Source organism: Rhopalosiphum maidis, chromosome 4 (genome assembly GCF_003676215.2).
Source record: "Rhopalosiphum maidis isolate BTI-1 chromosome 4, ASM367621v3, whole genome shotgun sequence".
Taxonomy (NCBI): domain Eukaryota; kingdom Metazoa; phylum Arthropoda; class Insecta; order Hemiptera; family Aphididae; genus Rhopalosiphum; species Rhopalosiphum maidis.
Genome location: NC_040880.1, coordinates 7,619,818 through 7,886,164, shown reverse-complemented (window position 1 = coordinate 7,886,164; position 266,347 = coordinate 7,619,818). Strand labels below are relative to the sequence as shown.

General features: G+C 24.6%; 10 protein-coding genes across 23 annotated transcripts; 7 read left to right on the top strand and 3 right to left on the bottom strand.

Annotated features, from left to right (window-relative positions):
- Window positions 1–16,384: 16,384 nt before the first annotated feature.
- On the top strand, window positions 16,385–24,333 carry LOC113548559 (elongation of very long chain fatty acids protein AAEL008004-like). The gene is made up of 8 exons (XM_026949506.1): window positions 16,385–16,560; window positions 18,774–18,867; window positions 19,705–19,895; window positions 20,817–20,906; window positions 21,367–21,423; window positions 21,747–21,852; window positions 23,269–23,405; window positions 23,495–24,333. The coding sequence occupies exons 2-8, from the start codon at window positions 18,786–18,788 to the stop codon at window positions 23,666–23,668; spliced, it is 837 nt and encodes a 278-aa protein (XP_026805307.1). The 5' UTR covers window positions 16,385–16,560; window positions 18,774–18,785; the 3' UTR covers window positions 23,669–24,333.
- Window positions 24,334–55,758: 31,425 nt separating this feature from the next.
- LOC113548558 lies at window positions 55,759–85,871 on the top strand. Its single transcript, XM_026949503.2, has 16 exons — window positions 55,759–56,038; window positions 71,985–72,093; window positions 72,272–72,462; window positions 72,823–72,912; window positions 73,484–73,540; window positions 74,360–74,465; window positions 74,909–75,045; window positions 75,133–75,305; window positions 77,760–77,849; window positions 80,300–80,379; window positions 80,673–80,863; window positions 82,356–82,448; window positions 84,148–84,204; window positions 84,287–84,392; window positions 85,126–85,262; window positions 85,351–85,871. The coding sequence occupies exons 2-16, from the start codon at window positions 72,003–72,005 to the stop codon at window positions 85,564–85,566; spliced, it is 1,815 nt and encodes a 604-aa protein (XP_026805304.2). The 5' UTR covers window positions 55,759–56,038; window positions 71,985–72,002; the 3' UTR covers window positions 85,567–85,871.
- Window positions 85,872–91,685: 5,814 nt separating this feature from the next.
- LOC113548561 (elongation of very long chain fatty acids protein 4-like) lies at window positions 91,686–107,995 on the top strand. Of its 2 annotated transcripts, XM_026949509.1 has the most exons (9): window positions 91,686–91,890; window positions 99,415–99,516; window positions 99,583–99,686; window positions 99,850–100,040; window positions 100,963–101,046; window positions 104,805–104,861; window positions 106,534–106,639; window positions 107,481–107,617; window positions 107,685–107,995. In XM_026949509.1, the coding sequence occupies exons 3-9, from the start codon at window positions 99,617–99,619 to the stop codon at window positions 107,847–107,849; spliced, it is 810 nt and encodes a 269-aa protein (XP_026805310.1). In that variant the 5' UTR covers window positions 91,686–91,890; window positions 99,415–99,516; window positions 99,583–99,616; the 3' UTR covers window positions 107,850–107,995. The 2 variants fall into 2 exon arrangements, with proteins under 2 accessions (XP_026805310.1, XP_026805309.1); XM_026949508.1 differs by lacking the exon at window positions 99,415–99,516 and having other exon boundaries at window positions 91,687–91,890; window positions 107,685–107,994.
- A 6,889-nt stretch (window positions 107,996–114,884) lies between these two features.
- Window positions 114,885–125,509, top strand: LOC113548560 (elongation of very long chain fatty acids protein 4-like). Its single transcript, XM_026949507.1, has 9 exons — window positions 114,885–115,096; window positions 118,636–118,797; window positions 119,331–119,444; window positions 119,661–119,851; window positions 122,356–122,445; window positions 122,727–122,783; window positions 123,162–123,267; window positions 124,736–124,872; window positions 125,233–125,509. The coding sequence occupies exons 3-9, from the start codon at window positions 119,363–119,365 to the stop codon at window positions 125,389–125,391; spliced, it is 822 nt and encodes a 273-aa protein (XP_026805308.1). The 5' UTR covers window positions 114,885–115,096; window positions 118,636–118,797; window positions 119,331–119,362; the 3' UTR covers window positions 125,392–125,509.
- Window positions 125,510–130,636: 5,127 nt separating this feature from the next.
- On the bottom strand, window positions 130,637–135,155 carry LOC113547923 (ankyrin repeat, SAM and basic leucine zipper domain-containing protein 1-like). 2 transcript variants are annotated; one of them, XM_026948514.1, is made up of 2 exons: window positions 134,894–135,155; window positions 130,637–132,038 (listed from the first exon to the last, which is right to left on the bottom strand). In XM_026948514.1, exon 2 carries the CDS (start codon window positions 132,019–132,021, stop codon window positions 130,693–130,695), a length of 1,329 nt encoding a protein of 442 aa, XP_026804315.1. In that variant the 5' UTR covers window positions 132,022–132,038; window positions 134,894–135,155; the 3' UTR covers window positions 130,637–130,692. The 2 variants fall into 2 exon arrangements, with proteins under 2 accessions (XP_026804315.1, XP_026804314.1); XM_026948513.1 differs by lacking the exon at window positions 134,894–135,155 and adding an exon at window positions 134,510–134,844.
- Window positions 135,156–137,844: 2,689 nt separating this feature from the next.
- Window positions 137,845–139,545, top strand: LOC113547988 (FUN14 domain-containing protein 1-like). 4 transcript variants are annotated; one of them, XM_026948598.1, is made up of 4 exons: window positions 137,845–137,986; window positions 138,162–138,335; window positions 138,402–138,597; window positions 139,052–139,246. In XM_026948598.1, exons 2-4 carry the CDS (start codon window positions 138,166–138,168, stop codon window positions 139,244–139,246), a joined length of 561 nt encoding a protein of 186 aa, XP_026804399.1. In that variant the 5' UTR covers window positions 137,845–137,986; window positions 138,162–138,165. The 4 variants fall into 4 exon arrangements, with proteins under 4 accessions (XP_026804399.1, XP_026804398.1, XP_026804401.1 ...); XM_026948599.1 differs by having other exon boundaries at window positions 137,886–137,986; window positions 138,070–138,335; XM_026948597.2 differs by having other exon boundaries at window positions 137,881–138,335; window positions 139,052–139,545.
- A 1,517-nt stretch (window positions 139,546–141,062) lies between these two features.
- LOC113548571 (uncharacterized protein C1orf198 homolog) lies at window positions 141,063–143,213 on the bottom strand. Of its 2 annotated transcripts, none has more exons than XM_026949518.1 (3): window positions 143,168–143,213; window positions 142,150–142,370; window positions 141,063–141,787 (listed from the first exon to the last, which is right to left on the bottom strand). In XM_026949518.1, exons 2-3 carry the CDS (start codon window positions 142,360–142,362, stop codon window positions 141,398–141,400), a joined length of 603 nt encoding a protein of 200 aa, XP_026805319.1. In that variant the 5' UTR covers window positions 142,363–142,370; window positions 143,168–143,213; the 3' UTR covers window positions 141,063–141,397. The 2 variants fall into 2 exon arrangements, with proteins under 2 accessions (XP_026805319.1, XP_026805318.1); XM_026949517.1 differs by having other exon boundaries at window positions 141,069–141,787; window positions 142,532–143,197.
- A 13,496-nt stretch (window positions 143,214–156,709) lies between these two features.
- LOC113557284 (protein dpy-30 homolog) lies at window positions 156,710–158,155 on the top strand. The gene is made up of 5 exons (XM_026962730.1): window positions 156,710–156,754; window positions 156,827–156,916; window positions 157,004–157,086; window positions 157,175–157,305; window positions 158,049–158,155. Exons 2-5 carry the CDS (start codon window positions 156,904–156,906, stop codon window positions 158,134–158,136), a joined length of 315 nt encoding a protein of 104 aa, XP_026818531.1. The 5' UTR covers window positions 156,710–156,754; window positions 156,827–156,903; the 3' UTR covers window positions 158,137–158,155.
- Window positions 158,156–158,320: 165 nt separating this feature from the next.
- Window positions 158,321–173,326, top strand: LOC113557237 (meckelin). The gene is made up of 16 exons (XM_026962650.1): window positions 158,321–158,788; window positions 158,869–159,021; window positions 162,096–162,394; window positions 162,494–162,727; window positions 164,458–164,766; window positions 165,812–165,936; window positions 166,013–166,178; window positions 166,255–166,539; window positions 167,589–167,822; window positions 168,925–169,056; window positions 171,910–172,043; window positions 172,137–172,317; window positions 172,402–172,524; window positions 172,588–172,690; window positions 172,756–172,898; window positions 173,135–173,326. The coding sequence occupies exons 1-16, from the start codon at window positions 158,620–158,622 to the stop codon at window positions 173,213–173,215; spliced, it is 2,871 nt and encodes a 956-aa protein (XP_026818451.1). The 5' UTR covers window positions 158,321–158,619; the 3' UTR covers window positions 173,216–173,326.
- On the bottom strand, window positions 173,292–253,319 carry LOC113557247 (GTP-binding protein Rit2-like). Of its 8 annotated transcripts, none has more exons than XM_026962662.1 (9): window positions 253,117–253,319; window positions 246,096–246,432; window positions 217,997–218,065; window positions 216,376–216,465; window positions 197,778–198,067; window positions 195,486–195,631; window positions 192,597–192,688; window positions 173,705–173,897; window positions 173,292–173,639 (listed from the first exon to the last, which is right to left on the bottom strand). In XM_026962662.1, exons 1-9 carry the CDS (start codon window positions 253,131–253,133, stop codon window positions 173,407–173,409), a joined length of 1,467 nt encoding a protein of 488 aa, XP_026818463.1. In that variant the 5' UTR covers window positions 253,134–253,319; the 3' UTR covers window positions 173,292–173,406. The 8 variants fall into 8 exon arrangements, with proteins under 8 accessions (XP_026818463.1, XP_026818470.1, XP_026818478.1 ...); XM_026962669.1 differs by lacking the exon at window positions 253,117–253,319 and adding an exon at window positions 252,668–252,793; XM_026962677.1 differs by lacking the exon at window positions 253,117–253,319 and adding an exon at window positions 248,980–249,090.
- Window positions 253,320–266,347: the final 13,028 nt, after the last annotated feature.

Here is a 266,347-nt window from a genome sequence, read left to right as displayed (position 1 = left end):
TTAATAATCCATTAACGTCTAATTTTGCTTTGTCGCTTGTTTGCACAATTTTAATTTTGAATTTGGATTTAAAAAAGGAAACAAAGCTATGACACTATAATTTCTTCAACGTATCAAAAACTAATTATAATACTGTGGATTATAAATTTTTTTAGTTATTTAAAAAAATAATTTTATTAACTATACTTAATTTAAATCTATGAAAATGTGTATGATATTGTTATTATTTATAAATATTATCGAATGTGTTTGTTAAAAAAAAAGATATTTTAAAGTATAGTCACTTTTTGATGTCAATATACATTTAATTGATATTGGTGTTTATCTTTTGTTAAAATAAAATCAATATTATAATTAATACTAAAAACCTTTTTTTAAACACAGTTAATACGATTAATTATTTTAAAAATCACTTTCATGTCTTATTTTATTTATTATTAAGTTAGAAATACTTCATAATATATTTTTTCCTTTATGCTCAGTAACTTACTGTTGATACCTCACTGAGTTTTTATTTTTTTTTACAGGCACTTAAGCTATATCACACTTTCTAGTATTTATTTAAATATATATAACTCCAATTTTATTATAGTAATCAAGAACTTACTTAAGAAGTGATAGCAAATTATCATCGACAATTCATAAATTATGTCTTATTGCAAAATTAATATCCCAGAATAAATATTTGTAAAACAAACTTAAACAACGCCATACATTTAAAAATAACATATTAATACTAAATATTAATATCTAACTAAAGATATAATAAATAGAACCTATACAAAAATCATAACCAAGATTTTTATTAAATCAAAATTAATTTTGTTTACTTATAAACCAATTATAAATTATAAAAACAGAATATAATATATGATAAATTAATCCTTTTACATTTATGACAGTAGTCATTTTTGATGAATTAAAAAATTATTAAACTCTTTCACTTCCTCCTAAGATCTAAAAACTGAATAAAAAATTATTTATAATAGCTGTACCTTAGACGGCTTAAACCAAAAAGGTCTAACCCATTAGAGTGGATCAACTTTGGATACGGATAACTGGTAAGTACCAACGAATGTTAAAATAGGCTATTTTATAAACGTTAAATCTATAACTTGCAATAGGCAAAAAAAAAAATTATTTATATTTAATTAAATTTATAACTTTTTTTGTTAACGCTCAAAATTATTCTCAACAAGTTGGAATTCAATTATTTATCTATTATTTGAGTAATATATTAAGTTTTTATTTTTTCTCAATATTTTTACTTGAAATATTATGTTGAATATAAAATTAAATTGCTAGTAAAATATGTCTTATTTGACATTCGAGTATTGAATATCAATATTTATTTAGCTACCTAATAAAAGTATACTCATAACATTAAACAGTTTAGCACTTACTAGATGGAATATAATATTAAGATATAAATATGCAATTTTAATTCAATTCAATTTGAATGTGTTATATAACAAGTAAGTATTACCAAAAAGTTATAAATTTATAATACTATTAATTTTTTACACCCATTTAAACACTTTTCTCTTGCACATGAACCTTGATTTAGCGTTACTGACCCTCAAATATTTTAAAACAATTACGCTATAAGCACTATATTTTTTGTTATTATGACAAATTAACAAAAATAAAAAAAATTTTTTAAAAGCACCCCTTTCCCAAAAGTAGGTCATTAATAATTTTTTTTTTAAACTACAATTAACAAAAAAAAAAAAGCCATGATTTTAATATTCTATCTTATTCTATCTATAGTTGAAAAAATGCATGTATTGTGACAAATCAAAAGTTTAGTATGAGATTGTATCAGCTGTTGTGCTAACATAGATTTGTTATTGTATTTATGTATAAGCTATATCATTAAAGCTTTAAAATAAGAAAACCAGCTGCCAAGTCCATCGATCGCATTCTGTAAAAAAAAAAAAAATATATTTCAAATTCTAAACGGGGCAAAAATGTTATTGGCTTTACAACGATGTGTATTTTTTCCTATAAACATATTTTAGAGTAGTAAACGTGGTCCAAATGTTTTGTGTAGCATGTGCAATAGATTGTAAAATGAGTGTAGATTATATTACATGATTGTCAACATTGAAAAGTGTATATTATTTTTCAAGAAAATCATGAAATACTTAAATAAAATGTTTGTACTTATTTTTTTTTCAATCCGAATATGGTTTATTAACATATTCGTGCACAATTAATGCCTTCTCCGTGTTTCTCTATCGTTTGTTAGATCCTAAGTTTAATGTAGGAAGTGGCGCCTGCGTCTTCATTATTTGACTAAAGTTTTTTATTCTTCATTATGTTCATTCTATCATCCCTTTACTTATTTAACTGAGTAGTTCGTCACTATGCCTCAACGTGTTGCTTATCGTCTGCCATATCCTTTTCCTTAGAATATCTATTAATGTTTATTTATTGTCTTTAAGACATATTCGTCTGTTTTTCTTTCAGTTCAACTTATTCTCTGAATTTTCTTTCATCACCACATTTTGAGAGCATCTTACATCTCTTTCTTTGTTTTATTTATCATCCATGTTTCGCATCCGTGTAATATCAGACTCTAAACGTACGTTTTAATGAGCATTTTCTTAGAATGTATACACAGATTTTTTTTGTTAGCAATTTCTTCATTTTGAGGAAAATGTGTTTTACTTGGCGAATAAGCATAGATTATGCTTTTGATTTCTTTTGTTAATTTCTTATCGTATACTATAATGCTGCCTAAATATTTGAAATAGTCTACTTGGGAAATTGTCAATACTTAAATTTTAAAGGCATAATATAGTATAAAAAAAAAATGATTGTTATTATAATCATTTATAAGTGAATGCACTATTCTTCCAGAATAAAAAAAAATCATCAGTCTTTAGTAGTTATACTATAATAAATGCATTATTACGATAAAAATATAATTGCACGCTAGTTAAACTCTAACTATAACTATAACTCATTGATTGAGTTCTATCTAACTGTAGTGGATATTAGTTTTAAAATCAATCAAATATAATCAAATTAACTTATGATTCTACAAAAAAAACCATGGTTATTATTTAGGTAAGTATGTTTTTTATATTTACCGTTACTCGTATTCTTATCTATGTTAAGTAAGCTTATTTAGGTATATCAATTTTAATATTTTGATAGTCTATAGAATTTAAATATGAGTAAATAAAATAGTATGATATATACATTTACCGATGAAAAATATATAATAATAATTTATCTATTATTTTAATTTTAAGCTCATCTAAACATTGTTTGTAACCCTTGCTGCCACAAATGTATATTTAATAAAAAATAATGTAGATTTCGGTGCATATATTCCGTAGAAAATTATTTTATATTTTTAAATATGCACTTAAAAAGACAATTTAAATTACATAGTATTTTTAAAAACTTATTTATAAGAACTTGACGTTTTATTTTAAATTCAGTATTTGATAATAATCTTAATGCATCTAAGATATTTATCAGGAACAAATTGTAAGTAAAATTACATTTTTGCATATAATTATTAAACAATTCAATATCAAACATTTAAAATACCGCTTATTTATCTGTGATAAAATTTACGACTGATGTGTAAATTAATTTTTTTGAAGAATTATTTTGTTTTTATAAGAAAAATACTATTTTTATATTATTTATTTAATAAACACTACATAAAAAAAAAAAAATTATAGGATGTAGGTATCAGGTACTAAGACAAGAAAAGGTTATTTTTATTTTTTTATAACAAAATTTAATACAATATGATATGTTTTATTATGTAATAAACTTAAATTTATTAACATTTCTAGAACAGTTCAAATGTCATTTATTTGTTTAAAAACTCTACGTACTAATTTACGGTCGATGTCGTATTTCGTGCCAAAAGTTAAAATAATTACCCATAATAAAATAATTGTTTTGTGTGGCTTGTATGTTTCAGCTGTGAATAACTATGCAGGATTGGTCGGTGCGGTGTTACCCAAGTCTAAATGCTATGGGTGCCGAAAGACCCTATCCTAGTTTTTTAGTTGAATTTGTGTTTTGATAAAATATAATTCAATTTTTAATTAAATGTGTAATCATTATATCATTCTTGTTACCTGTTTTCACTAAATTTTCTTTTATCCAATTGTAAGTTTAAGATAGAAAAAAAACATTTTAATTTTCGTTCTTACGCTAAAAATAAATTCAGATGTTATTTTCTCGTTCGGTAAAAATGAGAACTATCGAAAAAAGGTCAGACTAGATTTAATCAGGAAAAGTAATATTATTTTATATCACTGATAATTGCATATAGGCATTATAATAAAGTCATAGGTTTCCAAGAAATAAAATAATCCCAGTTAGTGGAAACGAGTCTGTGTAGGAAGCTAACTGTATGCTTCACTTCGGACAAAATGTATGATGAAATTATGCAACTGCACCACGTTGTACTGAATAAGCCATGGTTGTATTTAAAACAGGTCTGACCTGCAACTGAGATAATATTTACGCTGTGTATTCCGTATGTCAATTTAATGCATATTACAAACAGGTTAGTACTCAAATGCAGTCTTAAACTTTAGAAAATTAAAGTTCGCTTTATAGAACAGTACACCAGATTTTATTATATTTGCATCCTAAACACGTAATACAACACAAGAACGCTCTGTAAAACAGAAATTCCAAGTTCCGATTTATATGTATCAAAGACAAAATAAATAGGTAGGTATTAATTAATACTTGTTATAAAGTATAAAGAGAGCAGAATTGATCACTGCGAAATCGTGTTTCCTATTTAAAATTGGCAACGTAAATAGGTCAGTGTACCATAATATTATATTATTCTCCGCTATACTAATTTAATATTTAACGTTTCAGTATTACAAGAATGAGAAACGGAGATAAACTTCAGAGAACTAAAATTAATTAACAATGAGCTTGTATCCACTATATTGTATCCTTAAAAATAATATTTTTCTTAATAATTCATTTTCCGTTTGAAAACAAAATATTAATATCAATGCTGTATATAAAAAATACAATATTGAAATAAAATTGTACATTAATTTATAAATTAACGACCATTTAAATTGTAAATATAATAAATTTGTATTTGATACAGGTTTGTATACTGTAATAGCCGTACTTACTATAATAGGCATACCAACTAATGTCTATACACATTTTCAAAGATGTATCTTATATTGTCTAACTCACTCTAACTATTGACCACAAAAAAGATTATCAATTCAATTTCCAAGTACTTATTGAGAAAAAAAAAATATAAAAAAAAAATTTAATATAAAAGTAAAATTATTTATTATATCAAAATTCAAATTTTGAATGATTATGGAAAATGAGCTGTTGACAAACGATTTTCGATATATTTTTTTTTGCACGTTAAATAACATAATTAAACGTTGTATAGTTTTTTTAATACATCTTTGATTTAATCACTTAATATAATAAAGATATACAATTTTCAACTATATAATATATTTTAGGTTTTTAATAATTACAAATTATATCTTTATCTTCATAATCAGTAGCAGAATAATTTTCTAAACGTTTTGATATTCGTGTTAATCAGTATAATAATATTATATAGTTAATTTTATTGATTAATTGCATGTAAAGTTTAATGAATAAATAAATTTAAATAAATGGCTATGTTTTTGTGGGTACTGTGAATGTTTATTTAGACCATTGAACAATATTTTCATATGTACAGGACATGATAACCATTGGCAATGACACTTGTACAGGGCCGGATCTAGGAATTTTGACACTCGGGGAAGATAATCCAGTTCGCCCTATTTTCAGTAACAATTTTTCATACAATTTTAATGAAATTAATTATTTATACGTTTGTATTCTATAATCGACCCATTTCTACAAGAAATATTGAATTCATATTTTCTGTCACGATCAAAAGTGCCATGATTGTTAACATACAAATCATAAATAAGCCTTATTTATTGTAAGGTAGAAAAATAATATACAAGAATAACAACTTTTATGAAACAAATCATTAAAAAGTATCATAACCAATTTTTATTTGAATATGTTAAAACTCTATTTTTCTCGAATTGATCATTACAAAGCCATCAATCACCGAATCAAAGTCAATTGTCTTCATGGTTTCTTTTTCGATTGATAATAATAATGATAGATGTGTGAGCCTATTTTGGCAAATTTTACATCGAATATAAGTTTTAATTAATTTCAGCATACAAAAGTTACGTTTTCATGTTGCGGTACTATACTAAACTAATATTAAAAGATACCTGATTGTAGCGCCAAACCGCCAACTCATATTCATCAACTAAATCATCACAAACTTTTTTCAAATTAACATATTATACATTTTTCTTTCGAGGTTGCGTTCCAGTTATCTAGGTATATAGAAAAACCAAAATCCAATTTTTCGTATTAGTTTTTTTTTTTTTTTTAAAGAAAAATAATTGCTATACTCATTTTTTTTAAACAGTTCTATATTTTAAAACAATATTTCAAGTCTAATTGTTTCATATATCAACGATTTCCTTTATTAATCCTTTAATCAAATAAGTAGTTTAGCTTATCATCACAAATAGAGATTATTGAAAATAATTTATGGAGGTTGTAATACTTTAAATGAATTATTACTAGATGAATCACTAATCACTGTTAGAATATACCTATAATCACTCGAAGCATTTTTTCCAGGTACATTATCAGAACTTAATTCATTCATACCTATTTACATTTTTATCTATTACTTTACTATCACTACTTTCAAATTTAATTTTATTATTGTCAATCGTCATTCGAATTTCAGAAAATATATTTTTTGTTTCGGATTTTTGTTTTACCATTTGTTTTTAGATTTTTTCCAATGTGTGGTCAATTGTATGGTTTCGATTTCTTTTTGCTTTTTCTTAACTATTTATTGATGTTTCCACCGAAGAACAGCTAAAAAATATCGTTAATAATTAAAATAAGTATTGTTAGTATTAAATTTATTAAAATATTATAAAGAGAGACAGCGAGAAATATTGCCTACACACCATCGCCATACTTTCCGACCTAGACGACTGGTTGGTTGCTCTCTCACACACACACATACCTACATCAGTAGTTTTCTTATGAATTATATGTTAATTTTATCCGCTTTATCGGGCACCGTCGTGCCAACCACGAATATTGTGATATATACGCCGTATTTTAGTCCTTTTTCGTCCGCTGTAGTGTCAGCATTGGCCAAATTATTTTAATTTTTGTATTTATTCGCTTGTTGATTTTTTTTGTTTGCGCAAATGGCCACTACATTTTTCATAAAATTATAATAATATAACCTATTTATAATAGGTGCGTGAATCGCCACCTTTTTCTATTGCTATTATCTTCGCTAATCACTACTATACAGTATACAGCAATATGATATTATTGAAATCAAGTCAGTGTGATGAATTCATCGAACGCACTCGTACCGTCTTTCTAGATTTGTATTTTATTTTTGTCTATCAAAAGCCTTATTGCTATTCTTATATGCTGTGGCTCATTAGGACTGTAATATTCTACTGTTGGATTATTTAATACTATTGTTTAAATGTACGAGAATCACCACATATTTTCTCGTAACTATTGTAGAATAGGTGTAGCGACTGGCCAGTTTTCGAGCCTACATATTCGTAAGTTATTATTTATTATTTGTTTATATTTATTGTACATTTGTACTCCAATTTAATTGGTTGTGCCGATAAGTAGGCGATTTATTTATCATAATTTTTATATTATTGGACCAAAAGGGGCTGTATACTATTATTATTCTTATACATTTGTGTTGCTGTTAGTTTTCTGTATTGTGTGTTAGTTAAAATTGTTTTATTATACAGCAGTCTTTAAATTTATTATAGAACTCGTGTTACCAATCTTTCTCACGTATAATGCACGTCTTATCACCACGTGGCTTATTGACAGTATAATTGCGCGGTGATTCCAACCACAGTTGTTCAAGCTATTATAGGTACAATACCTACACATCACCCACATACCTTTCTATATTACCGGTCGACCGTAACTTGTCATGACGGAATATTATTATTATTATTATTAGTATTTTTAGGGAACCAGCGCTAGCGTATTATTATTATACACCCCTGGCTCGCATAATTGTATAATATTATATAATATTTTCATTCTCATAGTTTCACATTCAAAGACTTACAAATGCAACGTAAATAATAAAAGTAAACGGTCACATAATATAACATAACTTATTAAGTATCTCAAAATGAAAAGTCTGATTTCGTTGACGGAAAAGTAGAATTTTATCTGATAAATTATGTATAACAGTCAACAATTTTATAAAACAAACCTAAAACAACAAAATAAAAATCTGGAAACTTCCAAATAAAATATAAACCATTAACACAAAAGGGAACTCACTCTAGTAGATAACAAAAACTTGATTTTTATTAAGGAAAGAATAGTATCCTTTTTAACCAAACTTTTTTTAGTTTTATAAAAAAAAAGGTTACTGCCTGAAAGAATCATTGATTTTTACTCAAGCAACCTATGAAAATATGAACTGATGGATTACTTTTAAAATAAAAATAATTTATTTTCTTATCATATCATTTAATAATATAAGTAATATATTTTATAAATAAAAGTTAAATTTAGAAATGTGCTATATTAAATCGTATATAAAATAAATATTCAACATTATAAGTAATTGATGTCAATTATCGCTTAGATTAATTTAAAATAAATAAATAAAATATAAAAAATGAAATCGATTAAGTATAATTGAATTATTTCAACAAAATTCACTGACCTTGATGACTAGACATTACATTTTCAAAAGATTTATGTTTAGTTCTCTAGGTAACTGAAACCGGGTATTAAAACACCGGTAAAATCTATTCGAACCAACTCTTACAACAAAATATGATACTAAATAATTACGATACCCAGTTTTCCTTCAGTAAACAAACCCGAAACATACCTATTAAATTATTTACGTACATGTTATTTTACAAAGAATAATTAACACTGACTCAAGTTATACCGATAGTGAATTTAAACGAGATATTTTTATTTTAAATAACAAATATTTTTGAATAACGCATTCATAACTTACACAAAAATTATTATAATTATAAGTGTTATATTCACAGTTAAGAATCAAAAAAAATTAATCTAAAAATCAATTATAATATTTTAACTCTATTATTTAGAAATTTAATCATTTTTATAATCGAGTTATAATAAAATGACAAACAATATTTTGACGGAAGTACTTTTAAATCTTGAATATATTCTCAAACTAAAATTTTACAGTGCAATATCACTATATTTTTAAATCAACGTAGATTTTCTCAGAAACTCAAAAGAAATTAAATATCTAATAAATCAGTCTAATTCTCCATCATCAACAAATTTTAATCGACAGTTATGGTTCTAGAACACATTTTCAAACTAAAAAAATATTGACGAAAAAAAACAATTACAAGTTACTATAAAACCAGCAATATATTTACTTCATGCGGAACCTATTTTTTTATTGAACAACAATATTTTAATATCTTAAATTGATTTTATAATATATCAGATACATTAAGTGATTATTATTTCTATAAAACAAAAATAAGTTATATTGTATTACATCCTCCCAAATGTTCAACAACAACTAGAAATTAATAATATTAAAATTAACTTTATTAATTATTAGAATAGCTATATATATATATATACAACTAATTTTATATTAACTATGAATACAATTAAGTTAGTAGCTAGGTTAAGACAACACTAACTATTTCTAATGTTTATCAGATATAGGTGCAATGTGCTGATCAGATATGAAAAAATGGATAAGGAAGAATCTATACAGTAATATTAGGCTTAGGACGCTTGCATAACAAATACGTTAAGAAAAATTTCCAAGAAAATACCAGTGTAATATTGTTTTTATTCTAAAAATAAATATATTTTGTGTAGTATAAAATTAAATTTGTATATTGTAGAATGATTAATTCCAAAATCAAATTTTGAATCATGTAAAATTGTTATTGATTCAACAACATTCAATGTCTTGATTATATTTGGAGTAAACAAATACCTAAATCATATTTAGGGAGCCAGGGCCCTAACATTAAATTTAATGAATTATGTGTGTTGAAAGTATAATTACTTTTTTTAGAAGTTAGTTAAATATTGTGAATATATTAAGTTGAAACACAGATATTATTTTATAAATTAGATATTACTTATTATTAGATTACAGCTAGGGAAACATTTTTTAAAGAGAGGAGTATTTTTAATAATCGATTGAAGAATTTTTTTACTAAATTAAATTGTTCTAAAAGAGAATGATATTACAATGGTTAGGCAATATACCAATAAAATTCAAAAGGAACATAAAAGTAAAATAATATATATATTTTTTGTATAGATCAATTATTTTCTTCAGACAAAACGTTTAAACAACAATTTATTTATTTTCTTTTAAACTTAAAATATTATTAAATGTATACATTTAATGAATAACATTGATATTATTTATTACATTACTTTCATGTTAGTACATTCAATGTGTAATTTTTTTTTTTAATACTTACATATATTGAATAATTATATAACACATTATATTACTGATTTTATATTTTAACTTAACATAAAATAAATTGTAACATAACTAAATTTTTTTAAGCATAATTCATTTACGACCACTTAAAATGTTTAAATACGAAAGTAAATAAAGGTTGGCTCATAATCATTTTTCGAAAGCGATGATTTATCATTTCATTCATATTTAAAATTATAATACGACACTGGCTTTTACCAAAGTGAGCGAAGCGAAACAATTGTACTACATCCAGTCCCTGTATCCTGTCCGAACATTTTCCTTTGTAACAAAAACTCTTTATTACTTAAACTTTAAATTATTCAATTGTATTCATTGTCATATTTTTATAACTTTTTAGCGAAATAAATGTATAATAACTTATTATATTCTTTTTAAACATAAAATCATTTTAATCGATATATATATATATATATTTAGCAATCACGAATCAACTATAAAATACATTTATCGCTCTGCAGCTAAAAATCTAAAATTAGAAGAGAATAAACTTAGAATTTTGTTGTAGTTTTGAGAACTCTTTTCTCTCAATTTACCAAATTCAAGCATAATTTACGTAAAAGCACCAGAATAAATATAATAAATAATATTTATTATTTTTATACTTGTTGGCATTATACATCATACTCATAAAGTTGCATTTTTTTATTTATGGAATTGATTGTTAAATTTATATGTATGTATATAAACCATGGATTGTGAAATGTGACTAAAATAATTTAATCTAGTTATTAGAAAAAATATTAAAATTTATCAAGCTTTGTATAATCCCTAAATATTATGGCTTCTACATCATTAATTATCATAACCATATTTTAGTTTTTAGACAATTCTTAACTCAAATATAATGTAGGTATACTAAAAGATATAACAAAATTAAATAACTTACGAATTACCTAATTAGCTTAGAAATATACAAATACAATCTTAAGGATTGGATTCAGAAACTATTTTCATTCTGCACATTTACCTACGTAAGACATTTTGAAAGTGAAAATCCTTTTACCTTGATCCGACTCTGTTTAAATAAATATTATTTGGCTTTAATATTATAGAATTTATTTATTAATGCTTTCATTGTTTTTACTGATATTATATTATCATTTATTTTATATCTGCTTATCACAATATTAATTGATACTAACAGTTAACAATAACGTATGTGTATAGATATTAACTTATTTTTCATTCACATCGTATATTTATTGAAATGGCGAAGTACCTGTTATGTTACATTTGTATCTTGACTAATTTATTGGGGTCAACTTTTTAATTTTTATCATAATACAATATATTATAAAGTTATTAGAAATATTTTGTAAAATAACGTATAAACACCCAGCAGAAAAAAAAAGTCGTGAAAATACAATACCTATAAATCTTAAAATAAAATTGTGTAAGGAGGTAGGTATTTAATTTAAATTAATTATATTGATTTTAATATTCAATGAGAATATTATTTTTAATTCAGATTTTGTCCTTAATCTAATATCATATTAATTAGTAATTATCTATAAACTATAATTATTTTAAGTTTAGATTGTATGAAACGAAAAGGTTTACCTAAAAATGTATAATAAATATATAACTTCTTCAATTCCTATAGTCTAAACATAAATTATAATATTAATAAATCCTTAGCCCGGTATTAGATTTATTTGTATCAACATTTTCAGAAATATTATCTTTTCAAAAATTTAAAATTTAAATTTTAGGCCACTATGGCGCTATAGGTTCAAAAGTTAATACTATTTTAATAACGACGGAAGTGAAATACAATTCTATATTAAAATATAATGAAACAAAATATAATACTAAATTGGATATAATCAAAAAAAAAAAATAATAATAATAATAAATATGGATAATATCTCATAAAACATTAATACGGCTTGATTCAAATTAAAAAAAAAAAATCGTACTTCTTGAATATTCTATACACTAAACTATAAACCGCTCAAGTAAAAAAAAAGACAAACATAAAAATGTCTTTAGACACAACGATTTTGATTAAATTGCCTAAAGCAAAATAAAAAAAAAAAAATCATTGAAGAATACAACACACTTAACTCAATGATATCAAGAATACAATAAAATTAAGAAATTTTACTGCGCTAAAATTAAACAGAAAATCAGCAGCCGAAATAATACTATAATAATTGCGTATAGTTGGTCACCAGACAGGTACAGTATCGTTCATTTAAACTATATATTTGCACTAAAAACGATCATTATTGTTCTCTGTAGTCGTTGTACACACGTAATGGTTAAAAGTTATAAAAAAATCAATTCCGTTGTATGAAACGTAAGGATTTTGAGTTGCAATAATTATTATGAACATATCTAAATAGAATGCACGAAGTATAACAAACAGTAAGGAATTCTCGCCTCTATACCTTCAGTACGATTAAACTGCTTACCGGGTCTACAACCTGAGAATAACGTTAATATAATAATAACATTCTTAACAAAGCCTAAATATGTACAATTAAATTTTAAGATCTGAATGTGAAAAATATATAAAGAACTATAGTAAGTTTAAATAAGTTTCTATCTAATATAAATATAAAACAACTGACATTATTTGACATAAAAATAAAAATAAAGAAATATTCAAGTATAATATCTATTAGGGTGGTCCTTATTTTTTAAATTTTTAAATTTTATTTCACGTGCTAGTCATCATTTCTATAAGAAAGCAATTCAAAATATGGTTATGATAAATCACTCCCTTCACGTGCCACAAGATGGTTTAAAAGTTGCAAAAGATGGTAGTTATATTGTGCTTTGGTTTTAAGTCAACGGTTAAAGTATATTAATATTTATCATAAAAATATATGGTACCTTTATTATAAGTCATAAAATTGTGAACAAAAAAAAGGTGCTTAAATATTTTTCCGAGTATAATATGTATTTAAATAATATGGTAAACTGATGTGTATTTATATTGAATTATTTTCAGGGATTGGTGTCTATTAAATGGTATATTTTCAGTAGGAACTTAGTATAGTTATTAATAATTATAATAATGTGAAAATACATAAAATATAATTGAAACGTTAAAAAAAATCATATGGTTTAAACTCAAAAAAAAAAATAAATGCAAATTTAATAACATTAGCAAAGATGCTTAGGTAATGTGTTAAATAATAATGATGATATGATTTTCATATAGGTAATGATGCAAGTGTTTTCAAAAAATCTTGTAAATTTAAAATATTTTTTTTAGAACAGCTTTCTTCAAAAATAAACGTCTATATTAGTAAATCAAAATAAAAATATCTAGAGAAAATAAATACAAATGCATAGTTAGGATTTATTAAATGCAATTATTATTTTTGTAGAATACAATACGATTGAATAGTAAAGTATTTTTTGTTATACAAATAAAATCATTATACTACGATTAAACAGTACTATTTTAAAACCCTAAAAACACAATTATTGTAGGCATATTTTTCAAAAAATGATTGAATATTTTATTTGTATAGCGACTTGTTCCAAAATAATACTGCCTTGAATGTCAAAACGTTATCACGTCACCATTTTTCCCCCATAATAAAGGGAGTACTATTTATTTTTTCAATAGCTGTAATAGGTATACTCAATTAGAAGCAATACCACTCACATGCCTGTCAGTGGCCATTTTTTTTTTCCGTTCAACTTGAAAAACTGAAAGCTACAAAATTTATTAGGCAATCATTTTAAATTCAATTGACTGAAGTGAACGGTGAACTAAAAATAGTAATATTTATTATTCCAGTTTAAAAATAAAATGATAAGTGACAACCGTACTCCTACATGTACATACATTATATACACACACAATAGGTGTTTAGTATATTTACATACAAATATATACGGTTTTACTTCTTACGTATTCAGCGTATCAGTACGGTATAGTTCAATGTATATTGTTTAAGTTTGCACTTAGCGAGCGCCGATAGCTTATGCGAAAACGTCGACGCATCGCTATGGTGTGTATAGACAACATAAATCGGAATATTATATACTGAGTACTGCGCAGCTACGTACCGTGTTTATTTCAGACGATATTCTTCAGGTGTGTATTACTGAATTTCAAAGGTGAACTTATGTCGCAGCAGTCTACTGCCGAGATATAGGCAGTTATCCTTCACAATTATATATAATTCATATAAATTCTGAACATACTAACAAAACGTTTTGGATGGACTGTGAATAGTAAAATGTATATTCTTACAATAATTCTAATAATTTAAAAAAATTATTATACCCGATATTATAATCAACCACCGACACCCAAAATAGTACAAGGAAACTGTTTAAGTGATCTTCTTACTGTATCAAAATTTAAAAGCTTAGAGTTATTTCTGTGTATAAGAAATATCAAGAAAGAATTTCAAAAGTTTTAACTTCTAAATAATCGGATAAAAATTTAAGTCAACTAAAACAATTTTTCTTCCATCTTGAATTTCACTTAACTTGACAATTTCGTCAATATCGTAAAGTTGATATTGTTATAATACTAATGCTGTTTTAATCTCATTATCTCCTACATAAATATAGTGTAACTTTGAAAATGTATATATTTTATCATGGGTAAATTTATTTTACTACGATATCGTTACCAGCCAATACTTGTTCAAAACTTCAGTAACATTCAAAATTAATTTCGGAGCTTTTGAAAACATTGAATATGTTATGAATAATATTAAACTAACATAAACTAATCATATTAATCATTCAAGTTCATTGCTCATAAACGTTAATACCTATATCTATAAATATTTCTGCTAAAATGTATATAAATAGAAAATCTTTATTTAAAGTATTTAAACATATTAACAAATTTTATAAATTTTTAAAATAAGATAATATTTCGACTTAATGAGTTACTATAAATATATATCATTTTGGATTGTAAGTCAAGGATTGTAACTAAATATATTGACTGTTTAGTGGTATAATATTTACATAAGTTTCATATTAGCCTATATATTATTTTGGTTAATAATTTTTCAAATTTTTTTTTCGGTAATTTCACTAATCGTACAAATACTATGATACATATTTAAAATGTTTTAAGAAATTTCTAGCAAACCTATTGAAAATAAAAGTCAATATGAAAATTTAGAAAATAAAAAAAAAAACAAAAAGTAATTACTAATAACATAAAGCTATAAATATATATATATATATATTTATAGACAGAGAAAGAGATAGCAAAATATTTTTAAAAATGTAGAATCCTAATTGTTTTTCGTGTACAATATTTTTGCATCAATGAATTCAAATTCAAACACATCCTTTCAATTACTTACTAAATGACGAATGCATCTCACATCTAATTTGTAGAAAAACAATATTTTTTTAATTTTTTTTTTTTAAATATATTAAAAATATTTAATAGTACTTCCAATGCCATTTTTAAAAATGTTGAAGTTAACTATAACACATCATTGTTCATTTACCAGGTTTTTAATCGATTTACCGGAAATTTTTCAGATGTTCCTCATAAAACACTATATATATATAATATATACTATACAGTATATTGTACGATTTTAGCTAGTTCAACTTTTTGTCAAGGATTTGCGTGCGTATGTTTGTTTACTTGTGAATGCTTATGTTTTCCGGTTTGCTGTTCCTACTGGCAAATAAAACCCACCTTTGCGGTGCTGTTCACCTCGAACCCCCAAACCTGGTTTACAGCCACAAGGTATCTGAATTGAAACCAGTGAATCCAAATAAATGTAATCATGTCTCAGAATTAAATATTTATATTCAGTTCTTCGTTAACCGTTCTTATCAATAGGTAGTGATCCAGTTAAACTATACAATTTGTTAATTTTATAACGCAGTTTTACTTTAAGGCTTTCATCCATTGACGGATGGTAAACGGATTGAAATACATTTGAAATCCATTGAAATCAACGTAACATCAAAGCCGAGTGAGTGAATAATAATTAATTTATCTATGGATGCATTTTTTCTTTCAAAAAAAGAAAGCTTTATATTTACTAAAATAATTATTATGTTTGATCATAGTTAATAATTTTTATTTATATTAACTAAATACAATTATAGTATTTAAAATATATAATATTTCTAAGCCTATATAAGCCCAAATTCATCATAGATTTATTTTAAAAGTAATTTATCTGTTATAAGTATAATTATTTTTCTGGATCTGATTAATTTTACAATCATTTTGTATGTGTCTGTATGGTTTTAAGACACTTTTTTTTTTATTGAACTGAAAAACATCAACAAAAAAGGTTATTAGTTTTTGATTTTAAATCAGAGTATGTACTAAAAAGTTGCTTATTTATTTAAAGTTAACAATTATAATAATATAATAATCTTAAATCTATATTAATGTTAAATAAATACAATACATAATATAGTATTATTATCAAACATCTATGTTTACTAAATTGTATTAAATAAGTCAGTTTTTCTTATGATGTTTATCATATTTCTGATTATTGGTGTCTGGTTCTAATACTTGGCCCATGTTTAGTGGTATATTATATTTTTTGAGATCATGAGATCATTAATTGATAATTAGATATAGAATAAATATATTGAGATTTATTCCCTGACACTTTTATTACAGCAAATGCTCAAATCTTCAACTTTAAGAGAGATTCCTCATAGAAAATTTGATCTAATATTAATTTTGGGCCAATAGTTGATATTTTCTAGCATATTTTAAATTAACAGAGTAACCCAAAAGAAGTTATTTTTTTATGTAATTTGTATTAAATTACTATTTTTTCTATATGACAATAAAAAATGCTTTTCTTGGTTAAAAAGCTTAAAAATTTAAAATAAGATCCTCCATAAATACTTAATGCTTACTGCAATTTAAAAATAAAAATAACTAGAAAAAACACAAACACAATGTTTGTTAATAAATATTTAAAGTGCAAATGATGATACAATTTCTCAAATTCACAAAAATAATAGAAATTAGTCTGTACCTAGTTAAAAATGTTTATACCAATAATATGAATAACTAAGATTAGAAAATTTATTATACAATTTCTTATACAATTTTTTTGCTGTGACCTAAAAGTACCCAAATTATATACATATACACGTGTGTTTTTTATATGCATTTAAAGTTTAAATGACAAAAAATTTGGATATTTAAACAATTATAACAGTTTTAATTATTTTATCGTAATTTGAAAAATTGTATTCGGAGAATTCAAATTTAAACATTTATCAGAGTTAGTAACTCGATCGAGAGATAGGTACACTTAACAACTACTATACACTATAAGGCATAGACACTTCCTCAATTTTTTTTTTAATTTGTATAATACAATATTTAAAAACTAATTTATTCTAAATAAGTAAGTCTTAAAAAAAATTACTATTTTTAAAATTCTTCTACTTGTTTTTTTTCTTATATCAAATATTATTCTTATTATGTCATGGTTACGAATTGCATATTAGTATATTACATTTAATAATAATAAAAAAAAAAAATAAGAAGAACTTGTTTATTATTTAATTTTTTTTTTATATAAGTATACTATTGTAATTTAATAAAAACTGTAATTATTGTAAACAAACATGTTTATTAGATAATTATAACAGTTGTTTTAAAAATTAAATTCGATGTAATGGAATTGTAAATTTAATGACTTAAAGTGGTTGAATATTTAGTTTTATAACAAACATCGAATCGTTATAAATTGTGTTTATAAATTCTGTACCATTTATTATGATATTCATCGTAATGTCGTACGATTACATATTATATGAAGTAATAATAAAGTATAAATACTTTTGAGTAAAACTATGGTGTGTTTGTGTAAAAAACAAGGGCGTTCGTTAATCGACCTTACTTCGATGACCGGTTCCTGGAACGGGTAGTTCTTACCATTGACAGGCTTTTGGCGGCAACCAGTTTATGACGGCAGTACATAAACATAATGTAGGTACTGGATATGGCATTGAACGTATGTGACAGGAATATTCAAGGATCATAATACTATAAAACCGACATATTAATCAAAAAATTAATATAGTTGATATAAATGTATATCAATTAGAAATTAGAATTTATCATTCCAAAATTTTTATGTATACAGCTAAAAATCTGTATTAAATGAATTCAACACTTACTTTTTTCATTTTATTGTTCTAGCAATAAACGATCATGGCGAACATAACTGACAGCCACTTCATTGTGGAAGCCAAAAATCAGTTTTTCAACTTATTGGAAAAAGAATTAGTATTCGGTTAGTATACCTACAGATATTTTTATAACCATGTATACTCTATATACTGTATATTGTATTTGTTATTTTGATTTGAAGTTGTCGAACGATGAGTAACATAAATTTAATATGGGGCATACCGCAAACATATGGTAGGGTTCGGTAGTGTATGTTTATTCTGAACTAGACCACGTTCAATTATTTATATATATATATGAATATTATATATTAGATGATCTAAGTGATATAAATGCTTAGGTTCGTTGACTTCAAGAGATTTACTTTTTTCAAAGACCTTTTAACATTGTTGTATAATTTTACTATTTTTAATGTCATATTATTAAGCAGAATACGTTTTGATAGAAAAAAATTAAATTTTAAATGCGTAATTAATAAGCTATATAAGTACTTACATTTGCATAAACGTAATAGAGTAGATACCCCGCAAAATTGTAATACACTTATCCACTTATTAATACTTAAAATACTTATAATAATAAATTAACTAATTACTCATTCAAAATTTTATTTTTATGTAACAAAGTATAACTACTAGCTTACGAAGTTAAAAATGAATGTTTGTAGAAATGAATAAAATATAATTGTGTAGATACAAAATGTTAGGTCGAACGCAACACTGTTTTGGAATGACAACGATTGAAACTTGTCTAATCCAAAACCTTACTTATATCTATGAACCAAGAAATATCGCTATTTTTCAAACAAGTGTTTAATATTAATTTTAATACAACCTAATCCCTATTTACTTATTCAATGACAACACCAGTTTAGTCTTGCACAAATTGTGCATTAAAATATATTAACAATTATTATAAACTATAAATCTATAAATTATAGACACCGAAGTCGATTCGTGGTTTTTAATGAAATCGCCGTTGCCAGTGTTTTCCATTGTAGCAGTCTATTTATTGTTCATTTTAAAAATCGGTCCAGATATGATGAAGAACCGTGAACCGTTCCGACTCAAACACATAATGTTAGTTTACAATCTTTTTCAAACAACTTATAATGCATTTATACTGTATTGGGTAAGTTAAATATTATAAATAAATCATTTAAAATAACATAAAGTTTTAAAAAGTTTCATCAGCAAGCACATCTCATCTATATAATCACGAATAATTGTATAATTGCCTTGTATCTATGAATCCAATAATTAACTCCAATTCCTTAATTCAGATTGATTTTGAATATTTTGTGACATTTTTCATTCATTATATTTTTATTGAATAACATCAACTATACAATTTATTAACAATAGAAAATAAAGTTCAAAACATTATTTTGAAAAATTCAATAAATTTCTAGCTGATATTCTTTTTTTTTTTGTATATTCAACGTGTAACCAATGACAATTTTAAAATAGTTGAAGGATGGCTTTACCATATTGCAATATGAAAAAAAAACATTTTTATAGAATTATGAACTGATGTTAAGCGTGATGAAACACGAAACATGGTGCCTAAATTATTATAAAAGAATTGTGTCAGAATATATAAAATATTCATTTTATTGGTAAAGATTAGAAATCACATAAAAATGTCAATTTAGAGTTAAATGTGATTTATTACATTTTCCCATAAGTAATATAATAACTTTTTTTTTAAATAGTCTATACATTTTCATATAAATTTATAATATTTGATTAAAGTATTTAAAAACAAAAACGCTGTTTAGAATAATATGATATTTTACCACTAACTTTATCTCAGTATTAATAGAAATACATTCATACCTATTATATTGTAAACCTTAAATTCTCATATGTCACGTGGAATAATATCTTCATAATCTTAGAATATGTGTACGATATTGTTTATATATTTATATTTAAGACTAATAAATATTTTTTTCAGCTTCTATACAGACTACGAAAATTACTATTGAACTTAAAAATAATATTTAATACATTAAATAAAATATTATATTTTATGTATGTGTTTTTTTAGATATTTTTTACACCTGGAGGATTGTCAAGCTTGTGGAATCATTCGTGTCATCCAATCGAAAGAAGCAAAAATACATTCTTATTATATGAGGTAAAAATAATTGTAAAGCTACTGTTTATTTCACCATGTGCTTGTTTTAAGCTAAATATTTTGTTTTTTAAATTAAATGACAGTTTAAATATGAATATTTTGTAACCAACACATTTAATTGTAATTAATAATATATTATTAACGTTAAAAAAAAATCGTTTTACTATTTCTTATATTTAACCGTAGTATTTTGTACTAATTTTAATAATTATGTAGTAGGCACGCAATTATTATATGTAAACCTCAAGTATAGAAATAATATGAAATAAACGTATTTTAATTTCCTCAAGTTAATTATTCCCTGTATGCCACCATGATCTTGATATTATGTTTATATTGTTGAATAATTTATGAAATTAAAAAAATTAGAATATTAAGTGTGATAATGTACACTATAAACAAAAATATTTTAATTTAAAATAATTATATTTTCTATTCATGTTATATTTTTATTTTTCAGTTGAATAAAGGTTCGTGGTACTTTTTCATCTCTAAAGTCATCGATTTGTTGGATACGGTGAGGATATGATCATTTTATCACAATATATTTATATATATAAATAAATAATAATTGTAATAATGAATTGTATAATACACATTTAGCCTAATAACGTGACAAATGCCATATTTATACATTTATATTAAACTAAACATTAAATATTTAATATTTTTTTATTATTCAAAGATTGGTTTTAAAAATATAAACTTTTACGTCAATAGTATTACAATTATTTTACTAATAAATATACAATCTATAAATAACAGACGAAAACTTTATTATCTTAGATGCATATAAATCGATTTTTAATTATATATTTGAAATGTTTATTTGTTTTACAGATATTTTTCGTTTTAAGAAAAAAACAGTCCCAAGTTACATTTTTACATGTATACCATCATTCAAACATGGTCATCACATGTTGGGCATATTTGAGGTTTATTAAAGGTAAAACTTCACAGTATTTTAAAATATCATTTCCATTAACTCAATACTTGTGTTTATCTCTTATAATAACTTCCAGCTAGAATAAATAAAACCCATAGACAATAATATGGCAATGACTAAGTGTTTTAGATTTTAGGCATACTCTTGATAGTGTTAGTAAAAAAGAATTAATCAAAACGTATTTATCATTAGAATAATAAAATAAAAATATTTTACTACCGTGAAGTTAAAATATGATAATTTTCGAAAACGTCAATAAAGTGAGACTAATCGTTGGTAGTTGAAAAAAAAACTTACAAGATATATTTAGGCCAAGTAGTACTTATTACATTAACGTAAAGTCATATTTTTAATTTATTTTTAATTCATATAGAATTACTAATTTTCAAAAATCTAATCACTTTAGGAAATTGGACGCAATTTTAAAATGTCTTAAATAAATATTTAGCCTCTCACGTGAAGCATAGTAGAAATAAGTTCATAAAGATACTTTGGAAGCATCTTAAACTCTTGAATTCATTATATTTAATTGATTAGAATGATTTAGAATTAAATCAATTGTTACAACATTAAATGAATTAATTATTTCAGTTCAATTACGTTGTTTTATTAGAATGTACTAATAATATGTACACTGCCTGTATTACCAGACATCGCCCGGATGGTGAATTTAAGTTAATAAAAAATATTATTTAAAAATGTTGTGGTCAAAAACCAACAGATAGCGCCACGGATGTATTTCATCACTTAATTTCATGAGACAGAATTCACTGAATTAAATACTATGCTTAAAAAAAAAGGTGTGTTTTATATATTTGAAAATAACGCATGAAAATTGGTTAAGTAATATTTATTTTTTACCATACCTACTTATTAAATGTGATAACTCTTTTATCAATACATTTTTTTTTTAAATAGTCACAATATGACTCAAGCATTTAATTTTTATTCTGTTTTTATCTTTGTAATTTTGTTTTTTAGTGTACCAATGTGAAAAACAGAGATCATAAAATAATAAAACTTCAGAATATATCATCTCAATATAAAAAGCATTTATAATACCTACCAAATAACATTAATATTGCTAATTAATATTCTTATTAAACATTTTAATAATATTTAATGTACATACTTATAAACAATTACTAATTAGCAATTATTTTAATTTAAGGTATCTACTAACTGAATTGTATCAAGTTAAATATACTTAATCAATAAATAATTAGTGAACGATAAATTAAAATAACAATGACACGACTATACATATAATAGTATTACTTAATAAAGTTAAATAGATGGAACTAAATGCATAGGTACTTGAACGTGTTAAGTTTAAATCTACTCATTTCAAAATCAATCTAAAATGATTAAAATTCTTTATTTTATTCGGAATCTAACAATTATTATTATTTTTAGGCGAACAAGCAACATTACCCGGAGGAATCAATTCGTTTATCCACACTATCATGTACTTTTATTATTTCCTCGCTGCCTTAGGCCCACAAATGCAACCGTATTTATGGTGGAAGAGATATTTGACTAGAATGCAAATTGTAAGTATATGATAAACTGATAAACCATTCAAATATGCATAAAATTATACCATCATAGTTACTAATTACATTTCTAATTGTATTTTCAGATTCAATTTGTAGTTGTTTTACTCTGGTATATAGGACTAGTCTGTTTTAATTGCGAATATCCGAAAATTTACATTTATTACATGTTTGCAAATGTAACTCTCTTCCTATACTTATTCTCGTTGTTTTACAAAAAAACGTACACCAAAAGCCCGAAAACTGTGAAATCGAATTAAATATTAAAAAAAAATACATAATTATTGCAATAGACGGCCAGTATGGATCTATAATATCTATGCACGAGAGAGTGATATGTGTAGTTTTCTATTTTTACAAAACATTACATGTAAATATGTTTAGTGTTTGAAATTTAGTTGCTGTAAATAAGTATTATTTATTAATTTATGACGTATATCAAAAATAAGATGTATACTACATCAATAAGTGTAAAAGAGTAAATTATTAAATTATTTTAAATACATTATTACCTATACTGTTTTTTTTTTATGATTTTAGTCTTCAAGGTTATAATTAATAATATAATTTATTTATTTTCAATATTGTTCAATGTTTACATGAAATAACTAATATAATGCGTAATACGTGTCAAGTTTAAGACATGCTATTTTGCAATGAACTAATGAACACTTGTTTAAATTATTTAATTTTAATATAAAAGTTATGTGACTTAGAAAATTATACCTATAAATATATAATATTGATAAACGTTTCATATGTAAATAATTGATTTGTAATCACGGGTGAGTGACAATCGAGTTGTCCTGGTTCTTCAAAACAGAAAATATATATTGTAACATTCGTTATATACGCTACATATTATATAATAAACACACACTTTAGGATAAACTAATACAAAATAAACACACTTAACACTTTTCGACATGTCTGTGTTATTAATTAATATATTAAAATGATACATGGCAGATAATTCGACAATAACAATCAACGAACTCACTAATACACTTATTAACAGCCGTCTTCCAACACAGTAAAGTACTATATTAAATATAATAATTATTACACATTTAAAAATCAAACGTGTCTTATTATTTATAAAAAAAAAACCACATACACAGTGCTCTAACCCCCAGCTACGAAAATTTTAACCATAAGAAATAAGAAACCTTCTCTGGTTAACTAATATCGTAATATTAAGGTTCCCCCGACCACGTTACAAAACTTTACTCAAAAGCCAAAATCTTAAATTACTACTAGATAACTGGTTTATAAGCATTCATGAGTAGACATTTGGAACTTCCATTTCAACGCCCTTCGCTCCCAAATATGTGAGGTCGACCTCCCTCAATAGGCTCTAGCTGCTTCCACCACTTCTATTTTTGAAATTATTTTACATGATTTTAATTGATGAATAATTATTTGTATTAGCTATTGCGTGGTCCGATTTAATAAGCATCTTCATTATCATAAGAAATTAATTTTATGTTTTTTTTTTTTTTATATATTAAATAAATTAAGTTTAAATTTAAAAAATAAACCGCTTAAGTATTAGTTATTAAAATGTTATGAATTTTCAACAGTACAATTGTATAATTTATATACTTCTGTAATTTTAGCGAATTTCATATAAATTTGAACTTAAACGTTTAAAAAAATTGTGTGTATGTATGTTTGATATTTTTAAATTGTGTGAAAACAAATTTATGAGGAACCTTATATTAAATATTCAACCTGTTTTACTTTCAAAAAATGCTATCATACATAAAAATAAGAATATTCAAATGTCTACGTATAAATAGTACGGATAGAGCCAACATATATTTTGAAAACTATATCATGTCTAAAAAATCCTGATATAAATATTTGAACAAAAAAAGTTTAGTCTTATTAAAAAAATAAATAAAAAATAATTTAGTTGATGACCGCAGGTTATTATATGTAAAAATTCCCGTTTTCATTAATGCTTTTTTATTTGTTTTTCCCTTTACTAAGAATAGTACGGAGAATTTGTACTTTTAGCCTCACGTTATAGAAGTTTAAAAAATTAAAACATTTTTACTGATCCAAAAGGTCATAACAGATACAACAATAGAATGAGAAAAAAATGATATAAAACAGACATTATAAAACAACTACATTCATTACTCGCCCAGAATATAAAATGTTTTATTAAACTTTGAAAATAAATATTTCACTTGGCAATAGTAGTATAAATTGTTGAACTATGTCTTATTTAATTGTTTTATAAATAAATTATAATTCTGTTTAATAATATATTATGTTAATACAAAATATAATAGAATTATTAACATTAGAGTATCAACTATCAAGTGCCACTGTTAATTTTTGCATCACAATTTATACACTTATGATATCCAATGATTATTACTGCTGTTGTTTTATTTTTTCTGTCAAAAAGTTTTATTATATTAATAATAGTATTATTAACGTTTAACGTCGTCAGTATGTTATTTAAAACATATTGTAAATCATCAATTAAAATAATCAACCTTTTTTTGTGTGTGTGAAAACATTTAAAACCGCGTCGAAACAAAAAAAAAAATATCAATCTCCCTTCTCAAATTACTGTGGTCAACAATCTGATAATTCAAGAATACAATCGTATTAATGTTATAATAGTTACCAATATTTTATCGTATAGCTAAAAAAAAATGTCATCTTTAAATAAATAATTATATTAACTTAAATAATATATTAAAGTAAATGAACCTAAAGTATGTTTAAAAAAAAAAAATCTATAAGTTCAATGCTGAAAACCAATAGTATTATTATACCCATTAGGCTAGAGAATAAAATAAGAAGTACTTAATACTTTTTTTCATACTTACACTGAACGTTTAATTTACAATACCAGTTGAAGCATTGGAATATGACCATTATTATCTTTGCAGCAGACAATAAATGTTTTATTTTTTTTTTTTACTGACAATAATTTGGGAATGGTTCTGTTACGCATGTAGTGTAAAAGACCAAAGTGCGAGAACTCCCTTCTACGTGGCGGTAAGAAAACTTATTATTCAAATGAGATTAAGATAGATCGTGGTCGTACTAATACGTTTTATGTATCATATCAAATACTAACTTATAAGTTATAACTGATAGGTTGCGGTTATTGCCGTGCTGTTCTGTGGATTACCAAAACATAGATCGACAAGAGCGTTTTCAAAGGCAAAATGTATTAATATACATAATTCCACAATTTTACTTGATTAAAATATATGTGTAGGTAACTCGTTTTTTATTTCTGAAATAATTTTTTTCCTTCAAAAATAACATTAGTCGAATAGTCGATTATGAAACATGATGGAACATAATAATATAGGTAATGTTACATACAACTGAAGAGAAAAGACAATGAAGGCTTGCGATGAACCGTGAACTACCAAACTACAAGCTCTCAAATCTTCAGAAATATCTGTGGAACGTCAACTTTTAAAAGATGAGTAAGGTAATAAGAATATATTATTATTGATTAACCGAAACAAAAATATATTTATTAGGTGACAATTTGAAACACTGAGAAAAAGAGATATAATTATATAATTACTATCAACATTTGGAGGGCTGTGTAGTTCATTCAAACGTAATATTTGAATATATGGATAGTTAGTGGAGTTACCATTGGTATTTTATATTTCTGAACTCTTTAGAATGAACAAATGTCTGTACCGAAAAAATTAGTACAGATAAAATAGTACAAAATAGTTAAAGATAATTTTAGTAAAATATTTGTCAGTCATTACTCATTGTCAACATATCAGCCATTTACTTAATACTTTCTATCTAATGTAAGTGATCTAATAATTGGATTATATGTGTATAAGAAATAACGAAAAATTATTAATATTATAATTATTATTTTTTTTTTTTTTTTTTACTAAGAATAAATGCTTCGATTTCAAAGTTATATGTCTACAATTATATTTGTATTGTCATTTTAATAGTGATTATTTGCTTAACTATGCATAATTAGAAAATTTAATTTTTCTTAAAATAAACAAAGAAATAACTGTTCTTTATTTGTTTTAAAACAGTAAATATGACATTTTTAAGATTTAACCTCGTATTCGATTCACTTTTTTGGTCTTGTAATTACTTAAAATAAATAAGTTATCTTGATAATGTCCAATACAAGTTTTTAAGAAAAGAATTTCTTATGTATCTAATACATATATATCACTAGAGATATCGTTAATGCTATTTAAAACTTCTTGAGCTTATATTCACCAAGTACAAGATGTAAATTAACAGATATTATATTATACCATAAAATAACATGATACAAACTCAACAAGATTTTATCGAAACGAAATATCAATAAGTAGCAAAAAAAGAATAATGAGTCTCAAATTTTTTTTGTTAAAATAATCTACCTCAGAATATTTTAACATTTTCACATTAATTAAATGTAATATAAAGAAAATATTATTATAATATATTAATGTTATGTTGTCTATAGGCTATATAAAAAAAAAATACCTCTTAAATTTATTCATAATTCATTAAAGTAAATTAACATAATAAGCTGCATAGATAGGACGCACCTGTATAGTTGCGCATTACACAATTTTAGGTACCTTTGATCCTATATCATGTTGTATTTAACGCCGCAGAAATATTTTCTAACGCAAATACAATAAAATAGTAATCAATATCATTGTATTATTATATACTTTTTTTTTATTTTATTTATAATAACCACAATTTATTAAATAAATCTTTGAACAAAATCTACAATTTTTTATTTGTTTTAATGCCAACTAGCATAAAGCGTGCTCAATGAGTATAACATAACATATCATTCATAAATCACATATTACATGCTGTATAGTACTAAGTTAAGTTTATATTGTGTGTACTGTGTACTGTGTAACCAAAATAAGGTATAAATTCTATCGGCAGAGCTTACATGTTACGCGATACCTGGAAAATTAGCTTGGTACGATAATTATTGATAATATTATTGCCTACTTTCATCATAACTACAAATAAAATTACTAATTTCTTCGAATCAAGGCTGTAGATATGAATATATTATTTACAACCATGATCATGAAGTCATTGATTATGATTTTCAATTACAATGTGTTGAATTAACGTTTAATGAAAAGTAATGTAAAAAAAGCATGACATGCGCCGCCCCCTCCCCCCCCCCCAAAAAAAATGTATTTGTTTCCACCAGCTATCGTTTAAACCAAAACTCACAAATTCATAAAATATGTGTTAACACGTGCACTGAGTACCAGGAGGATTGGTCAATAGAATTCTTATAATGCTATATAATAATTTCAAAAGATAAATATATATTACATGGTATGATTATATAAAAATTATGCCCAAACATTATACAGAAACAAATTTAATCATTAAAAATATCTGCAGCCGCGCGGAAAGCGTAGCACATGGACTTTATGTCAGGATGTCCGTGTCCACAAAAAAAAAACCGTCGATGGCGCCTGAACTTTCTAGTCCCTAAAATAACCACAAAAGTACGTTTTGTATGTTGCGCGTATTGCCAACGCCAAAAAGAATCCGACAGGTATAAAATAACAATATGCAAGAGTGGGCGAGTCAACGGAGAGTTGCGACATTGTTAATCACTGCACTATATTTAGTCGCCCGAGTCGGCTATGCAGCTTCCAAATAAAGTCGGGTCCACATAGGAAGACGACTGATAGCTCTGGACCATGGACAGTTCAACACAATTACCATTTATATTAGATACTTCAAAATGTAAGTTACATCATGATGTTTTATCGCCACAACACTCATCAACGCCATCTTAATTTAACGATTTATGTACATAAAAATAATATTAAAAGTCGTTTTTGGGGGAAGACGTTGACGCGTTGTCGTAGACTTCCTGATGGTTGCCGTGTCAAATTTATCCAATATACCGCCACATCTATTTGAACTGTCAATATTTGACATAATTTGTCACGAATAGCCAAACTTTATTAAACTCTGCCCAGTGGGCCTAACCGATTAGACGCGGTTAAGTGTAAAGCAGCTATCCGTTAGTCTATCCGAGTGCAGTGGCCTGCTAGTACACATTTCCGGTTTCTTGAACTTTTTTTCAATTTGATAGCTATAGTATGGGTGATGCTGAGGTCATGCCAGCCAGCTCCCGCTGCAATTGTACTTTACGTGCTCGGTTACGCTAACAGATGTCTGTGTGGCCGGTCGATGGCTCCCCAGAACTTCCAGGTTTTATGATTTTCACCGTCACATCGACCAGCGGTCGTTTCATTGATCTTACGCCCAACAGTTCCGTTTTGGTTTCGTTTACCATCAACCGTATTATTATAATCGTCATGATGAAGTTGGCACAGATACGTGCAGTGTATAATTCAACAAAATGTAACTATATTATTATGCTGCCAACTTATTATGATATGACCATATGTCATCAATTTAGTTTGTTCGTCTTAACAGGCGTAGGCGTAGGCTTTGAGCCCACTTCATTGATTAAACACGCAGTATTATTCATCCATCATTATAGATTTAGTTTGGTTTTTGCAATTCGGTTACTGCATAATTATGATAATGTATTAAAGAGTTGAACATTATCAATTTCTATTTTGAAACGATTTGTTTTTATTTTATAATACCAATAAACGTTTTAATGTGTTATATTATTACATAACAAACAATTATTTCAAAATATTAATACTTTTTAATTGACTATATTCATATTTTAAGTTTTGGAGGTCATAATATAAATTCATAATAATCTTTCGTTTTTAACAGTAACTTTGCGACTTTCTCATGATGCAGCTTATTTTTTTTATTTTCTTGCTATAAATTATCTTTTTCCGTTTTTTTATATTTAAAATTAAAATTAATAGCTACCTAGTTTCGTTTTTTGAAATCAAAAATGCTATATGTATTACAATCATATTGATTCAAATATAGTACTTTCAATAAATACACGTTTGTAGTAAATTTATTTATGATGAAGTATATTTACTTATTATTAGTCTATTACAGTTATTAATGAATATATTATACAGGAAATAACGACCTTAAAAATAATAAAATGGGTGTGATTATTAAAATTTCCGATAAGATTTAAGAATCCCGAAATACCCACAGTATTCTTTGGTTTGTTCCTGATAATACAACACTCACATGAAGTATTTACAAAATATTTTATTATATTAATTAAAAATTAAAATATTTAAGCTAACCTACAAAAGAAAACATTTATACAATAGAAAAAAACGTTGAATGTTACCTAATATTTCGAGTAACTACAATTACGTCAAATTATCAAAATATATATTTAAAATTTTTAAAAATATAAAATAAAATTAATGTGATTCTAAATAATAATTATTATTGAATAATTGTATAGTTTTTAAATACAAATTAAGCTATGTTTATTTGTTACATAACAATATATTATAAATATTATTTTATATACACTTTCTACAAACAATTTATCAAAATCAAAATGTAATAATATATATATTTGATCATGTCTACATCATTAATATTATGCTATATCGATCTTTTATCTGTGCCTAGATAAATATTATTCAATTACTTCTTATGTTTATTTAAATAATACTGTTCAGTTTTCAGCATCCACTGTAACTAAACATACTCTTTTCTATACTATACGTTCTTTACTTTCACAAGATTATTTTAGCATTTCCCAAAAAACCATAATACACAAATATTTTATAACGAACACATTTTTCCTAGTCGTATGATAATAATAACTGATGTTTACCGTAATATATTAAATAGTAGAGCCGCGTTTTTATTGACACTCTAACTCCTCACAAAGCCTTTGGCGCATACATATTACATATACATAACTACATCATATCAATCTTATTTTATTATTAGACAGCCTATATATGAAAAGCAGTCTTGAGTTGCCTCACCCGCGACCTAGTTAATAACTTGATTCCAGGGAGGACATGCTCATACAGTCATACCTTGTCCAGTTTTCTCCCGCCACGAGTGCCCTTGGACTCAACACAATATTATTGAATGTAAAATCTTTCATATTTTTAAAGCCGTGGAATATCATATAATGACGAATTCTGTTTTAATTATTAAAAAATATTATTTTCATTTTCATTTGTTTTTATATAGCTGACAATGTATTGAGTTATGGTATTGTGTGTGCATGCATTTTAACCTATATAACACGCTCAACCACAAAGGAAAGTAATACGTTTGTAGGATCACGTATTATTAATTATTATATCATTCTAATTATAATTTATAATATGTATTGGAATTATATTTTATTTTAATTTGACAGTTATAACTAGATTTTATACTTTATTACTTTCTTTATTAGTACATTAACACCTACCCAAATTTAGTAAAGAATCAATATAGTTGATACATAATTACTAGAATAAACATATCGTTAGCTTAAGTTTTTATTATTATTCTAAATTTTTGATTTATAAAATCATAAGTAGCTCCATTATATTAAATTAAATTATTATTCATCACATTTTTTTCTGATATTTAGTAAATTGTATTCGTCGTATTTCACCTTCAATCGGATTGATCTTTATTGTTTGTATGTTATCTCAATTCCCGATAATCTGCCGTAATTTTTTTTAAAGAATTATTATATCTTATTTGATTTATATCAATAATAATATTTTATAGGAATGAAACATATTCAAAAATAATATTATGCACTTTTATATTGATCGAATCTTTTTTTTTAGAAAGTCTAATGAATTGGACAACGTATACAATGTCAGTAACTGCCTACTGCAGTGTACTCTTTACACGGAAATGAATTTATAATCGTGATTATTTGACGAAGATCTACATTAACTTAATTTGTAGTACTTACGTAATCTTAAAGATGATTCGCATACAATATATCGTATCGGTTTACATAATAATATTTAAGGCAGTATTAATTTCTATCTTTCATTCCTGGAGAATACCACGGCTTTATATTATACAGTACTGATAATATTGCACGACCCATCCATTACATTATTATAAATTATTTTTCCTCTTTAAAACAACAGTCATATTTATTGTATAATATTATAATATACAGATCAAATATAAAATATATCTATAATATATAATTATTATATTGCAGTACATAGTATGATGAATAATGATATGGAATATAATAAATTATTATATTTGTGAATACCTACGGTACGATGCAGTGCCATCGATAACTGACAATTATTAAAATATTCTGTAAAATAAAACATTTTACTAATTAATTTATTATTACTGATGGATAAAAATTATATCGTGCAATTTTATAATTTAACTTAAATAAAATTATATAATACTAGGTAACAACTAACATATATGATGTAAAAAGTAGATGTATAAAATATAAATAAAGTGAGAAATATAATTTGAATAGTACTTAAAGCTAAAAATAAATTGTACTTAAAAACTTAAAGGAACATAAAAAAAATAAATAAATATAAACAGAAATTCGGTTCGCTAATAAAATAACCACTGGGAAAAAAGCGCGGGTCATCTTTTGGGCATCATCTGTTTACCTGTACTAAAATATCATAATATATCGTTTACCCATCAGCGACCGAGTGTGTTTCTACTAAAAATGTACATTTTTTTTAACCAATACCCGTTTTCACAATAAATGTACCTTTCCCTATTTCACCATTACTCGTTTTCACCAAATGAGATATTGACCGGGTTTCCAACAAAACAATTATTTGTATGCTATTAAAATCTGTAATACTCAGTGTTTATTTAAAATATTATAAAATATTGATAAACAATTTAATAAACTTTAGTAAAATATTTTTTACAGCAATAATAACTCTGTACCGGTACCAAATTCAAGAGTTTAATAAGTGCCTATCTATCAACATATTTGTTTTCATTATATGCATATAATACAAATTTTCGTTCTATAATATTATAGTTTTTATTTAAAAATATATTTTTTGAAAACCTATAAAAAAGTGCCTACAAGCTAAAATTTATATTTAAAAAATATAATTTACTTATATAACTATGTACATGTTTTATTTTATTCTTAATTTCACGTTACATAATTATTAATATTATATATTTAAAAAAAAAAACTATTATTTACTCTTTAACATTTTTTATTTTCTATATTATGTTGTAATCGATTAACTCATGATTTCGGTCCCAGTACAATGTTATAATTATTGCTTAATTACATATACATATATAATATAATTATGTAAAAATTGTAATAATACACTATTTTTCAACACCATGTGCCCAATCTTTTAAATAAATTGAATTACTGTATTACAATTTTTGAGTATGTTCATTTCCACCAATTTTAAAAAATGTTTGAATCCTGTTTCCGCCAATCTACCTGCTAAAATTATGGGCAATGGGCATGCATGATATAAAGCAATTGTAAATCGTTTCATTTGCACTTAAATCAATTGATTTAAAAACCTCACCCAACTAAATGTATATTTTTAAAAAAATTAGTTAAAAATGTGCAGACGGACACTCACATTAAAATAAATACCACCAATTCCAAAATACACCAGAAAACTTTGATAACCAAATTGTACATTGTTAAACTATGCTAGGACTAGTAAGGCTATAACTGATTTAAAAAAAAAAATAATATCGCATTACACATATGTAAAAAGTGTTGTACTTAATGATTAGTGATGGGTCGAACCCTGATTTTTTAAATCAAACCAAACTTGAACCGAACTTTAAATTATTTTTTCGAACTCGAACCGAACCGAACTTTCATATTTTCTACCGAACCAAACCGAACCGAATCGAACCTAGAATCATTTTAAGTCAAACTCGAACTCGAACTTAACACTTTTTATCATTATTATTATAAATGGTACATAACGTGCCGGTTACAGCTTATAAATTTCTATCACTAATAGTTGAATTACTTCTAAATAATGATTATCAATTTTTATTTTTTAAAAATAACTTTTGATGAATTGTACAAATATTTGGTCTTTGAACTATCGTGGCCAGTAAATCTAGTTCGAAAAATATTTTCAAGTTCGATTTTCGAACAGTAAAATATGTTTGATAGTTTGGTTCGAATTTTTTTCATGTCGAGTTTAAATTTTGAACCAAACCGAACATTAAGGGTTCGGTTCGGTTCGGCTCGAGATTCGAATAGTTCGACCCATCACTAGATTAAATTATATACATTCTTTAAAAAATAACTTTTTAATTATTTTTAATATTATTTTAATAGAAAATATAAGACAATATTATGTATTTATGAATAATTAAATAATTAAATTTGATTTATAATTATATTCATAGGAATTATGACTAAATATTATAATATTATGAAACCTGTAGTGACTTTATTAGTTTATTATTATTATTTATATGGGAACTACGAAGAATAAACATATTATTAAAAATGTCAAAATATTAGGCGTTACACATATTATTGTGTTATACGTATTACGTATATTATATGAATAATATTCCAAAAATATAAAATATAAAATATACATTATTAGAATAATTTTACCATAGCAGGTAAATTGGTGAAAACCTTTTTTTTTAAATTGATGGAAAAAGTCATTTCAAATTTTGAAAGAAACGGGTAGGTAATTTCCCAATTTTTAATAGTATAAATTTTTTTAGTAGAAACTTGTTAAATATCCACTTTATGATAGAAACGAGTATAAAGGGAAAGGTAAACTTTTAATGGAAACAAAAGGTACCACCTGGACCAATAATTATCGTTTGCGCATAGTCTGTTTATCCTTCTTAAGATCTCATACATCGTTTGCGCATCAAGTTCCATTCACAATAGTAAGGTATAAAAAATATTAAAAAGAAAATAAGTTGTACATTACAACTTTTAATAATTATAAATTCAACAATATTGGTATTATTTCCATAACATAATAGGAATACAACATAAAAACAAATTGTATTATTCAATTAAATTTTAAACGGTAATTATAATTTTAATACATGTAGGTACAAATTGCGGAAAAATCTATCAGTTGGCTTAGGTTATAAACTTATAAATTATTCTTACACTGCAGTTATTTTATCTTTTTGTAATCTACTTTTATATTTTTAAACATATTTACTCAATATTTAAAATTGAATATTACGAAAATTACTAAGTCAGAAAAAAATTTAAGATTTTTTGAGCTGAAAGTTGGTAAACAACTTGAGCTTTTGGTTACTCCTAATCTCTTCTAATTATATTGTTAAATATACTTATGTGCAAATTATGTACGATAATTTGCTGTAAGGTAAAAATACGATACACAAATTATGCATAACCAAAAGATCAAATGATATACAACTTACTGTATTAAAAATAAAAATACATTTGAAATGAATAATACCAACACTTAAAGGAAAAATAAATGAAAACTGTTATTATAAATATTATAGTACACAAAACAGATTATTTTTCCGCAGAAATTACCTTTATTTACACCAATTGTTGTAAGTAATTCGGGTGAGTCAATAATACCATTTAATAAATTGTACAAACACATGGACATTGGAAACTTTCCTACTTTTATAATGAAATTCCTGATTGAGGAACTCGTAAGTTGTATGAATCTTCGAAAATTGGAAAATTAAGTTGAAAATAAATTATTTTGAGAAATGTATTTTGAAAAATTTTTCAATATTTTCAATATAAGTAGTATAATTCACAGGTAGTCTGATCATTGATCCAAACTCTAGGTTAGATCTAGCAAGAGAAAATTATTACATGCATTCAAAGTCTTAGTATTTTTTTAAATTTATTAGATTTATTTTTATGACATTCTTAATTAAAAATGTAATTATTGTGTATAAATTAGTAAAATACATATTATTATGCTCAAATAAGATATCTAAATTGATAAATCTTTACATAAATAACTGTTAAACCCATAATAGTATTGAATTATCAATATTGTAACAATTAAATGAATTCTAAACGATTAAAAGTTATAAGTGACATTTAGTGGTAAGTAATTTTCATAACTCCATCCAACTAATTTATCTGGATTTGAATGTAATTGAATTTTATCCAAATGAGTTTCAATATTTTCAATATTTTAATATTTTAGTATCCTTAGCAACCTTAATAATAATCAAACTATGGTATCAAAAATGTTAGGTAAATCATTAATTATTAATATAATTAATGATAGGGGGCATATATTATATGATCATTTCGGTGCACCTGAACATTAAAATTTAAAACACAGTATAACAATTTTACAACTTATGTGCGACTGCTTTAGGTACGTTCTATAGAACCAAATAAATTCTGATTAAAAAAAAATAATTTTTATTTTACTTTGTTAAATGCTTTTTTTAAAATTTCTATAAAAAGAATCGGACTGCAATCAATTAATTTAAGCTAATGCTGATAAATTAAATTGGTTAAGTGAAATATTTGTTGAAATTGACTTTTGGTCCTAAGTTTGTATTGATTATGACGAATATACGAAGACATGATTAAAGATAGCATTTTTGTTATTATTATTATAGCGTCAACAAATTTAGGTTTAACAGGCAATTTTTAAATTGGTCTACAATTAAAATATCTTGTTTATAACTTGTTTTATACATCAGTATCACAAACAAGTTTTTTTAAATATCAAAAAATTTGCCCAAACTAAAAGATTTATTGAAAATTAAGTGCAAAAGTTTTACAACTATAAACTTCTTTAAGATATTTCTTGTGAGTTGTGATGGAGTAACAGAGTAATATTAAAGCATAAAATAGAGTAGGTATATGATTATAACAAAAGTGTGTTGAAAATTACAAGACAAAAAGATAAAATTATCTATAATAATTATTAAACATAATAAATTATTATTAAAAAAATATATTAAAAAATAAATATCATGTTAGGTTTTATCTCTCTTTTAAAATTAAAAACCTTAAGATTTTGTGTATTATGTTTTAAATAGCTTAACTAAATACATAAAATAAATTGTTTACATATAGTTATTTTACTAGCATAACATGTATTTGTAGTTGTTAAGTTTAAAAATTAAAATTAATTTATAGTTCAGTTGATGTCTGGGAACTATATAGAATTAATCAGTATTTACGAATAGTACAGTATTAGGTATAGTATAATACGGAAAGGTCGTCTATCAAATTATGAAAAAAATATTTCCGCAAATATAAATACAAATTATAATAATTCGCATACAGTATTTTACATAGATATTTAAAATTAAATTAGTGCAATTATTTGGCGAAGCACATTAAGTAGTGTAGATAATTGTAACTTTCAACATTTGTTTCACTCGGACAATGTTTAAATTACGCGGAACATATTGGTAAACATAGTTTAGACGCGATTTTTTTATTAATTACACATACTCCATCTAAATAAGCTATATACAAATGGAATCGACTCTCTTGGTTCACCGGTTTCTAATTAAATCCATATAATATTTAATAAATTCGTATGAATAATTAATTTTTCAAAATAACGATTTTACGCTAAATCCGTCTACACATATAATAATTGATGTCTAAATCGAATCAATTGTAAGCACACGGTTTATTCTTTCTAAAAATATTTTATTATAATATTATACGCCAATAATGTTTTTTTTGTTCGTTTTTTTTTTGAAATCGCACTCTCGGTTTTTATCGTATACGTCAAAATTCGTTGTCTTATAATAAATTCTATTATTATATGTGTAGGTATTTATTATTAACTACACCGAAAAAATATTTATAACTTAAGTCATTATCGTTTTTAGTATTTACCATTAACTACGTGTTATATTTATAGTGTTTTATAAATTTATTATAATTTATACAAGAAAATAAACGTACCTGATACCTGTAGATACCTGATATACAATATGATATGTAATTATCTGCAATAATAAGTATATGTGCTGAACTATGCTAATTTTGCAAACACGTTTTAAAAAAAATGTGCTCAAGAAATCTAAATATAATATATAAATAGTTCTTGGGTGTTTTCTGCTCTTCAAACAGAAACATGTTGGATCTTACACATATTTTTTACGCTTTTTTAACGTCGCTTTTAAATGAAGCGCACATCGTGAGGTAGAGGCGAATGCACTCTAATCCGTTGGATATCAATGAACAATTTTATGTTTAAATATCGTCATAAGTAACCAATTAGTGGGTGTGCTTATCGTTTTCACTAACTACCCAGTACGAGTAGTATGACGGTTATTTAACGACTACACTAACCTTGGTGTGGAACAAAGAAATGTACATATCAAAATCATGTTATGCGTATAATATTCGAACACCGATTAGATTAAAAAGCAATCTATATTTCGCCTAGGTGTTTTTTTAAAAGTAACTTAAAGCATTTTGAGAAAAAAATATATCTCTTTCGTCAAATACAAAAAATCAATAAATTAAAAATGAATATCAAATACAAATTCGATGAATTAGATATTTTTTTTCACGGAACTGTGAAAATTTAAAAACCAGATTCAGACCATTTTTGCTATCAGTATTTCTATATACTTCACATATGTATATAATATTATATATTGTTATGTTTTTCAATAGATTTCATAACACATTTGAAACACCAAACGTCGTTATATTACGAGTAGTAGCGAACTCAAAGTTCTGTGGCGTATGCGTATGGCAACCATATCCATTACCAAGATTTCCCATGGCTCTAGTCATAACAATAATATAGGTACTCTATTCTTTATAACCTTATATGAGTGAATAGAGAGTAATTCTGTAGTGTATTTGAAATGTGTATACTAAATTGACTGCATATCGTTTCAATACTAATCTTACCCAATAGGTTTACCCGGCCAAATAATAATTACAGTATTTAGTACATTTTTGAAAAAAAGATTACCAATCTAATATTCTAATGATAACAAATACTTTCAAATTACAATTAAAAAAAACCGAGTTAATCTTGTGAAATTAATAACAATTTTAATTCTATACCTACCAATAAGGCACGTAGTATGTACCTACTTCTATTTTGTGAATATACATTTTGTACAGATATATACAAATAAAGTGTTATTAGTTACTTCGCATGACGTATGTTCATACTTTTGTTCTAACTAAAAATAAATTCTGTAAGTAGTTTATATATTAAGTAGGTGTAACACTTCATATAGTACTATTCATCATTGATAACAATTGTTATTCATTTTAAAACTTATTTTCTACACAAGCCAATGCACATTATATTATTAGCTAGGTACCTACTTAAAGTTACAGCACTTATGACAAGCATCCAACATTGTACTCCTCAGTAACAAGTATTGAAGTATCTAACTTTTAAGCCCGGTAAAAACAAACACCACTGACAAACAAAAATTAATCTATATTCATACTAAAATATTTTTAAAAAAATTGTCTTTACTTGTTATATCTCGAATAATATTCATATTGCTATTTATTTAGTTTTTTATATAATTTTTATAATATTGTATATTATTCTTATGAACTTAAATAAAAAAGACTAATGTAAACAATTATTTTATATCATATTAAATTTTTTTTAATATAAATAAATATTTTTTTATGAATAAAATAAATAAAATAATAATTATAATATAGTCTATCTATTCAAGTCTAATGATATTTTATATGATATAAAACGACATATTAAGACCTAAATATTTATTAATATACACTTATTACGTATCATTGCGTATTCGTCGTTATTTATTGTGAAATCGATATTTAGTTATTACATTAATTCAAAAAAAAAATAATAATAATAATAATGAAAATATCAACATAAAAATATATTTATCTATATATTTTATAACAAAATTATATTGATCTTATCCATAAGATTTTCGTTTTCTTTTTTTTACTTGAATTCAACACTAGTTATTGTTAAGTTGCTTATTAGTTCTTAATAATAAGATAGGTAATTCCTAAATAGTTATTCTGTACTTAAAATAATTATATGTCGATAAGAGGTAGAATATTCAATAAATACTGTTAATACTGTAATTTTGTATCACTTTTTGAACCTCTCCCTACAAGTTATTTTTCATATTTGAAATACAAATTTTAACTTGTCTTAAGCAATTTCACATTTTTTATATATAAATATATAATCATCGATTAATATTTTATATTAAATTTAATCGAATAGAATTTTTGAAACAAAATAAAATTATAATTACCAGGATCGCTATCGATTTTCTCATCTCAGGGAAATAAATGTCTTTGTTCCTAACCTCGAGGAATTATATGAATGCTCAAGTTCATCATGATACCCTCAATCGAATACAATCTAGCATTCCAAATCTCTAACAAAATATCGATTTCTATTAGATGAAACAAATTATACCAATCAACTTCTAAATATTAATTATATAAAAAAAAATAAAGAATTATAATTTGTAAAAAAACGATATTTTATATATCTTAGTCACTTTTTTACTAATGTGCACTGTTTGTAACTGTTCAATTGATCAATAAGAAAATAAATTCATGTCATGTTAGATACCCTCAAAGAGCAAGTAAACAACATAGTTTCTCATCGTGATAATTTATCACTGATAAATAATAAATATCTGCCAAACAACGAAATATACATATATTGTCTAACCTTGAATTTAAGGCGTATTAAATTAATCAAATTGAATATCCATACAACCATCAGACTATTAAAATTGTTGTTTTAAAAAATAATTATAAAACCCATGTTAGCAATCATTGATTAATATGCATAAAGAAATTAAAAGTTTGATAATACAATATATTGGGCAACTAATTTGACTGGGTTTTTTTACTAAACATATCGTATTAAATATTTAAAAATAAAACAAAATTTGATCGTTTAAAAATATAAAAATAGGTACTATTTATATACTTATTAAGGTAAGGTATTTTAAATTTTAAACTTAAATATAAAAATAAACAAATACTACTTTTACAAATGAATAATAAAATAGAAATATGTTTCAGACACATCTCGATGACGAACTAAACAATAATTTATGGCGTTTAGGTAAATCGTATGAAAATTGTATTAAATTCAAAATTTAATTATTGGTAGTTGAACCCGTATACGACATAGATGTTTCTTTGTATTTGTATGCACGATTCTCCGTCAAGATAATATTTTATTTCAAATACCACAGACAAAAAAAAAAAAAAAACTAAATAATTAATTTTTACATCGATATATTTTGATAATTACATATAATAATTATAAATTTAATATTTTAAATATATTTTTTGCATATAAAAGTTTACTGAAAAAAAAAATACGTGCGTGTTAATATATAATAACGCTGGTGCCGTGTTTATATTACCATGCGAAACGTCTTTATGCGTGCTTAATCCATAGTTTAACAAAAATATGTTTGTACAGAGGCGTGTGCACACACGATATATTAATATATACCTATATATACCGTGAATATTGGAACCACTAGGCTTTATAAAGTACTTTACTATACAACGATCACACAAGTATGGTTAGGTGAATTGCAATTGATAAAAAAAAAGCGTTTTCAAAGTACTCAATGATATGGATTATAAATGTTATGTCAAAAATGGTTTCGACTAAAAAATTGATAATTATGACATTTAAAAAAAAAAAAATTATAATCTTATACTGATTTTTTGTACTATATTATATATGTATACCGGATACGAATCGTGAGAAAAACTGATTAAAATAAAAATTAATTGTTGATGTACAAATAATGTTAATCTAATATTATTAATAAAAATAACTATATTATAGTGATTAAAAATCTATTTGTTATTTAAATTTAAAAATTTTAAATATAATTTTTATTTTTTGCCATAATTAATTTATTATAAAAGAAATTTTCCATTTACATTACGATAAATTTTTTTGCTATATGAAGGTTTTTTTTAATATTTACTTTATAACACTTTGTAATTTGCATCGCGAGTGGGAGGTTTTTGGGGCCCGGTCAGATGTTTTTCATGAACCCTAGAAAATTTTTTTTGTAATGTAAAAAAAATTTTTCTTTGAAGTCCTATTACTTATTTGTACGACATTTTATTCTATTTTACATAACTTACCTAAAATATTTTTATTATTATTACACAAAGTATTCAACTTTAAGCTACTGCTCTGCCGACGGCGCTGGTAATTTGTTTTAATAATTTTAAAAACCAGAGAATCGCTTGCTAACAAGGCCAAAGTTAAAAAAGGTTACATAACACACAAAGCTATAATCTAAAATGTACTTCATAACTTGGTTAATAAACTGAAGAATATGTATTAAAATTTAAAATTATAAGATAATGAAAAATTCTGTTTTTAGAATATTTAATTTTTTTAATTTTTACATTAAAATCATAAATCATTTATCGCATTTTAAATTATTTAAATAATATTTTCTACACAAACAAAAAATATTATAATTTTTATTGGTTTATTATTTATTTAGATTCTTAATATGTTTGTCGAGCTTGATATGAATGCGTACAAATAAACCGTATTAAATAGTACATAATAATTGGATATAGTTGTTAATACATCTAAAAACATGAATAAAAACTTAGTATATAACTAAATAATATAAAAATATATTTTATAATACACTATGTTTTTTTTTTTTTTTTTTAATTAAAGAGATAGATTTACTGGTGATAATTTTCCTAGCGATCAATTCATCGGATACCGATTGAACATAAACAACTCTGAATAACAACATATAGGCACATCACGCTGTACGTTCGAACACTGTAATATTTGGTGATGGACACAAAGATTAAACTATTGGTTCTTTATAGTGGTCTGTGATTATTTTTTCCAACCCAACACACGTCTCGGAGCAGTTAAATATATTTATACTTTCCGCGGTATAGAATTGTTATTGGTCTACAATACATACTATATGATATTATGTATACAGTATAATTATTATTTATTTAACAGATATAAAAAACTACGTCATATTATGTAAAAATACCAATTACAAACTTTTCTGCGCCCAAAAACCACATGCATTAATATAATAGGAAAATTACCAGTACAATATAAATTAATAACATTTCGTATAATAAGTAATGATAAAATATGAGAGAAGGTTGGGTAGTATAATTAGCTAAATGACATACAATGTCGAAGAGGTATAAAGATATAAATAATTATCTATTCATATCTGTGTCATATTGATATTTTAATTTTACCTACTGATTTTACTTTTTTTTTTTATTTTTATACTTTAAGCTCATTATTATTCAATTTTCCCTAACATAGTTTTCGAAAAGTTGGTAAAATCTATAAAACATTTTCAAAGGAATATTATGAATTAATATTTACCTATTTCTTGACAAGGCCTGTTGTGGATCATCGTTTTTGAAAATCGTTTTGAATATATATTTATTTATTTTTCAAATGCAACTCATGTATAATACTTTTGTTTTGATAAAATGAAAAGGTATAATTGTAATTATAAACATTAAAAATAATAAGCTATAAGTTGAAAAGACTTTTTCATAATACAAAAGCATGCGTAGTGATATTTTAGATAATCGTAGGTAAAAAGTTTTTTTTTTTAAATTAAGATTTACGATTGTACGTGAACGCGCAAAATCTGTAAACTAATTATCATCATGAATATGAAAATAAATTATCAACTATAAACAGGTATTGGAAATCCAAGTGATTGTCTCTGATTTTGCTGGTTGTGATTTGGTTAAGAAATATTAAACTACGATTTATTTGCGTATTTTGTTTTTAGTACTTATAGACTAAATGTATGTACTTTTTTTTTATAAGAATGGCTAATATCTGTTTACTATAAATTATATTAATATCTATTTAAGAATTGTATTGTTTAATTAATTCCAGTACCTATTTTATTTCATTAATTATATTGTAATATTTGTTATGAGATGTTGAAATATATAATATAATATGCTATTGTGATCACCAACTATTTTTTAATATATTCATATAAATTATGAAGTGGTATTATTATAGAAGTATTGAAGGGTGTGTACCGTTTGCTCTCAAACGTAACTTTTTTTATAGCGATTCACCCCCTCCCCACACACACACACACATCCAAGCTACCTAAAGCAAAAAGTTTACAAATCGCCCTAAACAAAAATTACAAACTGCCCTCATATATTATATATATTATTACAATACCAACGCGAAAAATAGAGGAGATAAATATTTAAATAAATTAAAATTAAAAAATGCATATATTAATAAAAAAATAAGTATGGTATTTATAACAAATAATAGGTGGTATAGAATAAAAGTTTTCAAAAAATAGTACAAATTATTTACCTCATTTAATATAAAAAAATAATATTTTACCAGAATGCGTGATTTTAGACATATATATCTATGTACGATAAATAATTAATAATGACAAATAATCTTTATTATTTTTTTTTTATTTACAGAAAAAAAATATGGCTATTGGACACGAATACAATTTTTTTTGCTCGTTTATATTAAAATTGGCTATAATATAGTAAATATTAAATAGTAATAAATTACTAATAATGTTAAGGTTATAAAATATAAAGTTTATACATTGAGTACATAATATTATGTTGAATTAAATTGTCATTTTTATTTTTATAAATGTTCATAAAGAAGTTTTAACAAGTAAATACACTGCTATAATAGCTGGTAGTATACGCACGAGAAAAAATCACCAATCACGCATACCTAAACAAAAAAAACTAAATTTAGAATTTTATACACAGAAATAAAATTATTGGCAGATTAAATTTAATAAAATCTAAGTCGTTATTATAAAATATAATAATATTACCTTAATAAATAAAAAATATAGAATTTTTATAAAATATTTATTCTTTTATCGTATGCATTATTTTTTCACTTATTTTCATATTTACCACCCTTATTTTACTGGTAAGTATTAATTATAATCGTCTATATATAATATATTATGTAAGCGCAATCGATACATTAGGTTGAGGCAATTGGTATATATGGTTAAGGGCAACTGGGACATTTTTTAAATGCCGAGAACAGCACACTGATGGCAATGGGTCAACACCCTATTGAAGTTATGTACCATGAAATTAATGACAGGGACCCAGATTTATGCGCAAAATAAACAGAGTTAAATGCGCGCATATGTGCACACAAATATTATAACACACAATTTAAGAAATAATTATACAATATGACGTAAGACTATTAATTATAAGCAATTATACATACATAACGTTATGTTACTGACTATAATTTAAACATTCATTCATTATTTATCATATTATGATGATAATATTAATTAAGTATTATAATAAAAAATAATGAAGTGCGTTGACTATCATAAAAATTGCCTTATCATTATGATAATTTTTTTCTTGACAGGTTCTTGGTGTGTTAAATTATAGGATTACCGCAAAAACAGAACTGGAGTCGTACCAATGTTTTTTTTTTTATTATTGTTATTTTTTATTGAGCTCGTTACCATGTACAGTGATTATAACAGAAATTGTATATTATTTTTATAAGCTAAATACATGAAATGAAATTTTAAAAATGTATCAATTAGCTCGAAATGTCATTATTAACTTTAATTATATAGATAATGTTATCAAACTATTAAGTTTTTTTTTTAAAAAAGATATTCAAATCCAGAAAATTAATTTTGTATTTAAAACTTCATTCCATTTTTAATTTAAATATCTATGGTTTATAAATGTGATACAATGTCCTACGACAGTTAAAAATATAGAAAATACATAGGAACAGTTTTATTTTAAAAACTCTTTATAAGTTCCAAATCACCGTCTTCTTTGTTCCGAATTATTTTTCGTATACCTAAAATAATAATTATAGCCGGTTATTGTTCACAAATCATTTCAAGGAAAATAATATTAATAACACATTTTTCTTTTTTAGTCGAAATATTCACCATTATTACTAAGAAAATATTCTTAATAGGTATACATATTATACTTATTTTCTATGGAAAATAATATTACAATTATTTTGACTATATTTAAAGATGCTTGAAATGAAATACTTTTGAAGGAACTTACATCCTCCAAGCTGTATTCCCCTCTTGATTTCCATCAAGGAGCATGGATAATCATAACCACGATTAAGGAAATGTTTTTTTTATTTAATTTATTATTTCTTTAATCATGTATATAAGTATATGATATCCTAATATATTATGGATATATGATATAACAATATATTATTTTACGCTCACATGACGTATAATATAAAAACAACATTAGTAATCAGAAAATACGTAATTCTTAAACGGTCGTGAAAAAACGTAGGTGTTTTATTATTATTAAAAATATACAATCCATTGTACAAGGACTTAAGTTACTAAATCACCATATACAATACTGAATAGTGTGAATTAAAAATTATTATTCTGACGAACGAGGTTTTGTTCTTTTCAACATGTGTTATTGTGTTAATAATACGGAAATAAAAACATCGATAACGCGGTGGAAGTAATGATGATATTGTGACTAATTCCCGAACGCCAACTATCTTCTAAGCCGTCCATTTGTCCGATCCTTTATCCGTGTGTGTGTGTGTGTGTATAATAAACAATTGTATTGGTTTTGTATCTCAATCAGCTAGTTATGCAGTAGACGGGATTTCTGGAAAATTCCAAGTACTGATAAGCCTATGGCCCAGAACTAAATGCATTAACAATGTACACAAAATGCAAGCATTTATGCAATAATTGTCATTAAAATATGCAAAATATGCGGATGTAAAAAAAATATTCATGTTTATTAAAATCAAACAAGTTTAAATATGTATAACATTTATTAAATAATTGAACTATCGATGAACTTGTATAACTCATTGTCTTGTTGCAATGCCCATTATATACCTCGATTATTCACTAATCTAAAAATGAATGGCCGTTAATCGATTTAAAAAAAAATTGACACATTTTCATAATAAGTTTACCTGTAAAGTTATAGTCAACTGTAAAAAACTTGGATATATTTTCAAATAAAAATACACGCCAATCTTATGATGTTATTTAGTTATTAGTAATAACTTATTACTAACAATTTGAACGAAATGATTAATTGATTTTTAATTTTTATTCGTTGGTATTTAAATTGAATGAAGTGAAATAGTACATCACAATTTTCTTCAGTTTTTATGACAAAGTAATTTAATAGAAACAATTTTAAAATATTTTACATTTTGCATTTTGTCAAATGATCCAGCTAATTCTATAAACTTAAAGATTAAAACTAAAAGCCATAGAATTTAAAATATTAAAAAATCTTTTTACTGTGAAATAAAATATTAAAAAAAAATACTTGCTGAACATTACAGACAAGATATTATACAATAATTATTATAAATATTGAATAATATATTATTATATAATATTACATAACATATATTATTGGTTTGATAAATTATTTTTATTAGTTCATATGTAAATTGTATACGCATGTATGCATGCATAGGTACAAGTATTATACTGTTCATGAAAAAACTCTTTTATTGTTTCGTTGAAACTTCAAAATATGTAATTATATTATACAATTATTCTTTGTTGATAAAAGTGAAATTAGTCAAAAAACTTTCTTTTAAAATAAAAGTTTAAATTGCATGACGGATGCAAATTGGATGATTGATGAATCTCTTACTGTCCATGCCTAATTTTTAAAACCCTCGAGTATTTTTAATTTTTTTAATTTAAATACTGCTTAAAATATAATGATATAATGTTAAATTACAATATTCATCAATAATATTAACTATAGAATATAAAAAATTAATTCAATTGTATTTTAGTTTTTACCAAAAATGAATACGTGTAGTGTGCCTGGCTACGTTTGAATCGTGCGCAAAATATACTAAACATCTAGGAAATTTATGATTTTTATAAAATATGTATTAATATAACTATTATTCATTAAAACTGAAAATTAATATGTTTCAAAAAATTTGAACTCAATCATTAATAATAATAGATACTAATTTCATGGTTACGCGTCTGCACAACATAAATTGTTTCCTTACTAGTTTTTAAAAGTATATGATGTAATATGTTGACGATAACAATATCGGTTACACGGTAGGTGGGCACCTAACAATTATATTATGTAAGTTCTGTTCTCATATAATTAAATAAAATAATTGTTCTACAGTTAATGAAATAAATCCAAAACTCTGAAGATTGGTTACCTTAATTTTTATTCGAATTCAGCAATTTAGCGTAATTTATAAGCCATGATCAATTAGTTATTGATCGATACCCCGATAATTTATTGATGATCTCGCTCAATATAATATATTATAAATTATAATATATACAGTATACACCTGCAGAAAAACACTTGTGAGTAAATAATTTCACTAATATACAACATAATTATGTTAAGTATTGTGTCATAAAACTTTTTGCCGTGCAATTTTTAGTTAAACCATAAACAGACAAATGTATTAATTTAATACCACATTATCACGCCATGATATATTATCTTTGTCTATAATATACAATTTTTAGTAATTTTAAACTGTGAAACATTTTATGAATAGATAAAATACTTAACGGGAAAAAAAATCTAATGAAAGTCCACGAAAAAAGGTTTTCTTTCTTATGTGTGTTATATAAAATAAATAAATAATTTATTTATTGTCAAACACTTCTTGAAATATTTCCCAATAGTTGATGACTAATAGCAGTGGATGTAAACACGTTTGCCCAAAAACTGATTTGTTACACGCATGTGAGAGACATTACATGTAATATTTTCACTAGAATTTTTCATAGCTTTCCAATACACACAAAACCTTAAATCTTTTTTTCGAAAACGATTGCTCTATAAGGAAAAAAAACGAATCAATTAAATAAGAATATAACTAACATCATCATTATTAAACTACGTTTAATGAAAAAAAAAATATTAAAATGTTAATAAAATGTGAAAAAATCAACACATTAATGAGATCAATATTTTATAAATTCATGCAAATTTGAAAGTTAAAATAATTACTACATATTCAATGGTATATTTATGGTAGATCAACTATACAATATAATAATATTTTTAAATAAAATACAAATAGAATATTCAAGACCTACATAATATTTGAAATCCCATAAATATATTTATATAGCTATTAAGTGCTAATACAGATGCAAATTCTAATTACATAATATTTAAATGCCTATTATTTTAAACATATATATGGGCCTTGAGCAAATAATAATAATTAGAGCATACCACCTTCGCTTACCTGCGACCTCTGTAATATTTGTGCACATACTCGCCAAAGAAAATAAATGAACAAAAATTTAATATAAATATCTCTTTGAGCCTGAGCAATATTAAAACAAACAACTATTCTAACCTAAGCATTCGACGACAATATTAATGTGAAACGCAATAAATAACATAATACTAGCAATCGGCTATTAGATCTGTACACAATAAAAATATATTTAAAACACGGCTATAAGAGCCTACAAACAATGTTAAATAATTTATATACCAGATTATTTAAGTCAATTTATTGAATATAAAACTTAATGAAATACGCTGATTAGCTGTTTTAGTCATTGTTTAATTATTATAAAATAAAAAAATACTTACTTTATGTTTGGGTGCACGAACATAGACAATTTTGAGGAAGACAGTATTCACGGCAGTTGGCCTTTCTCACATAATTATTTCACAAAAAAAAAAAAAATAAATACAAATGTATGATTGGTTATGTTACATAACTTATGTAATATGTGTGCATAACCAACAGATGGATACCACGAAATTAAGTTTATTTTTACCTAAGTTATATATTTGTGGTGATGACGGGGGATAGCCTTTGATGCGGTAACGGACAAGTATAATTTTGTTGGCTTCAACGAAGCATGTACTGATATTATTATGATTCATTTGAATCGGTTTTCCTGTTATTTTAATTTTTTAAACAAACTTATTAAATAATATAATATTATTCAAGGATATATTTAATAATTAATAAAGTTTGTTTTACATTGTTTATACACATATATTAGATAACACACATAATATAGTTATGTATTATAAACATGTACATTGTACATACTACTAATTTCAATACTCTTTTAAAAGTCCTTGAATTTACAAATGCTTATGTATAGCGTATTATTTTTTTATAGACATTTTACTATAAATAATTACGTAAATTGTAAATAGCGAAAACTGCAATTATAATTACAATTTAAAGAGACAAACTAAACATTTATACGTAAAAAATGTACTTAAAAATAATAAATCGGTTCAATATTGTAAAAGTTATTATTGTATGTATTTGATAAAAAAAAACCTAGATATTTACTATCAATGTTGACGTTTATTCAAGTTGCTTAATATGTAAAATAAAAAAAAGTATTAATTGAATTAAATATCCTTGAATCACCAACTTTAAAAGGATTTAAAATTACTTATTTGTCAATTCATTCTTGTTTTTTTATTGCTCATCGAAAGTTGAATTAAATGCCCATCATGATTTGTGAATAGATACATAACAAAATTGAAGGATTCGCGTAGCACTGATCATAACGAATAAATAGTATTGAATGAAATGAAATGTCTAGAATGAAAGTGAACTATTCCCATATTTACTTTACACCATACGGTAACTTCAAGGTCAGAATTATGAAGAAAGACTGGAACAACTGGTATTTAGTTTCAAAAAGTGTCATATACCTTTACTATAATAATAATTCGAGCAATTGCCAGTACGTCAATTATATTCATCTACTCCGTGTTGTACCTATGCAGTGTGTAAGTATAATAAAACTATGAAGACGTTTATTTAATTTTAGTTAATTATTCCTAATATTATAAGATTGATTAATATTGCATTAATATTTTATAGTACAGATACATATTCTATGTTTTAAAGCATAAACATATGTATACATATATTTTTAAAGAAACGATTCACAACATGAATTGAATACAGTTCTTTACAGCTATACAAAATATTTTACATTTTCCGTATTCATTAAATAATTAATTATTTATTTAAACTTGTATCAAAATGTATAATCCTGTTTATGCATAAATAAACATTCTATTCTATAGACATTATTGCAAATACAGATTTTCTGTATGATAGAAAAGTTAGTGGAAATTTGTATACTGAATAAAACAAATACAATTACAAAATAATATTATTAAAGAATGATTGGTGTATAAATAAACAAAATAGTGTCGGAAATGTATTCAATTACTCTATTAAAATCATTACATTTATGTGCTGTTTTATAATAATATAGTAGCTAAAGAGTATTTACAATTTACTTTTATAAGAATATTATTATACTAAGTAATTATTAAAACAACTGTATAGAAGCCAACAAATATTTCCTATTTCCCAAATTATGCAATTATTTAATTGTATAAACAAATTTACAAAATTAAATATCGAGTGTATGAGTAGTTACCTACCTAGTAATTTAATAGAAACAATTTAAATTTATACTATTAATATCAAATTAATATTTTTTAATCTGCTATAATAATATAATCATAAAAATACATTGTACAGATCAGATATTTTTCCTCATTTTCCTCATCCCTACTTTCTACCTTCTTAATATAATATACAACGAACAAAATGAGCTCTTGTCTGGACTGCATATATTAAAGTAACAGACTATTTTTGGAATTTATTAAATATTTTACACTTTTGAGTCAATGGTAGATAAACACAAACAAAGTAAAACGTATATCTAGAAACGTCCCCAAAGTATTTTGTTTACCACAAGTTTCAAATGTCGCCGAGTCACATACATCACAGTACACAAGTTTTTGAATACGTGATACGCTTGTATGTGTCTTAATATATTGTAATACCAATTGTTATTCTGTAATGTAGACTTCATAAAAATTGTTGTACTTATGTTTTTGTTTAATTTCTATCTAAGTTTAGTAAATGAAGATTGTTTGTTCGAGGAACCACCATTTTTGACTTCGTAATTAAACTCAATAATTTTCAATGTAAATTTCAAACCATACAGGTATGTAATAGACATTCCGTACATCAATAACTCTAAATACATTACACAGGATGTCATCGTGACATTTCTAAACAATGTAACGAATACGTTTTTATTTTAAACCGTAAGAATTTTATTTTTCTATTCTATTACCACCTATGAATTATGATAAAAATATTATTTTACAACCGAATCTAAATACTGGAAATATTAAACATTTTTACCATGTAAATTTGCACATGTATTCATTAAAAATAAAAGTCACTTATTAACTTTTCTGTATTTAGTACTTACAAATTGAAAAATATTAATAAAATAATATAATGTATGTCGTGATAATAACTTCGGATTTTCACGCAAAGTCTACAATTTAAATTTCCTGAACTTAAGAATATTACTCTAAATATTGAAGTGTTAATCAAATACTTAATGCGCTTAAATAACTTTTTATTATTCTGTATTATTGTCAAGTATTGTCGAATAATTTAATAAATTATAATATTTATATTATTTAGTTGAAAAAAATAGGAGTTAGCGATGTTATCAATACAACAGTGAAATTTGAGTAATATTATATTAAAGCAATCAAAACTTGAATCAAAAAGTTTCTGTAATACAGAAAGTACAAGACCGGACTAAGAATTTTAATTTCCTGTAAGTAAATGGAAAGTAAACTAAAAAATGGATTATTTATTTATTTTATTTTCTAGTAGGTACTTTCAGGTACCTCAGCTTTTATTAATAATGTTTCACCTAAATATTTGCATGTTTGTTTTATCTTGCACATTTTTTTAAAAACTATTTGTAGTATCTAATTTTAGACCTAAAAATATTTTTATAATGTTATGTAAAAACAAATTTGTATGGAAAATCACAAAAAAGTTTGTACAAATGTACATTTGAATTCTAATTGAAAATTATACACTACATGCTCCATTTAAAATCTGATAACCACCATTATATTAATTATATTATACATTCATACAACAGTCGACAAATATGTAAAATATTATTAGATTTTTAAATACTAACTTACAAGATTACTATGACGTATAAAATAAAGTACCTATTTAAATATTTTCTAGAAAGTATAACTAAATGTGAACAATCTATAATATTAGGTATTTGAAGAACTGAAAATGGTATTTTTAAATGAGGACTTAACTGTATTAATATCATAATTTTCATTATTTTATTATTATTAGTCTTTATTTATTATTCGTTCCATAGTAATGATAATGTATCGTAGAGTATAAAATATATGTGGATGTTTAGTTAAGATCATGTATTGAGAAATTTTACAAAATATGGTTAACGTTAAAACATTTAAATATAATGACACGTTAAATGCATTGATATAACTGTGAATCATATGCATTTTTCGAAAGAACTTTTTTCGGTTAAAACAACTATCAGGGCCTTATTTACGAATGAATATTATGGGTCTTTATCCAGGGCCCATTTAGATCAAGGTCCCATCTACTGGATTTAATTCTTTTAATTTTTAATTAATCCTTGAATTTTAAAAACACAAAAAAAAAAAAAATTATACTAAGTCAAAAATACTAGTTAAAATATAAATTATACTTTTCACTGTCACACAAAATTTAGGTATAAGATAAAGAATACTCAAATTAAAATAGTCTATTCATTTAAGATTCAAGTAATCATCAATCATTGATTGAACTAAATTACTACGATGAATAAATTTAACTTAAAAAAATATTCAAATCTCAACACATTATTACTGTGTAGCTTAACAGTACATTTATCGTTAATTATGTAATTATGTAACTTTTGTTTAGCTTCATCATGTCCGAAAAAGTTTTGAAGTTTATGAAAATAAATCCACATTATTATATATATATATATACAATATTAAACATAAAATAGAATAATAAAAATACCAAGAAGTAAAAATTTGGACGATAAAAATTTTAAAGAAAAACAACGAATTCAAGACATCATTTCATGAATGAGACTCATTAACTGTGTAATTCGTGGTACTTTATTGGTGAAGATGCAAAATCAAAGAGAAACTTAAATCAAAGTAGAAATAAAATTTTTGTTTAAAGAAATTCTTTCAGAAATGAAATAGTGACGGAAATTAAAACGTTCGTATAAACATATGAAAATGAATTAGGTTTTAATGCTGAGTATATAGATACTTTGTAGAAGAATTTATTCAATCGCAGAGTCTAATTTCATCCACTAATGTCAAAAACAAACAATAACTCTATCTGGCTAAATTGAATTTATTATAACTACCTATATACATTGTCCATACATTTCAAAATGTAGAACCACATTTGCATATATTCTTGACAATATTGGTAACTAATTGTTCCAGTGAAATATTATTTTCGTTTCACAAACAAATTAAAAATAGATTAAGATCATCTCTGAGCCAAGAAAAATTGGATGCTTTAGGAATCTTATTGCATAACTGTAAATATGAATTTCGAGAAAGTTATTGATGTATTGGTAAAACAAAAGACTAGAAAAAAAATATGAAAATTGTGAAGATTTTTTTATACTTTCGTTCAAGTAATAATGTAAATACATAAATAAATAAATATTGTATAATTGACTATTAATTTTTAACGGTTAATGCTGTTTTACTTACTAATTAAAATATAATTTACAATTTATGATAAAAGGCCTATTTTTTTTTTTTTGTCCTAAACCTCAACAATTCAAAATCAACCCCTGAAAACTATTACAGATATAAAAATTGATTTTATATTTTATAACGAATTATGAAAAATATATTTAACTAAACTTTATCAACTTTTGTTATAACTATTAACAGTAAAATGTTATTAGTTATTGTATACAAAATAAATTTTAAAAAAACATTTAATTATCTGTGTGATTAATTAAATATAATAACTAGTACTCTTTCGTGATATGTATGTACACTTTAACCGAAATTACATTTCAATTAATTTAATGTAAAACATTAAATTAAAATCAAAAATATTTGAAACATTATAACTTATGTATAAGATATTTGTAAAAATAGATTATTAATTTATTTTATAAGCTAATTTGACTTTATATAATTTTACATAAATAATAATTTAATTAATTTATACAAAGTATTATCTATTAGTTATACAATGTATAATGAATAACTTTACCGGTACTAGGCGTTGTTATTTTATAAACATAACTAATAGATAAAAAAAACAACAAAATATGAATATTTGCATTCTTTGTATATCAAATCTCCTACCAAGTTCAAGAAAAATGCAATAATAAAAAGAAGATATTATATTATATGTTTTGAATAATATTGTGTAAAGAAATTGGAGTCCAATTATATATTTAAGTTGCTCACCTCGAACTCAGCGATCATCGGTTAAGAACGCTATTCACTCAAACACAACTATCACTAATACGTGTTATCGGGTAGTGTACAGTTCGCAAATAATTTTTGCAGAACGATACAGCCTTATGTTGTATCGATTGTTCTATATTATAAACTTATAACAAAAAAAATTTGATTAGTATAAAACGAATGTGTTTAAAAATTAAAATAATTATAGATAAAATTGGATACGTGCCGGACGATGGGATCTTCTGTTGCGTAACAAATTTTAAAATTGTCAGAATTTAAAAAATAACTGACGATAATAATTTTTCCTGTGTGGTGAAAAAATTTCATCTTCAGACAACACAAGGTAAGTGTAAAATATCAATATTAACAATAACATTGGTAAAATAACATTAAATAGTTTTAGAACACATTAAAAATTAAAATTATACCAATCTAAACCTAAGGCAAATTATTGTAGTTCTCAAATTTAATCCTAACGTAATGACTACAATAATATTCAAAGTACTTAAAGTGGATATACATTTTTTTAACGTAAAATAAATTACAATTCAACAAAATAATTTACTATACTAAATGTAATGTTTTGGAGAGTATATAGCTCAGAACAGTAAAAAAAATAAAAATATATATTTTTAAGAGGGAAGTCAATAGGAGTACATGTGCTCAAATATCGCTTAGTATTATAAATATGTATTCTTTGGGATTTGCACAACCTCACATCTAAGAACCTAAAAGAATATCTCAATTAATTGAAAATTAAAACTATTAATTTCATGTAGTTTATTAACAAATAAAACGTATAGAGTAACACCATAATTAATAAAAAAAAAGATCGACTTCATTATATAATACTAGTATTAAATATTCAATAAGTTAAAAATAAGCAAGAAAAAAAATTAGCAATCAAAATCCAGAATAGTTGTATGTTTCATGATTGAATTTGTGTACACCTCATCATTAAGTTAGACACTGTTATGGGTGTGGTAAATTTTAATTCAACTAAAATAATCATTGCATAACTATACAAAAAATTATTTTGAACAGAAATAGTTTAAAAACCTTTATAAATTATTTCTTATGGTATTATATGACTATATTAATAATTACACCCCAAAAGTATCGTCCGTATGCTACTTATTTCCTCAAGTTAAACTTAACTATGACCTCGCTTAACCTCGTTATACAGACATTTTAATGATTATGAATTGATCTAAAACAAAAATAAATATAAAACACAAAAAATATGGATAAATGGATATTGCCTTACTCTATAATAGTACCTAGTTGTCGAATAAGTCTTTCCAATGGATGTACACATTTTTGCCATTGGTTTAGATAAGTTTCGTCAAAATACTAACTGAAAAATAATATAAAAAATATGTGACTAATGACTATATATTTTATTTTTAATAACTTTTATATCAAATATAAGATCTACTTACTCGTATGTAGGATCATGTATTAAATTCTTAACAATTTTAGAGTTATAACAAAATACAGAAATCTAGTTTGTCAAAAATCGTGTTGAATAAATTTTCCAGTTTTTCCGTAATTTATTTTTAAAAGTACTGATAGCTCCCTTTTAGTAAAAACTAGATCCACTTCAGAACCATCATAAATATTGAAAATTGAAGCATTTCTTCTGCTATAAACAGTGTCTTTAAACAAAAAATAAATAAATAAAATGCACACATAATTGTAAAACTATCGTTCCACTTAGAAATTAAAAGTAGTAAAAGATAGAGAGCTGAGTATGAGACACTTGTGACTTGTCTATCGGTAAACCATAATACTCATACGATATTGGTATATATCGTAAGATTTATTTTAAAAATAATGACTAATTATCATATATAAAACGATAATTATTAGAAAAGCACAGTAATTAACCTCGATTGCTGATATTTCTTTAAAACGTATTGATCATTGGTAATTCTTTTTTACGCTTAGAGAAACTTTTAAAATAACCCTCGTAAAGTACAGCTATAACAAAAAGTTTCATTTATTTTTATTGAAGATCAGAAATTGAATCTGACGATACTTAAAAGAACTCATCTCTCGATTTTCATTATACATAATTGCGCTAAACGTAAGAAAGAAATACGGCACACTGCAGAATATTTTTAAATAAATAAATACATGTATCAACAAATTATTTATGAAAGAAATGTCAGAAATTGCAGTTTCCATGAGGTCAGAATAGCTTTTTAAATGTTATATGATTTATCATTGCTTTTAAATTCTATACTGGAATACTTGACACCACCCAGAGCTTACCGAAACGTGACCTACACTGACTACACTCAGTTTTTATAATATAATATACTGCCCGGCTTATAATAATAATAATATTTGTATGGTTCAATTTTGAATACTATTTCAAAATAGTATCAAATTTTAAATGTAAGTGCGTGGTTTTAGTTTTAAACTATCAAAAATAATATTTTTCTGAAAATGCCGGTAAGGGAACATGATAATATTATGCATATAATGCGTAATGAACTTTACACATTTTTATGAACACTTAAGTATAAATGTGAATGGAACGCGCTACATATTAACAACAAACATGAAATCCTACCCTTATTGTCATTGTTTTTTGGCTTGTATTGATCCTAACTCCACCAAAATAAATAAATTATGACGTAATTGTTTTAATATACTTTAATAAATGTGGTGCCTAATTCAAATACTTTTTTTTAAATCAATTTTATTTTATTTTTTTTTTTTGTTATTTTGATTATTGTAAAAAGAAATGAGAATTTTCAACTTTTTCCCCTACTTTTACCAACTAGACTCAATTTACAACCTAAAACCAACTTCAAAGTTTTTTGTACGAACATTTTACTACTAAAAAAAGTGTATTCAGACATAAAATAAATTTCAAAAAAACATTGTAAAATCAATTACATTTTTCACTTTAATCAGAACCTAATGTATATATATTACTAATTTATAACACTATATACATTTTTATGATTATTAGTTTGAATAATAAATACATTTTTAATTTCATATCCTGAAGTAGAACATTTTTTAGAAGAATTTTGAAAAATATTTTAAACTAGTCCCTAGATAATGTATTTGTTAAATTTATTTAAAGTTTATATTATACGAGTAGATTAGTGGATCAATGTAATGAAATACCTTTTATAACTACACACTCGTCATTACTTTAAATGCTTAGACATTTATAATTAATAAACTATTCGTCCAAAATTTAAAAGTATTGAATATTAAAAAATGTAAACAACTTTAAAAAGTATATTGATACCAAGGAAATACCGTTTTGTTTTCAAAAAAGTTAACTCTTTTCAATATAACATGTGTTTACTGTTAAAAAAACACCCAGTATATTATATTTGTATGCAGTTATATAATTTCGTTTGCACATATCATCGAAGTGTGAATAATGTTTTATAGCTATAACGAAATACATGTGATCTGATCATAAATTGTATAATCATCGGGAATATTTTATCATTCTGAGCAAAAAAAATATACATATATATATATATATATATATGTTTAAATAATCTATGCATAAAAGTATAGGTATAATTACAATAGCATGTGTGTATTCAACCACAATTCGAAAGTATTAAATTGTAACCAATAATCGTCATACTCGACAATATTCGTGATGATGACATATAATTATGTCCATTTAAAGTAAAGTTTGTCGTAACTAATGTCAAACGTTTCGATTAGTTGATGCAAACGTGTTACTAACACGTACGTGTCAAGTATATAAACAAGTATATAACCCATGCAAAGATTTTTCACAAAATAAATTTTAAAAATATAAACATTAATGAAACATGTTTTTAATTCATACTCTCATATAATTCTCAGTGTGCGTGCAATAATAATATCGGCGTGTTTAAGTATGGATTGCGCATTAACACCGGAAATTAAATTATTTTAGACACTTCAGATTTCGTAACTCGTAAATACAATTACAATTATTCAAATATTATTATTTTAACTCTAATTATATAGATAGATCAATTTGTAATCCATTAAATACGTATTAATATTGTTATATCGAATATATTGACTACCTATGATAAATAATTACCTGAACCTAAACAGTTTTAAATAATACGAAAACGTTAAATCGAAAGTAAACCTTATTTTAAAGTATGTAAAACTATTATATTCACGCGTGTGAAAATTGTGTTATGATTTATCGATATTTGTTCAACATTATTCGTACTTGAACTTCTAAGTAAATTTAACCATATATATACGATTATAATATATCGTTTGATACATCGCATGTTATCATATTCGTACTTTATTTGTTTATTTCCTGGGTAACAATTTTCGTATACGATAATAACGACTGATACATATTTATCGTCATGGTTAACATATAATTACTATTTAACGTTTAAAACAAAATATCGCGACCATTATTATCGGCTACACCGAAATGTTTTTTAACATCTTATTTCATAATTCGTCACATGCCTATGGTAATGAGTGATGACCGTTTAATTTACACGAACCTCTTAACCTATGTGTACAATACAGTTCAATGTAAAGAATATATATTTTTTTTTAATAACAATAGTAACACGTGTCCTTTAGTAATATGTACCTTTAGCTCAAAACGTATTTATATTACTGTTTATTTAATTATAATATGGTCAATTAATACACATACAATACTGTTCTAAGTCATTTGATTTATAAATTAATTAGGCAATGAGTTATATAACTAATATCAATGGTTTTATTAATTTTCACTAAATTTCAAAATTTATATTTTGCTTTGATACGACATTTTAAATTATCTAAACTTCATTTTTTTCAATATTTTAAGACTTCAAGAATTTAAAACATCTATTCAAAGTAAGTCTAGTTTTATTCAATATTCATCAATAATTTAAATAATTTTATATTAAAAATTGTACTCGCCTTAAAAGAAGGTAGGAAGAAGTTAAGTATTGATGAGTCGTTTGAAATTATTTTAAAACCATTTAATAATATTAAATTAAAATTTTTTAGTAAAGTAAAACATTTTTATATTTCATCCTCCCCCTTCACGTGACAAGATTTACGTACTATTTTTTTTTACCTAAATAAAAATTAAATAAATTATTATTTACTAAGACGTTTATTATTGATTTTTAATTTTAATTAATATTTTTTAATTCAGTTTTCCTCAAATAATTTTATAATTTATGCTTATAGTTAATGATTGACAACCTACAATTTATGAACGACTAATAAAATTGTATTTTGATAAAACTATTTTTAAAACTAGTGTACTCTAAAATGAAGACCACAATGCTCATAAAAATTAATAGATTTTAGAAAGTATATCAGATTCTACATAAATAAGTTGTTGATAAATCGCATATAACGCAACATGGATATAGCAATAGAAATTATTCATTCCAAAAAACTTATTTATTTTTTATTTAGAAATATTATATTAATATAATACAACCTATACCTTATTATGTATGTACTATGTAAAATATATTGTATAAGTCATTAAAATGTACAAAAAGAGGATGCCAATCGCTCTGAAAGTTGTAGGTAATTAGTGTATTATTACACCGTAGCATATAATTATGATTATTATCGATATTCATAAAACATGTGGTTTTTGTAATAGTTAAGTAATCAGACATAAGTCAATCCGTCAGTTCGTTGTGATCAATTAATAAGCCATATTAGTTCTAATGCATACCTTTATAATAATAATAATACAGAATGTATAATAATCATTTTTATTAGAACAGTGAAACATCCATATTACAAAATCTCATAGACAATATAAAAAATATGCTTAATAAAATTACATAACCTTTATTCTGAAAAATTTCTTGAAAAAAAAAGTATTCAAATTATATATAATTGATATTTAGTGGATAATATAACACGTGTTATTCATATTAAAACAAATCTTCTTTTTTCCGAATTTTGAATTACCAAGATTGAGGTTGATCGACTGCATTAAAAAAACATGAAATAATTCGTAAAACTTAATATAAACCCATAAAATATTATACTTTATGAGAAAGCTCTTAAATAATTATTTTTAAAACAAACACAATATTTCGAAGAAAATATGGATTTATTCATATAAGATATCTAGAAACATATTTTTATTTCAGTAATGTAGTTTCATAGAATAACAAAAAAATGCATAATTTTAATTCTGTTTCACATTGTAAATATAATGATAATGAATGTTTTTGGTTAGAACAACAACATTTTAATGCAAATCTTTATTTAACTTAGAGCTTGATATGTTTAATATTATGTTTTGAGAACCAAAATAACATCATACAAATAAATATTTATAAGATAATCAGTGTCAAAACTTATAGGAGCAGTAATATCATATAATATACGCTCAAATATAGAGAAAAATATATCTCTAAATTATTATATCAAGTTATAATATTCTAATAAACAATTTCAATTGAAAAGCAACAAAAACAAAAATATTTCAAATAAATCAAATAATTTTGATAAAATACGAGTAGCAATGAGTATAGTTATTTGACTCGGTAGATAAAGGAGAACTATATTTTAAAAACACATAGAAAATTTACAATCTGTATTCATAATAATACAATAAGTAAATAAGTTAATATTACTTTACTAAGTATGACTACATAAGAAAAGGTAGGTCTATTTACACTACTTCCAATTCGATGTTCTTCGACAAAATCAAGTCATATTTTTCTTTTCATTATTTAAATATAATATTTATAAATAATTATAATATTTTATAGTTTTCTTATTTATAAACTATAATTTCCCGTTACTAATTTCCGTGCAAAATAATATAAATAAATATAAATTTAGGTTATAATATGCAACAAAATCAAAATTATAATATGTTATTGCCATGAGCATATCAGTACTCATTAAAAATATAAAACGTATTTATACGATCCTCTTTCCCAACGAAAACAAAACTACAACTTTGGGTTTTCCAAATTATTTTGTTTGTTAACAATTAGTTGAAAAACTATCGACTTCTCAAGGTCGGAAGGCAGTTATAACATATAACTTTAAATATTGGTACCTCTTTCTTTTTGACATTACAGTGAACGTCTACGTCAATAAAAATGTTTCGTTTCAAAAATAAACTAAAACAAATCCAACAATTTTACATCAGCTGAGATTGAGTTAAGTTAATACAGTATAGCAGTGTGTGATGTTATTAAATAGAATTGTGTACAGATAGTTTTATCAAATAATTTAACTGTATGTTCTCTTGATCGGGGGCAAATGTAAATTATAGGTATCACATGGAAGGTGGTTTAAATTACAATGATTAATATCTGTGGACTATAGTAATTTCCTGATATATTTTAAAATGTTATCACTAAAATACGAAAGGTGTAATTGATGATAATTTGATGAAAATGCAAATAGGTTTGTTTTTAATCAAAATGAAAATTATGATTAATTATATTCTTATAACTATCATATAGTTATTCTTATAATTGCTAGCGATTGAGAAAAAATTGAATACATTTTAAATGAGCTAAAATTCACTATCACACCCTATCACAAGAATTGTGTTTAACCAATACCATATCGACTATATACTATATAGTACTAAATACATTTCCTACACTTTAAACATTCTTTGAGCTCATAAAATTATTTACAGAAAAAAATGAAAACATTTTATTATTATTTTTTTTTTTTTTTAAGAAAACGATTGATCTTTTACAGCCAAGCTTGCACAATACCGACTACTAAAATCGGTTATATTTTACATTATAATACTAATATAATAATATGAGTTATATTAATCAATATTTTAAATTATACTTGAATAAATCTTAAGTATTAAATATTAACTTTAAGTTATGTATAAATTATATGAAAATAATGTAGATTCGATTAAACATATATAAATAATATTACATTTTGTTTTTATGACAAAATTATCGGTGTGCTTAAAATTAAAAAGCGTAACTATTTTAATATTACAATAAATTATAGCTATGGTTTCAATCAATTTAGAGTTTAAAAGATTCAATTGTATTCTTTTCCCTGCACAGGTTAGAAAAAAAAATATTTTAATACATTGTTACACAAAAAGCCGTTTTAGATTTTCTTAGATCTTAATCAGAGATTATAAGATATAACATAAATTGCGTAAAATATAAATGCTATTAAAATGCATATCGAACCGGATTGCTATACTTGTAAAATTACCTATTGTAGAGAACCTTGACTCAAGTATGACCTGCTAACCTTTTCACTATCTAAGATATAATTATAATTTCTTATTTCTACATAAATGCGATTTCATTAGGTGAGTGTGTTTACTAACAAACTTTAATACTACATTTTAGTGTAATTAATTAGCATTTTTATATTGATAAAAACTAAACAATAAATATTTTATGCAAAAAAACATAAATTTAGAAAAAATATATATATTTGTATATATTTACATCACATAAATACACGTTTCCCATTACAATAATTAAAGTCTAGTACCTATTATTCGTTTTACACTATGAGTAAATATGAACCTGTGTAAGAACTTATATATATACTAAATATCTAATCATTTTAACTATACTATGTACCTACTGCCTACAATATAATAATTAATGTTAATGACCAATTAGAAAGCATCACATTATAAATTTGAATTTCTATCTTAATAAATGTTTCTCTTTTATTGTGTATGTCCAATATACAATAGTATATTAATGATGAGTACATATATAATTCTTCCCCAAAACAATATATTAGACGTTGTCACGTCGATACAAATATTTTGTATAAACGTGAATTGCATAAATACAATTTAAAGATAAAAATTCAAATGCATGGTACAAACATCATTTTTCAAATAAATTGCTATAAAACTAATAATTACCACTACATAATTTTCAGTCTGTATAATAAACCTATAAAATGTCAAATTTAACCATAATAAAGCATTGCATTTTGTAAGATTATTAAACAAGTAACTACGCACATGTTTAATCTCAGTTAATTCTTTTTACACGATTAAATTGACAAACTTAAAAATATTTATGAACTTTTAAAACATTTGCACAGACTGTAATAAAAACAAAATCCTTTCAGAATACTTTATAAATTAATAATAATATTTATGTTATTTTATTATAAAGATAATAATCTTAAATTTTTAGTTATAAACAAAATATTTTTCATTTTACCTGCCAAAAAATTTCGCATTCAAATCAACTATGTATATACAATTATATATTTAAGAATAACCAATCTGTGAACTGTAACTAATAATTTTTACTGCATTCAATTTTTGTCAAATCCTCAAAATGTAAACCTATTTACTTGTGTAAGTTATAAAAAAGTTCGAAATGTTTTTCCAGAGGTTAGATTCGTTTAGGTCCCAGCATCTTAAAATTACAGTTTTATCAAAAAATGTGTATGTAAACAATTAAAATAATATTTTGTATAGTTATTATATAACTACATAAAAACACAAATAAATTAAGTAGGTTAGGTTTCTATAATTGCGTATATTTTTTGTTAAAAAAAAAATAACTAAAACACTGAATAATATTAATTTATATAATACCTAACATAGAAAAAAATTAGAACAAATTTCCAAATAACTGAGTGTCTAGTTTTTAAAAAATCGTTTTCTGTGAAACTATCATTCATCTTATACATGGGAAAATGATTAAGAAAATCAAAAGTTCACCTTGAATTTTCTGAAACGTCTGCCCTAATAATAAACAATAAATTAATAATCATATTATTTATTACATGAGAAGACTCAATCCATCGTATGAATATTTGCACTATATTTTCATGGGTAAGTGAAGTATACTCAAATGCTAACTATTATCAATATACAAATGTGCATATTATAATACAATTACAGTTATTGTGTCAGTTATAAAGTGTTTATAATATTTAAGACTAATGTGTTTGGATGACCGGAATGCGATCACCAATGTAATATAGTTTTCTGTCTCATCAAAATACTCAAGAAAGTCTTTAAACGCGTGTAGATGTTAAATTTAGTGAATTGCCTAGACAATATTATTTAAAAGACGTCATCTATACGTGTCTTTTATGTTAAAATGATTAAAGGTCTTAAAGCGTCAGCATATCGCCGGTGGTTATGAACATCTAATGTTTAAAATCATAACCAATCTGTTTTTATAATACTATTTAACCTAACCTTATCGTTTAATAATAAGCTTACTATAATTGCATTTTAATGTGGAAATTGAATACTAAAACCATTGGGAAAAGTGAGGTGTAAAATCACGTGTGTAAATGAGACGGATCTTATTGCAGAATGACCTTCGGAAATGTCCACAAACTCGTTTTACACGAGTGAGGTAGGCCTAAGGCTTGATAGTTGTGCATTTTTGAAATAACATCAATACTAGACCCCAATAGAAAGTCAATGCCGTTCATTGTGTCTAATTTTCAATTTAATAACATAAAAAACACCGAAAATTAGACAACATACAAAAACCCACTTTTAATAATACATAATACCAAAACATGTAAACGTTTTACTATTTAACATAATATCTTATGCGAGTTAAAAATGATAAAGCAACCCATCAAATAATAAACAAACGAGTTTATTTGCAATCCTGACTACTGTTATTTTAGTATTTTGTAAACAAATAAAAATAGTGGGAAATAGCGGGATGAAGTTTTATAAAAAAATCCAGTCTGTCATATTATTGTTGTATTGAATCGCATTATGAAAGTACATAATAAATGTTGTATGGTTTACATGTTTTGAGTATAATAGTAGTACGTCACAAAATATAATAACTTATAAAGAGAGAAAAACATTTTTAAACTTAATTTTTTTCTTTTTTTGTCTAATTTTAATGTCAGTTTAAACTGAAATAAAATACTGCTTCTTAAATATGAAACTATAAAAATACAATTTAAATCCCGTGTTTTTAAATTTTTTCAAATAGATTAAATCATAAATACAAAATGAAAGACCATTAAAATTACAGTGATATAGTTGTTTTCAAATGGATTTTATTAACTTATATACTCTGAAAATTGTAAAACTAATTTATCGAATACGTGTAAATTAGAAGAAATACATTTAATGTAATTAAATTAAAAATTTACTATCGTGACCACAATATAATGAATATGACAAAAATGATGCTCTACCAAATTCCTAAAATTACAAGTATACACTCTAGTAAATATCGCAATGTTTTAGCAACTTTTGAATGTGCTAAAATAATTTTATAATTTTATTATATACGTTGTTCGCTAAAACTCGCAATTTCCTTATTACTCTATAGTTTGATACAAAGTTTTGAAATAGACTTTTAAAAATTAATTAATAGGAGTTGAGGTAAATATTTTTCTCATACGTATTTTAATTTATGTCCATTACAGGGCTTATGAAAGAGTCTATAGACCATAACCAATATAATAGGTACCTATTCATTTTCAAGTAATACGGTTTAATAATAACATTTGTTTAGGGTTATCTACGGATAATTATTGATCAGAATATATAATTATAGTAATGTTTATAATATTTAGAAGTCTGACAAATATGAATTAGGTTATTAATGGAATTTTTCCGTCTCTGACTATATACAGTAATTTACCAAGAATGCTCATTGCTCAATAAATTTTCTCAATTATTCAAAATTTGATTATAGGATTATTTTTAAATGTACTCAAATTCTTGATTTTTTTTTTAATATTGTTTAAGAAGTTTTCTGTAAAGATACAAATTTCTATTTTTCAGATGATAAACCCCTTTTAAACAATAAATTATTTAGTAGATAATTTTTCTAAAAATGTATTAAAATTCCAAAGAGTAGTTTTTAAGTTATTTAAGAAAAATAGGTATAATAAGTCCATGATAATGGGTTTGGCAGATATGGGGACTATCATTATAGTTTTAAAATTGTAATAATAAATAAATTATAAAATTTATCCAAGTGTAATAAATACTAAACAATAATACATCGATATTTTATTTTTGTAAAAACATTTTTAAGAACTATTATAAAAATTATAATAATTGAAATACTACTTATTTTGAGTAAGATAAAAAAACTTTTGAAAATATATCCACAAAATAATATATATATAGTAATAAAGGAAATTTTTCATTTAAAAAAACAGAAATTTGTATCACCACAGTACACTTCCAAACTAGTTTAAAATATCTCAAGAATTTAAATGTATGATCTAAAAGTATATATTTAAAAATTCCAAAAACAAAAATTAAAATAAATTCAATATTAAAAAATGGGCAAGTGGGTATTGCTCTGCTGTATAGTAGAGATGGAGAGTAGGTCACTGATCACTATAATGGATGTGTTAAATTTGAATGCAATGACGGGTATCATTGTATACGAAAAACGATTCTGAACGGAGATGATTTGTCAGTCAATGATAAATAGTTGGATATATTATATTATTACCTATATTTAAATTATAATATATCGTTATTTTACGCGATTTCGTAAACAATTAAATTTCATACGCTCATAAAATGTTTTCTATATTGACGCTGGAATTTTTTTTACAGTTATTTAAAAGGAAACTTATGGATAACCTTGTATTGGATTTTTGAACCTTAAATATAAATCACAAAAATTTTATGAATTTTCAACTTCAAAATTCCTTGCAAATGTTCGTGATTTTGATATATTTTGTAAACATTTGAACTTTAAATGCTTATAAAAAAAAATTGTGACTAACGATTTTTGATTTTTTTGTTTTTACTACAATAAGTACAACTTATAATAAACCTTGTATTAAATTTTAAAGATTTTTTGGATAGCAAAATTTTTTTTATCGGCGTTTTAAGAAAAAAAACTTTGAAAAATCGAAAATTTCAATTGTCTATAAGTAGCTTAAAAAAGGTCAAAATAATCGTAAATAGATAACCATAATATAAACATTTGGTGAAAATTTCAAGTATTTACAATGATTCGTTTTGGAGTTAAAGCAAAATCATAAAATCGATTTTGTCAAAAAGTGGTTATGCGTAAAAATTCCCGTTTTTCCGTTATTTTTTCAGAGTTTTTCCCGACACTTTTGAATACTGAAACTATACGATTCTTATGAAATGTATGAAAATTTTAGCTTTAAAAAATTAAGAATGAACATTAATAACTAATTTATTATATTAGTTTCATACATATAATATAAAAATAACTTATAAAATAATTAAAACAGTAATATAAATTTTTAGTCTATAAACAAACCAATTGGCTATTTTATGTGTAATTTTCCAGTAATATTCTAATTAATATCAGGAATCAATGGTCAGTATCTGAAATATTATAAATTATAATTGAATCATGAAAATATTGCACTTGATAAATTTGTTATATTTTTTACAATTTTTCAAACAATAATTGGTATAAGATTTAGCAATATTGTTTTTTTTTTGTAAAAATTCAAAATATACTGAAACAACTTTATTAACATTTTTTTTTTTTTAATCCACATGACCATTTTAAAATTAAACTATGTGACACACTTTCAACTACAGTGACTTTTTAAAAATATTTTTTTTTTAATGATAATAACCGTGTCGACAACTTGTAAAACACAATTCATAAGACATAATTTCATTAAAATTCTAAAATATAACTTAAAACGTTTAAACATGGTGCAACTATTTTCACTTTTAACGCGTTTACATAGATACTTTGGTACGTTTCCCTGAAACGTCCATTATCAATATACGTTACTCTCGAATTTAAAACGATATTTTACACGAACAATATCGTTTGACCTCATCAGAAATATTGTTATTAATTATTTTGACATTTCGAGTCATAGTATATTTTGCTCTAGTTGGGGAATAACATTTTTGTGTGACACTGCAACGTCGTCACCTAATATTCGAGAGGTCATTAACGGAGGTATACCATTATTAAACTGCAGGTATACGCACCGCCTGCCGCCGTCCGAATGACGTAAAACTTTCTCGATCGGAAATCACACAAAATTCGTTATTTGTTTATCGGTCAAACATCATATTTCATTGCAATTAGCATAATTACCGGCGCGTTTCGTAAACACTATCCATCAGCCAATAATTACCGAAGACATCGTCTTTAATAGTTATAACGTGGACGGTTGTCGGCTGGAGAATTCCATAATACGATCGTCGTCGCGAGTGCAGCACACTCGGTTCACATGTTGTACACGCTACCGCCCGCGAAACTCGTACGACAGTATTCCGTAAATCGCCGTAACACAGAACGATCATCTACCGAGGACGGACGGAAAGTTTTTAGTAAGAATATTTTCGGTATCTGTATAAAATAAAACGCACGATGATTATTATGTACATAATCGCCTTGACATGAATTTTTAAAGAGTTGATACTGGTAGTTAATAAAAATAAAAATAAAAAAAAAATTGGTATCCGCGACCATACAATAATGTACGATTTTCAATTGTGAGAAATTACAACGCCGTGAACTGAACCTGATTTGTTTGTGTTACATTAATTCATGCGTAAGAGTCGCATGACTATCTGTGATGCTGTTTCTTTTTATCATAATATAATATATGGTCGTTGAGTCACGTATTATATAATCGTTACAAATCGTCTAGTCTCCGGTAGGTAGCATATTATAATAATATTAGCCGTGTGACACCGTTTAAAAGTTAGACGATTAAAACTTTTACAATACGAATTTAAATAAGTAATAATTCGATCACTATTCGACACGAGTACTTGCGGGCTGCGGCGTAATTATTATACAAACAAATACTGCATAATATACCCGTATCGCCAGCTAAGATTAAAGGCGCAAAAAAAGATTACCTAGATCATTGAATAGTAATAAATAACAATGCGCATCTTAATATGATTGGAAATAATTATTAATATTCCCTTACTTACATTTTATACTCATCTATAAATAAGTCATTATTCAACGCCCACGAGAAAATAAAGAATAACAAAATAAATGTATCTAAACCACATGCCAAATTTATAATATTAAATATTACAATACAACAGTGTAAAAACCTTGGTACAAAGTTATTTTTAAGCGTTATTATAATACGTTGTATTATTTTGAAAGCAATGACTGTTTATTGAAAACATTAAAAAAAGATTTTAAATAATAATTTATTTAAATTATAATGTCTATTTCAAAATTGATAAAATATTAATATTTTATTCTATTCTATAAGATTTATTAAAACTAAATAACGCTTTTCAAAATTAATTTTATAAAGTAATTCGCTTGTGCTAATAGGGGAGCTGCAAATATGTGTCTTACGTTTTCTTCGCATATATTAGTGTAAATTATATATTTTTGCTAAATAAACTTATTAATATTATTATAACTAATTATAAGTACCTATATTGATTAAAACTGATGAATATGAAATGATTGAGATTTATATATTGTATATAAATTACCTAAAACAAAATAATATTATTAATTTAGTCAAAAATACGTAGGAGTAATTTTAGTTGTAAGTGTTTGAAAATTAAATTTTACAAAATATAAAACACCAATTAGAATATCAAATACAATACCTGACGACATTTCTATAAAATTAAATGACACATACATTGGTATAACTCAGCATTTAAAAACAAAAGTATTTACAGACAACAACAAAATTATTATAATGCCATTATATTCTTATCTTCGATAATTATAAAAAAAAATAGAACATATTTTAGAGAAAAACATGAACAATAGTTAACTATTAAAAAATTTATAATTTATATTCTATTTTTATAAAAGACGAAATGTCCATCAATGGGTCATTCAAATTGATCACGTTTTTTCTCTTTTTTTCACATAGCTCATACTCTTATTGTGCCTACTGGTAGATATAGGTAGATTGTGTATAATTTATAACAAATAAAAAAATATATATATTTTTTATTTTTAATTCACATTTAAAATATAAAATCTTGTTAACTAACGAAAAATTCATATTGCAATCTAAATAATGAAAGTATTTCAATATATTTTTTAGACAGCATAAAATGTTAACTATATATAATTAGATTTCTGAAAGACTATATTATTAAATTTTAGTTTAAAATAGTATTGGTTAAGATCAAACAAAATGTTTAAGCATTCAAAAACTATAGCATATATCATTTTATCATTTGTATTATAAAGTCATCAACTATTTGAAAAAATATTCGATGGAATTTAAACAATATAGATTAATATATATTGTAATATATCTAATAAGTATTCCCATATTCTATTAAAACAGAATTACTATTATTTGAACTATTTAAATGGATGTTTTTTTTTTTTCTGTAATTTTAGGAGAACGAATCAAGCGCCATGGCGAACTTGACACAAGCAAAATTGAATCATTTCGTGTCTGAAACACAAGATCAATTATTAAAATTATTCGACAAAGAACTAGTTTTTGGTAAGAAATCTAAAATTAATTGACTATTTTTTTTTATTAATAAACTTTTAAGCTACCATTAAGTATCATTACCAACGTAGATACTTGCGCGTTCAATATGTTACTCATTTATAGGATGAATAATCTTTAATAAATATAACTGCGTACAACTAAAATATTGTAATTGATATTATTATAGATGAAGTGGTCGACTCGTGGCCATTTATGAGTACACCATGGCCAGTACTTTCAATATTATCTGTGTACTTATTGTTCGTATTGAAGTTCGGCCCAAATATGATGGAAAACCGGAAACCGTTTAACATAAAATATGTGATGCTTTTGTATAATGCTATACAAACACTTTATAACGGTTGGCTTGTAGTATGGGTGAGTTAGCTTTTTATTATTCTGTATTGTTATTCATAATATTGCACTCATAATAAATAATTATGATTATAAATATATATTTAAAAAGTCCCCGTTAAAAGTTCACGTATTACGTAATATGATGTGATGCGAGAAATAATAGTAAAGATAATCAAAATCAGTTTTGAGGATATTTCTTTTTCTACAAAAATTTAAATGTTGTACACGATTTATATAAATGTACCTATTAAAACTTATTAAACAAATCTGCAACTCTTTTATTGTGATTTGTATGAAGATGAGTAATAGATTAAGATTTAAAATACATTATCAACTAATATTCTAAAAGAAATATAAGTATATTTACTTTTTCAATTTTAGTTTTTTGTCACGCCTGGAGCAGTTAACTACCATATGAATCATTTATGCCATCCACTCCCTCGAAATCTCAATCAGTTTCTTATACACGAGGTAAGCAAAATCAAACTGATTAAGTTAAATATTTATGAATTCTATACATTTGTTTGTACTCAAATTAACATTTAATCTAATTCATTTTTTTTTTTTTTAATAGTTAAAGAATGATATTTAAAATTTAAATACCTAATATTTCTATGTATCGCTAAAGTACAAGAATGACATAACTCAAAAAACATTATTTTTCAAGAAAATCATTTAAAATTTAAAGTTATTTTTTTATTAGATAAAATGCAAACATGTTTAACATATTGCTATTCATATTTTACATATTAAATAGAAATACACATTTAATTGCGTGATTTCAGAAGTTCATTCTACAATAAAATGGTATCATTCATTTTTATATTTTATAATACCTAAATTAATACAATTAATAATTGTTACTAAATTAATTCACACTTAATCCAATAAACTTAATCTAAATATACGAATTCATTATTTGTAAGAATTTCATTAAATATCCATATTCTATAGAATGTCATAGTACTCATTTAAGTATTTTATTATACGCCTATATATAATTGTATTGTTTAATATTACGTTGAATTTTGAAATGTTTCAGTTAAACAAAGGTTCGTGGTATTTTTTCCTATCCAAAGTAATGGATTTATTAGATACAGTAAGTATTTAGTTTTTTTTTTACTTACAAAACTAAAACATTGGTAAATTAAAAATATATTACTTTTCTCAATACGGTTAAACGACATATTTATTACCGTGTTGTTAAATACAATACGACAATATTGAACGATTCAATGCCAAAACTAATAATTCCTTAACCGAACTTCAATTATATTATGTATCAAATCATTCATATCGCAATTCATACATCAAAATTGACGTATTTTAATCCCTTAGTCACAGAAACTAAAATAAAACGGAAATTAACTCGTACATGATTGATACGATCAAACTAATTTTGTTATTAACGCACCGTTCTTATAACTAATTTCTGCCCGAATGAATGCTACGTCATATTTCATTGATTTAATAATAACACCAAACAACTCACGTTCCTAAGTAATAACTAACAATCAAGTAAAACATCTATAACGATTATTGATATCGTATAATATTTAAAAAATTATATTTCAACAATCATTTGGAAGTTCATTTAATACCTGCATGCGTATCACATTTACTTCACACTTGTTTACATTTTTGTAACAGGTTGTGAAATAAATGAGACAGCTAAAATCCGCAAGAACTGTGAATTATAGTAAAACGCGTCATAAGATTTGATTATATTATTACAATACTAATTCAATCATTTACTAACCATTTTAGTATAAATTATAAAACGTCTTACCTTATAAAAGTATCGTCAGTACAATTGTGAAACCATACTTATTTTTCTACAGAAATTCCATACATTTTCCATCACAATTATCATTACTATATTATGGAATAATTTATAAACTTGTTTATTTCACTACAGGTGTTTTTCGTCTTGAGAAAAAAACAATCGCAAGTATCTTTCTTACATGTTTATCATCATGTAAATATGGTAATCACATGCTGGGCTTATCTACGGTTCATAAAAGGTAAAAAAAAGAATGTTTTATTTTTTTTTATTTTAAAAGTAAAATATTTAACTATTTTTATTAAAAAAAAAAAAAAACTTTAATTATTAACACCAACAATTATATATATATTGTTTGTGTATAATTATCACGGAACTTTAATAAATCAATAAAAAAAAAAAAAAAACCATAGAATTATTAAAATTTTAATTTAGAATTTAAAATATATGTTAATAAATAATCAAGTAAAAAGGTAAATAATTACTCTTTATGCAAAACTCATATGTTATGTCTTATATATATTGTTATTGATATGTACTATATAAATACATGTTTTAATGTATATTTCATATTAATAAAATTAAGTTTAAGTTTATAGTAGGCAGCATAGTTCAATAATTTTTACATTAAGTTAAAACACAGGTTTAATGATTACAAGATTAACAAATAAATCATATTTTTAGGAGAACAACTGATATTTGGTGGACTCATAAACTCATTTATTCATACGGTTATGTACAGCTACTACTTTTTGTCAGCGTTGGGTCCACATATGCAAAAATACTTATGGTGGAAAAAATACTTGACTCGTATGCAAATCGTAAGTTCACTTATTTGATTTAAAAATATTATTACTTTCTTGAAATTTTAATGATTTTAACCGATAATTATTATGACGTTATTTTAGATTCAATTCCTATCGATAATGGCATATAATGCTGGCCTGTATACGTTTAACTGCAGTTTTCCGAGGTTATTTATGCTATACGTGATTGCTGATGTCTCATTATTTTTGTACTTATTCTTAATGTTCTATAAAAGAACGTACGAACAAAGCCGCAAAGCGAAAGTACACGCAAATTAAACAAACAAGAAAAAATGCCTACCTTTTCATAGTTTTCATTGTTCGCGAAAATGTGATTTTCTATATTTTTTTTATGTTATCAATATCTTTACAATTGTTTTGTTTTTTTCTTAGGCTTAGTACAATTAATAAGAGTTCTTTACATTATATGTATTTTTTTTTTAAATTCACTTTGAGTACAAAGAATCACATCGCGTCGTGTAGTTAGTTGTTATATTAATAACAATAACGAAACAATATTGATGAACTATGATTTCAGTTATAAATGAAACTTATTTTCTTACCCATAAAGGCATATTGTTTTAATTAGTATGTATAATATTATATTAATATTTCAATATCTGTGTAACGTCTACACATATATTTTATGTAATTAGTATTTTAAGGACTTCATATGCTTATGACTGTACAATATCACTTTTAATAACAACCGAGGATAGAGCATTGTCAATACCATGTGTATATAAGTATATATTATATTTAAATTGTTATCATTAATGTATTACAATATTCCATTTTCCTATATACTTAAGTAATGACTCTAAATGTTATGACTTATTTTATATTTGAAAAAATATATTTATTATAAACTTAGTATTTTGTATATGCACAATATATTTAATAATTATTTGATAAGTTTTATTTGTTGACTTAACTATCCAAACAGTTGTATGTATGTGATTTATTATTAATATGACATCATAATTTAATAGGTAGTTAATTTATAATAGGTAATTGTGTGTTAAAAGCCACATCAAAAAAAAAAATCTATCCTTAAGATTAGGGTCTATCCTGAAGGATAATTATTAATTAATGATTAACATATTATGAACCATAATTATGATAATTATTAAAATTATAAAAATTTGCTATGTAACAACATCATACATTATGACATAGCCGCATAAGAACATCAATGATGTGATGATAGGATATTCTATGATGTGCTAAATATGTTAGCTTTTACCTAATTTAGTTTCCATCGTACTTACTATTTAAAAGTTCAAGCCCCGTGGGATATTCTATAAGTCATGATTATAATTATAAAATATTTTACTGGTGTTTTATATTTTTATCATTGAATAAATTACCGATATGTTAAAAAAAAAAAAATTATCATAGCTATTTCACAATAAGACTGCTATTTCTCGCTAAAACGTATTAAATTAGTTTCTTAAAAATAATTGATTACAATTCTATAATTAAACATTGTACATTTATAAATTGTTGAAGTATAAATATTTCAATAACTTAAGAAAGTGCATATCTTTAAAAGTGTAGCTCAAATGTTATTTTATATCATAAATTGTATACTTGTCTACATTAATATCGTTACGTATAGTTAAGTACATAATTAAATACTTATGGCTAAAGCAATATTTATGGTATAATTGATAATTATTATGTAGCTTACATTTTTTAATCATTCATCAGTATTAGTTTTAGAATATTTTATTATTGTGAGCTTATTTATTTATTAATAATAATCTATTTTTGTAAACTTAAAATTTCAATAATAAATAATTATTAATGATTAAATACTAATTCAGCATTATTTATTTATTTGACAAATTCAATACAAATTGTGTACATAATATATTACACAAATTGTCTGACATTGCACGTTTCTGATTTTCAACAGATCAAGTTTTTTTAACTTTATTTAAAAAATAAAAATATGTAGCATAATAAGTAAATTTGATAACAATAGATCATATCGATCGTGATATAAATACGGATGGCTTCAGATGCGAATGCAGGAGTGGGGGTGTTAACCCCCGCCCCCTAAATATCAGAAACAAAAAATAAATTACCTAACCTACAAATGAATAGTATGATATTTCTGAACATTTTTTCAACCCCCCCTCTCCTGAAATGTCTTTCGCGTCTTTTTTTATGGCTTCATAAATTCAAGTGAGGACACCGTTCATCAACAGCATCTCCTATTTTAAATATAATATTATATTTTTTTTCTTTTTTTTTCATGAGTTTATAACCTGATTAATACAAATTTTTACTTAGTTGAAGTTAGATAATTAGATAGTTAGATATAATTCTCTGACTTACGATTTAGGCACTGTAGTTATTTTCATTTCTAATTAGGAAAGAGGTGACTACTAACTTGGGTTTCTAGGTTTTTGTTTTGCTTATTCTAGAACTCTAGAATATATGTGAGTCTGGACTACTATGTTTAATTTTGTTACATTAGAATAAATTTGGCTATTATTTAAATAATTTTAATATGAGATGCAGTTGTATGGTAGATTTTACACAGTATCAGTAGTCAATACGTATTAAAATCGTAATTTAAATTTCCTTTAATGTCGTTTCTGTTTTCTTTTTTACAATCTGGATAATGTTTCCTAAGTTTCTACAGATTTTTAAAAATTCCCAAACTATTTACGGGGTGGGTGATTACTGAATATCATTACATATTTCATATTTTGCAGGATAGTTAAGACTTTTGATACAGATGCCAGTTCAGTGGTTTTTGCAACACATCTAGGATGGTTATTTCAATATGTTCTAGAACATTTGCAGTAAGTTGTAATAATATGAGTTAAGAGTTATTATAAATCGTTTTTCAAATTGCGTTTAGAGCTATTACTGCAATAATGTTAATACTTGATTGTTTTACAGTTTTTTCGCAGTTCTCCTTACAATAATATATAAACTTAATTAATACATTTTAAGTTATTTTTCTTTGTTTTATAATATTTCAATTGTTTCAAACTTTTTTTTATAAATTATAAATATTAATAACAAATTAAATTATACTTTAAGATTGTTCATGTTTGAAAAAATTGAGTAAACTTTATTTTAAGTCCCAACGTGCAATCTTAAATATTGTGTTTATAAAATAAATATGAAAAAGTTTATATCTGCAACTAGGGTTGTCTTGGATATTCTATGACGAGCGTTCATGATTTGTCTCACCAAGAAAGCATTCTGTTGAAGTTATAACATTTATTGATACAATAGTGTAATTTAATTTACATAGTGTTTACATTGTTTACACAATGTTTAAATTATTACCATCGATTTACAATATTTTAAATCAAATAATTTAAGTATATAATATGAATCAGTAAGACAATGATTTGCAATAATATTGAAATATAAATAATATATATATTAATATAAAAAAATAACATTGACTTTCTAAAATACAACTCAAACGTCACAGTCAATTAAATAAATTATTGTTAGAATTATCGAAAAATGTCGAAATTACTTTTGCAATGCTTGAATAAAATATTTAAGACGCTTAATATTTATTCCTCGAGAAGTAATCTTTTATTTTACAGGCTGTTGCAATTGATTTAATATTAAAATTAAAATGTTATAATTTTTTTAATTTTAACACGGGTCTTCTTTTGTTACTAAACATAAATCAATTAAATTAATTATTATCGTGTAACGAATACTGACATTAAAAGACATAGGTACCAATGATACAATTCGTCGATTTAAAAATGATTCGTCACAACTGATGCAATATTTATTATTATAATATAATGCACTGGTGGACTAATCGACATAATATGTGGTGTATTCTTATGCGTGAAATTTTTCATTTCAATTATTTTAAACCCAATATTTGTTAATAATATTAATTGATTATTGTAATCGTCAAGTTGTTAATAATTGTAAAAATAATTAGTAACGTGTCATAACTTTAATAAAAAAATTATAACAATAGTGTATTTGAATTTTTATATGCCAAGTGGAATGAAGAGGTTTTGGATTTTACAATAATTTGCTTTATTCGAGTTCAATCTGTCGACAGTGCTTCAAAAAATGATAACACAAAAAAATAATAATTCTAGATATAAATTAAATAATGTTTTTTTAATATTTAATTATTAATAAGTCCTGACCATTTTTTTTTCAAATGATTGATAGCTGTACTCGTATACTTATACTTGAAAGCTGAATCGAATTATTGGGTGGGAGTTGCTAATGTTTTTAAATACCAAAACAAAAATAAATTGTCACGCTAAGCTATATTATATATATATATATTCTATACCAAATCGATGTATCAATATACATATGTGATTTATAAATTAATATTTTCGATAAAATTCTACTATTTCACTTTAAATTCATTTTCGGTAAGTAAGTTATTTTACAACGTGTATAGCGTGTTACGAAGTTTAAATCTTTTATAAGAACAGTGCTGTATTTTTTTTTCTTACGCAGTAAGCGGGACTTACAATCAAATATCGAGTACCTATTGAACATTTAAAAGATACAAGTCGAGTGTGCTTATTTCCCATACATTTCTTAACATTAAAACTTACGAATTACTATATATAAGCATTTGTATGGTACTAAGATTTACTCATTTAAAACCAAAAGTAAATACCCAATTGAAAACGGGTATTATATAGTTCGTCAAATTTGTTGAACAAATTAAATCAATACGCGCTCATGACTGTACATTAATTTAATTATAAATATACAATAGTTCACGAGAAGAATATGAAGTTCTAATAACGAAAACAGTGTTTTGTCTTAATTTTAACAATGTGTACACATAACCTACACATAACCATGAAGTAAACAACTCGGTCGTTTTTTGTTAACAGAAACATATTTGTTCAAAATCAATTTATATTATAGTACCATAAACACTAATTATATTCACTAATTATTTTATCCTCTATCGAGGACCTGACAAAATATTCATCTTAATTAGAAATAAGGTAACTATTTTAAGTTAAATACGTTTTTGCATTGTTTTTAATAATTAATGTAAAAGCTTACTAAAATGGTCAGTCATTTTATTTTATAACTTAAACGTTTATTTTTTATCGAGGTATTTTCTATAAAAGATGTAATTACTCGTTGTGACAAAATTATTTAAATAATTTATAATATTTGTATATCATTATACATATTAATCGATATATATTTTTTTTGTCCAAGAATCCACACTTTACATTGATGAAAAACAATTGCATTTAAAGCGAAAATAAAAAAAAATGTATACATCTATATTAAACTACATAATTCAGACAAAAGATTCTTTCAAAGAGTTTGTAAAAAGTGAAGTTAAGTACGGTAAGCAATAATTTGTATAGACTATTTTTAAGCTTACAACAATTTAGGATACAGGTCATTAATTGTAAGTAGTTACGCGATATCTGCTCATTATTTATATTATATTTAAATAAATAAACATTAAAGCATATTAAATAATATTTAAGTTTAAACATATAATATCATATGTATTATATTTTATATGTGTATTCTATGCATCGAATGTGTTGTATAAATTATACATATGATCACATATAATTTATATAGGTAATATAAATTAAATTAAATATTAAAAAGTTTATTATTTTAAGTAGACGAAGAAATCGATTCATGGTTATTCGTAAACAAGCCATGGCCAGTGCTCGGGATAATTATTGTGTACTTATTGTTCGTGATAAAAATTGGTCCCAAAATGATGGAGAATCGTCAACCATATAATATTACTAAAGTAATTTTGGTTTTCAACTTTGTACAATTTTCCTACAACGGTCTGCTTTGTTTATGGGTGAGTTGATATTTTAATATTTTACGAAGATAATTATTGCGTTCAAAAAACAATTAGTAGTAAAAACACTAAAAAAAATAACAGTTTTTAAGAATCTTTCAAGGTTATTTAAAATTACTAGAACAGCACGCGTGCTATACTTAAATGATCTCTGTAAAATATTTAGTTTGACAAATACGTATTTACACTAAGCTACTCAATGATATTTTCAGCGAACATAAGTATCGAAATATATTGTCATACAAATTGTATTATAATGGTAAAAGCTTTCCCTTTATAAACTTTTTTTGAAAAATTAAATTTGAAGAACATATGTTATACAATTGTTACTGTACTAATTCCTCGGACGTTGATGAAACAACGAATCATAAATAAAATACAATTATAGTGACTAAAAATTCTTAAAAACGATTTCTAATAAACTTTAAATTAAAATCAATAATCCTTATTTCTATTAATTACCTGGCTACTTAATAATTATTATAGCATTTTTAAAATATATTTATCAGCATGTTATTATTATATTATTAGTTAGCAAAAACCTATAGTGGATAATTTTACTACGTGAATCCAACCTAACCCAATTTTGGTCTTATGGTTTTTATTAATTTAATAGTAATAAATTATAGTAATATAATATTACTAACGATGTTTTAAGATAAATATTTCATGTGTGTACATGGTTATTATATTATTGTTATAATATGCTATGCTTGCAATATAATTAAATATTTTAAGTAATTAAAAGTTTTGAATGCTATTTCATACGCCAGTACTTCGTGCAGATTAGGAGATAAAAAATGTAGGGCGTCGTCTATAACTACAAACATATTAAGTTACAACCCACATGGTTTGTACTCAAAAAAATATGCCACATCATAAATATTGTTTTGTGAAAATTAACTCGGCGAAAATTATTAAAAAACTAAACATTCATAATAATAGAATATATCTTGATGAGCATTTTAAACACATTATTCATAACTTGAATTATTATTTTTATTATAAAATATAAAGTAATAATATTTTAATATAACCTCACTTTAAGATTAAATTAATACTGATTATTATTTTGTATTATGTGTATAAGGAGGTATTTAGAAAGCCGCTCGTGAACATCCAATACTAAAATTCATAAATAATAATGTAGTTTTATTTCTAATACATTTATTAGTATCTATACCTTAAACATCGGAAGCAATTTTTAAAGGAAATTTATTAGTTTAATGTATAAGTTTATATAACGACTGTTTTTATGAGATATGTTGTATCATAAGTTATTATGTGTGTATATATATATATACAACATAGTTATAGTTATCAAAATGTTAACAAAATGTATCCCTTCCTTCTCTCACTCACAAGTTATAAAATTGAAAAATGAAAGTGACAATATCCGGAGTTTGGATGTTAAAATAAATAATATCAACCGTCATGACAAAATCGTAAAAAATTGAAGTTTATATTTAAACATTTTTATTTTTCATTTTAGATTATTTTGATTCCCGGTATACCAAAGTATATATTTACTCACCTATGTCATATCACTAATGACACTCAGCACGAGAGATATTTAATAAAATGTGTGAGTATATTATTTTATTGGTTATAATTTTTAAATTACATATTATATTAGGCAAAATAAAATTTAAAAAAATTATTTTCTCACTATAAAAAAAAAAAAAATATAGAATGTAATATGTAATTGAAATCCTTTAAATGTACAACGAACTTTTCACACTCCTGGCCTGAACTCAGCAAGAATAGCACTATAGCAGTGACTATATTACTTACTTATAAGGAATATGTCAATAAGAATAGTAATGGTTCGATTCTGAGAAGAGTGATAAATTAATTTGTCAGTTATGGTATTTATAGGGGGTTATTTTTTTATTGCATCATTACATTGTAGGAAAAAATACTTACAAATTAAACAAAATTGTAAAAAATAAAAAATAAATTACAGCAAACCTACTATTTATAAAATCTATTTTGGTTTTTTTACTCTTAAGTCGAATTAATTTTGAAACATGTTTATTTTATGAAGAATTTATGGAATTAGAAAAACTTAATAGATGTGCAGAGTGGCCTGTAATACATACTAATATTATGAGTCAATAGTGTGTACATTTCTAATTTTGTTGTATGGGTAATTTACGTTAGACAAAAAGTTGTTGTTTTTTTAGAGAAGAGAAGGGTGGTTATTTTTCCGTTTTATATCTAACATTTTTTTCTAACCGTATGTGACGAGTTTCTGGTTATAATAAGAAAAAATTGCTGGGCAATGGTACTCGTAACACATTTTTACTGTTTATTTTATAAATTTATAATAGTTTATACCCCCACTAGCACATATCTGTCACAATCAAAATTCAGGTTTTGGTAAAAAATACATTATATATATTATATTTTTATATCTAGAACTCTGATTATTAAAAATACAATAAACGATATTTTTTATTAAGCATAATAGTATAAATAAAACGAGTTAATTAATTTAAAAATACATCAAAATACAATATAATATTTGGTACAAAAACTAATTTCTAGCACTTAGATAAATACGTACCTATTTATAGTGTATTATCTATATAAATCTAATTGGCAATTGCCACAATTATAATATCATATTGTGCTAAGAATTATACTTTATCATAATATCATATGTAAAAATTTTTCATGTATTTATCTCGTTTTTATACACAATATTATAATACTATCAATAAGTTATTTTCTTTTGTTTATATTGAATTCTTATGTCAGTGAATTGTGTGATCGCGGTAGATCGAAAAAGTGTTGAAATGCCTTAAAAAACATTAGAAAAACCTGTTTTGAATGTTTAATAAAATATATTAAATTTATCATTAGAACAAATAATCTATGTATATATCATAATTCATAATGCATAGTTTATTCCTATATTTATCCTTAAACGTATTTAAGATGAACTATTTACTATGTCTTATATGATTGTTTGGTTATATTTTACTATACAAATTGTACAATAAATTGTAGATAGGTTATCTACCATCTAGTTATATGTTACATATGAAAAAATATTTTACACTAAATTATAAAATTATATATAAAACAATGGATTGGATTTACTAATGGTAGTATGGGATTTCTTATTTTAGAATTTTTGGACTGGCCCAAAAAAAATATATTACTCGCTCGCCAAATTACTCATCATAACACATTAAAAATTCTATCATCACTAATAAATTTACTAATCATGTTAAATTGTTAAATTATTCATTTATAACGATTTTCCATTTTCACAGCTGCACACTGTTTCATGGTTTTACTTCATCTCCAAGATCATTGATTTATTGGATACAGTAAGTTTTGCGAGTATATTAACACCTAAAATAATAATACAATATTATATTACCGTTTACCATTATGCAATATTGATTACAGGTATTTTTTGTTTTGAGAAAAAAACAATCCCATGTATCTTTTTTGCATGTTTACCATCATACAAAAATGGTAATCTCGTGTTGGGTACATATAAGATTTTTTAAAAGTAAATATATTTATGTTAATTATTTTATTCATAGTTACCATTTTTATATCTATATCGACAGATATGAATTTTGTTTATTCTGCTTTAACGTATACTAATCAATATAACCAACTAAAATATTCATTTTAAAAACAACAATACTATACAATTTATTTTTTTAATATACACATTATATAAAATATTTTTCTTTTAATAATTTAAACGTTAAAAAAAATCAAAAATTGTATTACTATAAAATAGTCAAATATTTCATCTTCAATGAAAAAAATGTATTTTGAAGACTTAAAATTATATAAAAAAAAAATTCCTAAAACATATTATACATATACCTTTTGAAAAAATGAGTGTCTAAAAGAACCATCCTGTATATTTATATTTATATAGAATGTATTCGGAGAATTTAACAATTTTCCATTACAATTATACGTATATATGACCTGTATAATATATACGTGAAATATACGTATATGTGATCGTATTAGAAAATGAAAATCAGAGCACTAATTTAAACGTCATTAAAATGTTAGGAATAGAAGACACCTATAATTAAAATTTGGAGTATAAAATATAATACAAACAAAATAGGTATCAAATTTAATTTTACTTAATTAGTACTATTGATTTTATATTTGAAATAATTGTTAACATACCTCACAATTCTACGCGCACCGTATAAACAAAATACATGGGGTACCTATACATTTAATAATAAAATAAATAATTACGTTTGCAGGCGAACAAGCGGCTTACGGTGCGTGGCTTAACTCGAGTGTTCATATTGCTATGTACGGATATTATTTCCTTGCTGCACTTGGACCATATATGCAAAAATATCTGTGGTGGAAAGTTTATGTTACACGATTACAAATTGTGAGTACCCAAAAATATAAATATCTAATTATTTTCGAGCACTGAAAAAATTGCAACAAGTCATTTAATTTTAAATTGTTTTGTCTAGGCTCAACTATTCATCGCAGTAGGCTATATAATATTCCTGTATAAATATGACTGCACCATGCCAAAAGTATTGGCATTTACCCTAATTATCGATATCATTGCATTTATTTATTTGTTCATGGGTTTTTACAAGTCCGCTTATAAGGAAGATAAAATAAACATAGCCAACACAAAAGATGATAGAATAGACACTGTAGACAAAATTAAATCATCATAAGAGTATATATTCTGTCATATTATATAAATCGGTATTTTGTATTCATTTTACATATACTTATTTACAATTAATTATATCCATACTCGGTTAAAATTGTACAGCTTACTTAAAGTAAGTTTTATCCGTCAATTATGTATATCAATAAAAAGTCAAATACAACCACGGGACAACAAAAAATTGTAATTCTATTTATAAGCCACCTTGCCTATATGTATTAACTTTTCCTCTCACGTTACTTGTTAACTATTATAAAAATTAAAGAGAATATTCTCTAAGATGTTATGGATTTCATTTTATTTTAATAATTGACTGTATTTTAAAATATTTAAAAACATTTATCATCATTTGCCTCATCAATATTTATATTAATATTATTAATTGTTAAATAAATATTTTCATAGTTAAATATATATTTAATACTTCACAATTATTTTACTAGTATACGTCAGAGAGAAACATACTTTTCGTGTTGGTTTAGTATTTCCTTAAAAAAAATACTGAATAACTTAAAAATATTTTATTGAGTTTATTAAATTTTAAATTGTGAAATTATACAGAAATTATAAAAACTCAACTTCACTTAGTAAAACAATACGTTACTTTATATTTTAACGTGATACTATCATATTTATTATTAATTATATTAAAATATTATATTACACTTCTTATATTTTAAGTTTAATCAATAGATAAAATGAATACTTGTTTTGATTTCATTTTTAAATATAAATAATAATTTTACTATAATATACTATAATGTGTCTGATGGCTTAAATGAAATGTATTTAATTAATAATAATTTGTAAGTATGCCACGGTAGTCACCGTGCCAATTATAAAGGCTAAGTTTATAAAAAAACTTAAGTTTAACAACAGTCAAACTCAACGAGAACGTGTCATTCCTGCTTCCAAAATCAAAGATAACTTTTCTAAATCTATTTTAAATTCCAATTTCAATAAACCGTCAAACTACTAAAGCTTCTTCCTCAAACCAAAACCATCTCCATTTTTCTTCGAACATCGAAACATTATTTATTTCTTTTATGTCCGAGTTCAAATCTATCATAAAGCCTCTCTTGTCTCTTCTAACGATTTTATTAAGTAAAGGTAAATTATAATTATCTATATACCTTTCTACGTCTTCCCCATAATATTGTTATTGTTTCATTTTATTTGTACATTAAAACTACATAGGATTCATAATTTTGTATTCTTGTCTTAATTATCTTTATTTTATATAATATTATAAATCTAAACTATTTTATAAAAATCTATATTGTGTTTATCTATTTTGATTGTTGAGCTATCATAGTTTTATGTTAGTAGCAAAAAAATTAAAAATAATAATAATAAGTATAATTTTAGGATGTAAAAAAAGCTATGTTCTACATTGTTATACTGCATTCACATTTTTACTTGTGTAAAAGAGTAAGAATGCTAATACATTATTAGTAAGCAAATTATTCCTATTAAATTCGCAACGCATTCTTACTTAATGGTATATTGATTGGGGTATACAGCATATAATCATTTCTGTAATTTTTTAACATACACACTAAATATACGATGATATTTAGATTTACATCTAAATGGAATTTAGATTAGGAATTTCAATCACGGAAACAAAATATTCTAAAATGGTCTTCAATTTTAGATTCAATTAAATTTTCAATTTTTAATTTTTAAATAATATGGGGGGTAACTACCTAGGACATACAGGTAATTATCAAAATAAAAATATTTCGAGAACCAATTTGTACTCATTTAAAAAATATCCTTACGTTTATTATGCTAACAAATAATGTGTGAATAATTTGAAGTACATTTTTTAGATAATTCAAATTGGTCTTGTAAAAACCATGTGAACCATAAACAATTTTTTAGAAAAATACTTCAATAAATATCCAAAAACTATCTTCTTAGAGTAAAAATTATATTTTTATTTAATTTGCACAATATTTAAGGTTTAGAGAATATATTTTCTTTTTTTCTTTATGGTTATTTTTTGCCATTTTCACCTAGCTACATGACAATGTTATTAACCTACTGTACACCCACAAAAATGTTTAATGTTAGTTAATCCTTTCTAATACTACATTATTAAATAAAACAAATTTATTATTGTACCATAAAAAAACTATTTTACCAGAAATATACTGTTTTAAATTTTTCTTAAATAGAATTATTTTTTCAAAGTTGACACTATTGTATACATATATATATAATCATAAGAATAAAATTGATTACCAATAATACAGTTCCGTAAAATATTTTTTTTTTAACGAACTCAATATCTACCTATTCACGAGGCCGGATCTAACATATTTTTTACCCAAGACAAAATATAATATTACCGACCAAGACTTCCGGGGCAAGTGCCCCGGTTCACCTCCCCCCTAGATTCTTGGCACTGCTTATTTAATAGCATTATAAAATAATAATAGTAATTATTAGTCAAAAAATAATTAATTTATATTGTTTCTCATGAATATTAGTAATTTATTTTTTATTTTACGTCTTGAATAAAATTTGAAAAAATTGTAATTTAGATTTTATGCATTTACATAACTTTTGAAATATAATTATTATTGTATAGTTATTTGATAAGTTGTAATCATCTAATAAATAATATTAAAAATAAAAACTCAATGCTATTAGTCATCAAGGAGTTTTTATTAAAAAAATTCTCGACACAGTGCATCATTTCCATAAAAAAAAATCCTTCATCTGCCTGTAACGGAGTAAGGATCCACGAAAATGGCCCTTTTCAGGACCAACACATAGCATAGAACAACATTTGCGTATTACGTGTAGATAGGCAACATGTATCACAACACCGTGTCGACCAATCAGAGACAGACGCCACTTTAAAAGGCGATTACCGGTCACCTATTAAAACAACAAATAAATGAAAGACATTTATGGATAGAAGAGATCATCCCCGCCCCAATGATACCAATTCGACCTTTGTAGGACAAATACCGGCTGAACAACACAAGAAACCGTACGGACAGTAAATCGGCCGCCCGGATAGGATGTTTACGTTTCGGTACGGTAGCCAATATATATACGGGTGCATTCGGACAGACGAACTCACTCTTCATCCACTCTCCGACCTTAACATCACTTAAGAATCAACGATCGGAAACCGAAGAATTGAAGACTCAAGACTCAAGATTCAGTAAACACTCGTGAATACGAGGCGGTGATCTCACCAGTGAACGATCATTCCAACGGCGAAGACGGCGGTGAACGAAGACCTGAACACGGAGGCTACGATCGACGACAACGCCGTAGTTGATCAATTACGACAACTACCGCCGACGCACCTCCGACAGAACGGTCGATTACCAGCGGCTTTACACACGGTGTCACCTCTCTAGCCACCGGTCACGCAGTGCCCCATTCTCTCAATCGAACTACCATTGCGATTGACCGTAAAAAAGTCCTTTTCAGGACTATTAACACAGGCCCTCCCGGCGCGCTTATTCGGGCGTTCACTCTGAGCCGTGACTTACACAAGACCGTAGAAAGGTATTACGGGCTCGTCCCAATTTATTGTAAATAATTTTATATAATAATTGCCCCTAAAAATTGTATTATAGTCGCACCTCCATAGGTCCGATACCGCCCGTCACGGCCTGCTTACTCAAGCCGGCCCTACGGTCCGGATTAAAAGTAACTCTCCACACAAATGTACATTCATTTAAATATTGGAAATATAGATGCGTGATACCATAAATTGGCATTATATATTATTCTTAAAGATAGGTCGCCGAATATCGGCGTACCGTATCATGCCATTGTCGTCAAATTTCAAAAAAGTTTTAATCAGATTAAAATTAATTTTTTTAGTGATTTCTAAATCGTGTTTTATATTAATCAGTTATAAATTATTCAATCAAGAATAACCTCTGATTATAACATATTATAGCTGTGTAGCTATGTACCTGCTATATCGTGAGTAACAATAATTTTGAGTTCATAAATTAAATTTTTTTTTAATATAATCACAAAAAAGTATCCAATGAATAAAGTTAAAATATAATAGCGTTGATTGAAATAAAGTTTAACTTTTCCTGTTAAAACTTGTAAATTGTTTAAATGACATTGTTATAAATATATATTTACATATATATTAGTCAGGTAAAATATATTTTTACCGGAAACAAAAAAAATACCGTAAATTAATTAATAATAATGTATTATATTAAACATTAATTGAAAAAAATTCTTGATGAAAATAAACTAACAATGTCACATTGTGTGTCAAAATAAATAAAATTGATTTAAATATATCAGCGATAAATAATTACCAACAAATGTACAATCAAGTGAAATCTATAAGTAATACTAGATTTCTAATTAGTTATGATTATAAGTTATAACTAAAAATATAATAATTTAATATATTGTTGTATACACATTACTTAATTTTGTTTTATATATTCGTTTATAATTTTGAGATGGACTGTAACCAGTGGATCAACGTCTCTATCTATTTATACCGTTTATAAATAGGTAGCCACTAATGAGTTAATATAAAGGACATCATAAAACTAATTATTTTTTAACATGATTCTCTCAAGTATACTAATAATTTAGAAAAATAAAACATGAAGAATTCCAAATTTAAAAAAATCATTGAAGACCTTATAATGTTCAGAAATAGATGACTTCATTCTATAATTACAATAATAGTATAGTAAATTTCGTTTCGCTAGTTATTATTATTTATGATTCTGAAATTTCCTTGAGTTGTGAAAACTGAAAAGTGTTAATCATTTGGGTTATACAGTGCAAAACTGAAAACAAATAATTTTAGAATCAAAATATAGATTATTCTTAGTATAGGTAGTATACATAGTTTATTTCAAGAGGTTAAATTGATAATTTCGTGTCGTTTTCATTAAACTTCCATTATAAATATCAATTAGCAAAATGTTAATTAGGTTTTATTCGAACATACGTTTTATATAATTATTATTTTTTCTACTGTCATTATTTAATTACATTTACAAATAGTGATATGGTTTTGTTTTTATTATAAATGTTTTAAAATTATTTAACTCAACTACTGTGCTAAAAAATGTAACTTCCACATAAGTAAATAGTAATACTCGTCATTGTCAATAACCATTTAAATAAAATGACAAATTAATTTTTAAAGATTAATGACCAGTCACGAATAAGTAATTAAGTCTACGTTAAATGAATTGCATAATTCAATTCATTCAAATTAGTTTAATATTTTTAAAGAATTGTTAATTTTTAATCCAACTAAACTCATGGTGAAGTACATATTAATTAATATACACAACTTTTAATCTTTAGTCTTTATTTCGGGACATTCCGGTAGATAAAAAATCAAAATCACTTTTAGATATCTAAACGCATTTAATAATATCATATTTTTATCCATACGTTTTTGGAAAATGTCTTCCAAAAAATAATAATTTAAATACTGTATAAATAATTAAGTTTTATTCGTCATTATTTTTAGTACTTACTTTTTAGTAGGTAACTAATAATTTTAACTGAAGTTTAAATACTCATGTTATTGGCGGAAATTCATACTTCTAAAAATTATCTTGATAGTTTATCTCTATTATTAAGTACTTTGTCGTGTCTAAGTAAACATCAATAAAATTAGTCATAAATAAATAGTATAATATATTCAGTAGAATACTTAAAAAGTTATATTCAACAGTACATTAATCAATTTGGTTAAATTTACTAAATAAAATTTGTCACAATTAATAACAAAAAAAACAAAAAAAAAAAAAAATGAAAAAAAAATAATAAAATACAATCAACAAATAATAAATTTTATATTTTTTTAACAACACAAATCATCATAAAATTCATATTGGATAAATATGAAATGTTTAAACAAGCTTTAACAAAATCAATCTGTGTGAATTTCATAAAAGTATGTCATTTATGCAAATTATTAGTGTAAGTATACAATATAGTATAGTATACAAATGATTACTTATATAATAATTATCAGAAACGAATTGTCTATCTATTATTTACGATTTTTGATTAGGTATTAAGTATACCTACGTCACATACCTACTCGAGAAATTAATAGGATAATCACAAACGTTTTAGTGCAGTTGATATATTAACAAAACCGGAGAAAGAATACTGTTCAGTTAAAAAGTTTGTCTCGTGTACAACGTGTTAAGTATCTTCAACAAATATACTTCAGTATTTGGCAGTACAATTACTATGTTTATTGATAATATTTCATAAACATTAATAAATATGATAAGCTAAGCATTAAAAACAACAGGCACGAGATTTTTATATTTTAAAGGTAAGTTAATTATTTAATCTTTAAATCAATATCCCTATATTATATTTAATATATAATATAATCTATCGTACAAATAAAATTATTTTTCTTAAACCATTTTAAATTATTTGTTATTAAAACTTAAAATATCTAAATATTCCTAAAAAAAAAAATGGGTAAAAGGAAAATATTTAGTAAAAAAAAGCTCAACGATTTTGTAATTTTTGTTTGCTGTTCAACATTATTACATGTTGTACAATTTTAAAATGAATTAATAATCAAATAGAGTTCTTTTTTTATAAAATTACAATGTATTTGAAACCGATTTAATAAATTTAAAAAAAGAAACACTAATAAACATTTCTAATTGAATGAAAAACATTTGTGCTTAGTCAGTTACATTCTTACTCTATTCAAAATTAAAATAAAAAAATAAAATTAACTATTATAACTGAATGTAATAGTTTTCTTAAAAATCTTAAGAATTTATATTCCTTACAAAACAATTCGATCATTTAATCAAACTTAACCAATTTGGAATGAAATAAATTTTTATGAGTTTGTAATTTATAATTGAAAAATAATAACCGTAGAGAGCTGTGCAATTATTTACTTGATTTTATTTATAATTGTTAATTCTAAATTGATTAATGAATGTCCAGATTTACAATGATGTGTATGTGTATATTTTTCGGCGTTTGTGTGCCTATCATCGCCGTTTGAAACAGAAAAATTCTTCGAAAGTAGTTTCTGATAGAAAATTGAATTTAGTTGGTACTTTTAGAGAAAGACATCAAAAGTAAATATTTTTCTGTTGGGTTCTTAATGACAATGAAAAAAATATACTAAAAGCGAAAATATTTACTCATCAAAATTGATTTTGTTTTTTTTTTTTAATCTATGTAATTTAAAATCAAATAATTGTAAATACTTTATAATTTCATAAAACACTAATTATATAGCATTTTCTAGACATGAGAGAATTTAATTTTCAAATATTTGCGCTCTTTTTGAACTATTTAAAGATATTTAAAAATTTCAATTTTAGTTTTTTTTCAATAAGTGTTGAAAAATTGCTATGCTTGGTAAAAATAATACATTAAAATTGAATGCGAATTTCATTTTGTTTTTTTAATAGAATTCAAAAAAAAAGTTAATATAGTATTACTGCATAAATATTTTATGAACATTATCAAAATATAATGATAAAATTGGTTATCAAACGTAAAATAAAATTTTTTCTTTTTTTAATTTTATTATTCAATTTTAATTCAAAAAATATTCATTGTGAAAACTTGAAACATTACACTAAATATAATTTAAATTATTTATACATTATAATTTGAATCTGTCATTGCCTTTCGAAACAGTAAAAATACTATGATTTTCAACTTTGAAGGTGGTTTCTTGTAGCAAATTAAATCAAATTGGTACTTTAGAAAGTCTAAAGTAAAAAATATCCAGTATTTTTCTTAATAATCAGAAAAAACGAAAATAAAAATTAGAAAAATAAGTATTTTTCGTATTAATATTACACCAATTTTAGACAAAAATGATTTCTTTATATTGTTACAATTAAAAAACAAATAACAGTAAAAACTTTAAATTTTCATTAAGTGTTAATATTATCATTTTAAATACATGATATAATTTTAAAATTAATTACACTTTTTTAAGCTTATGATAGACATGAGTCATTTCAGATTTTTTAGTTTTTTCTGTAAAATTAAAAATTAATGAATATAAATTAAAAATTATTTGCTAGATAAAAATTCTTGAAAATTGAATGAAAGATCACACGTTCATTTTTCCACATCAATATTGAAATATTAAAAATACATGGTATAACTTATTTTATATACGTAATCATTACGTAATATTACGTATCACAAGTTCAGAAACTACCTATTCAAATAATGAATAACGATATTAATTATTTTATTTTAACTCAAAATCATTATTTGTGGCGACTTACAATGTTTAAAAATATTATAAATTTTATTAAACATATTGAAATTTTCAAAACATGTAAAATTAATTTAAGATATCACCTATTTATACTATGAACCTATTCGAACAGTTTCACGGTAAGGTGGTATTGGCTTAAAAGTATATAGCAAAAATAAAATATGGTATAAACATATATTATTATAATAATTAAGTATTAATAATAAATTGATAAAATAAATGCAATATTTTTGGAAAAAAAATTAAATCTACCGTTATAGTAAAAGCAAAATAAATTACTTTAATAGCAATATCATAAAATACACGGCTTGTACTTAATGATTTAGGTTGATGGCCGCCAGTTTCGGCTTAGAATGGTTTTTCATATACAATCATGTATTATTGAATTCAAATTTAATACATCTATTACAATTACAGTAACCCACTCATCACCTACAATAGATAAGCAAAGGTAGTATCCACTTTCCCACTTTTTTTATCATAGATTGGATATATTTAAACGAAAAAAATAATATTTCAATTATTTGCTGTATTTAAAATCTGATAGTACCATTTAGTAAAAAATAAAAATCGAAATCATAAAAAAATCATTTTAAGAGCGTAGTAGTATGTTCTTGGGGTTTCTGGCTCCATTTTTACAGGGAGATGAAAAAAGATAAAGCGAAAACGTCCTAATTTCGGTGTATCCGATCTCCCTGTAAAAATGGAATCAGAAGCTCCAAAAATATACTACTGGGTATATTTATTTTTATAAACTTAAAATTTCAAAAACTTTTTATAGCTAATACATTTTTAAAAATAAATAAACAATCAACAGAATTGTATTGCTTTTTCAATAAGTAACTAGTAGAAAGCAATTAGTACCTCTTGCAGGCATAAAAATATTTTAAGGTTTTTTAAATGTGTATAGATATTTACATAAATTAACATTAAGCCATAAATTGAATCAAAAATATGACCTAAAGATTTAAAAAACACATATTATTATCTAGATATATGTGTGAAAAGTGATAAAATTCTACATAATCCAATAAACATAATATAATAAATCAAAAAATAAATAAATAACTCTAATGATATCTAAAATAAAGTGTACATATGATACTGTATAATATAATTGTATTGAAATTATAAATCTATATAATAATATCTCCCCAATTTCCCTCCATACGTATCTAATCACACCCTATACAAAGACATGAAAACCATACATGAAGATGCCAAAAGTCACTATAAACGGTTCCTAACCTAACCTACGCCTTAAATCTCGCCCTAATCCGCTCATAGAAAACTTTTTCACATTAGCGGGAGAAACACGGTTACGGACGCTTTACCTTTTTTGCAACACGATGGCGGACGATCACTACATAACAAAAGGTATTATTTTGCACCCAAAAAATGACACGACTGCGATCGAAATTTAATGAAACTTTGCCAAGTGGTGCAACGCAGTCTACCAAACCCAAAGATTCTACAATTACAAAAGTACGTGAAAAAGTTAAAAATTGAAAATCAAAAAAAGTAAAAAACAAGCGCTCAATATAATAGAATAATATAAAAATGATAATATAAACATTTAAATTTATATTTTTTTCCCCCTGTAATGACGATTAATTGTTTTTAAATATTGTAGCACGTTTTAGTGATTTTTATCATCATTATAGCTCTGAATAGTTAGGTTAATTCTATCTAAATCTTTTTTTGCCACCAATTTTTCTCGACCTTTGTTTATAGATGAAATAATTGTCTCAGTTTCGGCTTGAGTTTCTTTTAAAATCGATATAACTAAGTGAATCGGAGGATGAGTATTGTGAAACTGGCTATTGTACGTCCGATGAAAACTTTCTGCTCCATTAGTAATTCTTAAATAAAAATTAATATTATAATTAATATACCTTACAATCAAATATTATTATTAATATACCTTGGGTTCAACGTTGGTCTGGACGCCCAAGATTTGGTGGAAATAAAGCATCAGGTTATATGTAATTTGATAATACGTAGTTCGAAAATATTTATTCAATTGGGCTTGGTCATATTGTCATAAGCTCCACAAATGTATCCTCAAATTCGGCAACATGGGTCCGCAATCGTGTAACTTTCGGGATAGTCTAGCAACTATAGTCGTTCGCAATCGTGTTGTTATTAAAAAGGTCGCCCCGATAAGAACCGTCCGCAGCCGTGCATCACCGACATTAGCCATCCCGGGAAACCCTCCTCGCTGCCTTAAAAGGAAATAGTGTAGAGACCTGATAAATAACAATTAATCCATACAAACAAAACAAATAAAAAATAAATAAATAAAAGACGAAGTGTCATCAATGGGTGGCTTCTTCATTCAAATTGTGTACGTTTTCTTTTCACATAGCTCATACTATTACTGCGCCTAATACTAGTACAGATTGTGTATAATTTATAACAAATAAAAAAATAATAACAATAATAACATCTAAGTAGTACGAGTAGTAATATATGGCTAGCTATAAATGTTTAACATAAAATTACACGAAACCATACAGGCATAAAGAATCAGAACTCTGAAAGAAATATCTAAAATCTAGTTATTGAAATTACTCGAAATCAACAAGACAACTTACGTATATACGATTATTGTCGTTTCCATCGTGCTATTGTAATCCCGTTTTATTAATTTAAGTATATTATATAGGTACACGGGCAATATTAATTACCGCTAGACTGATACAATAAACATTCAAGGTTTGAACAAAAACGTTTGCCAATAGTACAAGTTCATTATTAGTGAAAACTGATTAGTCACATTCAAAGTATACATAGCAGCCTTTAATTTATCGTAATGGAATATACTAACAGTCAGTACCTACCTAATATTATATAGTTACATACAACGAGTGTTATTTATTGAGAATATAATATTTTTAAATATTAATTTATAACCAACAGTATACACATAGTTCAAAATCAAATTAAAATATTGAATAAAACTGTCAACAAACACCGTTTGAAATGTTTAAATACAGAAAACCACTTTATAATAATATTATTACGTATTCAGATACGAACCCAACTGATATACATAAAAACAATATTAGGTATATCGAATGCTCGGATCTATTTTATTTACAAGCCGATTATATATTTTAAGTCAGTAGTCACGACTGATGGGTAATCATATTACAGTATTACCGTGTTCACGGTATTAGGACTATATTGATCGTATGTTATAATGCTTATTTACTTTCTTTTTCTTGCCTAAACTTTATAAGTTATAACTTCCATAATTTCTATTTGAATACTCAATGAAAACGATGAAACATTCAACTTTTGAAATGTTTGTACAACAATATTATTATTATTATTATTAATAATGTAGACTAACATGGTAAGATACTTTGTATAATAAATAATAATTAATAACATAATATGCAATGCGTCCATTAAGTTTTATGTCGAAAACCAATTTTATGATTAATTAGTATATTTAATAAACATTAGACAGATAAATTATGAAAATAAAAGATTAACTATATAATAAATGTGCACGAAAATATTAATATCTTTTTTTCCCTTGTCGTAATAATTATAGTACCGACCTTTATTATTTTATTATTATATTATTATTCTTTAACTATATTTTAATGTATATTTGATGTTTTATAACTTATCGTAATCTTTGTTATTAATTAAATGTAAATTGGAATAAGACCTGTTAACAATATAAAATAATTGCATGTAATTTAGTACTATTTAATTTTTCATAAATTGAAAAAAAAGGAAATTTTAAACCATTTGATAGCCGTCGAAGTTAACAAATACGCACATTTTATCTATGGGCCGATATAAGCAAAAAAGCTTCATAATTATAAAAACAGATAGATATCTATTAACAAATGTATCCTTACGTATTTAGTTTTATAGAAATATAATCAATACCCATAGTATGAGAAGTGAAATACAAATACTCACGTTTTATATTTTTATGAACAAAGATTTAATATTGTAATAATTAACAACCAATCACAGCCTCGATAATGTGTTCCCGTGTCTATTATCTCCTTCATACGTACGCATCATAACGAAACACGTTTACGAGCGGCAATTCGGTTTTATTATTTTTAACATTATAGTAAATTGAACTTTTGTTATCGAACACTTCAACCTTAAAAATAAGAACAATTACTTCAAATCGTTCGATATTTCAATCGGTGAATATTTCAAAAGGTGAATTATTAGAACTTTGCGGATACTATGTATTATGTACCTGTACGTATATACCTGTATCATAATATATATATATTGCATTTTAAACATTCTTACATTCCGTGTTTCAATATAAATATCGAAAAAACCTATAACGGAGAACACTGGTAATTTTCTTATCTATTGTTACTAGGTAGGTAAATATACTCTATAATATTAAAAATAATAAAATCGTATCGATTATGGTATTATAAATGTATTAGGTCATGTGAATAAAAAATTGAAACAGCAAATACGAGTATTACGTTTTCTAACAACCACTTATTTAACATTGACGACGTATTATCTCAACGTATAAAATGGCGTTTTATTTATTATTATTGATTATGTACGTGATATCAAAAAGTTGCAATGTTAATTGTTTATAAGTAGTGCATATGACTTGTAGCGTTTGCATAATATTTGCTTAGAAAAATCATAAAAATAACAGATTAAAAAATAAATACATTTTAGGCTGGGACAAAGTTGGTTTTGTGACTTTATTTTGCATACATAAATACAGATTTTTGAGATTTTTTTGCTTTACGGGAATATTTCTTTTATTTTAAACTTTTTGATACGTATTTTAATTGGTTAATAATTTTATCAATATTTTCTCTATCGACGTTTTTAAGTAATTTTTAAGGTGTTAAAATACATATTTTTTCATTTTTTTGAGGGAGGAACGGTATACCCATCCGATTGGGTGTCGAGCATAATTCTATTTTTCAAAGATAATAGGTAAGATATGTTCAAAGATTAATCTTTCCAGAATTTTCGCAAAAAAAGCAAAAGACAAATAGGTTTATGAGATGATAATAAGTCACTAAGTCAGAAAGTCCATTTAATTTTGGCGTTAGAATAGTTATTGAAAATTTTCAGATGAATGGAAATTAATATGTGAGAAAAATAGACGATGGCTGTTTTTGGGAGATATCTGACAATTTCTGCCATGATATGATCATAACCAGATGTTTTATTTCATAAATATTTTTGAATGGTGTATTTTACATCGACTCAATCAGTAAAATATTTGACTGGTAGAGTAAATGGAAGAAAAAAAATTAAATATGTTTCAGCCGCGTTCAACTTATTAATGTCTACAATTTCTGAATGTGGTTAAAATGTTTCATAAAGGTAAAAAGTTTGAAAAGTTGGTTTTCTCTGAATCAGTGGATGCAAAACTGCCTTCAGATTTATTTTATAGGTAGCTTTGGTATTTTATATTTAAGCACTTGTTTCGTTTCTCTCTAAAGACTACCGTCGTTCGTAGTGAGATTTATTAAATAATTTTGAAAAGCCGTTGTCTTATGTTTATTTTTCGGCGAATTTTCTAAGTGATTAAAATTTTGCCTTTAGGAAGGGAGATGTAAGTACTGATGAGCACCCTAGCTTTCTGCTTTTCAACAATTTTCGTGTGTATTTGCGCCGGGATTAGTTAGAGTGAATTAATAATGGGAGGTACTATTTTACTGTTTGAGGTTGACCAGGCGGCATTTAATTAATACTTAATCATTATTGTTTTAGATAATACATTTTTATAATATAGAAATTTATAGAGATGATTCATAAAATCATGAATGGAACAAATAGTGATCTTTTCCAACAATTATACAGTGAGATAAAGTCAGGTGAGTTGATTCCTACTATAAATTTATGTTGATTATACAACAAATATTATGTTCAATAAAATTATCGTAAAATGTTATATTTAAATTTTTTTATAAAAAAAATCCTAAAATACATTTTACGATTTCAATTAATACATTTTGTACTTAATATGTTTTCATTTAGACAGTACAATTGACTCGTGGTTACTTGTTAGTTCACCGTGGCTAATATGCGTTATTTTAATATTGTACTTGACATTTGTACTCAAACTCGGTCCAAAGTTAATGAAAAACCGAGAACCGATTAACATTAAGTACATAATCCTATTCTACAACTTAATGCAGACTATATTTAATAGTTACATTTTGGCTTACGTAAGTTTATAATAGTTATAAATGTTATAATACACAATTTTTATTATTGTTATTTAAATATATAAGAGATGTTTAAATATACATGTATGTATTCAATTATAAATTGAGCTAATAATTCGATTTATCAAACATACTGTATAGGTAACATATTTAAATAACAATATTCTTAACTCTTAAAGCGTTCTAAAGACGTTAGGCCCACATGTGCTGTCTCCGTCTTACTAAAACATAACCAAAAAAGTTTTACATTAAAAAAATTAATTTTACTCTGTTACTTTTAATATTTTATTGAACTAATCTAATATCTAAATTTAAAAGTAAGAATATTATCTATATCACTTCATAAGTTTTTTATATATTAATTTTGAAATAAGTCATGAGCATTTTAAAATTATCAATTGTTCGTAGGTATTATATTGTTATAAAAAAATAATTTTTCAAACGTTAAATTTGCCATGTTATGCGTTAGTTATAAGGAGAAAACATATGTAGGTCTAATATCCTCTTAAATAATTATCGAAATTAAAATATATTAACATTTTGAATTTTTGAAACATCCAAGTTGCGACGAACATAATAATATTAATTCAATGGTGTATTTAAAATACCATTAATTAATTAAATAATTCAATTAACATATTAAGGTAAATACTCTATATTTCTTATTTCACATATTATAATACAGAGTATTTATGGTCAATAATAATGTCTAAAAAAAACAAAATAAAATTGAAAAGATTTAATCACTATAAAATTTAATATTATTATTGCTTTGTATATATTTATTAATGTTATCATAGAATATTATTAATTGTGTTTATGAACCTTATTATTATACATATATATATATAATATATTTATAATAATAAATCTATTCTAAAAGATATTGATTATTATTTTTATAATGAAATTTACATTTTAGCAAATTATTAGACCAGAAGTTTTTAGTTATTTATGGAACCATGCATGTCATCCTGATACTACTAAAATAAACATTATAAAAGAGGTAAGATTATTTTATATTAAGTAGGTATTATGAAAATTATATTAAATTGTATTTACATTACGATTAATACCTCATTGTCGGTATAACAAATGATTTTTAACCGTTGGGATTTTAAATTAATAATATAAAATTATTAAGATGACAAATACTTTCTAGCTAGATAAAAAAAACAAATCTATAAGTTATTTAAGTTATTTATTTAATCTTTAAACAAGAGCATTCTTATCAATAATCAATTTGGACATTTATAAAAATACAGAAATAAAATATTTTATAACCTAAATAATAAGTATATTCATAAATCAGGAGAAAGTACGATACCGCAATAATGCCAAATGTTACCTTAATGATAAATAATAATTAGAAAATAGTATTTTATTTTTTAACATAGGTACCTTACCCTCGACGCCATTGAGATAAATGTACTTATTTTATTAAATTTTGGAAAATAATGAAATTGATAGTGGTAGTGGAAATGGAGTTTGGGTTCTGATTTAGCAATTCGGCAAATGATTCCGGAAGTTAAAATTTTTTTTTTCCTGAATGTATGACGTACGACATTCGGTTAAGATATGTTTGATATCATATAAACACAATAGGAAATGCATAATATAGAAATGTTTTATTTTGCCATTAAGTAGTCATATGATATTATATGTAGCAATTCTTAAGTCTAGTCATAGTTACTTCATGAGACAATATTATTCAATTGGAAAATAAATAAACATAAAAATCAAAAATAATGAAATAATTTATTTGATTTAATAACTACTATAGGTTTCCAGATGTTCCAAATTGCAGTAGATATTACACATGATTTTTTTAACAAATAATAATAAAAAAAAAAGAAATAATTAAAAATAGAGGAGAATAAAATTTCATAAAACCACACCTATGTATACGAAACAAATATCTTCCAATTCAATAATTAGGTTTTTAAACTAATGAATGGGACAACAATAGTAAATCCATTATCTTCTTTTTTAGATCAGGTCCTTAAAGTATTTATAAGTCGATTTGAAACAGACACTAGAGAATTCTTGGACAATTTCCTAAAATTTAGATAAACTATGTGAATGAAGCAATTATAGATAAAGAACTTAACACAGAAGTATTCTACGAAAATATAACTGCCGATACACTTCAATAAAATATACAGAAATCGAATTAGAAAAAGAATTTAAAATGTAAATAAAAAAACTTGCACTTGTAGATATATCACTAATAACCCAAACCAACGTTGGCAACATGAAATTACTTTAGCATGTATATTTGGTATTGACTATGACAACTTTTTAATGGAATTTCGTATGTATTTAATAAATTTAGTAAATATATTTTGTACATTTTAGGTTTATACTTAAAACTAAATAATTAATTTAACTGTTTTAATAATTTTGTGTAATATTTTAAAAATCAAATTTACAAACCAATGATATATATTATACCAATAATATAGTTATACATTTTGTGATCTGTCCTAAGTCATTGAATAAAAAGAAACATAATATCAGTAATTACGTGTATGTAATATATTATTCACAATACTAAAAATTAGAAAGTGTATTTTAAATTTTAATATAATTACGAATTATATACATTTAGTTATTTTTATTTTTATTGTAAATAGATGGGATATTGATTTATAATAAACCACTGTAAAACTATTTTACGAATTTATAAAAGCAATATTATTTTAAAATATTAAATATATAACAACGACCATAATATATAGTAATAGTATAGGTTTAGGTGTTTGTAAATATTACAAAAATTAAAAATCAAATTAATATCATAAAAAAAAAAATACAATTGAAATGTTTGATTTATTATATTATTTACTATTATACACGTGGTGAAATAATATTATTTAGAAAAATCTTAAAAAAATAATATTGTTGTTTATATTCATAAAAAAATAATGTCATTCATACTAAGTGTATTTATATTTTATAATGGATAAAACTTATTTTGCGTATTATATATAAGTATATAACATACAAAGTTACAATATACGACTTTAATATAATACAAATATATACTTACTCTACATAATTCTATAGTATAGTACGATATAAGGTAGGTCTAATCGCCGATATCATCATCACTTGTTAAGTCGAGTCTACGCGATGATAGTAATACACAGTAATGCAATCTTAATAGCTAATATAATGATAGTTTATTTAAGAGACTGTTGTTGTGATGACAATATAAATAAACCTATTATAATAGCTATTACAACATGATATCGCACTAACAACGTATATAATAGATTGTGGATTTGAAAGGCATGAAACTTACCTAGAATTATTTTTTATACACTAATGACTAAGGCCCAATTTAAATGCAAAATGTATTTTTTGTGCTCTAAACAATGCTTCCCAAATACATAAATTGATTCATGTAATGATGACAGATACTTCAAAATTGTAACTTTTTGCAATTTTCAATTTTAAAAACATATTAATACGTTGTTACAGTAAAATTGGATAGATAATTTAAAATATTATCTCAACTCTTATATTATTTAACAGGTATACTATAAAATAGTTGAACAATAGATTTAATATAATTTAACATAATCTTATTTTTATATTTTTACATATTTAGAATGAATAATAGGTATATCCCCAAGATGATGTATTTCCCCGATAAAAGCCATCTAAGCACACGGCAGTGCGCCAGGCCAAGTTCAAACAGAATATAGTGTATCTTTACATGCACCAATTCACTCAGCTTTTCTCACCGTCATATCTCTGCTTACTGACTTCCTTGGCTTTTAAATTTTTAAACATCAACTAAACCAAAATAGCTCAGGATAATGTAAAAAATTGAGCCTATAACATTAAACCATTTTAACATGGAAGACTTTCAAAGCTTACACATTTGTCACAGACTGACTCGCTCATCATAAAAATTATAAAGCATTTCTCTTATAGATGAATTAAGTAAATATTGTAAGTAAAGGCAAAAATCTGAAAACTGTAATTTTCTTAAAATTATTACAACTTTATGGAAAAGGGGAGTTTTAAACGCGTGAAATAATAATAAAAATTTACCATACCCAACAAAAAATAAACTAATAATAATTATAATGAGAAAAAATTTCTTTCGTCACTTAGCATATTTAAAAAAAACTCGGAGCACATAGGTTCTTTGGTTTTACAACGATGTATATTTATTTTTGTTTTTTTTTGTACAAGGAGAAAATTTAATACTAGCTTTACCTTAATTTTAAAATTATATTTAAAAGAAATTCAATGACGATTTTTCCCAATTCTAGACCAATTATTATTTATTGTATTATTTTACAACTATTTATGTAGTAATATTTTATTTACTTATCTTATGAGATACAATAATTCATAATGGATGAGTATATATTTATTTAAAAGCATATCATCCTCAATAAATCATTTAACATAAATACCTAGCCAAGTACCTATAACCTATTTTTAAAATAAAATTTAGCTTTATGGTGTGTAATAATTTTAGTGTGTCCCCCTCATAAGTCAAATATACTTCTGTACCAAAAAGTGCACTGTTCTTCTTAGTTTTGGTTTGAAATTTTTTTTTTATTTACAGTAAAATACGATTTTACATCAGTTACGATAAAGGTTATTATAGTTACATAGTAATATTACATATTGGTTAATGAAACAATTTGCTTTTAATCGTATAATATTAAAATTGTTGTTTATTTTATTTATCTATTTACTTTCAAAATATTAACAATATCAATGATTTATGTGTTTTAGCTACATACTGCTTCGTGGTACTTCGCAATATCAAAAATCATAGATTTATTAGACACAGTAAGTAATAAACATTTTGATAATAATATAAATTAACATTCAACTATTATAACTAATTTAAATTACTATTTACTAATAATAAAAATAAATTCTTAAAAAAAATGATGTGGTAACTAATATATAGATACTGTTTAAAATGCAATTAGATCGTTTGAAAAAAAAAAATGTTTTTTATCGTCAATTGCATGTTAAAATACAAACTAAGAGGGATTGCTAGATTTGTGTTTGGGCACCGGTATAGGCGGCATGGCCAAATGAATCCCAGGTGTATGATCTGATAAATGCCTGTAACTAACGAACGAAGAGTAATAAACCAATTCTAATAGAGTCATTATTATGTTAGTTAGACTGTATGTTATTTTAAAGTTAATACTAAATATATAAATTATAAATAATAGAATTCTTTTAGTCGGATAAACTGTTAAACTAGGTTCATTTACGGAGAATTTGTTAAAAAGAAACCACACCCACATATGTTGTCTCCGTTTTATCATCGTACAATATAGCAAATTAGTTTTCAGCTGCAGCTCCAGTGTTATGTAGTACATTTCAATAACAGACTGAATTATTCAACAAACTTAAATTTAAGAAAATCAACTGTATTTTGCATAAGTATTTTACAAAATTTAAATTTTTAAGCGAATTATGAGAATTTTTAAATTGCAATATTTTACTTACTTATAATATTCATAAAAATTAAAATATCGTTAAAAATCTAAGGTGAAACCGCAGATAATATTCTTAACTTTAAGTTTCATAATATATCAATATTCAATTCGTTATATTATTAAAAAAGGTTGATGCTTAAAATTATAACTGCCAAACATAAATTTACTATCGTACGTTTGTAAGACAAAGATTACACACATTAGTGTGGCGTCGTCTTAATGTGATTCGATACCGACCGTTTTTTAAGAGTTTAGTATAGTCAATTCCCGCTGACATCGCGTGTCATATTGTGAATGAGTGTGTACTATATAGTATTTTGTGTTGTTTAGTATGTGTGACTACAGACTATTATATAAAAGAGATAGCTGTATGATTCCGCACGTGCACGACACTGCACGCTACACGCACATGTCACCAATATGTGGACGACAAGTTATACTTATTACTAAAAGACGTAAATACTACCTATAATTTTTATCCGCTGTTGTGACTAAACTAGTAATAAGATAAGAAATGTAAAATCATATTCAAATTCAATACTAAATTAATTTGAGAACGATCAATCAATTTTTTCCTTTTTTTTTTTTTTTTTACTTTTGTTTTTGTTTGATCCCGTATAATCGATAATTATTACGGTTTAAATTTTTTTTAAAGTACACGCATTTTAAAATAACATTCGAGGAATAGATAGGAGTCAACAGTTGAAAAAGTGAGATTATCAATCTAAAAAAAAGATTTTTTAGATTACTTATTGTACTACTAGTTTTATCGTTAGGATGGACAATAAAATATAGGTATGTTTTATTAAAAAAATACCAGTTTGTATATCAAATTCCATTTTTACACAATAAAATAATGATAAACCCTAGGAAATGTGTTTGAATAGTTGAATAGTGCACAGATGTTTTGAAATAAAAATTAATTTAATAATATATGTATAATATTAATCATAGGCACATACCTTAAACCATATTTTTTTATAGATTTTTATCTTTTTTTATAGGTGTTTTTTGTATTGAAAAAAAAACAATCGCATATTTCATTTTTGCATGTTTATCATCACGTTAACATGGTAATCACTTGTTTTGCTCAGCTCAGATTCATCAAAAGTAAGAATTTAATATAATATTGTTTTTTTGATATTCGTATTAAATAATAAAAGATAAATAATAATACATAAAAAGTCTAAGTAAAATGTATGTTGCTTTAGTGTTGAAGGATTTTCACGAGAGTTGACTAATTTAATACTTTAAGGTTATATACATCGCATGCAATTTGGTGTTAATAAATCTTTATTGACTCTGTAAAGTAATATAAATGCATTTTATAAGCTAAATAAGAATATTCAACGAAAAAAATAGTTGCCACTAAGCCACTAGCGACTAGCCAGTAGGTAACAAAATAAATATAGTCTATTGGTTGTAGAATGATTTGTCTTTTTTTGAATCAATACGTTTAAAAACATTAATTATTATGAGAAAATCATAAAAATATTTTACAATATTAATTGTAAAAAGTATTAAAACCATTTTTCAGGGAAATTAAATATGTTTCGAAATCTTCACACATATTTACGTACATATAACTCATCATTATCAGAATTTTCAAATTTTATTTATACATGATAGATTCAAAAGTAAGATCCAATAAAATAGATGTTTCTAAAACCTAACAATTTATGTTGGTTTAACTGAGAGGTACCCGTGGGTAATTGAATTAGGATACACATATATGCTAACCGCATTGCATTGACTTAATTATATAGGTACATGCAAGAATACTTAATGGTATAGTAATAATACGTCCATGTTTTGCATTATTATAATATCTGATATTCATTTTTCTTAACATCTGTTTTAAAAAGCATTGAAAAGATATTTTTAACTTATTAAATTATCAATCATTCATTTATTTACTAATTATTTTACTATTCCGATATGTAACTAACAGGTGAAAATGCTGCGATTGGAACCATCGTCAATTCATTTGTTCACGTAGTTATGTACAGTTACTATTTTTTAACAGCACTTGGACCAAACATGCAAAAACGTTTATGGTGGAAAAAATACCTGACCCGTATACAAATTGTAAGAATATTAATTCATAGCTCCTAATCTATAAATATGTGTCTAACAAATGAAATGTAATTTCCAGATTCAATTTATATTTGGAATACTTTACTGTGTCAGCCTCATCGTATTTAATTGCACCTATTCTAAATTATTTATTATATACATGTTGGCCGACGTACTCATATTTCTTTATTTGTTTTTAAAATTCTATAAAAAAACATACAAAGCAAAAAGCAAGATTCAGTAAACTCAACAACTATGAAGACATTTGTGTGTGTGTGTATAAAATTTATATTATTAATTTATCATAAATAAGTATAATTAATTCAAAATTGATTAAAATTAATACAATTTATTATAATTTGTTTTAAAATTTAAATTGACATATTATTTTATATCGTCTACGTTATTATTATGTTGAAATTTAAAACTTAATAATGTTTATTGTTAATTAATACATAAGTTGTGATTTCAACTAAAACATTTATTATGTTTTTACTAAAAATGTTGTTTATTTACAACTTTTTGTGAGTGTAATGTTTAAAAGTCCTCATTTACCACATTTGTATTTTACAACGTGTATAATTCATAAATTACTTGTAATGTATTTATATATTATCAAAACAAATAAAACCATAAATTGATTGATAAAAAAAATAAACTAATACGTTATGTATAATATATTAATAATAAAATATATTATTGTTTTTATTCCATCATCTCTTATCAATATATCACTGACCAATTATATTTTGTAATATCTACAGAATTTTCTCCAGCCAAGTGATGATTTTATACATCATAAATTTTTTTGGTTTTTCTGTAGCAACTATGGATCATTGTGAGTTGCGTACGAGTTAAATCAAGTAATATATATTTTTATTACCAGCGTCACTGGTATAAAGTATATGATTAAATTTTCCGTCCAAAACAAAAATTTCTTATCACTCCTAATTCAAAGCAATCAGTGCCCCGGGAAGATTTGAAATATTTGAACCCATTTTACAATTAGTAATTTTAATTTTACTTAAGAGAAAAATCTTTTTTTCTTTTCAAGTACTTGTTTATTTATCAGAAAATATTATAAATATATAATTTAGTTGATGTGTACAATTGCTACAAAAACTTTTATTATACGACTCAAAAACGTATCATTAAGCATTTTGTAATTTTGTTACGTAGACGCCCAATGATAATTTCAAGAATCAGCATTAGAAATAATTTGTCTATTTGTAAGGGGCAATATTGCAAAATTAGTATTTTTGAATGCCCAATAATTCATTTGTACATCATACATTTTTAGAATGATGTATTTAAAAAAAATGTATATTTTTTAATAAATTTCCCTTAATATAGCTATTATACATAAGGTTAGGTATATAAACATAAAGTTTATAACTTAGGACTTGAAATGGATATTTTAGTGAAATCAATTTTAAAAATGTAGGTAATGGAAAAAAAAGTAGTCATAAATTACATTAAAAATTGTTTTAAACTATTTAACGATTCTCATTTATTAATTGATAAGTAAGATTTTAATATTAAAGAATCCTGATCATGAATGAAATAATTATTATAATATTAATATTATACTTATATTGTTAGTTGGTGAGGGTGTGGCATAAAATGTTTAAATACGGCCCTTAGTATACCCAAACAGTCTACTCGAATTGCCTCCCATAGCATTCTTAAATTATCGATAGTTTTACGTGTACTATCGATTATAATATCGATTCCGTATAATATTCAAAAATTAGATCATCCAAAATTAAAATCAAAATAATTAGGACAACCACAAAACATAAAATACATTTTATTAATAACTTAATTGATAAATTAAACATAAATTAAGTTTTTAAATTGCAATACTTAAAAGCATTGGCAAATAAATTTAAGCCACGAAAACTATGCTAAGATACAATATAAATTTTTAAATTTTTTAAACTTTTATAATTATATTATAATTTTATATGTTGATTATTAATTTTTTTTTATTATTTTGGCTGTTTTTATCAGATTTTTAAAAGATTTTTAAGTTTTTACTCTGACAATTTTCACATTTCGTTCAAATTATTTTATAAACTATTTATTATTATTAATTATTATAGCTGTGCCAGCCCATTTTCTAAGATATTTATAAGTTTATATTCACTTAATTTTTTTATTATAGTAATTAATTATATTATGTATTTGCTCAGTTTATTTAATTTATAAATATTTCCTATTGGAGATGATTTCAGTACAAGAGAATTACTACTTAAAATAGGAGGCAATTCAGGTAAATGTTATTTTGGAAACCGGGAGAGGCAATTTGAGTAATCTTTTAAAAAAAAAATTCACGAGAAGCAATTCATGAGCGCCCGTAATATTATTATTAAACATAAGTCATTAAAAAAATTATACTTTATGAACACTATTTGTACCTATAATAGTTGATACCCTAATATTTTTAAATTAGTACCTATTTAATTATTTATTAAACGTTGCCAATAAAAACAATAACAATTATGACCTTATTTTATAAATGATATGAATTATGATAATCATATTAAAATTAGATTACAAAATGTTATTACATTGTTGTCAATTGATTTAATTTGAACGATATTCACAACTTCAATAATTAATGAATTAAAAAAACATTGATTTAATATAAATTTCGAAATTCTTTAGATAGGTAACTACAAAATAATGTGAAAATTGAATTGCTAATCGAATATCAATTTAGGTTAGGTATAATATATACAATTCGCACATGAAACATTTCATTCAAAAAAAATAAAATAAGCAATTTTCATTTTTAACAAAAATATCAATATTTTTTTTAATATACAAAAGAATAATACCAATAAAATTGTCGTCAATTACATGGTCAATTTTTATTCATAAAAACAATTTAAAAATAATCAAAGGGGGGAGATTTAAGCTAACAAAAACGGGAATTTTTATGCAAATCTATTTTTGACAAAATTGGTTATATATTTTTGATATAATTTACACAAAATTAAATAACAGTAGAAATTTGAAATTTTCACAAATTATTCATAAATTAAATAATTTTTAAAATATTTTGATGCTTTTGTGCTATTAATAGGTGTTTTAAATTAAAATTATTTTCCTTAGATCCTTGAAATTTTAATGTGAGGTTTCTGATAAGTTTTTACATACCAGTCAAAAAATATCAAAAACAAGCACATTGCCTCTAATTATTTTGTAGTTAACAATGCATAAGATTTTTAATATAATACAGTCATGCCTCGAGTTTGAAAATTTAATTGAAGATTTAATACAAGTTTTTCTTACAAAAATTATAAAAAAAATTAAGTGGAATTCTATAAATATTTTTTATAGGAGCTTGAAATTAAAATTTTGACAAAATTGAATATTCACTTGTAAAATAATAATTTCTCATTAAATGGTTTTAGGTTTTTTTGTTGTTATTATAAAGTAATAATCATAGAAACTTGAATCATTTAGGTTAAATATTTAGATTCAAGTACTAATAAAAACGTTAAGGTCATATCAACGTTTGAAAATTGAATAAAACATATTTTCGTAATTTAAAATACATACGTAATATATTTTTACAAAAACAATTTAAATTCATATTTTGAAAAAATACATCAAATTGCGAAAATTTACAAATTATTCCTTAGTTAAAATTTATAAAATGTTCAATTTTTATTACTAAAACTTCAAAATGTAATACGAGGTTCCTCATAAAACATAAGTGTTTCATATTAAAACCTAAAAATTAAAAATAAATATATACGTGTTATATTTTTTTTTTTAGAAATTTGGACGAAATATGATATTTAAAAGAAGAATAACTTACGATTTTTTAATTATATTGTCCTAATTCTAAAATATAATTCAACGAAACTTGAAACTTTGAAAACTCTAAACTTGACATTTTCATAATATTTAGTTTATCCTTAAGTTTTTGTCTATGTCACGAGCCTATTAAAACTGTTTGCATTCTACGGTAAGTTGAAATTTAATTAAAAATTAATAATTATAATATCATATGATAAAAATGAATACTATTTAAAAAATATAATATTAATAATATAATAATAGTGATTTTTAGACAACAATTAAATCTATTTTAATATTACCAATAACTTAACTATAATTTCAGTATAATACATAATAAAATATACTTAGAAATATACACAAACAATCATCTTCGATCAAGGTAGTTTTCCATGTGCAATGATTTATCATTGAATTAAAATTTAACACATAATATTATATTGCATTGTAATGACTTACTCAATGACAAGGTACACTCCACATCTAGCTACTGTACATCAAGGCAATTACCTATTTTCCTTTTTTTTTTTTAAATTAATTGCATATTATAAATTTACCAAGTGTTCTAATTACTATTAAAAATGTCAAAACATAAATAAATTTAGTATTTTTTGTAGCTACCTTTCTTAGATATATATGATTTGTAATTTATTCTTTCAGATATTTAACGTAAAAATTTAATTAAATTGAAATTCTTTAAGGTTTATAATCAAAAATTGTTTATTATATACATTATAATCAAGCAATTTATATTCCTATTACATTAATTATGTATTATATTTAACTGCGTAAACTTCAAATTTCATTAAAAAATTATCTGCCTTGATAAATTGCCTAATTCAATTTTATTTCTAACTCCTAAGATTAACCTAAACATTATGTTATTTGCAAATAACTTCAAAACAACTTACCATTATAATATAATTAATCTACATGTTGATGTAAGTATTTATATTTACAACTTTGATTAACACCTATAATAAATTGGTACATCCTATAAAATTAAATTAAAATAGATTAATTAATTAAGCTTTGACCTATATTTTTTTCAAAAAAATACTTAATACATGACAACAAATTCGACGAATTGAAATCAAATATGTAAATGTACATAAATACAATAAAAAAACAATAATATATTAATTTATTTTAATTATTTAAAAATAATAATAAGTCCTAGGGTAGTATAGAAGGAACTTTATCATAATATTATTTCATTATCACCATTTGAATGGGTCAATGTAATGTACGTGTTAATTTTAACTTAATAATGAATCATTATATAGGTACGAAAAACAATTCTTAATAAATACATTGTTAGCCTCTATTTCTAAGGATATTTAATAGATTAATATTAGTAATATTAATAAATATTTAGTGAAAATTTAACGTTAGTATGGGGTTATTCATTTTCGAATTAGGTACACAAAAAAACTCAATCAATTTTCAACTATCAACTAATTAATAATCACCGCACGATTGAAAAACAAAATTTAAAATATGTACCTAATATAAATTATATTATATTTTGTTATAAACTAATAAAACATTGTCAATAATACTTCATAATTTATTGCACAAAAATTATAATTTAACCTTTATCACCCAATGATCCATGCTACCGAAGGTTTGATAATAATAAAAAAAATAAAACTGTTCTTGCCGTAAACTGGCGATTCGTAAATATTTCCATTTATAAAATTTTATTTTATGATTATTTTGAAAAATTATGAGAATTTTTCTTTTTGACCACCTAAAGAACAAACTAGATATATTTTACTACCAGAAACTACACTCAATACTGAAAAAGGTAGGAATTAAGTTTGCAGGGGAAACATGTAGGTAATAGTTCCTACATAAAAGATCAAAAACCAAACCATTAAACTTGATGATAGAAAATTCAGGTATGAATATTATAATAAAAAACGCAAAATATAAAACATTACGTTTGTATAATAATATATTATAATATACTAATATAGCCTTACAAAACTAAATTTAAATTGCATTAAACCTATAATGCAAATAACAAATATCTGTGAAAATATAATATTTTAGATAATTGTTGCTTATTTTGTACAAAATATTTAAATGAATCTACTTGGTACATCTCTAAGATATTTACTAAAAAACAACCTACACTGCTTATATAATAAGATTAATAAATTTTTTTTAACAAACCATAGGTTTATGATACTTTTGCCACCTATTAGGTGAAAAAAACAAACAATACTATAAGGTCAATTAAAATATAATTTTTGCTTCGCAATAAAAAATTCCACCGAAGGTCGTAGCGTAAAGAGCCTAGTATAAGAAATAATATGGCTTTGCTACTTATGTGATATGTGTATGCATAATTGAATGGTATAAAGTTTTTTGTCAGATACTTATTATAGTAATATGGTGACTTAAAAAATAACAAATTTTAACACTATCACATTAGAATGTAAACTACAAACTATATACATTACGTCGTGTCACACTATCCAGGGTAAATTATTTTATTTTAGTTGTTCGTAGAAACAAGTTTGTTCTGGATTAGTTCCTTGTTTTCGCAACAATGTTCTCGTATAGTTTTTATCTGCAGACTCGGTATTCTTGATAAACAAAATCCAAACAGCTGTAACAATTACAATGATATGATTCTAAACTTAAGTGTATAGGTATTAGATCTCCATGATACAAATAAGTAATTTATGTAATAAAATTCGATTTCTGATTAAAACCGAACTTTATGTACCTACATATTAATATGTCTATACGCATACTTTAAAAATAGGTAACTCATTTATGCTGTAAAATTACCACTACCTATATATTTATATTTATATTTACACATTAGGATCAGTATACACTCAACGTTTTTGAATAGTGCCACCATCTATTAAATATACTCTTATTATCAACTTGAATATATTCTAATGTACTATGTACATAAATTCATAAGCGCAATCAATGTCTATAAAAGAGCCTAAAGGTAATAAGAAGTAGATAAAAACTAGAATTCGAGAGGATATAATAGACTTTATTTCGTGGTGCTTATACCAAAAATCATAGTTGGCTAAAAACTTATAATTGTGATTTCGAAGCGGTTTAACTTTTTATCTAATAGTGTAGATACAAATAGATACAAAAACACACAGGTAGTTAATATTTATAATTTAATCATAACATAATTCTTATATGTTATAACATCTAATTTTCAATTACAATTGGCTTTTCAACTAATTTAGCCCTATTTTTCGAAACACATGACTCATCAATATTTCTACGTGAACTTTTATGTAACTGAATTAGTAAGTTCTTTCGTGGTAGCATTGCTAATGGTGATAAACAGTAATAAATTATATCGACGGTCTCTGACCCTGTATAAAATGCAAATTTAATTGTACAGCTGTTGTTTCTATTTCATTATAAAGTAAAACCGGCGACATCGTATCGTTTAGTTCCATTCTTACATTGTGCATAAACAGAGTGCCTATATTACATCACTGTAATATGACACTATATTGCTAATATGTGTGTATATATATATATATATATATATATATTTATTTATTTATTTAAATTAGTGTATGTGTAATAAACTGTAGTGAAATCGTTTTCCATTTATTGAATAATCTAACAGCAGTTGAACGAACGTTACAACTTCCGATCAAACTATCTTCATTATACAAGGTAAGATACTCAAACTTATATTAATTTTAATGTTTTTTCGTTATAATTTGTTTAATTTAAATTTAACCAAACAAATTAAACCATCAGAATATAACTATATAAAAAATATACAAACAGTTGATAATTTGTTGTTCATATTTTTATACATTATCTATAAATATTAATTTTCGAAACACAATATTAATTATTATAATATATAAATGCCAAATGTAATAATGTTTTCTCAAATAAAAAACTGTTTGTTGAGATCAAAGTAGTTATAACGTTTTCTATATTTATGATGAATCCCTTTAAATACCTAACTCCTAAATTATTATCGTTCAAATTCCTTAAGAAGTGTGGTTGGACGTTATTAAAAACTTTAAAATTGAAAACTGAAAATTGAAAAATAGAAAGTAACAGTATTTTTGATATGCTTCACTCGTGGATTGCAAAATTTCCTCATAATCTATGAAATATGTTTTAAGTATAATAATACTCTCATTATTTGGAAAAATATTAATGTTTTTAAATATTTATTTCACCTATTTTAAAGACATTAAAAAACAACATTTTCGTAAAAATAATTATATTTTTTATTATTTTTATCATTATAATATTTTTATTTTTTTAATGTTTTAATAACAAAATACCTATATTTTTCATTTCATACTCCTAAGAAGAATATTTTTTAAAAATTTAATTATTATTTAAATACATAAAAATTGAAGTTAACTAATTTGAACCATTAGTTAATCAATTATAAGCATTTGAAGTTTATAAATAAATCAAGTGACACGTGGGTACCTCGCTAAAATATATTGATTTACTCATCTACTCACCAATAATTTAAATACTATTTACTCATTAGCTCAACTATTTAAATAAATAATTATTATTCAATAAAATATTCATTGAACTTACAAAGTTGGACCGTCTAAATATTTTTAACCCGTGCAATAGTATAATTGTTTATACCGTCACATCCTAAGCTTTTTCATAAATGAAATTGATACCTGATACATTTTTCCTACAAGAATTGACACGCACAACTATTATTGACCTCGTATTTAGTTCTTTATTAAACATATTTTCAAAAGTACCTAATAAATAACTTAGTAGTTTTGTTTGAACGTATAATTTGTAACTATAAGATTTAAATGAAGAATAAACATTTTCGATTATAAACGATGCAAGAAATAATAATAGGTCGTCCCAAGATGTTTTTTTTTCTTTGCTGTGGATACTTATTGGAATTAGATAATAGAATAGCTTAAAAGTTTTATGTAACAGATTTATAGAAAGAAGATCTTGTCTTAAAAACATTATTTTTCAATTTTCTCAGTAGTTTCCAAAACATGAGAAAAACTGTAGAACTACGGTAAACATTGGATAAATATATAGGCAAATGTGGTTTTAAATAATATTTCCACAATCAGTTCTATGAACGCGATTTTATATATATTTAATTTCAAATTGATGATAATATTAATAAATCAATATATCATCCAGCATAGAAGTGAGCAATACTCGATGTTTGATATAAAAATATAACTATAAAAGATTTTAATATCCTAGAAAAGTTGTATTATTTTTTATATTATAAATGTTAAAAAGTTAACTAAGTTTTTTTTAAAGGATGTAATGAGAGTTCACTTATAGTAAAAATATCCTAAGGATGGCATTAGTCATTACTGTTATTATTAATAACTTTTTATCTAATACAGAGGTAAAATAATGTAATTGCAAACACAAAATAACAAATTATTTACAGATACCCCGATCTCTGTATACTAGGTATTCTTTTATTTTTCCACAAATATTTCACAGTCCATCGTTGAGCCCTAACATTTAACGTAAACCATTGCACAATTATTATCCTAGGGTTTTCCGAGTTCTAATAATTTATAGTTATTATTATAATGTGTTTTCAATAAACAAATTAGCTATTACGATAACGTTTAAAAAATAGATATTTCAAATTAACCAACCAACAGGGAAAACAAAATATTTCAAGGATTCCAAAATCATTAATTAATGTCTGATGATAATAATGGTAAATTAATTGATTTTTGTTATTTGTTTGTAATAGAGTATTAAACGTCGAGACATTGTTTAATTACATTTTAAATATTTAATGGCGAATAGCTTTATATACGATACAGTATTTTCTAAACTAGCAATAACTTACTATAGAAAGTAAAATAAATTCAATATTTCTTTTAATAAACGATGGACGTTGTGTAAAAAATATATAACTGTTTTCATGCATATTGCAGCCATTTACATCACAATATATAAAAAACTTATTAAAATATATGACACAACTAAATACTACAAAAGGTATCATAGATCAAAATTATGAATTTTCTAGTTAAAAAAATATTTCCCATATTTGTAAAATATTGTATAATGTATCTGTATTTTACCACAGTTCACGATACATGGTTTTGCATAAAACATTAATGATCTTAGACTTATGTAGTATGTATGTATCTACTTTGTCTAATACGTTTTGATTTATATGTTAATTACGATTCCATGGTAAAAAATTTAAAAATATGATAATTATATAGAGCAAAATGACACATTAAAGGAGAAAAAATAACTCTGTACAAAGATTTTTTTAAATTAAAAACGCATTTATGTTTATGAAAACAACTAATTTTATAATTATTATTCGATAGGGAAACTAATTAGGTAAATAGGTACCTATCTATAATAAAAATTATCAGATATTGAAATTTATTAGATTATATGTTTTAATAACCAACAAAATAATATAAAGGTAATATAATATATTATTATATTTATATATTTCAAAGATGGCCAACTTTAATAGACTTGCGATCGACTTTCGGGATTTTCTAGGTTGTCGCGATCGACCAAACAAAAAAGGTGGGGTTGTCAATAAGCAAAAAATATATTGTATGTAATGTATTATATTTTATAATATAATATATTATATAAATTAAAATTATATTATTAAATTGTTGTTATAAACATTATAAATTTATTTAGTTTAAACCCGTTGAAACACCAGTACATCCCATTAATTATAGAGTAAAATGTAAATTACTCTTAAAATAATCTATCGATTTTTAAATATTATTTGTAAATAAATCACTATGCATGATTTTACGTTTGAAGAAAACATTTATTTAAAGCAGTTTAAAATTGAATAAAGAAATTCACCTTAGCTTTTTTTGTAACATGACAAATAAACCTACTACCTACTTATAGAAAAATGAGGGTTTTCGTTATCCTTGTAAAATTGTACCTACTCTACTATCAGTGACATTTGTTTTGATTTATTGTTGTTTACCTTGGAAGTACCTAAGAGTGGGATACCTAAAATAAATTCGAAATTTATTTTCGAGTTCACTATTTTCCGATACCATCACACGAATTCTACGGAAAGGTTGTTATTAAATAAACATTAATATATTTATTTAAATTGTACGTGAAATAACAACCTTAACATTTGTTAAACACGTTAGTATTTAAAATGTGGCTACTACTTTATACCTACTAATTTTAATTTTTAAATTATTTTTCAGTATAATAGTTTTATATTTTTACTTAAAAGTAAAAATATTAACAAGATTACGAAAATGATCGTGAACTCAATATGAAGACATGAAAATACTACATTTTACTTAATTGTTATTAAAAGACTTATAGTGTTAATGAAACTATACATCAGATCTTCACATGAAATTGTAAGTAATGTATTTTATAAAAATAGAATATTCATTATTAGATATATTTTTCAGTTAAGTTTAAGAATAGGAACTATATTTAACACTTTAAAACCAAAAACAATGTAATTTATAATTAATTATAAAATAGTCTCACTAGATAATTAAATTCGTTTTTTTTCCTTCATTCATAATAATATATAATATATATTGGGTATTAATATTGTATTTTTATAATACACTATGTAAATTATTGCAATAGCTTCCTTGCCCAAATATTTTATAAAATATTTTTTTGTGAAATGTTTACATAATAAGTAAACTACCCCCTTTAAATGCCTAATATACAATTAAAGTTACAATAGTTTTTAAAAAAAATACAAAATAATCAAACAAATTTGACTTGGTATTAATTACAACCAGTTTTAAGTACCTATATTTTAATCTATAAAAATATATTAAGTATATCATTTGATTTAAATATATCTTGAATATATATATATATAATTATAACATTTATATAACTAACTGTTTTGATTATATTTTTGTTTTAGTGAATCCTCAATATATTAAATCAACTAAAAATATGACTAATGTGAATTTGAGCAATTTCATTAATGAAACGCAGCATCAATTTTTAAACTTATTAAATCAAGAATTGAAATTCGGTTAGTAGATATAATTATAATACTACTCGTATTTAGGTACCAGTAATAACATATTAAATGTAATTAATTACTTTTTTTATTTTAATTAAATAATTCAAATATAAATTTCAAATTAATAACAGTTTGCCTCATAATCACGATCTACGAAGTACTACTAAGATAATATTATATCCTATATTTCGTGTTTGTAATATTAAATAATATTTTATTTTATAGATAAAAATGTTGATTCATGGATGTTTATGAGTACACCATGGCCAGTTTTATCAATTCTGATAGCTTATTTGTTATTTGTACTAAAATTAGGCCCAAAGATGATGGAAAATCGTGAACCATTTAAAATAAAACGTATTATGATGGTTTATAACATTCTACAAACTATTTATAACATTTTCATTGTATCAGAGGTAAGTTTAATACATTTTAAACTTGAACTGTAATAGGTATTAATGTATTATGATAGGTATATATAAATATATAATATACGTGAACACGTATGTAAAATCATTTTTTCCCGATATTAAATTTATGTCAATAATTTAGTCAGTGACTTAATATTGCGATCTTACCAGAAGCATAATTAAAGGGTGGGATGAAGCGGAATAGTCGAATTGCACTTATTACCTAAAAAAAAAAATTGTCGAATTACACTTAGATTGAAAAAGGTAATGGTCGAACTGCACTCGGATAAAAATCAGGTAGTGATTGAACTACACTCGTTCAAAAAAAAGAGTTAAAATGGATAAAACGTGGTAACTTGTTACGAGTTGAACGTGTATAATGAAAACCCGTTAAAAATATTACGAATCTTACGTTTACGAACGCCACGGGCTACCTATTTAATAGCATTATATATTAGTTCGTTAATGTCATTTAGATAACGCAAATAATTATTGTCGCCAAATATCGAAAAAAGAATCTAACCTAACTGGATAATAAATAGTTATCAATAGAAATATAATATTAATTTTACAAACATTTTACAAAGAAAAACGTGTGAATGATGGTGTTAAATCGTGGTTGTCTTTCAAAACTATACCTAGATGAATATTCTATAGTTATTTTTTGGTGTGAGTTAATACATAACCATAAAGTAACACTTAATTTACCTCAGAAAATGATTTACCCCTTCAAATATATGATCATTTTATTGAAATACTTTTTTTGAGCCCAAGTACAGTTCGACCACTATATCTGCTTTTTACCCAAGTGTAATTCAACCATACCCGGGTAAAGGATACATCCACCCACAAAACTTTTTTTACTGTTCACATTTTGATCAATGTATAGGTAATGATCTGGGTAATGACTCAATTAATGACAATTCAAACATAAAATATTTTCAAAACAAAAAAAAAAAATTATGATATTTATCACTAAATAATATTAAAATATAATGTTAATATACCTCTAATTAATTGATGTAATATTTTTGTGCAAATTATGAAATTATTGAGCTATTATAATATGTCGATGCGACTGGGAACTCGGACCGTATTGTTTTATTTTCCTTTCTCAAAATACAAGGTATTGGTGGTTATCGTTGTAGTACATCCGCATAACTATATTGGCTGTAATGTTAATAGGGATATCTAAGTTCATCCCAGAGATGCAATAGATTATATTTCCAAATTCCAAAAATCCAAGGAAATTGGATCTAATATTTGATAATAATCTTCTCTTATATATTTAGATTGCTTATTATACATAGTCTTAGATATAAGATACTTTATGATAACCTATATTTCGTAATTTACTATAACTAAAAAAGGTGATGTCATCGAATTATTTTGGTTTTCGCTCTCTCTGGACATCTCGCAATACAGACTAAACGTATTCATGTAAAATAATTATTTTAAAATAGTTTTGTAATCTTCAGAGTAAAATCACTCAGTAAAAAAAAAATTAAAAAGTAATATTTATTTAATATTTATTATAAAGGTTTGGCATATCTATTTGTCTAAATATTATCTCAAAAGAAAGAAATATTCATTTTTATTTTTAAAATAATAATAATAATAATAAAACTGATATGTCAAACCTTAAACATATATTATTCTCTGTTATTTTATCAATAGATATCTAATGTTATTCTAAAATTGTAAAAATCAATTTTACATGAATGCTTTTAGGTAGGTACTCTATGTCATGTATGGATCTAAAAGAGGAAATAACCTGGTGTTCTCTTAAAAATTATATTTCTTAAGGATGTGGTAGTGTTCTATGAGGCTTACAGATTTTACTAAAACTAGATTTGTGTTAACTTAATTTATGTATTTGTTTATAATACTATATTGAGAGGATTCCTACCGAATATTTTTATTTACGAAATTTTGTTTGTCATTCTAATAAAACTATAGTGGTCGAAATTAATTAAGCTTCGTAAGAAATTTAAATATTTTCGAATTTCATATATTATAAATGTCGTCAGTATAATAAACAAATAGTAGGAACAAGCATTTTAGTGAAACATATTCTTGCACGTGAATAATCACTGCACTATGTCATTCCAATATTAATACCTATACAGGCTATACCTAGTCACACTATCGATTACTTACCTACTTTGTCATAATATACATACATACGCATTACTCACACAATAAACATACATTTAGAAAATTTCTTTAAAAAGTGGCCAGTATTAAATCATCTTAACGATTTACATTTTTTTTATATGCATATTGCATAAATAAAATTTTAGAGCGCCCAATCATACGGTATAATAAAGTATCTTTATAAATTAGCTTTAAGTTTTTAGCAAACACTGAAAACCCAAATCCACTCAAAATCTAATTCTAAGATATATTATGTTACGCTCACTTTATTTAGGACACATTTATATCAACTGTATATTGTTTTAATTTCTATTGATTTAACTAATTATATATTTTTTAAATTTAAATCACAGGTATTCATTACACCCGGCATATATACATATTTAATGATAAATGTATGCAATCCAGATGAAAGTGAAAGTAATCGTCATATTATAAATACGGTATGAAAAATAATGTGAATAAAATAAATTATGATATTGATAATACAAATCCAAATTATAGATAGTTAATTTTCCTTATTCATAAAATCTAATATTTAAATTTAAAATTAGGTATACGTTATCGTAAATATAATTATTATAAGTACCTATATCGGCTATATCTATATTATATTTAATGTCATTTGAATTAAAATAATATGATGCCTATCATAATTTAAATTTTTAATTGTCAATTTAAAATAACTATTTATTTATATAATGAGTATGCATTTTATTTTCAGTTCTATGTACAGTCGTGGCATTTTGTTTTATCAAAAATATTTGATCTTCTAGATACTGTAAGTACTTTTTAAGTTGTAAACTAAAATAATATTATGCATACCTTTACAATAAATCACTTCATGATCAACTGATCAACATGATCAAATTTATTCAAATAAAAATTCAATTTTTATATTTATAAATACTGGAATTAAAAAATAAATCACACTTTTTTTCAAAAATCATGTATCTACCTACATTTTAACGCATATTGATACTTATGTTTAATTTCACATTTTAGTACAGTAATTATTATTAGTAGTAATGAATTTCTTTAGCTGTGTACAAAACTACAAATATATACAAATACAAACGAACTACCTATGTTATAAAATAAATTCTAAGCTTCTTTGGAAATTATTTAATTATTTAATAAATATTATGTTTGAATTTAGATATTTTTTGTGTTGAGGAAAAAACAATCTCACGTTTCATTCTTACACGTTTATCATCATGTGAATATGGTCGTAACTACTTGGACTTTTTTGAGATTTATTAAAGGTAACCTTAACTTCTTAAGCAGTTATGCGTAATATTATATTATATTAAAATTCAGTACCTTATAAATTATTATCAACAGTATAAATCATTTATACTGCTGTAATGATTTTTTAAATACCAAGAAAAATAAGTCATAATAACTAAAATTTAAAAAAAATGATAACTTAATTGTAAGGTATATTCTATTAGATTTTAATCACACAGTGTTAACTATAATGATGCACCTATATTATTTATTGGATAGGTACATATTATATTAAAAAAAAATCTTTTATTTTTGTTTGTTAAATGTTTTTTTTTATATATATATAAATTATATTGTATTTTTGATTCTATTTTTAAAAGTTTATTTTTTAACTTAAATTATTTATAGTCAATAGTTAAATAATTTGACAAAGATTGTTTAATAATTTTCATTATCTTGAAATTAATATTTTCATAAAACGTCGATAATAAGACTACGACCCATACTTGTTGAAGGTATTTCATGGTTTATTTATAATATATAAAATATTTACCTAAATTCTCAAAAATATACGTTATTCAAACCAATATTCCATATTCCACACGGCATACAGTCATTATACCTGAACATCATAACATTTATAACAATCGATTCAAATTACCACTTAGCATATAAAACATAGTAGTTTTACCAGGTCTTTTAATTTTAGGTAATTAAATCCTATATGGCTATATGTCACTACAGTTGATGCCATTATAAATTAGTTATATTGTATTATATAATATCCTATATAGTTAACAAGACCTATTTATTTCTAATAATAACAAAATTATTTAAACAAAATATAAAATAAAACTATGATTTTTAATCAATGATTACCTTGTATACCTACTTAGTACTTACCAAGTAAGTTTGTAGTTTGAAGTGATTGGAAACCAAATAGAAGGAACGATATTGAGTTTGAGACCCATTTATTATTATCAAAAATGAGATTTTTATTTCCAAAAGCTTTAATTTTCACTCGAGAAATATCAATTTTCCCCATAATTAGAAAAACTATTTAGAACTTTCTGAACCTCGCCGCAGAGTCCAGAAAGAGCTTCTATGAATGAAATATTTAAACTGATTAACACAGTTATAGAAGACTACACGTTCTGAATTAATCATGATGGATGTATGATTTCTGAAAAATAAACGATTTTGAATTAACAATATTAAGATTAATCGAATTTTATAAATATGTACCTAAATTATAATTGACATAGATATTATTATTTATCTTATTATAATACTATTATCGTTAATTATGTAAAATTTAAACAAAGTTGTAGAAACTAACTGAGCTCTATAAGCTCAAAATTAAAACTACGGTTTTTAGCCTGTCTTAAACGTGAAAAAAAACGTACTTATAGGTAGGTAATAGAATTCAGCTGGTGCCTACTACTCACTGTAATAACAAAAAAAAATAATCAGCAATATAGTATAATTATTATATTTGAACAGGTCAACAAGGAGCTCTTTGTGGTCTTCTTAACGCACTCATACATTCAATAATGTACAGCTATTATTTCCTATCTGCTCTTGGTCCTCGCATGCAGAAATATTTGTGGTGGAAGAAATACTTAACCCGTTTACAAATTGTAAGTAAAATTGTTCATTGTCATACGAGTAATTAAAATGTATAACTTATAATAGGCGCAAATCGTCGGAGTAGCCAGTAGGTAGGTACCTATTTACCTCATTATATACAATTATATAATTCGAATATTAGTAAGTATCTGGCTATCTAAAATCTACACTCGTTAATGCGTAGGTAGCTATTTTATATAAAAATCTTTAAGAAAAATAGTTAATAACAATTAATTAATACAAAAAATACGAGTATATACATCATTGCACAATGTACTTAGCACACCGTTATTTCATACTCATTAACGATTTGCGCCTATTAAAGTTAATATTCTAGTTAAATGAATAATATGTATCGTTTTGATTTACAGATTCAATTCATATTAGGCCTTATCTACGGTATAAGCCTCTTTATTTACGATTGTAAATTTCCGAGACTATTCACCATTTACATGCTATTCGATGTACTTTTATTTTTGTATTTGTTTTTGATATTTTACAAAAAAACGTACAAAGAGAAAAATACCTAAGTCTCAATGAACTCGAAAGAGAATATAAAATACGTGTATTAAGTTGTTTCTAATATATATTGTCTATAAATATATATACCATACATAAATATTTATACGTAGATAAAATCCATAATGTTAATTATTAATTGAATAGTATAAAATACATAGGTACCTTACCATATACTATTTACTAATTATATAGAAACATTAAACATTAAACTACATCACAGAGTGATTCACCAACCATATCGTACCTTATTTTTTATTTAATAATGAATTTTTAAATTTTGATTCTAGGAAATTTTAAATATAGATGCTTTAAAATGATTTTGCAATTTTTTGAAATTGTCGAAGTATTTACTATTGCGTATCTTTTGTAGCGATTCAAACTTCTATTTTTCAAATGAGATTCGAGATTTTCCTATTTTAAAGTAAATTATTTATTGGATATTATCTAAGTATTTTAAATGTTTAGTATTTACCTACCTAAATTCAAACGAATAATTGTACAGATATTAAAATGTTTATATTATCGCTAAGTCCTTAAAAATGGTTTTACGAAAATATACAATAGATGTAATATCAATTAGTATAAATTATATTATATTTAAACCATTTTTATAATTTATAAATGTTTAACATTTTCAAATTACTATGATAGTTCCATATTTTCTAAACTTGTTATCATAGACCTATTATCCTTAATAACTCAAAAACTACGATTTGGAATTTTGATGTTGGTACATTTAAAAAAAAAATGTATATTAAATAATTCGCAGTATAAAAGGAGGTTGTCATTTAAAATTTATATCTCCGCAGGATACTCCTTAAATTGTAGATACAAAAAATCTCAAGAGTTTGAAAAAATGATTTAAACTTTTAAATATATTTAAAAATTACAAAAATCATACTGTAAATAATTGCATTATTGAAGAAGACAGAGAGAGTAGGTAATTATGTTTGGCGAATCACCTTATATACCATCGATACATCATATATAGGTATAATATAGGCGGGCGAGACCGTTTTCAACCAAAAACGTACCCTTCCCTTTTCGGCCAATTCACTTTTCGACCAAATTTAAAAAAAACTGATTCCCCTTTCGGCCAAAACAAAAATTATAAACAAAATAATATTTATATATAATTTTTGTAAAATTATAGCAATTATATAATTTTGAAAATGATTAAAAATATAAGTTGTTTAAAATGTTGTAAAATAAAATATAGAAAATTATTTAAAATATAAGCATATCTATATATTAACATTATTTTTATGTTAATATGTTACAATATGTATATTATTATATAAAAACATAAAATAATAATATACAATTTTTATCAATAATAATTAAGTATAATAGTAATATAAAATAGGTAATTTTGAAAATAACACGATACAAAAAGTTTAATGTATTACGTTTTATGTTATACATATCGAAAATGATTAAAATCTATTTATAATATTTGTCATTAATTATTTGATCGGTAGTCATCGTGTTTGCAACTTATATTTTTAATCATTTTCAAAATTATATAATTATATAATTGCTATCATTTTACAAAAATTACATATAAATATTATTTTGTTTATAATTTTTGGTTTGGCCGAAAGGGGAGACTCGGTCTTGTTTAAATATGGTCGAAAAGTGAATCAGCCGAAAAGGGAAGGGTACGTTTTTAGTCGAAAACGACCATGCCCATATAGGTATCGGGCGCTTTGTAAGCGAACCTATAACGGGCGTGTACCACTTGCACTCAAAATTACCTTATTTTATACCAAATCCCCCCAACTACCTAGAGCAAAATGCACCAGTTGCCCTCAACTAAATGTACCAGTTGCCCTCATATGTTAATATATACACGATTACAATATATAGCTCGTAAAATAGGGGAGGTAAATATACAAGCAATAAATAAAATTATTTATAAAAATAATGTAAAATAGTATAAAATAATAGAATCAAATGTTTATGTTTACAATTATATACATATGATGTTGTATTTTGTAATAAATAATAAATATAATATAGTATACAAATAATATGAATAAAATGAAAATTGTATTAATAATCTTAGCCTACTACTTGGTGCAAAGCGAGGATTTTACCAAAACGCGTATAAATTTTGACGCGTCTATTTATAGACGTAGTCAATTTATCCCGTGGGTAACGAGTAACTAGAATTATTATTAGGCTTTATCAGAATACGCTAGTTATTATCAATTATTATACCTATCTTAATCAGTATTTTTATGGTTTTTAGAAATTGTATACCTACGTCTTTGATAGGTATATTTTAGTAGACGAAAAGCACTGACGTTGTTAACAGGATGGAAAATATTACGGGAGTGTATAGTGATTGACTATTGTATTCATATTATTACAAAATACAATATTAGGTAGAGGTATACATAATTCCAAGCATATGAATTTTTTTTCTTTCATTTTATACTATTTTACATTATTTTTATAAATAATTTTATTTATTATTTGTATATTTACCCCCCCCCCCCTATTTTACGGGCTATATATTGTAATCATGTATATATTAACATGTGAGGGCAATTGGTACATTCAGTTCGGGGCAATGGTACATTTGGTCGAAGGCAACTGGTATATTTTTAAAATCCCGATAACAGCCGTTGAGCGCAACTGGTCAACACCCCCCATAACATCCTCTGGTAACCCGATTTTATTTTCCGTCTTTTACGTCGCCTGACGCGCGACAGTGCAATTCTATGTAAATAGTTATACAGAAGATATGATTATTTAAATAGATTTATATTTTATTTATAAAGTAGAAACCGATTATATCAATAAGTATAGTCATCGATAATTATATGAGATGTATTTATGGAGTACGCTCTCTCTCTCTAGATGTTAGGGAATTTTTGTTTTTAAATTAAGTCAGACTTATCTATTGTATTTATATTGAGATTACAATATTTATTTCTATGATTATTGTATTATCTATTGACATTTTTTTTTAAGAAAACATTAACCAAAAATCACCCCAAAGAATAATAATATAGGTATCTAAGTATCTTCATACCTATTAATATGAAATTACTAATACCTAACATAACCTTTTATTTGGTATACCGAACTAATTACTAAAAAATGTCATTTTAATACATATCACTGACTTAACAGGAATAACATGGCTATAATATATTATACGTATTTTATAAACGGGGATTATAATATACAAGTATCTTTAATAAAATAGATACCCGTCAACTTTGAAGCTAAGTTAAGTTATAACTTATAAAGTTATATGTTATATTAGTATATCCAAGAGCGGATCCAGGGGGGGGCACTGGGTGCAAGTGCCACCTCCGTTAGAAAAAAATAATACATATTAACAAACATAAATTTTTATCATATTGTTTTTTCTTGTGGGGGGCTATATCTATATTATATCATTTTTCTTATAGTGCCCCGACCGTAAATACATGCTGGATCCGCCCTTGAGTATAGGCAATATTATGGCCAGTATGCAATTTGCATAGAAGCATGGTTATCTAAGCTTCCAACATAAGCAGTACCTACTCTAAGCTTCTACATTGTAAATTGTAGTCATCATAATTTCATTCCCGTAACTAAATTAATATAGATATGTTCATTGTTCATAAACCTAGATTATAATTAGATAGGTAATAGGTACCTATTATACGATACACGAACCTAAATAGTTAATATCTGACTCTAACACAGTGACACACTCCCGTGCCATTACCACAGTGGTCGGTGATAGCACTGATAGCTTTTAAAAAATCCCATCATCCAGCGTCAGTACCAACTGGTAACTAGTAAAAAGGGGAATACTTCAATAGTGATATAGTAAACTTTATTTTCAGGCTTATCTAATAAAGTAATATTCCACTTACCAAAGTTAACTACTATGAACCCTCTAAAAACAGCATTTATTGTCATATTTACATTTTTCAACAACCTACTTATCATAGTAATTAATATTATAGTTAATACTTAATTATTACCCATATAATACTTATATTATATATGTATTGAATTATTGAGATGGGAATAAAAACCAATAGATAGATATTAGATAGGTACATGATTAGTTTTTGGCGATTGTAATTTACAATTTGTTTTATAGGTAGGTGAGTAATCAATACTGCATATTTTAATTTTCTAGAGTACCTACAAGTATAAAAATTACAAATTATAAATATGATTTCAATTACTCATTTGAAAATACATCTCAGTGGATGGGTATTTAATATATAATTCTATTATATTTGAGGTAGTTTGAAAGAATTTGGAAAAATATTTGTGTTAGATATACTTACCAAAATTACTTTTGTATATTTATATTGTTCTTGGGATTTTATATTTTTAATAATGTATGAATAATATTATAGGTACCTATTAAATAATTATTTAATACATTACATTATTTAAATAAATATTATTACAAGATATTTCATTATAATGTATGCTATTTATTTTTAAGCTAATCAGTACCAAAATAAAAATGTATTAAATTAAAAAAATATTATAAAAATCAAGTGATAATCACTGCGAACATTAATTAACCTATTTAAATAGGCAATATATTAATGATTATTTAGTATTTATATGGTTATAAATATTTATAGTATTATTAAAGCAATATTATTAAAATTTAATTTTCTTAGTTTCTATAGGTATTCTTAAAATAAGACATTTTAGGGTAAAAATAAATATTTATTAGAATATTCAATATTTCAATGAATCACACTACGATCAAAATATGGTACGTATCTTTCCAATTACTTTTTAGAAAATTCAGAAGAATCTATTTTTTTTAAAGATAATTTAGCAGTAGGTACCCATCAATATTGTGTATAGTAAATTTACCTGTATAAAAATCACACATTGATTAATTGAATACAACCCAAATTATTATAATAATAAATAGTTTCACTATTCATTTAAATACTAAAACAAACATAAATAAATTTCCATTATTCATGGTACACAAACATTGTATTTATAATCCACTAGTATATAAAAATGTTATCCCTCCCAAAAATGTTACTCTAGTTGAACATGTGGACTCGTAATACTACATACAATTAATGTCAATTATTAATTACACTCAAATTTATTGTAAATTCAGCTTTCAGATAGATATAAGATTTAAGTATGTTAACTTAAACTATCTTAAAACTGCAAAAATAATAAAATGTAATTAAAATACATAATTTTATTTTATATATTATAAATTTAAAAAAAAAAAAAAAGATTAGGCAGTACAATTTACAATACCAACAATATTTTACACTTCTTAAATCGATCAAATATAAAATTTAAAATATGCGTAATAATAATAAAATAACAGCTGTACCAGCAAACAACTTATCTAAGTTTTTTTTTATATTTCGATTCCTTTTTTTATATCCTGTATAATCCACTTGACCCATTCTTATTTTTTGGTCTAATATTTTAAATATTTTATTCTCCAAAATTCTGATTCTTTTCAAATAATTAATGGCTTCTTGACCTTTTTGTTGATCCAAACCATAACTATGAGTTCCTAAATACTTTATTGAAGCATCTAATATATGCAATTGTCTTACTATCATCCCTAATATCTGGGCAATTCTTTCAACATTCATATCATTTTTTTTAATATCTAAAGAATAATTAGACCAATTCCATGTATGAAAACATTTAAGCGCAGTAGCCAAAAGCTTACGATGTGGTGACAAAGTAATTCCCATATTAACAAATTGGTCATTATTTCCAGAAAGTAAGTTTTTAAAAGTTATATTATTGGAAATTAGCTGATCTGTATAGATATCCATAGATAAGACTTCTAAAAATGATTTAATGTCTTTACTAAAACCATTTTCTAATTCAGTCATAACTTCATCCCAATAAGGATGTTCTTCTTCTGAATAATAAACTTCTAGTTGTGCATTTTTATAATCGCTATTTAATAAATTTAAAATATCAACCATGTTTTTATTTTCAGCTATTCTAAACACTGTCTGACATTTCTTGTCGGTGACATCTTTGTCAGCTCCTTTTGATAATAGAAATTTGACAATATTAACATGGTTGTTACGTACTGCAAAAAACAAAGCCGTCTCTCCAGACTGATTATCTTTCATCTCTATATCTGCACCATGATCGACTAAAAATTCTACTAATTTTAACCAACCATTGGAGCATGCATACATGAGCGCTGTCAATCCTGTCCTATCTTTAGAGTTAATATCAATACCATCAACATTTGCTAAATGCTTTAAACAATTTAATAAGTCCAATTCATTAGAAATTCTAGAACAATTACATACACACATTATAACATTATGACAGTCATACTCTATTAATGGATCAGCACCATTCTGTAAAAGATATATTACAGCATCTAAAGATCCATAAAATGCTGCATTCATCAAAACAGTCCAATTATTATTCAAATAACTGTTAATATTAACAGTTCCCGAGTTTAAAGCACGGGTGATTTCTGGTACATTGTTTGTTGTACAAGCATTTATCAATGTTAATTGAAAATCTTCTACTTCTGGTCTTACATTATATGATTTGCGTTCAATAATATCACCAAATTCATCATACTCATCACTATCGCTTTCCCATTCAGCTGGAAAAATGTTTTTCTCAAATTTCATGTTGACGCTTATTGGAACTAGAACAAATAATTTAAACATTAATAGTTTATATTTTATTCTAATAAATTTTGCACATATTCAAATAAATAAATTATATTACAAATATTTAATTATCACTTATATACATAATGAATGCCGAACTTAAAGGTCTAAGGGCCCCAAGACAGCTAATAAAGAAGAGACCTTTTTTTGGGTACGCAATTTGTGTGCACCGCTTTTTTTGGCACTTGGCTAGAGGCCTGGGCCCTGGGAAAGTAAAGGCTTTCAGGCAACTGCTTAGTTTACCAAGGAAGAAGTTCAGCACTGTACATAATAATATTATACTACCTACCACACATAATTAGTACCATATTGGTACTAATTATTAATAGGTATAATGATAGGTTGAAAGACTATATAACTGTTATTTTATAACCAATAATAAAGCATTTCAATTTTCATTGAAAAATATATGTATACATATGTATATATTGTGCAAACAAACCCCATTTGTTAAAATATTTATCCTTAACCAAATTAATAACTAAAATATTAAATCAAAATTGTTTATTACCTACTAAAGTTTAAATAAGGTGTGAACCATTTAATATTCTATTCAAAAACATAAAGAAACAATGGTCTCACTCTTACAAATATACAATATAGTGAATTTTATGTAAGAATCCTGTTAAAACTCAGTTATTTTTAATATAATAAGATATATTAAATTTAAAGGTATTATCTATACTCTATTCAACTTGAGAAACGTACTAAAATCTATGAGTATTTTCAAATTTATAAAAAATATATTATAATTTTAAAATGATAATATCTTGCTTCAAAATTAAAATATAAAAAAAAAACCCTTTTGAGGTGTCCTAGACTATATTTTTAACTTTAAAAGGCCCCCTTATCAAAATTTGTTTTCACTGAATCTTCCACATAATATAGAAACAAAGATATTCCATATTCCCATGATTACGGACTCTGGTTCAGTTAAGGACAAAGGCACCTATAATATATTTAATAAAGAAGAATATTTCCTGTGTATTGACTGACCGGATAGATTTTTACATTATTGAATAAATTATTAATAATTAATAATAATCAAAACTATTTTAAATTAAAATATACTTATATTTATAAAAATGTAAATATTAAAAATCTATCTAGTTGATGCTTAGGAAATATTCTTCTTTATAAAATATTTAGTTAATAGGAGCCTTTGTCCTAAACTGAATCAGAAAGCCATAATCGAGGAAATACAGAATATTTTTGCTCCTATATTATGTGGCAAATAAAAAGAGAAATTAAATGTTGGTGTGACAGTTCTTTAAATTTGATAATAAAATATTTCAGTGTAAATAACAGAGTAAAACAGATTCTTCTGAACATTAATTTTTTATGTTATGGGTAGTAAGATATAAAAAACACATGTGTCTATAATGTCCTCTTAACCATATTTTGTTTGTGCTTGTCCCATAATTATAAGTAACTAAATATTAGAAAGTATAAATTAAGACACATAATACCATTTAAAATTATTTTTCAATATTGAAGCAAATTATTAGGATTTGAAAATTTAGATGAAGACATAAAAAATATTTTTACCTTTAAACTTTATTATATTGTATTATTTTTATGATTTGACATTATACACACTATAATGTCTTTTTATTATAATAACATTAAAATTAACTAAATAAAATTGATTATTCCGATCATAAAATTGACTATGTTATGTGTTATTAAGACAGAGACAACACATGCGGGTATTAAATCAACTTAATGGATAGGCTTTGGCCAATATTAATAAAAAAAATTACTTAGTAAGGTTAAAGTAAACAAATTATTTTTGAAAAAATCATTCAGAAAATGCAATTAAATGATTGGACCTGATAATAAAATTATATTGTACACTGTAGTTATATAAAAATAAAAATTATTAACAATATATAATTTAACATAATATTGCATAATAGTATGTAATATAAAACAGTATGGATCATGTTATGGTACCAATTTTCATTTACTATATTAGTGCCTCTTCCCTATAATTTAAAAATACTAGGTATACACTGCATTGAAATTTATTCAATAATTTTATAAATAAATAGTTTTCATAATAACATTTGATATATGAAGATGAACAATAAGATTACCACCAAATGAGAAGGACTTTGGACAACTTATAATCCTCTTTATAAAACAAGTTATTTCTACTATACTGTCTATACAAAAGTAAATAATGTTAATAGTCCAGTATTGATTAAAACTCTTTGAAATATTTAAAAATTGAAGTAAAATCAAAATATATAAACTATAAAACCATATACTCATTTGCAAAATTTATACTAAATGTAAAATATACTAAAATATAAGAACTTAGACACTACAAAATAGTGAAAATTATTTTAATTCAACAAAATTAAACTGTGTTTAAAACAAATTCTTTAAATTGTATTTAATATTAAAATTTGGGTGGTTAAAATATGATGTATTATAGTACCTGTTTTGGGTTTTTGTTTTCTAAATATTTGTTCAGATTTCTGAATATCTATATTAAACGCTGGACACATACTTTGATAATAAAAATTAAAAATAAATGTCATATCGGTACAACCAAAAGCAGTAAACATGATTATTCTTTGATGTAATCATAACATTTCAATAGAATTGATTACATAAAAAAACAAACATGAGGTAGGATTTAATAGCAAACAGAAAATTAAAATTAAAATCACACAACACAATGACATTGATCAAACGGCATACTAGTACAAGTATACAACAGGTAGGTACTAACTATTTTTTAATAACTAGTTAAGACAGTCAAGAGCCTATAGTTAATTCTAGAGTCTAGAGAGGTAGGTCATACAATAAGATCACTTACTCGATGGTGTAAGATGATGTAATACAGTTGATAATAATGTGCAATTATTACTTCATTTATAATTCACGAAGGATTTGATTCAAACAGCTGTCAGTAGATGTAACCGTTAAGTCGTGTAGGCATGGAGCTCTGTTAAGTATTTGGTAATCTAAAGTTGTTAGTTTGTTATAGTTTAACTTATTAGTAATTACTGAAATAATGTCAAAGTTCAACAATCAATAATCATTTGGTTCATTTTTCACTTTAATAGTTTAATACATGATTTATGATGAATTCATGATTAACTGATAAGGTGCTAAATCAGTTTAGTATACCAAAACTGAGTACCTAATCGGTTGTTTTTCAAGGCAACCTACGCTCTGTTTTTAGTTTTTCTGTACTCACTGCTTATAATTTTATAAAATGTTGATATTGATTATTGTAACGATCGTGATTATTGATAATCATTATCAATATATTTATCTATCCGTATTCCGTGATAATTATTTGTAATTTAAAATTCGTCGGTCACTGGCCGACAACGAATTAAGAGGTAAAAATGTAGAATCCGATTGCGTATGATTACTACGATTTATCCTCTTGAAAACACGATTGGGTTTGTCAGTCGAACATTCGAATGACGATAGAACCCAAAAATACGATACGATTGTCGATTGCGTACTTTAAACGTCAACAGAAAAAAGGGTGAAGAAAAGTTAAGTTAACAGTCTTAAATATACAAAAAATATATAGAGAATTGCATGTCTTACAAATTTTGGGTTATCTAACTTTTGGCTTTTACTAGATTTATAACCTTGAAATAGTTGATTTTACATTTTAATTTATATATTCAGTTTTATCTGAATAGTAAATAAATATATATATATAAGGAAAACGTAACTTACTGATCTATCGACGCACTACTACAACCATATTTGACAAATCGTGCTGAATTTGGCATACAAATAACTATTATGCAGACATTCGCTAAAGCGGATTTTTTTAAATTCAATCCCTAAAAAGGTTAAAAATGGTTTAACATTTTTAAGAAACCGAATTGTTCGGAAAAATACCTTGAAACAAAAATTACATAAGAATCAAATTATATTCAAAACAAAAAGAATATTTTGTAAAATAGGTGGATACTAAACAATATATGACAAACATTGCACGGGATTACTGTTGTTTACAAAAAAGAAATTCTAAAAATTAAAAAAAATAATTTAAACATATTAATCTAACCCAAGCAACAGCTTTACTTTATGGTGTGTACAAATTATGAATAAATAAGATTTTGAATGAAAAGAGTTGGAATATTGGTTATATGTATTGAATAATAATAATGTTTTATCGAGTTGACATAAACTGTGATGAAAAAATTAAAAATTAATATAATATAATAAGCTTGAATGTATGATTTTAAAGTAATAAGTAAGTATTAATATCCTTTTGGCTTACAATACTCTGTATTAAAATAGAAACGAGTGTTTAGTGCTGAACATTTTTATTATAAATATATGACATACCTAACTGTACATAAGTGTTAAATACGAATTATATTAAGCTGAATATTAGCTGAGCTAATATAGGTGATTCGGGTTATTTTATATTATTTATATAACAATAAAGTATTAAAATAAACTATTGAAGTAGTGGTTCCCAAACTTTTCGCATCACCAAAAGTAAAATATGTAATCGTAAATATGGATTTACCTTCTCCAAATAAAGAATAAATATTTATTGTTAAAGTACTAAAGTATCAATATTTACCTCGTTCCTCAGTTTTGGGGAACCGTTGCATAGTATTAAAGGGGAACAGAAAAAAAGTCTCGGAGAAAAAAAATACAAATTGGAATATTTTAAACAAAACGTATATAATCATTCTGTATGATATGTTATGATATAAACTTGAATAATTACTGTGATCTGACCCGGTAATTTTGACGACACTTTTGCTTGTTCTTTCATGTTGCATTTAATTTTCTCAGCGATCACCAAATTTTCACTAGACAAATGACTATGGATGCGTATTAATTTGGGACTATTTAAATCCAAACTAGTAATAAAATTTGCAAAACATTTCAATAAGTAATAACGATGCTTTAGAACATTTCCACTGAATATGTTTCAGGCAGGTTTTTTTTTTTTTTATAAAAAAAATTCTATGCAATTTTCATGTTACCTTATTAGATTTTAAAATTTCCACGAGGAAACAATAAAATCTGTTAAATACTGCTTGACGTATTCTGCTTCGTCTGTAACACACTCATACCTATACTGACCTACTGAACTATACTATATTATACTATCATCGTCTATTCGTCTATACTTACAACTTATAAGAGGTCACCGTAGTTTACTTTATTATATTATGCTAATATGCTCTACCGCCTATTATAATCTGTAAATGAATATATATAAATATGCATACTATAATCTACTGACGATGCCGTAGGTAAAAACCAAAAATTATCGTTTTTATTAACTTTATCATCATTTTATCTACGGTTTTCCACAGTAACCTAACATATTTACGTATATTAGGTAAACTATAAGTATAAATGTATAACATAAAGTAATTAGTAGATTTTATCATTTTATTTTTAGTTTTTTTACATCAAATTAACATATTATACAAAGTGAGTGTATAAGTTGTATTTAAAATATTCTAATTTGTAATTTTTTATCATCAGTAATAATAAATAAAATAAATGTATTATATCTATTATATAATAATAAATACATAAATGTGGTGAACCGGACGAAGCAGACCACTCTGACAGTCAGACTACGACTAAGTAGTGAGTAATATTCTATAGTCTACGAGTCGGGCGGGCCAAAAATCGTATATGGCAGCGCTATCTAGCGATAAAAGTGAGGAGGACACGTTAACTGACTATACTGTTTGTGCACTAAATAGTATTAGATAGCAATTCTCTTGTTTATTTTGTTGTGTTGGTCATCCTGGCGACTTAAAAATATTGGAATCTATTCCGTTTTTGCAATAAAAAATGATAGGTAGTAGGTACCTAGTTCGTAGTTGCTATTGTTGCTACAAAGTTACTCGCCATTTCGCCAGTCCGAATTTCCTACATCCGATTTACTACTTAACTAGTAAGTGATTCATCTTCTATTGTTCTGCGATTTTCTCAAAAAAACTTGTTCGTTTCGGCATTTTATTTTTTTATTTCATTTAGTATTGAAATTCTCTAAGCCGTATTACTGTGAACGAATAACTTTTGACAGTTAACATATCATTTTGACTGAAAAACTAATTTTTAATTAAAAGAAATATGGCACCATCAGCTGCTGTGAACAAGAGAGATAGTGTTCCATCGACATCCGAAGATTTTGATTTAGAGAAGACGGCCGAAGAAGCGAAATCTTTGATTGAGAAAGTCATCAAAGATGTGGGCAAAAAATCTGCAACCAGACAGTTGATATTTGGTTCGGCGTCTGGATGGTACTAAATTTAAGCTCTTATTTGTTTATAATGTGTTATTATTTATATGTGTGATACTATTTGCAGGGCAACTGGTTTTATTATGATGAAATTGGGTAAAGCTGCTGCGTTCACAGTTGGAAGTGGTATATTAGCATTACAACTAGCCAATTCAAGCGGTTACATAAAAATTGATTGGGATAAATTGACCAGAGGTGTTGAAAGAGTAGCTGAACAAGTCGAAGACAGTACAAGTGACAAAAAGAAAGGATTATTGAAGAAGGTAACTTATACACAATAATATAATTTGTACATTAAATGTATTATGTCCACATAAGTTCCTCAATTCTCGTGCTTTTCCACTCTTGGCAAGATTTATATATTTTCTATGTACTAATTATCTTTTAGGTCAGAGACATTGTAGAGAACAATTCCATTATGGCTGCTGGATTTACGGGTGGTTTCTTCCTTGGTGTCGCCTACTCATAAACAGATTTTCTATACGCAACATTTAAGAATTAATTGCACAACATTTTAATTATCAAAAGCTAATATTTAAATATTGTAACTTTTATAAAATTAAAACAATAATAACTAATTATAAAAATTCAAGAAGTATATAAAATAATATATATATATTCATAATATTCATTAAATTTTTTAAATTGGACATAAACCATCAATTAATAATTATTTAATTTTTGTGTGACATTTCTTGATATATGAACCAATTTCAGATGGGACGCTTTGTCGACAAGAAACTAGACAAAGCTGAGGATTTATTAAGGAAGAAAGAACGCAAAGCTAAACGTTGGTTTAACCGTATATCTGGTGACGAAGACGAGTTTGTTTTTGAAGAGATTCATGTATTTTTAGCATCTTATTTAGTTGGCCTTTTTCTTGGAATTTCTTGTGGCATAGTTACTCGCTGAAATGGTCTTTAAATAATACACTTTTACACTACAAAAAAAAAATTTAATGTTGTATAATTGTTCGCATGTATATAGCAAAGCACTATTACTAATAGTTCCATATTAATTAATTTAAATAATTTGTCAATGAGAAGTCAATTGATTTTTCATTTATTTATTAATATACATAATTAATAATTATATTGTATTATCATCATGCTTTATTTAGTTTAAGTATTATTTTGATACTAGTCAGTTCAAAACGAGTTGTTTCATTCATTTATGTAATGTTTTGTGATAAAATAAATTATGAACCTAGACTTTTTGATGTCTTGTTTATTTATATTTTATTGTCATCAATAGATTTAATTTTACAAATTAAAATTGTTTTGTAAACTGTTCCATGTATATACAATCAATAATGTTTACAACTAGTGGTTTTATTATAGATTTGATGTAACAATTGGAAAAAGAAAAGGTTAAACTGTGTATTTTTTAATTTATGTCATACAACTTTCATATTACAGCTTTTTTGAAAATCCATTAAAAGTCACTAACTAAAAATATTCTTGAAATTATTCATAGTTTATTATTTGTAAAAGCCAGGTAAGACCTAGCCATAAAAATAATAATTTGGTCGGGCGCATGTAAACATCGTCAAAAGTACCTTTTATGTATTAACTCCGCCAGAAAAGAAAATTAGTTAACAGTATAAAATTAATACTTGTAATCCTGTAAGCTATAATATATTATTATAAAAAAAAAATCATAATTTTTTTTAATAATAATCTCCACAGAAAAAAAAAGTTACGCCCTATATGTATACCAAAAAATAAAAATAATAATTATCTGAAGAAATAAATACGATATATAACTGTTGTAATGTGTAAAACGTCAAATAGTCATGAATTGCATTCATAATCAACAACTATTTTTAAATTAAACGACGCATTAAACTGATATTAACCTTAAAAATTTCAACATACCTATGTCATTGCAACGTATTTAATGAGTGAAGGCAGAAGAAATTAAGTATTACTGGGGGAATTCCCATTTACCAATTATAGGTAAGCAAATAAAACTTGCGCAGTTTACAATGTTGACATTAGATCTTTTTTATCTTACTAGTATTCACTATTCTGGCGGAGTTTACAATCGCTCAATTAGTCATGTTTAATTTATTATAATAGATCCGCTCTTGCCTACCTACACACCCCTTTCTCAAGGACACACCCATGAAATTTGTTTGAAAAAATTTAATGGAAACTAAAAACTAATAAAGATCTAAGTACCTACCTCCTTATATTTTACTAACTCCAACGTGGGAGTACTAATTTCTAAGAGACTTTTCCTATTTGATGTTACATTTGACTTGGTTTACTAAAAATAACAATTTACCACTTTTTTCTTATTTCCTACCATGACGTTTAGATGTCATTAAACCCCTTTCACCACATCAATGCATAGAAATATTTAAATTAATACTTACATTATTATGCATTATTAACTCTTTACTAACTAAATTGGAAAAGGTAAATTACATACTTTATTATGCATAATAATTAATAACCAGTAAACAGTGGTAACAACTATTTAAATGACCAAATGTTGATATATAATAGAATTAATTTGCAATACATATAAAATAATATAAGGTAAACATTTATTAGCAAATTGTGCTTATTATTATTTAAATATTTTGAATTTTATATAAATATTGTTGTAATAATAAGAAGTACTTATAGAACTAAAATAAATAGTTTTATGTAAAATGCAATTAAAAACAAATAGGTAACTAAACAACAATTATGTATAGGATTAATGCTTAGTGTTTACACATAAAAGAGTATTTTTGGTATTTAATAACATTAAGTCTTATATAGATTATACAAATTTAAAATTAGTTGTATAAAATTATAACTTTATTAATATTTAATTCTGATTCTAGATGATACTTATGTAATTTAGGAAGTTCATAAAAAAATTAATAAATTGTTTTGAAATTATTAATTATTAAAATATAGAATTATTTAGATACATAAAGCTACTCCATCCAATACTTCATCATTTCAAATCAAACATTTTTAAAATTCTATAACATTTTTAATTATGAAACTTGTTGGCAAACCAATTTTATATTTGTTGTATTATGGCCACACATATAGTAAATTATTACCAATTATCTAAAAAATCAAATCCTGTCTTTGGAATGTCATCATCATCATCATCATTATTAAGAATATTATATGTAGAATCTTGAATTGTTTGTTTAGGATTTATGACTTGTGGTGGTGGTGGCGGTGGAGGAGGGCCTTTAGGCTTTGTCTTATCACTTTTTACAGCTTTGTTTTTGTCTTCAGTTGGCATTAGCGATTTGAAGAGAGCATTAGATTTAATTTTACTAATGAGTTTGTTGTCTTGTGGTTCTTTAGTTACTATTCGTTTTACAACTGTAGCTTTACACTCATTTGCAGAGAAGTTCTCTCGAACACTATCGATATGTTTGCACAAATCCAACTGACTCCGTGTAAACCAAGAAAAGCCACTTTCAGAAATTTTTTTCTGAAAAAAAAAAATAAAATGTCTGATGTCTTACAAGAATATTTCCAAATAATGGTAAAAGAAAATGTTTAACATCCTCCAATAATTTGAATATACATATTGACACTAATAAATAATGTGTCTGTTAAAACACTACTGCAAGCGTTTTAAATGTACTATGTTTTTTTTTAATCTTGGTTTTTTAAAAAAAATATTTAAAATGTAGGTATATAACATGATAATATTAAAAAAATATAATAGATTCATAAATCTGAGAAAATGTAGATAAAATATACTATCCTTCACTAGTCTGTTTATTATAAATAGGTAGTGATATTATTTTACACACAAGAAAAATAAAAATAAGTCATAAAGCAACTTACATCTGATTTTTTGTATTTTGAATATTTCAATACAGTTTCCGGACTGATAATTGATTCTTCCAGTATTTTGTTTTGTTCGTCAACAGTTAGCTCAAGCCATAAAGATTGATACGCATCCTTAGTAGCATCCACATCCTTGCGTATGCGTTCTGCAATCGGATTGATTGTGTATAAATAATCATAGTAGACGTTTTGGGACTGATTTAGATCCATGACAATTTCTAAAACAAAAAAAATTGTAAATCCAGTGTCAATAAATTGAATATTCAGCTATAAATTTATTATATCAATTGGTTATAGATTTTTATGTGCAAATAGTAATAAACAGTAATCAAACACAGTATAGATAAAAAGAAAGAGGTTTACTTCTATAACTCCTTACCTGTAATGAATTATGACAATGTCTATGAAAATGCTATAATTTACAAATATATATTCATATCACCATCAAATTAATTGTTCAACCTATGCTAAATGACAGACTAAATGGCCAGATGGGCGACATGTTTCATACATAATTTTAGATACTGTTATAGGTAGTTAAACAGTATATTGTATATTTTACTATATTAAATCAAATTTTTGAAAATAATATTATTAAACATTAAACACAATTGTTAATACCGTCAATCGACACCGCAATGTTAGTATTTACTTGAATTTATAGTATTTTTCACTTTCTTGTAATTATAATTACGATATCAAATGACACATTGCATAATATACGTGATTAAATTCTAAATTCCGATAACAGTCTAAGTAAACTACTATGATTTACAAAATATAAGACATAAATTTGTGAAAAAATTGTACGGTATTGCCTGTGTACTGCATAACGTATTGTTTTTATTCTGTGGTATTATCTCGGTTATGACGCATAAGGCACAAACACGATAAAGTATAAATTATAATTTAGTTAAAGTGTATTAATTGTAATAAAAATAAATAAAAATATTGTAAAGATACAGAATATACAATAAACTAATAACTAATAACTAATATAACTACTATTAACTACCTATAGTGGTAAACACAACTTATTCAACTCAAGATTATAGAAGTGACCACTGAGTAGTGAGTACTGATTACTGCGAGTACCATATCACAGAATTCTATGACCGTATTATCACAGAACGATTATTCTGTTATATGGATATTATAATGTATTTTTGTGATAACATATCACATTGTTATTACTTATTTATTTCTATATATAGTAATAGTATATTAGTATAATAATATAATAATGCGAATTACTTTTACAGTTAATATTATTGGTTATTACTTATTGACAATTTATTAATCACTCTATAGTCTATATTATTATTATTTATTTTTAGTTATTACTATTTACTGCTTTATTAGGCGTATCCACTACTAAGTAGTAAGTACTAGGCTAAAAGCTTTACTAGGGAATAGAAACTTAATGGCTTATAATGCTTATATATCATTCTAAAATTTGTACAAATAACATGCAGTTAGCAGTTATGCATAAAAAATTAAAAAATGAACAAAAGACCAACAACAGTCTCTGGAATTTTCGTTAAAATTGGTCTGAGTATTTTCAAATGCCAGTATGCAAGTATGCTGCAAATATTATACGGACATTGACGATTGACGACACTGTCTTTTGTAACAAATTCTTTTTTTCAATTATCTTTATTAAAATTAAATGTCTTAGACTTTCAGTCTACAGAGCCTGCAGTAGCGTAATTAGGAATTTAGAAATTCTCCTTGGTTGCTTTTGGAGGTTACATTTTTTTAAGTAAAAAACTGTTAACTTTATCACTTCCAAAAAAAAACTTTAAACTCTATTCAGTAAATAATCATTTATAATTGGATTATTATTAAATTAAAAATATTGCAAAATATTTGTTCCGGAGGTGATCTTAATTCCCTTAATTACGCCCCTAGTTGAACCACTAGTTTTTTTCTGAACAAATATTACACAGTTAGGTCATATAATGATAATATATATCAATGGAGTTTTATGGTATTATACAAAACTAAAATTTGTATACAATGCATCATGATCGTTGTTGATAGACAGATGGTTGATGAAGAATGAAAATATATAGGTATTAGTGGTATTACTGTATATTTGATAGGTAAACTATTACAAATTTATAAATTACAACTCGTCAGTGGCGGTCAAATGATTTTGTCATGGGGGGGATGTGACGTAAAAAATAAAACAAAATTTAATACATTAACATTATAGTACAATATACATAAATTTAATTGTTATAAATATTAAAGAAATAAAGTCATGGTGGCCGGGGGGGATCTACCCCCTTAACCCCCTCCCCGTTTGACCACCTCTGCAACTCGTAATAGTTTTCAATATTTTGTTTGTTATTTTAATTAATAAATATGGTTTTTTTAAACTTTCAATATGCGCATATTATAATAATTATATATATACATTTTTAAATATTGAATTATAAATTAGGTAAAACCACTATAATTAATAATATATATGTATAGCCTGTATAGGTACATTGACGCGATACGATGAGTGTACTATTATTACTTTAAATATTTTACTATATAAATTATAGACCAGTGATAGGCAACCTTTTTGGACTCTCGGGCCATCACATTCACAAATCAAAAAGAGTTCGTGGGCAGGATAAAAATAAAAATTTTATATTCTTAAATTATTTACTTTAAAAAAAAAAAATACTGTCTAAAACGTTAGAATAAAAAAATATATATAAAAAAAAATTTTGTTGTTCTAAATTTTAAAGCGGGCCGTCGTATGATAACTGATAAGCGACCATAGGCGGAAATTCATTGGAAAAGTTGGGGGAGGGCTACGATTTTTCTCATAAACCAAAGCCGTTAGAAATGTATTGATTGTATGCGCAATATGTATGTATAATGGATTTTATTTTCATTTTCATTTAGTAAGATAGATCTTTAAAACTGGAGAGCGAATTTTGTTGTATGGGGTCTTGTTAGATTCACATTGGTTAGGAGAAGTGCAGTGAAGATTTTCAGAACTTTACATTTTATAATTAATTCATTACAGAGCTTCAAAAAAAAAAATTAAAACACATTTTATTGAGAGTTTTTTTTTTATATTTTCCAGCTTTATAGCTTTATAGTGAGTTAACGATTGAAGATAAAGTTCTGAAAATCTTCACAGCACTTCTCCTAGACTGAATATAACAAGACCCCAAATAACAAAACCCGTTCTCCAGTTTCGGTAATCTACCACTCTAAACGAAAATCTAACAAAAAATAACAATTTTTTTAACTGTGAAAAATTATTATACACGGTGATTCTTTTATCATAAAACACTCATTATTTCAAAAATTATTCATGTTTTTTAAAACATTTTTTTACATATTTTCAAGTTTTTAAAAAACAACGTTTTTATTTAAAAATTATATTTTTAAATATTTTTTATCCTTATATTTTTTTAAGATTTTTACTTTTTTGAATGACAACAAAGAGTTTTATTTTCATATTTCAAAGCAGAAAAATTTTCTGAATATTTTGATACATAAAAATCGAATTTAGGGTGAATAGTTTATGAATTATAAGTATTTAAAGTTTATATGTGTGGAATGGAGTGGTACGGAGTTATCCTGCAAAATGTTGGTCCACTACTCCGCTTGTCAAAACTTTAAATACGTATAACTCATTAACTACTCGCCCTAAATTCGATTTTTATGTATCATAATATTCAGAAAACTATTCTGCTTTGGATTATGAAAATTGAAATTAAAACTCCATGTTGTCATTCAAAAAAGTAAATAACTTAAAAAATATAAGGGTAAAAAGTATTTAAAAATATAATTTTTTAATAAAAACGTTGTTTTTTTTAACAAGGAACTTAAAATTATGTAAAAAAATGTTTTCAAAAACATGAATACTTTTTGAAATAATGAGTGTTTTATGATAAAAGAATCACTGTATATTGTATTTTTAAATTAATATAACTTTATATATTTTGTTATATTCAACAGACGATAAAACAAATCACTATAGGACAGTGTTTCAAATTATAATTTTAAGTTTCGTATAATTTATTATACAAAATATTATACAAGCAAATTTAAAATATAAAAATTATTATGTGTTATATTTTTTTTTTTTAAGAATATATAAAAATGAAACTACAAAATTGTTATGTTTGCAAGAATGTTTGAGGGGGTTCGGTGGGCTTTTTTTTGAGGGAGGGCTAAGCTCCCTAAAGCCCCCCCCCGATTTCCGCCAATGTAAGCGACCACTGATGTAGACAATAGACAATGTCATGTATAGTACTGTCAGTACTGACCACAGAAACTGAGGCATTGACATACTGTAATAGTATAAATTATTGCAATATACCACAGAGGCACAGAATAATAATTAATAGTAATAGCGAGTTGGAAATTGTTCATTAAAGTGTGCAAACTGCATATACATATATAGATAGGTATTATAAATTAATACTGAATCAGGAGCGGATCCATGGAGGGAGGGCAAGGGGCCATGCCCCCCATAGACTCTGCCAGTTTGCCACTCAGGTAAATTTTAGGAAGTCTGTTTTTCGGCAGTCGATAAAATACGATACGCACATAGTATTCCCCCCCCCCCCCGTAAATATGTTCTGGATCCGCGGCTGTACTGAATAGTATTTCATTATTACCTAATATACGTAGTACGTACACAATAAACATAAATTATAAATATTTAAATGTTTTTGTATAAGTATATGGTATGTCTGTTAATACCTACCTAAATAATATAATAAGTTATATTATTATTTATTATATAATTATTAAACAAATTTGAAAGAAAATTTTCAAGTTATAGAATCATTTTAAAATATAACTGAGATTAATAGATATTTAATATTACAGAAAAATGCATTGATGTTTAACTTCATGGCCTTTAATAAATTTAATAGATTAATTTTCACCGCATGTTTTAAGCAACTGATGACATTTACGATTTTTTTTTGTAAATGTTAATACAATTAATTTAATCGGTAGAAAAGCTTAAAAGTTAATACAAGGTTCCTAATCAGTGGTTAATGGTTATTATATCTATTTAAAAATATTGTTAAATATAAATATATAAATACATAATATATACATAATGAGTAAATAAGAGTATAAGAAAATATACTCATAAATATATATACAAATATATATATTATATATAAGGTGAAGTGGGGTAAGTGCGATTTCAGAATTTTATGGTGAGATAAAGTTTTATTACTAATATTAATAATGAAATTTAATCTACAACATAGTAGAAATTTAAGTATGTAATTTGCAATATTGTACGATCATCCGTTTTCGTGCTTTCACAATTTGTGTCAACAATTGTAATATAACTCGCGTTTTGAAAAGTAGACTTGTCATAAAGTATTTTTTTGGCAATCCAAATTTAATCTAGAAGTTTCTAATAAAGTTATGTTGTGTGATTTTATGTCTAATTTAAGAATTTACTTAAATTTACGTGCTTAGCTTTCATATTATATTCGCTAATTTGGATTATGCTCTTCCCCCATGTAATATGATCAACGGGGTAAATGCGACAGTTGTTTATGGGGAAGTGCGACATGATGTGCCGCAGGGGGCAACCTTTTAAAAATTAATATTAGTTATTTTAAACACTTGAGTTATAAATGGTTTTTTATCTAATATATTGCTAGTTATGTATCATATTTATATTTGACCTATTAATTATGATTTATACCAATATTTTAATGTATTTATTTGTTATCATTAGTTGACAATGGTGAGGCATTATAATATTAGGAAACTATAAAAGGGGATAATTATAACAAGAATGATCTGCAATATTTGTTTATTATAATCAATATTTCTAAGTGTGAAATGTTGTTAAGTTTTTCTTTTTAACTTTTATTATAAATATAAATTCTTCAATAAAGTTTTTTGAAATATTTTTGTTGTTTTATCAAAAAAATAAAAAATAAATATGTCTAATAGGAGAGTGAAATGAAATGAATTAATATAAGTAAGGAGATGTTTAAAATAATTTTTAGGATATGATTTGTAGTATGCTCCAAATGTGTAACAAAAAAATAGAAATTTGAAATAGCTGTAACTTTTAAACTATTTGAATAAATACAGCTTTAAAAACGAAATATTAAAGCTACAATTATTAAGTTTTAGGCACTTTCCCCATGTTTAAATAACAGTCGTATTAGTATTTTTAAACAGCCGATTTTGCACTTACCCCAAGCCAAGGTACAAGTGCGATATTTATTTTATTTTTTTTACATTTTTAATCGTAAAAGTTTTTGAAGAATATTTTTCACAATTTTGACAGTGGATTTATATGTAACATTTCCATATTATTATATAGCAATAATAATCATATTTTTAAGTTAATTATTTTACAATAAATTGACAGTTAAAGTCGAACTATTCAAAATTGCGTCGGAGTTACCCCAATCCACCTTACTTAAACTTTAAAGACATTTAAAGTTAAAATTTGGACGAAAGACGAAATTAAATATTTAAGAATAACGATTTAAGTTACATAGTTGTAATTCAAAAATATTATTCGCAGGGATTTGAAAACTTAACGTACCTAGATAATTTATTTACACAATGAAATTTTCAAAACATTATACATTTAGATTCATTTTATACTATTTATTCCTTTATTATTACTGCACGACATGCTATTGCCTATCATGTTATTCATTCTAAATGTACAAAATTATTTATAAAAGTACAATTCTTTATTTTCATTTAAATAAAAAATAATAATAAATAACAATAATAACATAATTAACGCCATACGTAGGCTGTAACTACAGAATAGATTAAATCTATATTTTTAATCTATTTATCTATTTAATCTATTCTATTTTAAATATTTAATCAATGATATAACAGTAACAGTGGCGAACCCAGGATTCTATATTACGTATATTATAGGTACTGTGGGTCCGCGGCGCCGTCTGCATTACAAAGTGGTTGTTTGGGTGAAGCCGCGAAGGTAATAATTTTGACCAAAAAATAATAGTCGTTTCGGCGACTATCATTTGTACCGTTTGGGGGGAGTGAAATTATTTTTACCTATACGCCAGATAAAAATCTGGTGACAGATACGGATGATATTATTGCTTATCATTATTAATCACTATTATCGAAAATTTAAATAATTAATTGACAATTGTTGAATGTATATTATTATGAGCATTTTCATACAAAGCCAATAGATTACTTTAAAATATAGTAGTAGGTTAATAAACTAGTAAATAGTAATTATATTATATGTAATTTTATTTACATAACATTTAGCGTAAGGATAATAATTATTTTTGGTTTTTTTATTTGGTGTATAAATGATATCTCTGACATATCAATATTACATAACTGTCCCGTCTAGAGTTGCATTTTATCAATCGATTAATCGACTAAGCTCTTAAAAAAATTCGGTTTGGTCTGAGATTTATTTTTAGCCCTAGAACATTATAATTCATAATATATTCAACTATATAATAAAAATGTTAGTGAGTAATAATTGCTCATGTACAAAAATGTCATAATATTCGTTATTTGTGATTATTCCAACGTCAAACAACGTTAAAACTTATCATTTTAATTTTAAATAATAATTATTTGTCATAAAAAAAAACCCGATTTAGCCCTTTTTATTCTTTTTTAAGGCCCGGTCCTTCATGTCTTTAGTACGCACGTATATATTAATTATATTATGATATATCACAAACTTCTATATTATAAAGTATATTCTAGAACAATTAGTAGAATTAAAATTATAGAAAACCCGGCCGGCACATTTGGCTACTTTAAAATCTAGGGTAGGTCTAATGCATACTCCTGCCCCCCTCCCCCCCAAAAAAAAATAACGCCCTTGCTTGCAATAATATATTAACTAATGATGTAGTAGCTTAAATATTTATAAATACAAGTGAGAGGGCTCAAATTGTCGACGTTTCTTTGATTATAACAATAATGTTCATAGGTACTATTATTTACTAAATATTAAAAATGAAATAATAAATAATATGATAATATTAAATTAATGCCAAAAGATAATAATTTATTATTATTATTATTATTATTATTATTAAAAAATATTTTAAATTAATGTCTCAAGGCATTATAAATAAATTAGATGTATACACAAGGAGAAAGAATACAACAATGATATAATATTTAGGTACATGGGGAGGAATAGAAATAATAGAACCCGACGTTAATTTTTTTTACTAAAGGTTCTTAAAAATATATTTTGTTACAGAACATTTAAAAGATTACTATAAATTCAACAATTAAACTATGAAGTAATGGTTAATAAATTCTAAAGCTATATAATTTAGATCAAAAGAAAATTCAAAATATTACATAATAATATAATCAGTACTAAAACAAAATTATTAAAAAAATAGTAATTACTGATTTTGAAAGTTGTATAAATTGATCCGATACAAATTACAATTAAATTAATGTAACAGATTCTCATCTATTGGTAATAAAAAATGGTGCTGAATGTATGGAAATAACTAATAATAAGCTTTATATACACAGGTCTTCCAAAAACTTTTATGGACAATTCTAAATGTATTTAAGTCCATAATTTTAAAAAAGATACATTATTAAATTTTATTAAATGTTTTCTATTTGTAAGTATATGTCATATTTAAATAAAACAGTAATTAAAAGTTGACTTGTTTTGTAGTTACATAAATAGTGCTTAAATCACCTATTGATTAGTCTGTACACAATATTTGTACAAAGTATTTCATCAAATAAATTAAATTATAATTTAACATAATATAATATGTTATTCTTAAAACGATTGAATATTTGTATTGTTTTCAACATATTATTTTATCATATTAAGCAGTGACTGATCTATATTAAATCAATCATATATCTAGATTTGAGAATGTAGAATAGTTCATTTAATATTTACTAGCTCTTCACACATCATTGAGTTTTGAAATAAAACCTCTATGACTTTGAACTTTGAAGTGTTCATATTAATTTATTAATTTTAAATAAGCAACTATATTAATATTCGTTCTACATTAACGAAACATTTAAAGTGATAGTTCCAAACTGCTTTGTATAACATTGCATATTTGCACAATTATAATGGAATACATTTAATTATTATATAAGTATTATCTCACGACTCACCGCAAACTTTTCACATTTATACCACTATTTTTAAAATTTCAAATTAAATTCTTTAAGAAATTCTTATAATGTATGATTGTTTGTACTTTCTTTCGGACCGTCCAGCTATCCTCAAAAACCACAGGTAAACTCGTTGTCATGTTAACCAAAATAATGATAAATCGGTTAATAAATATTCATTTCGTTTCTATACTTAATCATTGTTGATTTAACGACATTTTTGAACAAAGATAACTTTTTCAGTAATATATTTTATAAACCATTATGGTGCCTTTCTAATAATCTTCTACAACTTTGAAACAAGTTGTGTAAAAATTAAAATCAGCTTGTAGTCTTGATACATAAAATGGGATTAATATTTCAATCATTTTTTTACTTCCCTAATGTTTTCTATTTGTTAGAAACATAGAAATCCAACAATCCCGAACACATTATACCTACATTATGAGTATAAAGTGAATAGCCACTGCAAACGTCAAAAATGACATTGTTTACGTTTTATTAAATAATATGTAGATATGTTAAAAACAGTAACGTTTTATAATTAATTTCAAATTTTACACACAGTTAATCGGTAGTGCACAGACCTTATCCTGTCACTTTTATATTTCTGTTCTCGAGCCGTTCGCCAAGTATATAGAATTGCCTCCGAATTGAAGCCGTTGAGCTCATACCATAATCACGGTAATAATTAGTGCTGCAGAACGGAGCATTTCTTCGTACAGGTTATAATGTATCATAGTTCCCCGTCAGAAAGGTAAAACAGGAATTCGGCCCGGCGATTTTATGTCCGTAAACTTATTACCGTATATTGTTTGGGGGTTCCGGTCGTTTGCAGATAGATTCTATTCAGCACAAAGATGGCCAAAGATGACTTCGGAGATAATTCATGTACATCGTTCCCAGGTACTATTTGTCGTGAACTCCGGCGGGTATAGTTGGATTAGGTATGTCAAAGGTTTGGGTTCTCATCAGCCGGTAACTTACAACACGATCAACCCAACTGAATCCGGGACTGGATACCCACAAACGTCTTCAACATTCGTAATTATTCATGTATTATATGATCGACTTGACGCTGACCGCGAATTTCGATAACGTACAAATCTACAAAATTGAAAACAAAATTAATCGTTTTCTGTGTTGTTAAATAATATAATAAAAATCCCGTTGTCATGTGAATATTATAATGATTTACGCGTTGATTGTATATGGATGAATAAACATTTTATAAAATTACTGATGACCGTATTAATATTATTATTGTAAAACATAATTTAAGATTATTTCTGAGAAAAAATTCTCATTATAAATATTTGTATAATTTACGGAAATAATGACTAAAAACGAAAAAAAAAAATTGGTAAACAACTCATATTATGTATCGTGAAATGGCGTTTTATCGACTTACATATTCGTATAGGTAGTAGGTACAAAAGAGAAAATGCTTTCCTTCACACACGGGGCGGCTAATGTTATATGCGTTAATTCTGCAATATAATATAATTTTAATTCATATCCAGTCGTCGCCGTTGGTTTGATCTAAGTGGAGTTTGTCTACGCTGATTAATAGCTATACACATTCGTCCGTGAAACCGTTTTTACTGATTTTCATATACGACTTCGGGCATATAGGCGTAGACGTTTTAAACACGTCATATATTGGCACATTATGATTTGCGGTTGTAGGTTTCATTCGGCTGTTTTGGTCTAATAAAAAAATTCACACCGACACATTAAACGATATCCGGTGCGCGTGTCGCATAAGGTGCGTCGAATGTCCATTGAATTATCATTTGGTACTGCAACGGTGCAGGCAAACTTTTACGCGTCTTAAACACTATCATAAATTACACGAACAGACAATAAAAAAATGAGCGATTGTGGTCTACAGACCTGCTGTGTCCGACTACGATATATTATAATATTATTACCTATATAATAATAGATTACAAGACATTAGTAATGTAAAAAGTTTGGTGTCCCAAAGCGAAACACAGACGATGCGGGTAGTTGATTTAAAAATAATATTATAATACAGTGAATCGATAGATTTTCGAAAACGTGAATTATTATTAATTATATTATATTACATTATATTCGACGGTTGTATAATATATTGAATTATGCTTTTTTTAAGAAAAGGTTAAAACAAAAAAAATAATCACAAAAACATATACGTCATATACTCATAATATTATTAGGTTAAAATATTAAATATCGTCGGTAATTTTTCGAAATTAAAATACTTTGCTGAATAAACAAACAACAACGTCGTCAAAACATACGCGTTGTCATGATGTTATATTTACGTTACCAATTAATCGATCGGAAATTGCTCACCAATAATATTATAATAATAATAATATATAATTATATAATATAATATAATATAATATATATAAATTTATCATTATACAGTCTGTGGGAATATCCGACGTACGAACGCGCATAATATTATATGTAACTGACTTGGTGCCTATTGCATTCATATTGTACTATTTGTACTGAACTTATTACATATAATAATGTATGGAAGTTAATTTTGATATTATTAAAGTTGTTTAAAATGTTTTCACGTATAGTTCAATCGAAAGAAGTAAAATATTGTAATTAAAAATAAAACACCTAAAAGTACAATGTAAATAATAAACTTTCTCATTAAAATCAAATTGATTGTAATTTAAATTATATGCACGACAATTACTAGAGTAAAATATACAATAGTTATTTTATTTTGTTTTATATCAATTTATTAAAATACTTGAAAATTTAAAAGCTAAATTGTGTTTACAAATATATATTATACATATATATATATATATATAAAGCCGTAAGTATACTGAGGGCCTCTAAAATTATGATTTTCCTAGCCTGTTTTTTTCTCCCAATCCGCCACTGTTTATATATATTTAATAAAAATATAGTCTTAAAACATAATACTCCAAAAATTATAAATTAATCATATGTATTATAAAATGATTTTTATGAGAAAAATGAACACAAAGTAATAATATATGTTATACTATTATAATACTATTTTTCGTATTTCTTTATACTGGCCATTTTTTATCAAAAATAATAAAATTGCTGTCGTCAAGGAAAAGATTAGTTTTATTGTTTATTTCATGAATATAAAATACGAACATTTATAAATTATGTCTCATTACTAATTCAGAAGTGTGCTGGATAACTACTAACTGCCAAATCGAATATTTTTGTATCGTCATTTTAGTTTATTTTCATTTTTTTTATTTTTCTATCTTGTACCTATCTAAAATTATATTATCTATTATTATTATCTAACGTTTTGTGGTCACAATGAACAAAATTAACTTTGCAAGTTTACCTAACATCTCATCGGAGTCTAACCTGCAGCAGTCAGCAATAAACAATTTGAAGTACTTGCACCGTAACGCCATTTCGATGCCGAATATATCTATTACGGAAAATTCTAGCAAATTGTTGAAGGACGAGATCGTTACAATTATTCTATCGAATAAGTCGGATCAGCCGAAAACAATCATGAATGGCATGAACTTGATAAAATGTAAGTCTATGCCCAACATTTTTACATCATTAGAGTCTGGACAGTTATCGGAACTAAAAGAAATTAAATGCCTACGTCGCACCGCATTTTCAATGCCAAACTTATGTACAATAATAGCCGATGGGCAAAAAAAGCAAAGTGATACGACAAGCCGTAAACGTAAATCTTTATGGAGTAAAACCAAAAAGTTTATGAGACGTATGTGCTGCTGCGCATAGTTGAAGCAGTTTCGGTCGCTGTAATACTTAAAAATATTATACATATATAATAATATGTTTATGTTTGTTTGTTTGTTTGTTTGTTTATATTTGTTTATGTTTATATTTATTATGTTTATGATTACCTATCTTGAATAAATGTTTTTGTTAACTTATTTCATATTGGTTTTTATTTCGTAAATTATTAAAAATTACAAAATGGTATTGTAAAATTAATTTATACAATATGATGGAAATTGTGACTGTATTTTTGGATTGTAAAAAAAAACGCATAAAAAATTTGTGGAATAACTGTCAATTTTTTTGACCAAGGAACAAAAAATGTATTCACAACATATATCGAACTATATTTATTTTGTAGGGGCTCATTATATATATCCAAAGTGTCAGGAATTAAACAATAAAATAAAACAGCAATATAAGTGACAATCAATTGATTGATAACAATATAATATTGAATATTGATATGTGACCAATAAGCAAACAAAATAAATATTTAATCACAATACTTCACAATTAATGAATTAATAATAAAATTGTAACAATTTAGATCAATTTCGTTAATTGAGGAACGACGCGAACCAATGTCATCGCATCGCGTCTGTGCGTAAAACCGAACTAATAAAATAATAATAATAATAATAATAATAAAATACAGTATTGTGTGGCGGGAGCCACACAACATTGCACAGAGTGCTGTAACAAATTGACAATATTTTATTAATATATTACTACAAATATATTGATATATTAAATTATTAACGTAATACTTAAAATAATGACACTTTTAAAACGATGAAAAATTAAAAAATGTATTAAAATGTTTATAATGTTAAAAATCGTGGTTTCTGTGATGCCCAAAATTCTGCTATATCTTTTAAGACGATGTCAAACGGATCACTATTGTTTAGTTTTGATGGTCACATAAATTATTAAATTAATATCAATAAATAAATTCATTATTTTATATTTATACGATGTATTTATTATTATATGGATGGCGCCGCGGGGCGGGACCATAACAAATAAACAGACCAGTGTCAAAACGAAAACATCATTCACACGATTGAATATTTCACATTTTGAAGCGCAATATTGAAACTGGCGAACGAACATTTGAATATTTGATACGTCGTGAGTGTGTAAGACGGAGATAACGCACGTGGGCATTATGTCCTCTCATGATTAGTGTCCATCGTGAAAGAGACAATTTCATTGAACAGGTATTTTTTTTTTTATATTAAGTAAGTTTGCAATAGAAAAACCGCAAAGACTTCAGTTCGTACTTAATAGTGAATAACGACTAAACAGCATAATACAATAGGCACTATATAGTGGCCTAGTATAATCTTATATCAACTTAAATAGTAGCATAGAAATATAGAATACTGTATAGCATAGCATTCTACGATAGTAAATGCAGTTAAATTACACGTCATGACAATTTTTAATATGTGCTATAAATATCTCAAATTCATATAAATTCATAAATTCAAAATGTTTTTATATCTTATCAGCATTTTAAGTTGATAATAGCCAGCTGCGTATATGAATGATGAGTGGCAACGTTGCGTTGTTATTATCAATAATAATGTGTACAAACTACAAAATGTGTATATATATATATTAATAAAGTTTCTATCATTTATGTGTTGTATTTATTATTTAGTTAATTGTGTTAATATTAATAGTTGAGTATTGAGTAGGTAAAATAGGTATAGTAATGCCTTATTTTTTAATTTTGTGAATTCGTATATTTCAGGATATTTACGATCCAAAGATTTGTGAAGCGCACTGAAATAGTGCCTATAATTGTACAGATTTTCAATTGTTTTAGACATGTCAACGTCTGGTGTGCACATTTTTCAAAGATTAATTTCAACCATTAACATTTATTGTATTAATTGACATTATTTGTTTTTCAATATTTTGCTTATAGAAACAACTAACGGACAAGTGGCTACTACTCCAGTGGCACCGGCTGTTGATGCTCCACCGGAGTCGAGTGTATCAGAATCTCAGGTATTGATTTATTATTGTATAAATATTACAATAGCTATACATATAGTAAAAAGTTGAATATTAATATTTATTTTTTTTTTAAATGAAGAAGGTAACTTCCTCCGAGAGTAATGCTAAAAGGCTGAAAAATCCCAAGCACAACGCACCTATGCGCCAATATTTAGACCAAACAGTAGTACCAGCCTTGTTAGTAGGCATGAAGGAGTTAGTCAAGGAAAGGTAAATATATTTAATTATTATTCATGATATACTATTTTAATACATAATGTTTTGTGATAAATGATAATATTCACTTAAATATTGAATTATTAATGTTTTTCTAATTTTTAATATTACATATTAATATACAATATTACATTTTAATACCCTAGTCCCTTTAATATCTAGTGATATCTGTAAATATTTTTATTCTTGTTGCATTGTACTTAAATTTAGTTATTTTAAATTATAAAAACATACATAATATACAATCAGCTTAATTATAATCAAGTTCTGAAAAATATTATGTTAAAAATTGTTTGGGGACTCATTATTTTAAATTTATTTGATTCAATTGTTAGTATTTGATTAGGATAATATATTATTTTATTTATTTGGGTTTTTATATCCTTTTTAATAAATTTCGTTAATTAATAAATACATTTTGAGGCTGCTTAATATGTAGTGACACAGTTTAATTACTCAATAAGTATACTGTATTTTTATGGTAGACTCGTTAAACACAACAAACATGTGTTGCTTGATTGTTGCCCACCAATGATTATGTTTTTTTCTTGAATACAGTCTAATATCATAGTATTAAGTATATCAAACAATATTTTTTCATGTATTTTGTTAAAATTTATATTAAATTGCCAAACAGTTATGTTAATTTTTGATTCAGTAATGTTACAAGTAAAAAATAATATATATGTATATTATAACTAAAAACTGTTTCTAATTGTTATTCTTCAAACTTTCAGACCTCCTGATCCATTGGGTTTTCTAGCTGCATTTTTATTGAAGTATAAAAAGGAACATGTTGATAAAGACTCAATTTCAGAAACATAACCAGATTCATTTTCTTCTTCAAAAAAAAAATAAATAACAATTATAACAATAATAATAATTAAATAGACATAAATAATAATCACATCTTATGCTCTTCAATTTATTTTTTTGCACTTATATTCAAATATTATTCATTTTGTGTGTACATAAAAAGTTGTTTGTTTACCAAGAAAAATATTATTTTTTTTTTTCTCATATCGTAGAAGGCTGATAAAGCATTACATTTTTTTATTAAGGGTTTATAAAAGCTAAAATAACTGTTATAACTTGATGATAAAGATGACTTTTAACCCTATTATTACTATTATGTTGCCATGGTAATTGAATCATAACAAACTGATATGTGTAAAAGCATATTCAAATCATGTAGGTATTCTCAATTGCAATGGTGTTGTAATTATTGATTTATTGTAATATTGTAATAATGATTTAATGATTCAATTATTTATTTTATAGATTAAAAAATCCAATTTCAATATAATTATGGAGTTTTATTATTTGATTACTATTTTAAATTTTGTAAAATTCTGTTTATCTAACAGAGAAATTGTTACATTTATTACACCTGAAAACTGTTCTGATCGTGAGTATTTTGTTCCCAGTTTAATGTCGTGTATACAATGTAATGATTACCAGAAATCATCCTTGGATCGTAAGTAATGAATATTAAGGATAAAATATAATATATATATATATTATATATTATTATAATTTTTTTTTCTGTAAATCAAGGGTTGAGTTGTGTTTGTGAAAAAAATAGCAGAATTGTTGGTAAAGTTTTGGAGTTTTCTTGTGAACCATGTCCATCAAACTTAACAGCCACATCGGATCATTTGCATTGTTTGAAAAAGTCTGACATTTCATGTGGATTAAAAAACATAGAATGTAGGTTATATTAATTATGGTAAATAAATCTACATTTACACTCAACACCCCATAGGAAATAACTAAATATTATTTTGGTACTAAATTAGTTTTTGTATTTTGTATATCTAAAATTTAAAAATGTGACAATTATATTTTGGTCCCTTCTCTTAAGCAACATATTTAATTTAGAAAAGTTTGGCGTGGGTTTAACCTATTAACACTTTGACTGCGTCGTTAACATATCGCACCTGTTCTATGCGGCGGGCGTTGACAAACTGTATTACTTTCTGAACTCTCCTAATAATACTAGCATACAACAAGCTATTTGTTCTTGTGCCACCGCACAGATAAACGGTTGAAATTGTTTAATTTGCGGTGGTTTGAGATTCCGGGTATTTTTTATATTTTTATTATACTTACTACTATTATTACAAAAAATGTTTAACGTAGGGGAATTGCTCAGGTCAAACCATGTCACAGTCAAAGTGTTAATGTTACATATTTCCCCGATATTATTGGTAATAATAAATAGATACAAATATTTGTTTACTCTGTCATCAAGAGAATACACCAAGGCCTAATGAAAATTGGTTCTGTCCTGTGCATCTCCACATGGTACTCTGCTATGTTGGAACCAATCCTGATGTTAAAATGTTGACTGAGGATGCACAGATTCAGGGTGTTCTCTAACTGGGCAGAGTATAATAGAAAATATTAATTTAAATTAACTAAACTGATAATAAATATAAAACAATTAAATAAAAATATGTAGTTAATACTGATTTTATTAATATTTTTGCAATTTTCAATTGTTCTTTGGCGTTCTTATAAACTCTTTACAATTAAAATTTAAGTTGATAAAATTTAGTTTACTAATTATATTTAATAGTAAATAATTGCATCAAAAAACTTACTTTAAAGATATGCTCTTGCAACTCAAGTACAAGTGTAATTCTATATTCGGTAGACAAGTGGTGTTCCATAAAATTTAGTTAAATTGATTAGTTGGAGAAACAGATTGGTTTCAACCACACAATAATTAATAGGTATAGAGTATACATAATGAATCATTATTTACAAGTTATTTAAATACTAAAATTATATTTCAATGTATGTTAAAACATACAAAATTGTCTCTTTACTTAAGCTAAAACAATGTTAAAACACAATATTGTTATAAATGGAAAGTATCATTCTTACTTTGTAACAAACTTAAATTTTTGAATTATATTTAAGTTAAGATGAACTGTTGAAAATGATCATTAGTCAATTTGTTAAATTGAATAATAACTTTTGTCAATATATTATAACACTTAAACTAAATTAGATACGTTATACTATATTAGATAAGTTGGAAGTTGGCAAAGTAAAACTTTGAGGCTCCCGTAGCTACTTGAAGGAGAAACAATAAAAATTGGTTCTTAGTTTTCACATTTTATAATTATAATATTATTTTATTATAAACATCTACACATGATTTAAAAAGAGATAGTTATATCATAGTTATTGCCAATAGAATATTTCTCCACAAGTTTAACCATTGATTTAATAATATTAGAATTTATAAAATTAGATAGATAGGGGGCTCTATTTTATATTGAATTTTAAGGCCCTTTTTTGTCTAGCCATTCCACTGCTAGACACAATTTTTATATCATGGTTGAATTACTTGAATTATATCACAATTGAAAAATGATATTGGTTTGGTGACAACCCTTTATGAAAATGTTAGGTAGGTACTATATGTTAAATTAAGTGGGGTGAAACTTTTTTGTTATTTCTTTCATGTATGTTGTAAGTACTACAACTTAAGGATACTTAAAAGTTAACATAGAATATGTAAAGGTACATATAGGTATAAGGTATTCATATTATAGTTCTATATGTAATATCTTGTAATATCATCAATGAATAATTTTATATAATACCTATATTTAATCAATGTTATATTACTTTCATTACATTTTAAGTAAATTGTCAAAATATTACTTTTTATTAAATTATATAATTTAATAGTTTGAAAAATGAGCGCATTATTACTTTGATAGGTACCTACTACATAAAATATACTTATATACCTAACATAAGTAAAGGATAGATAAGGAGAATATGGTAAGTTGATAATTATTTTTGTACTCAGGCGGTAGAAGCAACATCGGGATGATGCTGAACATTGAGTAAGCGTGAATTAAGCTTTGGCTTCGGTCTTGCAACACTCAAACGTCATCAATTTTTATTTCACATAATTTTTATGTGAACAAAACAGATTAATGAATGTTGGAGTTTACAAGAATATGAGTGTGTTTTTTTTAATTATGTTTTTTTTGTTTCAATTTCCAACTTTTGGAATAGTACCTACAAATTTTTCCGATTTTAAACTTCAAGGGGCGGAGGGGTTGGTACTGTTGGTAGAAAATCGAATCTATTTAGTTCCTATTTTATATATAAGTTAAAATTCGCAGTTCTTTTCAAAATAAATAATTGTGAAAGCAAAAACAAATTAAGGAAAAAAAAAATTTCACGCAAAAACAGTGTTTGACAAAATTGATGTTTTTTGCTACTCAAAAATAAATAATAAAAGATACTTGGAATTTTCACCAAAATGTCCGAATAACTTTATTTTATATACCTATGACATTAATATTTTCAACACATTAAAATTAATTTTAATCTGCTTATTGCTTATTTATACTATAAGAACCTTTTCATATCGTTTTATGGTAAGTCGGTGAGCAGGGACGTATTTAGAAATGTCTTATGGGTGAGCACAAACAAAAAGTTCAAATTTGCGTACTTGGGGCGTAGAGTTGTAAAATATCTCATATAATTAAAAAAGGTATAAAATAAGTGAATGGGGAGGCACGGGCCCCATGGGTCCCTCCCTTAATACGCCTCTGTTGGTGAGTATTGACTAATAACTAGTCATAACTCATAAGTTACTTAATAAAAATAATAAATTATATATAAATAAATAATATAATAAATTTGGATCTCTGATCTACAAATAACTTTTGCGTTCCTAACGCTATACAATAATAATAATTTTATTTTTTAAACCGAAAGTACAATTAATTTTGTTTTACGATATATAGTAGAAACTGAACCTAACGGTTTGCCGCTGACACAAAAATCGTGTATCCGTTGTTCACCTGGAACATTCCCGTCGTTTGATCGCACGAAGTGTTTACCCTGCCAAGTGGCGAATTGCACGTGTCCACAAACTTCACACGAGTGGCTTTTAGACGGAACACTGTGCGTTTTCAGCCAAAATCTGACCTCGTGGCCTGACGAAAGGGAGACGCACATCGTCGAATACGACGTCGTTGGTGTGGACGTGGAGTCCAAGTATTTGAAAAAACACTTGAGAGCGCTTCTGTACAAATGCGTCAAGGTATAAAATATTATATTAAATCCATATATATATAAACTTCAGCATAAGTAGCAATAGCTGTACCTAATCAATATTTGACGGTAATACTGTGATTTACAGATGAAACATAGGATGTCGTGCGAGTCTCTTGGTAACCTGTGTGCGATTCAAATGTATAAGGACGAGAGAAAAGTCAACCCCTGTAGGGTGTTCAAAGACTACAGGCGTATACCTACGTCATCGGATGCTGATCGTTTGCCATTACCTTGGATTTACTATGGCGAAGGAGATGCTTCTATCGCGATGAATAAAAAAAAAATAACGTCCAAGTACTCTATACGACCTGGCAGTCATGTATGTATCTGTAAATGTATTATATTAGGCACGTACCGTTTATTAACGAAATTAACCTCATCAAATAAATGCGTAGGTAATTTTAATTACTTATGATTTATGCCGGTCAATAGCATCTAAATATTGAGCTCAGTTAAAATCTTTAAAAAGGTGGTTCAATTTTAATAGACGACCACCCAACATTACTCACCTTACTCACTAATCAATCAAAAACCAATAACCATGAAAAAATATTAAAATATTGCTAAATTTTTCAACACTATAAAATCTTAAAATATTCTGATTGTACTGTCTCGTAATAGATTATGTAAGAATGACAGTGTGGTGTTATTGGATTAGGGTACTTTGAGAAAATTTTAGATTTTTTCTCGGATTTTAATCAACAAGTAATCTTATCATTGTGTTGCCATTTACTATTCAATTATACAAACAAATATTATAAATACACATAAATCATATAATATACATAATAATTCCATTAAAATTAGACCTTACCAGAGGTGGATAGGTAGATTTTTTTTTGGGAAAATATTTTAAAGGTAACATTTTTTAATCATTCAAATATTCAATACAACAATAATTTAACTAAAATATTATGGTAAAAACTACCTATAACTGTAATTTATTTTACCTATATAAAATTATCTTTGATTTAAGAAGACGTTAAATAAAAATTATAGAATAATAATAATACATTTGTGGTAATATATTTTTACTAGCAATTTTATTTATTTATTTCGTAAGATTAAATACCTTTAAGGTTAACAACTCTGTCTCTCTCTCAATATTCACAAGCCAATTGTTACATATTATGGTATAATATCTTGTGACAAGGTTTTGAACTTTCAAGGCTTAAGAAGACTTCGTACCTAATATGAATTTCCGTGAAGGCGAAGTTGGTCCCTGGCATTATCCGATATGTTAAATTTCCATAGATTCAGCTTATGATATTTCAATGGTGTATTTGCAGCCCTGCAGGGTCAGAATATATTTTAAGCAATTGGCTTCGTTTAAAACATTTTATAGAAAAGCGTTTAAAAAAAAAACAAAACTATATCGTAATTTTTTCTTTGAAATAAACATTGTGTTTGTAAATTATAGTATATACTCGTATAATCTTGATGTAGGTATAAATAATGCAGGGATGATGATACCTTATAATTTACATTGTACATATTATTTATATTACACTGAAACAAAGTTATTTTTATAAATTATTTTTTTTATATAAATTGTTTAAAATATTACAAAAAAAAAAAAACATTAAAAAAAAAGTTAAAAACAACGTTTTAAATGAATAAAACGTTTGTTTTATATTATATAAAAAAAACTATTTATTTCCAACCCTGCGTTTTTGTGAATTCTAAGGACTTATTTGCAATTATTAAATTTAGTATATTGATATATTATTAGAAGAAATATTTTAATAATTGAATAATGGTCAAAAGTCAACACTCAACGGTCTTTATATTTAGTACGTTTATTTACTATGCTATACCTAATATCATGTTATAAATATATCGATGTAAAATATAATAACCTAAACAATAATTATTATTGAAGACGGTAATAACTATTATACTAATAGTATTTATATTTTATTAAATCAATTATTTTTCCCTACAACTAATCACCCACCCACATTTATAGGTGGTTGAAAATGTTGAAATGCACCAACTTTTTAGTGCATATAGCTACTTAGCGCCACATGATAATGTATTTAATTTCAGAAAAGTAAATTGCAGTTGGTTGCAGCTAGATATAATTTGAACGGATCTTTTATTAAAGTATCTGAATTGAGCCCCGTTGAGCTTCAACTGTGTCCAGGATTGTGGAACGGCATCGAGTCGGCATTTAGGTTTGGTGCTCGATACTTCCACACTTGTAATATACCAGCGAAACAATTGATCGGGCAAGGGTCCACAGAGCCCATATTTTATGACTTTTACTTACAATACGATGACGGTAAAAAGAGCATGTTGTACGCAATACCGTTGTTAGTACGAAATATTAAAGTGGGAACAACGTATCCAAATAAGGTGAGTTTATAAAAATTTTAATAGTTACTAAACTTTAATAAGTACTTAATAATGTAATTTATTGTAACTTTAAATATTTCGCAAAATTATAATACAATATAATATTATAACGATTCTGATTTCGTTCAATAAGCGTTGACAAGATTTTTATTATTAATATAATTTTATAATTAAAGGAAGTTTTCGTATTTATATTTTGTCTGTAATTGTAATTATTATTAATATAAAAGAGTTTGTTAACTTTCAAATAAATGTAACTATTCGTCGTCACATAATTGTGACAGCTATTCATTATTACTATTTAAAATACGCGTGGGCTTATAATATCAGCTCAATTATTATTATTGTTTTATTTTTATTTTATATAACAACTATTATAGTACACAGCTCTGTAATATATATATTGTTTTATCTATTATGGCCATCCTTGAAGATATAAGTTTTTCTAAAAAATCAAATAGTTTTATTTTGTAGAACTGTTATTTACTTTTTGTATTTTTTTAAAACTTATTCGAGAATATTGCATTTACGTACTAGGTACTTAATTATTTAATTGTATTACTGGCGAAGTTAATCTAAATCATAGGAGTTTTTAGAAATCCTATTATAATAACGATTGTAATAATATATGTACTAAAACGTTTAAAACGTATTTTGTCTGTTTTATGAGCACTAAACAAATAATAACTAATAAGGCATCATAAATGATCAATAAATGCATGTATAATGTATATGCCTTAATATATTTATACTATATTCATCCTATTTAATTTATAATTCGCAATGTATTAGCAATAATTAAAATTACTCACTATTCAAAATTATATAAAATCATAATAGAAGGAACAAATATTTGCGCTATTGATCATATGGATAAAAATTTCGTATAATTTATTGTCTTATTAAAATAATAATTATAATAATTAAATCCTTTAATTTTAAACGTAAACTTTTGAAGTACAATAAAATATTGTTATTAATATGATATACATACATATTATATGTATTTATATTTATTAGATAATAGATAATTAAATTCTATTAGGGCAGAGATACATCACAATGGTTGTTAACAAGACGTATGTTTCTAATGGATCTGTTTAGTGGATATTCTATTAAGACACAAGGTTTGCCATCGGTCATACAATACTTGAAAACCATTAAACTCGTGTAAGTGAAAGTAAAATAATTATAGACATTATTGATTATACGTTATTAAACATGATTTTTTTATTTCTAACTACAGAGTACAAGCTCAACGAGAAATTGAAAACGAAGGAAATATCTATCCACCGTTTATGGTTTTAGAATATGGCCAAATAACTGATGAAAATATATCGTCGAACGAGCTGTGTCCGGTGACGTTCACGGTCGAATTTTATATGGAAAACGATATACTGCATTATGTCGATGTAAGACTGTCGTTTAACGTGTAATATTCTGTATGAGTTTTTCTGAAAGCTTACCATTTTATTGCTTATTCCTTAGATGAGTTTGGGTATTCTTAGTGGATGTGTATTTATCTGGAGCTGTATACACACGTGGAGCGAATCAAAACGATGCGGAAGAATGGCAATTGATTTGTGGACAGTTGGACAATTTGCAATTACTTGTTGTTCACATTTTGCTAATATGATATTTGTGGTTTGCCTACTATTGGCTATTCATACGTTGTTCTTTTATAAAGCTCAAAGTGTTGTTTATATACTTTTACCGTCTCAAGATTTGGAAGCCATTGTTAATCGTTATATAATTATTGCATTTATATTAAAAGTATGTACCTATATCGTTTATTAATGATAGTATTGATGTCATTGATATTCTAAAACCAGCATAGAGATATAGTAATGATTCAAAGTGTTAAAAAAATAGAACAACATAAAGATGCTATTTTAGATTCTGAATGGAGCGATAAACGTATTGATTTTACAATAATATATGTATTTTTGTTGTTGTGTTTATCATCACTTTTTGAAAAAGTGAAAATGTTGAGATTTACAACATAATATATCTTTCGGTAGAAAAATTAATCTAGTTGGTACTTTGGGGGTGTCAAAAGTAGAAAATTCAAATTTAACAGACACATTACAACGGTCGGCTTGATGAGGTACATTTTTATAGGTACACAACTCTTACTGTACATTAGAATGGTTACTTACTTATTCGGGTTGTACCCTTTTATTTTTAGTTTAAGTTAGTCCCGGTATCTTGGTCATTGTTTACATTATATAACAGATCATTTTTATAATATACAATAATTGTTTGTTAAAAATTTAATTGTGTTCAGTTTGTCACTTCTAAGCGTAAGAGATTAATTCTGATACTACGATGAGTTTAGTAAATTTAAATGGTATATTTAAATATGATTTTTAAAAACCAAATGTTTTGGTATGAATATATGATTTTAATTTAAACCAAACTAAATAATTATGTAATTAATAACTCATACGTATTTTTTTTTTTATTAAATTCGTACTTTTTGCTTAACTGACCAGATATTGAAATCTTCTTAAACATTATTAAGCTTTTTCTCATTTAACTTTTGTTACACAAAAGTATTTCGGAAGTAATTTGTATAAGATGTATATATTTTATGTTATTTATGTATTCGTTTAAATGCACAATTAAACTCATCAAAATTCATATTTTTTTGTTTTGTTTTTGTTTACTTTGCTTTAATAAAATATATTAATATATTAATATATACATAGGCAGGTATGATATTTTTATTACCTTATTTCATACATATAAAATATTGAGTAAGACTTAAATATATTATCAAAAACTTATACCTATGTCATTAATGTTTATGTATTTTGCAGATTGTTGAAATTGTACGATTAATATGGAAACAAACAAATATTGATATATTTTTGGTAGATTGGGAAAAACCAAGAATTTTATCAAATCAAAAACAAAATGGTATTATGGCTACACAAAAGCAAACTGTAAGCATATGGAGAAGCTATTTTGTAGCAAACGAATGGGCTGAAATACAGACGAAAAGAAAAATTAGTTCGCCCTTGCAACTCTTATTAACTATACTCCTCTTAAAAGTATGTTCATATTTATAAAATATATTTAATAATGTTAGATTTTTGAATAACGTATCTAAAATAATAATAAGTTAAATGTTAATAATTTCAATAGGTTACAAATAGAAAGGAGTTTCCCGAGTGCGTTCCGAAATTACTTTTTTTTAAATGTTACGAATGCTTCCAAAATATGGTAACACCTGAGTTCGTCTTAAGAAAAAAGGTCATATTTTTTACTTAGCCCTAGTGCTTCTCAGTTCATTTAGAGGTACCCCAATATTATCGAAGTTAAAATGAAGTGCAATTTCCTCATCATTTCCAGTGCTTCACAATTATAGCTGTAAAAAATGGACCAATTGCGCCTAAACAAAGTTTTTCAATTGTGTTTGTATTCAAATTTGCCTAATTTCAGGTATGGAAATATTGTTGTTCGATTTAATTCCATCAACTTTTACATAAACAATCTAACCACTAAAATGCTTGAAAATTAAAAACTTATTTATTGATCAATATTGATTATATACTGGTTAAAGTGACTGGTTATAATATATTTTATAACAGTTTCGGGAATTTTATTAAACGTTATTATTACGCAAGTAAAGCAACTTGTTGAATTTGAAGAAAAAAATTATTTATTTATATTATATTATGTATTAATATTCGCCCAAAAATTAGTTAGTGTATACATTTATTATATAATTATAACTAACTAATAAGTTTTCCATAGGTATTATAAAATGTTTTGAGCACAATTGGACTATCGACCCTAAAATGTATAGAGCGCAATTGGTATATAAAAAAGTAATTTTAACCGCAATTGGTAAATCATTTGAACCATCATATTTGATCGTCAAACCTGTATTGTGAAAGGTTTATTCGATTATTTTATCTTAAATAGGTACCTATAGCTATGGACCGAGGACGCACTCGGACTACGAATAAGGTAAAAACAAAAACGGGACGCAACCAGGATATCCTCAAATAAAGTTTACCGAATTACGAGTTATGCGAAAGTTGAAAACTGATACATATTAGTTGACACTAGATACAAAAAACAATATTTTAAAACAATAATTTCTTTTTTATGATAAAAAATATTTTTCATTTCAAAATATTATTTTAGATTTATGGTTTGGAAAACTGGGCTGCAGCTGAGCCCGAAGTACATTTAACCAAAGTTTCGTATAGACCGATTAGTCAGCTTTTGGGATTTGGTATGCTTGTTATCGTGTTCAGTATTGTGTACATAGTTCAGGTATGAAAAATCCCATAGTTATACATTTTATTTAGCTTTGTGATTTATTGTCTATAATGAAGTTATTGTTATTGCCATAAAGCATAAACAAACAATAATTCGAAATTGTTATGAACATTTTATTCGTAATATATTAACAACTCTAACGCATGATTGTACAAATTAAATAATTTATGATTGTTTTCTTGTGAAAGTTGAAAAACGTAGGCAAGCGTGAAATAAAGTATTTATATTAAGCTCAATTTAATTCTCAAAAACTGCGTGTTTCATAAATGTGAGATTTTCGGAATCGAGGTCTTGATATGACGACGTAGATTTTGGAATGGTTAACAGTTTATCGTTCTCGACCTCTCTTTTTGAGTATGATTTTTATTGAAGTGTTGATTATTAGTAATAATTTATTACTCATAACTAAATTATTGGAAAAAATTATATATATTAAATTCTTTATTTTAAGATTATGTTAGGTTTTTATATTTCTTTATTAGTTATTATTAAATACCTATTAAAGACATTTTCGAAGAATTTTATAGTACATATTAAAATTTACTTTTATAGACCTTGACTAAAAAAATATTTCTTATTCATTGATTCAAATATTTTTCATTAAATGTTTAATACTAATTAAATTTTTTAACTTAATTCTATTTGAAATTATTTTCCTAAAATTAATAAATAATAGTTTAAGACTTATTTTAAGTCTACTAACTTCAACTTACTTTTTGATAAAATAATTTTAAAAACAAAGTATAAAAACATTTAACATATTTTGAAAAAATCAACAGTAATAATTTACACAAATTTCAAGTATCAAAAATGAAGATGTAATAGTAGATACAGTTTTTCAATGTATAAAATGTACACAAATAGTTAGATAAGTTAATTAGAAAAAAACGATAGGTAAACTAAAAAAGACAGATAAATCTTAAATGTACCAAATACTATACTTATAAACATACAATTTATCATATCAGGTATGAGAGATAGAGGTATCAGGTATTAACTATTTGGATTATTATTGAACACAGAATATGAATAATATTCGAAATCACCAAACAAAATATTATCAATATCAGAGTATATACTATAAATCAATCATAATAATATAATATTATACACAATAAATTGAGGAATTTCAAACTTAGTGTTTTGGATTCAATATTTACTATTTACAATAACTATTATTTAAATAATATAATGTAATCTTCTTTAAAAGGAAAATGTATATCTGAAATGGTTTAGTATGTGTTTGTCAGTGGCGTGCCCAGGAATTTTCGATGGGGGGGGGGGGGTGATATGTGTTATAAGAAAAGACCGGATTTAATTCCATTTAAAACACATAAAAACTGTATAATTTTACCAAAAAATACATAAAAAATACATAATAAATTGCACTGTAAAAATACAAGCTATATAAAAAAACTTTAAATTCTTAATTATAATTAAATTAATTTAAAAAAAAAATTGATGAATGTATTACTTTTTTGAATTAAAGTTAATAATTAAATATATTTTCAAATTATGTACTGCTATACTACTTTTATTACTTAAAATATGTTTGTACAAAGAAAAAATACGTTCTACTTCTACTACACCAATTATTTATTAGTGATGATTAAAAAACTCAATAATTTAGGCGTTATATCTAAATAAACATCTGCTTTACCCGATATGGCTTCATAGTAAGATTTAATAGTTTTATATGTTATATCCTTTATTTTTTTTCAATTATATACATATACATACATTTATCTTTAGTTTTTTTTCCGTTTGGACCAGGAATATTTGTTAAAATATCTTCAGCTTTTCTAAACCTATTCATATTTTAAGTAGCTCTCTATTCGATTCTTCCAAGCTTGTAAGATTATTGGATAACTCAGTTAAGTGTAATTGTATGAATACTATAAACCACATTTGACTGCATTATATTTACAAGTTGTTTCAGCTTTTTCACACTGATGGGGATTAACATCGTTTTATAAACTTTTAATCACAATTAAAACAATTTAAAAATTATTTGCATAGAAAATTGTAGCAATAACCATGTTTTAGACCTTGTAATAATAGGTTCGGGAATCGGGAGGTAAAGGTATAGCCGGCATTTCTTTTCTGTATTTATTTATTCTCGATGGTATTACTTTTAAGAAAGCTTTGTTTTCCTAAAATAAACGAAATAAGTTACATATATATTAAAAGAATTACTATTGTTAAATAATCTATTTACGTTATAATGAATTTAGTTTAGTTAAGTATTTTGTTCATTAAAACACTATATTTAAAAAAAAATCCAAAAACGTGAGAAATTGAAAAAAATTGCATTATAAAATTAAGTAGGCAGATAATGAGAGAACATAAAGTATATAATTATAGTAAAATGTATATTTTATAATAAATATAATTTATATAAGCAATAACTTATTACTAATAATCAAAAGCAATGACTTTATAATAAGTAACAACTCTAATATCTAATAATTTGTTTTCCGAAAGTCAGCAAAAAAAAAGTCAATGGGGAAGATATAACCCCTAACCTCCCCCCCCCTGGGCACACCACTGGCGTTTGTTACAGTTAGTAACAACATTTTAGCAACAACGCATATTTGATGAATAAAGTAAACATTTGTGATTTTTATTTAATTGTTGATATATACAATTAATAAGGTAGTTGATTTAATATTTTCTAATCTTCGTGATTATCAGTTAGATTACATGATAAAATGGTATTGCTTTAATGCTTTACTTAAGTGTCAAATGTAATTTAAAAAAATAAATGGTCTGAAATTATTATATTAGATTAAAAATATTGTTATTTAATTTGTTATAATTAAAAATATTTATTTTCTACATACACAGTGGATAACGACAGTAGCAATATATGAGAGGTACATAAAAAATTGTATACAGCAGTTTGTCGATATCTGTTCATTGGCCAATATCAGCGTTTTCATTTTGTCTGCAGAATTTTTTGGTTATTATATACATGGCAGGTAAATAATTTATATTATGTTCTAATATTAGTTCAGATAAATATTACGAATTGCTGGCAAGTGCCAAGTGACTCAATCATAATTTGTCTATAGATCGGCCCACGGATTTTCGGATACTGACATGGAGAGTTTGATTGGTCAATTGAGAAGAGAAGAAGACAATATGGTGAGGCACAGAGGTTTAATGCCAGGTACGGATAATCAGACGTTTGAAATGACTGTTCCTTCATCGTTGAAGACATACTATCGACGAGTTATGGCTCCATTGAATAGTGTAAAGCGACCACAATATATAATTTACTACCTAAATACGTATGTGTGTTTCGATTTTATTTCGTTAAACCATTTATTTTTTTAGATCCAATCCAAACAACTCTCGGGTTCGTCGTTTAGAATTAAAAAAGTAGACAAAATGGATATGGTAAAAATAGGACAGGCATACAATAATATGAATAAATTCTTAGCAGCATTCCTGGATCATGTATGTACCTAAACAATTTTACTATGAAATCAAAACAATTTGACTTAATGTAATTTATTTTAGGCTTTGAAAGATTTAGACTATGAAATTCGCGAAAAAACTTTCGTCGAGAAATTATTAGGGATTGAGTATTCAGACCCTTTGGACAAAGGAGTATTTTTTATAGGTGAATACCAACTTTAAAATTGTTTTTATTTTATTTATATTTTAAATTATAAACTTATTTTATAGATGATGGTCATTCGTTTGATCAAGTGATTTTTTATGGAAATGAGTGTACTTTAGTGATATTTGACTTGATGATGTTATCATTTTTTTATGTACTTACTGAAAATATTGTGCTCGCTGCAATTATCACAGGATTTTTAATCAAGGTTTGTAACCACAGGAATTATTATTAAAAAATTATTACATCATAATATATAGTTGTAAATTATAATTATTTATATTATATATATATGTATATATACATGTAAGCAATTTTATTTTCCTAGCTAGGGTACTTTAATGAATATTTATATTTTTTTAATTTGTATTGTATTACACAAATCAGGAATACAATTTATCTTTTGTAAATATTAAAATTTAATCGAATAATGTGTTTTTGTAGGTAATGAGCGTCATCAGAACAACATTTGGCAAAAGAAATTTAGCCAAGAAAACCTTAATTGATGAGAGGTTTTTAATATAAAAACAAATTGGCATATATTTTAACAAATAATTATTTTATCTCAAGTTAGATATGTATTTTTTTTTTGTAATATCTATTTTTTTTTTATAAAATTTGTAAATTTTGTACTTGAGGGGGTAAATATAAATTAGGTATTGGATAAAGAAATTGGTCCACAAAAAATGTTAAAATATGTTATGTTAGTAAAATAATTAAATACTGAATAAGTTTTCACTGGACTTGACGCCTCTTAAGTAAGCTAAAAAGTCCTTATACAGTTTTGTGACACTATATTTTTTCCTTTTGCTGTTATACATCCTTTCTCTGAGTGGGTTTAGCTTGATTTGAGCCAAAATTCCTACTAGTAGCTTGTCCACATTATGATCGATACCACTTGAAGTTTCAATAAATTTACAGTTCCAACTGTATGCCAAATTTCGTCCAACTGTTTAAAAGTAAAATCGTTTTATAATATTTTTAAATTAATAAATTATTAAAATATTTTCTAACCATTTGTTTGAATTTTTCTTGTACGTTCCAAGTCTGATTTGTTTCCAACCAATATTACACCTCTCGTATGAATGTATTCGCCTTTCCATAAAAACAGTAACATCTGTTCCGCCATATCAAAACTCCTCTCGTCGACAACCGAATACATAACTATAAATACATTAGGGTTGTAAGTCGAGCATAGTGTTTCAATCTGAAAATAAAGTATATTAAAGTTAATTTAATAAATAAAAACCTAAGTATTATTGGATTACATAGAAATATAGCATTAATAATATATTAATATAGATTAGGTAATAATATGATGAATTATTAAATTATTGGAAATAATTCGATGAAAATATTCAGTAGTTCAAAGTTATTGATAAAATTAATAAATATTTATACTCGTATAGGTACATTCAATATTTTATTTAATACATTTATGTTTCGAATCTTTAATTAACTGTAGTAAATTAATAAATATACTGAATAATAATGAAACTAATAATGAAAGTGCTTAGGTGAATTACGAGCATATGTAAGAAAGATGGATAAATTACTATGCTAAATTGATCGTTGATTAATAATATGTAATTCAATTATTATTTTGTTACTTAAATGTGTTAAATATACTTCTGATTATATACTTTTAGATTCTGAGCAGAGCAATTAATGTATTGATTTTACAATTATGTGTTTTTTTCCGTTAAAAAAAATAATTTAAGATAAGTACTTTATATTTTCACCAAGTATATTATCATTTTCTATTTACAATACATTTTAAAAAATATTTTGATTATTTTTGAGCTATTTATAGGCATGAGAAATTTTCAATTGTTTTATTTTAAGAATTCTAGAAAATTTAATACAAGATTCTAAAATTTAAGGTTCTAATGTCTGTATAAAAATACATAAGCACATTTTTTTTTATATAGGTACATGACAATAATTATTTGTTATAGATATTTTAGGTTAAATTTGGACGGTTAATTATTTTGTTATAATTTAAAAACATTATACGTGGGAACTTATAATTTTTACGTGTATTTTACCATTATGAATTTTATTATACGCAATGACATTTTTGATTTATTTTAAGACATTATATTCTATTTATACTATGAATCTTTTTTTACTATTTACGGTATTTACAGAATGAATGATCTTATTACATTTTCAGTTTTGTGTTATTTAAGTTTATATAATATGGTATAAATATATATTATTATAATAATTAAATTCTAATAATTTAATAATTGTAACGTTCTATGAAAAAATTAAATCAATCTATACCGTAATACTAGAAGTTAAATAAATCACCTAACTTAGTGATAGGCTAACAGAAAGTTTTGGCTCAGATTCGTTTTTATAGAATGATATAATATTACCTATTTAATGAATTTAAATTTAACAAATTCATTATAGCCTACTCGGTCTTTAATGTACAAACGAGCGGTACCTACTTGACTACCTTTTTAACTAATTATTTTCAAACATATTATATTATTTATATTTATTAAATGCTAATTTAATAAGTACATATGTGTAATAAATTAACATATTATATTAATACGGTCGCTTTTATACAATGCCTTAAAAGATAGGTTTTAAAATTAAATTGAAAAATCAAAGAAAACAATAGTTGTTTATTTTTATCAGGTTTCAGGTAATTAGTGTAATAAAAACATTTATTTGACCATTTTAAAACTGTATTTATTTTTTTATATTAACTACAGAAATCGATAGATAATTTTTATAATTTAAACTATATTTAACAGTAATAAATATAATTATATTTTTTTTAAATTTTTTTCAGCTGACTTTCTTTAAAATGTTATGTATTGAGGTTGTCGTAGTCGGTCAAAATTATTTAGGTTTTACATTTAGGCTTTTTACTGTGACAAAGTTGTGAGGCTTAAGCTAATCTGATTTTAATTTTGTAAACTCAGTTTAGCGATAGCGGTTATACGGTACGCAGGCATTGACGTACGCTGTGCTCCCTCTATGTTTGATTACTTGCCTTAAATTTTAATGAATATTGAATATGGTTTACTAAAGTCTAAAAATGAGTAATGTTTTTATAAACGTTCATATATTTTATCTATTTAATATTTATATGAACTCACTTGCTTACGTCGTAAGTATGAAATAAAAAAATACGTACTTCTACCATCTGTCAGGCCTAGGGCAGATACAGTGGTCCTAAACGAGGGGGGGAATTTTTTAATAAGTTATCAACTGAAAAAAGGTCATCATCTATTTAAAAAAATAGCTTTGTTGGAATATATGATAGTTTTTTTGTGAACGGGGGGGAATTGCCCCCAATCCCCCCTTGTACTCGCCTTTGTATCAGGCTTATGTATATTACAAATTGTTTCTAATCAGTATTCGCCTTAGCGGACTTGAAATTATCTAAGATATATTCATTAACGGTATGCTGTCGCTAGCAGTCTCGCCGCCGTTATCGTTATAGAAACTATAATGGATAAAATAATTAAATATATACCTAAGTGAAATTACTACTTGTTATTATAGTAATATTACTAAAGCAGCCAAATACAACTAAAACTATAAATACAAATAATGGATCCGATTCGCATCAGAATGCAGTCACAATCAATAGTCCATATAATGGTTAATGGAAAGTACAGCAATTTACCTGCAGAGCACTCCAGTACTCCACTCTTATAATACATTTTCTCCGACTCACTTGAAAAAAATAAACATGTAACATGCGCCTTTTTAAATATTTAAAAAGTTTTTGACAGGATTTTGATGAATTACTTTTTGAATAAAAAAAAATCTTGTATATTTTTAATCATTAAATCTTATCTGTCAAATCGATATTTTTAAATTAAATTTAGTGATGTACTCTCAAGTAGTATAGCGAATATTTCTACTAGTGTCTTCCAAGGATGCCTACTTTCCTCTGTTCTTTATACGATTTATGCTACCAAACAATTGTCTTCTCCAAATGGCTGCAAACGAGTTGTGTCCCGTAGTTTTTTCAGGTTACACGAATTTTTATAAATTCAATTCGTGATTTTGTCTATTAAAAAATTTAAAGGTATATTATATATGATAATATTTTACACGAAAAATGAAAAAGTTCGTATAAAAAAGTCATATTATTATAGTAAAAATTGTAATATAAGCTAAAAAAAAATCAACGTTGTTTCTAATAAATATAAAATAAAAATAAGTATATTAATATTTTTAATAAAATTACACATAAAGCAAACATTTAAATAAAAATTTTTTATAAATTCAAATCGTGAATTTTTCTATTAAAAAATCAATAGTATGTTATATATTATAATATTTTACACAAAAAATACAAAAGTTCATATAAAAAAGTCATATTATACTCGTCGTAGCTCCACGTATACCTTATCTCCACACTATAATAATAATGAACAGAATCGAAAAATTGTATTCAGTAAATATCTTGTGAAATATATGTTGGTATTTATACAACATTGAAATGGACAAATTTCTCGATTTAAATTTATAAAAACTTTAATATTTTAATTAACGAAACGATATATTTTATTCTTATGAAAAATATCGATTTGAATTTATCAGCAATACAACTCGTGTAAAACTTTATAAAACAGTTGGGACTCAATTCGTGTACCCCACTTTTATCATTGGGACATAACTCGTTAACTGCGCTCCAAACATCTTGGTTGCTAACATGCTGAATATGCTGATAATTGTCGGTTATAATCTCCATCAGCCCTGACTCGGTTATAGCTTCACTTAATCTCCAAAATCATCGTACCCTTATGGGAGATTGATACACTAAATTACATTTCAAAATAAACCAATCAAAATCTGCCCATTCTATACTTACACTCAGACTTTCCCCTTGACCGGAGGTTTTTATATATAAATATGGTACCTAAATCAAATTTCTAGGATTAATATTAGATCATAGACTTACATGGTAAGTAATCTCAAGGACTAAATTTAAATTATCGATGATTGAAAACATTTTGTGTTAAAAATAAATAGGTACACATAGACACACACACACATACAATACTAAACTTCTCATTTATAAATCTCTTGTTAAACCCATCTGGATGTATGGCTTTCAATTATGGGGCAAAAAATCTAATATCAGTATGATTTGATAATTTCAAAATATCGAGCCAAAGAAATGAATAAATGTCCCGCCTTACGTCTCTAACCATAGAATACACAATACTGGGATCTCAAACATGAGATCCGTTCAAGAAGAAGCGATAATATTTCCACTGCGATTGATTCACCCAAGTTAGGTTAGGAAATAGCTATACGTGTAATCGAGTGTTGCTCTATAGTTTTGGTGGTGTAAGATATCGTAACAACAAAATAATAGTAATACCAATTATTATTAAATGCATTACGTGAGGTTGGAGCAGTCCGGATAGATTATGAGAATCAAGAAATTCATTAGGATTGTGTACGTACTTCACCATCTACTATACGGTATCGATTGCCGCGTACATTTGTCCATCTCAATTTAATTGAGAAACAGAGCAACAAAAATGTCTTCGATATTATTCAGTAGAACTATCTGCAAAATTATCAATTTATTAAAATTAAATTAGTCATCTGTGTGCATGTGCAATATACGCGACGATGCAATTATGCCATTTTTAAATGGTTTCGAGCCAATGTCGATTTACAGATACTTTTAATGCCACTCAAATAATTCGATCAGAAAATTGAACGTCTCGATAATAGCCTATATATTATAATACAACTTCGGTATGTAGCTTTTATATTTATATCAGCTATTGTGCATTTATACCTATCACTATAATCATCAGCTTTTTAAAATTTTATTTTGAACACATTTATTTTGGATTACGTTTTTATTAATGAACTCGTATAAATTAAAACTTATTATTGTGTATTATTAATATGATCATAAAATTATTGTTTTTAAGCTATAGGCAATATAAATACTATTGTAAAAAGAAAAACAATAATTACAAATATAAATTTTATTTTTAATGATGTAATGAATTTACTATATATATTTGTATATTAAGAGTAAAATAAAATGAATAGCGCTCAAAATGGAGTTTCTACAGTAATAATGATTTTATTACATTACTTTCACATAATTTGTGTTCAATTACGTTAGCAAATCTCAGGTTCAATTTTTGACTTTTACTTGATGACATTAGTGTTATTGATTTTTAACTTGAATGAACATAAGTTTGAAAAAGAAGTTTGAAAAAATATTTTTTTCTTCGTGAAATTAGGTTAAGTGAGTTTAAGTGTAAACGACATATATGATGAAGAGAACACTATTATGAACCTAGTATAAACAGATTTGTGAGTGCAAAATTCAGTGAGCGATTGGCACACATTGAACCACACAGTTACATACCTATATAATATCAAGAGGTTCATTCTTAGGAATAAAAAACATAATTGAGTAGATGAAGATTATATCAAAACGGCTTTAACAAACACGTAGGATTATTGAATGGGTAAATTGTTTCCGTCATTTTTCTGATCCTATGTGAGCTTCTTATGCAAATCATTACGCAATGAATATACATTGTAGTTTTTAAGACAAGTATAAATTTTTATATTCAATGCTCAACACTATAATATGATATGCGACATTTTTATTGGTATTTATTTTCGATCACACCAATAATGTAGTGAATAATATATATATATTATATTGAATTTAACATGTATTGTAGTGTTTATCTGTTGATTTCTAAAAATTAATAATATGAAAATATGTATCTACTATGATAGCTTTTAAATTTGATGTGATTTTTAGATATAAATTTGAATGTAATAGTGTATTTTTTTAAACTTTAAAAATACTTTTTTTTTTCAATGACAAAGTAAAATTATAAAATTTAACATATGGTCAAACTAAGTTTCTTATTAATATACATATACCTAATATTATAGTATATGTATACATATATTATCTATAATATAATATAACTATAATCTCTTTCTTTTTTAGATTAGTATAACAATCAGACATTGGCTTTCATAAAATAGATTTAAATAGGAAGAAATAACCTAGTATGTCATCACGTATTTATTATCAAAAAAATGAATTTAGCTAAAACACAAAAATATAAAATATAGCCTTAAAGGTTAGAAAACCTAAGTAGCATAAGCATTTGAAAACCGTTATAATATGTGGATATTATACATTAAAAAAAAAGTACAAAACGCACAAAAAACAAGTCTTAAATTCAATTTAAAGTGAGTAAAGTTGTATGGAGTTTAATAAAGCATCAGCCAAAAAATAAAAGAGTATACCATTAAAAATGAATCAAACTCACTTATCACTTATGTAATTTAATACTGAACATTAGATACAAGTAAAGTTATAAGTCTGAATAGACCTTTCATAAATACGTAAGAGAAAATAAGAGGAGATTTATCGAGGACGTACATTATAGATACCACAGTAATATTTTTTGGTGAAATCTCAACTTCAACCTTTTCCAGTGTATGTTATATGGATTCAGATTTTTTTTTGGGGGCGAGTGTGCAGGAAATATAAAATAGAGGTGTTAAGGGATTATTTTTTTGCGTCCGAGACGTTGAAAATTCAATATATATCATACAATAAATAAAAAAATATGTTTATAAACATACATTTAAACAAATTGTTTTATATCCTTTTAGTATAAATACGATAATATATTTATATATATATACCTACATAAAATTATGATATATTACTTGAGCTACAGTGAACATTACAATTTATACTTATATACTCGTTAAAAAGATTTTTCAAATATATTTCAAATAGACATTTAAATATATTTTTCATTATATATGTATTCATAAAATAAAACTATGAATTATGTTTTGATATATTATACATATATTTAAAACATTTTTTAAGTATATGTAATTTAGTTGTCTTTGAAAGATTTTTAAAAATTTGTTCAGGTATGTTTTATTTTGTTATGTTTATATATCGGTATTTACATATGACGATTAAATATCTTGAAATTAAAAGGAGTGAAAGTCAATAGAAAATCCCCAAGCTTCACATAAAAGTATACTTAGAATTTTTTTTTTTTGTTTTATATCACAAAAATAAAAATAAGAATTTCAAATTTATTTGCAACACAAAGCAGTTTTCATAGTAATCAAAATCTGAGTATGACTAGAAGATAGTCGAAGTTCAAAACCAAATAATATGAACAACAATTTCAAATCATATACATTTATTTTTTATACTTATAGATTCTAAGCAATTCAATGTGATTGGATTTGAAAATGATTTTTTCAAAATTTTTATTATTATACATTATATTATTTTCTTGTTTATATTTTTCCAAGTAGAAAGAAGTTAAAAAAGTTTCACGACGTAGCTCTTTTATATATCGTAAATCGCGTATTACTCCGAAAACGTCTGATTTTATATTTGCTTGAAAGTATCTACAAGTCTATGGATAAACTTCCAACAATTGTCAACAATTTACAAAGAAATATCAGAAATGGTTTAACAGAGATAAGTATGTTAAGAATCTTTTTTCCGAATGCTGCTATTCATCAGCGCTTTAAGATTGGATAACTTAATATCATTAAGTATACTATATACGTTCTACGTAAAAAAAGTGTAGGGACCTGGTGGTAGTATTGTGGCAAACAGTTCCCACCTACCCGTTCTTTGTTTTTTGGAAGGAAAAAATAAAAATATGAAAAAAGTGAAACTAGTGAATATCTGTTTGAATTATGGTAACTGTACTTTAAAATTGTAATTGATAAGAAATAACTAACTTGTTAGTTATATATTTTAACTGTCAAGATATAATATCTAAAAATTTGGTTTAAATTTTTTTTTCGAATTTGTAGGTGAAACGGGTATTTATCTACTTTATCTTGGACCCGTAATAAACTGATGGCAAATCAGTTTCGTAAAAGTGAAACACATGTAGATAAACAAGTGTTGGTAACTTTCACTCAACAATAAGCTGAACAAATTGACTATTAACTATCAACTAACTAAATTTACTCTAATTCTCAGTTGATACTTAGCAAATAAAAAATAAAAAAATAAGCTATTCATAAATATGAAAGTCTATAGGACTAATTTACGCGAAAATTAATAAAACAAATAACAACAATCACTTAGCCGGCTACTTAAGAGTTTTTCTTATAATTTATTCAGTAAACGTACGTCAATAGAACTTACAACAATGTTAAACTATTGGAGCACATTAGAACTTTCAATCTATTGCAGCTTCCTGACTCGTAGTAAACACCACAAAAATCTCTCATTAACGATCATGTAGAACATTCAAAATTCGTTTGCGTATCACGTAATACGCACGTCTTATGTATAATATAGTATGAGCGTCGTCATTATCTTCGACGAACAAAAGCGAAATATCTCAAGCTGTAATATTTATTACTAAAAATTTCAAGAGTATCCGAAAATATTATAAAAACAATATTATAGTTTGTCTCCGTTTACAAATAATATAATTTATTCAATAGGAGTGAAATGTGACAGGAAAGATGAGTAGGTATAACAAGATTGACGGAATCGATTTGTACAGAAACAAGCGATGTTATATTTAGGCCGCACGAAAGAAAGTACACATGTTTTTTTCTAAGCAAAGTTATATTTGCTAAAAATTGTTGTTCAAGATGTTGGGACGAAGACATTTTTTTGGTATCTTGTGCAATCATAAATTGGGCCTATGTATACCTTTAATAACATAATAATATAGTTCAAAGATAATTAGTTTTTAATAATAGTTAAACATTATTAAATAAAATAATTATTTATTCGATTACAATATAATTTTCAATTATAACTTAAAGAGCGATTAATGCTTATATGATTTTCATACATATACCAACAATAATTGAAAATAAAAATGTTTTAAAACCGTATAAAAAGCGTCAAAATTAAATTTTATTTGCACAATCGGTCATTAAGTTGAAGCCTGGATAATAAATTGAAATCCCTTTTTGAACGGCACGTTTACGTATAAATTCATCGTGTCGAATGTCCATTTAACACACAGATAGATTCAAAATGAATAGGTGTCTTATTTCTAGTTTATTTTATATGCATGGGCTACTGTTTTGTTAATAAATAAGCTAAATTTTTCTAGGAATGTAATCCTGTAAATACTCAAAGTTCTTTCAAAAACCGTTTATATTATAATTTATAATATTATCTTAGATTCGTGTTGGAGTTGTGCAATAAATATAGTTCTATGACTTCAATCATCATATTTTAGTATTTTTACACATATTACAGTGTTAAAGCAAAGTTTAAAGTTTCAATAATTTCTCAATATTATGAGTTATTTGATAGAAGTCGTATATAATATGTGAATACACAGAATCAAAGTATTGGTTTTTTTAAACAAAACTTATAATAATTTATTGTGACATTAAATATTTTATAAGATTAGTTACAAAACATAAATTATATATTAAAAAAAACACTTACGATATTTGAAAAAACTAATTGATTTGATTTGATTTCGCAAATAAATTATTTATTATATAACATATAGGTATTTGAATTTGTAAAAAATGAATTATATTAAATTAATTGGAAAAACACCACAATTGACATTACATAATTGTATAATTACAAGAATAAAATATCTGAAGACTTGTCTGTAAATTTATACATTCTCATTTATAATATTAAAAGTCTGTTTCATATTATTTTCTATGTACAACATTTTTCATTACATTTTGTTAAGATTTATTCGGGATTGCATTTTGAATTTTTATTCATTTAATGAATATTTTAGATTATAGTTTTAATCTAATAGTAGTTATCGAATAAATAATTAGTATAATTTAACATGAATTAATACATTTTTCATTCAAATTACCCTGAATAATGATCTACAAATTTAATATTCAAAAAATGTATACTTTCAAGTTCTATCACCACCTTTACATTTTATACTATAAGTTATGAAGAAATTAGTAATATTGATAATAATCTTTAACATAATAATATATATAATTTTAGTTTTTATCAATATTTGATTGTATAATGCGTTCTAAAATAACAACATTTTAATATCCTTAAATTTATAATATTATGAATTTAAGAATAAATTGAACATTCTTACTATAGTTTTCTAAGGGTAATGGTTAAAAATATAATCTTCTCTTACTTTTTAAGAGTTTTTTTTTTAATTAACTTGATTGATGTTTTTTTTTAAAAAATATAATCAATCACTAATGTATTTAAAAATGTAATTAAAACTAAATTAAAAAAATGTAATTATCCCGACGTCACTGTAGATCAAGGCATTATGATGACGATCAAATTCTTTTATCGTTCATTAAAAACTGACTAAAAGAATGTTCCTGAGTTTCGCTGGACATTAGTTTTGTGACGTTGACATTTTTTACATAGTCAAAATTACTTTTACTTTCATCATGTTTTCGTTTACTTAGAAAAGTCTTTCTCTTTCTCAAATTGTCAGATGCATTTAAAAAACCCAAAACACATGGGAGTTTGTTCCTATATTTAATTCTCATCGAATAATTGATTTTGCAGTAAAAAGGGATCAAATAATATTATAAAATAGCCATTCTGTGTCCGCCCGAATACGGGTTTATACATTTTTAATAGTAGGCATATAGGTATATAGGTAAAATAAACCTATAGTGTAGTATTTTAATGCTAATATACAGCTTTGTTTTACTGCTCTCCCATGGAACGAAACAATTTTAAATGCCCAATTACCATCTTGTATAATTATGCAATTTAAATAACTTAAATTTTTAAAAATAAATATTGTTTTTATTCATCGAGTTTAGTTGGTACAGATATTATAATATAATAATAAATAGCACAAGCTAATTTATGGTATATAAGTTACAGAATAATCGGTTTATATATTTAAAAAAATGTCCTAATTAAAAATAACTGTTAAAAAATATCTCATATAAATAACAGTCCTACGGGAGTAATATTTTAAGTGAAAATAATCTCCAATATGAGAATTAATAATGCATATTATATTAAAGGGAAACACTAAAATGTCAAAGGCTTTGCGGATTAGATCTAAAATTATTATTGGGGTCAATTCGATTAAATTGGCATTGTGTTTTCGTTATATGATAATATAAATACATCAACTTAAATCTCATATGGTGTTGGTGAATATTGTGTTTTACATATGATGGCTTGATTTATTTGGTAGTAAGCCAGGTGGTTGCATAACTAATAATAATATGTTCACTGTTCATTGATTAATTGTATTTAATAAATAATAATCTAGACGTTATTATAAACTTGATTGTTATTTTTATGTAAGTGAATTATACTTTTGAATATAAAATAAAATGTCTTCTTTTTATTAACCAGTAGTTTATTTTGCAGACAAAAGATATCAAAAATTATTATAAATATATGCACTATGCACACGTTAACTCAATAATTAACAAACAAATTAATTTCTTATTTAGTGTGACCTATTTAAGATAAATCTCGTATCAAATTGAATGACAAATAATGTAATTAATAACCTACTTATTTTTATAGAAGATATATTTATTAATAAGAATGGTAAAATGTTAACAATCATTTAAAACCAATGATTATTCAAATAATGAAATAGGTAATAAAAAAAGTGATCAGGTAAGCAAAAAAAAAAGAATAGAATAGTTAATGATGGTTTTCAATTATTGTATACATTCTAAGAAATATTTATTTTTATAATTTCAAGATAAACTGATGTTGAAAATATTTTAATTGTAATTATTATACTTTACATTCTGAGCAGAGTGACGGATGTATCGATTATACAACGATGAGTTTTTTTTTGTACGAGTACAAAATAAGTAATCGATGAAATGCTTCAATTTTCAAAAATGGGGGTAGTTTTGAATTATAAATTGAATCTTTTGTACTTTAAAGAAGTTTCAGTAATAATTTTCAATAATTTTCTCTTTTTTATAATCAAAAAAAAAAATAAATAAATTACGGGGATACAGAAAATTTTTACGCATATCTAATTTTTAACAAAATCGATTTTTTTTTTTTTTTGTGTAAATTGAAAACGAATAACTGTAGATCGAGTATAAATGCTTGAAAATTCCAAACAGAGCTCCTCATTAAGAGTTTATCTCAAAATTAATAATTATCAAAAATCTATAGTCATCATATATTTTTATAGGAATTTGAAGTTAGAATTTTTACTAAAATCGTTAAAATCTTAAAAATTATTAAATTATTTTGTAGGTAGAAATTTATAAAAATTTTATTTTTATACCTAAGGTTTTAAAATGTAATAAAAGATTTTTGTAAGTTTTAAAAAAAATATATCTTCTTACTAAAGTAAAAAAAATGGTTTCAATAGCTATATAAAAAAAAACATATTACGAAATATACGTGGTATATAGAATAAGTAAGGATTCCGACTGTCTCCCCCCAGAATCGTTTTTCGTATACAAACTACAAAGATATATCATTGAATTCAAATTTAACAAACCCGTGTATGTTTTTTACACTTAATAAAGACATGAGTTTTATGTTATCGATGATGTTAATATGTTTGTGTTTAATAATAGGTAATATACATTTCTCAAAAAAAAAAAAAAAATTAAGTGGGTTATGACTTATTGATATAACTATATAAGTATTATAGAACTTAATATTTTAAGATATTTTATTTTATCATTGGAATTGTGCATATATGTAGGCACATACAACACAATATTCTGAAGGTATATAACTATGAAATATCAACATGAAATTTTACATTTAAAAAGGCGTATCATCTTATAATATGCCTTTAACTGTTTATTAGTATTTTCTTGAATATTCTTACGAGAATATTATGATTTTTGTTATGCTAACTATTTAAAGTACTTAATTTTTAATTTCAAAGTAGGTATTATTGGATATTTTTGGAGTTTTTTTATTACCAGAAAAAATATTTATAAACCGCTTGGCACGTATAGTCTAAAAAGCTTTTTCTGATGATTGAATAATATATAATATGTTCGAATTGCTAATACGAATTAATTATTCTTATAGCCCCCGTGGACGCGTTTTAGTAACTATTAAACCGAAATACATAATGTTCTTGCAGGGTATAGCACTGACAGCCTGTCATCATTTTTGTTCATTATTTATATACTTTGAGCTTATTACTATTGAGCATTAATGGAGCAATTTTATTATTTTTGAGTGATGTAGCTGTAATGATTAAATGTTTATTTCGATTCGTGTGGATAATTAAATTTAATAGAATTTACAGTCATTCAATTTTAACATTGTAAAATTATGTAAACAGAGTACAATTTTACTAGCGAAGTAAAAATCTGTAAACCGTAAAAAATGGTATGCAGTATGCACTAACATAGTAGTATCATATTACGGAATACTACAAAGTAAGTGCGTTATTACTTTATGGATTGTAGAATTTAGAAAAAATAACAAAATTTTACTATTAATATTTGCTGGTTAAAAGATAAAATAGGTGTGAATTGTGAACTATCAACTCAAAAATGTATTCCGATTTTTGGTGACCATTGTATCACAAGTATTTATAATAGGTATATTCACGCGGAAAAAAAATACAGCCTACACATGTTACTTGATAATTATTATTAAAACGCTACAGAAAGATTAGAGATAAAAGTCACACCCTCTACATATATAGTACATTATTAATTCATAGGTAGTTTTGAAATGAAAAAAAAATTCAAACTTATGATCATGCGATATTGCGTCTAATTAGGTAATTGGGTGTTGAAATGAATACTGTTTGATAGATAATTGGTTTGCAGAACAATAACGTGTTCGAGCAGGTTTTTCATTCGAATAATGTATTTTCATATTAAAAACTTTATCACATGTACAAAATTGTTAGTTTTATTATTATTATTAATTCAACTAATTATGATATATTTTTAATATAATATACGATTTTATAAAATTTATGATATGGCCTTAATGTCTATAGTACCGTAATTATATAAGTATAGGATTAGTGACGAAAACGGAATAACTGCATATTATGAAGGAAAGTGTACAAATTATCTTAAAACATTAATCTGCGAATATACACCATTATATAATATTATGTTACAATAAATATCCATAAATATAAAGTGGATTAATATTAAAAAAAAAACGATTCACAAATTATGTAAACACGTAACTATTATTAGTTTTTATTTAATTAAAATATATTTTAGATTCCGAGTGGGTAACGAATGCGTATTGATTGTTGAGTGTTGTGAATGTTGTTTTTTCTGTGTACTAGGTATAGATGGATTTATAGTAGAAAAAATGCTTCAAATTTAAATTTCAACATTTTTGCTGATAGGAAAGTGATTGTAATTGATATCCTAATATATTGGTATTTTTAGAAAGTCAAAATAAAAGATTCCCATTAAACCTACTTTTCAAAATAATTAGGAAAAAATAAATTAATGAAAAACGTAAGTTTTTACGTAAATATAACTTTAGTTAAAATGTATTTTAATATTTTGTTGTATTTCGAATAACAATAGAAACTTGAAAGTTTCAACAATTTTTCACTAAATATTAGCATAATAATTTTAATTTTTAAAAGGTAATGGGTATTGATCTGTTGTACATTAAGGATACAGTAGGTCATAGTAATAAATGTATTAAATTTTAATTCTATGATATATCATTTATATACGAAAAATGATTCTGAGTGGAAACTGCCTGTTAGCTCTTATCATTAAGTTTATTAAGTTAAGGGAATTTACTTTACTTTTAGTATTACGGTAAGTTGATTTATTTTTTTCAGAAAACATTATAGTTATTAGATTATTAGTATTTAATTATTACAATAATTTATATTTATATACCATATTATACTTATTATAGTATTGGTATTCAATTATTTAAGTTAATAATACCTTACTGTAAATAGTGTAAATATTGTAAAACAGTGTGAATAAGTTTAATAGTATAAATTAATAATATCTTAAATTTAATCTAAATAAAATGCAAAAATATCATTATATTTAGTAAAATGTGTAGTATATCTTTATTAAGTTTTAAGTCCTCAAGAATAATGTTTTTAAATTATAACAAAATAATTAACACCGTTATTCATTTTTAAAATGTTTAATTTTGTTTAAATTTAACTACAAATATATATTTAAAAAATGTTATTTGTATTTTTTTAGATTTTTTAATTACAGTATGAACTACTTATAAGGAAAATGTATTAGATTTTCAAATCTTTGCTATAAAAATTGAAAATTTTATAAACATTTTACTACAAAATACTTGTATTTTGTAAATTATTGTCGTATTGATGGATTCTTTAAAATATTGTACTTTACGAATAAATGCGTAAAAAAAATTGTGCCTATATATTTTTATAATTTTTAAATAAATATAAAAACAACTTGTGTGAAATCTTGTGATCAATTTTCAAGAATTTTGACTAGGCGAATATTTTTATCAACAATTATAGAAAAAATGTCGATAATTTCAATTGCCTAGAAATAGCTTAAAAGATTCAAAATATTTTGAAAATTATACCATAATATATAGGAAATTATTTGATGAAATTTTTAAGTATTTGCAGTTATTTTATATTAAATTACAACAAAAATCAGAAATTGTTTGAAGAGAATATATTATTATACGGGAATATCCATTGTCGTAAGAATTTCTTATAGAAATCTTAAGTTTGAATTTAAACAAAATTAAGTATTTAAGTAATTTTATTTCATTTAAAAATATTTTTTGATGTAATTTGAAACTTCTACATTTATTATTATGTTTGATATGCCTCATGACATTTTAAAAACAATTGAATTCATTTTATGCTATTGACTATTTATTTCATAATACAGACTTTTCATACTGGTAAATTGATGAACCATTTGACTTAAAAGTTGATAAAAAAATAATATATATATGTATTTAAATAATATAATAATATGATTAATGTAATGTTTTCTTCAGAAAATATTAATTAATCTATTTTATTATTAATAGTAAATTATATTAATAAAACGTATTCGCTCAAAATCGTTTTTCTTATACAATAATTTATAATTGAAGTCAAATAGCATATAACTTGCAGTGATTTCCTCGATGATGAGGTACACTATAGACACCTATTCTGCATGTTGTGTACACAACAAAAACAACAAAATGATTAAATTTTAAGTTTTAGTGGACGTTGTATTTTATTATCCATCAGATAGGTTTTTGCCAAGATGTATAAATTTTTGCAAAAGTTTGAAACATATTTCAGTTATATACTACTGTAACTAATAATTTTATCGATAGTAATACAATAAAATACATGACAATTTAACTTTAATGAAAACATTTAAATGTGTTAGTACAGTGTAGTTGTTAATAAATTAGCATAATGTCTTATATAAATTATAATGGTTATTATAGTTTGGATGAAATAAAAAATGGTCTTTACCATTCGTCGTAAAAGTAATCAAATTCTGTTCAAGAGTTCTTTTGTTCTGAGGAGGAAGTGGAGAAATAGGACGCAAATTTATAATTTATTTTAAACTGAACTTGCTGCCAATCGTTGACGGTGGAATTGATCTTTATGACTGATATAGATGTAGGTCTTGTCATCGGCTCGACAGGTAACAAATTATCGGTTTGAATGAATACTTTGTATCTATGTCATATGTTTACGGTGGTTAAGGCGGGGGTGGAGAAGAGGTTTGATGACTTGGAAATACGAATTCGACGATCTATATATGAGTAAGTCCTACTCAATTGGTGGCGCGTGACGGTAGCGGTTATGGTGTTGGTGAACAACGTTGCACGCAATAGAAATGCTTTCAATATTGAGAATTGAATCGGTGTGAGCCATAAACTATGTAGGTAGTTGTACGGCAATTGTAAACGCGTGACGTTTTCAAAGAGAAACCATATTTATTAAATAGTCACTCCAAGGGAATGACCCTCCTCTACTCTTTGCGTTAACAATGTGTATAAATGACATCGACATCTACTACTTCCTTGGTAGTTTTCTATTCAGTTTTTATTGATATTTTCTGAATACACCTTATGTAAAACTTAAAAATATTGAACTAGGTAGTTATAGTTTATATTTGGTACCTACAACTTAAAGAGAAAATGATTTACCTTCGAAATTGAAGAGTTTAGGTTGATGGACTTGAACGTGAAATATTATACTTTCGATGCTAATATATACATGATTCAATAACTACGATTTGGTTTCAAAAAATTAACGAAATGCGTAATGGATCCAAATTTTGCTACAATATATATATATATAATATGTACCTACATTAAATACTTTATATTATTGTAATTTTTTATCAAATTGACTAAAGAGGAATTGTATATTAAATTAAAATATTGATATAAGTTTTTAAATTATAAATTATAATCTATACAAATATTGAATCATATAGTTTTTAAATCGGATACCAATACACATCTATTTATGAGAATAAACTATTATAATTATTTTATGTGATGTAGGTATGACGTAATAAATACATTTATCTCTAAGATTTTACGATTAGGTACTCGGTTATTAAACAAAACTATAACAAGTTTAGTTAATTAATTTTATATCCAAATAAAAGTTAAAAATGATTAACCAATTGTAATTAGTTACTTATATTATGACAATATTACTTAAAATATCAAAATAAACCGTGTAGAGAAATAATAGTAATTTTAGTTTTTTTTTTAATAACTACTGAATTGTTTTTACATAATTAAAAAGTAATATTAGGTATAAGGTAAATTTACTATAGGCCGTAAAATATTCAGTTTTAGTATCTTATTTTAAAATTTATCTTGTGAAACGGACCAATATATTTTTATTCGTTCACTTCATTTTTTCAGCCTATCGATATTATTAAACTTAAACTTAATTTCCCAGAGCTGGAATCATCCTATTCTGAAATTACGAATTATATACAGACTAGTGTTGCTAGTGCTATATGTTTTAAAACTACCTAATGTTGTGATAGTATATATTATTATTGTTATATGAAGTTACACTCTTTTTTGTTTTTTTTTATAACAGTAATAAAAACTTAAAAGGAATCTTGTATTAATTTTCACACATTTTCTTCGGAAATTAATGAACACAAATTAAACTAAATTGAAATAAACTACAAGTTTTGTATAAAATTCTCGTTTTATTCTTATTATTTTTTTAGTTTTTCCCTTGTAATTATAAGGAAAATACAGGGAATTTAGGAAAAATCATATGAAATGAAAATCTAAGTATTTTTACTGTTCCAAAAGATGATAACAGACAAAAAAAAAACATTCATCATTATAAAATGTATACATATATTCATCGAAGTTAAATTATTCAGAATCTAAAATATATAATATAATTATAATGTTATGTAAGGATAATTTATCTTATTTGTTGAAAATTTTGAGATTCCTAATCTTGGTCTACCTAAAAATTATCAAAATTTTATTAAAAATAAGTTCTTCTAGACTGTTTTCATTATCTATATTTTTTATACATTACTTCTAGATTCTCTTAAAATAATATTAAAAAAATATTCTGTTTGGAATCTGTTTTATTTAGCTAAATTTGATAGCCCTGTTGGAAAATTTTAGAAATTTTTCTGCTAAGTTTATTTTAAAAAAAACATTAAAAAAATTATTGTGACATTTAATTAAATTAAGATTTTTGTTTTGAATTATATTTTAATTTGTGCATGGTATATTAAACAGTTATTTTTATTTTATGCTTTTTAAAAATTGTCCTAAAACATTTATGTATATGCTCGGCTAGTGTAATTAAAACAAATTCAAAATAAAACAACAAGTGTTAAAATGAAAATAAGTTTTTATCATCTTGCAATAAATATTAAAATTAATAATTAATAATTTTGTTTTTTATTGTTTGGTGACATATACTAGTCGAAAGAAACTTACCGACATTTCTATATATGGTATATCAATGATGGTTAGTTCAGCTTCCTGCCCATTTATCATCACTCTGATGGTCCGACAAGCGCAGTCTTCATCTACAAATAAAATATGCACAATTGTAATGAGTGTTGTTCGATTAAATAATTACCCAGTATACAATATACATGTAGTAATTGTAATTGTAAGAAATAAAATGCAATATTTTAATTTTTAATAATTTATAATTACATAACATTGCTATTGATAGTGTTAGAACTAAATATTAGTATTCATTAAAAGATTTTATTTTGTGTGAAATTACTTTAATGATGCTGATGGTAGGTGTAGTTGCAGAGTATGATAATAGTACTATTAGGTAAAATGTAAAAATGAATCTTGCATACAATTAATAATAATATTATTTATATATTATATGTTCAAGTCTAAGAAGCATTCAACGATAATAATTTTAAGAGAATCAATTTAAAATAAAATTGTAATTGATTATCTTATATTATGAAATTAAATTAATATAATTATAAGTAAAAAGGTAGATGTTTCGGGTGATTTTTCGTTGTTAATTATTTTAAATTAACTTCGTTTAAAAGAAAACTTTATTTATTAATTTGTAATCAATGGTTTTCAACAATCTTAATTTCATTAATTATACATTTTATATTATAATTATCATACATTAAATAATAATAATACTTAATGTTTTATTAATGTTTATTGAATTCCATATAGGTAATTAAAAAGTAAAATTAAACAGTTGGATTTCAAATAGGGACATTACGCATGAGTATCTCAATATCACATATTATATTGATAGTTTATAATATTTTTGTAACAATCTACCCGGATGCAAATAAACATTTTGAAATTAATAAATAGTTATAAAAATATGTTAGGTATTTGTGAACAATGCAGTTAGGTACTCAAGTATTTTTAACATTACTTAGTTTTCAAACAATCTTCAAATTATATTTTTATTTAATTCAAACTTAGTATAATTGTAAACTATTATCTAATCAATTTTTTTTTCTTTTAGATCTGTAATATTATAATGGCGAAGAATAAAAACAAATGCTCTGTAATCATCATTAAATTTTTGTGTATTATCATTATCTAATAACTATATGAAAATAATAAAAATAGTAGATAGGTTAAAATAAAATGTTTAAATTATGTTTCAAAAACTGATAGTTAAAATATTTCGAAAAACTATAGAAACAAAACAATTAAATTTCCCGTTTTATTAAAATCTACTATAGGAATTCATAAAAACTGTAAAATATAAAAGTTTCGACTTTCAACAAATTTTCACAGAACTTGGTTTTATTTGTTTAAATTACGTACATAATCAAAAGTAAAATATAAACTAGAATTTCAACTTTTTTGATTGATTAAAGAAGTTGTATAAAATATTTTCCACTTCAGTGAACACACAGATAATATTTTTAATTTGGTAGGTTATCATAACTAATACATTGTTGATTTATTTTAATCAATATAAGTTGTTTACATATGTGCTACATATATACCTAATATTGTTATCAATAATTATTTGAGTTAAATTAAATACAATAAACTAATTAATAAATAAGTAATGAATAGATACTCAATACCTAAACATAATTTTTAAAAGTTTAAAATAAATTACACTTTTTCAAGCGCTCTATTGAACCAATAATGTATTTTATTTTTCATTTAATAGTTATTATTTTATTAAATTAACATGCTAGTATTATATCATCACTGTCTATTTTAATACAAGAAAAGAATTTAGTGGATTTTTAGTGATGGAATAAACTGTAAAAATAAATCAAGTTAAACATTTTCAATAAAGAAATATATAAAAATGACCTATAGGCCTTAGAAATGTGGTTATATAATATTTTTATAAAACCAACAATGAATTGGTAACCATAGCAACACAAGTTGTGATGGACGAGTGGTCACGACCGGAACGTTAGGTATTTCGTAGTACGTACGGAAACATAAGACTCAAGTAATTATAAAAGTATACGAATTTTGCTTTAAACTTCAAATGATATGTGATAGTGATATAATAATGTAACCGTGTTACTTATTTTACTCAAGAAATAATTAGAAAATGTACAACAAAAAATTCAATATGCTTGAAAATAATACGTAAACAAGGTTGAGTTTTTCTTGTTACAAGAAATAAACATAAATCAATAAATGATAAACATTTTTTAATGTTGTTAATTTAGTAATAATTACGGTATATATTTATGTATATTATTAATTTGTATGATAAAATATCATATTACTTTTATTGCGTATAAGTATTTATTCAATTTCAGTTTTATATATTTTATTTAACATATAGTAGAAGCCGTAGCATATTGTGTTTAAAATATTATATTTTGTGATATAAAAAAATGTCAATAAAAAAAATCTCTTTTCTTGTTGTATAATTTATTATTATTTATTGTACATTATATACAATTAAAATTAAATAAAAACTCGTTTTAATATTTCATAATCCTTTGGGGGTATTACATCATAATTGTTTGTTTGATTTTAAATTGAATAATATATTTGATTTATCCAAGCCAAAAATACGCCATAGTGTAAAAATATAAATGTTATCCAATTAATTAGTACACATAGGTCGTGCTAATGTTTAATATTATATAATATTGGTTAAGCTACTTATTAGTATGCTTTAAACATTTTAACTATGAAAATCAAAAATTTAAATAATATTCGTACTTAAATACTTACAGATACTATATTATAGTATTATAATTCTTTCGTATAATACATCAACAAATAATATATATTTTTTTGTTTCTTATAGAATATATTTTTTTAAGTGAATATGTTGGTAACCAATTTTCAATACGAAAATATATATCTCGATACACTATCAAAATTACTTACCTATAGAAGTATCGTACACGCATATGTAATCTGATGTTGAAAACTGTACAGATATCGTGGTCTTTCCGACACCCGGGGCCCCTAGTAACGCCACCTTATACGATTCTACAGTGTCGTTGGCTTTGAATTTGTTTGTCAGTGCCGTACTGAAAAAATAAAACAAGATTATCGCATCGTAGTGTAAAAGCAGAGCTGGTAAAGTTCTCGAGAAAATTTCTATAATAATTTAAACGGGTTTGGAAATCACAAGTGGTCAACGTTTATTATTGAGTTATTTACACCTTACGCGAGTGGGATTTTTCTTTCTCGTGGGATACAATATACAAATATACAATATTTGAAACAAAATTTAATATAATGAACAGTTGTACATTAAAACAAATTTAAACATTTTTGTTTATAATGACATTCAACCATGAAGCACAATATTAATAATAATAATATTATTGTGTCATGGTTATCGTCTAACGTTTTACGTAGGTAATTTTGACGAATCGATATTTTGAGAGTACCTGTGTCCATTATTATATGGCTTATTGAATATTATGATACAGAATACTCTGAATACTGTACCAGAGCAGCTACTTATCTACATTATTGATGGATTTAAATTTTCTGAGATTCCCGTAATTGAACCACTTAATATTTTATTATTATGAAATGAAATTCCAGGAAACAATAGTTTTAATACATTAAGCGTTTGTTTTGTATCAATTGATTTTGTTAACAGCTGAATACATTTTTTTATTAAGATTCTTACATTATACTGTTTAGTTACATATTGTCTAATGGAAATAACACAAGTATAGAACATTGTTCTTATAAATCTCATTTCAATTAATAGTAATACCATAATAATATTATACAAAAGTTGATATTTTAAAATTATTGTGTTGAAAGTTGTGTACAACGTACAAACATATTGCACGCTTTGATTCATTATTTGTAAATGTGAAAGCTTTCTAGGTTTGGCGATTAAATTGTATTACCTGTAATCATAGGCGTACTTAGACATTGTTCGCAGGTGTGCATTCCTTCCTATACTTTACGTAACGCTCTAACTATTCATTAAAAATTTGTATTTTTTTCTAAGTAACTTTAAAAAATAATAACAATGTACTTATTTTAAAAATTTGTTTTTTTAAAGGTTAAACATATTTGGTTTTTTATTTTAAATTAAGAAAAGAAAAAAAATAGTTTCCATAAATTATAATATATTTTTTAGGGTTTTGGTTAGGGGCAGTTATGATATGCAATTAATGTTATTTTAAAGGATGAAATTAAAACCACATGTACATTATTACACCACCCATGTGCATGCCTATATCAGTGAAGATTAGCTGGAACTTAACTTATAATAATCATAATATATTCTAATAACTTATTATAATATAAATTTAATATTGCTATTATTATTTAATAAATATGTTTAGTTTTAGGTAAATTTTTTTGATTTTAAAATTATAATGGTGCATCAGAATGTTATTAATTATCAAGTAACAAAATATTTTGGCGATGTATTATAATAAAAATTATTAAAACAAATTTTATAAACATAAAAAAAAAAAAACATTAAACTAGGGTCACTATGAATTATGATATATAAAAACACGACACATCATACCTAAATAAATAATAGAATTTTTTCATTATATTGAAGTAATTATACAGTAAGTTAGTTACCATTTAGATATAAAATTATATATTAGAGGGATTACTCATCAGCAATAATACGTACTTTAAACGTCATGATAAATAAGTAGTTATTTTATGAAGATAAGTTGAACCATTGTATATTTAAATAATATCCTTATAATCAGAGAATAAAAAGGTAGGCAAGTGGGTCTCATTCTGCTGTACATTAAATGTTGAGTGGGTCATTGTAATGAGTGTGTTAAATAAATAAAAACATACGAAAAATGATTCTGATGAAAACGGTCTGTCAACTTATATCATAATAATTTATTATTATTATTATAAATTGTATTTAATTAACAACATATAATGAATTCGTGGTTGATATTCAAAATATGTTATTGAATTTATATCACGAGTGTAAAAAATATATACTATCGATTTATAAATTTATCTACAAGTATAACAATGTTTTGATATAAAAATATAGATCAATAATATCAAATTAATATTTGTTAAAATATAAAAGTTCTTGGAAATTACTTGGATTATTTTAGGATAGTAAAACTATTTACTACCATCATAATTTGATTTACGATTACGTTTAAACCACGTCATAGCCACTCATCATGAGTTGTTGCCTTGGGTTTACTTTACCTGGGTTTTCGGAATCTGGAGAATTCCGTGCAGACCGTGTGCGAGGTAGCGGCAGCGGCGGCAGCGGAGGAACCATTTGCGTTTTGCTGGTGCAACGGCGTACCGGAAACGGATGCGGGGCAACTTTCGCGCTTTCCGACCGGTTGATGGTGTCGAGTAGACGACGGTGGTGAGGCGTATCGTACGAAGTCGCCTAGGTTGCAAACGCCACTGGCAGTGATCGAGAAGCTCCGCAAGCGATATTCTTCCAGTACGGGGCCATCCGGTCTGGGCACATTTCCGAAACTTGGCTATTAACATAGATAATCAAAACAAATCTTTATTATTTTCTATTAGTGTGGTCATCTCGCATTTTTGATCGATCATATTGAACTGTGGTCCATGGGTGGATCTCTACCGTTACAATCAGATGTCCATATTCCTAAGTCGTTATTTAAATGTATACCTTTATATTTTCCGATTACTTGTCAATAAAAAAAAAAGGTTAAATGTAATTACAAATAATTTTCAATCTATATTAAATAAAGTCTTAAACCCGTGATATACCAATTTTGGTGTTCTTTTTTTTTATTTAATACATTTTTTGATTTTTATTACACATGCAAACATATATTTTTAACGTATAAATATTATAATGCACATAAAAAAAAACATGTTAAATACTTAAATCAGTAATTATGAACCAAAATTAAATCGTATTTGATCATTATTTATTTTAGATGACATTCAGTGCCTTGCTTTTAACCACCCCTTTTTTTATTGAAAATTTTTATGAACATGTTTTATTTTTCATAGTTCGATGTATATAAATTGTGCTAATGCATGTTCTGATATTCTATACAATATAATATACTGCGACGTAAACTTACGAATGCTAATACAGTAATACATTATAAGGAAACTAATGTATAATAATATATTCTTGAGAGGGTAGATCCGGTACTTCCAATACTTATTAATATACGTCATAGGATCGTATATAATGACTGACAACAATACAAGTCATGCTTATACCTTTGTACATTATAAAATGCGTTTCTTATATAGGGATAATGTAATTCATCTCTATAAGGCATGAGCAACTACGCAGAAGTTTTAACTAGATATTCAGCTGGATTAGTTGCAATTGGCGATAAGGTTTAGGCGTGGGACGATACAATGTCCGATCAGTCGACAGAAACGTGATCATTGCACGTACGCATACACCACAGGAACACGACCCGCGTCGTTTGATTATCAAGGGTTCTTATACCAATGGATGGTAGGGAGGTAGGGCATATATTATGTATAAAAGAGTGCGAAACGGCCTATATTCATACGTGTTTTATTAAAGCTAGCGCGAGCGCCTTTATGTCATTGAGAATTAATTTAATAATTATTTAGGACCTGGAATAATTTCAAGCTAAATTATATTTTTTGGTCATGGAAAAGTAGTAATGATTCAAATGTTATTTTTTTGAACTTAGAAAATATATAACTGAATTGTATCTTATTGGCACAAACTAATTTCAGTAAGTATAATAATAAGCAGAACTTAAAATATTTTTCATATTTCAATAGGTAATTTATACTACTATTAGATTCAAAATTTTTTTTACAACTACAAGTTACATAATTGTCAACAGTTGTCAATATGTTTGTACTTAGGGACTAGGGTTACACTACAATTGAAATTCGATTGAGTAATTTCTGATTTATTAAGATTTAAGTGCTAAGGATATTCTGTGCCACGTATTTGTATCAATTGTTTGATTTCGTGAGGTAGTTTTTTAATGTGCTAGTATTTTTTTTTTTTTTGAAATGGGTTTCACAATTTAAAAGGCCATCGAGCCATATATTGCTAGTACGCAGTGTTCTAAAGTATTAATGTATTATAGTCCCAAGTCGAAATTAAATAACAAAAACTCATTGTCAAAAACATATAATACAGAATTATTCAAACTGATAGCTATGGCTTCTATACGGAGCTTTATGAGTGTTGGTCAAAGGAGCTGTGTCACAGAAAATAAATAACTAATAAATAAATATAGTAATGACGATGGTGAGATTCGTGATAATGATGTTACGAGTGTAAATATTTGATTTTATTTTAAACGTAAGATATTTAATATAGGTGTTCTATAAATATTGCATAATTATTACATCTTTGGTTCGATTAGTGAGAAAGGAGGAGGGATATTTTTAAGTAGGGGTTAAACTTTACTCTATTTGCATCACATCGTCAGGACCCTGGCTTAAAATATATATTTTACACACTAGTGTTTTAAGATTGAAATTATGACACTAATCGCACCATGCCATGTATTTTAAAATGTAATAAATATTCTGTGCTCACATAGTTTATTATTATAATTTTTCATTATTCTCTATTCAGTATATAATAATTAATAATGCGAATGAAAGACCAAGATCGTTCGGATAATGAATTTGTAATTTTAGAAATATGCAAATCTACAGTTTTAATTATCATTCCATATGTTTACAGACTTTTTTTTATTTCTTAGGTAATACCATTCTTTATAATATTCTATGCTAGTATATTTATGTATTGTAAACGTAATTTTGATGACCTTAATCATCGTCTTACTAGGAAAATGTATTCTACATTATACTGAATATATATTTCCTCGTAATAGTATGTATTTTTGAAAAGCGTTTTTGTGTTGATAAGATTTCTATATCAATACTTTTCTATTGCGTATTCACTATTCATATAATCAGTTGATACGTTTTTTCCTAATTTCACGATATTTACAACAACAACATTGTCTGGTAACATAACTCATATTAAAAAAATAGGTAAAATAGTCTTGTATGATGAATTTTAGAAAAATTATTTTTAATTATTTATTTCGTATGTATATTCATATTATGTATTAATTATAGATTAGTCAAAGTATAAAATATAACATTTAAAATATAATAATAAATATGTAGCTATTGTAACGATTTTAGTTTATCTATATTGTGCATTGCTCCTTAGGTAGAGTACGGCTAATATGCTGAGTATGTGGAATGGCGAGCGGGGCCGATATTCTGACTTAGAAAGATCTAGAAGAGACGTTTCCGACAATGTTAACGTCCCCTCATCACAAGTCACTACCATTCGATGTGTTTCGTAAGGAAAAGTTATGTTTATGTTAACGAAGACTCGCGGGCTCAATTTCGGTATGTAATATTAACAGGGTTAACTTATTTAAGTAAAATGCTCGATTATTGAGATATATATACCTATATAAGTATATAGATTTATTTTATATATTTTTGCACAAATTTAAACATGATAAAATAGTTTTAGAGAAAAAAAAATGTCTAATAATTATTTTTAAACATTTTTCCCAATTATTAGGAATTATTATTTTATATTTTAGCAGATATATGTAGATATATAATATATATATATAAATAAATCTACTAAAATACATAATACTTATGTATTGTTTTGTTTAAAATGTTCATATTTATTTTTGATATAATTTAATTATTGCTACCTACATTTTCAAATATTGATATTTTTAAATAAACAAACTTTTAATGTTAGAAATGTTAACAATATTGAAGTTCTAAAACTAAAGAACATCGAGTCATTTGTATTATTGTTGAAAATAAGTTTTAATGTATTTCACTAATAAAAAGTTGGATTTACAATAATTGTTATTTAAATATAATATTGTAAAAAGAACTTAGGCTATGGACGTAGTTTTCTCAGTAACAGGAAAATAATATTATTTTGGAACATTAAATAAGTTAAAGGGGTTGTTAACTTCAATATAGGGGTGGTTTTAAAAGTTCTTTGAAATAGCGTAGCATTTAAAAAGCGATAAAAGAATGACCTAACATTAAACTGTCTTGAAATGAGTTATTTTGTATTTTACGAAAACAAAATAAGTTTGTAGCATAACAAGTTGTTTTAATTCTTTTTTTTTCAAACGAATCATAAAACATATATAGTTTGATCTAGGTAATAAATGTTAACTTTTAAAAGTCACATTTTAACGAAATTTATATTTTTGTAAAAAAATTATATAATAATTACCCTGGGAGTTGTTTAATAATTCTTATTTATTTTGTAAATTCTGATATTTAAACGAATAGGTAGAATAGGTAACGAATCCGTAGGTACTACAAAATGTTATAGTTAAGTTTTCTTTAATTTTATTCAGTTATTTTATATTTTGAGTGGAGCGATATGAATGTATTTGTTGTATAACGATTTTATTCAGTCGTGCGTGTATCGTAATTACTATCTCATCTGTTTAATGACCTCTATTATGAATCCTTTTAAATGTTTAATACTATTTTTTTTTATCTACTGTTCCATTTTACTATGTATATAATAACAAGTGTAGAAATAATATCGTTCAACTGGTCTATCCTTATTTTATTGTTAACAGAAAAAAATAAAAATATATTTCACAAGATTTTGTGTCCAACTATAATATAAAACAAAGATTTTTAATTTGTCTTTAGTTACACGTGGATTAAAAAGTGTAAAACTTTTCTAATATATACTGGATTCCATTATGTTTGCAGTTTTATTTAATAATTTTTCTCTATTTGATATTTTTGAAATACGATTTTAGAAAATTATTATTATATTAGAGGTCTATAATAATGAAAAAATGCATAATATTTTTTGGTTTATCTAAAATTGAAATAACTATAGTTGTTTTTTTTAATAATTATATGTGAATAATTTATATATTTAATAAATTTAATTATTCTAGAAGTTGAATTATTAGTTTAAATAAAGTATTGGAATATTGATTTACGTTTAAACCTTTAAAGTTATAATTTGTTCAGGATAATTTCGCGGATGAGTGTATCTACAGTGGGAGAGGGTACGAAGAAATACAAGGTGAAACGATGTATATAATATATAAGTACATTAGTTAACTTGTGTTTTGTTTTAAGAATATAAGTTATAATTAGGTATCAAAATTCTGAAAAATCAGGATAAACAGTGGTTTTTCTGAAAAATTTGGTAAATTTTCTTAAAATAAAAATGTCTTAATAAAATATAACATACCTAATAAATTATTATGCTATTTCTTGATCATATACCCGTATTTATATTTTATATACTATTAAATACATCTTGTTAGGAGCAACAGTGCATACTATACTAGAATATTACATTTTTGTTTTATACTTACTAGACTCCTGGTTTTGTTTTTCTAACTTTTCAATCTAAAAAACGATGATGCAATCAAAATTTGGCAATTGTAATCAACATTGGGCTTTAATTTTGAAGCCGTCTACTGTAAATTAAACCTAGCCCATACCTTTTTAATCATAATAAAGCTTAATTTATTTCTAAAAATTATTTTAGTTTTAAATAACTGAAATAATGTTACTGGACGCTTCCTTCATTTAAGCCGTCAAGGCATAATACAATTGTACTATTTAATATATATTACTTATTGTACTTTTTTATAGAGATTGTAAATATTAATTTAGAAAAAATATTAAATAATGTTTTGTTTCTTGTTTCTTTATTTATTTATTTTTAACTGTGAATTTTTTTTATAATTATCCAAAGACTTCATGTTTTTATGAAAATTTATTAACTTAAAATTCTCTTTTTTTTTCATGTTTTCTAGAGCTTTAGAGAAAAACACAGTTTCATAATATAATATCATAATAATAATTCCAAACGTAGTATAAATAATATATACCTAGTTTTAGTTTAACAAATCGTATTCTTCGCTGTTTTTGTACGAAAATTGAGTATGCAGTTATACGAGCAGGTACTGTAACACGGCAGTTAGAAGACATAGAGGTACCTATCCGTCAAAATCCATATTATATATATTCATAGTTTCTGTAAATGAAGTACAGTTATCCTGTATAATGTATATCTGTAATAAACATAACATACATAAATGTTTCTTTGTCTTTCGTGCACTCAGAAACTTGGAAACTAATCCTAAACTCTGTTTTTAGCCTATCTTATTTTTCAACCTCTAAAGATTGTTGTACGGTAGCTTACATAGTTACATATGAGTTTAGTTTTGGCTAGGGGAAATAGAATATTGTTTTAATAATTAAAATAGTTATTATTGGTTATAGATTATATTACAATTATAATTTGCAGAAGAATGGTATATACAATTTAAAAAAAATTAAGACAATAAATTGTGATACGGGCTTACGGACAAAACAAGATTATGTACGAAACATCGTTTTAGAAACAAACGATTTATTTTCTAATATAATAAAAAATGATATTTAAATTATAAACTAAACGCAAAAGTAATTAAAAATTATGTACATAATTAATACATACAAAATTAGTTATATTAAATAGATGGTACAATTTATTTCAAAACTATACACGGTCGAAGTCGTGTAATTCAGTTAGTACCTGTCTTATTATATATTATTTTGTACCAATATTTTTACTTTGTTTTATAAAAAAAGTACTCACTACCCTTTTAAATATTTATATTTTTGAAATTTAAATTACTAAGACTTGTATGTATTAAATTAAATGTGAAAATCCTAAAATATTATTTAATATATTATATATACTGTATATAATTACTTACATTTTTGCAAAACGTAAAAATTGACGAAAATATAATTTGTTTTGACTCATGATTTATTTATTTATTTTGTTTATATTAACTGTAAATATTACTAAAAATATTTTCATTTAAATTCAAAAACAACAAAAAATATGTGCAAGTATAAAATACTAATTTATTATTCAAACTACAGTATTGATATTTACTCATATCTGAATAAAAATAAAGAAACAAATAATATTATAATATACTCATAATAATTAGTATGTTCAATGAATTAGAATAAATTTATTAAAAGCGTGTCGATATGATTATCACACAAAATTATTTCATTTCGTTTCTGTTAAGATTATTCATTGTTGTATGTTATTTGTATTAAATATAATAGGTTTATCTGCAGAGTTATATTTATCTGGTGTTATAAAGTAACACATCGTGTTATGTTCAGTTCAAACGGTACCGAAAGTGACGAGGTTAGTGAATAATTAAAGAATAAACGAAAACCGTTTATATAAGAACTTAAAAATAAAAGTCGTTGTTAAAATTCTGATGGTAATTCATTTACGAGAAGCCGTTATACGACCAGTATATCATTGTGGTAAGCTCACGTATTTTAAAGGGCCCACGTTGAAGTTTATTATTATAGCCCATCAACGAGACTTGCTACACTATTGTACTTAAACAAATGGAAACTTAGTGAATTGTTTTTTTTCTATTTTTGTTTATTTTTTTTATATTTCTAGACTAGATTGCATACTTGTCACTTCCAGTAGCCCCGGGATAAATTGTTAAACATAAAAATTAATTTTAAATTCAATTTGATATTATCCAAAAGTAGTTACTTACAGATACTTACGAATGATGAATTAATCAATTCATTTTTTTTTGACAGAGAAACTAAAGTAATGTAACATTATATAGATTTGATGTGAAAATTGGGTGCTTGAGGTGCCCGAGGTGCTTGGAAGAAAAATTGATAAGGAGTGAATATTTAGATGGAAAATTATATCATATTTAAGATTACAGTGATGCCAATAATAAAATAACATATTACTTTATTTAATTTTGCAATTTATAATGATCCATGGTATAGAAAAAAATTAATTTATTAAATATAAAAAAATAAAAATGTATAAAATTGTCACTGACTGAAAAATTGTTACTTGTTAGTTGTTAGTACTACTTGTGTAAAAAGTACAAAAATGCTAAAATCATTGTAAAAATTCTTAACTTATTAATTAAATAGAATTAATTTTAATTGCAAACAAGTTCATTTTTTTTAGTTCTAAGTAAAATTACCTTAATATATTTTGAAAAATAGAAAATACTTGAACAGAATGCTAGGAAAAAAAAGAAACAATGTTAAATTCAAATAAGAAATCTAAAGTCAATATATTTCTAAAATGATGAATCTAATTTTTTTTTATTACTGAAATAAAGACAATGGCCGTAAGATTTATAAATCACTATTTATATATAGGTACGTTTATACGCATATATATGACAATTCAACGATAAAATATATCATTTTTTAATGCAATTTTTGCAAATTTGATTGTCCAATTCTGTAGCATCGAGGAAGGAGAAATGGTCGACGATCAATATTGAATCGGGTCCAATTATTTCGAATGGTTTGGTATATTATATTTTTTTGTTTTCTCATAAAATAATAAGCATTAGGTTAGTATAATATATTTTACAGTTCATCCCAGTCTTCACAGTGTATGGTATGTGGCTTCATTGTCTTTCAAACAGACAAAATTCTGTCTAAACAAGATACTATGTGGCTATATAGTGTGACAATCATAACAAATATAAGCAGATGAAATTATTTTCACAAAGTTTATAAAATAAACTAGTTACCCCTTTAGTAATTTGAAATTACGTGTTGCGTTTAAACTTCAAGGTAAAATTTATCCGATGCTTGGTAATATATAATTACCTTTTATTTATAGAAATATCATTGAGTAAAAATAATGTAATTGTTGTATGATTTGATCATTTTATTATCAAAGTATAGACAGAAATTTAGAAACGAACCATAGGGTATAGTCAGAGAAGTTCTCAATATAGGTTATCACCTATATTTTTTTAATACATTTTTTTTTTATTAATTATAATGTATAGGTATAGATGTTTTATTATTTTTAATTCGCCGCTATGGTTGATTTATCTAGTCTTATCTTAAGAAAAATGTTTGTCTAGATAAATAACAAAATAGAAAAATATACGAATAAAAATTATCTATGAACGTACTTCCTATGTCACTTTAAATTGCGAATGTCTGTAAATTTTTAGTTTATTATGATTTATAGTATCAATACACAAAGATATATTATATATAATACAGTAATAAATACATAATATTATAAAGTAGAAAAATATTTTACGCATTTAATAATAAATACTTAAGTAACAATAATGAACATGTAAGGAATTTCACCTATTATTTAATTATACTTTATCAGTTGATCCACTTCAATACATATTTATATGTATTACATTTAATTTGTGTTGAGTGTAGTATATTTGTGCTTATTCATGGTTGATTTTATATTTTATTCTTGAATAATTTTTCTTTGTCAAGAAATTTTTAAAAATTCTACTGAAATATGATTTTTAAACATTATAACTATAGGTATTCTTAATTTAAATTTCCAGATTTCTTTAAAACTATCTTTGTTTTGAACATTAATTCATGATGTTATTTATTATAATGTACGTACCTGCTAGTTTACCTTTTTTTGTATAAATAAATGTTTCTTTAAATTTATTTTCAGAATAAATACATTTTATATATTTATGAATATTTTTATTTGTTATATTTCAATACTACGTGGGAAATTCATTATAATATTTTGTAAGCATAACAACTTTTATTAAATTTTTTTTAAACAAATTATTATTATTAAAATTGATTTGTTTACTCATATACTCTACACATAAATGGTATATCTAAAGAAAACATGTAAATCAAACAGTTATACAATATTATGACGTATTAATGTTAGTTTTCTTTTAAAAATTAGTACAGAAAAATACTTCTGAAAAATTACGTTCTAAGCTTTAAATTTTAATATTGAATGGTACATTTTTTTTACTGAAGTATAACAGCTTTTTATCACTAAAACACAAATAAAGAGTTGTTTAACAGATATAATGTAACACGATAAAAAGTCTCTTGATATTATTTGTACATAAATGATAAATAATATACTGTAATTTAATAAAAATTTTAACATTTATCAGACAAGCAACCAAATTTCTATAAACTACTTTAATTAAAAACAATTATGTCAGATAAAATATTATAATTATTATTACTTATGAAATAAGTCTCTACCCACCATTTAAAATCAAAATTGTTTATTTTTATATTGATTTACATATGATATACCAATATCATATACATTATACCGGCATAACTAAGATAACTAAAGAAATATTATCTCCCAATAAACGTTTTTACCCTCTTTCTACCCTAAATTTTAACTAACAGTCTGAAAAAATAAAACAACTTAAATTTTTTAAATGCAGTAGTATTCAACTTTTTTGAGTCCTTTGGACTTTGGAATCAAATATACGGTTCCAATACGAATAATGGCAATAATAAAAAAAAAATGTTTACAATTTTATTTTTAGTTTATACTTCGGATGCTCCTTTGATAATAACCGACGACACCACGGGGAGCCGTGACGCACAGGTTGAAAACCACTGTTTTAAATGTAGGTTTATAGTATATTATAATAATTTTATTATATGGAACAATCCTTGGACCTTGGTCCAAATCCAGACAACGAAGTAAGCACCATAATATTTTTCAAAGCAACATAAATTTTCCAATTACTATAAGATTTTAAAACTAACAACTATATAATTATTCATTTTAATATATTATAATAGTGTGTGTTAAACCAGTTTTTTAAAAATAATTATAAAGACATTCGGTAATATAAAATATGATTAGATAGTTTTTAATTCTTAAATATACATAATGTTAACCTAGTTATAAAATAGGTTGATATATTTAGGGATCAATTATGTGGTTTTAATATAATATATTCATCAAATTACATATTTTTGGAAGTTATCAATAAAAAATTATTTCTTTTAAATAATATAGGTTTTGTGAATTTCTTACAATATAATTATTTGCATAAAAAAAAAAATAGAAAAATACTTTAGGTACATCGGTGGATACATATAATAATTTATATTAAGCTTAAAAAGAACACTCGTGTACATTTTTATATATCTATTATTTTTCATTCAGAGGTTTATTTTGAAAGATAAAATAACTTCCATGACGATGAAAATTCCATATTTCCACTATAATATTACACGCGTATTAAAATTATTTTCTGTTTAGTTCAATTTGAATGCTGTGTCCATCCAATTGTATTGGGTCAGTATAAGGCTGCATCTCAAAACGCTATCGACAAACTAAAAATAATATATTAATTATAATTTATATGCCATTATAGTTTTTACAGTAAAGTCCCAATAACTTAAAGCTTGGTATATTCAACAATATTGTTTTTAAACGTTTTTACTATATTTTATCTTTATATATATTTTTTTATCACATCAAATTTCTCAGATAGTTAGATACATATAAGATTCCCTACGTATTCGTAAATTTGGTATCATGTACATATAGCAGTGCAGTTACGCAGTGCTTGCGTTATGGTTGGTGACCCGAGTTTATGTTCAGGGTGCTTTCTATAAAGGGGCGATTCAACCATATGATAATTTTAACTAAAAGTTAAATAAATATAATTTTATCATTATATCCATCCTGTTAATTGCTCTTTTATAAAATATTTTAGATTTTATAGATATTAATAAACAATCTAGCTTGTTAGTCATTCTTCGTAACCATTATTTTTTTTTATATATAAATTCTTATTTCATAAATAAATAAATACTGATAAGTTAAATATAAAACAATATAAATATTTTTTTAAATGTTATTGAATACTTTTATGAATGTATGAATTAAATTGATTCAATTATATTTGCTTTTTGATAATAGTTAAATAATAATAATATATAGTAAATCGAAGGGATATAATTATAAACAAAGACAATTATAAACTTCACACTAACAGTAAACTTTTAGTAATAATTTATATTCAGTACTTATAATAAATAATAATTAATTAATAATATAATATAATTGCAAAACAATTTATATAAATAAATGAACACTTAATTTTTTTAGAAAGCTAAAAATGCTATTTAGATGTTTACCGATAAGTAGGTATGTTCATTATAAACGCCTATAAAAAATATCACAAGATTAAATATATCACAAACATACCTTTCTTTACCCTAGTTAAAATATTTTGTAAGCTATTAAAATGCGTAGAGAGATTAAATATATATGTCATCATTTGAATATAATTTTTTACACATTTTTTAATTAACAAAGATAAGTTATGAACTGTGCAGTAAGTATTTACATCAAAGTATGTTCTAAAAAGTAAAATTAAGATTTCGTTGTACTACTTGTTCTGTGGTACTACGTTTATGTTTTGTGTACAATTAAAATATTTTTTTCTTGACTATTTTATTTTTATTAATACTTATAAGTAACTTTATATTAAAATTTCAAACTTTTTTACTTCACGAAAGGTTAGATAAAATATTTTTATCAGTATGTATGAGAAAAAAAAACTAATAAAAAAAAATCAAAATTGTCAAATTTCTAGAAATAGCTAAAAAAAAATTGGAATATTTTGAAAATTACATCATGTGTCAAAGTGTTAGTATAAATATCTGGTGAAAAATTCAATTATTTACGATTATTCGTTTTAAATTAAAACTAAACCAAAATATTGATTATATCAAAACAGGTTTTGTGTAAAAATTATTGTTTTTTCCGAACTTTTTTTGTTTTTCCTAATTATTAAGATAAGTATTGAGCATTTTTTACTTTTGAACTCTCAAAGTTCCAAATAGGTTTACTTTCCAACATTAAAATATGCTGAAGTTAAAAATCAAAGCATTTTTCTGTTATACAAGTATCATCAGACAAAAAAATTAATAATACACACATTATTGTAAAATAATTACATTTATCGTTCCGTTTAAAATCTAAAAATAAGGTTAATCTTGTACAACATTATTTAAGATCAATACTTTTCAATAAAACTAGTATTTACTATTAAAATAACATTCCTGAAAGCATTCAACATATTTAAAATATATATAATATACGATGATAATATCATATGTTTTCGGATTCCATATTAATATATTACTTAACTTAAAACGATAAATTGTTACTTAAGTATATTAGTTAGCACATTTCCTGTTAAGGAGTAAAACTATGTTGTAGTCTTTTAGTTGCTTATAAATTCAATAATAATTGCATTATTTTCTGATTAGTATTATAATAATTACATTTCTTCACTAAGATTGATATAGTTTATATATATCAGTTAAAAAAAAAAAAATGTATACTTTCAATATTTTTATTATTAATTTGGGTCTTTGTATCACGAATAAAATAAAAAATTGTTCATAAATATTAAAATGCAGATTATAATTTTTATAGTTTATTAATATCGATTAATTGAGATTTACTACTACTTATCTCACATAATCTTTATATGAATTGTGTTAGTTATAAAATGAGCTTTGTTTTTAATAATTTAAGTAAATTTAGTGAAATTACCTATATTTTAACGCCTTATTACAGTATAATAAAAATTGACATAATTATTTATATTAAATCTAGTGAATCAAATGTTAAAAATTCTTGTTTCTTCATACGAATATTTTATAAAAATAAAAATTCTTAAAAATATATAAAATATATATTATAATAATACCAAATCAAACTGACGAATTAATTTTTTAAAATAATTATCGAAAAATGTTAACGATTAATATCCTGTTTGAAAGTTGAATGATGTTAATTAAAAATTTAATTAAATTTTTTTTTATTTTGATAATTTTTGATGATTTTTTTATCTTGATGGAATATCTGTATGTAAAGAAGTTTTTCAATACATACAATACACTATGATAACATTTTATTTCTTCTAAATAAAATTTTTTGTGCACTATTATAATATATATATAACAAAAACTATGACCGTTGTGTTACCAATGTTATTATTTTTATTGTAATAAAATTGTTTGCAAATGTTTTCACATTTGAAAAGTAGGTAACTTAAATAATAAAATTGTATTAACGTTGATTGTGCTGTTCAATAGTAGTTTTTTTTTATTTTGAAATTAAATTTGAATAAAATAATACCCAGTTCATTAAAAAAATAATATTTAATTAGTTTATTATTTAAAATGAATTGGTTATGAATTTGTTAAAGAAGAGGCTGTGTTACAGTTTTCAGATTCAAAGAGGATTGATGAAAGTATTGATTTTACAATAATGTTTTTTTTTGTGTCAACACTTTTTGGGGTCGTTAAATACTTCAATTATCAATAAAGAGAATGGCTTATCGTAGCAAATTATAGATCTAGCTGGTAGGTACTCTAGAAGGTCGAAAGTGAAAAATTCATAAAAGTAAACTTTATGATCGGGAAAAACGAAAACAATTTATTAATTAAAAATTTAATAATTTTTATGCAAATTCAATTTTTATCTAAATCGATTTTATTTTATATAGGTGTAAATTGAAAACGAATAGCAATACATAATTTAAATACTTAAAATGTTCATTAAATGTTTATAATTTCATCTTCTATTTGATATTTATGTCAAGATGTTCATAAAATGTCAACTCTTTTTAAGCCTATATGGGTATAACAATTTTTTTAACTGTTTTTATAGTTATAGTTCTATAGTTTTTGATAAAATCTATTCTTAAATTCAAAATTTTCAAAAATGACATATAAAATTCCCTAGAAGTCGTACATTTTTTTCATCAGTATTTGATGTTAGTGTTTTGAAACTCGTTAAAAATTGAAAAAACTATTTTGTAGTTAGAAATTCATAAAGACTTCTCTTTTTATTATCTAAGTTTTAGAAATTTTACAAGTTGTTCATATTCTAACCATAAAATCTAAAAAAATATATTGAAGGAATTATTTTTTATACACACTTTAAGTTCAAATTTGGACGATATTATTTATTTAAACGATAAATAACGATGTTAGTTATTTTGTTATTATTTAAAAACATTATTCGTGGTAATTTAAAACTTTTACGTATATTATACTTATATGAATTTTACTACAAACTTGATTTTAATGTGTTGCGGTATAAGTTGAGTTCTATAAATTGATATAATATGGTGAATTGGTAAAGTACATAGTACATATTATTATTATAATACTCGATAATAATTATATAATAAATTTAATATTTTTGGGAATAATTGTAATAACCTACTGTAATAATAAAAGTGAAATTAATAACTTTAATATGTATATAAAAAAACTTAAGACGAAGTATACTAAATAATATAGGCTAAATGCTGATGGTCTGTATCCGCTCATAATCGTTTTTCGTATACATATAATGATATATATATATATATATATCACTGAATTCAAACTTAACACATCCATATTGTGACTTACTCGACACTCAATGTACACAAAAGCGATGGTACAGTTCTTACCTACCTTTTTTTTTTCCATTATTTTCTTTAAAATGTTTAAGATATTTGAACTAGGAAAAATAATAAAAATGTGCTGGTTATATTATTATTTTCCAATTACAACTCTGATCACGTTATATGTTCAGTCACTTTGATATCGAACACCAAATTTATAAAATTTATAAATAATACACACACACACATACACACACACACACACACACACACACACACACACACACACACACACACACACACACACACACACACACACACACACACACACACACACACACACACACACACACACACACACACACACACACACACACACACACACACACACACACATACATCGCCTTGCGTTTTTGTTTTTAAAATGTCCATAATGTACAATATATTATACCTGGTTATTATAGTTGTGAAGTTTGGTTAAGAAATGGGCTAAATTTTGTTAAGATACCATTTTCGAAGAATTTGAAGTATGTCACTACTATGTCTGCTAAGAATATTGTGACATTTTTCTTGTACTAGGTATAAGGTATTTATTTATTTAATATCAAATGTTTAGAATAATGAAGTTGCTTCGTTGATTTTTTTTAGCTTTATATTTGTTTACAAATTATTTATAAACGTAAAAAAACGTAAAAAACAAAGTCAAATATATTTAAAAGAACAACAATTTAATTTATACTATATTTTGTTGAATCAAATTCTTAAATTCTATTGCAAATATATTCCTATTCGAATTTATATACAATTATTTTTATTAATAGTAGGTAATTATTATTTTTAGGATTCTTAGTGTATTTATTTTAATGTAATATATTTTGTGTGTGTGTTTATTTTAGTATCTGGAGATGCTATTATTATTTTTAAGAAAAAATATTTTAATCTTCAATTTTTATATTTTTTCTGATAGTTAAGTGGAACTTATTGGTACTTTGATGAGTAACAAATTCTCTGGACTTTGAAAAAAATAAAATAAAACTAGTTTTTGATAAATTGTCTTTGAATTTTTATCTAAACTCTAAACTGAGTATTTGTAGAAATTTGTTTTTTTACTAAATATTTATATCAGTATTTATTAGACATTAAAAAATGTTGACATTTTTTTGATATCTAAAGGTACACGCATTTTATGATACATATATTTTTTAATTTTTAATATAATTTTTGATTTTGGATAAAAATAACTCGAATATTTAATACAAGTTTTCTCATAAATTGTCCATTTACCAATTTAAATTTATCAAAATTACAAAGTCATGGTTTTTATTATAAGTGTTTAAAGTTTATGGATAAACGTTACAGTTGTATATATATATATTATATAAAAATTTCTACGCCGTAATTTATTATGGGACTGTAAACATATGCTTTATCTACAACTGGTGTTTGAACATTGTAATTGAGTGCGTAATGTAAGAATTAGTACACGTACACCTGTGGGTGTATATAATTATATATATATGTATAATAATATGAGGCTTTTAAAAGTAAGTTATGGACAAGTGTGTATGCACACACCTGGTAATATTGTTAATTGTAATTATTCAATTAATTACTCTTGAATTCACATAGTAAGTAAAAAAATAAAGTAAAAAAATGTTCTGTTTATTTCGGAGAATAATGAACAACAGTCCGGGTTTAAACTTTTAAAACCAATTTAAATAATATTTACTTCTGTTTTTTACTCCTTAATACAGTAGTGATTTGTGTAATCACATGTACGTTGATTGTGCAATTTCCACTTTTAAAATTCATTTTCTACAGTATGAATATTTTATCAATGATTTTAAAGAGACAAAGAATGGATGATCTTAAAAGTTATTTATACAAATTTAAATTATATATTTCTGAATTTCTATACCACATTATTATTATAGACACGATTTACTATTTACTTACCTACTATTTATGGATGGTTGAGTATAAATGTATAAACGATCACATAGACCTTCAATGCGAATAAATGTAAATGCAACATAAACAATTATGTGCTATTTAAAACGTATAAAATATTTACAAATACATTTTAACTCAAAATTCTTATTACATTTAAAATACAAATGATATAAACAAATAATAAAATGGTTTCAAAATCAAAATTTATTATTTTGTTAAAAATATTCAAGGTTTACAAATATTTAATTTATATGAACGTTTTAAATTCAGAAAAAATAGAACATATTATAATGTTGAATATAAATTATTCATTAAATTTAATATTTTACCATAATATTTAAATATTTAAAATTTAACATGGTCTGTCTTGTAAACAAATATTTGAAATATTATGTAATTGTTTCTAAATTAAACTGCATTAATCCGTAAAAAATAATTAAAGCACTACCCTGTCCACGTTATGACAGTTTTATTATTACATTTTTATTTTCAAATTAAATTATTATTGTTATTGTTATTATTATTAATTTATTTCTAAATATATTTACAATATTTAATACACTATATTTCTATTCATATACTGTTTAAAAATCATAAATAATGATATTACATTTTTTTTTTTTTACAGATTCTAAAATGCCTAAAACGCAAATGGTATCACGATCTTTTAAATAACCAAGATAATAATATAACAAGATTGATTCTACTAAAAAGTTTATAAAAATAGGTAGTATTATTGATACGTAGCTTCTTTTATTCAAAATGTTTATATATAGGTAAGTGTAATTATTTTTAAGTTTTCAATACCTTAGCTTATTATTATTATTATTCACATCCTAACAGATGATTAATATCTTAAATGTGCAATATTATATTTTATATATTATATCTTTTTAATATCAATGTAAATTATATACTACAATTTATTATAGTCAATATATATTTATAAAATATTGTTGATAATTCATTATTATCGAACATAACACACGCTCCTAGACTTCATAAAATTGGGTCAGGGTCTCGGGGGAGGGAGATATTCTAAAGATAACCGTAAATAAATGTTTATAGTAGTATACACTTAGTCATTAGTGTCTATAATTTATTTAATAATAATATAACCGAAGTTTTAAATGTAGAAAGATATTATAAATCAGACTAAGATATATTTTTAATTTTTTTTTTCCAGTATTGCATATTAAACGATTATTAACTAGTATCATGAGTAATTTTTTAACTCCACCTTAAAAGTTTGAATTATGCATTTAGAACTATTTTAAATTAAAATTTATTTTTATTTGATTTATTTGAGTAGTTATTATAAATCTTTCTAATCTATATCAATTAGAAATACTGTTTTTTTTTGTGAGTAATATAAGATAAAATGTTTAACACATTGGTCATAATACTTATAATTTTGTAATGTTATTCCAAACATTAATAATAAGTTAAATGTAGACTATTGAGTACATTGAATGTTTAAAATATTCTTATTCCTTAACTAATGTTATGAAAATAAAAATTAAATACATTTTAGTAGTGAAATAGTTAGTTGATTTTAGTAATAATTATTCATATATTCTCACCAATATAATTAAAGACGTATCCAATACCAAGGATCCAAACAGTTTTAATAACAAGTTATTTTGATTGTGTTGAATGAAGAACATTTCAATCTAATTAAATCAATAAAAACAATTAAAAACAATAAAATAAAGTTTTCAGCTAATCTTCTAATATAAAATAATGGTTACTAAATTTATTTCACTATAAATTTATTAAATTGTTAGCCTCGTTTTCTTTGTTAGAGAAATTAAAAATTATTATATGTCAAAACATATTAAATGGCAAAATTAATGTCAATAAATAAAATAAAATCTCACTAATTTACGACGATAAAAAATTTAAATTATTTTCGTTTCTATTACTATTCATTAAAAATAAGTAAGACAACATTTTTCAATAATTTAACAAAGAAAATTTTTAAATTTAAACAAATCGTTTTTGTTGTTATTCATTAATAACCCTACTGAAAATTAATTTTGTTTTATTGTTTCTTTAAAAAGAGAGTTCCTGTTAGAGTTCTACAAGCCATACAAATATTTTTAGTTTATTCTAAATAAATTCATAATACAATTATGTGAAACACCTAAACATGCATTTCAAGTTTCAATGGCATTTTCCATAAATGCTTTACCTTAAAAAGTAGAATTTAGGTATTTAAAACAAATTTTTTATACTCGGGAACTATATTTATTTTAAACTAATTAATTTACTCAATCACTCACTTCATACATATTTCTAACTTATTAAACATGTTTCTGTCGTTATATATTTAAAACTGAATAAAACGTTATTAGCATAGACGGTCATAAACACCTTAAAATTACTTTTACTTAATTTCAATGTATTTTTTATATTAAATAAAAAATATTTTTCGTTCATATAAGTAATAATTAGTATTAATTAGTTGACTTTTATACTCATGGTAATTGTCAAGGCTGGGTGTTTGAATTAAAAATCAAGTTAGTGTAACAAAGTCAGATAATGAGTTACTTTTTTTTTAAATAATTTTTTACTCAATGTATTAACATTTTCCCCACGATATGCAATTTTTTTTTTAATGTTTTTAGCTAAACTTACCACAGAGGTATAACCTCGTATTGAGTTGAAGTTTTACAAATTAATTAATTATTTATTAATGTTCAGTTGAACAATCGTAAGAAAAAGAAAATAGTAAACATGTATAGAATAGTTACTTTTAAGTTTTAAATAAATTAGGTAGCTAACTTTCCCAGCCTAGGTAAATGTTGATTATAATATGGGTTCGTTATGAAAAATTTTGTATAGTGATTTTATTACTGCTATATCTTTTGTGTATAAGAATAAAAACAACATTAAAACCTAGTTAGTTTAAATAAATTGGTATGGTGTTTTGTAAGAGTATATTGTTTTTCGGCCACAATTATAGTTGAAGTTATTAATTTCATTTAGAAACTCAGTAAATTTTACGCTTAATATAATAGGATCTGACTAGACGAGATAATTATATTCTGTTGAGAAACTGTGAGGATCAGATTACGTTTCAAACAACTAGACAATGATATCGGTTGACTACCAGTATGCATACAAATATACAATACAAAATGAAACACAGAAAAGGATTGACAGTTATAAAAGGTTTGATAAGTGTGTAGCAGTACACACCTCTTCAATGTCTTCATTTCCCATACGTGAAGTTCGAATTTGGCCCATTCTTTCGTAAACACACATCGCCTGAAAGTGTTTGAAACTATATTATATTGCACAATAATGCATATATTCCAACCCCAAATACTATTAATCAGATGAACAGATAGAAAATAATATTATGAAAGATCTATCACATTTGAATAAAATTTGTTAGCTATAATTAGCTTATATTTTTTGTATTTTTTTATGAATGTTCATTAATATAGTAAATTATAATATTAATTATGGAAAATAATATTTTTTCTTACAGCCTTAGAACATCACAAAAATGATTAAAATAACTTTACTTATTTAATGTTTATTTTATAACCAAACATTATTCCTCATTATTGAAATATAATTTTGTGCAGTTTATAAAAAATAACATACCAATTTAAATTAAATATTATTAAAAAAAAAAAAAACACATAAAATATAAAAATTAACAATGCTGGCAATATTTAAAAAATGTACCAATGCTACCATAGCCCATATTTAAAACATAAATCATAGTAAAAGATAATATATCAACGATTAAGAATCTATGAGATTGATAAGTGAAATAAAAATGTCATTTAATAAATACTAAATTAGTTTTATTATTACCTATGTGCCATTAAATAATACGTAATATAATATAATATATAAGGTGTAAAAATAATTATATTTATGATAAAATTGAATCAATTTTATTCTTTTACGTTAAGTATCCTTTGTGTTAAATTTATAAATTATTACCAAGAGTAATACGACCATTTTTTTTATTTTGTTAATTATATTTTCAATATTACCCAATAATTAAATTGCTTGAATATTTAAATGAAATAAGTTAATACAATTTATTTTTGCATTTAGTTATGTCAATACGTATTATCTAAATCATCACGAAAAATAAAATCGATTTGAACGAAAAAATAAAAATAAGCTATGAGTATGAGCATGATATGTTTTTATTATTTTATGTGATTCATTCAAAAGTACATTATACAAGGGCTATTTCAAAATCAACCTCCGATGTGTTACAATTTATTACACACATGCACTTTGGTAACGTGTTTTTGCATGTCACAACCAGTACATTATTTTTTAATAATATGCCAAGTTTCGACCGTTTTTGTTCAGTATTTTTCCAATATAGTTGCCGTTTTAACATGGAGAATACAATTTTATTTCCCATCGCTTGTGAGGTGCAAAGTGTAATTCGTTTTTTGCAAGCCGAAGGAAATGGCACAGCTCAAATTCATCGTCGGTTATGTGTTGTTTACGGCAATACGGTGATGAGTGATGGTTCGGTACGCGATTGGTATAGACAATTTAAAAACGGACGCACAGACGTGCATAATGAAGGAGGCCAAGGGCGCCAATCGATCATGACCGAAGACGTGGTTTACCAAGTTGACCAATTTGTTCAACAAAACAGGCGTTTTACAATTTCAGAACTTGCAACAAGATTTTTCGAAATTTTTCGAACTACTCTATACCATCGTGTCTGAAAACTTGGGTTACCACAAGTTCTGTGCCCGTTGGGTCCCAAAACAGCTCACAGATGTCCACAAGACCCAACGTGTCAATTCAGGAAAAGCATTTCTCGAACGTTTAGAAATGGAAGGTGAAGAATTTTTACAGCAAATTAAGACTGGAGATAAGACTTGGGTCCAGTATGTAAACTTAGAAAGCAAAGAACAGTCAAAGCAATGGATGCACACTCATTTCCAAAACAAGCCAAAAAAATTCAAATAAACTTTTTCCAATCGAAAAATGATGACCACGATTTTGTGGGACAGTAAAGGCATATTGCTGATCGAGTTTATGGAACCTGGAAACACAATAAATGCAGCGGTTTACTGTGAAACTCTACGAAAGTTGAGAAGAGTAATCCAGAACAAAAAACGAGGAATGCTTACCAAAAGTGTGGTGCTGCTGCATGACAACTCACGACCACACACTGCTGCACGCATAATAACTTTAGTGGAGGAGTTCAATTGGGATATTTTTGATCACCCTCCCTACAGTTCTGATTTGGCACCAAGTGATTATCACCTTTTCCCAAAATTGAAATCGTCCATCACATCTCAACATTTTGGAAGTAATGAGGAACTTATGAACGGTGTGAATTAATGCCTCAACGCACTAGCGGTGCCGTTTTTTAAGGAGGGTCCTACATTACCAAAAATGTATAGATTTAAATATGTAGAAAAATAATTTAGATGTTAATAAAACTATTTTGTGCAAAAAATTAATGTTTTTGGTTTTTTTAAAAAATATTTTCCACTACGGAGGTTGATTTTGAAATAGCCCTTATTTATATATATAATAATCAATAAGTGAATAGCTAATATTTTCTTAAAAGTAGTTTCTCAACAAATATAGTATAATTTACACATCATGATAGGTGCCTAAACTATTACATCGTTGGTATATAGTATTGATTACTTCAAATAGAAAAAAATAGAAACAGAAATAAATATAATTAGAAATTTTTTTATAAAAATATAAGCCATAATGATTCTTGTTTAACTATGAAATACAAATAAAATATAAATAAATATATGTATACAATAGGAACCAACAATTATGTTATATAATTGTGTATGTTGTTTTTTTTTTAGGTGCAACAACCGATGTTAGTCTTACAGCAGATTTGTTGGTTTAAGATATTATATATACTATATACAGTAAAAATGTTATTGACAATTAGAAAATATTTCAAAAATAGTCAAAATATTTTAAAAATTATACTATGTAGTTAGTTTATAGTTTTATAATTACAAAAATCGCTCTGCTTAGGATCTAAAAACTTAAAAAGTAACAATATGAATAATATAATAATATAATTGAATAACATAATATTATGACTACTCTGTTCATCTGATTTTCATAACACCTCCACCTCATGTATATACAATTTAATATTTACTATGATAACAATTTGTGCACCTAAGATAGATCATTTATTAGACTCGTACAACATGACTTACTGAGTAATACTCTTCGTTTCAGGAACAAACCACCCTACCCGACTAGTGAGTTGAGGGAAAAATGTGTCTGATATTCCCGCGTGAGCAGCGGATGGTGTAGTAGATAATTGGGAAATAGGATAACTACGAAGCGTGTCGGCCAGAAGTGTCATGAACACACGTCCTGCAATTTCGAATTATCGGATTTTTACGTCACAATCGTTGCGCATGGTTGCAACTGAGTGATAAATTTAAAAACTCCATTCAACATTTTTAAATAAGGTATTATTATACTATTTATATTATTGAGAATTGTTTAGCATTCCCCAGAGAAAACAATTCACATTATCTTCCAAATATGTTTTTTTTTTATATTAATTTTATTAAAATGTAATAATATGATAATTATGATGTTCGTTAATAAGTATAAACTTGTTTTTAATTAATTTAAACATATTTATTATAATTACATGTTATTTGTTAACTTTAATTATAAATAATATGTATTCATTTATTACAAAAAAGGAGCCATTATGTATTCCACATATTTATTAATATTGATATTTCATTATTTTTATATTTTAAAAGTGATTGAAATATCCTTTAAGATTATTTACCAATGTTAATAAAAGTTTTGGTTTTTTTTTTTATAATATTTGTAAATTTTGTTATCAAATATTAACCATTAGGCCTGTGAATTAAATGATTTTTTTTATTAATGAATATTTAATTCAGAATTTAAAATAAATGTTATACAAATTTGAAGCAAGACATTCTCATTTTACCTAAAAAAAATTGTTTTGCCGATATTAGATGTCAGTAAACATATATATATATATAATATGGATAGCTGTTATTATTTTTAAAGTTTTAACTGAATACATATTTTTAGAATAAATTATAGATTTTACCTAATCTTTTACTTATATAATATTTAAATATGATATTATTGATATTTTAACGTGAGGAATGTACCTAGTTCACATACATTTTTACAAAGTTTTATTTACGTTTTTTTCATATTGTACCTATATATTTTGTTTGAATACAAATCAAATATTTTTTGGTACCATAACATGTCATAATATAACATACGTCATAATTTTCTAAGTATACTTAGCGTAATTTCTCATATTATTCTTGAATTTTCGATGTGATTTTACCCTATCCCTTAGTCCTTAGTGCATAATATAGAAGTGCTGCATGCGAACTTGATTCGTGGTTTGTTACGGCATTGAATTTAGAGCCTCGTTAAAATATTACTGTTTGAACCGTTATCGCACACAAGACACACACCTGTTTGGCGACGTAATGCGCGGAACCGGAGACGATGGACAATCGCCACAGGTTGTTGAGCGCGCGCGCACCACCGATAGAGACGGCATCCCACAGCACGGCCTTGGTTAACGCGTGGAAACAGAATAAGTACACGTGGACGAGCGCACCGGAGAAGTGCAGGCCCACGATCAGCGACAGTTGGACTGCGTACGCTTCGTTCGTCCGGCAGGTCACGTTTCCCAGCAATCCAAACTCCGCGACCACTGTCGACAGTCCGTTCACTCTACGCCGCGGACCTGTAACGAGGTGCCACCCGGCCATCAACGCTTCGGGGATTACCGAGCTTCAGATTTCCCGGTCAAAATCAAACCAATCATGTCGCGACGATAAACGTTTAAGGTTTTCAGTGCCAATCCGAGATTTGAATAAATTCGGTCTACAACCCAGTAATTTTTATTATCAATGTCGATGGTGAAATGTTACTAATAGTAACATTTCAGACGACGCCAATCGATATTTTTGGTGAGCCACACCGGGAATTTTGGTAATTTTTGAGGACTATTAAAATTCGATATACATAATAATTAACCGAAGAAAATAAAGATAAAATCAAAAACATTCATAGAATTCTATTAATACATTTTATTTTGTGCATTTTCAGAATTTTACTATGGTATACGTATACCTGATGGGTTTTCCCATACCATCGTTTTCGTTCATACATTTAGACAATAATAAATTATATAATTTACAATATTATTGACCGTTTAAAATGATTCATCACTTGTGAGGCATCAAATAAAAGTTTGTTTTGACAAAATATATTTACTAACTGATAAATTAATTTTAAGATAACTTTATAATATTTAAAATATCATGTGGCAGTCAACCATTTGTTTTTTTGTAATAATTCACACCCGAGTAACACATTTTTTTTACTTTGATACACTTTATACTCTATAAACTTGTAAACCTATAGTTCAGATTTATTTTTAGTATGCTTATAAAATATTTAAAAATAATCATGTTGAATATACGTAAATACAAAGTGAAAAATTTAAAGACTGAATAGCATTATGTAACGCATTGTTTTTAATTATTTATAACATTTATGTACAATGATTTGTACCTAAGTAGTACAGAAATATATGAGATAATATTGTAAAATAAATAACTTATAAAACTTATTTTATCAAGAAAAAACACTTGTATTTTTTTTTTTATATACGTCAATAATGTATTCATTTACAAACATCTGACGAACTAAGATGATTTTAAATTTTGATGAATTATATAAAACGTAAACGAAAATTTAGTTATAAACAAAAATATATTTTTGAATATTATGTCTTTCATCTTAGAATAACAAATTAATATTTAAACTGTCAAATATTATTTACTTCATATGTTGTACCTTTTTCAGATAAACCAAAAGATAGAATGCAAACTGTAAAGATAATGTAATTTTATTATTCAAATCATGTAAAAGAATAATGAAACTTAAAAGTATTTTGAACACTTATGAGTTATGGGGAAAATATTTCGAAAACGGAAAAATTCCGTAATACCTCGAACTTGTCTACTGTGAGTAGTGTGGATCTGATAGGGATCTTTAGGTTTTACGGTTTATCCGCCGTTATTGGTATATATTATTATATACATATATCTACTCATATATAATATTATATTAAAAGAAGGTACATATGTCATTTTTTCTGAGGAAAAAATAATAATGTTTTATATTTCAGAATCCGTTTAAAAGATAATAGTATTAGTCTAAATTCACTTATCTCGTATGAAAATAAAATTTATATCACATAATACAATAATGTACCTAAATTGGAATTATACAGAATAATTCGTATATGTATACCATAAATATTCATAAATTGTGATTAATGAGTTACTAATACCCGTAATAAATTTATTGAAAAGATTAAAAAACGAAAAAAATTAACAATTTTTTATAACAATACAAAATGTTTGACCATTTTATAATACCTTTTGTCGACGTCAAACAATGATAATTATTGTGACATCCGCACACGTGGTAAATAATGACGTATAATAATAGTATCATATAGAACACACTGCAAGCATGCTAAAGCTATCTAACAAAAGGTATTATGTACGAAATGTTTTTTTAATTTTTATTCTTAAAATAACGATTTTTATAAAATTTATTCTATTATGTTCCATTTATTTTCTGTATCATTTGTGATTTTATCCGTTTTAAACTACAATGGGTGGCTAAACACTTCGCTTTATATTAGTGATTGACAACAGTTAGTCGTAAATTATTAACATAAATAAGCACCAGTCCATACAAACATTAGGTATGATCGAAATATCTTTAAATTTAGTTTTTCTAAAACTGAGTCATTTGTTAATCACCCTATTTTTTTTTATAATACTATTATAATAGTGTGTCAAATTTAAAAAAACCCAATGTATTTTTTTCAAAAATAAATATGAATCGTAAATCCATTAATATAATGTATATGTAATTGTTATGAAATAATATAGATCTATAATCTTAGCAACTAGTATAAACAGTTTTAACAATATATTTTACCCTGACGCTTTATAGGAATAATATTCGCACGTATTAAATTCAGATATATTGTGTTCAAGCACTCTGAATGTTGTTAACGCAGTTGTCGATGGCTTATTATGGTTCACATAAATAGCTTAATATGTTATTTCATTATTAATTAATTTAAAACATATTTCTCATAGTTCCAGCTGTTGCAATGTCCTTCGTAGAGGTTTATGTCCTGTGGCATATTATATAAATAATAATAATGTATACCAGCGGGAGGCTTAGTGGTTGATATTATATAGAATTGAAAATATAGGTTTCCCTCACGGAATAAGATATAACAGACTGGTATTATCAAGATGAACGGGTAGATTGAGTGGTAGGAGGAAGGGGTGTAAAAAGAATGGCTCGCAAATGTCTCTTTGTCTTCCATCATATTTTAGTATTCCTCACGCGTGTTATTAGAAACAATGTATTAATGAACATGGTGGGAATGGTTTACTTTATGCGCAGTAAAAATTTGCAATAATTATATTTACTTCACATTTGTGTAATTTATACATTATCAGCAAGTTATTTTGGTTAAGCCTTTTATAATTGTTTAAATTAAATCTTAATCAAATAATTTTTAATAATTATTTCCTTAAAGAATAATTTTTCCTTGGTTTATACAATATATTTTAGATTTACTAATAAAATGTCAGTATATCTTAGTCTGTAGGTGGCAGGTAGTGAAAGAAATGGGCTTAGTCAAAATTGACACATTCGTAAAATTTAAAAGTTGATAGGGTTTAAATTCACAGACTAACAACTAACACCATAATGTTAAAAAAAAAATAAGAGCAATATAATATGTTATAGAATTAAAATGAAAAACAAATATAAATAAGGAAAAACTTATTTTTAAGTCAATTTTTAACTAAATCGACTATGGTTTTTTTTTTGTAATTCAAGCATGTTAGATGTAGATTCATGAATTTTTTACTAAGTCTTTGTAAAAATATTTTCTTGACATGAAATAATTTTCAAAATATTTTGACTCTTTTTTGCTAATAATTTGAAATTTTTAACTTTTTAATTTTTTTCAATTTATGTGTAATTTTCATAAAAAAGCTTGTGAATGTAGAGTTAATTTCTTGTTTAAATTTAATTGTTTTAACCTCAATTTATTAAAAATACCAAGGATACATAATTGCTTGACATTTTTTAAAATGTATAAAAATCAAAAATATTATAGTTGAACATTTACGCAGTTTTTAATTTTTAAAACTTATTAGGCATGAAGTTTTATTGTAATTTATAAAATATTATTTGGATGATATTTAAACTTTTCATCATTAGCGATATCAGTCATTATTTACTATACATTATGTACTTTTATAATATTTAAATTAATTTTAATCTATTTTTACCATGAACCTACTCATATTGTTTACACTGTTTTCGGTATAAACTTCTAATTTAATACTATAATTATTAATATTAAATGAATACTAGTTATATTACCCAATTTTGCCTGAAGATAAGTTAAACCGAGAATGGCAACCTATCTTTGGTTGGTAGTAATATTTATTTTCTTTCGTTTATCCAAATGCAGCCATTACTAAACGAAAGGCCGGTTAAGATTTTAAATTAATTAATTGTGAATAGTCACCCAATAAAAATTTTAAATATTTAAACCTTTCTGGAATCGATCTCTTAAAGTTTCACAAAAATCGATTGACTATTTTTTAAGTCTTTATGCCCCAACCATTCATACTTTTACTTTTTATTTCTATTTTTAAAGTTTGGTTAATTTTATAATATCGCCTCGTTGCATACTTAAAATGTGGATAAATATTTATCTTAAGCAATAAATAACTCCCATTACAAGGCAAAACTTCAAACATTCGGGCGTATATAAAATAGCATTTACTATTATGGTAAACTAGGTGTACCTATACTGTTAATTAAAAAAACTCTGTATAATGAGATACATTGTTGTGGAATCGAAATAAACAAATAACCGGCGGAGTCAATAGAGACGAATATCGGACGGAATCTATAGCCGACAAAATTGATATTAAAACCGCGAAATCGATAAAACCCCTTAAAAAGGTGTGTATGTTATGGTTATAATATTATATTATACAAATAAATTACAATATTTTAAACTTTTTGCTTAAGTTGTATTTAAGTTCGTACTTAACAGGTTATTTATCTTTCTTTTTAACAATGTCAGTAAAAAACTACTTATAACAGACAAAGAAAACATTTAACCCACATTTTACACAATGTCGGATTGATGATTTGGGATATAATGTTAATTCAAGTAAATAAAATGAAAATACGAACTCAAAATATTTGCTTGTACCTCAAACAACAATCAATATAAATACAACTTAAATTAAATAAACTTCAAATTGTTTACAATAAAATATGTTTTTGCTGTACTATTTTATAGTTATAATATTATATATACTATTTTTGAACAAAAATACAGATCTATTATTTAAATACTTACAATAATTATGAAATATTGTTTTGATTTCTTATAAAAATGTTTGTTTTATAGAGAGTAATAGGTTATTTATTAGAAGCAAACGATAGTATATAAATTGATATTGTATTAATGTACTATTTGTTTTTTTTTTCAGAAACGCACCAACAGTTTGAAAAAATAATTTGTACTTACTGGGAATTATACACTATAAAATATAGATTAACATTGAGTTGATAATGCTGCACTGCTGCAGGATAAACAGTGCTTGTCCGGTCAAAAAGTTAAAAATATATCTGACTCTACATAATAATATTAATTGGTAATGTAATATTTATATACATTTAAATTAAAATATATATTTATTTATTATATAATTAATAACAATATATAATATTAAAATCGTTGATAAAAAGTGATCGCATAAATGATCGTTTTTAGATTATATTGACTGTATCGTAAATATTGCAGATAAATATAATAAAATATACTAGTGTAGTAGTGTGATTCAGAGGATGCCAGCGTAGTATTTGTTATCTTTCTCTAACCCACGCGCAACATAGCAAATTTTACGTTCACAAAAATGACTATAACCATATTAATTTCTCAAATTAGAGTGAAATGACCTATTATAGAATTTAAATTTAAGAACATTATCTAGGGCATCTCATAAGCGTTTTATTATGTTTTTATTTTAAAGCGAGTTATGAGTATTTTAAAATTGTAAATTGTTTATACATCTTAGTGATAGTTGAAACTTACATATTTTTATGTAGTATGTTTTGTGTAGTATTTTTATTTTTATTTCATTGATTGTGAAGACTATGTAAACTAATTTTAAACTTCTAAGTGAAATCCATAATATTTTGTCAAAAATATATTTATAAATGATTTTGCATTAGTTTTTCTAGAAGCATTTACTATTTCGGAAAACTAAAAAATTAATTTTCTAATATAACAGGAAATGAATCTAGTTTAACGATTTTTTGGCGCTGAAACGAAAAAAATCCTATCAGACATCTTCTTCAAAGGTAAGAAATAATTCATTTTTTATCAACCAAAAATAACCTTCTCATCACAAAACATAATCAAGAATCTAAGAATTAAATTGTAAACGAATTATTTAAACAGGAAATGCAAATGGATTTTATTTTTTGTTAATTTATTTATTAGATAAATAAAATATTTTTTTTAATGTACATATAACATATTTCGTCACTCATATGTGTAAGTGAGTCTGTATAATTTGTTGGCGAGTACATGTTGGCATGATTTATTAGTCTAGGTCAATTGTTACACCAGTGTTTCTTAACCTATGGGCCACGTAATATTTATAAGCTAATTAGGCAACTATATTGATTATTATATATAAAAAACCTAGTATAGACATTTTCTTAAAAACTTTGACAAAGAAGCCGTCATATTGACATGGTATATTACATGAGCTTAACTAAACTTCATTTAACTAATGTGTAGGTAATTTTTTTACGAGAAATTTTGAAATACTTAAAATATTTGCTAAGAAAATCACTTAAACACACACCAGCCACTCAATATTTATTTAAAATAACTTTTAGGTAATCATTTCTGAATATTTAGTGTCAATTACTTTCTTTGACAGGTACATCTTCAAATACAAATCAAATATATTTACTTATACCGTTTAGGCAATCACATCCCAACGATCTTTGTCAGTCCTCCATTATCAACAGATACAACCTAATATTGACACATAGCATCAAATATTGATAAATATCAACATATCAGTAGTTATTAGTATATACGAGCAGGTACCATCACCTGGCATTGACAAAAATCGACCGAAAACGAAAAACTATGGGAATTTTCGTTGTATATAATATCTATAATTGAATTTGAAAATTTAGTTTTTGAATCACATCATCTAGTACGTTTATCCTAATGGCGTCTTTCGTTAACGTTTAATCTGTTTACGTATACACATAACAAGAAAAAGATGAGTTCGACACGCAAATAAGTATTTATCGTTTCGTTTGAATGTCACATTTGAATATATTCAACACCATTATTTTAATTCGGGTAATTTACAATAAACCAACGCCGTAAATTTTCTTTCTGCCTGGATGTAAGTTGAATTTTGGTTAGTAGTACCTGTACTTAAATCTACATAGAACTACGTGTACCAAACCTAATGCATTTTAGACTTCGTTCGAGAGTCGTTCGATAAACTGCGGCTGAGTTTAATGAATTGTATTTTATTTATAACTAAAAGAGAAGCATTTACCTATTAACTACGATGTTGCTGTAATGTTTGTATTTTAATTAATTTATTATTTTATCAAATATATTAAATTCTGTATAAAATTACATACCATATTATACATATTTGTAAAGTTATAAATATATATATTTAAAATAAAACGACCTTTATCGAATTTATAATTTTATATAGGAGCGAAGTGGTATGAAAATGAAATATTATACCTACTATGTGAGTATTATTAAAAATCGAATAATCTTTGAACTTTTAATTCAATTATACGCGTTAATTTGATTCAATCAATTCACTATTGGATTACGCACGATTACCGTATACTATTTACTGGATTCATTGTAATATTCCCATGGTGGTACTAAATATTACATACTTATATGTTAATGATAAAATTAAGTAAATTATATTATAAATATTGTTATACATTATCAAAATAAACAAAGTAATTTCAATTACTTTTAATTATTTGAGTTATCTACGGTGAACAATTATTTGTAAAATTATCTGAAATTTGAATAATGAACAAGGGTTTTAAATTGCTTTACTACAACTCCTTTTATACATTATAGAAGCAAATAAAGTTCATATTTTTACTTAGTTGTTTAAATTAAACAAATTAATATAAATAGATTATAAAATGGTTAGGTTAATTTAACCTAACCATTGGGCAAGCCTATACCACTCAAATTATGATGGTTACATATCGTTAATAATTGTTCGTTTGAATCAAATATAAATACAATTACTTGTATGTTCACTGTTTATAAATAATAAATCACATATTAAATAGTGTAAATTATATTAATTGTTAATAAAATTAATATTATCCAATAGGTTTATTTATAAATTGACATAACGATTAAAAAAAAGAAACTAACTTTGAATAATAATAATAATGTAGAAATACAAATTTAATTGTTTTTATTAACTTAGGTAAAGTTTTAACAAACGAAATTACTTGTGTTAAACTTACAATTTTAAAAAGATTTTAGAATATATTTGTAAAAATAATGATTACATAACGGTTTATATTCTTAAATATTCTAATAGTATTGGATTTAGCTTAATACTGATAATTTAAATAATTAATGGCTTGATTTTGAATTCAGTTATTTAAATGAATTATGCGCTATAGAAGTTTATAACAAATGTTAACTTTACTAGACGACTTTAAATTATTATTTATTACTACGATACTTTACTCTTAACTATATGATATTTAATCTCGATCATTAAAACAAATTGTCGTTAAGTTGACCGCAGTACTATTTTTTTTAAATCTTTTCATTGAACATTATTATTAAAAATTTTAATTATATAAGATTATCATGGAATATTCGCATAGCCATAATAATAAATAGTAAATAGTTAAAATCATAATTCTAGCTAGATTAAAGTGTAGTTTTCATAAGTTTCAAATTTCATTCAAATTATTTAATTATATTTTGTCATGATTATATCTTACTTTTGTACTTTATGGTGTTATTTTTATTTTAATGAATTTTATATTTACTTTTAAATAAATTAATTTTATAGTTTTTAATGATCATAGTTATTACATACCTAATAATTAATATTATATGTACCTACAATATTATAATACAATTATTTTCACTGACACCTATTCTTACTAAATGATTAATATTATAAATAATATTTATAACATTGTGGCATTGTGCTAAGTAGATTAATATTTTTACAATAGAAAACTATATATTTCAGTATACCTACAACACTGGTTGCGTAAATTATGACGAGATTAATGTTTTTTGGGTCACAAAAAACATATTATAACATGAACACTGGCAACAAATTAAATAATGATCGCATCAGCTCAGTATTATATTAGTTTAGGAGTAAGCACATAATGCTAATAGTAGTTCCTAAACTACATTATAAATAATAAGTTAAACTATTTCGGCATTATACCAGTATTTAATGCACGATTTAAATATTAATTTTTATCTTCTGAGGATCATTGATGAAAAAATAATTCTGCAGCATTACTAAATACACTAGTCAATATATTTTGTTTTTCATTGATATTTTATCAATTAATAAAAGTACTTAAGTACAAAAATTAATTAATTAATAACAAATCCACAATTTTCTTATTTGTTTTTGATGATAATAAAATTGGAGGATCATCAATTGTTAAAATTGTATTACATTCAATTTGGTTAGTATTGATAGTATTTATTAAATACTAAATTGATTAATACACTCACTTGTTCTAGAAAAATCAGTCAAATGAAGATTTGTATGTAAATATTTGTATATTTTTGCTATCCGAATACAAATATAACAAAATTGCATGTCTATAGTAAACAGACATATTCTTGAAATTACCTAAAAAGTTTATATTCACTATGAAACTACGTACATTTTGCACAGTTAAGTTTTAACAGTAAGATTAACATCACCTCTATTAAATTCCATTGGTTGAACAAGCTGGAAATTTGGTAGTCGAAAAGTACTTCAAAAACCGATACTATGACACCCGTGTAAGTTATAATCAAAGCAACCGATACCGTTTCTAGTGTTAATGGTAAAACAACAAAAATTATTTGCCGGTGTGTGTGCAATGTGAACGGAATCGTACAATTTGTACTAGTAAATCGAGTTTATGACAAAAATACAACTTAAATTCGATCCTTCAAATTCTTAACTAATTAATTAAACAATAGTACAATGGTTTATGGAAAATAAATATAAGGAGTAAAGTTAATATATTTCATGGTCAGTGAATTAAATAAATATATATTTTTTTTAATTATCAATTTTATCAAGCTTTTACAGAAAAAAATTCAGGACCACTATTCAACATTCTAAAACCAATTTATATTTATATGCAACAACATTTTAGCATTATGGATATCGCATATGGTTCATTATTCAGGCAAATTGCTTAGAGATGCTAAAATGCTAAACAACATGACCCATAACTCAAGCATTTTATTTTGCTTAAAACATCATAGTGATATTTGAATTTAAATAATTAAATTACCTAACTTTACTTTGTATTTGGTTAAAACTTTAAAGTTTAAGGTATTTAACATTAAAATTATAATATCGTTCTATATATTTTTGTAATTTTAGATACGATACTGTTATGGTTAGTTATTTTTTGTTTTTTTAGAAATTATCTAAACAACTTTTTAGTTTTACCAGTAAATCTTAAGTAAAATAAAAAAAGTAACCATTTAATATTTTAGTGAAACTAAAAATTATTAAACAATAGATTAGAATATTATATGATACAAACTGATTTTGTTTATGCTTTAAATCATATTAAAAACGTAAAAATTAACTTGTAGGTATTTACTCTAATACGCAGAAATAAAACACTTTATAGATAGACAATAAATTATTAAATAGTTCATATAAAAATCGATCATTATAATATGTATATTTCAATTTCAATATTTTATTTTTTTCAATAAGTGGTTCTTCAAGTATAGTATTTAACTTACTTAAATATTAACAGTATATCTATACAAACTTATTTAGATATTTTAAAATGAATTTACTGAATTTCATATAATTCAATATTTAGATATCATTTTTTGTTCAGTATGTTAATTAATTAAACTGATTATAATTTTTTTTTCTGGAAATGATAAATTTACTAAGCCATTTTAACGTTTGAATGATTTTAATAACATAACATGATTCAATTTTAATCAAAATACAATATATAAATATAATTTTATGAAACATGATTATTATGTCAAAAATATAGTGGATTTTTATCAGAAATACATATTTAAAAGTAAATTTTGATAAAATATAACTGTAATTTTAATACTGTATAGTAACTAAAAAAAAGTTTGTACTACCATTAGACAAAAAACAAAGATTAAATGTATTCGCTAAGTACAATAATTAGTTCTACTTGTTCTTGTTTCAAGATAAAACTAGTTGAGTTTAAAATTATTATTTTTATTTAAATGTAATAAACTAATAACTTATAACCATTAAAGCAATGGTTTCAAACCGTAAGATGACTGTAATAAATTAAGTTTAATTAGTAAATGTAGGAGATCTTATATTATTATACTTTTTAAGTAAACGAAAATGTATGGAAAGCATATTTTAGTTTAAACTATAAAAAGAAACTATCTAAGCAATATTATATTGCATAGAAATTAATTTCTAATGAAAATTTTTGTATATTATTTAAAAAAGTATTTTAGTTCTAATAAATTCGATACGATTTGTTTTAAAACCAAGTATGAACTTCATATTTTTTTTTGATTCACATAATTTTAGATTAGATATTGTTTTTATTTTTTCTCATAATTAGGTAGGTACTTCATTGTCTCCCCTTTTTCGTAGTAACACCAATATTTATTATTCTTGTATCATCTTATACCATTTTTCCTTATATATTTGTCATCATTGTCCGAACAACCTATTCTACCACAAACTATTCTCTTATATTTGTTATAACTTATAATAAAATAAGCTCAGGTCTACACTATTTCCTACCCGAGAGACCCAAATTTAATTTTTGTACACGCGAATCAACTTACATGTTCACACTACTTGCTTTATCTTCTAAAAACAATATGTTGAGAAGCACATTGTGGGTACAAACATTAAATAATAACTTTTAATAAATCTTTTTAAAATATTTGCTTTTGTTGTTTCATATTTATAGTTAAGTTCATATAAACTATGCATTTATACATTCTCGTACATAATACACATACATACTCGTTATATATTTATATAAATATGTAAAATAAAATGTTTTTCATACATTTTTGTTTATTCAAAGAGTATAATAAAATAAGATCTCTTAATTAAACCTATTTTATTATGATCATCTTATGGTTTAAATGGTTCAGAACCATTACTCTACTACTTATAAGTTTTTACCATTAAATACAAATAACGGTTCTAAACTAAATTAGTTATAGTTTGAAAGAAGAACAAATAAAACTAATTATTGTGCTTGGCAAATAAACAATTCTTAACAATATAAATAATTATAAATTTTAATATTGTTATACATGTTAATTATTAGATGATAAATTTATATAGCTGCAGCTAAGGATGACAAATATATAAGATATATTTGCATTAATAAGCGATTAAATAGAGTGTATTATTGTTTGAAGAATTATAGAAAGCAGTACAATTTTAATTAAATTATTTATTTTACCTCTAATGTTTAGTCGTTTTTCAATTGATTTTAAATAATTAAAAATATTGAGTATTTCAGTAGATTTGAAAGCTTGAATAATCATTATGATTGATTTTAAAATTTTTGATACAGAAGATATAACTGTTGCTTTTCGATTATTCATTTCATGCTGAAACAATGAAATATATTTTAATACTATTATGTTTATTGCTATTAACCAGCAGTCGTATAATATAAACGTACACCAATTTCAGTTTTAGATCTGTATAGTTTAACTGGATCGGGATCCAAGTATAGTATTACAGTTATCCAGAATATGGTCATACAAAACTTCCAATAACTCAAAGGTCTTAGTGTCTGAAATGGAATTAATTATTTAGTCAGTGAAAAAATCTGAAATTTCTAAAGGTAATAGAGCTGAGGGGGGTTGATATTAAAACAATATAATATATATCTAAGTTTAGATATACCAGTATACCACTATCATAAATATTTTAATCATATAGCAATTTCTATTTTTCTTTTTAACCTTTTGAACTCATTTATGACCTCTCTGGTGTTTGCAGGTTCAGCCGTTGTAAAATATTTGTAAGCCATTTGTATTGTTTTTGTTATACAGAATATACAATATTAAAATTATAGTAAAACTTAAAAGTGATCTAAACATCAAATATTAATAAATAATAATGAAGTTATTTGGTCATTTTAAATAATAGAGAATATATATATAGTTGCCTCATAATGATTATTTTTATATTTTAATGTAGATAATAAAAAAAAATCACATACACGAATGTGTGCGCTACAATTATATTTATATTATTATTGTATGTACAATAAAAAATATAATGGTTAATAATATAATTTTACGCTGTTGCATCATTTTAGTAAATATCACAAACTTACATAATAGGCATGCATTCAGATTATGCATGAAAGAAAATTGCAAAGAATTTGTCAGAGTCTAATTAATTTTATACTAATAACCCTATACTGAATATTAAAAAGTTAATCAACATTTTAATTGTTAAGAAATGTAAAATGTTTAAAATATTACTATATTTACAATAATTTTATCAATATATTAAGGTAATGTAAAAAAATAGGGCCATGTATAAAAATCGATCAGTCGTCACATTTCTTTCAGTTCAACTCATAATATTTGTGTATTATTAATAATAATTTATTACTACAAATTCGAATGTTTTGCATGATAAATAATAGAACTTGAAAATCTTCTATAGTTTATACTTTAATTTATACTATAAATTATACTATAATCACTAAAATGTACTAACTACTATTGTTTATAAAACATGAGTTACGGATGTAGATGCTTTTTATTTTCTCAATCATGAATCATGAATATGACTCAAGTATATTTTGATTAAAACTTTAGTATATTGTTTTTATATTTTTTTTAACTAAAATGTCATTGATTTTTTCAGAATTAATGAGAAAATCAGAGAATGTTTTATGAAAATAAAATATTTATCACATTTTTATTTATATATGCAATTTTTGAAGCTATTTTATAATCAAAAATATATATATAAAAAAAAATATCATTGTTAATTCAATACATTTCTTGATTCACTCTTATTCTAAGATTATGCAGTAAGCAATAAATAAGTTGGTGAAAAGTCAATACGTTTGGTACTTAGAATCCTTTTTCCTCTTCGAGACTTGATATTTTATATTAAAAAAAAAATAAGAAATCAACTAAATAGAATTTATTGGCATAAAATGATCAAAAATCAATATTTTTAAGCATTTATAAAACTTTCTTCAGAATTTTTTCTAGATATTATTATAATATTATTTATATCTAAATAAATTTAAGTTAAAACAAATTTTAGGATCCACTATGACTAACATACTTATTTAACAAAATAGTGAATATTTGAGATTTTACGGATAGGTAATTTAGAGTTTACAGATTACATTTACTGATTTTTCAATTGATAAATAATTTTTTAAACCTAAAATGTATACGTTTATTATTTATTTATACTATAGTCTATAATATATCAATTTAAATTAAATTATTGTCCGGAAAGATAAGTAGAAAATTAAATGCGTGTCTATGAAAAAAAAGTGTAACGTTTTAACTTTCATAACAAATATATTAAAAATTTAAGAATATTAATAATTTTTATCAAATAAATTTGTACGTCATGCTATAGTCATATTTTAAATTTTGAATAGTTATTATTTATTAAAATATTCAATATTTTTATACATTTTAAGTAAAATGAAAAGGTTATATTTTAAATACAGAACTGACAAATGTATTGTACTTAATTATTTTTAAGTTAATTTTTTATTTATTATTCTAACTATAAATAATAAATTTCAAGAATATTCAGAAATCAGAATGAATTACGAATGAAATTAAATATTGAAGCAAAATAACGAATCCTTCATTTTATTTAAACAAGAATCTCAAAATTAAAAAGTAAAAAAAAATGTATAATGAATTGATTACTTAACATTAAAGTACCCAAGTTTATGTATTTTATCAATTTATTAGGACAATATTAAAAGAGGAATAAATCAAGGAATATATTCGTTTTTAAATTACGTATATTAACACAATAATATTTTATAAACTATTATTTTTTTTGTTTTTAATTAAACCTTATCAGAATAATACAATATGATTGAAATATGTTATACGGATTTCTGTTTGATTATTGAAAAAAAAAATTGTTTAATACATATTAGTTACTGTAAATTTTTTGTAAATCTACCAAATTATATTTGATTAGTATTTATTATTTTTTTGTTATTCGGAAAATAATAGGCCTGGAAACTTTTGAATGATTAAAATTGTATGCTAATTACAGAAACCAAATTAAAGTATACGAACAAGATGAGAATAGAGCAATGCCATGATTTGGTTTGTTTTTCAAATATATAGGTGCTATAGTAAATATACGATATTATATTTACAATACATGTAATTACACATATAATATTTTATGACTTTTATTATTATTGCCATATCATTTTTATTATCATATTGCACTTTCATACTAGTTGTACGAGTGGTCAACGTAGCGGAAACGGCAACAGCACAGAACAAATTGATGTTTGTTGACTGAATTGCGAATTTCAGCTCGAGTCGTGTAGGCGTTTTTTTCCCTCGTATTTCGGAACTCAATTTCCGCACGGAACGGTAGGTCGTATGCGTGTACCTTATACCTACATACACGGGCCGATGAAGTGCACCGAAGTGTTGGAAATACGATTTGTCCACGGGGTGCGCCGTCCAAAGTAGTTATACACATACACAGTGGCACAGTGCATGTATAGTGAACGACGACGTCGTAAAGGGTTTTGATGTGTTTAAACATAAAACAAAACACTATTTTTCCCTACACACGCACGCAGGCACACCCATACACCCTCGCGCACGCGTACCAGCTACCTGCTGACGCTGACGTACGGTCTCGACACCTTTCATTTTGCCATATCCATCGTGTTTATCGCCGGTAATGACGTACGATTTAAAACACGTGCAGCACACTTCCCATTCACTTGGAAAACCAATTGTTTCGTTTTACGAACAGGGTAAAAAACTAAAAAAAAAATACATCATACCTATTATAGAGGTGTTATACCACGAGTATGGCACGTACACGTTTTGGGAGCACGTTGTTTTCACTATATGTGTACCGATTGACTTAAAGGTGGAATTTCAGTGGTTTAATTTTTTTTAAATTAAGGTTACCTACCTAGTTAATTATATCAGAAAAATTCGCATAACCGTCAAAATCCTTCTCCATCGCTTCTATAAGTGTAGCAATGTTTTAAATAATTTTGTTCTCTTTGTCTTACTATAATACGTATACATTATTCCCTACAATACACAATAATAAACGTACATAATTATGGTCAATAATGCATAGTAAGAGTCACTAGGTCCCTTCTTCCACAGAAAACCAATTGTTATTTTTCGAGAATACGCAAATTTACTAACAAATACAACCTAGTGTTTTTCTTGACAAGTTTTAATATAAATCGATTATGTTTTATTAATATATAATATTAATAAATATATATTTATAAAATATTATTCAATGTATTACAAATAGACTGCATAGACTCATTACGTGGTCCACTCATAGAATGAGTCAACGCCAACATTACTTACGTATATATAACCAATTGTAAAAAAAAAAAATTATACAAAATGTTATTTTAAAACAGCAAAAAATTAAACATGTTGGTATACTGTTTATTAACTGCAAGAATGTATCAAAAATAGAATCAAACTGTAATCATTTTAAAATTATAACCAATAATTTCGATATTTTAATATATTATAAGATATAATATTCATCAAACTTGCTCATTTTTTTTTTTGATTTAATAATCATTATCATTACTGACAATAGTTTATAAAAAATAAATTTTTAGTAAAACAACTCAATATTTGTTTTTGAAATATAATTTTTAGAAAATGACTAACGCAGAGCTATATTTGATTTTAAATATGCATACATATTACATACATACATACATACATACAGGTTAAACATAGGGTACATATAGAACTGTAAATCTATACTCTTTTAGTTATATTTAGAAGTAGTTAATTAGATAAATTTTTAATTTCCATCCATTATACTATATTATATTATGTAATAATTAAGCATATTAACTTCGTCAAGAGATAAATACGTATTATATTCTTATGTTTAGGACGGCTACGATACATAATAACGAATACTGGAAAACATAAACTTTTTTTAATATTCGACGGGTATATAATTATAGTCTTAATATTAAATTTCAATTCATTTTATTGTGTTAAGAATATTTCTAATATCTGCAGGTTTTCAAAATTTATTTATTGGGGAAGTTGCTCACAATATATTTAGTATATAAATCACGTTTTAATTTGCGAATACAATAAACGTGAAAAAATGAAAATCTTCAGGCGTCAATTGTTCAAAAGTCAATACCAACAAGATAAAACTAAATAAATCCGCAGAAGAGAAAAATGTTATACAAACAATATGAATGACATAAAGAATTATTAAGTAAAAATTTTGACTTATTGGTTTTTTTTTTAGTACGTTCAAAGATGATTAAAATAAAATATTTATTTTTATTAAGCGCCAATAATTTCAAAACAGTTTTTGTAACAATTAAAATGCTGAATAGTACATTAAAATAATTGACAAGTAAAAAAAATCGTAGTCATACTATTATTAGATTCTTATAATACGATAAATGGAGTAATTTGACATTGTTGCTATTGAAAATATTATTTTAGTACATTATCTTTTAGTAAATATTTCTTTACAACTTTTTTAAAGATTTGTTTGTTAATATTACACAGGATTACATATTATTCATCGATATCGTCCATGGTTTATCCATGGACTATTAGTACTACTGTAACCTATGTATCTAATTTTGATTTCAATACTTATTTTAGGAGATTTATTTTGATTAAAATGGTATTGTAGTGTATTTTTTTTAAAGTGACTCATTTTACAACACTGTTTTTGTTTTCAAAGAATTATTTATAAATAATTTGAAGTATTGGCTTGTTATTTACTATATCATTTCAAATTATTATAAATTATGATTTAAAATAATATACTAAATTTTTTCTTAAAAGAAATAATTATTTAATTTTTTTTTTAAAGTAATTTACGCAAGTTTTTATGTTTTTAAAAGTAACTTAAGTATATTTAAAAAAATATTAATATATAATGTTAATAAATATTAGATAAAGCTGAAACAACTAATTTATTATGTTAAAATAAACATTAAACATTTAGATTAGCAGAATATTGTGCAAAAAACACGGGGTATCAATCCACTCAACTAAACTTCATTAATGTTTATAAATAATAAAATATTGATTTAATGTCTGATATTTGAAATAAATACTATATTTCACTTAAAATAAAAAAAAGAATGGTTGTTTATAAAAAATATTACATTATGATAAAATATAAACATGATAAAAATAATAAATATTTATTTTTCTACAAATATACCTATAATTATAATAAGTTTAAGAAAAAAATAATGCGTCTATAATATACAGTACAATAAATTTCAGCCAACGAACAAGTTAAAGATTCGAGATTAATAGACTAAAAAAAATATTATACATTTTAAAAGTATGTCGACTATCATAAATACTCCCATTAAATTTAAATTTTTTTAACAGTATTTATCTGTATTTTGACATTTTTGTTATTAGATTAAATTTCAATAATTACTAAATACTTTGAGAATAATACTTACTTGGCATATTTTGGTAGTATCTTTCAACGGAAAGGTACCAAAAACTGATGATATTTTTAAAATCCACTCTACTTTGGTAGCCATTTCATACAAAAATGAAGTCAATGAAACAATATTCAAAGTAGAGTACAACAACGTACTATGCAAATATTCTATTTTCATATCATTGTAATGGCCTGGTGAATTAATACAAATATTTATATAATTTTTCTAAAATCAATCATGTTAGCCTGGTTTTCCATTAGAGTCGTTAAAAAAAAAACAGTTTTTTTTCAAGCTCATTTTGTCATAACAAATTATTATATCAATATTTTATTCCACAAAAACTGTTTTGATAGTTTTTTTTTTTTTTAAAATAAATAATTATTTTTGTAATACATAATATGACGAAAGAAAATTAAAATGTTAACCTTCAAGATGAAATGTGTAAATTAAATTTACGACTTGACTACCTGAAGAATTTATATGTTATAATCAATGAAAATTCTTATTAATTACGATTAACTCATTAATTATTTGTCCGATTCATAAAAAAAAAAAAAATAATAATACAATTTTAAGATGTTATGACAGATTTTATCATAAAAATATAAAACAACATTCATTAAAATGTCATTTCAATGAATTTTTTAAGGATAGTGTAAATTGAGGAACCAAAATTTATCCATGCTGTAAGGAATTTATTAAAATGTTCATAAGTTGTTTCTGGTGATGATAAGTTATTGATGAACTTTTTAGTTTAGAGTGTTAAACAACGATGATTATATATAAAGGTAAATGTTTCACTGCAGACTAGATTTAATCCAACGACTATCGTGCGCATTACGGGTTATTTACATAACAAACCAGTGTCGTGTCAAACTGTAGTGATCAACTGTATATATATTTTTTAATTACAAATTAGTATTTAATAGTCTCGTAGTATTTATATTAAACACGTTATTTGATTGTATAAAGGGTTTTAGTGAAAAAAAAATGAGGGCATTATGTTTTATGATATAGATCAGTAGAAATATTAGTAACTATACGCTACATAGAAACGTAAAATTACATTTGTCGACTTTGCAGGTTTCAACAATGATAGTATGAGTATTCTTGAATGTTGAAAAGTGGACAAAAGCTTGATACTATAGAGGGTAACATACACTACACAGTATAATATTCTTGAGTGTGAATATCTAACAACTATATATATTATATATGTTATAGAAATCGCGGTATTACACAATCAAAACGTAAGGTCATGTATCATCAATAATATCATCTTAAAATGTTTACAGTACTAAACGTGTAAGTGAACACATATTTAGCCTTTTTTCAAAATTCCAAAATATATAACTATCGTGTATTATAATAATATAATATAAGCTTAAGCTTTTTTTTTTCATATCATAATTTTTCAATGAAAATCAAAAATATACTGTCTAGTAGTAATATAATTATCGACTATGAATAAAAATTGAAACTTAGATTTAACGTGGAAAAAGTTTGTTAATTTAATTAAAAACCTATCAGGCAAGAACAATTCACTAACTAAATGAAAACAAATTTAAATAAACCTTATATAAATTAAATCTATTGTATTTTAATAAATTGTTTTTATTGTTTATACAGCTGAACTACGAAACATAATATAACCTATTCCACGCAAATTCATATAAAAATATTAAATAATTTGTTTTAGGAAACACATTTTTCTCTTAGCCATTGAATAAAAAGTTGAAAATAGATTGAATGTTTTAGATATTTATAATTATTTATTTTTGTATAAAACGTATTTTTAAGAAAATTGAGTTCGATATACTCATACCTCATAATATAATATGCATTTTGCATATACATTCAAAAAAAATAAAATTGCTTAAAAAAAATGAAATATATTTGATATTACATTTTAAGACATTGTATATGAAAAATATAAGTTACCTTCTAAAGCTTTTCATTGAAAATTTTAATAAACAAGAGCTAAAATATTCTTTCTGAATGCCAAAAATAACCTTGAAAAGTAACTTTATTGAGTTTATATATATATTTATATTATGTATCTCGGGAGAAAGAAGTTGTTTTATTATAATTTATTATGTACTATGTATTTGATATAATATTGCCATATTAGCAAGCATTAAATAAATAATAAATAATATAATGTGGGCCAGATAATAGTTCATTTTAAAGATTAATGATTAATGCAATATATAATCGATTAATACTAATAATTTATGAATAATAAAAAATTACATATTTGAATATATTATATATATAACAAATATCATGTTAAATACAGTATTATGTTTCAAATTATTTGATTGACTATGTTAAAAAACGTTAAAAATCGCATTATATTTTCACATATTAAAAATTTCATATAACTGAACTAATATTCAATTATAAAAGTTATTTCACGACATTTTCAAACTTCTATGATGTAAGTGTATTAACATTTTTTATCAGATAATATCATTATTTTACTTTTTATACAAGCCAGTTAAAGGTTATCAAAACTTTTACTAATTTTATCTTTCCTAACTGCATAGTTTTTAAAAAATATTCAACCAAATAGATTTTCCAATACATTTTTTTGAATACATAGTAGCCAAAAGCTGAATTTAAACGTATTTAACGTTAATATTATATAATATTGTATAACAATTTAACCAATATAATATTGAGATTTTCCTATAACGGCCTAAGAGTGCCAGATAAAAATAGTTAAACATATCACTCTCTTTCATCCACAAAAGTCAATGAATATATTTGAAAATAGTTGAATGTAAATATTAAATTTGTCATTATTTATTTGTAAAAAATTCTAATTACTTTTGATTTCAGAAATTAAACAACGTAGATGTATAGTCTACTGATTCGCCTAAAAACATGAGTTGCTTGTGGCTACCACCACAAAATGTATACGATTCATTGCATTTTCAGGTCAAAAATTAAAAGTTCAGATAATGTTTTAGACGTAGTTGATTCATCTCAAGATAGTGGTATTTTATGATATTATTAGTTGAAGTAATATATATATAATGAATTTTTGGTATATTAATTTTAAGTAAATAAACATATATTTAGGTAATTTATAACAAGAATATTAATTTCTATCACTTTTTTTTTTTATTCACTCGTACCTTAATAACATTTTTATTTCAAACTATTTCCTTTAATTTGATATTAAATGTAAGAAAATATCTGCAAAATATAAATTCTTATCACAACAACACTGGTATTTTCTCACTTTATTCTTAAAATTAATGTTTTTCGGTGATGGACACGGATGAAAATTATTTATTAAAAATTGCAAATCTCAACTAAATTAATTTTATTGAAAATTGGCATTATTTAAAACGAAAGAATAAATAAAAAACGGGAATGCCGTTCTGCCATTTTTTTTTCCATGTATTAAGAAAAAAATTCTAACTTTTTTTACCAATTAGATTAAATATATCACCAAAAACCATCCTCTTGTTTGTTTGATTTTGAAACTATTATTTTATACCAAACAGAAGTATCGATAAAAATATAAAAATATAAATATATATACGTTATCGTTGGAAAACCAATACATTTCTCGATCACCTCCGCTCAGAATCTAAAACCTGGTTTAATATGATTTAAAATAGATTATGCACATGTAGAATAATAATTTGCTCATAGACGATGTACAAGTATATAATATATTATAATAATAATAGGCTATTGTAATGGGTTCTTTTCCCTAGGGTTGTTTGCATGAACTTATTGAGTCTTATTAATATAATACCCATTTTCAATAATTCCGTGTAAAAGATTACACTAATGTACAGGTATATACTTTGTTATTAGGGTTTTCTGTCAAAATCAACTACATTTGGTTGAACACATTTATCAACCTTTCAGCCTTCAGGTATACGTGACACGTAAGCCGGATGTCGTGTTTTTTTTTTTTTTTACTTTTTAGTTTTTCGTTTTAATAAATATATTAAACCATTTTTCCTCGCACACATCTCGTATGAAAACACGCGATTTTTCGTGATACAAAAAAAAAAAAAATTCTCTTCACATTTTATGTGTACTACCTACCTACGATAAATTTAATGCTATTCAGTTTGAACGTAAACTCATCGAGTTAATCGAAATTGATGTAATCATTGTAATCGCACAACACATCATTATTGTAATCTAAACGATTCAAAAATCATAATGTACGAATAAAAATAAAATACACGTATATATTATGACTGTTTATTTTTGAGAAAAATAAAATAATACAAAAATGCACGAGTATTATAGCAGATTGTTAATGGAATATTTTGATAATATTTACAATCACTTAAATATTTTTATGTTACTATCCTATGTTATAGCTGAATAGTTAGAATTAACGTTTATATATTATCATAATATACAGACAGGTTTATTTTTTATCTGAATACTCATTTTACCAGTATATATATATATATGTTTTTGAAAATCATTTTTTCTTCAATTTTGATCAAATGTATATGCTATGTATTATATACGTACCTATACAGTTATTAATTTTTTTTTTTTTTTTATCAAAATATTTAAAATACATGAGGTATAAAATATAATACATGCGATGGTTATAGCAGATCATTATTATTATTATTTAGTACTTATTTACGTTGAAGTTGAACGTTTACAAAATCATAATTTTACGTAAATCACCCTGTGTCGTAGACAGAAATTGCAGAGGTGCAAGGTGTGGTTAGCTTCTAACATATATTTTTCATATATTTTCACTTAACGTCTGATGGTAATATTTATTAAAAATAATGTATCAACATTCCTTCAAAAGTATAAGTACTCGTGGTTTTTTTTTTTTTTAATATATAATAGTCATGCGCAATATTAATACTTTAATATAACGCTCTTATTTTGTCAACCTTAACGCTTAATCCTTTTGTCTACTCTCGATTTTTAAACCATATAATCCTGCTAAACGTTTTTAATTTCATATTCCTCAGCAGAATACATTCTTAAAAAATATTTCAAACTTTCAATTCGCAGTTTTTTTAGTATTCAAAATTTAAACGAGCTGATTTAATTCAAACTTTGTTGCATGCTCGAACACTCATAATAATAATAATAATAATAATAAATATTCTGGATATTCCTTAGCTTTATCCGGGCTTACCCTGACAATTGGCACCGCGGGCATGGACGCTGTCCTTCCACGATCTGTAATCGTCGTAGATCTCCGGTTGCTGAACACTGACGACCGTTGTAGACTCCTCCTGGGTGAACTTCCCGATGGCCTTGCACGCAGTGACCGGTTGGCACTAATGCCGCCAATCTGTCTGGCCGCGGTCGGTGGCCGGATAGACGATGCCGTGGACGACGACAACCTCGAAGGTGATGGTCTTCGGAATTGGTGCTCTAAGATGCGTTTCTCCTCCAAGACAGCTTCCGGTGGCGGCTCGTCGTCCGGTCGGTAATCGCCCCCGTAAAATGGCATCGATGCGGACGTCGGCCTGTTCAAAGACGAACGAAAACGATAATAATATATTTATATAATTCTTTATTGATATCGATAACCTGAACAGACTACAATTACCCCCGTTCATCAATAATAAATGTGAGTATTAAGTTTATTAATTGAGTTTAAGACACTGATATCTATACGTGAACAGAAAAACCATAATAGCTAGATTTAGACTAATTAGAAACCATTATATGACATAAATTGTTTTCGATATTTATTAAAAATATTTGTATGCTAAAAATTTCATTTTTTTTATGATCGTCAAATGTTAATAAATTTTTCTAATATACGTATATGAAAAGTGATTTACTTCAAAAATGTTACTTAGGTGAAACACTTTTGAACAAAAATATTTCCTCAAAAAAAAAAAAAAAGATTTAGACTGGTGTGAATGTGTTAAACCTCTAAGTGATGCGTGTTAAGAATTCAGTTCACTAACGATTAAACATTCTAGCGTATACCGCAATAAATCCACAAGAACATGACACGTGCTCGTATTAGCTAATTTTTTGAAGTATGATTTTCAAAAACCATGTCTAAAGACTAAAATGATGTTGATGTATAATACACAATATGGGGATTATGAACATACGTTTCGTTCAACGTTAATAACGATGCAATTTCAAATTGATGCGGTACCTACATTCTACATAAAATAATATCTGTGAGCATTATCATCCGGTTAATTTCAGTTATATTTGAAGAAACCGTTGGAATGTTATCAAAGTCAACTGACAACTTGCTTACTAAGAGGGAACGGCAGCTCTTGTAATTAAAATTTGTAACTAAATAATAGTTACCTACACGAATATGAATGTAGGGGAAATTGTGAGCCAATTTATTTGTATTTTCATATTGTAATGAGCATACACAACTATTATCTGAGATTGCGAAGACGTACTACAACAAATGCATATCTTTATATTATATAAGGAAAACTAAATCAAAATTGAACAAGTTTAATAATTTGATATTTTGATATGCTTATGTAATTGTTTATTTTTAATAAGTGAATTTGTTAACAAGAAAATGAAACCATATTGTAAATTTAAAAAAATATGTTTATCTGATAATAATAATATATTAAATTTATAAATTAAAAATGTAATAAGGGTTATCGTCTGATAAATACATAAAATATATTTTATTAATAGGTAATAATAATTAATGTTGTTTTATTATTGGTGTTTTTTCTTTTTAACAAAATAGATGAAAATTAAAAATTTGAAAATAAGTAAAACAATAAGCAAATAAGATCGAGTATAAGCAACAGGTTAGGCAAACACAATATTTATTTTAAAAATATATTAATTTTTAGAGTTCACTATATTAAAAATAAAACAATTTTTAAGAAGGAAATTTTACTAATATGCAATAAACGTTGTAACTTCTATTTGAAGAACTTTTATTAAAACTTATGAGTATATTTTTTAAAATAAATATTACATCTATTGATCTATTTATATTATACAAGATAAATATAATTTTGTTTTTTAATAATGATTTATTAATTTTCAGTTGTTTGTTTAAAAAACATCATAAAGAATTTTATTACATAAGAATTACATTTAATAACTGTTCAATAATTTATGAGCGTATAAAACTAATAATTATTATTTAAAACAAGATAGGTAAGTACGTTACTATTATAGTTGTGTTAAGTTTGAATTCGATAATGTATCATTAATTCCGTCAATATTCTAACTTCAAAATTCAAATGCATACAAAAAACAATTGAAGCTATATAATTTTGATATTTTTATATAAATATAAGAACAACTTATGTGAGATCGTGTATTAAATGTTCAAGAATTTTGACCCAACGAATAGTTTTTTTATCAAAATTAAAAAAAAGAAATTAAATTTGGTTTTTGTTACTTAAAAATAAATATTTTTACCTACCCTAATATGTAACAGATACAAAAAAAACACACATCATTGTAAAATCAATATTGCTCCAGTTAGAATCTAAAAAACAATTTAATATCAAATATTACAGTACATTCCAATCTCCAATAGCAGGTCCCTGTATTTATTCCAGTAAACGATATTAGTTTTTAAGCTAATACAATATTACCCCGATTTAACATTTTTCCTTATCGTTAATTAAAATATAACAATTACAGCAACATAATCTCTGGCTCTAATTGAATGTTATCTGGTTATTATTCATCGCGATAATTTAATTCCTACTGATGATATTATGGTTCATATATTGACAAATCTATTTAAAAATGATACTTGGTCCAATTATTTAAAAAATCTATCCTATCTAGTTTTGCAATTAGGTATAATTAATAATAATGTTAGAGATATGATACTAATATATTGTATATTCTTGGCTTATGTTTTCAAAACTTTATTAAAAAAAATAGTAAGGTACTTATTTCTTAATATATAAATGTATCTTATAAATCGACAACACATTCATATTATATTGTTCCTCAAAAAGTATACCTATATATTTATAAAGGTACATATTAAATTATAATTTTAAAATTCTATTGCACATAGTATAATTTATTAGTATACGTACACATGTTAAGATCACACAAATACTGTTGAATTACTAAATTAAATCTTCATTCTTTGTTTAAAAATCCAATTTGGTTAACATTTACTTTTTATTTTTTCTGCTATAGAAAGTTTTTTTACAAAAAATAAAATAAGAAATACACATCGTACAATCAATACATTCGTCGCTCCGCTCAACTCTGAATCAAAAAAATATACAATAATAATTAAATTAAATTCCTGATCGAGTAAGCGTAACAATTATCGTTAATTTTCACAACTAAAATTTAAAATTATTATTTTTGGCACACTTAATAAAATTAATTTAAATCTATCAATTAACTTTGTATAAATAATAAAATAATGTAAACTTAGTAATATAGGCTGACAGACTGTGTATGTTTAGAATCGTTTTTCCTATATAGTAATGTATCATTAAGTTCAAATTTAACATATCCATTCAACACCTATAACTGTACAGCACATCGAATATCTAGTTCTCCACTATAATATTAAGTTATTTAGTAATTACGAGTAACACACATAATAATTCAAATTCATATGTACATAGGTTATAGGCATGATCATAGAATAAGTATACTGATATTTAAATATATATAATGATATTATATTATGTCTTTTAAAAAAAAAGTTATTGGTATTTCATTAAACTGTAAAACTTTTCAACGGACGATAGGATGTTAAACAAAAAATTACAGGATAATATTCGTTCTTAACCATTAAATTTTTAATTAAAAAAGATTCAATATCCATATGCGCCAAATGCCTAGTTAACTACTTTGTACTTAATTTATCTTTCAAGAATACTCAAATTTTCAAGGTATTTAGAATACCTTATCGATACTAAACAATTTTTACAAAACTCTCATTAAAGACAATAAAAACCCAAGATTTTTTTACAATAATGAATATTGTAAATAACTATTGAATCTACCTATGATCTATATATTATATACCTATCTTAATAATATTAAATACTAATTAACGTATTAATGTAATTTATATATACATAATATAATGAACACAATGCTAATAACTTCAGACGTTGAAGCCTAATAATGTTATTAATAAAAGATATTCTAGTAAAATTTAAGATTGTTACAAAGAAAATAGTATACTATATTATATTTAAGAAATTGATTGATATAAGATAGCATTGGTTTGTACCCCTATAATTATTCTCAAACTAACAGCATAATAAAGTTGTTTATAATTTGCTGGAGCATAATACAATTTATTCTTAATGATAGTTATAATTTAATCAAAATGCATTAATTAATGGTTCGTGGTAAATTTACCTTTCAAACTTTTACTATTGTATTTATTTGATGAAAATTATTTTTAAACATAAATTACTTTTTATTTGGGATAAATTAAAATTACAAATATATATTAGCGATTAAAAACAAAACAAAATATTTAATTTTATATAATATATAAAATTATAATTAATTGTATTATATTTAATTATTTAAACAACAAACTTAATCTGCAACTTTCAAATACTATACCTTGTTCTCAGCTGTTAATGATTTATGTACAAGAGAGTTGTACATTACTGCACAATTCTTCTTGGTTAAAGTATTTACTAAAACACAATATAAATCGAAGAAACTATAAAAGCATTTTATTTATGCATTTACACAAAATTTTAAAACCTTTTATAACCATTAATTGTGAATGAAATACTAAATTTTTAATTATTTTTTTGTGAAGAAACAAGTTTTTTTTATTATTTTATAAACAGAAAAATGTAATATTTTTAAATAGTATTTTATTGAAACCATTAATAACGCGAAATATTATTATTTTTTTATAATTAAAATTAATATCAAGGATTTTAAGTAGTTAAAACACAAATGTGTCAGTTTTTAAAATTAACTATTATTTAATAAAAATTATTTTCAATGGATATCATAAATGATTGTAGTTATCATCAATATATTCATAACACAAACATTTTTTTATTCACTTTTATGGCATTTTATATCACACAAATTTAGAAAATTAGAAACTTTACAGTAAACTCGCTTAAAATTATATTTGTAGGGAAAATCTTCATATTATTTTATTTTTCTACAATACGTCGATTAAACTAAAAGCATAATCTAATAGGTATAAACAGTGAATATACAAGGTAATTTAACAACCATTTTCACCATGATTTAATATCGTCAATTATTACTTCTGATACTTAAACTATCATTGAAATTATAGAATAAAAGAAATAAATTGAATAAAATTTATTGCGATAGCAACCATTGATTTTTTTTTTATCAAGTATTTAGTACTTGATTACGTATTTACTTGAAATATTTGAGTAAAGAGTAGTGAGTATTACTACTTTATTTATACAGCTATACAAATGTTTTTATTTTTAAAAACTGATGACGGAAAACTGTGCGAAATCTTTTATGCCGATTAAATGGATTCCGCGTATATGAGTTATACATTTCTCATTTGTTTATTTGTTTTGAGTTTAAAGTCATTTAAATTAAATAATTCAAACAAACTATATTGTTTTCTACATTTAAATAAGAAGTACATTATTAGATATTTAAATAATTTAATTCAAACATAATTCTTGTTCAAGTTTGGTATATAAAGTTTGGTTCCAATCTTAATTATTTTGTCGAATTAACTTTAAGATATGATCTAAATTGAATTATTTAATTGGTAAATGGTAATAATTTTTTTAGTAGTGTATTCTAAATAATTCATGCAATTTCTTCATATTTGATTTTTTATTAACATTAAAACATTAACAAATATGAAAAATTGAACTGTCAAATAATAAAATAATCAAATTCAAAAAGTTCATAAAAAATCTAAGTAATTAACACAAAGATAGATAATAACTTGAAGAAAGAAATATTTTTTAAAAAATGGGGGTATTCCAGTGAAAATTATGTTTCGGGAACTTAACTCGGTAAACGTATATGTATCTAACTAGAACGCTTAAATGCATAATTGCTTTTAAATAATTCTATAATCATTAATTTGATTGTATAATACAGGTATACACGAGTAATATGTCACAAATGTTATACTTTAAATAAAATAAATACCTAATAAATTATTTCGTTTCCTCTGAATATGTATACACTTTTATATAAATGAAAACAACTCCTTTAAAATAAAATCGATCGTTATTTCTTTCAGGGGTGATATTATACGTATATTAAAGTAGTTAATATTCACTTCTTCACTGTTCGTGTGCGGTTTGTGAACATATATACACACAAAACACATACCAATTACATTTTATGTTTATTCATTTATTGTTTGCTGTAAGAATAAATAATTTATTTTATAAATTATATGTATAAGTATATTATGATAATATTCGTATTAGACTTTAATGAAATCTATTCAAAAATTGATTTTTAAAATAGCGAATTCAGCAATTTCTCCAATTTATAGAAAATTAAAATTCTGTAAATAACAATTTTTTTAAATATAGGTACCGGCATATTAACAAAATATAACATTTTAAAAATAATTCATAGTTAGCAAAAACTTAACAAACTGTTATCTACACACGTTTGCTTAAATAAAAAGCATTTTAAAAGTTTTATGCAACTATTAGCATGTGAATTTTGGATATCATCGCACCTCCAGTTTAGTCAGAATAATTTGGTTAAATAAAATGAAAAAAAATACAAAATAGAAAATCATTATGTATTTACCATTATTTTACTGCCAATTTGGTTATTATATAAAAATATTTTCAAACCGTCATATACAGTTTTAGAATAATATTATTAAATATTGTTACGCCACTCTCAATTTTTGACAAGTTTTTTCAAATTATTCGTATGATTTAACTTTGCATTATTAGGTTTGGTTTGGTTCGTTTTATGATTTTATTTGTCCCAAAACCTATGCGATAAAAACGAATCTGAACAACACAAAATAAACCATACGTAAAAAAATGTCAATTTTTCATTTTAAAAACTGTTGAATCGTTTTCAATGCGTACGGCCGAAAAGGTAAAAAAAAAAAAAAAAGTAAAATAATATAATCGCTGCTGAAATAATTATTATGATAGTACACGGCAGCTAGCTCTGCCACCTGCAGTCGAAATTCGGGACGTGAATACGCGGGGCGTAGGTATACCAATAATAAACACGCGTACCTGTAAAATGTCATCATCGATAAGAATGGCCGAAAAACAATGTCGAAAACACACGCGCACTTCGGTACACGACGATACAGAGACGAATCAAACGGAATACACAATGATATTATGTATATATATATATCACTATTTATGAATTCTTAACTGCGCGCGTGACAGACGGGTCCCCGCAAGGTGCGATGGTAACGCGAACCGCTCGGCACACAGAACAGACGGCACTGGTGGCCTCGTGCGCGAACGCATCAGCTTCTGTTTGGACGAGAAACGCGCGCATGGCGCGCCCCTTGGTGATGAGGTCGTTTGGACGGTGTAGAGGGGATCGAGGGTGAACATCGTACGACAAGGATACTCACCAGAGACTGTTTGGGATTATTTTATCCGGGAAAGGAAGGGTGGTCGCTATAAACTTGAAGTTTTGAGGACATTTGGAGAAAAAATAATAAAATATAATTTACTACAGCAAAAGTTGTACTTTTGTACTTACAAACAACTGTAGCTTATTATTTTTTAATCCTTAACTCGATTCGCTCTCATAAATACTCAACAGTTGTTCATCAATACTCTATATAGTATTCATATTTCACGGACGAATTATAATAATTAATCATTTGATCAAGTGTGATTTATATACCTATCCTCGACATATTGATATGTCAAACAAATAGCCGACGCATTTAGCCGGTCGTTTTGACAATTGCAAACGGTACGGTGAGAAACGTTTTCATCATTATGCTCGTATTATAATTTACCGAATAACTTTGTAGTTGATCATTTACAAATTAATGTAATTATTGTGTCTAAATCCTATCCAGAAATGTGCCACTGCGTGCCGTAGCAGATGACTCATCGGAACTGCTTCATTTCGTATATGTTTTGTTTAGATGTATTTCAATATTTCGTAAACAAACGATGTTATTGTATAATGTGTCAATATTTAGACTAAAACTGCCGCGATTACCAAAGTCATCGAAAACAACGTTACCACGGTGTATATTTCGTGTTTTAAATGTGTGCGTATACAATGTGCTTACTCGCCGGTTTTACGAATATCGTGTTATCGTCTGGCGACTACAATGCTGCAGGGGGCTGTATCGATACGGCACTTAGCATTAACGTCTCAAATAGCATTCGATAACGTCGTAACGGCGTCTCGCGAGTATCGTGTATAGCTGCAGTTATGGGTTGGCGCGAGCACGGGAGGTAAGGAATTTATTCAAGGGAACGTGTACATCCAATCGTATTGGGACTATTATCTCAAAACGATTATACGACCGAAATCCGTCGTTAAAATTTTACATAACCTAACATTGTAACCACGGCTACGATGAGTATAATAGTGATTAGCAGCGCAGTACGGGTTGGTTGGCAAAACGCCGTGATGTGAAATCGATATTGGTGATGTATAGCGTGTCATTTTTGTGAAAAAATCATATTATAATCTACCATATGTGTGTGCGCGTTTGGGGAGGGGGTTTATGAGGGAATGATTTAGATCAGTGCCGATCGCGGGATTTTAGAAACTATTTTCACTAAAAACCAATAGTGATATTATCGTGTGTACGTTCTCGTATAAAGCGATTCACGTAAGCGACATATACGTCAAACTAGACTTAGAACCCATAAAAGATCTGACTTTATTGAGTTTTATATGACCCGCACCATCGTTGTTACGTTAAAATGATAAATCAAATATTCAACACTCCACCGCTGAAATGCCGTTCTACCGAACATACGTATTCGTCAGGACTACAAGACTACTCAGTATTTTTCACATAAGTAATGCTTTATTTGAATATAGTGTAGATACATTAATACGTTTTGTTGAACGTATATACTTAAGTGTTCTAAGATTAATGTACAAATACACACATACTACGTCTTAAAACTTCATGGATGGTACTTAATTTTGCTCAAAATATAGTAGATGTTTTTTATTTTACATAACATTTTTTTCTCGTTCTTTTTTAAAAAGAAAGAGAGTGTATGTATTCATAATTTATGAATTTTACATCATGATTAAAAAAAATGTAACTATACGTAATTTTTATGTAAAATCGACCGATAAATAATTGTTTGAAAACAAATACGACGCTATTATACTGTAAAATACAATAAAATATGAATTCAATATTTATTTTAAGATTTTAGTCGGATTACACTAAAAGTGCGGTGTATAAATTATAAATATAAAACCCAGTAAATATGTCAATCTACACGTTTTGCAACATTTATGATAAAATAATTAAAATTAGAATCAATAATATTTCATTTTTGTATATGTTTGTGCATAGTCTATTACTATAAATAATTAAAAAGCTACGCTGAGTATTCTCTAAGATAATATTATAACTATTTTTTCTATTATATGTATTATTTATTTATTTGCATTTATTTACTTTGTGTCTTAATATTATGAATGGAACGTAATTTAATAAACATTGGTTTGTAGTTATCTTAGGACTACAATCTTATAATTATTAAATATTATTGTATTCATCGTACTTATTGTTAGTTTATACTGAAATTAACAGATTAAAATATAATTATAAATAAACAAAACAATTTCAATCTTTGATGTTACTCTCCTGATATTATTATTTAAATAAAAAAAGTCATATTATTTCGAGGGTAATTACATTTATAAGTTAAGTATGTTTCATAATGATCTGCAACGCAGTTATGTACCTATTTTGCCTATATAAGACGCTGTTTACTGTATTACTTATTTACAAAAAAAAAAAAAAAAACTGCAATAAGCTAAAATAATGATTTCATACATATTTATTTATTTTATTGATTCAAAATATAACCTATAAGATTATTCCAACCTGATATATTCTATTAGGCAATTTATATATTTTTTAGTGAGAACCTAATTAGAAAAACATGCCCCGTGATTAACCAAAAGCAAAAAGTCCTAATTAATAATTTAATAATTGTAAAATAAATATAAAATGAAATGGTCTAAATAAAAAAGGCAACGCATGTGTATTAAATTACATTTAAAATATTAATGACTAACAAAAATAGATCCAATTATACTATATCTATGAAATCTTGCAGAATAAAGGATAAACCATAATGACGTTTTCCACAATTTATTGATTTATATTTATTGCCTTTGTTCTTACACCATTACAAAAAAATAATTAATAATAAACTAATATTAAAATTCAAATATAGAGTTTAATTAAATATAAAAACTAGAATTTTTGATGAGGGAATAATTGTATATATCACTATAGAGAAAATCTAGTTGCAGTTAAGAGGACATATAGAATAGTTAGATTTATAGCTGTTTTTTTAAAAAATAATTACAATAATATATAATACAATTAATCAGTAACCAGAAAACTTCATGTAACTATGTCATTTATAAAAAATGGCTTAATCTTTCTATTATACAGAAAAAAGTTAATAGTTTCATACAAAAATAACGATGTAGATAATAAACAAATAGATAAAAAGAGAATTCACTACTAAATTTGTTAGATAAAAATTAAAAAGAAGAACAACATCCAATAAATAAAGAAACCCCCAGAGGAAAATGTACGAAATTGCAAAAATAATCACGACAAAAAAATCAAAGAAACCAAAATTAAAGATAAATACAATCGAAAATTAGACATTTTAAATAAACATAAGTACTTACTTTATTCTTAATGATAAACATCAATATAATAACTTTTAACTTAAAAATTTGAAAATAAAAAGAACTAAGTTAGCTCCAAGCAATAAAAACAAGTTAATAAAAGTTCCAATATTAAAATTTAAAGATTTGGAAATTTATTGGATTATAATTTAAGCATGCTATAAAAATTAATATTATATTGGTGTTGGCGTACATTTTAAACAAGGTTTACCTAAGTATTAAATATTTGTTGAAGTGAAATAAAATAAAACTAATTCATTTGCTTAATAATTTAACTTTATTATTATGGTTGCGAACTTTTATATAATTTCAATTTACATAATAAATTATAAATTATAATCGTATTTTCGAAAGGCAACATAATTACATGTAATGAACTAATGAGTTTCGTAATACTATAGTAACATAAAAAATATTTTAAAATATAATAATATATTTTGAACTATGTAGTTATATACTTATTATGTTTAAACAAATTAATTCGTAAATAAAATAGATTTTAATATTATAGTTTGTCATCGCACGCGAAGGTATATTGTCAGAACTTTGGATGGTAAATATAATAAAAATAACTATACTCTCTATTGATATATTAAATAGTTAAAAATATAAAGCACAAAATTAAATTTCAGACCAGAAACGTATCTATTATTATATACAATTAAATTATATGATAGCTAATATAAGAATTACAATATTATATATTAACATACAAGTTTAATATAGCTAAAATGTTTATTCAACTTACAAAAATATTACCTAAGTAATCATCGGGAAAGACTACATAGGTAGTTTAATGATCTACCTATTGATATATTATAAATTATGCTTTACTGTTCTTACCATGTTTTTCATATTATATACCTGCATGCTTACTAATAATGATATAATTTGCTTAAACTTTAGAACTTACCTAAATATTAGAGTTTAGGATATTAATTTTAAATTGGTTATTTAACTTTTAAAATATTTACATATTATATTTAACTTATTATATTTCAACAAAATTAACTATAATGAGGAATAATAGTATAGTGGGGCAGTGAGTTACTATTTTTATATGATATAATATAATATTTATATACCTATAATAATTAAAACTGATAATGCATTTAAACAATTAACTAAGTTATTCAAATTAAACTGTGAATTATTAATGTTGAGCTAGAAGACAAAATATAATTTTCATGTATAATAATCAGTTTAATTTTAAAATTATGTTAAGTGTACCTAGTTATTAGTTAATTCATGATTGATAATTAATACAATTTCAAATATTAAATTTAAGATAAATGATAACAATAATAAATGCTGATGACTATAAACCTATTGGAACGTCGAAGGTAACAAGTAAAAGTTAACGAAGGATGTTTGGTGCCTGTACCCGTTAGTTCTTTGGTTGAGCCTTGTTTATAATCCTTAAATGTTAGCAAAATTAACTTACCAAATTAAATTATTTACAGCATATAGTGCTTACGTATACAAATATATTATATACTGTAAATATCTACAAAGTTATTCTAATAATATTATTCATTTATAACAAAATGAGATCAAGTGGGTAGTTTCGGTTTATAGTTTGTGATGAAAATTTTCATATGTTAATAAATACTTGAAATTACACACGAATCCGTTTTTTTGATAATAGATTTGCTTATTAAATTATTCGTACTAGCTCTAATATTATATAAAAATAATTATCCTTCAAGTGTGATCATATCCGTATTTTACTTCAAATAATAAATTTATTTAAATTTTGATAATTAGAATTTTTAAATATACTTAAAAACGACTTTTTTTAAATTATTAGATTTATTATACTATTTAAGAAGTGTCTTTTAACTTCTTTTTTTTTTAAATAAATAACTAACCTTTTACACAGAATTCGTCCAAGTATTTTTTTGAAAATGTTAATATCTAAATTGAATTCTAAGCTAGTAGTTTAAATAATTAAATACAATATTTACTAAGAAAAATAACTCTTAATAATGATTTTACATAAAATATGAAATATTATATGTAATATTTAGTTTAATATATGTGAAAAATTTTTACAAATTACAAGATTTAAAAAAATTAATATTAATAACTATAGTTTTGAAACTATTATAACTCACAACCACATGTCTCCGACATCTATTACACTTACTACATTTAGTTAAATAAATCAAAACTATACTAAAGAGAATTTGAACTTGCCGAATACATAACAAACCAATTTAAGTATTTTAAAATTTGGTCTTTAATATTCCTTAATATAAAGCTTAAATATAAATCTAAAAATTATAAAGTATAAAGAATAGAATTTGAATAAATGCATTATTAAATGATAAAAAGGAGTTGAATGTGCTTAGTACATCACCCCATGTCTAAAAATATCAATTGAAATACAGATGTTAAAGCAATTTTTAATATATTTAAAAGAAAATAATTAAATAAAACCATAATGTTAAAACATTTAGGTATGATAATTATTTTTGTGATGTTTATAATTCATTTTTTTTTACTCAGACTAAACTCTTCTAATGATACTGATTTAGTGATGTGTTATAGTTTAATATTTATTTCAAAATCAATGTTAATACTGCGTAGATACTTATTTTATTTAAATATAAAGTATATAATAAATTAAATATATCGATTATATGAACGATACGCGTAATAGGTAATAATTTCAAATTCATAGATAACATAATTGTCTTTTCATAAGTTTTAATCTAGTTTTATAAACATCCCAAACATCATCACAAATCAGTTACTAATGAGACATTAATAATGTAACATTGGGAACAAAAATTCAATATGTATTATATAAGTTATTACCTTTAGTACGTAGATAATGTGTTTTTTTTTTTTATATTTTGGAATTTATCACCACGACACTAGAATTTATATATATATTCTACATTATACTATTGTTGGTTGTTATGATGTATAGTCATTATTATATTATATAAGGGCAAAACTAATTTTGATGTACAATAGGTACTCATTTAGAATAATAACTATCCTACGGACACGAACTTTATTGAATTACTGAAATCAAATAATTCCTATATAGTGGCCAAGGTTTACACAATAAGACTTTTGAAATGTACCCTATCCTCAAATGTCCTAACCTTAAAGCCAACCTGTGACATCTAAGACACCAAACTACAATTATAATTGTATAATATTATTATTTTGAAATATCTTAAATTCCTTGTAACGCATATATTTAAATTATTATTATACCTCTAGGGAGAAACGTACTAAATAAAAACGTTTTAATAAATTAATTTAATTATTATTAAATAATATAATAGCCTTTGTTAAGGGTTCCACGCTAATGATAGTTAGGTTAGTAGACTCTGTCCATGAATAGGAACGTAATAAAACGCAAGTTCTAAAATATCTGTCACAAATAATTTAGGATGTGTAAATAGAGCTAAATCAGCTTTTATAAAAATTAAAAATGGTTATGTATATTATTTTAAATTGTAAGTTTTTTAATTTTTTAGATACAAAAATAACTGAGAATAATTGAATTATAACAGATGAATAAATAAAAAATATATCATTTAAAAAGATAATTTATGAAAACAATTACAAATAAAATAATTATTTAAAGCTCGACTTTTATCTCGAATAATAATCAGTTATTACATTTTGATAACTTACATAGCACGAACATTATTCTGATAAGAAATTCGACAAGATGCAGGCCATAAAATGATAAAATAAAAGTTCTTACCACGCATTATCTGTTATTGATTATACATTATATTCTCTTAAATTTTATTTTTATCTAAAATATCTCTTTATTATATAAAAATGTTTTTGAATATTGATTATTCCATTTTTATTTTATGATTGTAGTATTTCATAACATTAGTACAAAAATATATACTAGATAAAAAAATGTAATTTATTTGATATAAATTAAGGTTAAGAGTTAGAAGAAGTCGAAAGGCGGAACCAGCAGGTGCCACCCGTTAGTCTTATACAATATAAATGATAAAGATTGAAAGTTAAAAAAAAAAATTGTTTTTGTTTAGAAATATAAAATGATTTCAACGAATAAAGTATAAATACGTATTTATTATTTCATACAATAGTTCAATAAATAATTTTACGACGAAATTACTGCGAAAAATGACTTAATTTGTTTTATCACGAATAAGATAATATAACTATTAACAAAAAAACAAAACTATATAAGATGGTCTTAGTAAATTGTAAGTACCTACACGATGATTCAATGACTATTATTCTAAAGTAACTTGAATGTTTATAATAAAATATAGTGATTTATTTCATATCCGTTTTAGATAAACATTAAATAATTATAAAAAAATAATTCGTTGTTTAAAATAATATTATTATTTGATCTGCGTCAGATTATTCAATTAAAAATAGTTGTTGCTGATTGAAAATTAACAATTTATTGTGAATTTCAAATAAATCCAATAATTTTTAAAATAATAATGATAAGACCACGGCATAATATAGTCTAAGATGGTTAGAATTTGTAGACATGCTGTGTTTTGAATATTATTAACTGTTTAGTATATATCAAATTTTGACGCTAGTTCCTAAGTCTAATTTAATAATAACTGATGAGAAAATAATCCTCTTGAAACATTTAGATGTCCATAAATAACCAAAATTGTTGCCCAACTATGAACTGTATTTTGGGAAAACGCAGAACGATGGATTACAAATTAATATTATACGTGAATGAAACTATATCTCTTTAGCCGGCATGTTTAACTATTATTATTCTATTATTACATAGAACTTATATATCATTTAAAGATCTTAAAAAATGTATGAATTTATGCTCTACATTTTAGAGTAAACAGTATTTCAATATTTCGTTATTTAAAAAAAAATATAATAAACAGTAATATTTAAATAATTTTTTTTTAATCTTATTTTTAAAAATAATTTTCTTTCTTCCTAATATATATATACACGTAACAGAAATATTTTAGAGATTAGGTATGTAATCTTTACAAATGATTTTAAACAACTAAATTTAATTTCTTAAGTGTTATCAGTTTAGATTCAATTTAGTCATAAGTAATGAAATTTTTTTTTATTCAAACTTATTTAACATTCAATTTGCTTTATTTAAATAACGCAAAATATTTTTTTAATTTTACCAATATACCTACTCAGATATATATTTAACATTTATATGCAACAACAACAAAATATGCAAATTTCACTTAGTCCAATTTAAAGTATAATTTTCTAGTGTAATGAATCATATTTTTATACACCAAGGCAACAGAAATGGTTTAAGATATTCAAGTATCGCAGAATCATTGAAACGTACGTATTGCGTACAATTTAATGAATAACAATATCTGACGAACAACACACTGATTTAATATTGAATTTAAATTTTATGAATGTTAAATGTACACACTTCTTCTCTATAAATGAGATCCAATTGTGTATTTTATTACTACATTATTAACTCATTATATTTTCTCTCAAAATTCATAAATAAATGTAGAAATACATTGTTTAATTAATCACACTGGATAATAATTATGACTGTGATATAGCGATGATGCACGCGTGTTGGTTGTTCAATATAAAATTCTATTCAAGACAGATAAAAATTAATTCAAAAACTATATAGTTTATATTATCTACACCGATATATTTTATGTGTAATTGAGTTACTAATAATAGACATGTTTATGTCGAAAACAGATTGATCTAATTATTTTACTGTTATAATTATATAATTAAATTATTCATAATATAGTATAATAGCAGGTAGAAAACACAATGAAATACCTATTCTAACTTTAATTATTATATGAATTTGTTATATAATTTATTCGAGAAAAACGATGGTTTAGTAGATACGAGTATATAGTTATGTAGTATGAAAAAAATGAACTGGAATTCAACCCAAAGTTTTTTACTTGGCGTAAAACTAGTACTTAAAATATTGTTTTGATTTTTAAATTAAAAATAAACAAAATACATATTAAATTTTTGTTAGTAATTTAAAAATGAGGAAGTATAAAAATGTGAATTTCCCTATGGAGAATATTCACCACTTAAATAATTGGTTCTCAAAAATAAAATAGTATTATTTTGTTTAGAATTCTAAAATATAATTTATTTATAAAGTAATTCGAATTTGAACTAAACTTATAAGTATGGTTTATGTATTAGCAAACAAAACATACAGTTATCTATTATTATTTGCCTTAACACATATACTTTAATCTTAAAACAACATTTGCCTTGATAACAATTGTGTCTTTGGTTTAAACATGTTTGAAAGTCCAACAAGGATTGTCCTTTATTTGTCGTTATTTATCTCCTTATTTTTTATATCTTGTAGCTTTAAAAAATACTTTCATATCATTGATTATCTACCGTTATCCAATATTCAACTCATCAGGACAATTTTTAGGTAAAATTTACCACGGTATACGTTTTGGTTTGTGTAAGTTGAGGAAATAGACTCTTTTTCATGTTATAGAATATAGAGACTTATTTTATATCTGCTCAACTTAATTATGTGATATAGATTTTTTTTTTTAAATAAGATTTTTTTATCTTTTCTCGTTTAGACTGCACTAAACTAACAATTTTTTTATAAATTTAGGTACATACAATATATGTAAATCAAAATTCGACTTTAAAAATGTAAAAATTATGTATACATTTTTGTATATCTAAAAGTGGATTATGCTTCTTTAGATAAATATAATAAATGAAAAAAGTTGTTCGTGGGATTAAATACAGAGACATTAAAATATCAATATAAAAATCACATCATCAAATATTCGGATGACGAAATAAAATTTGATAAATTGTATTGGAATCAGATCCGTATAAAATTATTTATCTTATATTGTATTATAATTTATGAATACATGGGTTCCATACTTTCCGGAATTTATGATTAGGTAGTGAATAAAAAAAAAAGGTATTTAATTAAAAGTTAAAATATATTCGTGTCATTCTTATCATCAAACAAATTTGAAAATGTGTAAGCATTCAACCAGATGACAAACGGTTGCGAAAGTTCACAGATTATTTATTTAAAAAATAATATTTAAAACGATTTTTTATACAAGACTTAACTATTACAATATATAACTTTTAACGCGGAACTCAATTAGTAAGACATTTGAATTTGGAACCCAACTAATTTGCACCGAACTATAGCAGTGAAGTAATACGCATTTACGTATATTCGACATACCAAATTGTTGACATCTGAGTATACGTGCGAGAACAAGATGAGTCCTCTCTTAAAGCATTATCTACACATATAATGCACGTCTTATGAATATTTTAATCATTTACTACGCACATACTACCATGATCCACACGCGAGGAATCTAATTATTGCCTTTGCAGAACTCCTCACAAACGGTGCCTTTCAAATTATCTTGAAACATATTATATTTTTATCGACAGTATTCGTGGCGCACTCCTATGGAATCAATTCAATAAACATACGTCTATTTATGTTTACATGCGTGAATAAATGTATAGCATATAGTATAGTAAAATAGAAAAAAAAATTAATCGGTTTTAAAATGTTCCTATGACGTAGTCGATAAGATAGGTAAATCTAACGTCTACCTATAATCGTATATAATCGATATATTTCTGTTTAATTAATCTATAAAACAAACATTATTTTATTACGATTTGACTAAATACTCTTCTATAATGCTATGTTGTTTATAATAAAGATTTAATTATTTTTTTTTTTTTTTTTTAAAGGATAAACTAAAATCAATTTTTAATATGATTGAAACTTGCTCAAACAGAGGTAAAGTGAAAACGTGACAAATTAAAATTATAAAAGTTACGTACAGTGAATACCTGCATTGTTGAGCTTTTTTAAACTCAAACTTTTGAGACAAATTTTACATCACAAATAAATTGAAAACTATAAACTGAAGTAATTATCTTATGCACAGTCTACGTATAAAGCCACCGTTATAAATTCATAATATTCTTTCTTGTCGATAAAGAATAGGTACGATCGGGTGTGTGAAGAATGTTAGACAGACCTGTTTTATTTTATATTTCAAAGATATACGAGTACTTTAGCATCAGATAGTATCTACCTGAAATGGACGTGCATAATCAAATAGTGTCGTGAGAAAATAAACCCAGAGGTCCCAGAACAGGAGCTCAAGTGAGACAATAGAATGATCGATTACTTCAGTGAATATAAAATAGAGAATTGTTTGAGTAGTAGACACTCGAGGGTAAAAATCTTGATGAAAAATAAAATGAAAAAAACAATAAACGAAGATTGGATGTTGGACATTTAATACTATTCTTTTTTCACTCATACCTTGTTGCAAGACATTTATTCAATGTTTGTACAAAATATTTAAACGCCATGTTAAGATTTCGAATCCGGTAGCATAATTCGACCAGAAACGGCAGAAACCCGAACAATGTCTAGAATTCATGAAAATCATTGCAATAGCTGAAAGTATTTACAAGTATTTAGTACAATTTACTGTGAAAATTTTAATTAAAACAATCCCAAGTTAAATACTTTTGCTCTACAAATGATTTTTATTGAATTTCCACGCACTTAATAGTATACAATGACTTATTTACATAGATACTGGGTATTTTTTTTTACCAAATAGTATTTTAACATGGCTTATTTAAGTAAACTAACTATACTAAAATAAAATGTTGGTTCTTTTTTTTAAAAGAATGATAATTATATTAATTATGCATTTAATGTATCTTATATATGTATTTATATCGTATAAATTTTTTACAAACATTTTACTCAATTATAATATTAAAATACTTATAATTCTAAGTAAATATGATAAGTAATTATAATAGTAAATATTTTATGAACTGAAATACAATACATTATCTAATAATAATAATTTTTAATGTATGAAACTAAAAAACATATACTTTAGTATTGTAAGGAAAAAACTCAAATAATTAAAAACAAATCTTGGACAATGCCTTAATAGTGTTTAACATTAAAAAAACCCTATCAAAATTTCAACTTGATTCGTTTTCTAATAGATAGATGGGGCCACATAAAACTTTTCTAGTTTTTCTCGTTTAGCATGAAAAAAAATAATATATCTCGTTGTAATATAAATGCATTATATGCATATTATTTGTAATTTACAAATATTATTTGGCTGATTATTATTGATTTACACGTAACATGAAAATTAATTTGAATAGAAAATATTCAAAACATATTCAGTTAATCACTGAAAATGGAAATTAAGTTTACTTTTACCTATAAAATTGGAATTTATAACATGAAGTATAACCATTTTAATTTAAGCTTATTATTATGTAAATAAAAGGTATTCTATGTACCAACAATAGGTACAATTATATAATTGATATAGTTTAATAATATTTTAAAATATATAGTCATCCGTATAATATATCATATAGCAATAATAAATAATAATAATATTAAATGTTAACATTTTTAGTATACGAGTTAAGTAAAACTTTAATAATTCATAGGTATTAATCATCCCTTATATTTAATAAAGTACAAAACTCCTTGTAAGATTGGATCTCAGTTTA

Coding starts and splice junctions, on each gene's coding strand:
- LOC113547988 (XM_026948597.2), top strand. CDS start 138,166: ATGGCACCATCAGCTGCTGTGAACAAGAGAGATAGTGTTCCATCGACA. Junction 138,336..138,401: donor TTTGGTTCGGCGTCTGGATG/GTACTAAATTTA, acceptor TACTATTTGCAG/GGCAACTGGTTTTATTATGA. Junction 138,598..139,051: donor AGAAAGGATTATTGAAGAAG/GTAACTTATACA, acceptor AACCAATTTCAG/ATGGGACGCTTTGTCGACAA.
- LOC113557247 (XM_026962662.1), bottom strand. Junction 195,632..197,777: donor TCCAGATTCCGAAAACCCAG/GTAAAGTAAACC, acceptor TTATTTTTTCAG/TACGGCACTGACAAACAAAT. Junction 173,898..192,596: donor TACCATATATAGAAATGTCG/GTAAGTTTCTTT, acceptor CTTTATTTTCAG/ATTGAAACACTATGCTCGAC.
- LOC113548558 (XM_026949503.2), top strand. CDS start 72,003: ATGGCGAACTTGACACAAGCAAAATTGAATCATTTCGTGTCTGAAACA. Junction 72,913..73,483: donor ATCAGTTTCTTATACACGAG/GTAAGCAAAATC, acceptor GAAATGTTTCAG/TTAAACAAAGGTTCGTGGTA. Junction 84,393..85,125: donor ACATATAAGATTTTTTAAAA/GTAAATATATTT, acceptor TTACGTTTGCAG/GCGAACAAGCGGCTTACGGT.
- LOC113547923 (XM_026948513.1), bottom strand. CDS start 134,639: ATGTTTACTGCTTTTGGTTGTACCGATATGACATTTATTTTTAATTTT. Junction 132,039..134,509: donor AAAACAAAAACCCAAAACAG/GTACTATAATAC, acceptor TATTTGTTCTAG/TTCCAATAAGCGTCAACATG.
- LOC113548559 (XM_026949506.1), top strand. CDS start 18,786: ATGGCGAACATAACTGACAGCCACTTCATTGTGGAAGCCAAAAATCAG. Junction 20,907..21,366: donor ATACATTCTTATTATATGAG/GTAAAAATAATT, acceptor TTTATTTTTCAG/TTGAATAAAGGTTCGTGGTA. Junction 21,853..23,268: donor ATATTTGAGGTTTATTAAAG/GTAAAACTTCAC, acceptor TATTATTTTTAG/GCGAACAAGCAACATTACCC.
- LOC113548561 (XM_026949509.1), top strand. CDS start 99,617: ATGATTCATAAAATCATGAATGGAACAAATAGTGATCTTTTCCAACAA. Junction 99,687..99,849: donor ATACAGTGAGATAAAGTCAG/GTGAGTTGATTC, acceptor GTTTTCATTTAG/ACAGTACAATTGACTCGTGG. Junction 100,041..100,962: donor ATAGTTACATTTTGGCTTAC/GTAAGTTTATAA, acceptor TTTACATTTTAG/CAAATTATTAGACCAGAAGT.
- LOC113557284 (XM_026962730.1), top strand. Junction 157,087..157,174: donor CGAGTGTATCAGAATCTCAG/GTATTGATTTAT, acceptor TTTTAAATGAAG/AAGGTAACTTCCTCCGAGAG. Junction 157,306..158,048: donor AAGGAGTTAGTCAAGGAAAG/GTAAATATATTT, acceptor TCAAACTTTCAG/ACCTCCTGATCCATTGGGTT.
- LOC113557237 (XM_026962650.1), top strand. CDS start 158,620: ATGGAGTTTTATTATTTGATTACTATTTTAAATTTTGTAAAATTCTGT. Junction 162,395..162,493: donor TTCTGTACAAATGCGTCAAG/GTATAAAATATT, acceptor TGTGATTTACAG/ATGAAACATAGGATGTCGTG. Junction 162,728..164,457: donor CTATACGACCTGGCAGTCAT/GTATGTATCTGT, acceptor ATTTAATTTCAG/AAAAGTAAATTGCAGTTGGT.
- LOC113548571 (XM_026949518.1), bottom strand. CDS start 142,362: ATGGATCTAAATCAGTCCCAAAACGTCTACTATGATTATTTATACACA. Junction 141,788..142,149: donor CAAAATACAAAAAATCAGAT/GTAAGTTGCTTT, acceptor TTTTTTTTTCAG/AAAAAAATTTCTGAAAGTGG.
- LOC113548560 (XM_026949507.1), top strand. CDS start 119,363: ATGACTAATGTGAATTTGAGCAATTTCATTAATGAAACGCAGCATCAA. Junction 122,784..123,161: donor TATTTGATCTTCTAGATACT/GTAAGTACTTTT, acceptor GTTTGAATTTAG/ATATTTTTTGTGTTGAGGAA. Junction 124,873..125,232: donor ACTTAACCCGTTTACAAATT/GTAAGTAAAATT, acceptor TTTGATTTACAG/ATTCAATTCATATTAGGCCT.